At 43.9% G+C, this 288358-nt stretch overlaps 1 protein-coding gene and 1 long non-coding RNA gene across 4 annotated transcripts; both read left to right on the top strand.

The window, feature by feature from the left end:
• Window positions 1–56747: 56747 nt before the first annotated feature.
• Window positions 56748–85241, top strand: LOC130542261 (uncharacterized). The gene is made up of 3 exons (XR_008956702.1): window positions 56748–57230; window positions 70610–70738; window positions 82050–85241. It is a non-coding gene; the product is annotated as an uncharacterized LOC130542261 (long non-coding RNA).
• A 557-nt stretch (window positions 85242–85798) lies between these two features.
• Window positions 85799–267786, top strand: NEDD9 (neural precursor cell expressed, developmentally down-regulated 9). Of its 3 annotated transcripts, XM_048225656.2 has the most exons (9): window positions 85810–86005; window positions 154313–154507; window positions 154703–154883; window positions 239634–240080; window positions 258102–258203; window positions 258871–258972; window positions 259967–261208; window positions 262576–262665; window positions 265520–267786. In XM_048225656.2, exons 3-9 carry the CDS (start codon window positions 154872–154874, stop codon window positions 266027–266029), a joined length of 2505 nt encoding a protein of 834 aa, XP_048081613.1. In that variant the 5' UTR covers window positions 85810–86005; window positions 154313–154507; window positions 154703–154871; the 3' UTR covers window positions 266030–267786. The 3 variants fall into 3 exon arrangements, with proteins under 3 accessions (XP_026367276.1, XP_048081613.1, XP_026367275.1); XM_026511491.4 differs by lacking the exon at window positions 154313–154507 and having other exon boundaries at window positions 85799–86005; XM_026511490.4 differs by lacking the exons at window positions 85810–86005; window positions 154313–154507; window positions 154703–154883 and adding an exon at window positions 220798–221427.
• The last annotated feature ends 20572 nt before the right edge of the window (window positions 267787–288358 follow it).

The following is a 288358-nucleotide window of genomic DNA, read 5'->3' as shown; positions in this document are numbered from 1 at the left end:
GTCAGGCTCTTCTGCTGGGAGCCTGCTTCTTCCTCTCCCACTCCCCCTGCTTGTGTTCCCTCTCTCGCTGGCTGTCTCTATCTCTGTCGAATAAATAAATAAAATCTTTAAAAAAAAAAAAAAAGAAAAAAAAAGAAAATCAACAATGGTAGGTCCCTGGGTGGTTCAGTCAGCTGATTGTCTGACTCTTGATTTAGGCTCAGGTCATGATCTCAGCGTGCTGAGATTGAACCCTGCATTGGGCTCCCCACGGAGTGTGGAGCCTGCTTAAGATTTTCTCTCTCCCTCTTCCTCTACCCCTCTTCCTCCCTGCTCATGAATGCATGAGCTCTCTCTCTCTAAAATAAAAAAAAATCAACAATGGATGCTTAAAGTGGAAGTGAAAAAAATTATGAGGAATAATATATCTGTTTGTACCCTCCAAATATCTTTCCACAGATAATTTATTAGTTACAAAGCAGAAAAATAGTAGCTTTACAGTGAGAAACCTGGCAAACACCCCCTTCTCCAAGCGATTATGCTAAAGTCACCAATATTAGGACAAACTATCATCACGTGCCTTCCGGCATAGCACACTGAGAACAACACAAAACCATTTCTGTGACCTTCCTGCCAAAGCCTCATAACCTGGATCCAATCATGAGACAAACCTCTTTGAAAGAGACTCTATATAAAAACTTGCCTTTAGTCTTCAAATACGTCAAAGTCCAGAAAGACAGAGTAAATTTTCCAGATTAAAGGAAACTAAAGTGGTGTATAACAGCCAAGTGTGTGATTAGATTCTGGACCAAACAGTAAGTAACTAAAAAGAAGATTATTGAGAAGATTGGAAAAATTTAGATATAGGCTATGTTGACGTACACTCCTAATGTTAAGCTTCCTGATTTTGATAAATATACTATTGTTTATGAGGAAAAGTCCTCACAAAAACAATCGCTAAAATATTTAAGGTAAAAGATAAAATGACTCCAACCAATTCTCAAATAATTTACAAGATACATAAATATGGACGTAGATAGATATAGATTTATAAGGAGAGAAAGGCAGAAAGACAGAGAGGATTAGAAAGCAAATATAAATAATTTACAAATCTGGGTAAATTTATATGGGAGTTTCTCTTGTCATTTTTTCCAACTTTTATCTAAATTTTAAATTATAGCAAAATTAAAAATGATGGTAAGTTCCACTGATTCTTAAAATATAGAAAACTGGAGGGAAAACATAACTTCTACCCTAAAGGCAAGAAAATGCTAGATAATCTGTAAGATTACAACTCTTTTCGAATCCATCAGAGAAGCAAGGTTGCAGAACAGCCAAGAAGTCTGACATTTAAAGAAAGACAGGCCTTCCTAAGAATACAAGAACTGTCACCCCTGGGGCAAAGCATGAGGGGACGAGAAACCAGATGCCATACAAGGTGGAGAACAGAGGAGGCAAAGTATTTGTAGGGATAACAAAGTAATGAAAGACTTCAATATTCATATCCAAAATGTACAGGGAAGCCCGCACAGCACGTGTGAGAAAAAAGAATCCACCTAGATAAATAATACTCAAGCTGCTGGAAACCAAAGATAAAGAGAATATCTTGAAGCCAGTCCAAATAAAATGACACAGATTTCTCATTACAATCTACACAACCCAGAAGACAATGAAGTGACATCTTCAAAGTACCGGAAGAAAAATAACCTATCAACCCAGAATTCTGTGTCTTTCAAAAATGAAGCCAAATATTGTTTTGAACAACAAAAGCTTAGAGAATTCATTGCCAGCACACCTGTGCTAAAAGAAAAGTTAAAGACGTACGTTAGCGGAAGGACAATAATACGGGAAACATAGTTGTACACAAAGAAATGAAGATTATAGAAATACTGAAGAATAAGGAGTGATGGTTAATTTCATGTGTTAAACTGACTGAGCCAAAGGGTGCCAGATTCAGCATTATTTCTGGGCGTGTATGTGGAGGGTATTTCTGGATGAGATTAGCATTTGAATCAGTGGGTTCAGTAGACTGTCTTCCCCAGTGTGGGTGGTCAGCATTCAGTCTGTTGAGGGCCTGGATAGGACACAAGGCCACGGAAGAAGAAGTGTTCCCCTTTTGCTTCCTGCCTGCATGCTTGAGCTGGGACATTAGTCTTCTCCTGCCCTTGAACTGGGACATGCGCCACTGGCTCCCTGGTTCTCTGGCCTTCAGATTCAGACTGGAATTACACCAAGGGCTTTCCTGGGTATCCAGCTTGCAGACAGCAGATTATGGGACTTCTCAGCATCTGTAACCAAGTGACCCAATTCCTCATAATAAATCCTCCTCCTTTCTCTCTCTCTTTCTCTCACCCCAGATCCTCCGCGACTTACAATGGGGTTAGGTCCCAATAAACCCATCACAAATTGAAAGTATCATAAATTGATAATGTATTTAATGCGCCTAACCCCCTAACATCATAGTCCAGCCTAGCCTACCTCAAACATGCTCAGAACACTTACATGAGCCTATAGGTGGGCAGAAGCATCTAACACAAAGCCTACTTGATAATAAAGTGCTGACTCTCTCATGTAATTGATTGAACACTGTACTGAATGGTCGTCAGTGTATTGCTTGGTTACCCTCGTCATCCAGCCTGGGAGCTGCGGCCACTGCCCAGCATCACGGGAGAAGATCACACTGCCCGTTGCTAACCTAGGAAAAGGTCAAAGTTCAAAATTCTAAGTATGGCTTCTATTGAATGCGTATCACTTTCACACCATCATAAAGTTGAAAAGTCCTAAGTCAAACTATCATAGTTGGGGACTGTATATGTGCATACACACACGCACACGCACACGCACACACACACACACACATGCATGTGTCTGTGTGTGCGTGTGTGTATTCATATACATACCCAACATAGATGATACAGATGTAGCTATCGTAATGGTTTTGTTTTCCGGGAGGAAATAAAGAAAGTAAATATAAAGAACATTTTAAAATTGATAATTGTTCTAAAAGATCATTCAATGATTAAAACAAAAAAAGTTATCAGGTGTGGGCTTAGAGACTATTTACATCAAAATTTAAGAAAACGATAGCACAAAGGATGGGGAAAGGGACTTGGGAGTAGAAGTTGTAAGTTGTGAGACCCTTAAGCTGCTCCGGAAGTGCTGTCTTATTTAAAGGTAGAATGTGACTAATGAAAGATATACACGTATTATCAAACCTAGGGCAATCATTAGAAAGCCATAAAGGAGATACGGAAAAACAAGCCATAGTGGAGATAAAATGGAATCATAGAGATGCTCTATTGGTGCAAGGGTAGCTGCCTCTTCCAACGGAACACAGCGTAAGTGACGCTGCATGACTTCTGAGGCCCGGTCAGAGAAAGCAATACAGCTTCCTCCCGGCTCTCCTTTGGGGGACACCACCTTGGAAGCCCCGAGCCAGCCTGAAACTGGTCTGGCCATGCTGGAGAATACCCCAGAGGGGCTACGCAGAGACAGGGAGACGTGCGAGGCGTTCTTACCCCAGCTCTTCCAGAATGACCAGCTCAGCCACCAGACACGTAAGCGAATGAGGCTCTGCGATGCCTCCGCCATCTGACTGCAACCTCACTCAGAACCATCCAGCTGAGCTGTTCCTGCTTCCTGGCTCACAGAAACCCACGAGAGATGATAAACGATTCGTGTTTTAAGCCACAGCAATCGACAACCAAGGCAACAATACACAGCCCTTAGCATAACGCCTGGCTTGTAGGAAGAGCATAATTGATCGCCTTTTTCTGTAGTTTTGCGTTTCTGTGCACTAGAGGGCGCTCCATCTGTTGACCGAGGGCCTCAGGCAAGCGGGTGTAGTTTTCCAACAAAGCCACCAGGAGGAGCCAGCCCCTAATTTTTCACTGTCCCTTGCAGGAGGTAAACTTGGCAAAAACAAACAAAAAACAAAAAAACAAAAAAACGGGAGAAGCCTTTAGAACCAGTACGCTAGCATACATAAGGAAGCTTTATTACAGGACATTCTGCAAACACATTCTAAAAAACAAGGAAGCTTATTTTGCTATGCAACGCTGCCCTGGGACTGGATGTGCAAACAAAAGATCAGAAAATCTCTCCCCCCTCCACCGCCCCCCCCCCCCCCGCTTTGAATGTAGCAGAGCAGGTTATATTCTCTTTAATCCCGTAAAAAGAGAAGGGATCTGCAAGTGTATGATTTCTGAACAATGCTGTATCTAATCTCTGTCATATCTAGACACATAGAAAAGCAGTCTCTATGCTGCAGTTAGCTTCTGATACGGTTTCACGCTGTCCCAAATCACATTTGTACCACCACTGTAACTTACAATTGTTCAAGTTTCCCCTTTTTATGGTTCTTTATTTTGTATACACAGGATTTGAGAGTCTAGTGACTGTGAAAATGGGCCATGATTATGATTGCAGGAAATTTGGAACCAAATCCCTTAAAATGAATTGCCTGAGCCAAATACATTTTAAGTCTCCCTTTTTCCAACATTCAAAGCATGCTGTACCCATAATCATTCCTAGTAACTGGAGAGGGTTGGCAGCCTGCATTTACCATGACAGCCTGCCAGTCTGTATGTCACTCCTGAAGGCTGGCCCCTACCCCGAAGTAGCTCAAATACAGCTGGGCTCGAAGGGAGCAGTGGTCGTGAGAATAAAGAAGGTTTTGTGGTCAGTTTATCTGATTAGAGCGTTACACTGTGAGGTCGGGAATCTGCAGCCCGGTGAAGTATAAATCAGAGGGGGCCAGGCTGGGGGAGAATGGAGTTCTCAAGAGTGGACTCTTTGAGGGTGTCCTGTAACCCTGCCTCCAGCCGACTTTCCATCCTGCTGATCAATCACAAAGAGAACTGACGGAGAAAGGAACGTGGGACCAACACAAACCCTATCTTGGGCTGGGGATTACAACCAAACCGAACCAAAGCAAACCAAACACCATGTACAGTAAAGTCAGGAGAATAATGTCCCTTCCCATCCTGTGCCTGCAAATGAGGAGACTAATGTATCGGCATCATTTACAGCAGCGTCTCACCATTTGGTGCTCACGGGATGTACATGGGGCACGCTTTACGCTAACGCACCGGTAATGGCAAACACTGTCCTCTTTGACTTGACCACAAATTGCAGACTACACAGCCTCAGGACATCTCCGCTCCCTCCCAGCGCACTCTGGAAATTCCCAGGGAGTTTCATACAGACGCTCCTAAGAAACCCTCTTGGCTCCCCAGACCGCGCTGCAGATCTGAATTGTGGCCCTGACACAGCCACTAGAGGCTGCTTGGCTGGGTGCCCAGGTGACTGATGCTGGCGGCGAAGATTCCGGTCCCCGCTGGGATGGCCCTTAGCGCTCCCCGCCGAGGGCTGCCACTTCATCCCATGGCCCCTGTGGCCGCCAGCTCAGTGAGTGGACTCTGCCGAGCTAAGGTTAACGTCCTGTGTCCCTACAGCTGCCACCCCCCATGCCTGGGCTACTTCTTAGGGTTCATTTTCTTTTCAATTCTCTGAAGGGCTGATGGAGCCTCCTGTCTTCCCACCCCTCCAAAAATGATGGAAGAGCCCATTCTGCGGCCCAAGTCTGTGTGCCTCTCTCTGGGATGACTTTCTTCTCACAAACCATTTGCTCCTCAAGCTTAAACCTGTGCTGTGGATAGGCCCCCACATGGGCAAGAGCGCTTGGGCACCTTGTCTTTGAGCCTTTTCTTTTTTGCAATCGTTGAATCTGGAATGGATTACGGTAGGGCTCAGAATCTTGGAGGAAGGTAGAACTTTTTCAAGGGAGCCTGTTTCCAAGGGATGGAGTCACTGGATGCAGTCCAGTATGATGGCCCTTCTGGGGTGAAGGCAGCTGGTGGAGATTTGGAAGGGACAGGCAGAGCAGGGGCCCCACTGCAAGGCTTCAGTCAATTCGGGTGTCTGCCCTTTTCTATAAGAAAGTAGCATATTCCACAGCCTTCCCCCACCATGTACAGATATTAGAATGTCCTCAAGGGCCGGCCAGCCTCGTCTCTGTCTGCACATCTTGACTTCCACTCAGCTCCCTGAGCTGTGTCCTTTTCTGGTAATTTTTCAGCAAGGGGTCTTGCAACATCATTCCATCAGATGTGGAATTTTTTGGCCTAACAGGGGGTGCTAACGAACTGGCCCAACACTGACCACCTGGGGGTAAATAGTTTCTCCAAGGGCATGGCTCTTCTCTTTTCCCTGCTGGACCCCTTCCCTCACATTCTTGTCCTTTTTGCTTTACAACCCTAACCAAATTTTCTACCCTGTGGTTTGGTAAGGCCAGGCCTATGTCTATCACCTTTCATTAGACCAGCCCAAAGAGGCCTCTCGGATTCTAATGATGTGCCAAGATTGGCTCTGGTGGGGGGTAAGTTTGGCGTTTCCCCCTGCTGCTTCTGAGTTCAAATAAGGACAGCGGCAGAACGGGGGAAAGCTAAACGTGGTGGTGTTACTAGAAGGATCTGTTGTCCGCGCTTATAATTATGAGGAGGTATTAGGGGAAGGTTTGCTAGACCACATGTGCGACACTGACCAAGTGATAAAGAGCTCTATCATAAACACGGAAATTCAAGGGATTTTATTTATAAGCTGGAAACCTGTTTGTTTCATGGGCCGTCCCAACATGGCGATAAAGGGATAGAACCGAGGGAAGCCTTCTACCCACGCCAGCACCCCTGAATCTCTGCTTCCTGCTAAAAGATGCATTTTCATAGTCATCATCCCGAGAGGAGGCTCCATTCTTGGTCGCCTAATTAGGAAACGCAGCAGATAGAATCCCAGGCAGGAGTAACCAGAGCCATGGGCTGGCAAGGAGTATTCGGAGATGGTGTGGTCGAGGGTCTCTCACATTATTCTGGGCTGACCATTTTCACAATTCCTATATTTTGTGCTGCCCTATTCCCAGTTTTACTTCACCAATTTTGGGGGAAAGTCTATGAGACCCCAATCCTATACCCGTTACTGCCTTCCCCTCCCCAAACCCGGGCCCCACTGATGCCCACACCAGCAGGCTCAGCTCATGCTGGTTCCCAGACCAACTTGGAATTGTCTAAGCAACTACAAACCCCCGACCTACAAATCTAGTGTGTCATTCAAGGTTTGGTGAGTGAACGACAACCCTGATTCCTGTTACAGCATTAAAGCCCTTACTGCAAATGTGGCCTGGGATGGGGAAGCACGGATGAGATCGCGCGTCCACAGTGCTAGCCGCCCTCCCAGGTATTTACGATCTGGTCTCTCCTTTCCTCTTCACGCAGGCCTCGAGCTGAGCACTTTTACCAGCTTCATCTTAAAGTTGAGGATTCTGAGGCCCAAGGGAGGTGGCGTAACTTCCCCAGCTGAGCATCAAGCTGGGACTAGAAGGACAAGCATTCTGGAAATCCTGGTCTACGGGCTATGATTCTACCGCGAGGTTACACATGGAGTCACATCTGTGTGACTTTGACACTTTGACATCTGTTCTAGCTTCTGCTTGGCCATCTGTCTAGTCCCACCTCTCACCAGGTGAATTAGGCTGGTGACTGGGACCCAGGATACCAAGCTCACCTTGCCTGGCCTTTTATACATTGTTCTTCTTGTTGCAATTTTGCCCTCGTCTTGGGGGACACCTGACTGCCGAAGGTGGGCCCCTGACATCATCTGTGAGTCTTCCATCACTCGAGATGCCCTTGGACATGGAAGAGAGCCGTCTCATAGGGTTTCTGGTTTTCCTCCTGAAACCTCGGCTGTCAGCAGCCCTGCCTCTGTGTGTGCCCCCTCCTGCCCCGGGCGAGCCTGGGGCTAGACCCTGGCCCCTGTTTTCTATCATCGTTCTGAGAAATCGCAGCCGTGCCTTCTGTTTCCAAAGATCTGGTTACGGGCATCGGTCGTCCTGGAAGCTACATGTCCATTAAAATGGAAAGAAGTGAATGGACAGGATGAATCCATGAAAGTGGACAGAATTGGTAGGAGTTGAGCTATAATAAATGAAGATGGAGACTGAAAGTTCATTCCTGTTGTTTAAATGTTTAATTTGCAGAAATGGCAAATGACAGCAGGAAGATCAGGGCCATGCACCCTGTTGGCTTAAGGGCACTGTTCGGCCCTCTGCGGTGTGTGAGAAGGAACTCCGTGAGCCCTGCTGACACAGGAGCTCCGTGCTCTGCGTGGTTTCTCAAGCCCGGGCAAAGGGAACACGGGCACGGGGGTGCCTGTATTGTGGCAGCCCCGCCGCAGGGGCCAGTGCAGCGCAGGTGGTCAGGCTGCTCAGCCACGCTCCCGGGACGCAACACGTGCCATTATGTGTGAGCACACGCACGCATCACACACACCACCTCCCACGTGCACACACACAAACACATCATGCACACACAACCACACACATACCACACACACACCATATCCCACATATATACACACACCATACACCCAAACACATCACACACACAACCACACACACACCACACACACACACACCACATCCCACATATATACACACACCATACACACAAACACATCACACACACACAACCACACACACACCACATACACACACCACATCCCACATATATACACACACCATACACCCAAACACATCACACACACAACCACACACACACCACACACACACCACATCCTGCATATATACACACACCATACACACAAACACATCACACACACACAACCACACACACACCACACACACACACCACATCCCACATATATACACACACCATACACCCAAACACATCACACACAAAACCACACACACACCACACACACACACCACATACATACCACACACACACACCACATCCTGCATATATACACACACCATACACCCAAACACATCACACACACACAACCACATACACACCATAAACACACACCACATCCCGCATATATACACACACCATACACCCAAACACATCACACACACACAACCACACACACACCACACACACACAACCACACACACCACACACACCACATCCCGCATATATACACACACCATACACCCAAACACATCACACACACACAACCACACACACACCACACACACACAACCACACACACACCACACACACACACCACATCCCGCATATATACACACACCATATACACAAACACATCACGCACACAACCACATACACACCATACATACATACACCACACAAAACACATCACACATGCACACCACATCCCACATACACACACACAACCACATAGACACCGTACATACACACACCACATCCCACTTACATACGCTTACACAAACACATCATACACGCACACACGCACTCTTCCTAGATTCCCGACTCTCACGCAATTCCATCTCCTGACTGCCACGGAAGATGGACCCTGCCCAGTCACTGATGAAATCAGGGTTAAAGGCAAGTACTACAGATGTTCCACTGAGCCTTCCTCTCCGGATTCAACCTCCTTTGCTCAGGGCAGCTTCTGAAACAATCCCCGAGCTCCCTTCCAGTTTGCCTCAGCAAATTCCCACGCCTATACAGTATTTGGTCCGTAAGGACTGATGTGAAAGCCAACAGAACCCCCTGCGCGTCAGTCTGTCCAGAGACTACCTGGGGGAAGAGTGAGTGGCTTCAGGTATCCAAACCATCTGATCCCGCTAAGAAGGCTTCTCTAGCGCCTAAGACCCTCAGGATAACTGTTTATCGACCGCTTATGTTAGGTGACTGAGGGAGGCACCCGTCACTGACTCCAATGGCCTCAGCCCCCAAGGACCTACCTTCCAGGTTGTGGGTGCGACGGCGGGGGCAGCCCGGACGCCTCGGCATCCACTGCTACGCAAGAAGCCTTCATACGGAGCCTCCCAGCTCTCTGAGCGATTTTTCTTTTCTGGTCAAGTGTGTTTGGCCTGAATGTTGGACAAGCTGGAAGTACCCAAGAATTATGTTCCTTGAAAGCAGCCCTCAAATTAAAAAACAGAAGAGGCATTGGCGAATAAATACCCCAACTTCTTTGACCAAGGACGGTTGTTTGACATTGTCTCCCCATGGGGCAGAGCTCCGGTTGTCCACAGTAGTATCTGAATTGCTAATGTATTCTTTATTGATTTGCTTCTCCCCTACTGGTGATTTCTGGAAGCTCCTCTCAACTCAACTACTTATATTTGAATCCTTGTCTCAGAATCAGCTTCTGGAAGACACCTACCAACTCAAGAGCTGATGCATATGCACAAATAGTTGTAATTCTAGAAGAAATGGTGAAAGATGAGAGTAGAGTGCATCATTTAAAATCCTATGAGAGTTCCCAGGAAGTGCAAATTACTTTGAGTCAGGGAACTTACAAGGACTTCAGGGAGGAGAGTTCCTAAGTGGGGAGTAGGATTTAAGCATCCAGTGATTGAGCGAAGGAAATCTAAGTGGAACTGGGTAGGCTGGACCATGAAGACAGGAAGTGAACATGTATGTTTGGTAATAGTTCAGACTAATAGGAGCACTACATCAAGGAAAACAGCCGCAGACTGGCTTCGAAAGGATAGATTTAAGTGCTAAGTCAAGGTCCGAAGATTTTATATAGTGATCTAGACGAGCTCTGTCCAACAGAAATGTCTACAAGAATGGAAATGTTCCAAGCATGAGCTGTGCAATATGGCGGCCACTAGGTATGTGTGGGGATGGAGAATGAAATATGGCTGATGCAGCAGAGGAACTACATTTTTAATTTAGTTTAAATTAATTTAAATAGTCATTTTTGGCTGATGGCTACCATATCTAGTAGTGCATTTCCAGGTGATAGAAAATGGCATGAGCATGGAGCGCCTGGGAGGCTCAGTCATTAAGCGTCTGCCTTCGGCTCGGGGCGTGATCCCAGCGTTCTGGGATCGAAACCCGCATCAGGCTCCTCTGCTGGGAGCCTGCTTCTTCCTCTCCCACTCCCCCTGCTTGTGTTCCCTCTCTCACTGGCTGTCTCCCTCTCTCTCTCAAATAAATAAATAAAAATCTTAAAAAAAAAAAAAAGAAAGAAAGAAAATGGCATGAGCAGAAGTGTGCTTTTTTGGAAATAACCTGAAAGCTGACTATAAAGTAGATTGTAAGAGAGGACTATAAAGATAGAGAGTCCAGTTATGGGACAACATCAATATGTGGGCCAGTGGGTTTTTAAAAAATAAAATAGAAAATATTTCCTTGAATAAAAAGATGTAAACCATAAAAATGGAACTGACTTTCTTAAAATTGAAGAGGCAGGAATGGACCTCACGAGGAGACACACTGCTTTCTTGCTTTCCCACCCACAGAAGTCCCTGAGGGTCTCCCTGGAATTTTCCAAGAGCTGCTCAGCGCTCAGTTTGCTAACCACTAAGCTAGGTCATAGGTCGTGAGGGGTTCCACCAGGGTACCAGAGAGGAAGAGGAATGAATGTGGGAGACACTGCCGAGCTGGAATCAGTAGATCTTGGCATCTAACTGGGTATGAGAAGTAAGGTTTGGCTATTTCCACATTTATTTCCTCACCCATCTAAATCCAACACCTGGTGCTGTCTGGAATTCTCCCCATTACACAGTCATCACAAATACAGCAGGAACACAGAAATAAATTTCTTGAACTGAGTAGAATTCACATGCACAATGCTAGGTAGATGTTGCGTAGTGGGGAGAGTCTGGATTCACATCCAGGTCCGTTGATGCCAAGACGTTCCCTACAGCTTGCTGTCCATTCCCCACCCCTGAATAATGCAGTCAGAGAAGCCAAGGTACGGGGCTTTGCTGGTGGAAACGCTCAATCGGTGGTTGTAAAGGCAGCAGCAAGTTGAGGAGAAAATGATAAACGGATATTGAAGCTGAGAGGTAATTTCAATTACAGTTAAAAGAAAGAAGATGAGTTCAGAAGTCAGAGGATTTCAGGTATTAGGATGATAGGGAATGAAGGTAAGAAAGTGAAGGCAAAGAAGACAAACTACTCGGTAGCTTCTTGGTCATTAGACGGGAAGAGGTGAGACATACTGAGAATAGTTACTAAGGTGCCTACTGGATCTATTTCCCACTTTTATGAAATCTTCAAGAACCCAGAACACCCAATGTCCTTTCAAAGAAGTCCTCAGCCGTCGGTCACCTGACTTAGAGCCATGTGGTCTCATCATCAGGTTGATAGGACCAGAGATAGACAGCTGACGGGAGTCAGCCTTGACTAGGTTGACCAATGGCCAGTGGGGTGACCCCACAGCAGAGCCCCAACAGAGGCAGTGTGTTCTGACTGCTGTCTGGCCATTCCACTGACCCTCTGTATCAAGGAGGTATTCCAGTCCATTGTCTGAAAGGAAGGGATGATTTCATAGCTTCTTTTAAACTCCAGTGATTCTCAGGCTACCTTGGTGATGACTTTTGTTATTTTGCATCGGCTCTCCCATTCCTTGCTTTGTTCCTAATTGGGAAAACCGGTTGGTCGTAGACATTCCAAAGTGACTTCAGCATGATTTTTAAATACGAGAAACCACGTTGGACCAAGAGACCTAAATTTAACCAAGGAGACCTGATTCTTTCCTTGGTGTTTACAACTCTGATTTCTTGACTGTCTTCCAGAACCTCCTTTGATGAGAGAATCTGGGACAGCTGGGGGATTCGTGGTGGGGGAATTGAAGTGATTTGTAATTACATTTTATTTTAGTCTTAGTTTCTGTTGTTTTTCTCTGAGCATGTGTACCTTTTAGGGTTTTTTTTTTTTCTTTTAACACTAGGGCCTCAGAATGCCAAACTCATTTTCTTTCTCGATCCCCTGTTGGTTTCAGATGACAAGCTTTTAAAAGCACAGCCCTGTTAGTTTTAGAGCCTTAAGACTCATTGTCTTGTAGCCTTCCTGTCCCCTGCTACCCTCTTGTTGTTGTCATCGACCAGGGTGTTCCAAATCTCTGATTTCCCTCGTTGAGTGGTGTCTTCCATTTAGTTTATTGAGAGATAAGGCAAAGCTTTTGAATCTGAACAAGGCCTGGCTCGCTGAGCTTAGTCCATTGGGCAGTATCTCTGTATAATCCCAAGGTCAAAAAACAAGGGTGAAATGCCTAGAGGCTATTTCTCAGAAACCCCATTGTTTCATGCACAGTTCTATAGAGGAAATTCAAGCTTCTGGATTTGTCTCCACCGACTGGCAGGATTGACACAGTGCCAGGCATTGTGTTGTGAACCTGGTGGCTTGTGGCCTAGACAGCCAATCACAAAGACCAACACAGGCAGCTGAGACTGCCAACCAGGTCTACACAGGCTATGTGTAATTGTCCTGCTGGGCGTCCTGCAGGTCAGCACTCTGGCGGCCGTGGAAACTCTGCCTTACCTTCGCTTCCAGCAAATGGAGAAGGAGCAAAACCAGGCCTCGTTTATAAGGACCACTAAGCAACACGAAAGGTAGTGAATGCTTACTTAAAAACAGGATCCGAAACAGAACATTCTAATCAAGGCTTTTATGTTGGCACCATAAAATAGTTTAACTGCCAAAAAAAGATGCATTATAGAACAGAATACTAGTTTTAATTGTTGCTTTTTTTTTTTTTTAAGAAAACTTTAGAGCCCATTTTAATTTAACTTCTGGCCCTTGACAAGTTTTCTTAGTTATGTGGTTATCAGCCAATGATATGTGAATTAATTGATAGTAAGCCTTTCAAATTAGCTTTTTAAAAATGATAAACACATGCGTCTTGTAGCAATTAAAAATGGGAACTCTTCATACTGAATTGCTTTTATATTAACTGTAACCAGATACAAAAACAATCCCTTCCACTTAATTCCTTATTAATCTACTGCTTCCCCCCCCCCCCAATAGAGTGAAGTTATAAATTAAAGGAAGAAAGTGCTTTCCCTGGATTTTATTAATCACAGGCCTTTCGGGGAAGGCAGCACAGAGTTCTTGTTGCTTCTATTTGCAGTCACTTAAACCCCTTTGGAGAAGTTTCTCCAGTGTGTGGCTCAACTTTTTGGAACTCTGGAGAACATTCAGGAAAAGAGAGCACTAGTGATAAATAGTTTGGAAATGAAGATCAAAAAGAAAGCATGAGGAGAACTGGTAATGTTTAGTCTAGAGAAAGAAGAATAAGTAGAGGCATGCTTTTCCCAACTGTCATAAACAGGACGAGGGCAATTCTTCTTTTTCACCAAAGAGTAAGGAAGAACAAGTGAATACAGGCAGAAGCAAGAATTTGACTTTAACTAACATAATTCTTCTAGGTTGTTGTTTTTTTTTCCATAATAATGAAACACTTAGGAACTCAGGAAAGTATCCTAAAATAGTTTCAGAATGCTAGTCACACAGCAACCTGGGGATTAAGAACATTGCAATACCCATCAAGGGGAGTGAAGAATTAATGTTATTTACATAACACAGAGCCTGCAATACTTTCCATTGATAATTGAAATAACAATGGTGTTTGCTTCTAATGGGGATCTAACATTCATCTAACATTCATCACACCTTGATTTATTCAGCATCAGGCCTGAAGAGTTCATGATAGCTAACCCAACATGCTTGCTATATGGGCACTGTCCTGAGTGCTTGGCACACAGGGAAGGATTTAATCCTTACAACAGTCGTAGGAAGTTGACGCTCTTCTTTCTCTATTTTTGCAATGAGGAAACAGAGGTAAAAAATAAAAGCTATTTGGGGCGCCTGGGTGGCTCAGTCGTTAAGCGTCTGCCTTCGGCTCAGGGCGTGATCCTGGCGTTATGGGATTGAGCCCCGCATCAGGCTCCTCCACTGGGAGCCTGCTTCTTCCTCTCCCACTCCCCCTGCTTGTGTTCCCTCTCTCGCTGGCTGTCTCTCTCTCTGTCGAATAAATAAATAAAAAATTAAAAAAAAAAAAACCTTAAAAAAATATATAAAATAAAAAAAATAAAAGCTATTTGCCCAAAGTCACACCTTGAGGTTATAAATAAAAGAGCCAGGATTTAACCCTGTATCGATCTGCATCCTCGGGGGAGGTGGGGGAATACCAGGGTGAGATTAGATGTGCATAAGGTTTATTGAGAGAAACACCTGTGAAAGATGAAGGGGGAAGAAGCAGGGGGAGTGAGCAGGGTAAAGCTCCAGACCAAGACATGAGTGTGATATCTATGAAAGAAGGGAAGGAAGGAAGCACTGGGTAGGAAAGTCTCTGACCACTGACAAAGTCTCAAACAGGCCGATGGATGAGGAGTCTTGGGTCAAAGTTGGAAGAATCCCTCATTGAGCATGAATGGCCTAGTGCAGTAGTCCCAGCAGACGTTGGGGGCTCTACCACCTGTAGTAGGCTCTTTGAAGAGGGATCTGAGTGGGACACTGGGGAACCCAAGCCACATGCACCAGAGTCCATGTGCTTCAGGATTCTGCTATGCCAGCCTCCTCATACTTTCCGGGTGTGTAGTGAAAGACATAACCTTGTTTTGATGAAAAGCCTGAATAGGAAAAGAGGATGCTTCATTTCAAAGATCTAGGGGCCCCACTCACATGGAGCCCAGTGTTAGCGGTGCCCAAGGCCATGTAAAGCAAGGACTCTGGTGGAAAAGGGCTGCATTATAATCTTCTGATCCAAACATTCTTACAAGTTTTGCTCTAGAACAGACAACTTCATCTCTTACAATCTCATAAAACTTTTCAGCCAGTGTGTCCATGTTTACTCAACACTTACTAACGACAAGGCACCGTGTTAAGTGCAATGGGAAATACTAAGATCTAAAAGCCTTATCTCTCCCACCCAGTGCTTTCCCCAATAAGGAAGACATCACTAATATAAATAACTGTATGCACACGAAGACAGTAAAAAATGCCACATAAGACACAGACATGGTGCTATGGAAATTTAGGGAAGAGAGGGACTACTTCCCGTTGGAAAGATTGGGAAAGATTTCATGAAGGAAAAAGCACTGGTATTGATTCCTCAAATGCAAATATGGTGGCTGAGAGGACCTAAATATTCATTCCACTGGGAGAAAGTAACAAAAGCCTATGACAGAAGTAGGGAGCATTAAATAACAATATCATGATTTTCCTAAGATATAAGAAATAACTAAAGTCCAGACCCCAAGGGAGCTGGAAATATATTGATCTTTTTCATTAGAAGAACAAACAGAGATTTACTTTCTGTCGGTATTAGAATTCCAGAGTTGTTGTAACAGAGTGCACAGACTGGGTAGAAATTTATTGTCACACAGTCCTGGAGTCTAGAAGTTCAAGATCAAGGTGTTGTCAGGGTCATGCTTCCCCCAAAACCTCTGAGGAAGATTCCTTTCTTGCTTCTTCCAGCTTCTGGTCGTTCCAAGCATTCCTTGGCTTGTAGATGGATCACTCCAAGCTCTGCCTCCACCATGACATCCCCCCATTATGTCTGCTCTTCACATGGCCATGCTTCTGTGTCTGTCTTATTATAATGACACTAGTCATACTGGGCCCACTCTGTTCCAGTATGGCCTCATTTTAACTAATTATAACTGCAACACCCATATTTCCAAATAGGGTCACATTCTGAGGTCCTAAGGGAAAGACTTCAATATATCTCTTTGGAGGGGACACTCTTCAACCCATAACATTATCCTCTTAATTAAATTCTGATACCATTCTTTGCCATGTTCTGAAATTTAATTTTACATGAGTAAAAATTTGATCCTCAGATTTCCTAAGAACTGTGTAAAAAAAAAGCCCTAATTATTTATATCTCTAAATTAGTATATATTTTATACAGCAAAATATAATATGGATATCTCGGAATAAAGTCACAAAAATACTCTGAAACATTTGATGAAAGTATTAATTTTCACGACTGCTTCTTGATGTTCCTGAATCAGTATAGTTAAATGTTCAAGCAATCTGTTAAAGTTTACCATAATTTCAGGACAGATTTTTCACATAGAAAATTCAAAGGTAAGAGGTGAAGTGCTAAATCCAGATTAAGGGTCTTTTGATGACAAGAATTTGTCCCTTTGTCCCTGAGAAACGGGAACAATGAAACATCTTTCACTACACTGGGAAGAGAGGAGTAGAGCTATCTAGATGCACCTGGAACAAGCCCATTCACTAGTTCAAATACAGGTTGCCCATGTTCGCAGATTGTATTTTTCCAAGATGACCAAAAATATATCTCATCCCATTGTGCCCTACTTACAATGTGGCACTGACACTGCTCCATTGAGAGGTGAAGAATATGGGCAGGGTTTTGTGACTGCCTGCTAATGAAGAGAATGCCCTGCAAGCAAAGTTGAGTGACTTCCTAGACAAGATCATAAAAGACATGTGGCTTCATCCTTGGCTTCCTCTGTCCTTCCCCTCTCGCTCTCCCTTCCTTTCTATCTTTCCCTTTATTTCTTTTTCTGTCTCTGTTTGTCTGTCTCTCTTTTTCTCTTTCTCTCTCATCCTCTCCCCCGCCTCTTTTCCCAAGACACTCACCTTTGGAACCCCACCGCCATGTTGGAAACCATGTTTTGGAACTCAGGCCAAAAGCAGAGGCCACATGTGAGCTGACAACTCCAGCTACACTCATGGCCATCAGCCAGCATCAACCTCCACACAAGCTCACGAGCAAGCCTTCAGATTATTCCAACCGAAGCCTGGATATCATGGAGCAGAGGCAGGCTGTCCCCACTGTTCTCTGGACACACTCTTGTTCAACAGAACTCACGAGCATAATAAATGATGGCTTGATGCCACTACGTTTTGGGGTAACTTACTGCATAGCAATAGTTACTGGAATGCTATATATCCAGTAAACTAACAAGTTGTAAAGTGAATTCTTAAGTGACATATTTGTTGATGTTGCTGGACCTTTCTCCTGGCCTCTGACGGAGGTAATCTTTTAGAAGCAAAGAGGAAGAAATACTAAGGCTGAAAGGCCCTCAGAACTTAAGGAGTTTTAGGCTGCCAATAGGGAAAGCATTTAATACAGATGTTTCTCACTTCAGGGACTTTGGCCCGGCCACTGCTTGTTATTCTGTGGTTGACCAGGCAAACACTGAGTGTCCTTGAAGCTGAGGTGACAAATAGTATTAGTTTTATCTCAGGTTAACTCCTGCTGAATATCGACTGATAATTTTTATAAAGAGCAACTTGCTAAAGGGGCTCTAATTTTGGGATTTCCAATTTGTTGGGACAGCTAATATATTCTATATAACTAATGATAAAAGGCTTCCTCCCACTTTCTTTCCTTTTTCCCTTCATCCTTCCTTCCTTCCTTCCTTCCTTCCTTCCTTCCTTCCTTCCCTTCTTTCTTCCCTCCCTCCTCCTTCCTTCCTTTATTTATTTTCCAGTGATGTCTATCTGTGTATGAATGGAAAAAAAAAAAAAAGCTAAGGGAGAAGAAATAAGCTCATTTTTAAAAATTCAAGTTAGTATTTGTGTGTTGTCAAGTTTAAAAATAAATTATATGTGAGTCTTCGAATTTGTCTTCTTTCCTTCCTAGGCATTATTGAACTTTTCAGTTGAAACAACAAATTAATTCTAAAGCTCCTATTAAAATGTCTAAAACCTCCTAATTAAAGGCAATGATGCATTAACATGGAATTCAACTATTTATTTTATCTTATTTTTTAAAGTTTTTCTTTAAATCCCCATTAGTTAGCATACAGTGTAATACTAGTTTCAGGTGTACAATACAGTGATTCAACACTTCCATACATCACTCGGTGCTCATCACCACAAGTGCCCTCCTCAATCCCCAGCCCCTATTTAACCTATTCAACTGTTCATTTTAAATCAATGAACTTGACAGCTACAAGGTCACCACTGAAAAACCATAGAATGATAAATCTTTAAAACTGGGTATGAATGCAGAGGTTATTTACTTAGCTCAAGGTGAAGTTGCTTGCCCAAGATTAGAAATTTGAAGCTTTCTTTAAAATCTGTATCTAACACATGACCCCCACCCCCACACACTGGTCTTTGGGAACTTGCTGAGGATAAATGCCTGAGGTTAGCAAATGGGATTCGGATCATAAGTTTGAGAAGAGGGATATTATGGTCGTGGTGGAAGGTTGGAGAGAGATCAGAGATGGACATGGAAACAGTTGTGTCACTATTGATCCATTGTTTTCACCTGTTTATTTTTAATAAATACAATGTAGTGAATCCATTTTTTGTAGCAGTGTCTTATCTTTACACCCATTTCAACCTGTTAGTTCTGCTTCAAGAAAGTGCAAAGTTTCCTATTCACTGTGTCTAAACTGCAGCAGAAATGCACAATTTTCTGGGTAGCCTTTGGTCCCCATACAATATATTTCCTTTTATATATTGTCCTAATAACCCAATGGGAGAGTCCTTGATCTAAATCTCCCTCTTATCTGCATGATGGAATCATCATATTTAAACTATATTTTTAATTTGTCAGAAGTTTTTCAATAATTATTCTAAAAATATATTCCTTCTTCCTTTCATTTCATTGATGTTTTCTTTTTAGGGTGTCTGTTTCCTCAGCTAAGGAAGTTCATCTTGAATCATTCTCCAAACTTAGAGCTACTTTGTTTGTGAAAATAAAGTTGTTTTACTTTCAGACATTCCGCATGGTGGGAGAGGGTCCAGGGTACAGGGAATGTGCTTCCACCCTTAAGCTGGATTAAGCTTTGAAAATGCTTTAACGAGTTTAGATTCCTGTCTGATTAAGAGTTGCTCCAAGTAATAAGTAGAGAAGCAGAAAAGGAAGCTACACAGTTGTCAATACGAGTGTTAAAGACCTTCCTTTATATCCCTGCTCTGTGATTTTAGGAATTATAAAAAACAAATTGTAGCCCTTCTATTCAGATTTTATGTTTTATTGCGGAAGCCAAAAGATTTGTCTTAGAATACAAGTATCAAGCCTGAACCTTTCCTGGGGATTCAGCCCGGCTTTCATTTGGGTGGTAGAACCATGAAGACTGGCCCCACTTCTATAATCATCATCAGGCTTGCAGTCCCACTGGATCATTCCCTTCACCATACCTGTCACTTTGCTGTCCCCCAGCGTAATATTAAACAAAACATACAAGCTCTTTCTTTGACCCCACACCATTTTCCAGCCACTGCCTTATCTCTCTCCTCCCTTTACCTGCTAAATTCTCTACAGAGCCCTTCATGGTGTTTGTATCTATGTCCTCACCCCCTTAGATTCTTTCTGAACAGCTTCCATGTTGCCAAATCCAAGACTCTTCTGAAGGTGCTCCTCTCACGGACGCCTCACTCAGTATCTTTTAATGAAGCTGTTCCACTTCATTGGAAGCTCCCACTTCTCTGAATCTCTGTTCACTGGGTTTTCCTCACACCTCTCTGGCATTCTCTATGTCTTCTCTGGTGGATTCTCCTTTCAGCTTGATCTCAGATATGTGGGAGGGCCCCCACGGGAGAGTTCTAGGTCCTCTTCTTTACCTACATCATCTCTCTAAGGAAATAATCTTGTCCTATGGCTTGTCACAGCAGATATGCCATGACACCCAGATTCACCTTTTCAATCCTTACCTCACTCCTGAGCTCCAGACCAGATATCTGACTTCGTGTTTATCCTCTTCATCCAGCTCTCTAATAGGTAGCTCAAATATAAAGTTAATTTTCTTCTACCCTCCTAACTGTTTCCTCCCCCAGACCTCCCTAATCTTAGATAATGGCATCTCTCCCAGGTCAAGAGCTCAAGCCTTGATTTTTCTTTTCTACTCCATCAATGACTCTGGGGGCTTAATCGTCAATATATATCTCAAATCCATCCACCTCATTCCATCTTCATTGCAATCATGCTAATGCAAACCACTATCACCATTTACTTAGATGATTAGAATTGCCTCTGAACGTCTCCCTCCTTCCATTTCCCCTGCTACAATCCATAACCACACAGCAACCAGAGAGAAATTTTTAAAATATAAATCAGATCGTGTCATTTCCATGCTTAAAACCACCTAGGTATCTCCTTTCCAAAAGCACTTCGAATAAAAAGCACCTCTTTTCCCCAATTTACAAGATTCTAGTTGACTTGGCCCCTACCTAACTCCTCGTCACCTTATACCAGTTCTCCCTCAGCTTTTCTATCCAAGCCATGTTGGCAGTCTTTCTGCCAATATGCCGTTACGCTTTCCACCTCAGGATCCTTGTATATACTTTCTCGTTTATCCCTTTGCATAGCTGGTTCCTTCTTATTCGTCAGCTCTTAATTTATAGGTTACTGTTAGCCCCTTTGATAAAACCTCCCTGATGACTTTGTTCAAAGGAAGCGTTCCCTCTCATCACCACACCCAGTTCTTGCCCAGGAAAGCCCTCACTACAAGCTGTAATTACAGGCTTGTTTGTGTTCTCATTTGTTGTCATTCATCTCCCATAAGAATGCAGGGGCCCTAAGAGAAGGGCCGTGCTCTGTCTTACTAGCAGCTGCATCACTGCTGCCTTGAACAATGCCTTCTTGCTGTAGATGTTCAGTAAGTATTTGTCGAATGAACAAATGAATTTTTAGATTATTCAAACCATTTGTTTTTTTTTTTTTTTTTCTTGATTGCCCGCTAATCTATTCCTTGGTAAAATATCCGGCAGGGAGAGTAAGGAACACGTTTCATTTTCAAGTTATGTTCAAAGAGAATGTAGAACTTTAACAGGTGGGAGGGGGCTCCTAGCTTTTATGTCTAACCCTCAAGCAGTATATCCCTTAATGATGATGAATAACCGAAGTTTGAGTTAGGAGAACAATCAGACGTTCACTGGCAAGATTTAATCTTTTTATTTTCCATCCCTTTCATGAATTTTATTCTGCCTAAATTTAGACTGTGGTCATAGCTATGGAAGCTTTGGACGTAATTTTCAACTATTGAAATTCTAGAACTGCTACAAAATTAATCTTTTTGTTTATTTTTAGATACATTGGTCCCAAGACTAGGGGTTGCCAACTCTTCCTATTCCAGGAATTACAAAATAAAGATGCCAACTTGGAATTCATTGCAACAATACCTGGAGATGTGAAATTGTATCTATAAAACACTGAGGTAATGCTCTGAGCTCATAATAGAAATGGATACTAAACCATCGGTGCTTCGGGGCATACTACTTTTTCGTGTAATTCTAAAGTAAAAAATAAAACAAAGTTGCAACTAACAGGTGTGCTGTTTCAAGCATAGGACTCAGCAACCCAAAATCCTGACTGGTTGAAATGCCTACAAAAACTGAAGGTCAGACTGAGATATCACATTCAGCATTCTAGAAAATAGCAAAAAAAAAGTACTTCTCAAAAGCCTTAGGAAAAAAAATGATAAATTGAATATAAAACCTGGCAGGTCAAGATAAAAGATCCCATGCAAAATACTTTTTTTTTTTTAAAGATTTTATTTATTTATTTGACAGAGATAAAGACAGCCAGCGAGAGAGGGAACACAAGCAGGGGGAGTGGGAGAGGAAGAAGCAGGCTCCTAGCAGAGGAGCCCGATGTGGGGCTCGATCCCATAACGCCGGGATCACGCCCTGAGCCGAAGGCAGACGCCCAACCGCTGTGCCACCCAGGCGCCCCCAATGCAAAATACTTTTTATTGGAAGAAAAGAAAAACAAAAGAAGGGAGAAAAAGGGCAAGAGAAAGAAAGGCAGGGTTTGTTGACAAGATGCCATGCCTGAGCTAGCTCGACCATTGGAACTCAGTCTCTTGGGTTGTGTGCAATCAAGAAAATAATGGTCAATATTTATTTACCACTTACTCCAGGTTTCCATACTTTGCTGTGTGTTTCAGCTCTGAGAAGCGTGAAACCATGGTTATAACCAGGGGCAATTGCAGCTCAGAGAGGCTAATGGTCAGTGTGGTCCAGAGAAGGTAGGAATCACTTCACAGAAAGGTTTGGACTTTTGCTAGATTTTCTGCTCAATCAGGATTTTGATGGAGAAAGGGGAGCACAGAGGAGAGAGTGTGAAGAGAGACACATACCCAGAAGCAAACAAACAAAAGAGTTAGAGAAAACAAGTTAGACTTCCCTGTCCCCAGGAAACACGGGGGCATTTCATGTAGTCCAAAGAAATGAATGCAGTGAACCTGCAGGGTTTTAAACTCTAGGTGCAGTGTGTGGGGACAGGAAGAAGCTCTTGGAAACTTCCAGCAAGGGTGTCATGAAGAAAGTGTGTTTTAGGAAGGGAACTCTTGGTAGCATCAGGCAAAATGGGTTGCAAGAAGGTAAGCTTAGAGTCATACCATGATGTTGTTTCTATACTAAGATTGTAAGATGTAATCAATCAAAGATCTACCTTCTGACAGTGGTAATTTTAATGGAAATAAGGGAGAAATTCCAAGAGGCAGTTTAAAGGGAAAGGCAACAGACATTTATCAAGTGTCCTGTGTTCTATACTTTACATACATAATTCTCAAACCAACCCTTCCCAATAGGTATTATTATTTCAATATAGAGATAATCGAATCTCAGGGACTTATTAAATGACTTACTCAAGGTCAGATGGTGGAACCAGGGTTTAGAACCAGCAGATTAAGAACCATCAGATTGAATTAGGTTGAATCCAAGTATTTTCACTTGTTTGTTTTAGAAAGCTGTATTTCTACTTTTATTTTATTTTATTTTTCTCCTAGTCTGAGAACCTCATGTTGGTTTGTGTGTGTTTGTATTTCAAGGACAAGGGCTCAGTAGGTAACGCCCAAAGCAGAAAGGGATGGCCAGTTTTGTTCTCGTTTTCTTTCTTCATGCTTAAAACTGTGCATTGGTTTTTAGATAAATGAAAAATGAGTTCCTAATAATAAACAACAGTCTAATAAAGTTCGATAAGGCATGGTTACCAGCTAGTTAAGGCAAGCACCTTTCACAAATTTGCTCTCGGTGAGTTCCTTTGGGTCACTGTGACCCGGGCGGGAGAGGAATTACACACCAATAGTCTCCAGAGCAAAGAGAGACCAGCCCGTGCATGTTCCAAACAAAATCCTGGCGGAACCTGCATAAGCCACTCGGGCAGTTCAGAAGCGGCATAAAATAAACTCGCAACAGCAGAGTCAGAGAATAAGGGCTTGAACTGAGCATACAGCTCAAGTTTTAGATTCAGATTTGAAAACCTGGAGAGCTCTCTTTATAAAGAAAAACAGAAGCTCACAGGCCTGTTTCATTACCCACCAGTGCTTTTGAGCCATGAACTTTCCCCCACTTCGGAAACTTCTCTGGAAAATTCATTTCATGCTTGTCTACTTCAGTAAAATCCTTGACTGAGCTGTTACAAAACAGGAGACCTGGCCAAGGGAGTATGTGAAATCACCCGATATGGTAAAGCCAGTTGGCATCCTCGAGAACCATGTGCCTGCGACCTTTGCTTTACCTGTAATCTTGGATCATGACCTTCTGCCAGCAGAAGGGGCGTTTTGATTGTTCCCGTGCCAGGTGTCTGGGAGGGGGTCACAGGCTCATGCATCCCAGTCTTTGACACACTGAAGAATATCTCTCAGGCCAAGGGAGAGCTGTAGGTACCCTGGTTTCCGGCTCTGCACTCAACAGTGCCTGAGAGGCGTGTTAGGAAACTTACTTGGTAACTCACATCTCTTTGAAAGCCTCAACTTGGATTGTTTTTTCTTACAAGGGCGTGCCTGCATCAATTACCTTATTGCTGCTAATGTTGCTCTTAAAGTCATGGGATAAAACATCCCTGTCTCCTCTATGCAAGGTTTTACCTAACGATTTATTGAACATGTACCATGAAGTAGGAATTGTGCAAAGTTTTTGGACTACAAAACAGAGCAGGCATGATCTCTGCCCTGGATGGGCTTAGATCTGGCTAGAGGGAGGTACGCAGAAGAAGTGAGCATAGTCAAACCATGTAGGTGAATGGGTGGGTAGTACCCGGCAAAGGAAACATAAGTAAGGGTTATTACTTCCACTTGGAAAGGCAGGAAAAGCTTCACAACAACCATCGGAGATGAGCTTCCTAAATTCTCAGCTTCCAAAATCATCAATAGCTGTAGAGAATTCTTACCAGCTTTCTCCCTATCTTAGAAGAGATATCTACTCATTTCCAAAGCTAACCCTTCACATCACTCTTAAAAATAAACTTCATCTTCCAATATAGATGTGAAGTTAAAGAATTACAAAAAATACTGTAAAATAACAATGTAAAAATATCAAGAAAGAAAAAGTATCTCCTGTAACCCAGCCAATTTTTTAACATTGTCGCCATCATCCGAGCTTGTGTATTTCCTATGCGTGTTTCAACGATTATGACCACAGAGCTTTGTGTTCACATCCATCCTCCAGCCCGTCCTCTGGGATCTAACTCCTTCCAATTCTACATCTTGACCGTCTTTCCCATTGGAAAGTCCCATTCACTTCCCTACTCATTCAAATCTTACCCACCCTACAACACAGGAAACCAAAGCATTTCCTTAGCTGAGCTAGACTGTTCTTCAAGGTTCTTCAATGGCCCACTAAGGAGGCCAACTCACTTTCCTTTTTGATCCCCTCCTTTCCGTAGCTTTGCTCCCTTGACTGGCTTGGCTGTCTATGTCTGAACTGTTGTTTCCCTTACATCTCTGATAACTCTTTCCTCCATCTTTTTCTTATATTAGCCCCTCCCCCTCTGCTTACCCTTTAAAGACTGGTGGTTCCCACGGTCCCAGCCACTGCCAACTTCTCTTCATTTACTCAAAACTCTCCTTAGGCCCCTTATTCACCATGTACTGCCAGGTCTATATCTCCACCTGGACTTTTTGCCTGAACTTCAGCCCCATTTACTGCGGGTCACCTTTACCCTAGACACGTCCAACTCAACATTTGCAAACTGGGTTCTTCTCCTTATTCCCTAGCTTGCTCAAAATTAATACCACCCACCTCGTCTACCATGCTAGAAGAATGGGCATCAACTTCATTTCCTCTTTCTTTCTTAGTCAAGTAAATTCTTTTTGCAAAATGTATCTCAAATCCATGACTTATTCTCACGGCCACTTTTAAAAAATCAGACTTTATTTTTTATCTGGTCTACTAGATAGCCTACTAACGAAGGCACTGGTTTCTTTTCTTTCTACAGTGCTTTTTCTTTCATGCTTTTTCACAAATTATATTTCTAAAATGCAGATATCTTTTTTAAAAAACAAATCACTTTCTCATTTAAAAATTAATGATTTTCCACTGCCTGCACCAAAATTCAAATTTCTTACATAGCACAGGCCATGTGTAATTTGTTTCCCATCTATTTTTCCACCCTCATTTCTTCCCTACCCATTCCCCATATCCCCTTCAGTGTAGCCTCATGCCCGCAATGTAGCTTTACTGCACGCTGCTCTGCTGGTCTGAGCATGCCATGAATCCGTCCATCTCATAGGATCAACTGTGCTTTTCCCTCCGCCTAGAAATGTATTGTGCATTGTCAAAATCATATTTGTACTTTGAAGCCCCATCTAAATGCTACCTTCTCTGGGAAGTCTTCCCCGACCTGGTTTTCTCCTGCCCCCCTGGGAAATCTCCTTTGTGTTCTTCTACCAGCCTGGTTCCCAAACCTGGCTGTGCATGAGAATCAACGGGGAGGCTTTTACAGGATACTGATGCCTGGGCCTTACTTCATACTTAGACCAGAACATGTGAGGGTCAGCTCCCTGCATCAGTAATTTTGGCATCCAGATCCCAGGTGCTCAGAATTCGATAAGTTCAAATCTTGATTCATGATTCATCACACACTATCAACACTGTCCATGCATGTCCCTCTTTTAATTGAATTTTGAAAACGTAACAAAAACCTGTGAGCCTACCACCCGATTTAAGAACCAGAACATTATAAGTAGGTTATTATCTATGTGCTTCTCGTCTATTCATCCATTTGCCTATACCGGAAGTAACTACACCCTGAAAGTTTATGTTTGCTTTAAAATTGTTATATATGTATATATAATATGTACTGTATTATGTATATAATATATATAATTGGTACCATATATATTATATATTCTTTAGTTTTGCTTGTTTTATAAAAGACAGATAGCTCTTTAGGCATTGGCACTTTTCCAAAGCTCTGGGTGATTCTCGTGCACAGCCAGGGGAGAGTCACTCTCCGAGGACTTTCTACCTTTATTCCAGTCATCTCCTTGGGTCACCTCTGTGAGCCATTGACTGGTCTTTTCTTTGGCTCTGACTTTGGGAGTCATGCCTCACGCTGTCTCTTCTCGAGGAAGTTCATCAGTTCCTGGTCTCTGATCCATTCACTTAGAGCATTCTGTTCTCATCCTCCTTGAGGTCTTAAATCATTCTGCTGGGCTCTGCCTCTGACTCTGAGCTTCAGGTCTGTCATCCTCTACCCTGTCTCTGTCCTCTTTACAGTTTGCTCTTTTGTCCCCACCCACCCTCAGAACATTTACTCTTAATATTAGCAAAGGAAACCAGTAAAGTTGCAAAGGCTGGTACATGAAAAACCATGTAGAGAGAAGAATAAAATGAAAAACGTTCCCTGTATCTCCAGCCTCTAATGACTGGGAAGGCAGAACGGGGCTTTAGTGAAACCACAATTGTACAGAAATGAGCACTGGTTGCTCTTAAATGTGTGAACCAGTGGAACATCTCCCTGGGAGAAATCGGCTCCATCTCTGAGCACATATCATCAGCCTTCCTCCCTTTATTGATTCACTTAATCATCACAAATAAACTGTGTGCTGCTGTATAAATTACATGCCATCTATTGAAACAGGTTACAAATAGTCAACAGGGACAATAAGACCCACTTTATTCTGGGTTAGCCTGGTTCGGGGACAAGGAATTCCTTTCTTAATTAGTTCGATTGTCTCCAGGGTCCATGTCCCCAAAAAGTTGAGGTTCTTCCAATGACCAAAGAATACGATGGATGGTGTGATGTTTGTGTCTTGGGAAAATCACAAAGATACTTTGGAATAGAGTTGGGACTTCCTTCTTAACCATATGGCCTTGTTTATTGATAAGACGGGTAAACCAATAAGGTCTCTGGAGTACCTGAGCCTTATTCCTAACATTTTTCTCATGCAAAAGAAGTAGAATAATGCAGGGATGGAGTTTGTTTTTTTCCTCGCCATTGATAGAAAAAGTGGAATATCAACTGAATAGCACATAAAGCTTAAAAAAAAAGACCCTCTTAGATTTTTCTTTTCTTCCTTCTAATGAGAAATAGAACATATTCAATTTGCCTCTTCCTTACTTTCTTCCTCCCTCCTTCCCTCCCTCCCTTCCTTTGAAATAGAGTTGGTTTTAAATGCTATGTCGTAAGATTAAAAATCTCTTCTCTCCCAGACAGGTGCATATGTCAGGATCTTTCCAGTTCTACCAACTTACGCATAAGCAAATTAAGTAAGTTGAAATGAAGTGTTCTCTGCACTACTACATTGGGGTCTGAAGGTAAGTCTGCTGAATTAATAAGAAGGATAGCGTAACATTTGTAAATGAAATAGTCCCAGGACTCACATTGAATTTTTTTTATAGTTCAGATGAGAAGTATTGTAAAAGCTTACAGTTTGTCTCAGAAAACCAAAGAGGTTCTCCTTTGAGGACCACAGCAATACGTTTGTTATTCCTGGGGTGCGCTGGAAATCAGCAAGTTAATAAAACTGTTGTCTTGGAAGTTTGAGTTATTAAATAACATTTAAGCATAATTTCTAGGAATTCGTAAATTCTACAATTTTTTCCTGTGTTCCTAGCCCATCTGTCAAGCTGATCCTCAGGAATCCTAAACAATAAAGCATTGGAATGCTTCGTGAGGTGGGTAGTGCCAGGCTGTCCACGTGCCCTTGGCAGAGATGGGCGCACACCCCAGCCGTGTGTACAGGGGTGTATGTCTATGCCCACAACGGCTGGCTGGTCCACACCCTGGGTCTGAGAGAAGCTCTGACTTTTAAGGGGGCCATTTTCTTTTTCTTTTAAATCATGATCTTAACGTTGAATCCAAAGCCCAAACAAACATGACTTCAGGGAGCAGCACAGCAGGGCAGTCTGAGGGGATTAGATTTCTTTAAATTACAAAAACAGTTAGAGCCGTAGGCCTTTACAATCAACATTTTATAATCTGAGTCATGCTCCTGTTTTCGCTCCTTCGTTTCAAGAAACAATATCATCAGCGTTAACCTAAAATCTGCATAGCAGAGCATGACCCCGTTGGAGAGGAGCGTGCAAACACTTAGCGGCACCTAAGGAGAAGCGCCGGCTTCCTGCCCTTTCCATCCATACCAGGGCTGGAAGTTCTGACTGTCGAGAACCATCATATTCTTCACTCATAGGAAAACATTTAAATAGGAACAACGTATTCAATAATATTTTTATTTTAAGGTTTATTTTTACAACATCCATTCATGATAAAAACTCTCAACGAACTAGGTTTAGAGGGAACATACCTCAACATAATAAAGGCCATCTACGAGAAACCCACAGTTGATGTCATACTCAGTTGGAGAAAAACTGAGAGCTTTTCCTCTAAGATCAGGAATAAGACAACGATGTCCCTTCTTACTCCTTTCATTCAACATGGTACTGGAATTCTAGCCACAGATATCAGACAAAAAAAAAGAAATAAAAGGCATCCAAATTGGTAAAGAAGGAGTAAAGCCTTCACTATTTGTAAATGACATGACACCATATTTAGAAAACACTAAAGACTCCATCAAAATCTGTAAGAACTGATCAATGAATTCAGTAAAGTTACAGAATACAAAATTACTATGTGGAAACCAATTGCATTTCTATATACTAACAATAAAGTAGCAGAAAGAGAAATTAGGGAAAACATCCCATTTCCAATTACCAAATTACCAAAAAGAATAAAAGAGCTAGGAATAAACTTGACCAAAAATAATAATAAAGGTTTATTTTAAAGTTCACTGTTCTGAACCAAAAAACTGAGAACACATGCAGTCCCTTACTGGCAAACCTGTCTCTCAATCATTTGAAAATCAATTTAATACAGTGGTCCTCAAGATGTGGTCCCCAAGCCAGCAACATTGGCACCACTCTGAAACTTGTTAGAAAAGCAAATTCTCAGGTTCCACCCCAGATCTGCTGAATCAGACCCTCTGGGGCGAGGGAGCACCCAGAAATGGATGCTTTAGCAAACCCTGCGGGTGATTCCAATGCAGGCTCAAGCTTGAAGACCACTGGATGCTACACTTCACTATCTGAAAGACCACCAGGTGTCTGAATGTAAGCCAGCCATAGGGCATCGCTTACTGATAAGACAGATAAACCAAGAGCGTCTCTGGAGCACCTGGCCTTATTCTTAACATTCTCCTTCTGCTGAAGAAAGGGGAGTAATGCAGGGATGAAGTTTTTTTTTGTTTTGTTTTGTTTTGTTTGTTTTTTTGCAGGCAAGTCCCATTGATGTAAAAGGCAGAAAATCAATTGGTGCCACAGAAAGGTAAACCATTAAATCCACTTAGATGATATTTTGTGTTTCTTACAATAAAAAATATATTCAATTTGCTTTTTTTTCAGTTAACTGGGAGGAACCATAAGACAAAGCCAGGACAAATAATTTGGTTTTCTGTTATAGTTAATTAAGGGAGACACGCTAGATTTGACAGAGGAGTTAATTTTCTTGATAGGCAAAGAATTTCATTATATTCTCTAAGTACCTGAGCCCGTTCCTCAGCCCGAAGTAGTTGTATAATAAGTAGTCACTAAAATTAAGGGAAAAGGTAAAAAAAAGTAAAGAGAAAAATTGAAAAACACCCCAGGGAGAAATATACACATGAGATACTGAGAAAAAAAGAGAGACATATACACAGAAAGAAGGAAGACAACCAAGTGGAAAATAGAGCAAAATGGCCGAGGTCAAAGGCAAAAGGATGATTAACTAAACGAAAAACTAAACCGATTAATCAAATAGAGGAGTAAGGCTCAGGGAGTTCAAGTTCAATGACTCAGCTGCTAGGGTATACAACATTTCCTCCTTTAAAAATTATTTCTAGGGGCGCCTGGGTGGCACAGCGGTTAAGCGTCTGCCTTTGGTCAGGGTGTGATCCCGGAGTTCCGGGATCGAGCCCCACGTCGGGCTCTTCCTCTGTGGGCCTGCTTCTTCCTCTCCCACTCCCCCTGTGTTCCCTCTCTCGCTGGCTGTCTCTCTCTCTGTCGAATAAATAAATAAAATCTTTTTAAAAAAAATTATTTCTAAAAATCCTTGTATAGAATGCTGGCCACATTTCAAGGACCGAGATGCAGACTCTTAGGGACACAGGGTTCCACCTAACAGAGGAACGCCTTTTACCCAGACCAAGTACTTGGGTCTGAGTAGAGTTGCTTGTGAGGCAGCGAGCCCCCCGTCACAGGGCTCTCAAGCCAAGGAGGAAGGGCAGCTGTGAGGAATGTGGCAGACGTTATGTCAGAAGAAGAGGGGGAAGGGAGAGTTTGGTGGTTTTATTTATTTATTTTTAATCTTCAATTTTGCTGAGAAAACTTCTCAGAGTTTCAATATATAGCAGGTGTTTCATAGCTAGGTAAGCATGGGAAACATGGCTCAATGGACCAAGGCCTGTGAATTCTCACCTTGAACCAAAATTCATTTTAGCTTCTTAACCAGTCACCACCCTATTTCATGCTTGGTTTCATCTCAGCAAGGAGACTATGCTCTCATCTCATTCAGCGTGGTAACTGAATAGTTCAACAGCTCAAAAGCTCGGTTGTAAGCAGAGTTGGACTAAAGGGAAAATGTAATCTGCCATGTATTGGCAGAGACATTCCACCCCGTCCCAAGGAGGAACCTACTTGTTCAAGAAGAGACATCAGAAAGCACAAACTACCACAACACAACACAACACAACACACACACGCAACAGAGCTGGTAGGCACATCTTAAAAGTTGGAAGAATGGATCCAGCTCTAGAAAACGGTAGTTTTCCAGCTAACTCTTGCATCTAGGAAGTCACTAACCCTCCACGCAGCTTACCTGGATGCGAGACGTGCATTTCGTCTCCCGAGGCAATAAACCAAAGAGAGCAATGAGGGGGAACAACCCACACCTCCATTGTCAGTGTACCTTATACATTCATAGGTCCTTTGCCCAAACCTATCGAATGTGCACCACTGAAGGTGAACTGTGGACTGTGGGTGATGACGTGTCTATACAGGTCCATCAGTTGTAACAAACAGACCACGTCGTGGGGGATGGTGATAAGGGAGGAGGCTGTGCACGTGTGGGGTGCATCTGTACATTGCTCTCAGTTTTGCAGTGAACCTTAAACTGTTCTAAAATAATGTCTTTTAAAAAAAACCCACATTTCCATTCCTGCATTTTGAATCCAATCAAACGTTTTTCTCCATCAGTAGCCTGGAACCTCCAAACAGGTAGATGACAAGACACTTAGTGCACAGATGGGGACTGAATCTCTCTTACAGTTTCCAAACTTCTGAAACTCATTTAAACTTGCCATTTATTTGGTATTGGACTTAACAGCAATCAGTCCTTGGGAATCATATAATGAAAACATGCTGCTCAAAGGAAAACGTTACAAGGAAGAGAAAGGGGATAGTGAGAAACAATGTAAAACCTGTATTTCTTTTATATACGTGTGTAAGGAAACATGTGCTATCTTTCAATCTCTATGAAGAAACTCCTCGGCTGTCAGGAAGTCTGTTGAGAGTTGGCAGACCTGCATTTGTATGCATCTCTCGTTGGTCCCCTTGGTGCCTCACTGTGTATATCGTCAAAGCGGAGTATCGGGCATTGCAAAGAAATCTTTCTTGCACAACAAAATTCTACTATGGGTGATCTTTCTTGAATCAACTGAGCTCAGAAGGAATGTTTTTCAAGCAATCCCACTTACTAGACAAATAACATATAAGGTTCCATGTGAGTAATTTTTATCAATAAAATAGCGAATTTATCATCCTTTCTATTATTTGAATTGTTACACCCTTTAAAACATTAAACCAAGGGAAGAGGCAAAATCGATTATGTGACTGTCGAGACACGATTGCACAACAGTGGCCTTGAGTCAGGACTGGGAGAGAGCACTTCCTGCGTTGGCATGAAAGGCTGATTTATGACAAATGTCCAAAGCGGTGGTATTTGGAGCTCTTTCCCCACTTGAAGTAAGTACGGAGTTGATTTTATCAGGACCTACTATTCAATTTCCAACATGGCAAGTCTTTTGTATTTCTGATTAGACTTTAGCAGAGTGCAACAGAGAGAGGAGGCAATGTAATTCTTAAGGGCTCTAGTACACAGAAAATCGGAGTGTGTTTATAGTAAATGTGTTTCTGCAGTGCATGTCCTCAGGAAAACATGCATCTGTTTTTTGAGATCATGTTCTTTCCTTGCTTCATAAGAGTTAAGAGAACTAACATTTATCGAGTACCTTCTAGGAGCTAATTATATTACAGACATTATGTCCTTAAGCGTTCTCAGCAAAGTCAAGTAAATATTATTATTATCCCCATTTTCAGAGAGGACACTGAAGCCAAAAGGATAAAACAGTTGGTCCATGTTACCAGGCAGCTAGTGGGAGAGCTGCGATTCTAACTAGCTGTGTTCAATGACCAAACCAGAGTACTTTCTATCATACATCATTGCACCATTTTCTAGCAATATCCATTGAAGTTCTCATGTGTCTTCTCTCATTGTTGGTTGTCAAAAGGTAACACTTAGATACACCCCCCACACATACATACATCTATCCATATACATCCATAAATGAGTTACAGTGTAGTATAGTGGTAAAGTGCATGAACTCGGGAGCAAAACTACCTGGGTTCAAATAATGGTCCTGACTACCTGTGGACCACTCAGCAAGATGCCTCGTTACTTTTGGACTCATTGTCCCATTAGTAAAACAGGTATACTGATAGAATAATAGCTAATAATGGTGCCTGAAACATTTTTTTATTATGTTATATTAATCACCATACAGTACTTCACTAGTTTTTGATGTAGTGTTCCATGATTCATTGCCTGAAACATTTTAAGTGCTGTTCAAGTATGAGCCATGACTGATATCAATAAGGGTAGAACTATTGGTACAGCCCCTCTGGAAAACAGTGTGGAGGTCCCTTAAAAAGTTAAAAATTGAGCTACCCTATGATCCAGCCATTGCACTACTGGGTGTTTACCCCAAAGATACAGACGTAGTGAAGAGAAGGGCCATATGCACCCCAATGTTCATAGCAGCAATGTCCACAATAGCTAAATCGTGGAAGGAGCCGAGATGCCATTCAACAGATGACTGGATTAAGAAGTTGTGGTCCATATATACAATGGAATAGTACTCAGCTATCAGAAAGAACGAGTTCTCAACATTTGCTACAACATGGACGGCACTGGAGGAGGTAATGCTAAGTGAAATAAGTCAAGCAGAGAAAGACAACTATCATATGATTTCTCTCATCTATGGAACATAAGAACTAGGAAGATCGGCAGGGGAAGAAAGGGATAAAGAAAGGGGGGGTAATCAGAAGGGGGAATGAAACATGAGAGAGTATGGACTATGAGAAACAAACTGAGGGCCTCAGAGGGGAGGGGGGTGGGGGAGTGGGATAGACCGGTGATGGGTAGTAAGGAGGGCACGTATTGCATGGTGCACTGGGTGTTATACGCAACTAATGAATCATCGAGCCTTACATCGGAAACCAGGGATGTACTGTATGGTGACTAACATAATATAATAAAAAATCATTAAAAAAAAAGGGTAGAACTATTGGATAGTATTTCTCATTTGATAGATCTTAGCTGGAATAGTTTGGACAATTAAAATTAAGTGCTAAGGAGGCAGATATTAAAATTGAGATAGATGAATCAACCAGTTAGCTTCATTTCTGCTCTGTGCCCATAGGTTCCCCAACCACACTCAGCTGTATCAGTGAGTATCATGGATCAAAAGGGCTCCCTGAAACAAAACAATTTTACACTCTTTACAAAATATATGACTTGAGGACCAGATAGTAGATTAATCATGCAATGGCAGATGAGCCTTGTATTGTTGTAATTTAAAAGTGATTTCATACGCCCATGTTTACAGCAGCATTATTCAAAATAGCCAAAAGATAGAAACAATCCCAGTGTTCATCCCCAGAGGAATGAATAAGCAAATTGTGGTAGATCCATACAGTGGAATATTATTCAGCCTTAAAAAGGAAGGGACTTCTGACACATGCTACAGCATGGCTGAGCTTTAAGGCCATTGTGCTAAGTGAAATAAACCAGTCACACAAGGACAAATACTGTATGATTCCACTTGTACGAACTGGCTAAATTAGTCAAATTGACAGAGACAGAAAGTAGAATGGTGGTTTCCCAGTACTGGGGGAGATTGGAAATGGGGAGTCACTGCTTAAATGAGGACAGATTTTCAGTTTTACCAGATAAAGAGAGCTCTGGAGATGGGTTACGCAACCATATGAATGTACTTAACACTACTGAGCTGAACTTAAAGATGGTGAAGATCATTAATTTTATGCTACATGTATTTTACCCCCCAATTTAAAAAAAATTAAATAGCGATTTCAATCAAACCAACTATAGCTACCACGGCGGTCTCCAATTAGTGGGAGGGCGTTCTGTCGTTAATGATCTATGAGGTCGAGGGAAATCGTCAATGCGTTTCCCCATCAGCTGTCAATGCCGGTGACAAGCTGCAGCTGTTGCCCGGGCTCTACGATCCAAATGAGAGTCTGCGCCACCCGCTCTTGGCCTTTGATTCTTTCCTAGGGGAGCTACAAATACGACTCTTGAACTAAAGGTATGTGTGGGGAAAATGCATGTGTGCATCCCTAGGAGGTCACACTGCAATCCCGTTACCTCTGGGAGAGTAAGTGGAGAGAGAAAATCTTCCTTATAGGGCAGTGGTGTTAGATCACACGACTGTCAGACGTAACGTTTCTATTTCTGATGGTATCCTTGGAGCTCGATCCCCCCCTCCCAGGGTCTCTGTGTATCCGCACCCAGGTTTTTGCATGGTGTACGAATGTCAGGTCTGCGTTTTAGAACTTGGGCAGTTAGCCCAGGAAAGGAATGGTTGAGACTCTTAATTAATTAGGACCTATTTAGATTTCTGTGATCAATGGTTTCAGTATGAATCCTTTAGGTTAGAATTGCTGCCTATCCATTCTTTGAAAACGAAATGAAATGTGTGAACTTCATGAGTGTGTGTGAACGGCGTATCTTTTATTTTTCCCAGCTGGGAGGAAGGAGAGGGGAGGACACACATTTTGTGTTTCCATGCAAATGGGAGCCACCTTCAAGGCCAGCGTGTTAATTAACTAACAAATGATTATCCTTCCTAATAGTAGAAGAGTGCAAATGGGAATCTGTTTGACTAACAACTCTTTCTTCAATAGACATTAGCACACATTCTCCATGCTTCTCTAGCTACATACTTCCACGTGTGTGTGTGTGTGTGTGTGTGTGTGTGTGTGTGTGTGTGCGAGAGTGTGTATGCGTGGGGGGAACATCTATTCTGTGGTCTGCCGAAATGTAATTCGAAACGATAGCAGCCTCACACTGTTGAAAGAGTTGAAACTTTGTTTCTGATACCTATGACACCCACCACTACAAGCTTATTTCAAGAGGACAGCTGTCAAATAGCTTGTAGTTGGCTTTACAGAAAATGAAATGCAAAGTGACCATGTTTTACTGTAAATGTCTCTTGATTCTAACCATCTCGAAAAGTAGAAGCCTCTCTGATGACTGAGTGCCACCTGTTACGGGAAAGGGGCCAAATGACCTCCGACCCGACTGCTGCTGGGGAGGTATGGCCACATCTGTGATTTTCATCAGCATCCACTTTTTTTGACCCATCAAGAGGCTGGGGCAGAACTTGGTTAGGGAGGGGAAGTTGCTTTCAAAAAAACAGATGAAAGAACCACCGGAATCAAACAGCTTAGTACAATGACCGATTCTCTTTTGCACGATCCTCAGAACTGACCTGTCCTTGGCCTTCCAAAATGTGGCTTCCGGAATATTAACCCATCAGGGCACTGGGGAGAAGCCACAGCAAATGGTGAGACTGTTGGGTGAGAAGGGTGGATCCTGATGGCAAAATCAAAGTGATTCTGCCTCTCTTTAAGCCCCAAATAAGTCTCAAATATGGTGGCATGGGTCAAAACTGAGCCTTTGCCCTAAGAGACCTCGGATCACTGGTTCTCTGCTGAGCTTGAGAAACTGAAAGTGGGCCTTGCCAGGAACTATTTTAGCAGGGTTGCCAAGCTTCACAAGAAGGGGAAGCAAGAGCTTTAAACCAAGTTTCCCTTTTGCATTTCACCAAGAACAGGTGTTTGCTTTGCCCAAGGGAAGACTTCATGGGAGGGATGCCATGCACAGCTAAGAACAGTGATGGGATTTCGTGGCTGTCATAACTAGGATCGGTTCACATCACCACGGTGTTATCACTCCAGTGGCTTTCTATGAATATGATATTAAACACATTCACGTCCGTGTGTGCACAATGCCTGAGTCAGATGAAACAACCACCCACCACCTTCCCAGCATGCATGGGAATAATTAATATATTAGGGTGGCTCTCTTATCTGCTGGTTATAGTAACACAATTACTTTATACATAACATCTCATTTAATTTTCATCACAATGTTATGAAATAGGCATTATTGTCTTCACTCTATAGATGGGAAAATTGATGCATAAAGAGATTGACTAAAATGGGAAGGTAGCAAATTCAGAAGTGGCAGAGTTGGGATTTGAGCTGAGAAAGTCCAGAATTTCAGCGCTCAGTCACATTTCTACAAGGTAAGTAGCACACATTGTATCAGCTGCACCAAGTCCCTAAAGAATCCTGGATGAACATCTGCAAAGCCCATTCACTAATTTTCCTCCTCTTTACAGAGCTGGCCCACAAGCCCGGAAGTGTGGCATCAGCTTCCTGCCACCTGGCCCAGGTCTCTCTGCTTACGCTGTTTTCATGTCCTTTCCAAGATTAACATTTGACCTACCTACTTTCCATGACCCCCATGGCCAACCCTCTGGATGGCGTGTCCTGAATTAATAGAATCAGGCAAAAGATCTTGGCCCATGTTCCCTAGGAGAATGGCTATCACTCCATGGACTTCTGGATAGGCGCTATCTATGCAGCCACAGCTAACTGCCCGGTCCCTTCTTTAACCAGAGTTCCATGATATCAAATCGTTTCCACAACTACATCAGGAGAAAGAGAGAGTCGGTTTGACTGGTGACCAGCAACTTTCCCTTTCCAGCCTCTCCTGGATGTCTTTCTCCTTTCTCTTCTAGTTCTTCCATTTCCTGGATTTAAGAAACTGCACTGTGTTGCTGTGGTCAAGATAGATGATAGATAGGGGCGCCTGGGTGGCACAGCGGTTGGGCGTCTGCCTTCGGCTCAGGGCGTGATCCCGGCGTTATGGGATCGAGTCCCACATCAGGCTCCTCTGCTGGGAGCCTGCCTTCTTCCTCTCCCACTCCCCCTGCTTGTGTTCCCTCTCTCACTGGCTGTCTCTATCTCTGTCGAATAAATGAATAAAATCTTTAAAAAAAAAAAAAGATAGATGATAGATAGATAGATGATAGATAGATAGATAGATAGATAGATAGATGATAGATCAATCATAGATGGATCATAGAATAAATCTATCTAGATTTAGATATCAAGATCGAAATAGGTATCAAGATAGCAAGAGATACATGTATGTATATATATGTGTCTTATTAGTTTGGGGTCCCTCAGAGGCAGCCCCTAATATAAGGATCCAATGCAAATAGCAAACACTAGTAAGGGAAGGGATAATTTAAAAACAGAGAAGGGAAGTAAACTAAAGAATAATCCAGCAACTTCCACTGAGGGCAAACGGAGCTGAATTCCACCAGGGAATTCTGGGGGACTGTGTACAACTTACTCAAAGCGTATCATTCCCATCATCTCAAGCTCCACCCCAAACCCACTAAGTCAGAACATGAATTTTCAACAATATCGCCGCGTGATAAAGTCTGTAGAGTGCTGGGGCAGAATATGCCTTATGCTTCAACGTTAAACCAAGGGGCGAGACAACTGTGAGGTTTATCCGTTGAGTCCTCACTTGACAGTGCTTGTGAGCTACTTCTTGGGGTTTAAATTTTCTGGCATTGGGGCTCAAGCCTCCGGATAGACGGAACATTAATGCTCCTGTGGCCAGAAAGAAAGTCCTTGGATAGAAAATTAAAGGTTTCAGCAGTAAGCAGCTGTCCGCATGTGCTGCTATCACCCGTTCAGTTATGCTAGAGCTAGATATAAATAGAATATTAAAGTTGAGATTGCATTTCATAATAATCACCAGGGTTGGTTCAATATTACAGGTGCATTAGGCGGATTCAAGGAAGCGGTATTTCATGTAGACGAAATGAAGTTGTTCATTCACCATTCACACCATTATCACAATTTACTTGAGAGGCATTAAAACAAATGTAACATTATTTTTTACTCAGTGGTTACTTCAGGCGTAGGCCATGAGTGAGGTCAATAAAATAGGCTTCCATATTTCATTTACGTATTATAATTTCTAATATTAACCCTCTGCGGGGTGGGGAGGCACACGACCAATGTTCTTCGTTGCAAAGACAAACTCTACTACACAAAATCTGGAATGCATTCAAGAGCTGAAATTACAGTGGAAAAAAAGATCTGACTCCTAATTATAATGTTAAACACTGGTGAAGAGATTTGGATAATATCCAGAAAAATCCATGACTGCTCCCAGACACAATAAAGTAACTACACAAGAAAGGCAGTTTCCAGGAAAATGTTACTTTTGCTACCTATCACTTGTATTTCAAAGGAGTATCAGAGTATTCTATATCACACAAGAAAAAAATAGTTTAAAAAATTAAGATGCTTTCAAAAGTTTCTAAATAATGAGCTTGGGGGAAAAAATTAACAGAATAGTACCCCTTAGGCCCATCAAACTTAAAAAAAATCCTAAATAAGTTTTTATGTTGAAATAAACACTACAGAAATAAAAGCTATAGAAAAGTATGAATCCAAAATTTTGGGATATGACAGGATATATTTATTATAAGTTCAAATGATAAGTTCAACACTTTAACTTCATTAAATAAAATACAAAATAAAAACAAGTTAGCTGTGTATCTTTTTATATATCTTTTGTTCAATATAACACCAAATGAATTATAAAATATTCAAAATATTATAAAATTGCATTTATTACTCATGTATTAGCCAACTATCAAAATGGAAAACTTTTGTTTAAAAAATGAAAAGTTACGGGGCGCCTGGGTGGCTCGGTCGTTAAGCATCTGCCTTCGGCTCAGGGCGTGATCCCAGAGTCCTGGGATCGAGCCCCACATCAGGCTCCTCCCCTGGGAGCCTGCTTCTTCCTCTCCCACTCCCCCTGCCTGTGTTCTCTCTCTCGCTGGCTGTCTCTCTCTCTGTCAAATAAATAAATAAAATCCTTTAAAAAAAATGAAAAGTTAATGCATACAGTATATTCTAACATACATTAACTAATGAAATCCTACAAGTTTTTTGCCCCCTCTCTTCCTGTGTCTCTCCTCTGTCTGCCGTTTAACTTCCAGGCACCAAAACAATTATATATCCATGAAATAAGTTTCCCAGAGTACACTGTGCATAGCATCTTCTGGGTACTTCCTCACACTATGAGTTAGCTGCCTGATGGAGAATAAAACCTAGTGAAGTCCTGCTTTTGCACAAATGGTCTGTCTGGCGTCATGAATAGTTTCTGCTCTGGTCAAGACAGTGAGGAAGACATCAGTGGCTGTCAGTCGTGTATGTCTTTAGGGTATGATTGACAGACTCATTGGTATTAGAAAGAAAATTTCTGCCAAATTTGACAATTCATGCCTCTATTCACTCTATTCTAAATTTCAATTAAGAAAAAACCCACCTTTGGGGCGCCTGGGTGGTGCAGTCGTTGGGCATCTGCCTTTGGCTCAGGGCGTGATCCCGGTGTTATGGGATCGAGCCCCACATCAGGCTCCTCTGCTATGAGCCTGCTTCTTCCTCTCCCACTCCCCCTGCTTGTGTTCCCTCTCTCACTGGCTGTCTCTATCTCTGTCAAATAAATAAATAAATAAAATCTTTAAAAAAAAATTTAAAAAAAAAGAAAAGAAAAGAAAAAACCCACCTTGGAATGTCAACTTGGGTATTTTCCTCAAAGAGATAAAATGATTCTCCCGTTTCCTGAAACACATGCGGAGAAGATGACCAGCGGAGAGACACGGGGGTGGGAGTGCTGGGAGGTGGGCATCACTGACCAGCAAATGATGTGTTTGAGACCAAAGTTATGAGTACAGAATGGAATGAATCTCCAGGATAAGAGTAAATCTGAGAATACCAAAAGTCCCAAATTAAGTGGGTTTGTATCAGAAACTACATGGGTTCTAGACCAGTGCTCTCTAATGTGAGCCACATTCTAAATGTTCTAGTAGCCCCGTTGAAAAAGAAAAAAGAGGGCCACCTGGGTGGCTCAGTCAGTTAAGCGTCTGCCTTTGGCTCAGGTCATGATCCCAGAGTCCTGGAATCGAGTCCTGTATCTGGCTCCCTGCTCCGCAGGGGCCTGCTTCTCCCTCTCCCTCAGCCTGGTATTCCGCTTGCTTGTATTCTCTCTCTCTGTGTCAAATAAATAAATAAAACCTTTAAAAAAATTATTTGCAGGATCTTTGACAGCCAGATCAAAAACACTAGCTGTAATCATGAAGCCAAAGCTGCATTTTTATTATAGCGAGGTCTGACCTCTTTGATTTATACTTAGAATTCCAGCTACCTAGCAGACGTTTCTCTAAGGATTGTTTTGTCATCCAATTCAATTTCACATACTCTCATTCATTCTAAACCCATGTTATGAACAGTACCCACCCCCTCCCCAACACACACACACACAACCTGCAGTATCCCATCCTCTTACTCTGGGAATTGCTTTAAATTAGAGAAATATTTTAATTCTCATTCACTTTTTCATGCAGTATGTTCTGCTGACAAAGGTGATTAGTCTAAGTTACAGAAAAACCCTTATGTCAAAGCTTCTAGTAGGTCTTTGTGTGGCCAGAGAAAAGACATCAAGAAGCAAATGACTCTGTGGTTTGAAAAAGTTACATATACAGGGACTCACTTTTTATGTGCTATGGGCCTCTGGTCAAGTTCTGGAATTAGGAAGGAGACAAAGGGCAGCCTGTCACTTCAGTGCATTATAGTATACATTGCCATCCCCGCGGGAGAGCTCAGAGCCCACTGTGCTGTCATCAGAGAAATGTTTCTCATCCTTAATATGGATCTTGGTGTGATGGTTGTGAAACTTCCTGCCTCTCCTGAGACAGTAGTTATCTGTGATATGACCCAGAAAGAATAAGAACAAAGCATGTTTGCATATTATACTACCAGGGAAATCTTGAAGAGCATTGAATATGGAATGCCAAGATTTATCCTAGACTTTCTTTCAAAAAACTCCTGTCTCCCAGTGATACCCTAGCTTAACTTGGGAAATGTCCTGCTGCAAGCGATTGCCCTAGGGATTGCATTGGTTAAGGTGTGCAAATGGATGGAAGGGGATTGATTCTAGGACATTCCTGATTCCAACAAGTAGAGTGTGCGTTTCTCCAAATCACATTCTGGTGATTTGAAAAAGAAAGCCCCCTCTTGGGGGCAGGGGGAGATCAACCTGAGAATCAGGGGGCCGGGGTGGGCACACTGGGTATATCTATGAAGGGTCTGACCCGCTGGGTGATTTTCTTCTGGACTCTTGAAACAATCTTGTAAAGCACACACTATTAATTCTCCTATATTGTATTCTTTTACAGCTTTTCAAATAAAACTCTCACGTGATAGAATAAAGACAGGACCAGTTACATAATGTGCAGAGCCAGTGAAAAATGAAAATGCAGGAATCTTTGTTAAAAAATTATTAAGAATTTCAATGAAATAGGGCATGTACCTGTAAGGAAATATTATTCAGTCTTAAAAAGGAAGGAAATTCTGACAACGTGGTCAGTAGCAAGTGGCGGGGTACTGAAAACAAAAGAAAATTTTAAAAGCATTCAGAAAAAAAAGGTAAATTACCTACAACGGAACAACAATTAGACTAAAGGCAGAATTCTCATTAGCATTACAAGAGACCAAAAAACAGCAGCATAATGCCTTCAAGTAATGGGAGAAAATGGTTGTCAACCTGGAAAGTTCTATCTAGCTCAATTATTATTCAAGAGTAAGGTGAAATAAAGACAATTTCAAACAAATCAAGTCTGACAGTTTACAACTCATGGACTTTTCCATCACTGAGAGAATGAAAAAAAAAAAAAAAAGATGTACATTAGTCAGAAGGAAACTAATCCCAGGAGGAAAGAGTGGCATGCAAGAAATAGTTTATAATAGTTTCTCATTCTACCTCCTCGTCTCTTATAACTTTTTAAATTTTCTATTTCTTGTTTTCTCTGTGCTACCTTCTCAATAATTTCTTCAGATTTTTTCTAGTTTACTAATTCTTTATTGAACTGCTAACACTTTTCCATGATTCTTAGGATTAAGTTCAAGTAAAGTAATAGAAAAACCCACGATAGTCCTTGCTTTACAAGAGGAGAAATTCAGCTTTTGGTCAAGATGGAGTAACAGAGACTGGATTTATTCTCCTGTCTGGGAAAAAATGAAAAACAAATAATAAATATAAGAGGCAACCGTTTTCAAGACACTGGACATCAGGTAACAGAGGATAGTGATCCTGACTGAAGAGAAACAAATAAAGTGAGTCCTCTAATTGCCCGAGCTTGCTGCTGTGAGAGAACCGTCATTTCAGGCTCTGTCACTAAGAGAGAGAGAGCTCAAGTAAAACCCACTGGATTTTGATTTGAGAAGATGGAGCTGACCATCTCAGGACACCAAGACAGACAGACGTCGCAGGACAGAATGCTGAGGAGAGGAGAGCTGCCCACAGAGGGAAATCCAGAGATTGGTAGAAGGTTCTCCACCAACAGTCGGCTGAGTAATAATCATACGTGTGTGATGAAACCATGCGAAGCTAGAGAATGAATCACTCAAAGTGATTAGAGGAAATTGTACCTGAGTTCACACAGGCCAGGAATAGCTCCCATTCCCACAAGTTGTACTGAAAAAACTGGATGATTCATAAGGCATGGGGTAGAGCACATGGAGAAATGGGGGAAAGTGGTCAAAGTGTACAAACTTACAGTCATAAGATAAATAAGTCCTAGGATGTAATGTACAGCATGGTGACTCTAGTTAACACTATTAAATGTTTGAAAGTTGCTAAGAGAGTAAACTTTGAAAGTTCTCATCACAAGAAAAAAATTATCACTGTATAGTGATGGATGCTAACTAAATTTACTGTAGAAATCATTTAGCACTATATATCAGAATATAATTCAGGTACAATGTATATGATATTGTATGTATGTTACAATATAATTATTGTTATATATTATAATATATTATTATATTACATATATGTGTCATCATTATGCTTACACCCAAAACTAATACAATGTTATATGTCATTAAGAAAAGAAGAAATAGAGGCACCTGGGTGGCTCAGTCAGTTAAGACTCTGCCTTTGGCTCTGGTCATGATCCCAGGGTCCTGGGATCGAGCCCTACATCGGGCTCCTTGCTCAGCAGGGAGTGTGCTTCTCCCTCTGCCTCAGCGTGCTGCTCCCCCTGCTTGTGTTCTCTCTCTGTGTGTCAAATAAATAAATAAAATCTTAAAAAAAAAAGAAAGAACTCAAATTTATAATTACAAAGAACATTCCTGACCCAGATGGCTTCACTGGTGAATTCTACCAAGCAGTTGCAAAAGAAATAATACTAATTTTATACAAAATTTCTAGAAATTAAAGAGGAGATAATACTTCCTAACTCATTCCATGAAGCTGAAATTACTTTGATAAAAACATTACGAGACAAGAAAACTACAGATCAACATTTCCCATAAACTTAGATGTAAGAATTCTTTAAAGAAAAAATTTAACAAATCAAATCTAACAAGAAATAAAAAGCATATCATGAGCAAGTGAGATTTAGATCAGGAATGCAAGGTTGGCTTAACATTTTAAATACTACCAATGTAATTCACCAAACTAAGAAAGAAAGACTACATAATCTGTCAGATGTAGAAAACTCTGACAAATCCAACATCTGTTCCTGGTAAAACCTCTTTGCAAATTAGGAATAGAAGAGAACTTTCTCAACTCCATAAAGGACATCTACTAACCTACAACTAACATGAAACTTAGTGGTAAAAGACTGACTGCTTTCCTCAATGTAAAGAAAAAGACAAGAATGTTTGCTCTCACCACTTCTATTCAACATTATATTGAAGGTTCTAACCAGTGTAATAAGGCAAGAAGAAGAAATAAAAGGCATCATTTGAAAAAGAATAAAAACTTTTTTTGCAGGCAACATGAATATCTATATAGAAAATTCAGTGTAATCTACAGGAAAGTTACTAGAATCAATAAGTTAGTTGAACAAAATTTTAGGATACAAGATCGATAGACAAAAGCAAATTGTATTTCTATAAACTAGCAATGAACAATTGAAAATTTAGAAAACAATGCCATTTACAATAGCATAAAAATTTGCATTACTTAAGGACACATCTGACAAAGGAAGTACCCTGAGAACTATGAAAAGTGCCAAGAGAAATTAAAGAGGAATGAAATAAATGGAGATATATACTTTGTAAATCAGAGGATTCAATATTGTTAAGATAACAGTTTTCTCCAAACTGCTAGGCAGAATCAATATAATCCCCATCAAAATCCCAGAGGTTTTTTTTTGTACAAATGAAAGCTGATTTTAAAATTCATTTGGAAGTCCAAATGACCTAGAGTATCCAAAGCAAATGTGGGAAAGAACAAAATTGAAGGCCACTACTTAATTCTGAGTTATAGAGCATTCAGATGGAAAAAAGGAAAAACAGCAAAGACTCAGTAGTAAGTTTGCCCAACGTCTGTCCAAATAAAAGCGTATAACACATCCGTTGTGTTGGGATGTAGTAAATGACAAAACAGGTTGGTGTGGCATCACATAGACCGGCAAAGTATCATGTAGACTGAGCCCAATGAATTCTTGCTGGATATAATCAAAACTGGTCAGACCTTAGTGTCTTGAAGGTTGGGGACATGTTATAAATTAGCTGCTTTCAAATTTGATAAACATAACTTTATTCATTTATGTATGATTTTTGCCCCACCTACTTCTTAAAAAGACTTGAAGTAGCTGGTAATGAACTAGGAAAATAGCCAAAGACTTGTTACTTGACATATATATTTATTACGCTTGTGTATTTCCCTAATTTTTCTTCCCTTAGACTAGAGGTTACTGAGTGACTTTCACTTTATGGTACTAAATAACGGAGGAAAAACATAGATCTTATATATGGTTTCCACTGTCTAGACTTCTTTGCCTATTTTAGATTCATCTAATGCATGAAGGACAATGGGACATTTTCCAAGACTAGAGTAAGAGCAACATATAAGTGGAGCTGTCGTCATAGTCCTTCTTGTGTTAGGAAATTTCCCGTCATTGTTCCAAGAAGGCAAGCACTTGGGAACCACACTGCAGGAAATGAATGGTTTCATATAAATGGCCATTTGCCACGTCGTCCACAGTATCATAAAGTGTCTTATAATGATGCATTTCCTGCTCAGCATCTTCCCTTCCTGGGGAAAATTTGATTCTTTCTAGAGAAGAAAATGGTGCCTAGGGGATTTTCATTTCCTCTTGAAGAGATTTTTTTCCACATTTATGAAAATTGTACTAGCAATAAACGATGCTTAACATTAGGCATTAGGTTGATCTTTTCGGTGCACTACTGCTCTTGATAGGAATCAGGAAAATCTGGCATGTGTGACGAAAATGCTGTATTGCTCATGGGGTGGGGGGGAGGGGTAGTGTCTGAATCCGTGGGTCTTATGTGTGCTTCTCTGGGATAGTGAACAGCACTTTCCCTTAAAATTTTAAAAATAATAAAGTGATGAAACAGCACCATATACTTTCTTCCAAATGGGTGAGATAAGCACCCTTCTCTTTTTCAGAGTTTGGGTACCGGAAAATTAAAAGCTGCCTGCATTTGAATTCTGTTCTCATTTTTATGTTGCTTATAGTGGTTTTTCTATGTACAGATAACATTTCTTTCTGCCGCTCGTTGACTGTTGTCCAGACTCCTTAGGATGTTTCATTAGGACCTTCCCAAGGACCTTCTGGTCCTTGCTTACCTCTCCAGCTTCATCTTTCTTTATCCTGCAGGAACACACACACACGCACATGCTAGCCTCCCTCCGCCAACTCCATCCCACCCTCCCTGACGAGGCACCACATTCACACCTAATAAGGCAGCCATATGGAAATCATTTCAGTTCCATAATGGCCTAGGTCTTCACCAGATGTTGGGCCTTTGCCTGTGTTGTTCTATTTGCTTAAAATATTGTTCCTCATATACTCTTTGTTATGGACCGTATGTTTGTGACGGCCCTGCCAAATTCATATGTTAAAACCCTAACGCCCCCCAAAGGGTGGTATTAGGAGATAGAGCCTTTGGGAGGTGAAGGCGGAGCCTCCATGATGAATTAGTGTCCTCGTAAGATGAGGAGGAGAGCTAGACCTCTCTCTGTGCTGTGTGAGAACACAAGAAGGTGAACTGGGACAAGGGGTCTCACTATGGCCTGACTGTGGTGTACCCTGGTCTTAGACTTCCAGCCCCAGTATTTTGAGAAATAAAAGTTTCTTACTTCAGCTTCCCAACACTGAGCGATCCGTTTTCGCAGCCTGAACTAATTAACACTGTCTTTGTTTGGCTAACTTCCACTGATCCTCAATGTCCGCTTAGTAGGCACATCCTTTGAGAAGTTATTGGTTGACCCTGCCAGTCAAGAATAGGATCCCTTCTGTGTTGAACCTATCCTGCTCTACCATAACCTTATTTCACTGTTTTGGGGACACTGTATTTTCAAAAGATGGCTCCACCTGTATCTTCTATCCCACCTGCTTTTACCTGGTTGTCCTTCACCAAATGGTTGGGGGGCAGAGGTGGGAGGAGCCTAATTCTCCTTCCCCGGGATCCAGGCTGGCCTTAGTAACCAATAGAATGTGGTAGAAGTGATGGTCCACGGTTTCCAAAGCTGGATCAGAAAAGGTCCTGAAGCTTTTGTGTGTTTCTGTCAAGACCCTTGGGTCTGGGGAAAGCCAATTATTATGTGAGAAGTCCAATTGCCCTAAGACTGTCATACTGGAGAGCAACAGCTCTCAGATGACAGCTAAGCAAGAAGCGCCAGCCAAATGAGCGAAGACATCTCCAGATAATTTCAGCCCCTGGCTGTTAAGTCATGCTCAACGATTGAGTCTTCTCAGCTAAGGCCCAGACATCATGGAATCCTGTACCCTGTTCAAATTCCTAAGCTGCGGAACCATGAGTATAATAAAGTAGTGGGTTAAGATGCTAGATTTGGGGATAATTTGTCGCACAGCCTTGAATTTTCTAGGCTATCAGATCCTGCACCAGACTCAACAAGCATGAGGACAGGGATTATATCTGATTTGTTTACCATTATAACCTCAGCTTTTAGCTCAGTGTCTGACACATAGTAAAGTACTGAATAAATAATCTGGACTAAATAAACAGATGAATGGAAGGGTGCATGGCATCTTCTTCTAACTTTGTGCTTATCCACCTTTTTTTTCACACTGTAAGCTTGGTGATCTGCTTACAATTGGTTTGCCCAAGATACTGTTTTTCTTCTCTGTCAAGTTCTACATCATTAATTCCTACGGTTTTCTTCTTGACCATTCCTTGACTAATGTTGGAACAATGGAACGGCCAATGGAAAGGCCTCGCACCATGGGGGTCTCAAGAAGCCCACCTGGTACAGCCCCCAGGTGGCCCTACTTTCCTCAGAAGGGGCCTGGGGTGAAGTGAGGAATGATTGAAGGCCATCAACCCTCTGAAGCCCATGAACTTGACATGGTCTTCATGAGGATGCAGAACCATTCATTAGCAAGATACTGCCTCTCTTTTTCCACTGACCCTCCCAGGACAGGGGGTTGAAGAGGCTGCAGAGAGATGGCAATCATACCGAAAACACCATCAGCTCCGTGCTCCAGGAGTGTTAGCTGGTGGCGGGCAGGAGGTTGAAGGTGAGGAGTGGGGAATTCAGACACTCTGCTGCATGAGATAATATCCATACCTTAAAAAGTGTGTCATCTTCCCTCTCCACCCAAACCCTTTCCCTGCTTACACTTGTTTGCACACTCGCAAGCATGAACGTGCACGCGTGCACGCACACACACCCCCCCACACACACACAGACACACACAGAGCCAGGAGGAGGCCTAGCATCCTGACTCACATCTGGTTGAAAGTAGGATGGGTGTAGTCTTCCACACTTAACCCAGCCATAGAGATAAAATAAAAATAAGAAGAATAAGGAGAATAGGAAGAGAAGGGGGAAGAGATGGGGAAGAAGGGCTTTTATTTCATGTTTGTTATATGCCCATGAATTAAAATACAAACTTTTTTTGCATAATGCCATTTAATTTGAAACAGCAATTCACAAAATAGGCATAATTTCTCATTTGCAGGCAAATGAACTTACTCAAGATCACATAGTAAATGTGGGAGCCAGAATTTTTAGCAGATCTGGCTATCTCTGAATTCCATGCTCTTTCCATTCGACTCGTCTATAGGGAGTTCTATTATCACCTAAAAGTACCCAAATAGCCCACAGAGAGAGTGTTCAAGAAGGATTATGACATGCAGTCACTTTGATTCTGACTCTGTCCAAATTTGGACCCCATGTGACACCACCTGCTTGAATTCTACTGCCCCCTCCACAATTACTGGGGTCTCTGAACACAGCCAAGAACTCTTAACTAATCTGGAGTGCAGTGTCTTGGCTGCACCGTGAAGGAAAAGAATTCAGGCCATGAGATTCCGACATAGGGCATTGCACCACGAGGAGATGGTTAAGAGATCTAGCTGATGGCTCTCAGCCATACATTGTTTTATACCCAAGAACACGTTTCTGCTTCTGGCAAAAAAAAAAAAAAAAGAAAAGAAAAAGCGACTCTCTAAGATCCATTCTGGTCGACCACATCAGCTGTTCTGATCATAGAAGCTGAGCCGGCTTTCTTAACTCCCCGTTACACAGTGTGTATACAAGCTCCGTTTGCTAAGATAACACAGAGTCATAATTTCTTCAACATTTACAGTAAGTGATAAGAAAACAAAAGACTGGAGTCAAGTGCCTTGGTTCTGGATCTAGTTACTCAAAGATTACAAAGAATTCTCAGAAGTTTTAGGGGTACGCTTCCTTGAAACACAGGCTTGGGGGACTGAGAATGTGGCCAGAGATCTATGACTATTAGCCACTGTAAAATGAGGAGTGAACCTCCAGTAATTACTTTTAATTGTTTGTTTTATGTTTCCGACGCAGCAAACATTTCCTAATCACCTGCTACCACAGAGCACTCTGTTTGGCCATCGAGCCCTATCAAGATGTAAGGAACATGATCTCTACCTTCAGAATACTACGATATGTTGGACGAAGGGTAAGTAATCAGCTAACACATGCTCCAGTTTTTTTGCCTTTGTCTGTTTTTGTTTCCACTTGAGACATTGATCATATTTGTAGGGGATTAGGGGAACAGTAGAATGATTGATACAAACCTGGGGTTTGCCAGGACCCCCTACAACTCCCCACTCTCATCCTCTCTGTCCATGGACTCTGCACCCACTTTTTCATAATCCTTCTCCAGGGACGCCAGGTCCTGCCCTAGGAACATTCCAAAATTTAAGGGAAGCATGTGGAAGGAAGAAGTCTATTCCAACGGGCAGTTAAATATTTGATTTTGATCAAGGGTTTGCTCCTTCATTTTGATTCAGTTCAACTTTTGAAGCCTCACTGTGAACTAGACGTTAAGCTACAGAGCAGAAAGAAATGGTCTTACATCCTGATTTTAACAAGCTCACCGCGCCTAGTGATTATAGAAAAGAAATTACATATTTCGGGGTGCCTGGGTGGCTCAGTTGGTTAAACGTCTGCCTTTGGCTCAGGTCATGATCCCAGGGTCCTGGGATCAAGCCTCGCATTGGGCTCCCTGCGCAGCAGGAAGCCTGCTTCTCCCTATCCCGCTGCCTGCTGCCCCCCCCCCCCCCCCCCCCCCGCCCCTGCCCCGGGCTTGTGCTCTCTCACTCATGCTTTCCCTCTCTCTCTCAAATAAATAAATAAAATCTTAAAAAAAAAAAAAAGGAAAGAAGTTACATATTCCAGCATATTGCTTTGTCATTTACTACTCTTCTTTGGGTCAAAATATAATTGCTCCTAACATACGCATTGTGCTTTTTAAATCTCAAAATCAGAATATGTGGTCGAGTGTGTAATTATAATCAACGACAACTTACCTATCACTTACTGTGCTGATAAGGGGTGTTTAGCCCCTTCTGTTTAAATACATTTCACATGGTCACTTCTATGTTGGGGGAAAAGAAAATTCAAAACCTTTCTCTACAAATCCTACTCTTTAGAATATGATGTAAGAAGTTGAATTTTACCCTCAGAGGTGCTTGACTAAGCCACATTACGTTATCTTTAGGATGGAAAATTCCACACTTCGCAGGGGTGATGGTTTACATTAACTCCAAAGAGAAAGAGGCCACATCAGAACAAATAAGAAAGAAATAAAAGAAAACAGAATTCTAGCTCCAGAAGAAAAGACAGAGGAGGTTAGGGAATTTAGAAATGGGAAAGAACAGATAGAACATATTAGAAAAAATAAGCAATGTGAACAGCGGCCTGATTTATTATAATCCATCATATCTTTGCTCATATGCCCAAAATAGGATTCAATGCGGCTCCGGGCAAATGACATCAAACACCAAAAGCAACAAATGACTCATAACTTAGAAAATCAGTTGAATGAGCTGTAAAAACGGGTCCAAGTTTATTTTTAGAATTTCATGGGGCGGTTTTATTTTCTCTTAATAATACGTCAGAATATATATACAATGGATTTCTCCAGGGTCTGAAAAATATATTTAAAGATATCACGAGTTCTATTTTAACATGGCTCTCTCCTCTTTTGATTTCTTTTTTCAGTTAAGTGCGGAGAACATTACAAAAGCATTCAAAAAGCTTTCTAACTGTGGTGCTCGAGAAAGAGGAATGAGGTATAATTGCGGTTTGATAGTAGAATGAAACAGATTTAGTTACGCCGTAAAGATCGTATCACAGATGGTGCTTCTCACCGTAGGGCCTTAGTATTTTCCCAGAGTTCATTGTCGACACCCCAACTGCGGTCTGCTGTGGCGGTGGGTCGCATTTTAATGGGTCCTGCTTTACTGAGTCTGTGTTTCATTTCTCCCCCAGTGACTTCCTCGTTTGACTTTCAGCTTGTAGTCATTCACCACATAAAAATACCAGAGCTAATAAGATGATTGGATGAAAATGCAGAATAATAACCATGTAATATGTAATGTGCAGTGGACACATATTATATATTATGGCAATTGCCTGCCTGGTTTAATTTTCAGCTGAGCAAAGGGAAAAAAAATCCGAGGTTGTGCTATCTTTTTCTCTATTATTATTATTACAAATATCTGTATTGGTCAGGGAACCACATAACTCCATCTCTGAGTTTTATAGTTTTTAAAGATTCTGGAATGGAAAGGTAGCCTAAGGTAAAACACTTAGCAAGCCCAGCTTTCCAGAGTTTTCTTACTTTTCTCATCAGAAATGAATTTCAAGTTAACCTTTAAATACTAAGAAACAAGAGTTCCCTAGGAAATTGTGGGGTAGCTAAACCCCAGGGTAGGGAGGGGGCAGGACACTGGGTGAAGACATCGTGTTCTTACTTATGCTTGTTAGCAGATGACTTTAAAGACGAATGGCCCTGGATCTTGGCATCTGGGAGTCTTTCCTCTATGCATGCGGAGAAGGAGACATCATGGTTTAGGAGTGGGGTGGGGGGAGTGCCTGGGGACAGTAAAAGCTTGGGCAAAATTCTGGTGCATACCAATTCCAGCCTCTCATTTTTCTATCCTTTTCAGTTCCTATCCTCTAACTTCCAGTCCAAAGAGAGCTCGGTTTGAGAAGGCAGCTCGAGATTTCTGCAAACATCTATCTAGTGGGTATGCCAGCTGCTGGAGATTTGGGAATAAAGGACCCCAAATCCCTGTCTGCAGGTAATTGAGAGTTTAAGTAGAGCAGTTTGGACTCGTTCCCCAGCGTTGTCAGGAACAAAGCTCTGCAAGCTGAGTAGCTTAAACAACAGAAATGTATTCTCTCACAGTCCTGGTGGTTAGAAGGCTGAGACCCCGTATTGGCAGGGTTCGTTCCTTCCCAGGGCTCCACTGTTTTCTCCTAGTTTCTGGCAGCCTCGGCGTTCATTGGTTTGTTGATGACCTTCTCCTGGCGTCTTCATGTCGTCTTTCCTCTGTGTTTATCTGTTTACGTGTTCAGATTTCCCCTTTTTATAAGGACACCAGTCATGTTGGATTAGAACCCACCCTAATGACCTCATCTTAACTTGATCATCTGCAAAGACCCCATTTCCAAATAAGGTAGCAATCACAGGTGCTGGGAGTTAGAACGCCAACATCCTTCGGGAGGACACAATTCCACCCATAACGGAATTGCTGTTCAAATGAACAAGAATTCTACAGCCTCTGACCTTCCACGCTGAACTTCATCTCCTCCCGAGATACTGAATTCTAAACTTCTACGACCCAGTTCCTGTCAAACCCCTCTGTCACTTCACTGCCTTTGTCTTCAACAATTCCAGCAACATCCGAGGCCCTGTTCCGATTTGAAAGTCTGCAGTAAACTCCTGCCTGCAATCTACTGTTGGCCAGCATGCCTTCCCCCACCCTTCCCTGCAAACAGATATTAACTTTACACAGACAAGTTAAAACCTCTATTCAAAGGTTTCACCAAAAAACATACTTCACTCAATAAAGATGTTTTGTGTCTACTGCTCTACTCCAGGGTCTACTCCTTGAGCTCAGTACACACTCTTGCCTTCAGTGAGAAACTCAGTCTAGTGAGGGACTGAGTAAAAAGCACAAAGCAAAGAAATAGAGGCTTTGGTAGGAGCCACCAGCGGGAGTGCATAGAATCTTTCCTGAAGCCAGACTGGGGGTGAAGGGGAGGAGAGCAGGGAAGGCTTCATGTAGGAGGGGACACCTGAGGTGAGTCTTGACATATATGCAGGAAGATTTATTCAGGCAACGATATAAAAGTGGAAAACGTGGGCAGTGGGGTGGGAAAGGATATTGGAACGAATAAAAGGAGAATGCAGCTGACCTCTGAACAATGTAAAGGTTAGGGGTGCTGACCCTCCCATGCGGTGGGAAAGTGTAACTTTTGACTCCCCCAAAACTTAACTCCTAATAGCCTACCTTTGACTGGAAGCCTTACCAAGAACATAAACAGTCAGTTAACACATATTTCATAGGCTGTATGTATTGTATACTGTATTCTTATAATAAAGCAAGCTAGAAAGAAGAAAGTGGTATTCAGAAAATCATAAAGAAGAGAAAATACATTTGCAGTACTGTACTGTATTTATTAAAGAAAAAACCCACAGACAAGTGGACTCTCCCAGTTCAAACCCATGTTGTCCCAGGGTCAACTGTACACTAAAAGGTGCTAATTAAATACTGGAAATATTAAGTAAATATGGAAAAGAGAGGGTGGTATGTTTAGAGTTGAATATGAGCCATTGTCTGTTCAACAAGTACAAACAGCTTGTCTTAGTCCGAGTGGGCTGCTATAAAAACATACCCTGGACTGGACAGCTGAAACAACCATTTATTTTTCATAGTTCTGGAAGCTGGCAAGTCCAAGATCACCGTTCTAGGCGATTCAGTGTGTGGTGAGAGCTCTCTTCCTGGCTTGCAGATGTTTGCCTTCTCATTGTGTCCTCACGTGGTAGAGGAGGGCAAGCTCTGGGCTCTTCCTCCTACAAGGGCACTAATCCCTTCTTGGAGGCCCCACCCTCATGACCCACCTAAATCAAATTACCTCCTAAAGGCCCTACCTCCGAATACCATCACATTGGGAAGTAGGACTTCAACATACGACTGTGGGGGTGGGGCACATTCCGTCCATAATACAGCTTCTGCTGATATTAAGAGGAGAAATGAATGTCCATTGCAGAAGACGGACAAGTTCTTTTGCTCCCCCACCCCAATGCGCATGGACTTGATCAGCCCCAAGACTGCGCTTTAGTGGACCAAATGTCTGATCAGTTAACAGACCTCTGATAATGGTCCATCACACAGTATAAGAGTAGACCTATCTAGACCATCTTTTATTATTTAGCCATGCAAACAGAAGCTTCTCCAAAAACCCACGTGGCTTGCCTGGCTCGGTGCTACAGAAGGATGACACTCGCTCTTCCCCATTCTGGGCATTAACAGTCTCAGCTGGAGTTGGGAGAATGTTCCTTCCCAGGCGTCACGTGATTGACGGACTGCTATTGCCCTCACTCCGGTCACCTGATGTCGTGGACTCCCCCGAAGCCTCTGATCTATGCTAATTTAAGATGGAAAACCTATCCCACGTTGCCTCCTTCACCTCAGGACAGAGCTCATCATTTCCTGATGCTTTGAAATGCACATCCAACCTCAGGATATGATAAAAGTTGACCAGATTGTCAAATAAACCACAAAGATTTAAGAAGATTATATGAGGGCTGAGAAGTTTAATTGAGCCTGCACTAAACAAAACAAGGTAGAAATGTAGGTCTCACTGGTTACATAATCATCAGTGTATTTTTACAAACAAAACCTCAGCATTCCTTTAACATCGTCTAGTAATCGGGAAGGAAATTGACGATGTCATTTGTTTTTCTTTTACATCATCGCGAGCCTTGACTGTGTCTTAAGCCATAGAAAAATGCCAGGATATGTGCCATTTGCCATCTTTTGGTATAAATAGCATTGGTGGGAAGGAGGAGACTGGTTGGAAAAAGCAAAAGATACACTGTGCACATAAGTGTGTTTTCTATGTGCCAAAGAAGAAGGTCAATAATGAAGCGATGTGGCTAACCGTGATTTGTCTTCCAGGATCAGATTCTGGGCCATTGAGCAACTCTGTTCCCTTCCGCTGGGTCCTGTCTTTTTCCATCCCGTTTGCTGGTGGTTTGTGGGTTCAGCTAACTCCTGGTCCAGCACTAGGCATCACGCAGAGGGTCTAAACACACAAATACCCTCGGGGCTTAGCTTCTGTTCCACGGGAGGGAGCAGATGACTGGTCTTCCGCAGATTGGGCCCTGGAATTCGGCAGGCAGCCCCTCCGCAGGAAAAGATGTTTACAACTGCTGTCTGCTCTGGGGGCTGGGGTGTTTCTCTGAGAGTGTTTGATAAAACCGGAATTTCACATTTGATACAGAAAACAATCACTCGATGTTTTGAATAAGAATGGAATGTATTCCTCTTCTTTCCACATTCAGCCTCAGATATTTCGAGGGGTTGTTTACAGTGTTGATTCGAACTCTGTATGACATTGCATGAAAGAACGAGTGAATTCATTCATCAGTTCAGTATATTCAATTGAATTCTTACTGTATTCTGGGGGATACAAGGAACTGTTAGACCCAGTCCTCCCCTATAAAGAACTCACAACCAGTGTAGGAACCAACCACTGGACAGTAAGCTTGTTCTGTGTTCGTTCATCTCTGTATCTCCCACAGTGTAAGCAGTGTTTATTTAGGGCATTCTAGGTGTTCAACAAATATTTGTTAAATAAATGAATGAGATCAACACTCCAGGAGGGCAGTGAGTCCTTTTCAGGCTGAGAAGTGAGCATTCCTGGGTTAGGTAATGAGGGCAGGCTACAGGAGATGGAATTTCAGCAATGCTTTCAAGAAGGGGTAGGATGCAATGCAGCTGGTGGAGGGTTGACAGAAAGGACTCCCTCTCCTAGGTAAGGGGACAAAGGTGAGTCAAACCAGGAGATGGGGAGACCCTGAGCATTTTTAGGAAGGGGAGTGGCTGGAGTGCCAGAGGTGGGTGGTGGGAGAAAAGCCTGCCAGGGGAGGAGGGCACCTGGAATCACTTCCGGATTGACTTCGCCAAGTAGTTGAGAAAGGCCATCATGGATACATTGGATAAATCACAGAGAGCTGTGGCGAGGGAAAAACATCCAGACCACCAGACTGGGCCTGGGACACCCAGGCCCCATTCCCGCTGGGCCCAGGAGAGTAATTTTCTGCTCCTCCTCGCTTTAATTTTAACCTTTAGAGAAAGGAAATTAAAAAAAAGAAAGAAAGAAAGAAAGAAAGAAAGAAAGAAAGAAAGAAAGAAAGAAGAAAAGAAAAAAGAAAAACTCAACTCCCTATGTACTTTTGCAAGTGAGTCATGTTAGGTTTTTCTCGTCGCCAATGAAATCAAGACCGCAAGGCAAACGTGTTTCAAGGGATGAACTTTATTGCAAGCACCCTCGGGCGAGGTTCCACGACTCAGGAAAGAGCGGTGAGTCGGGGAAGTCGCGCCCAGGGCAAGGCAGCGAGGGTTTTTATTGGGTACTGCTGGGGGGTGAGGGAAGTCAGTAGGACGGTTTCGGCTTCCCACCTAGGTTTTGGTTTAAATCTTGGCGGGAGAGTCGGTTATCTTAGCGGGAGAGTCAGCCATCTTGGGTGTCTTGGCCCCTTTTTCTCGGCCAGCCCAACAAGTCATAAGGATTATTAAGTTGATAGCCAATTTTGATGAAAAGATATGAGTGGGAATGAGAACAGATCCCAGAACGCCCCAGGAGGCTGCTTTTAACCATAAAATGTCTTAGGTCAGAGAAACAGCCTCCCATGTCCCTTCTTCCCATAGTCATGTTATGGGATGGAAGGTGCCTGGTCAGCCAGGTCATTGCGTTTTAGGACCTCCCAACACAAAGGGTGTGCACGGACGCACGCACATGTGTGTGTGCGTGTGTGGGGAGGGGGCTGTGCACGGGTGTCAGTACCGAAAGGGTTTGGGGAAGAGCAAAAGCGACATGGGACTCAGGCTATACCAAGTTTCTCCCAGCAGCCTCTGCATATGATAATCCCAAAGGCAGTTAAACACACACACACACACACACACACACACACACACACACACACACGAAAAACAAATTAGTCAAGAAAGGGACCCCCCCAAAAAAAAATCCTCATGAGATTAGATTTCTCAATAAAATAGTTATAGGAAATTGTTTATATTCCAGGAGAGATGAATTTTTCTATAATTAGCTTTCACGTCAATGTTATAATGATCTTATTCATCCAAATTGGAGCTATCAGCCCCCCACCCGCACCCCCGCACCACACACCAGGCGTCCCTCTGCCTTTATCTTCTCTTGCTTCCTGGAGGGCTACAGCCTCCTGGATGGCAGGAACTGGTTCACTTTTTTAAAGTCATGTGATCTATTTCAATATCCACAAATAAGCATGTTTTCTGAATACGGTGTGATCCATTCCATGCTAATACAGCATAATTTTATTTTATGGAGTTGGTGCCTTCCATCACCATGCTGAAAGGCATCCTCCTACCCCAGCCTCCTTATTCTGTTCCCCTTATATGGACTCCAGGCTGCCTTCTGGGCCCCTGACCCCTGCTTAAGAAACCTCAGTCCGGTAAGCATCTGCCTTCGGCTGAGGTCGTGATCCCAGGGTCCTGGGATCGAGTCCCACATAAGGCTCCTTGCTCAGTGGGAAACCTGCTTCTCTCTCTGCCCTCCCTCCCCATCCCCTATTCTCTCTCTCTCTCTCTCTCTCTCTCTCTCTCGCAAAAATAAATAAAAATAGTTAAGAAAAAGAAACCCCGAACGGGTCAGGACCGTCCGATCACAGATGGCTACAGGAAACCCCACAGAAGGGCTGAAATGTTACTTTGGTGTCAGGTCACATCCCTGGCCTAGGGAGGCAAGTCAGAGACTTTCCATTTGAGGAAGAGGGGGTGTGAGGATTTATGACCCTTCTGTACAAGAACCACATGCTGCCGTCCCGACCTTGTTAGGGTGGGAGAGTGAAGGGATTGTTTATTCCACTCTTGCAGCTACAAGAACAAACTTCCGATTATAAAAATGGGATAGCACCACATGCCACAGATGCTTGGGGAAAGCAGAATGTGGCTCACCGTGAAATCTGTAGGGAAGAATTCTCCAGGCACTGCGATCAGAGCCCAGATGACTGACGGTGATTTGGGTAGGTGGGATAGCCTGGGGAGCAGGGCAGGGGAGGGAGGACATTCCTAGCATTCCTGGGTGGAGGGTCAGCAGTGCTAGGAGCTGGGAAGAGGCAGAGTGTGTAGGCTTGGTGCTCCCACAGGACCACTCTGTGAGGGAGTCCAGAGAGGCGAGGCGAGACCATGAGAGCCTTGCAAAGGCAGTGGGTATGCGTGCGCGTATGTACACACGTGTGCAAGCAGACCCACACATGCACACACGTGTTTTAATAGAAAGCTTTATCTGCGTGCTCCGTCTCTGAAATCTTTTTATCTCCCTTTTTTTATCTGAAAAAAATGTCTGAGCGATACAGTATCTCAGATGTGTCAAAGTGCAAACAACTTAAAAACGGCTTTTCATATCTTTGTCTCATTTGTCACGTTATATTATTAACTCGTTTGAAGTGCTTCCTACCCACTCCTGGGGGTGTCAGGAATGCTTGTCCGAGTCATATTGCTTTTTTGCTGTGCCACTTCTTTTAAAGTGATTGGTAAAATATACTTTCTGTGCTTTGAGAAGCAGATAAGATGATGCACTTCACACTCACCTGCTTTCAGAGGTAAGCATCCTTCAAGGAGGGCCTCTGGAAGAGAAGCAAGAATGCTCTATCTTTTTCTCCAGAAGGTGAGGTGTTGGGCTGGGTCAATCAGCTGTTGCCACTTGCACTCTGCTCTTGCCACAGTAGGGCTGGGAAGGAGCTGGTAATCAGGGGTGTAGGAATGAAACCCCTACCTGCTTGCACCCCCCCTTCCCTCCTTGCCCAAATAAGGGCAAAACCCCATTCAGCACACAGCGTGGTAACTCCCAGCCAGAAGGGTCTGAACCAAATTTTTCCCTTCTGTGGGGCATCATGACAACCCCCCCCTTCCTCAGACACTGTCCCCGCTGGGCTGGGATATGAAGCAGGCTTGCAGCCCCTGTGTGTAGAAGTAGGTATCCTTAAAGACTGTGTTTAGATTCGCTGGAAAACCCCTCGGCCGTTCCTGCAGCCGGAGAGCCCCCTGGGACACGTAATCAATCCCAAGTCTTGGTCCCCAACCCTTGAAGAAATAGGACTTAGCCCTGAGGCTTGAGCCTCTATGGCTGAAGTTAGGATTCTGAGATCTAACCACCTTCCAGGTAAGGAACCTCTGGAACAGTAATACTTCCCCCGCCCCCCCCAAATGGCCACTCTTTCTTGAGCGCTCCCTGCAAGCCCCGCCCCATGCTTAGCGGAGCATTTTACATCATCTAATCCTCAAGCAACCTGTAAGGTACCTATTACTACTCCATTTCATCCCTGAGAAACCTGAAAACAGAGCTGGAGCAGGTCTCTCAAGATCTCGAAGCCCATAGACTACAGCGCTGTGGTATCAACCTAGGCTTCTCGGACTCCATCGAACTCTTTGAGAGAAGGTGGGGTTTTTGCATGTACATTCGCTCTTTTATTCACTGAATATGGAAGGAGCTCCTACTAAGTGCCTCACGCCGTAAACACACTTGCGAATAAAACAGGCAAAGCTGGGGATTTCACAGAGGTTACATGGTAGTGGGTAAAGACAGAACATTGACAAATACGTAACATACCACGTGGGGATGAGCGCCGCGGGGGAAAATTAGCCTCGATAACAAGCTAGAAAGGGCGGGGGGTGGGGGTGGAGCGGCCCCACGTACATCGGAAATGACGCATTCCTGATGCTAGGACATGAAAATGCTTCCCACCATGTCAAGAACAATTTCCAAACTCCTGGAACCTGTCATAGCCAGCTGTGATGACAGTATGATGGTTCCCCGGCCAGCCTAAGAGGAATCCTTGCCAAAATAGGTGCATTTCAGCTTCTTGGAACATTGGGTCCGAATGGAAATGATACAGCCCAGATGGACTGAATGACACGGGCAATGATTCAATCTCCTTTCGAGCCTTACTCCCCCAACCTTGATAGGGAACGAATCCCCTCCCCCTCTTCCTTTACTAGCAGCCTTTGAAAACCGACCCCCATCAATCTGGAAACCATTTGGAGATTCCCAAGAGGAAGGGGCTGCGTACCAATGCTATTGCTGGTATTGTTTTCATTAAATATGACATGATTGGGAATTCCCGGGGAAAACTCCTACCCATGAAGAAAGGGGTTTCAAAAGATGTGACAGATTAGCATGTCTGAAGATTGGCCATAAAATCAGGAGGTTGATGAACTATTAGTGTTTCTAAGCTGCATAAATAAGCAGTCTGATAAAGTAATGTGATTTATTTAGCAATCTTGTGAGAAGGTGGTCCCATGCTTTAATAATGTAACAATATACTTTGAGAGGATTATTTTCCCCGGAAGTAGCAACGGTTGTTAATACCCACATAGAGGCAAGGAGTTCTTGCATTATAACAGATCTACCTATCTGCCTGAGATACCTGGGGGCGTCAGACTGTAAACAGCCTATCAGAATCATTGCTACAACACTCATTAAAACCAAATATCTTTGTCTAGAGGGAATTGAAAATTAATCTCAACTGAAAAAATTCTGTATTAACCCATAAAACCCCATCATATTTTATACTTCTAATTTCTTTCCAATCCTTTCCAGCACCCTCAAATGCTTTTTGGCAGTAAATGGAGTTTAACTCCTTAATTAACTGATAGTAATTCAAGTGACGACCATTTCAAACCTTATATATTGTCATTTCACGTAACTCGGAAAAATGAAAACTTTGATTTTTCAGAAACCAGTTTTCCCAGATTGAGAGCATAAATAGTCTTGTTTGTACTGTAAATTTGTACACATAAGGCTTTTTGCTCTCTTCCCTCAATTCAAAAAAAGAAAATAAGGGGAGTTCTCCAAATATACTAGCATGGTGATGACAAGTATAACAGAAGAACACACAGCTTTTGAGGCTGTCTAGATTTTGTTTTGTGTGTTTTAACTACTTAATGAAATTCTTGGAAGAAAAAGGTCCAAAACCCCGAACTGGCGCTGATTAAACTTACTATCATTTTATACATACTATAAATCTCTACCATCCAATATGGAAGCCACCAGCCACATATGGCTAGCGAGCGTTTGAAATGTGGCTACTCTGAATTGAGATGTGCTGTAAGTACAAAATACACACCAGATTTCAAAGACTTTGGATGAAAAAAGAATAAAAATGTCATCTTAATGATTTTTATATATTGATTTTATTTTTGAATGATAGTATGCTAGATATATAGATGGTCCCTGACCTATGATGGTTCAACTTACCATTTTCGATTTTATGATGGTGTGAGAGTGGTACAATGCAATAGAAACTGTACTTCACGTTCTTGATCTCGATGTTTCCCTGTGCTAGCAATTTGCTGTGTGATAATCTGTCATGGGCAGCTGCCACAGCCCCCAGTCAGCCCCCCCAGTCGGGAGAGTAAATAACCGATACGCTGACAACCATTCAGCACCCACACAACCATTCTGCTTTTTACTTTCAGGACAGTATTCAATAAATTCCATGAGATAGTCACTTTATTGTAAATTAGGCGTTGTGTTAGAGGACTTTGTCGGACCATAGGCTAATGTAAGTGTTCTGAGCACGTCTGAGGAAGGTGAGGCTGAGTCACGATGATCTGTACGTTCGTTTGTAGTAAATGAATTTTCAACTTGTGATATTTTCAGCTTAGATGTGTTTATCAAGATGTAACCGCATCGTAAGTTGAGGAAGATCTGTATTGGGTTAAATAAAACATACGAGAATTAACTCTACCTGTTTCTTTTTGTATTTTTAGTGTCACTACTAGAAAATTCCAAAGTTTATACGTGGCTTGCATTTTATTTCTATTGGGCAACACTGCTCTAAGTTTAAGAAAACACAAAGAAAGGGTTTATTTCAGTTGGCCTGAAGTTATTTTTAAAGCCATTTGGTGCAATAATCACCCTAAGGAAGCATCAAGATTCGTTCAGTAAGTTCGTGCTTTGTAAGCCCACCCCCCACTTCAAAGGAGAACAACGACAGGCACAGGATGAATAAATAAGTAAAACAATATAAGCAGGTTCAAGCCACGATAAGCATCTACACGGACCAGGTACATGGTCCAGAAAAGCAAGGCGATTGGTAGCACACAGCACAGAGATCCGGGCTTGCTTCTGGAGCAGGAAGCGGGCATCGGCATCTGGCAGGTTGCCTAATCAGAGGTAATGGTACTAAAATTATTTTATGTAAAGCGGCAATAGGAATCGAGGTGGAAACTGGGTGGAACTCCCTCTGATTAAAAAAAAAAAAAAGGCTGAGAAAATCTCTGCTAATTGTGGCCTGGGAATTTTGCCTCCTTGAATTGGTAGGACATAAAAACAGCCTCATCTCCAGGATCTGAAAGACGCTAACTGCTGGTTCGAGGACCGGACTGGCCATAAAACTTAATCCTTGAGGCCATAATCTTTAAGGTCTGTGAGCTCCAATCCTGCAACATCAAGACTTGTTTGGTCAGCAAACTCCAAGGAGCCACATGGAGGCAACTTAATAAGCTAGAAAAAGAAGAGCAGACCCAAAGAAATTAAAAATAAGGAAAGAAAGCAGAAATTAGTAGTATACAGAAAAGAAAACAGTAGAGATGAACAGAATCAAAACCTGCTTTTTAAATGACTTTATAAGAATTGACATACCAGGTAACTCACTCACTTACAGCGAACAATTCAGCGTTTTTAGTATATTCACACAGTTGTGCAACCATCACCACAATCTAATTTTAGGATATTTTCATCATCCTAAAAGAAGCCCTCTTCCCCCTCGCCACACGAGGCAATCAGTCACTGCCTAGTGGTCATCAGACAACTGCCAAACTTTTTTCTTCTTCTCCATACATACAGTCCTCAAAAAACTTCAGAAGAAAAAGCCCAGGTCCAATGGCTTCACGGGTGCATTCTACCAAATGTTTCAAGAAGAAATACCTATCCTTCATAAACTTCTCCAAAAAATAAAAGATGAGGGTCCACTTTGCAACTCATTGTGCAAAGCAATTCTTACCCTGATAGCAAATCCAGACAAAGACATCACAAGAAAATGAAGCTCTGTGTGCAAGTGTTTGCATCACTAACCTCAAAATTCAAATCTGTAACCAGCAGCACGAAAGTTAGCCACGAAGCACGTGTGAGAGATACAAATGCCTAAGACCTCTGAACGGAAGCCATGTTGGTTTGCCCACATTGACATCCATTGGTGCGTGCCCACAAGCAGGGCCCTCCAGAAATGCGAGCTGCTCTTAAATTCTGTGACACCCTACCTAAATTCCATTCCTATCTACAGAAAAAATACTCAAAGTTTGGAAGCTACTCCTCTTTGAAGAAACTGCCCTAGTTTCATCCTGAGGGCAGGGTCCTCCCATGCACAACTATGGAATTAAGCAAAGTCAGGATTTGTTCATTTTTGCCTTCAGAGAATATTTCCTCATTATCACCCATAGCAACCCAGTAAACTGAGCTCTCTTCTCCACTCTGCATCAAGATCTTTCAGAATCTTCATTTCCACTAAGGTTGAAATGAATGATAACAGTATAAGGAAAGTTTCAATCAGACTATGTGCATTTTACCAGAGATTCAAGCTTAAGCCTGAAGCCCAGAAATTGATCATTTCTGTCCTCAGACAGTTTTATGGGAAATAATTTACAGAGCAAGATCTTGAGTACAGAGGGGCTCTGAATTTTCCTAGCCCTTAAAAAAGTACATATACCGAGAATCCACTTGAACTCCTATGTCAAATTCTAGGCTGCTAGAAAGAAAGAAGTAAGCACTCTAAGTATGCCTGTTTGCATAGAGTTTCTGAAATCTGTCCAGGATATACAGAGAGAGGTTCTGTAAGCAAAGTAAACAGGACACACTAAGGAAATATATCTATATCCAGGTTGGGCTTTCTAGAAGTAAATTTACTTTTCCTTCTAAGGATATATATAGCCAACATTACTGAAAAACCTCTGTAGATACAGCTTCAGAAATGTGTATAAATGACTTTAAAACTCATTAATTTCAAAAACATGGCACACTCAAGCAGACGTTTAAATCCTTTAATGATTGAGAAGATGTTTCTAGTATCTGATAACCAGTCACTTTGAGTCATGAGTATTTGGTACTATAATCACTGGGGAATGTGTGGCTAGGCCTCAGAAAGTCTTATTTCCCTCATTTGCCTCTGAGATTAAGAGCATCCAAACGACAGGTATTGTGTTTGCTCTGGGACCATGCAGCGCGTTAATTCCCATTGGCACCATTTGGGCTAATTCCGTTTTAAGACCAGCTAGGTGAGGTCTTCTAATCATCGGCAGGGCTCTTATCACAAAGCCAGATCTCTGTAACCACCAGTGGCTTCAGCCTTCCCTGCAATGCCATAGAAAGCGTTCGTCCTCAACGTCGTTGGAGAATGAGCAGACGGTTGTTGTATGGACACCTGATGAATCATCAGGGTGAGCTGATGGGCAAAAAATGGGGACGACTAAAATCCTAAATGAATGGTGGAAAGAGCTTAAATTTCTCTTCACATCTTTAGGTTATAAAACTGGGGCATGTGAATAAAAGGGCTCATACAAAGAAAGGCAAACATGAAGGTAGAAGCCGAAAAAAAGAACTTTCGATTGAGGAATGCAGCCAACAGACGACACTGGGAGACTGCTCATTTTATTCTATTATGTAATAAAAAGGAAAAATGAAGTTTGTTGTTTTTTTAAAGATCTGGCCAAAGGAGTTTGTAGCATGTGTGATTAACTCACTCACAGAGGCACCAACATATTTTTGGGCAAAGTTGTCTAAAAATAACTTGTTTCGTCAGTTCTGGGACATTTTTGCAGTCGTTTGCCAAGAATCCAATTAATGTGTGTTGTGTGTGTGTGTGTTTTTTTCCTTTCAGGCAATTTCATGTAGCTTTTATATTTTGTACTCTTTTAGAAAGAAAATTCTTATGGGCAAGTGGATGCAAATAATATGATATGTGGGTAGTTAAGTTGCTAAGACTCATAATGCCGTTACTTGAGTCTCTGTGGCCCAGGGCATTTATAAAGATCAATTAACTCAGCTCAGCCACTCTGAATGAGCCCTTCCTCTCTGCTCCAGGTCCCACCATGCTGCACTCGCATAGACAGCTGTGCTCAGACTGCCTGCCTGCCTCTAGGAAGCTGGGAGTGAATGGACAAGTGAAACCGGACAGGCAATAGGAGCCAGCCAGGGACTCTCATCCTTGCTCAGAGCCTATGGAAGTAACTACCTGCAGATATTTAAATCTAAAGGGTGAAGCTGGCCTATCTGCGTGGGACATCACACAGAAAATAAATAAATAATAATAATAAATAAACCATGTCAACTATATTAAGGATATAGGGAATAAAATGCACATGAACTTTTAAAGTAAAACATAGTAGACTTCAAAGATATTTCATGATTATTTTTTTCTAAGTGGGTCACTTTAGCTGAGCCTCCAACCTCCTGGAAGTCCCTCACCACACAATATAAAGCATAATTATAGGAATCAGCTGCGGTGTAATATTCATTTGGGGGAATATTCTTATCAATCTAACAAAACACTGAAGACAGATCCCCATTAGCTATGGATTTTAATAATGGAACAGACTTTAGAGATAATCTGGCCTAACCTATTATTTTAAAGATGAAATTGAGAACAAAAACAAAAGGTAGAGAAAGGTCTTGGGTGGATTTTCCTTTCTTCCTAACAGAAGCCAGGGTTAACATTTTCCATGCACTGAGCTACTGACCATTCTCCAAATGCACCATTGCACGTTTGCTTGCAATCTGCCTTTCACAGGAAATGCCTTCGTCCTTTGGAAAAATTTTACTCCCTACTCAAGACCCAGCTCAAAACCATCTCCTTGGAGAAACCTTTCTCTACTCACCCAGGTAGAGTTAATGTTTTCTTTTCTGTGTTCTAACAGATCTTCAGATATAATTTTGCTTTAGTCTCTCGCATCTTAAAAGAAAAAAAATAAACAATGTCCCTTTCTGAACTCCATCTCCAGGGCCATCCTCTCTATTTCCTCCCTTTCCCAGCTATGGGTCTCAAAAGAATGGTTTCCATACTCTGGCTTCACTTCTTCACCTCCATTTACTCTTCAATCACTCCAACTGGCTCCTGACCTCTCCACTTCGTGGAGGTTATTTGTGGTAAATGCATCAATGACTTCTGTGTTGCCCATGGCTGCTTTTCAGTTTTTATCATACTTGTCATCTCTTGAACATTCTACACAGTTGACCACCATGTCTTTGAAACACCCTTGGCTTCTGGGACACCACACTACTGGTTTTCCTCTAATGACTTAAGGCATTGCTCTCAACGTCCTTGGAAGTTTACCCTCCTCTCCTAGATCTTTTGTGTTAGAATTCCTCAGAGCTGAGACCTTAGTACTCTTCTCTCTCGTTCCTACCTTCTTTGGTAAACTTGTCTACTCCCTGTCTTCAAATTTCATATCAACAACAACCCTCAACAATATGTCTAGAAGTAAGATCTTTCACTGGGTTCTCGACTGTAAACCCAACTGCCTGCTTACATTACTAGCATTGCCATGATTCACAGGTGATAAAATCATACCAAAAACTAGCTAAGATAAAACAAAAGAGACAGACAGACAAAGAAAAACAGAAAGAGAGGCAGAGAGAGAGCAAGAGACAGAGTCAGGGAGACTAGTTAATAAACAGATATGACAGATATGAGACTTTTAACTCATGTAACCAAACTAGGGCCAGAAGCACGAAGACTCCAGTATCCTCAGGATTCTTTCTCCTTTACACTTCTCTGGTTGCATATTATCTTCATTCTTTTAAGCCAACATAATTCCCTTACAAGGGCCATATTCGTCAACAGCTCTGACCTTAGCCTCAGAGCTCTACAACCAGAGTGAAAATCTCTTCTGCCCACTCAGTTTAAGAGAAGGAATTTGACTGGTCTTGTGAGGCTTACCTGGCTTTTCCATGAATCAGTCATGTGACCTAGGAGTCAAGGCACGATGATTGATTTAGATTGGATCACATGCACATCTCCTAATTACTAGAGGGATAATGTTGAGCCAGGCAGTCACGCAATGCGTACCAGTTAAACTATTCAACATTTCCATTTAGATCCCTCACAGGTATCTCAAGGTATCCAAAACCTAACTAATAATGTTCCTCCAGAATGCATGGTTCTCCTCCCACATTTTCGATCTCAGAAAATAATACCAACATTTATGGGTTAGCTCCGGCAAGAAACATAAAAAGTTATGCTTGTCAATCACCCTTAACATCACTCCATCATCACCCCAGCCTCAATCCAATGACCGTAGACTACTGATTCTGGAACCACGATAGATTTTGGATTCATCCACTTTTTTCTTTTTCTTTTTTTTTTTTTTTAATATTTTATGTATTTATTCGACAGAGATAGAGACAGCCAGCGAGAGAGGGAACACAAGCAGGGGGAGTGGGAGAGGAAGAAGCAGGCTCATAGTGGGGGAGCCTGATGTGGGGCTCGATCCCAGAACGCCGGGATCCCGCCCTAAGCCGAAAGCAGACGCTTAACCGCTGTGCCACCCAGGCGCCCCTCATCCACTTTTTTCTGCCTCCAAAATCACCCACCTAGTTCAAGTGGATATCATCTCAGTCCTGTATTACTACAATAGCATCCTAATTGGCCTACTGTCTACTCTTGATCTCCTCCCATTCTTTATTCTCAAAGTAGAGCTATTTTCTAAAAATTAAAACTCACCATGCTTTCTCCTGCTTAAATTCATAGAAAATCTTCTCATTGCTCTTGTGATAAGCCCTGATTCCTTAGCTTGCCCCTCCCCCAAGCTCTGGGAATCCAATATCTGCTTTCTTTGCTAGCCTCATTTTTTCCCACTCTCCCCTTTCCCCCACTCAAAATGCTTCAACCACATCAGTCTTTTGGTTTTTCGGAAGCAATTTGAACTTGACTGGACTGCAGGGCTTTCACATGAGCCAGGCAAACATGCCAGGTTTGTGCTCTCTAAACCCTGCACTTCATCACATCACTTCAAACAACTCTAATACTTACTTGGGTGAATTTTCAACTGTAAGGTTCATAAGGGAAGGATGGCATCTGTCTTGTTTGACATAGTACTTAGCACTTAGGAAATGTTCAAACAATGTTTACTAAATGAATGGTTATCCATTTTATTATAGATTGTGTATCTGTCTTTTCTGTCAAAATATGAATTTATTCTTTTATTTCACAAATATTTATTGAGTTCTTACCTGGTGTGAAGGAGTTAAATATCAGGGACAGAGGCATGCAGAAGATAGATGGGGTCCTTGCCTTCGGAAATTCATAGCTTTACTGCACAGAAACCATGTGTTTTCCCTTTCTGCATCTCAATTCCTGGAAGATACGGGCTATTTAATGTTTACTGAATGAATAAATGAATTAATTAATGGATGCTCTGAACTTGACCATCAACTAGTCACTGTTATTGTAGCTGTTTTAAATTCTGTGTGTCTGGAATAACCAAAAGGCTCATGGCGGAGAAAAAATGGACCATGAGCCATGGTTTTCCTGGCTGGCAGTGAGCTGGGCCAAACATAATCATCACTCACTAGGCGGAATTGAGACAGGGAGGTCCAGGACGGCATATTGGCACAAGGGAAGAAGGGAAGTTCTAGACACACAGCATCTGCGAACTAGGAGCAAAGGGATGGGAGAGAAATTATAATACCAGTGGAGGAAGGAAGGAAGAGAAAGGAAAGGACCAAAAGGAAATGAGATTTGCCCATTTTTCTTGAAGCTTCTTAGCCATGTCTGTCTCCTACTCAGCATTGTGAGCCCCGTGGCAGCAGGAACAATGCCAGTCTTGATTATCAAAGTGTCTCTGGCGCCAACTCACATGACCATGCGTACTTGATGGATGAATGCGTGAATACGTGCTCAGGCACCGTAGGCTCCCGGTCTCAGAATCACAGCTCCAAGACGCTAATGAGCCAGCACACCAGTTCCTGTACCTCACATCGTCCAAAGAATGCACTTCTGGTAGCTGGTTCTGGAGCTCACCCTCTCCAGATAAGCAGGAAGCCCTTGAGAGTAAGTTCTCACACCTAGACATTTCAACTAGTCGCCACCCCGAGACATCCCCAAACCACAGTTAAGAGAAAAATAGATCCTTTTTCTCTGAGTTGACGGCTGAAATTCTCAGAAAAAAAAAATCTGTAGAGTTAGAGGTAAAAAGTTTCCAAATGTATGCATGTCTAGAAGTCACGGATAGTAGTAGGATGAATGAGAGAATTATACTGAATAATTTATTCAGAAAAGAGGTGGTAGCCATGGTGACATATACAGTATAGAAAGGCTGTGGGAGCCTAAAGTGGAGAGTGGATGCCTTTAGGGAGAAAAGGGAGGCAAAAAATAAGGAGGCTAAAGACCTCAAACCTAGTGGGAAACTATGCCCAGGGTAGGTGTAATTTTGTGCTTTTTCTGTCTAAGAAAAAGGCAGTATCACATAATGGCAAAACGTGGGATCTCTAGAGTCCAGGGGCCTGGATTTGAATTGTACACTGTTGATTCTGGACAAATCACTTAGCATCTCTAGGGTTCAGTTACTTTATCTGAAAAGGAAGATACAAATGTGACCCATCTCTTGGGAGCATTAAATGAGGAGCTTCCTGTAAAACACCTGGCATGTGTTATGGGCTTGATAGATATTACTTATTACTAATACTCACACAAATGACTCAGCAGCAGGTGTGTTCACCATTGGGGCCAATCTCCAGTACTGGCGATTCAAGGAGAACCAGAGGAAAAGAAGAGCCTCTGCGACGCCATTCGTGAGAAGCGTCCAAGCAGACCTGGGCTCACCGCTGGTCCTCGGTAAGTGATGGCTTTCCTTCCTTCCACTTCTGTCATCTCCCTATTTTTATGAAATTGGGTGTCAGTGCACCATCCCTGCTCTACCTTACAGCTCCCCTGTGCCCACAAAACCTTTTCTGGTCTGGAGAAGGCTGAACAGAACCCAGCAGCTACAAGGGAAAGTTGTAAAAATGCAGATCAGAGTTTCCTTTTTCTTTTTTTTTTTCCAGATTTATTTATTTGAGAGGCAGAGGGAGAGAATCTTCAAGCAGACTCCCTGCTGAGCATGGAGCTCAACACGGGCTTGATCCCACAACCAACCCTGAGATCATGACCTGAGCCGAAATCAAGAGTTGGGCACTTAACCGCTGGAGCCACCTAGGCGCCCCCAGAGCTTCCCTTTTTTAAAAAATGCTTATTTGAAGGCAACCAACCAGATGCACAGGCCACATTAGAATCTAATCAAGCACAAATAATGCAAAGTTATAAAACCAGATTTTTCTTCTTCTTCATTCAGCATTTTAAGAGCCTCTGCTCAGGAAGGGGGTGGGCTCCCAACAATCGTGGGAAGGAAGTCAAGTTCAGTGCCCTGGTGCCACCTTCTTCCCCTTTCCCCTTCTCCCTTCTACTCCCTCAAGGCTTTTGCCCCCAATTCTGGGCCCAGAACCCTCCACGGTTTCCCAGCCCAAAGATTCTCTCAAGAAGGATCTGAAACTCATTTACATTAAAATACAAATGCGGATTGCAGCTTAAAGCGTTACCCCAAGATTTGCCTTTACCTCAACACCCCCAGCAACATTTCACACCAACCCCAGCAGGGAGCAGAGAGGCTTCCTTCCTAGGCTCCCTAAGCTTGCTGGTTGGTATTTTTAAGGTAGATTTATCCTGGAATTCCTGCAATGTCACCCCTTGGGTTGTAAATTAATTGGCAGGGTTTATTTTTTATTGATTGATTGATTTTTAAATTTTTTATTAGGTTATGTCAGTCACCATACAGTACATCATTAGTCTTTGATGTAGTGTTTAGGAAAGGAGCAAAGGCTCACAGAGAGCTATTTTCATTCCTTTGAGCAGAAAATGGAGCCCCACACAACGAATCCAACCTCCTTTGAATTTAAAAATCACCTGAAGCATTTATGTATTGACAACCAGATGCCCTTGGATCTCTCTTTCCATAGGTCTGGGTTGAAACCCTGGAAACTGATTTTTGTTGCCAGCATGGTGTGGTTGTGGAACGGATTAAATGAGGGTATTAGTGAGAAAGTCTTAGCCTCTGCGCCTGGCTTAAGACAGTTGAGTATTATTTGAATTTCTCATCTCCCTTGCCACAGCCTCATTTGGAAGCGTGAGTCCGACTGCCCCCTTCATGTATGTTCTCCTTAACCGGCAAGTGTAGACATTTCTGGAGAGCTACTCTTTCCTCCCTGGGCTACTTCACATGCTGCTAACAGATCCCTCTTTCTAACACACGGTTCTGAGCGTGTCCAAGGAATCCACACTGCGCCTGACCCCACAGGCATGCTCACAATCCCGTCTTCACATGTCAGCAAAAGTTATCCATTAAAAAGTGGATTCTTTTACTCCCACATTTAAAGTGAAATGCAAACTCTTCATCACAGCTTTCAAAGCCCCTACAGTCCCCTGTTCGTCTTTCTGACCCCATCTCCACCATCTCCCCCTGCTCACAAGGCTCTGATTTGATTGATTGATTCTCCTCCCTTAGTGCTCACCCGTGCTCAAGGCCACCATCCCGCTGTTCCCTCTACCCAGAATGCTCTTTCCCCAGATCCCTGCAGGACTGGCTCCGTTACACAGTTCTGGGCTCAGCAGCTACTTCCTGCTAGAGTGGTCCCCTGAGGCTCAGTCATATTAACCCTTGCTATTTTTTTTTTTTTACAACACTTCTTCAATCTAAAATTACCTTACTTATTTGGTTTCTTTTTTTTTTTTTTAAGATTTTATTTATTTATTTGAGAGAGAGCCAAAGAGAGAGCATAAGCAGGGGGAGCGACAAGCAAAGGGAGAGGGAGAAGAAGACTCCCCACTGAGCAGGGAGCCTGACATGGGGCTCGATCCCAGGACCCTGGGATCATGACCTGAACTGAAGGCAGATGCTTAACCAACTGAGCCACCCAGGTGCCCCACTTATTTGTTTTCTTACTACTCCCTGTCTACCCCCTCCAGGATGTAAGCTCCCTGAAGACAAGATTTTGGTTGTCCTTTTCACTGTTCACTCTTTATGTCTGCTGCCAGAACAGTGGTTGACACATGGTTGACATCCAATATGCATTTTGCACCCCAGTGCTCAAATGACAAATGCTCAAGCATTGTCACCTCGATGTTCAAATCCTTCCATGGTTCTATATCCTTCTCAGGATGAAGAATACATTCCTTGGTTTGTAAGTGAACAGTCTCCATAGTTTTGCCTTAATCTACTTGCTAACCTATGTTCTTTTTTTTTTTTTAAGATTTTATTTATTTATTTGACAGAGATAGAGACAGCCAGCGAGAGAGGGAACACAAGCAGGGGAAGTGGGAGAGGGAGAAGCAGGCTCCCAGCGGAGGAGCCTGATGTGGGGCTCGATCCCATAACGCCGGGATCACGCCCTGAGCCGAAGGCAGACGCTTAACCGCTGTGCCACCCAGGCGCCCCTTGCTAACCTATGTTCTTATAGCTCTCTTTTTATTATAATGATTAACACATTAAATTGAAATCATCTGCATACGTTTCTGTCTTCTAACCTTTAAACCCCAAAGTGAGGTTTGTGGACTGGTATCATTGGTATCATCTGGGAGCTTTTTAGAACTACAGATTCCGAAGCCTGGTGCATATGGCCTCATGATTACCAGAGGAATAATATCAGACCAGACAGAGAGTCAGTCATCCAATGTATATTAGCTAAACTACTCACCACTCCCACTGGGATCTCTCACAGACATCTTGATAGTAATGGCCATACTGAACAAATAGTAATCCTCCAAAAACCATGATTCTCCTTCAGTATTTTCACTCTCAGAAAATAAAAAAAATATTTATTGTCTTACACTAGTTCATGAGCTATTCAAAGGTTTTATTATTCTGCTTTGAAAAAGGGGGACAGAAGAGCACTGGGTGGAGGTGGGCAGGAAGAGAATAGCTTTAATTTTCCCATGAGAAGGCAGGGGATAGATATCAACAAGTAGTTGGGTATATGAGTTTGGAACTCAGGAGAGATATCAGGGTCTAAAAACAGATTTTGGAGCCAACATACATAGCCACAGCCTTGATTTGCCCTGGTTTCTTGATCAGTGATCCTACCATACCTCCCAAGTTCATTCATCTTTCAAGATGATTATCTCACATCCTATCCTCTCTCTTTAAACCCCCATCACCTCCCCTTCAGGCTTCAGTCTTGGCTGACAAGCTTATTTCTTATTCCACAGAGAAAATAGAAGCAGTCAGCAGAGGTCCTGCATCCACTCACACCCCATACCCTTAGCCTGCCCTTCTTCATGAGAAGATATTACGACTATGTTAAAGTAACATTTGTTAACGTGGAACACAGGATGCGGGATGGTGAACCACGGTTCAATAGAAGACCACAAGAGAAATTGAAGTAGAAAGGTTGATGACTCATTGGTCCTGGGGGAAGTAAATGGCAGGGAGGTCAATGCAGAGAGAGTGACAGAACCTAGGGCAAGGCCTTTATTAGGGTCAGAGGTGGAATGCTTTGGGGTTCTCAAGCTGAGGACAGATGGGCCAGTTCAAACCACAATGAATAGGGTTTGGGTGGGTAAGCTCCGGGGGGGGGGGGTCTTATCTAAGGAGCACACAAGAGGAAGGCCCTGGGGGGGGGGGGACTTGATCACAAGGGCTTTTAGGGAAGTCATATCAGGAACTTGCATTTGCTTGTGACTTTGCGGGCTGCTAGCAAGGGTATGCATTTGTATGAGGGGCTAGTGTCAGTTCAAGGACCATTCAAGCTGTTTGACCAAACAAAATGAATGCCAAGGGGTGCCTGGCTGGCTCAGTCAGGAAAGCACTTGACTCTTGATCTCAAGGTCTTGAGTTCAAGCCCCGCATAGAGCTTACTTAAAAAAGAAAAAAAGTGAATGTCAAGGCAGCCATACTGTAGAGCAGCTGAGCTAAGCGCCCCACTGGAAGCCAGCTTCTTCACTATGTCCTAGTTCCCATCCCTTTATCCTGCTCAAAGACCTCATGCCAACAGTTCACTCCCCTCTCTCTTGTGTCATAAAATTGCCCTTTCTTTTCTTCTTTATTTTTTTTAAAGATTTTATTTTATTTATTTGACAGAGAGAGAGACAGCCAGCGAGAGAGGGAACACAAGCAGGGGGAGTGGGAGAGGAAGAAGCAGGCTCATAGCGGAGGAGCCTGATGCGGGCCTCGATCCCAGAACGCCGGGATCACTCCCTGAGGCGAAGGCAGACCCTAATGACTGAGCCACCCAGGCGCCCCTATAATTGCCCTTTCTATTAGAGTTTCGATTATCATTTAAGTACATTAAATCTCCTATCTTAAAATCAGGGCACCTGAGTGGCTCAGTCTGTTGAGCATCCGACTCTTGGTTTGGGGTCAGGGCATGATCAGGGTTGTGAGATCAAGCCCCACATTGTCCTCCACACTCAGTGGGGTGTCTGCTTGAGATCCTCTCTCTTCCTCTGCCCCTGCTCACACTCACATGCTCTCTCTCTCAAATAAATAAATAAATAAATAAATAAGTAAGTAAATAAATAAATAAGGAGCCTCCACTGACTCTGGTCCTTCCTGCCGCTCTCACCCCACTCTGCTTTAGAGCAGAGCCTCCTGAAGACATTGTCTACACTGCTGCCTCCAACTTCCCTTCCCATTCTCACTTGCACCCACAACCAAAACTGCTTTGTCAAGGTCACTGATGACTTCCACATCACCAAATCCATGGGGCAGTTCTCAGGCCCCACTGCACTTCCCCTACCAGTAGCTGACATCCTTGTCAACTCCCCCTGGACACCCTTCACTGACCGTCCAGGACACCACACACTGGAGGTGGTCCTCCCTCCTCGGGCCACCCCTTCTCAGCCTCCTTTGTCGATTGCCTCCTCTCCCAACCTCTCCATGTTGGTGTGCCCAATGTGAAGGCCTCAGTTTGCTTCTTTTTTCCATGTGTACACCCTGGTGATCTCATCCCACATCACTGCGTTAAATGTCATCTGCGTGCCCAGACTTGTCCTCTGGTCTAACTTCTTTCTCAACAGCTGCCTCAATGTCTAATGGCGGCACAGAGCTTGCAAGCCTCTGATCTGACTCTTCGTCCTCATTACCACCGGCTTCCCCAGTCTCCCTCATCTATGAAAATGACAACTCCTTCTTCTTGCCAGAGCCAAATCTTAGGGCCTGACCTTCTTGCCTTCTCTCCCCACATCCAATAGAAAATCCTATTGGTCTCACCTCAGATTAGAATACAAATTCATTCATTTTTCGCTACTGCATTACCGTCATCTGGAGACAAGCCCTTATCATCTCTGACCTTGATTATTGCCGTTGTCTCCTAGCAGAGCTCCCTACCACCACTCTGGCTTTCTGGGCCTCTTAACACAGCAGTCAGAGTTATCCTCTAAGAGTATAAGTTAGATTATAACACTTCTGTCTTTGAAACCATCTATGGCTCCCCATTTCTTCAAAGCCCTAACATTGACCACGAGGGCCTCCCTGACCTACACCTGCTGCCCCCTGGTCCTTTCTCTTTCCCCAGGATCACTTCATTTTAGCCACGTGAGGATTTCTTTTCTTCTTTCCTGTTTTTCTTTTTCTTTCTCTCTCTCTTTCTTTCTTTCTTTCTTTTTCTTTTTGTTTGAGAGAGAGTACAAGTTGGGGGAGGGGGCAGAGAGAGAGAATCTTAAGCAGGCTCCACACTCAGTGCAGAGCCTGACAGAGGGCTTGGTCTCATGACCCTGAGATCGTGACCTGAGCTGAAATCAAGAGTCAGACTCTTAACCTTCGATCAGAATACAAGTCAACCGACTTGTCAATTACCCAGCAATTTAGACTGTAAGCAGCCTGGGGGCTCTGAGGAAGGAATTCCTATGGGCCAAGCAAGGTGCTAGGTATTCTGCCTATGCTAATACATTTGATCCTCACAGCAACCCAGTGAGATATGTGTGATTCCCCATTTTACATATGAAGAAATTGAGGTTCCCAGAGGTTAAACTAACTCAAAATCTTGCAACTACTAAGGAGCAAAGCAGATACTGAAGCATGAGTGTTTTGGGCAGCATGTGAGAAATATGTATACAGGGAGTGTTTTCCCTGTCCTCCTGGGTCATCTGGAAGCCCCATACTGAGGCAGACCTGCTGGTTTCCTATAACTAATCCCTTCCTCCTGCTAATGGAGCTGGATTGTATCTGTGTCGGGGGCAGACTTGTGCTTCAGGAAAGACTGAGCCTCTTCCTAACCTCAGGAGGCAAAATTTTACTGGTCTAAGACAATTATGACCATTTCATTTGCCTGGCTATTGATTGGCTTAGTTGGGACACAATTCTGCCTCCTAAGACTTGAGGGTATTTCTGCTGGGGAATGGGGGCAGGGAAGAATGTAGAAAAAGATCATCCTTGAAAAGAGGCAGAGACCCAAAGTAGGGAGTGTCTTTATTTTGGCTTTTTTTATTTCTTTATTTGCATTTGGATGTGGTTGTGAATGCACTGCTTAGAGCTGTTGCAGATACTTGCAATCATGAGGGGACCAAACACTTGGGGACAAAACTGACACGAGACCTTTATCGATCTACTGAATTAACCAACCTTCACCTTCTTGCTTGGTGAGGCAACAAATAACTGTCGTTCAAACCTTTATAAGTTTTATGTTTGTGTTATTTGTAGCCAAAGTATTCAATATACACAACATACTATGTATATTTTTACCCGGTAGTTTATCACCAGTTCCGAACACAGCGGTAATGGCTCAAAATCAAGATTTTGGTTGACTGCATAAAGAATGTTCTGTATTTCAGAGTAAAAAAAAAATGAATGAATTCAATGAATTATTGCAGGGTGTAGAAAGTTGAGACAGCAACATGCCACTGGCATTCTACATAGAAAAAACCCTGGAGGCATGTAATATGACAGTACCCCTATACTCTGACACCGTGGAAAAGGCATTCATGCTAAGATCCTGTCTGTCAGATGGCCTTCTCCTCCCATGTAATTAATTGAAATTCGAAATCAAATTTTGTCCCTGGTCACTGTGGTCCAGACCAAAACCAGCCCAGATTATATTCTCAGTCAGGAGGTGGCTGTGTTTGAGATTTGTGCTGGCATCGCTGAGCTGTGACCACAGCACACATTTTTGTGGGAACTATCAGATGAAACATTCTTCCATTAAGAAGGGGGTGGGTGGTGGCGGCAGGGTTCAGCGTGCCCAAGAGAGCTTTTCTCCTTCTGAAACTTGTTTAGACTCATTCTTTCCAAGTTATTGAGAGCACTTTTCCCCTTTCAGAGCAAATGTAGCTGGAGAAACAAATGGGCACAAAATTTAGAAACATCAGAGTCCCTTTTCCAAGGCCTTATTTCATAAGGCCCTATGTGGTTTGCGGGAGCAATTTGAGGTCCTGGTTACTGATAAAGATGATATAATTTTAGAACTTTCAGAAGCCTGTGTGGCCTCTTTGTTAAAGATGAGCAATTAGAGTCTTCAAGCACTGAAAACAATTACTTAAACCTTTTCAAAATGAACATATTCAGTATTAATTCTGAGCACCGTTGTCTTCCTTTTGTTCATCCCTGGCTTACGCTTTCATTCAGCTAGATTATTCTCATTGTGGTTCCAAGATATGGTTCAACTACAGTGTATGATGCAGGGTGCATGGGCAGGGAAGACATTCTGGCTTAGCATTTGGAGACAAACCTCTTTGCACTTACTTGTTTGTGGCCCTATTCTGAGGCACGTGACCCTACAGGATTCCTTACATACAGATTGTGGTGACTCACCCTGTGACCCCGGCTGATGGAACCAGGAAGTGTCCATTGTTTTTGAAGACATCTACCCATAAGCTGGCTGGCAGCCAATGAGATAGCCCAGTGGGAACCCCCTAATTGGACAGGGATGTCCAGCGCCCCATCATGACCAACAGACTCTTTCAGATCCTTTCTTGTAGGGAACTTGAAGGTGACACAAAGACAGAAATACAAGTGACAGAAGGGTCTAGAAACCAAGAGACCTATGGAGACGAGGCAGTGGGCAGAAACCATGATGAGTCAGTAGAAACTAGGAAACTAAGCAGTAGTGGCTTTATTGGTGCCATGGATGCCTGCTGTTGAGAAATCAACAAAATCATGGCATCTATAGACTGAGAAGGAGGTTCCAGTGCCTGAAAAGCTTGGCCCTATGTGTATTCAAACTTCTTCAGTTCTTCCCTACATCCCTTTATCATAAATCTCCATTAGTTGAGACTCTGATTGCATCAGATTCTTGCACTCTGAGTTTAATAGATCCAATTATTTACCAGTGTTGTGGTCTTAGGTAAATCCCTCAACTTCCATGCACTTTACTTGTTTAATTTCTATATGCAATAGGTAGAATAATGGTCTCCAACAGGTCTATGTCCTAATTCTAGGAACCTATAAATAGGTTACTTTATACAGCAAAAGGGATTTTGCAGATGTTTTTAAGTTAGTGACCTTGAGATGAGCTCTTATTTTATCCATGAGAATCTAATCTAATCACATGGGCCCTGAAAATCAGAGAGGATTTTCTTGGGTGCTATCCCCAGGTCTCAATTCCTCCATAAAGGACCACCAATTTCAAATCAGTCTTGATGTCTTTCATTTCTCTTCTACATCTCAGTTATATATGTTTGTATTCAAACATACCTAACGGTATCAGTGTATTTCTACACATTTGTCATATGTACTTTCAGAGATACTTTTATTTGGTAAATAATAAATCCAACAAATATTTATGGAGGATACTTTGGGTAGTCATGAGGTCACCTAGATGAGGCATGTTAGTCTTCATTAGACCTGGTATGGTGCTTATGACAGTTTCAAGATCATGTTGGGAGAGCTCAAAATTTACTGAAGAAATAAAAGAACATTTTAGAGAACTTGTGGCCCAGACAAGACTTGCCTGTCTTCACAAATCCATCGGTCTCACCTAAAGTCTAAAAATCCTTAGAGTGCATTCACAGTCCACCCAATGTCAACAGGGGAGGGCTATTAACAGACACTAGAGTTATCAATACTGGTGAGAAGCACAGCAAATGCGACAGTGAGACTCCTTAGAAGGTACTTGTGAACCACTGAAACCTAAGAACTTGACTTTGGTGACTTAAAAATGTAGAGCATGCCGGCAATACCAGTTCTCACTTGAGCAAGAATTTGCTAGTTCTTATCACAGCCAAACATCTTCAGGGCTTTGAATGACCCTAAACTTCATTTGGCATTTGGACAGGACAATAGGTACTTTGATGACCTGATTAGAGAATAATGCAAGGCTGTTTCCCACTAGGTCACTTTGATCCATGGCTGAGTCAAATTCCCCAGACCTCTCTCCAGCCAAAATATACCCCCAGAAAAATGAAGGATGTAGAGTAGATTTTTAGAAGTAGTGAGCTCAGTACTTTTCATCATGTCTTTATTCATCAAATAGTTGTTGGATACTGTAACTGTATTCTCAAACGTTCATATACACAAGAATTACCCGGAAGGGTTCACTCCCCAGGAAACTGATTCAGCAATTCAAGGGTGGGCCTTGGGGGAATCGATGTTTAACCAGTCTCATGGGTGATTCTAATGCAAGATCTCTATGGACCACTTTGTAAAATGTTTAGTCCCCAAAATGAATAAGCAACAGTTCTTGGCCATCAGGAGGGCAGTCAGTGGACGTGGTGCAGTAACCATGAAGGAGCTGAACCAAGGCTCAGTGGGGTCCCCTAAAGAAAGAATGTAGCGGTCTGAGCCAGAAGAGGTGATCAGTCATTTTAAATGCCGACAGAGGGAAAGACTTTGTATTGGCACCATCACCTGGGATCTCTGGGTGACATTAACAGGGATGACCTCCACGGAGGGCTGGGGGTGGGATCCAGGTGTCGGGATGGAAGGAATACAATGGGAAAGGAAGGAATGGAAGGTACGAATGGGAAGGCACAGGATGTAGACTCCTCCATCAGGAAAGTTGAGCCTAAAAGGAAGAGAGGAGGCAAAGCAAGAGGGTAGATAGAATGAAGGACTGAGGTTTAGGCTTTCATGAACAAGGCTTTTGCTTATATAACAGGAAGTTGTGGTGAGAATAAAGAAAGAATAAATTGGAGTTCCCTTTTAAATTTTATTATATTAGTGGAAAATAATTGTCCAAAATCTAGAGGGAAAATAACACAGTGCTGGGGTTTTAAGTAATCGGAATCAGAAAAAATATTTCTCAATTTTTGAAGTAGTCATCCTTCCATGTGTGGTTGTGCGTGGAGGCTGCTCTGACAGGTGAGAAGGAAGAAAATGTTCAAGGGAGAGGCATGATTTGACGTGAGTTTTGGCTCCATGATCATGAAGGCAAAGAGGAAAGTCCAGAAATTCACTTTATCAAATGACTAGTGGACCTTTGGTATTTGATCCGGGAATCTCCACTCAGACACCAACCAGCTGGACATAAAACCACGTTTTCGTATATTTAGAAAACAGAGGAGCCAAAGTCAGACAAACAGAGGAATCTGATCTCTTCAACCATCCAAGGCAGCAACGTTGTTTTATTTTTTATATTCTCATGAATAAGACGTTGTTTTCAAATTGCTATTTGCATGTGAAACCAGAATAGCAGTTTAGACAGTTCCCTCAGAAACCAAGCGTAATAGAATGGTTTCAGTCTCGTGTCCTGTGTGTGTGCACAGGCAGGCTCAAGGGTGAGATGGCACATGTGCCCAATTGCACACTGACAGTGGTTACATATATTTATGTAAATGCTTAGAAAACGACTCAGAAGAATTCATGCCAGACAGATAGCAAGACTTCACTGCAGGGAGAGCAGGGGTGGGAATTGAAATTAAGGCTAATGCTTAAAAGGCACTTCAGTTTTACCTACAACATTAGTTTTTTTACTATACAAATGTATTACTTTTAGATTTAAAACATTATCTTAAAAATTATGGAAAAATCAACACTAACAAGATGTTCCCAATTATTTTGGGGGGAAGCCAAAAATGGCTGCCATCCAGAAGAGGGCTAGGTGGACAGGATACAAGTAATGGAGAGGTGAGTGCTTGGTGCCAGATGCCTAAATGCAATGAATGCTTCCAATAAATTGGAATCTTTTAAATTTGTCATCAGTGCTCTCTTAAGAATAATCTAATCTTTCTTCCTTTGCCCTTTGAGGTGCCCACATTTCTTCAAACAGCTGTTCTGTGAACTAGAAGGATGGTTTCATCTTTGCAAATGCCGTTTACCTCCTAATAACAAACATCAAAAATGGTAGTTATGACTCTTATTATTAGTCAAGTGGCAATGCTAGTAGCTCTAATTCAAAGGCTTGGAGAATGTGCAGAGAATGAGGAACAGGAGGATGGCAGAGCCAAGTGTGCAGAGACCACCGGTCACTGGAAGAGCTCACATCAGCACTTACCGTCCACGTGGTGCCGGGTGAGGCCTGGGTGCAGAGCTCCTGGGGGGCGGGGAAAAGAATGGAAGGAACACTCGACAGATAGTCCACGCAAGATGCACAAGAAGATTCCTGAGCAGCAGAAGGGCCTCAGATGGGGGAGAATTTGCAAGGACACCAATCGGCCTTCCTTAACTTCCCCCAGCGAGGCTGGGAAGCTCTGGAGCAGGAAAGTAGACTGAGCTGCCACTCATAGCTGTGGTTGCACGGACACCCAGAAGAAGAACAAGGAAATCAACACGAGCGCGCTGCCGAAGGAGCGGATCATGAGGTTCTGGGACTGGGGACTGGGAACTTGGCTGCTGAACTGGGAGAACAGATGACGGGGAAGACAGAGCTGTCCTGTAATGAGAGAAAAAGAGGGTTGTAAGTGGAAAGAGAGCAGAAGAGGCAGGTGGTTAGGGTTCACTTTGCCGCACCTCCTCGCCTATAGTCTCCCTGGGGGGAGGAGCTCATGCTCCTTCATTTTTTATTTATCACAGCACTTGCTCAATAAATGCTTTTAATATCCGAGGGAGCCGATTCATGGGAATAGTTGCATCACCAGAGTATCTGGAAGGCAGGCCCTGTGTCCTGGGGACTAACATACCGAACACGCCTGGGAAAGCTCCTGGAAGTTTGCAGGTATGCAACAGCTACTCAGTGGACAAATGAACTGGATCTTTCTGGGCTCCGATTTCTTCATCTAAAAATGAAAACCGCAGGACTGACTCCCATTCCCAAGAAGGGATGAGGCACACATTCTAATACCAGACAAGTTCGCTCTTAAAATTTGCCAAACCAACTCTCGGGCATATTCATTTAAATTCCTCAGTGGGCAGCGGATTCCCTATGGCTAATACTGTATTTGGTCATGGAGGGAAATGAGTCACACAAATGGAATCATAAATACACACACACACACACACACACACACAAACTTGGCCATAGATGTTTTTTTAACTTTTTATCTTCTCAAATGCTCCTCACTTCTGCCTCCCCTGCCCTTTAGACTCCACTCCATATAACAGTTGCTCCTTGGACCAAACACCCATGACAAATTCAAAACAGTTGCCTGGGTTTTGGCTACTGCTTAACAGGTAGTTAGAAAGCATTCCATGGTGCTAACTGAGCCGGCGTGAAGAAGCTAGTTAAAGCAGTCAAGAAGATTGTTTAAATAAATATGAAAATGTAAACATGGTCTTCATTGGATAGAGTGATTAGAAATTAGTTGTTTGTTTGTTGTCAGAACTGTCTGGGCTTTGTCAAAATCCTGACATGTGGCATAACCTGCCACTAATCAAAAAAAGAAGAAAACAAACCAAAAATAGAAGAAGGAAAAGAAAACCTAAGTAGGAAAACAGACATAGAAAACCTTCGTCTTTCCAAGTGGGAAAAAAACATTTCACTTGTTTTTCTAGAACAAGTGTCATCTGTGTTTGGGCAAAGTCTGAGCTCCTCAATTGGCCTTGACAGACACGCTCTCTCTCTCCATTCTGAAGCCCTCAGGCTTGGGACATGCACGCAGCTCCAAGTGGGAAAGGAAGCCATGAGGATGTAGCCAAAAGAACAGAGTTAAGGATAATCAGGTTGACAAACCCGAGAGCCTTCTGCATATGAAGGCCAAGCTTAGGCTTCTTGTGTATCTCCAGGGTGTCACTGGCTTAGGGAGACAACTCAATAGCATTACCCTTCAGGGAGTTACGTACCACTCAAAGTTATTTTTTCTGAAACTGACATATTTAAATTTGGACTGCTTAAATATCTAATGGAGAAAATAACACACGATATGGGATCATGGGAAATGCATGAAGGGACATTTTGAAAAGATATGTACTGTTTAGGCTTCTGCTGCATTTGATTTATTATGGATAGGCTAGACTATAAAGTAAAACTTGGGAATAGGATAATTCTACCTCTAATCTGGAATAGTTTCTCATATATAGCGTGTACACGAGAGTATTTTTTTAAGGAAAAGAGAAAGAGAAAATAGATGATATTTTTACCATGAATATTGCTAATTATACCTATGGATGTAATACATGTATGAAGATTGCCATAGTTGTTCTGGTTATTGATTTATTCATATGTCCTAATTGCACAAGCCATTGAGCTGAGTGTTTGTTTCTTTGTGTAAATGTGGCATCTGCTTATGGGCCAAGTATTTCCTTAGTAGGATTCGGACCAGCTCGACATTTAAAAATAGATGACATGGATCTGAATTTCAGAGAAGTATTACAGGAAATTCAAGCAAAACAAAACAACAACAAAATAGAAGTCACAAGAATGCAGTATACAGCATGAACAGAGGACAAGGATGAAGGGAGGGCCAAGGACAGTGCTTTCCTTGTCTTACTGATAGAGCAAGCAAGAGCAAGACCACCCCACGCCACCTGATCACTGGGGAGTATCAATTCTTCAAACCATCTCCTTCTCTCCTCCACCCTCTCTGTCCCCCAGTCATTTCTAGGCACCAGTAAGGGACAAGAAGTAAAAAGAGAAGACAGAAAACAAAGGACTGAACTCATACTAATCAAATTTGCCACTAATGATAATAGCAAACACTCATATATTTGTGGCAGCAACCCCTTGAGTGTGCTTTACATACAACTCATTTAATTCCCGCAACAATCCCATGACTACTCCCATTTTACAGATGAGGAAGCTGAGTCACAGAAAGATCAAAAGCATTTAAAGGGCAACCACCAGGTGGTTAGCCTCAGACCATACCACTTGGCTGCTACTCAAAAGCACAGTGAGAAGACAAAGGATTTGAGGGGCGCCTGGGTGGCTCGGTCGTTAAGCGTCTGCTTTCGGCTCAGGGTGTGATCCCAGAGTCCTGGGATCGAGCCCCACATCGGGCTCCTCCACTGGGAGCCTGCTTCTTCCTCTCCCACTCCTCCTGCTTGTGTTCCCTCTCTTGCTGGCTGTCTCTCTCTCTGTCATATAAATAAATAAAATCTTTAAAAAGAAAAGAAGAAGAAGACAAAGGATTTGGGACTAAGTAACTTCCAAATTCCCGTCCACATGCTCAGTCTCTGCTTCTATACCACACTGGAGATAGGAATTCTCCATTTGGGTACCCAATACCTAGCAGGGTGCCTCTCGCAGTGCACAGACTCAATAAATACTGGTTAAATGAAAAGATGTTTCTCGTCAATTTATAGTGGAAATCTTTAGAATATTTTAAGGCCATAAAACCAAAAAAAAAAACAAAATCCTAATTTGGCTGGCCTTGCAATAGTCTAACGTTTGCCTCCATGCAGCCTAGAAAGGAACTTATGCCACTCCCCTACATTTTATCATGATAATAATTTAAAGATCACCTCTCTTTCTCAAAATAGCAAGCAGTCCAGAGTAAAGCTAGATTTCCCACCTGTCCTTAAACTACAAATTGCCCCCCGTGTATCAGAGAAAAAAAAATGTGGCACAGAGAGGAAATGAACCGAGACAACATCACTTACAGCAACCGGAAGGAAAAACACACGTACAGACGCCACTCACATTCTACGTGTGTGGTTGCCCAGTAGGGAAATGCCTGCAGCTGCCTTTAGAAGCAAGTCTGGTGGCTGCAGCAAGAGAGAAGCATAATCATGAGGCAGGACTGAACTGCCACTTCCCACCTGCCTGGTCAGAGAGGAGGCAAGAACACCGGGGGAGACCTGATGAACCAGCAACGGTGGTCCTGCCCTGGGTGAGTTCCCAGACACTCGCTGTGGCCTGAGGGGGCGGGGAGACTCACTCAGACTCTGACTTCCTGAGTTGGTGTCAGACATCTGTTAGTGTTCCCTACTGTTGAAACCCCTTCACTGGAGCCGAGAGGGACTCAACATGCCCCAAAGGAGGAAAGAGTGACTCCGGGTTTCTTTCAAGTTGACCTGCAGGCACTGGCTTTCATGCAACCTAAAAGCTATGTGATTCTAGTGTTTGAATCATCTTGGGTAGGTGCTTCCTGGTATAGAAGCCGGATGGCTCCTCCCCTCTTGCTGCCCTCCTCGGAGAGCATACCTGTGATAACCTTGTGCTAAATGATTTCAATGCTTCCTAAATATGGACTATCACTTACACTTGATGGTGGAGTTGAGTCATTTATAATGTCATTTTCAGGTCCTCTGGGAATGGCCCCTGAGGGGCAAAAAACCATGACTGAGAATGGGACTCACTGTGTCCAGCTCCGCAGAGACCTTGTCCTTAGCGTCATCTCTAGGGGGCTGGGAACAAATTGCACTGGGTTCTACTTGGTCACACTGGGCCACCCCAACGGCTTCATCCTTCCTTTTCTCAATATTTACTAAGTCACAAAACTCTTCCATTCATTGGGTTGCCTCCCTTCCACGAAGGATTTTTATCTTGCTTAAATTATTTCAAAATGAAGAACATATACAATTTGAAAGGGGGAGGCCATTCTGAAAGGGTTGTATGTTGTTCGAAGCTATGTGGACATTGGTGAGCATTTTTCCCCCCTGTGACAGTGATGAGAGCTGAAAGTGGGTACTCTAGTCCTCTTAAACCCTGCTTGAGGAGCCCCCCTCTGCCCTCAAAAGCTGGTTCCCACCCAGAAGTGGGCGTGAAGAGCAGTTCCCCATGACAGAACTCTGGGAACCAGCCAAGCAGTTTTCCTCCTTGTTTCGGTTTTCTTCCAAGTTTGGGAGGAAATTCCTCCCCATTTTCAAGGACATTCCAGTTTTAAGAATGGGGCAACGGGGAGCAGTGGAGAGGGAAGGATGTGAAATCAGTTTTGAGGGGGCGTTCCATTTCTCATTAATCAGTTAATTCACGTATTTAACACCTATCTAATGAGTATTCACTGTGTGGTAGCTACGTTTAAGTCAAAACTTACATAAGATGAAACAAAATTGATGTTGTCCTGCTTCCAAAAAGCTTACAGTCCGGGGGAGAAGCAGACATTAATTACTAATTACACAAATGTGATAAGGATCGGAACATATTGTGGGGGAAGCTGATCTCATCTGGGAGGCAGGGAGGTTTCTAGAAGGAAGGTGAGACTAGAACTGAAAACGGCGTAGGAGTTCACAAAGCTATGCTCCAGGCAGAGGGAACAGCGGAGACCATTTCCTGAGGTAGGAGACCACAGAATTATCTGGCAAAATCAAGGCCAGTGCAACAGGAGGGAAGTGGGGAGTGGCTCAAAAGGAGCCCAAAGGTTCAGTATAAAAGATGCTGCTGATTCTAAAAGCCGTGCAGAAATAGAGGTGCTGTGGTCCCATTTGCACTTCTCAGAAATCCCTTTCGATAGGTGTGGAGAATGGATGGGAGGGGGCCACACCTACAGGCAGGGAGACCAAGGGAGAAGGTGGAGGAAGTGAGCCAAGCAAGCATATCTGTGTGAGGACAGCCAAGAGTGGTGGCCGCGAAGAGAGGATTACACAGATTTAAAAGTCATCTAGAAAGGAAGATCGACAGCACTTGGTGGTGGACAGAAAAGGAAAGCGGGGGAGGGAGTCTGTCAAAGATGAGCCCCAGTTCCCTGGTTTGCACACCCAAGTGGATGTTGATGCTGCTTGTAGATCACAGAGACTGGTGAAACTGGTGGGGACCAGGCCCGGGGTTACTTCGGTTCTAGAATGGATTCAAAGGCAGATGTCAGCCGGGCAGTCAACACTGACCAATATCTAGAGCTCCAAGAAGAGGTCTGGGGATCCTTGGCATAGAGTCAGTAATTGCCCCATGGGTACGGGTGATATACACCTGAGGGGAAGTATTGAAGGAGAAAGCAGGAGGGTGGCTTTGAGGAAGAAGTGCCTGGGTGGCTCCGTCTGTTGAGCATCTGGCTCTTGATTTTGGCTCAGGTCACGATCCCGGGGTCATGGGATGGAGCCCTCTGTAGGGCCCTCGCTCAGCATGGAGTCTACCCAAGATTCTCTCTCTCCTCTCCCACTGTTTGTGCTCTCTCTCTCTCTCAAATAAATAAGTACAATCTTAAAAAAAAAATTGAATCTCAAGGCATTCTAACATTTAAATAGAGGTAGAGGAGAAGGGTCCCTCCAAGACGAGGATGGCTCCTTGAAAAGTTAAATGCAAAATTACCCAACGCTTCCATTCCTAGTTACACACCCAAAGGAACTGAAAACAGGGACTCAAATAAATACATGTACACACACTTTCACAGCAGCACTCTTCACAATAGCCTAAGAGGGGAAATAGTTTCATGTCCCTCAGCAAATGAGCGGGGAGGCAAATTGTGGTATATCCGTATCATGGAATAGGATTCAGCCACCAAAAAAAAAAAAAAAAAAAAAAAGAATGAAGTACTGATACCTGCTACAGCATGGATAAGTCTCAAAAACACCGTGCTAAAGTGGAAGAAGCCAGGTACAAAAAGTACACGATTCCATGTGTATGGAATATCCAGAATGGGTGAATCCGTAGAGACAGAATGCACGTTGGTGGCTCCTGGGGGCTGGGGGAGGGGAAAATGAGGAGCAAGGGCTTAATGCATCTGAGATTGCCTTTTGGGGTACAAAAATGTTTTGGATCTAGGTAGAGGTGGTGACTGCACAGTACTGTGAATATATTGAATGTTGCCGAACTGTCCTCTTTCAAATGTCTAACCGATGTTATGTGAATTTCACCTTGATAAGAGCAGGAAGATGTCACTGCGGGTATAGAACACAGGCTGTGTGTGACTTCGGGCAAATGAAGCAGCTCCCAGTGCCTCTTTCTCTGCATGTAAATGGGGGGAACTCACCCTCTTGGAATGCTCCGGTAAAGATTTAACAGGACAGGGTTTTTTTAAGTTTCTAGCAGAGGGAGGGTGTCGTAAAAGCAGTCAGTTTCCTACCTACATCCCTCCGGCCTCATCAGGAATGGATTAACTTTTTTTTTTTTTTTTTTTTGGAGATAAGAGGCTGATTACTCCTTTAATTCATCTTTCTTACAAGCTGCTCACCTCTTGGGGACAACCCTTTATTTCCCTCCCAACTCTTTTTTTAATTCTTTATTTAAATTCAATTTAGTTAATATAGAGTGTAGTATTAGTTTCGGAGGTAAATTTTAGAGATTCCTCAGTTGCATAAAACACCCATTGGTCGTTCCATCAAGTGCCCTCTTTAATGCCCGTCACCCATTACCCCATCCCCCCGCCCACCTCCCCTCCAGCAACCCTCAGTTTGTTCCCTAGAACTAAGAGTCTCCTGTGGTTTGCCAGGACTAGACTAACTTCTAACAGCCTGAATTTTTATCTCATGACCTGAGAGCTTTCTCTAAGCCATGTAGGGCCACTGTAATTGCTAAAAGGTAAATGAAAATGCCCAGAAACTAACTCTCCAATGGGCCATAAATATCCCAGCTCGCCCAGGCCTGAGTGCAATAAGACAAGTCTTTTTTACCTTTGCCCCAAAATTTCCACATGAGCTCAAACTCAGTTGCCCACAGTGGTAGTTGGCATGATAACGTGCCTTTCCTGTGCCCTTCCCTTCTCACTACCCCTCCCCCATGCCCTGCTCCCCACCAAGGTGTCCTGGGATCATTTGTTAAACTACATGCATTTGACTCTGAGTCAGGGTCTGCTTCTGGTGAAATGGAAGCTGAGACAATCTGCTTCACAGCGCTGTGGACACTCGGGTCATGTCATCCTCTGTTCCCTCTCTAATCTTACACATCTGCATTTTGATATGTCTCATATCCATTCAGGGTCCTCCTCATCCCTTTTGAGATCCCGCTTAGAGAGAGGACCCAGTTACCACCACAGGGAGAGCTCTTCTATTTATTTTTTCTTAAGCTTTTGTTTTAAGTATCTCTACGTCCAATGTGGGACTCGAACTTACAACCCTGAGATCAAAAGTCGCATGTTCCACTGACTGAGCCAGTCAGGTGCCCCAGGAAGAGTGCCTTTAGACTTAACATGTCCTCTGCAAAACCATACCCCATCTTACTCCAAGCCCCCTCCATTTGCCTTCTGCTTATCTGTCTCCTTGCAACTCATTTGATCAAACCTTCCAAACGGTGAGGCACCATATGACAATTTTACATGGTACACAATATAGAGATATGGCCTAAAACCACGCTGAGACACTAGAGTTTGTCATAGAAAAGTTTCCATTTTCACTCCTTTGAGCCTCTGATTCTGGCCTGATCTTAATATTCTCTAACCACTGGGGCCATGTATCATTTTTAAAAAAAGAAAGTGGGCTTTAGGCTATGAGCCATTGGCAGGCAATGCTCTCAGGCCAAAATTTAACAGGATGGTTTTGTTTTCCCACATCTATTTTTCATGATTACCTTTTATTAACTTTAATGGCACTGGTTATTTATCTGTAGGAGTGGTATAAATTTTCTTTCACTATAAACATCTTTAAGTTAAAAAAAACAGTGGGTCGATTTAAAGAAAAAATCGTGTTACTAATTGTACTGGCAGCCCACCCGATATGCGGACACCGGAAGGTGGGACTTTGAGAGGAGGCTGATGGAGTCTCTCTAGAGCAGGACCTCAAAGTTACAGCTGTGTCTCATTCCACGCAGCACCTGTCCCGTGAGGGCTGCAGGGCCAGGAACGACGGGGATGTCCTAGGCAGGGGTGACCACACCACCTTTTGCTGCAGACTTTTTTTTTTTTTTAGGGAGAGAGAGAGGGCACAGGTGCAAGTGGAAGAGTGGGGTCAGAGGGAAGGGGAGAGAGAGAATCTTAAGTAGGCTCCACACCCAGCACAGAGCCCATCGGGCGGGGCTTGCTTGATCTCAAGACCCTGAGATCAAGACCTGAACAGAAATGAAGAGTCAGTTGCTTACCCAACTGAGCCACCCAGGCGCCCCCTGCTGCAGGCTTTTTTGATCATTCAAATAACCATCAGTGTGCCCACAATGGCTCCCAAGTATCCAGGCGGGGATGGTAGACAACATGAAACCGACACATCGCAAGGCTCCATTACATACATGGTGGTTCTGCCCTGAGAAAGCATCCCGGGGGTTCAGAAGTCACTCACCAACGGCAAAGTGAGGTGTCAGTGCATTCACGTTCACATTCGCTTCAGATTGGAAGCATTGGTTAATGGAGGTCTATAACGCAATGAACTTTCTCTTTCGTTTTTATAAGCAACTGTTATTCCCTGAGCCCCTCCCTTCCTTTCCCAAGGAAGATGAGGATTAATAACCCAGGTAAATTTCACTTTAGAAAAATTTTAAAATATTGCGAAACATTTCCTACCACAAAGAAGTACATATGATGTAGACATACGTTCTAAATAATAATAGAAATAAAACAAATGCATGCTGACCTACCGCTCACCTTACCGATCCTTGAAGCCTGATTCATGCCCCTTACCAATTGTACCCGTTTCTACCCACGCCCCCCACAAAGGGAACTGCTGTCTTCAATTTTGAGTTAATCACATTCCCTTGCTTTTCTTTTTAGATCGGCCTCATATGTCTGTAGGTATCCATATATCATATGTGTATGTGCAATTTATGCATAAATGTATTTCTATAAAAAATAATTTATATGTGATTAATGTGTACTGCATATGCAGTTTATCTGTGCAGGTTTGGGAACTTGAAACAAATATAATCATACCATACTTAGTCTTCCATGACTGGCTCTTCGGCTCAACATTGTCTCTGACGGTTATCCATGTCGATGCAAATAGGCGTTGATGAGTTATTTTGATGACTTTACAGCCTACTTTTGTGTAAACATGACCATCTATCATTTCTATCCATTGACAGCGCTAGGTAATTGCCAAAGACGGAGGGTCAGAGTATAATTTCAGGAAGGCACAATGCTCCCCAAATTCCTCCTCTCTCGTGCACAAAATAGTACCAGCAGCGGTGTGAAGTTTTGCCGCATGTTAGGAACAGGTTTTTAGCTGGAGATAAGAGCTAAACCAAGTAGAGAACTGAGAGTCAGGAGGAAAAAGGGCCTTAAGTGGAGGGAAGAAAGAGAAAAAAAGGACTCTCAGAGATAAAAGCTACTCCCACACGAGAAGCGGGCACGATAAGGAAGGCTTTCCTTCTCCATACCCGCTTCTCCGACCGCAGAAACCCTTGGTGGAAGGCTCTATTTGAATACTCACTCTACAAATGCATCCTCCCCCAGGGCAGCAAACAGGCTCTGTGACTGCTAATCACTTTGCTAGATCCCGAAGAGAACCAAATCTCAAACCACGCTCCCCTAGAGGCTTCCCACTGCTGTATTTTTAGAATCGTCTTTCCCTTCGGGTATATGGGACCAGTTAGCGACCACACAGTCATCAAATGGTATAGTGTCCGTGAACCTTTTGTAACCTTTTGGCCAGTTTCCATGACGGAAATTCCCCACCCACATCTTCACTCATAGAGAGTGGAAATATTTAGAGGAAGTGATACTATTAATGGCTCCGCATCACCATGGGAAGTATTTTCCCCTAAAATCACAGTAGTAAGTTGGTACCTCCTACCACACCATCACAACCCGGCCCGAGCAAGTGCAATATTCTCACGGCACCTGTTTCTCTAGAGGGAAGATGCGCAGGTGCCTCGCATCACAAGAGAAATGAAACGTTGAGGAGGTAATGCTCTCTGGCCCTCCACCAGAGTGGAAAAGTTGAGGTCAAAGCCCTCCGGGGTTGTGTCACTGGTCTGGCTTTGGTGGCTGTGGGGTCTTGGTGGGTGAGAACGATTCTCAGTAAATAACATATAATGATTGATTCCCTGAGAGAATTAATGACTAAGGCAGACTGAACTAGTCAGGGTTCTTTAGAGAAACAGAACCAACAGCATGTGAGTATATATGTTTGTATACAGAGAGATTTAGTTTAAGAAATTGGCTTATGCATTTATGGAAGCTGGCAAGTTCAAAATCTGCAGAGCAGGCTGGCAGGCTGGAGACCTGGGGAAGCGCTGCTGTTGCAGCTGAGGGCAAAGTCGGTCTGTTGGCAGAATTCTCGCTCAGGGAAGATGGGTCTTTTTCTCTCAAGACTTTCAACTGATTAGACGAGGCTCACCCACATTATAGAGGGTTATCTGTTTTACTCAGAGTCAACTGATTTGAATGCTAATCTTACCTAACAAACAACTTCACAGCAACGTCTAAAATCATGTTTGGTCAAATATCTGGATCTCTTGGTCAAGCCAAGCTGACACATAAAATTAACTGTCATAGGTACCATATCTCATTTCAGAAAATAAGTTAGTTATTTACTCAACATTTGTTAGGGGACCCCTATGGGCTGGCACTGTGCTAGGTGTTGAGGATTCAACAGTGAGGCTGAGTAGACAACATCCCCATCTCTAAGGAATTCAAATGTAAGAGATGTCCAAGTAATTAAAGACACTTGTCGGTTTTATGTCCTTAAGAAACGCTGCAAATACAACGCAAGTCAATCAAATTTTCCTTTTAATTTTCCTTCATAATATGGTATTGGGATATAATGAGGTTGTGTCTTCGTGGACTTTATGGTTGACAAGAGACCTCAGATGTAAATTATACAATGACCTGAAACACATTTTGGCAATTATACCCAACACGTTATCCATTACACAGCTTTCAAAGGCACATCTAATTCAGTTATAAATGACAGTAAGGATTGACAAATTGCAAACCGTTGGATTTAAAATAAAATGGCCGAAGTACATTGTGCATAGTAATTTGATTTTTTCATAATTTCTTTATTTAATGGCAAGATGGATAAAAGAACCACTTCATCAGGGTGTTCTTTTTAAAAAATTTTTTATAAAAATTTTTTATTATATTATGTTAGTCACCATACAGTACATCCCTAGTTTTTGATGTAAAGTTCGATGATTCATTACTTGCGTATAACACCCAGTGCACCATGCAATACATGCCCTCCTTACTACCCATCGCCGGTCTATCCCATTCCCCCACCCCCTCCCCTCTGAAGCCCTCAGTTTGTTTCTCAGAGTCCATAGTCTCTCATGGTTCATTCCCCCTTCTGATTACCCCCCCTTTCTTCTTCCCTTTCTTCTCCTACCGATCTTCCTACTTATGTTCCATAGATGAGTGAAACCATATGATAATTGTCTTTCTCTGCTTGACTTATTTCGCTTAGCATTATCTCCTCCAGTGCCGTCCATGTTGCAGCAAATGTTGAGAAAATCAGGGTGTTCTGGTTTGAGAAGTAGTGATTCGGAAAGACAGGGCTGTTTGATGGTGTTTGTTTCTTTGGTTGCTTTACGTTATTTACTTCATTGGCCACTGTTTTCATTGTGGTTTTGGTGTCTTATTTGACGCAAGGGCAGGCATTAGAGATAAAGGCTTTAGTTCATACTGTTTAGAACTGAGAATCCATTTTTCTTTTTTTAAATGATGAGGTTATCCGTGCCAGCTTGCTAAGTGTGATATGTGGCCCTGGAATTTAAGGATCACGTGCATAACTTACTCTCTGAGAGAACATTAGTATTTTCCTAGGATATTCAAGTGTCACAAGCTAGGGGTAATAATTCAATCAAAGCTCCCGGTAAGGGCTGGAAAGAGCACAAGGATACATACTACAGATTGGTGTACTTCAGAGAGCGGAAGTTTACTAAAGAAAGCATCACCACCATGGGCCCCCACTCTCAAGAAGCTTACATGTGAGTTGAGGAGAAAATGTACGTTTGCAAAACAAAAATCACATTTGCAAAGCCACTAAATGGCCTCCTTGAGGCTCTGCTAAAGGGCCAAGCGTGAGCCCGACTCATGACTTGTGTGCTGGAAGGACCTTCCAAGACTTACCTGCGAGGCTCCTTCCCTCCCTCAGCTCTCAGGTCATGGGTCACCTCATCACGCTGCCTCCCTTCCCATGTTATATGACGTTATATAAAATAGCCACATCCCCGCCTCAAACACCCACTTACCACTTACGGACTTCTCCTAAGGAAAGCAAATTTGGATCTGCTCCAGTATTCGAATAACAGCCTGATTGAAAAACAGAGTTCAAGTCAATATAGCCGAGCAAAGAATATTTTTGGCCTGAGCATTTTTTGGAGAAAATGTGGCCGGCTGCTTGCTTCAGCCACAGGAAAAGTCAGGAATGCTTTCACGATAATACCTTACCCTAAGCAGGCCTGCCATTGACCCTCCCGGGTTCCTGCAGGGAAGGTTGAGCGGCAAAATGTGTCAATTTCACAGTTAAACAAAGTGTTGTACAGAGAAAAGAGTTTGTAAGTAGAGGAGTTAATGCCCCCCAGCAGCAATATTGGTCTGGTCCATGTCGTATTTTCTCTCTGCTGAATAATTTATTTCTTAATAGCAGAGAAGAGCTACCTGACCCCACACTCTTTATTTGACTTCAACCTAGCATGTGTTTCTTTCTTCTGCAGTGATTTGAAATGCAGTTGTGCAGGTTATTGAAAATGTGAATACAGTCCGAATGTCCATCAGAAGGATCGTTTTTATAATTTGGGAATCCACACTTCGGAATACCATGCTACTGTTAAAAAAGAATAAAGGTGCTCTTTACACAAAGATATAAAAAAAAAATGTGAACTAAATCCAAAGCAGCCAATACAATGGAAGATAGAACATTTTTTTTAATGATTTTTTATTATATTATGTTAGTCACCATACAGTACATCCCCGGTTTCCGATGTAAGGCTCGATGATTCATTAGTTGTGTATAACACCCAGTGCACCATGCAATACGTGCCCTCCTTACTACCCATCACCAGTCTGTCCCATTCCCCACCCCCCTTCCCCTGAGGCCCTCAGTTTGTTTCTCATAGTCCATAGTCTCTCATGTTTCATTCCCCCTTCTGATTACCCCCCTTTCTTTATCCCTTTGAAGATAGAGCATTAAGCCCATTTTTAATAAAATGATGATTAGTATCTATCTCCTTGTAAAAAAAATAAAAATAAAAAGCAAAAGGAATGACCAGAGTTCAGGAAATGGGCAGATCCAAGACGGATGGATAACCAGGGAATATTTAGGAGGGCAACTATGGAGCCAATAGGCTGGGTCTGAGTCCACCGCTACCCACTCCCTGCTGTGTGGTCTTGAGCCGGTTACCACTCTTTCTGTTCCTCGGTTTTCTCTTCTACAGAAGGGAGCTAAGAGCAGTAATACCTCACTCAGTGGCCTTTATGACTCAGTACATGGTTCTGACTGTTCTATGAGTTAATATATGCAAAACACTTAGAGTCGTATGTGACACATTAAAAGCTCAGTACATACAAGCCATGAGGAAGAAGAGGAGGACAGAGAAGAAGATTTGGGGGGGGCCTCAAGAATGAACAGGGTTTGACAAGAAAAGAATTCACGAAGAGAAGAGCATGAAAAAACAAAACCCAAAGCCTTCGAGGATGAATGAAATAATCCAATTAAATTCATCTCAGCCTCTGTAAAGAAGGTCAAAATGATATTTCATTACCTCGGTGATAAACGTGAGCTCATAGGTATAAGTATGAAGATGAAATAGAAGGAGAAATCCTTTGTCGTCATGTAGACCAACACACCTATCACTCACCAGTCAACAAGTGTTTATGGAGTCCCTGCCGTGTGCTGGGCAACAAGGGAAAAGAGCATCAACAGCGCCCTGCCAGAAAAGTCACTAAACTATTGCGATGATTTCTTTCATTGTATGTTGATTTGTAGTCGTGTGTTACAGTAGTTACCTCGGTGTGACTCGAACAAATAGAAAAAAAAAATGACCTCTTGAGAGACATAGACAACTCAATTTTCTGTGCTTATGAGGAATCACAGGAATACATATCGTTGATAAATTAAATTATGTGTATTTTATCTGTAAGTTAAAGAAATCTTCATTGTTTTGCCTTTTAAGTTTAAAACCTTTCTCCCTCTGTTTGAATTCCTAGTTATACTCCAACCCTAGCTCTCCTCCTCAACTTGTGAGGGGCCCCTTGGACCCAGAGGAGAGGGGAGAAGCAGCTTCCAGGAGATACGCTATAAGTTCTATGCAGCCTGTTGGTCAATGAGCTGGGCGACATTGGCAAACACCTTATCACCCTCACCCAGTAAATGAAATGCAAGTGAGTCCCTGAAACACTGAGGCTTTTGCTTACTACCCCTGACCACACTGAGGAGGCCTTGTGACAACCAAGACCCAGTCTTGCAAATCTCTGAGGGTTCAGACAGGGAGGCCAGACATTTCAGAGCTCTGTAGGATTTATTTGCAAGGGGTGCTGTGTGGAAGGTGCCAAAACAGCTAGTAGCTAAATTTAAGAAATCACAGTAATTAATTGGTCCAAAGGGGTATCATTCACTCTTCGAATCGCGTTGCCAAGAATTGAGCTGGGGAGTTTGGTCTCCAGGGAAGAGTTAAACATCAGACAGGAACCATTACAAAAATTTCCACTGAAAAATAAGTTCCTTGTAAGAGAAGCTGACAGACTTGCTAATTGCAGCTTACTCTGAACCTAATGACAGTCTGTGTGCAGCATTTGTGAAGAAAGCACAGAGCGTTTGAATGATGGGGAGCAGAGCGGGGGCGGGGTGGGGGTGGGGGACTCCAAGCAGATGAATTTGAATCTAACAGGCATGACGAGTCCCTTAGAATAATGATCCATTTTAGAGTGAATGCATTGGGAAGTGACTCAAATTTGCTTTCTCCACGATTCTTACCAACAGCAAAGATTGATAAAACACATTTGTGCTGCTGTGTTTTCCAGAAGTTCCACCATATAATAACTGTAGCAGGCACAGCATACTATGCTGCCTAAATTTCAAACATTTCCTTGATGTCGGATGATCACAATAGAAAGGAATGTTATTTTTATCCAGCCATTGGTAAGATTTTTGTTTTCCTTAATCCCAGAAACTAAATCACTGGCTACTTCAGAGACTCTGACCTAAGTCTTAATTGATGCCCATCACCTTTTTAGACCATTTTCTAGACCAACTCAAGAGGAAAGATTTAGCTGTTGCAATAGGGAAGTTAATATTTCGACTGGTCATAGAAGTGAATTTATTGCAATGCTTGTTCCATTTGCAATTTAGCTTTATAAGGTTCTCCTCTTGAGGTAACCCTCCCTTCTGAATGGTCAATTCAGTGAAAACTAGGTTATTATTTTACATTTGATTTTTTTTCTTCAATCGTGGTGATAGCTAACATTCTTGGAACAAAATATTCACAGCTCACATTTAGGTACTGACTTACAATTCAGTCAGCACGTTGACCCACATCATCTTATCCAGTACCCACAGGGTCCTGGGAGCATTATTATATCCCCCACTCTACAGATAACAAAACTGAGGAGATCAAGGTAGAATAGATGAGGTTACTTATGTAAAATTGGGCAACTGAGCAAAAGACCCAGCTAGGACCGAATCCGAGTCATTGACTTAAAGGAGTTATGACCAGGCAACTCCCAATGGACCCTGACAGTGCACACACCTTTGGTGTAAGGACGTTGATTTTTCTTAGATAAAAATGGGTTCTATCGCAAGATCGGAGGCTTTTGTTTTAATCTCTACCTCTCGTACATTGCTTTTATCATGCTGCCCACTGAAGGCCAAGATTTCCCATGAGAAAATCTACAATACAGGTGAAGTGACCCTTCAGCTTCTCTTCTTAAGTCTCATTTCCTTCTTTTGGCACTCGTTCTGACAAGTCCTCTTTCCAACTATCTGATATCCGTGGACTCCTTCCAATTCGACTTCATCAAAATGTGCTCGTAAGGAAGGATTTGGTCTCATTGATTCAGATTTCGGCATCGCTAAGCCACTATTCATCTGCCATTTACATTTTAAGTCCTATTTCTTACTATGAAATAAGTTTGTCTCTCTAGTAAAATGCACTTTGGGGGGCAGATGGCGAGATGAGGTTTTATATCAAGGACATCTTCCTTTACCGTCCAGATTGTGCCATGTGGAGGTACTGTGCTTTCGCCAACTCAGCTCTAAGTAGGACATCGTGTTCCACTAATTAAGGCAACACAGCAACTTGTGATACATTTGCTCTGACATATAACAAACGGGCATTTGGCAGGAAGGGCTGTTTTTCTTGAAAGCAGTGTGAGAATAAGTCTGTGAGATGCTAGGGTCATTTAGTTTCCTCAGTGGAAGGAAACTGGATGTCTCTACATTAATTGGAAGGCTTGAAAGGTAGGAAAGGGGTGAGGGTGATTGAGAAATAATTTTAGCAAGTAGGATATGAAGTATTCTGTTGTAAAACTGGTGCAACTACTCTGGAAAACAGTATGGAAGTTCCTCAAAAAGTTAAAAATAGAGCCATCCTATGACCCAGCAATTGCACTACAAGGTATTTATCCGAAGGATACAAATAGTGGTTTGAAAGGGCACCTGCACCCCAATGTTCATAGCAGCAATGTCCACAATAGCCAAACTATGGAAAGAGCCCAGATGTCCGTCAACAGATGAATGGATAAAGAAAATATGGTATATATAATGGAATATTACTCATCCATCAAAAAGATTGAAATTTTGCCATTTTTAATGACTTGGATGGAACTAAAGGGTATTATGCTAAGCGAAATAAGTCAGTCAGAGAAAGACAAATATCAGATGATTTCATTCATACGTGGAATGTAAGAAAACAGATGAACATAGAAGAAAGGAAGGAAAAATATAATAGCATGAAATCAGAGAGGGAGACAAACCATTAGAGACTCTTAACTATAGGAAACAAATGGCGGGCTGCTGGAGGGGATGGGGTAACTGGGTGATGGACATTAAGGAGGGCACTTGATGGAAAGAGCACTGGGTGTTACATGCAACTGAGGAATAACTAAATTCTATCTCTGAAACTAATAATACACTGTACGTTAACTAAATTGAATTTTTTAAAAAGATGGTTCTACAAAAACAAACAAACAAAAAAACGTATTCTGTTGCAAGACAATGTGTTCCCATCTGGGAGACGGGTGGTAGAAAATAGGGTTACCATAATGAAAGGGGCTCAACCAAAACTGCCAGGCTCCTCTTCTATTTCTGCCTCAGTTCTCCTAAACACCCAGCCAGCTCTGCTGATTTTATCACCATCACCACAGTGTCCAGTCCCTCTAAGCTGGGCCCAAGGAGACAGAAGAGGCAAGGAAAGAGAAGAATCGTAGAAACTCCATTTGGCTAAAAGAAAGGTCTTGTGATAGATATTATTGTTAAAAAAAAAAAAAGTCATTGAGCTGCATACCATTTCCCTCCATTTCTCTCCTTATGCATGTTTCACCTTCTTGGAGACATTCTACTTACCTATCATTGGCCTATAGAAAATGTATGGTAGATATCCTGGTTAGCAGGTGGAAGGGACAGAAGACTGGTGCATAACAATACAATTAGAGTTTCACTGAGCACTTAGTATATTCTGAGCAAACACACCTCCTTTGCCTCACGATCACACAAAGAAGGGGGTATTATAAGTTTAGAGCCTGCACAGGGTTCTAGCCTACCTGGGTTCAAGTCTTAGTGGTGCTGCGCACCTGCTGTGTGACCTTAAGATAGTTACCTCTCATGGAGTAACCTCTCCATGAAGACACTTCCTCACCTTTAAAACTGAGATGATAATAATGCCACACATCTGTGCCATGGGCCCCCAAGCCCACTCCCAGTTTGATGACTCACCAGGGGAACTCAGAGGACTCAGCATATAGTCATACCCACAACTGTGATCTATTATGCCCAATGGAATCAGATTGAAATCAGCAAAGGGAAAAGCACATGGGGCAAAGTCCAGAGGAAACCAGACACAAGCTACCAAGAATCCTCTCCCAGTGGAGTCACACAGGGTATGCTTAATTCCTACAACGAGTTATGACAGGTGTGAAGTGGTGTCTACCAGAGGAGCTCATCAGAAACTCAGGGCTAAGGTTTTGATTGAGGGCTGGTCACTTAGGCACCCTCTGTCTGCCACATACCAAAATTTCAAACTCCTAGAAGGGGAGCGGGTATTAGCATAACCCACACTGTTTATACAAACAGTTAGATACAGTGGGTAACTCTTAACAGGGAATGGTGGAAACCCTCCTGAAATCCCAGTTCCCGATGCCAGCCAAGGGCCAATCTTGCAAGCAGAGCTTTCTAAGGCCTCAGCCCTGCTGTATTAACTCGTTACTGCACATCAACTCATTGGATTATTGTGAATTTAGATGAAGTAATATATATCTATTGCTTACAACAGTGTCTTATACTTGAGAAGCAGTAAAAATTTTGTTTAGCTGTCACTATTAAATGGGGAAAATTGCTAAGGTTTACAATGACTACAAACCCAAGATTGTCCCACCCGGAATCTGAATTCACATCTACCTGACTAAAAAACATCCATGCATTTATTCACTTCATTCTAGCATAAGCAAAATAGTATCCTTCAAACCCCAGCTAAGAATGGAAGTGGTGGGTTCCTCCCCTCTCAGGCTCACAGAAGTGGGAGCCTTGAAATGTAGCCGACTGTTTTGAAGACACAACTTTGTCAAGCTACATACAAAATCACACTATGATGCAGAATCTTCCTTGGCTAAACATACTCCTAGAGTCTAGTACTTTAATGTCCCAAATGAGCATAGTTGGACTTACTACATTCTTTCCCTCCTACTCAATTAGGCATGCTTTGTTGATGTCCCTCATTTTTTTTTTTCGGGATATGTATCCATAACACTCTAAGAACGTTCCTTTATGAGATCTAGATGGTGAATTTTCACATGATAATTGAAGTCATCCAATTGTAAATCATTTTTAGGCTTACACAACCTCTGACAAAGAAATTTCTCCTGTGTGTCCCCTCCCAGTGCTAACCCATTAATCACGACTTTACATGACAGAATTCCCTCTACTTCATCTTTTACCAGGTTTGTGTCTTTGGTTCTGTCAGTGGGATGACTACCCCACAGCTGGCTGTGAATGCCATGTAGACAACTGTGGCACAAGATAATTCAGCTGAACCAGAGAAGTCTCTGCATTGAGAAGGAGTCCTTCAATTGAGAGGGATCATTTAGTCAAAAAAAAAAAAAAAAAGAAGGATTCGGAAATTGGACAGAGCTAACAGAATCCTTTGAATTTTGCCTCAGTAGTTAGATCCCATGAGAGAAATTTCATAAGAAAAAAATTTTAAGTTAAAAAAATGCACTATCAATGGAGATTGCCATATCATCATAGAGTATGATGAAACAAAAAGTCTTGACTCAATGGTTTTTTTCAGCAGTAGCATAGTTAGTTGTTACCCATCTGTCTTGTCCAATAAATGAAGCTTTTGTAAACTTCTTAGTCATTTCTGTCCTCTATAAAGCTTTGCATAGAATTTACATCTGGTGAATAGTCAATAAAGGTCTGTTCCTTTCACATTCAGTTCCTGATGTATTGCCATTTAATAAGAGATTCACCTTTGACTTGGTGGTTTATGACATATCCAAGTGTGTAGGTGTGTATTTCCTGGATAACGAGAGTCAACCCAGTGCCAGATTTTGACACCTATGCAATCTCTCTCCCTCCAGTGAGAAAAGCAAGCAAGAAAAAGAAACTAAAATGAAAGACTGGGGTTGTTCAATATCATAATTTGAAGAATAAATTGTGGGATCTGGAAAAAGTAAGAAGAGAAGCTCCTAGAATATGGAGGTCAAAGCATTCATTGTGGCTCTGGTTGCTAGCAGCTGGACCCAGGGCTGCTACCGTAGGACTTAAGACATGCAGAAGAGAAGTGAGAGGTAGAACTCACAAAACAGGGCGAGAGATGAAATGGAAGACTGCTAGCATAACACCATGCATTAAGACTTCATTTCTCCTCTTTTACAATCTCCCAACTATTCCTCAAATATCTGTGCCTTCGCCATTGCCTAGACTAATTTCTCCTTTCTACCCATGTACCGGACTTAGCTCACATACTCTTTCTTTCTTGACATCTTCTCTTGAATGTTCCAGGCCCTGGTGCTTTCTCCCTCCTCCAAATGTATAGCTTCCCTTATTAATTATTAATTATTATTATTATCAATTCCCTTATTAATGTTAAATATTGCTTCTTAGGGTTATATTTATATTCTTTAGGGTTATACACACATATATGTACATATTATACATATATAATTAGATCATATGTAATTATCAATGGAGATTATCTATATTTATATATAAAATTTTTGTATACTTCTAAGCTCCTTTTTTAACAGCAACAAAAGATTCTTTAGTGAAAGCTCTTCATGTAATTGACATTATGAATCTTTGATTATAACATTTAATTATCACATATGAAACAAAGCACCTCATTTCTGCACCTCGTTTCATTAATTGTTTGAAATGATTTAAATCTACATGATGGGTTTTCTTTTCTTTTTTTTTTTAGATTTGGAAATTTTTTTAAATTGAAGTATGGTTGACACACAATGTTCCTCTAAGTTTCCTCACCAAAACTGATGGGTCTTTTGTTGTCTTACCAGCAGCAAACATTTCTTAACCATCTACTGTGAATAGGGTAAAAAGAGGGTGCCATCTAGGATTTGGTCAGACTTTAACCACGGTCCCCTCTCCTCTGATTCCTACCCCAACAGTACTGCTGTCTAAGCACAAAAGTTTCCTGTAGCAAAACCCCAAACCAAACTTGCTAAAAGCAGTTTTCTTATTTCTATATCAAGCAGCTTAATTCTGGAGGCCAGTTTCCACCCTTTCATTGAATAAGGCTTGAGGACCCCAGAAGAAAATGGCAGTAAGAAAAAGTGCCTCATGTGCAAACATAGAGAAGCTTACACATAGGTAGGATTTGGCCTGTCTTGGACTTTGAGTGCGCAAACGTGCTGTGTGCCCTTTCTGTCCTGCCACGGCGTTCTCCTCTTGTGAAGATCTGTCAGCTTCTCGCAAAAGGTCCATGCAGGCGAGGGGTGGTACCCTTCCCTGGCTACTTGTGAGGGTTACTTCCTTTTCTCCTCTTCCCTGGACTCTTTAAATTATTAGCAGACTCTTGATCATGTTCTCCTTTGGTTATTTTGCTGATCTCTGGTGTACTTTGTAGTTTAACCCTTTCTCACCTGTCATGCCCTCTTCACCCTGAGTGAAGGGTTTCTTTTGCTTGATGTCTCTTGAATTTATCCATACTTGCCTGTGGGGTGGCACTCGAGACAGAGACTTCTTCCAACAGCAGGTCCCTGGAATCACAGAATTTGGAGCTGGAAAGGACGATCGTCACCCCGCTGTGTGACACACTGGCAACTGAAGCCCGCAGAATTCTTGCATACGATGGATAGTTCCATTATGAATTCCACACCAACCACTGCTGATAGAAGAGCATCCTCCTTTTGTCATGCTACAGGCAGGGATTTCAGAAACTTATTTGAGAAGGCCAATTTTTTGCACACTGCTCCAGGGGTTTGTCCCTCAGTGGCATGAGACAAGTCTCAAGGGAATAGGTATCTGGAAACAAAATGGTACACCAACATGGTAAGCTCTCTCGACTAGAGAAGATCTTCATGAAAAAAATGGTGTTTAATGGATTGGCTGCCAACTTTGTGTGATAAATCCCTCCGAAGCCTGGGGTCAACATGTGGCAATTCATTTGGGATATTATGAAAAAGAAAATTTCTCAACTCTAACAATGGTTGAAGCAGCTCTTGAGAAACTTCTGTAATGACAATCAAGCATCAGTATGGAGGAATATGTCCAGAAGGACATGAGGTAAAAGTCAAGTTTATATAGGAGAACGAGGGGAACTCACAGATAACTTTGAACTGGCTTATATGTAGTTATCTCTTTAATGTGAATTTACCAAAAATGAACTCACCAATATGGACTGTTGTGAAATACACATAGGCAGGCACTTGTTTTGTAAAGTCTGTTGGCTATGTCTTCATGATGGCCAGGCAGAAACTTCCTCCACTCTCTTCCTCAGAGAAATCTGAACATGGCCAATGACTTCTTAGACTCTGAGCAAAGGCCCATTCGCTTCTGGATTCCTAGGGTAAATAGGAAGACCTTACTGGAAACTTCAGTCTGCTACTTTAATCATCTCTGTACATAGAGATATATGTATGTATCCTTCTCCCCGTGCTCCTCCACCCCCAACCCAGATGAAACACTTGGCCGGCTCTCTTCCTGTGACTCGTCAGACTCAGATCGCTGAGGACTTGTCTTTCCACATGGTAGGAGCTTCATATTCTCTCTGTTGTATACAGAAGCCCTTTCAAGTCACTCTAAGTTTTACAAACTCGTGTGTCTCTTACAAAATACTTGATCCTGATCCACTTTAAAAAAGATGGACTTTGAGGACTGCCTAGTTTCCCTGCAGGCAGTGGTAATATGCATAATTAAGCCTAGATACTTTTGCCTTCTCACTCTGTGGCCTGCGATGATGTGAACTTGGCTTCTTAGTGTTTGAATCTCCTCAGTCTATGTGGATGGTCGGAGTTGTTTTCAATTTCTCCTTGCAACACCCTTTCCTGACCATTTCTCTCTCCCTCTCTCTCTCTCTCTCTCTCTCACACACACACACACACACACACACACACACACACACACATTTTGTAAAGTGGAAAAATGTCAACAACCAATTCAAAAGCAAGAAACAATTAATAAGGGTGACATGCAGGTCATGTTTCCTCCCTCCTCCCACCCCCCTACCCATCACCACCCACTGTGTTTCGGAAAGCCTACAAGGAAAATACCCAGTTTCCCTCGAGACTGACTTGACTCTCCACAAGGAGAGTCAAAACTTTTTCAGTCCTCAATTTTATTTATTATTACTTAACATGATATTTTCCTGTCAGCCAGGTTCAGAGGTGTTTCCTGAAACACAAGTGTCATTACAACACCAAAGGGTTTCAGAACCTTCCAAGGCACACATAACCAAGCCCCTCAGACCAGTTTGTACTAGAGAACAGTTCTACGCCGGCAAGCATTTCTGTCAGAGTGGTTTCGGGGGGAAAGACAGTGCTCCCATCATGCTGTTGACGTTGTGGAAGAGAAGACTGTTTCTTTTAGTTGCTGACTAGTCACCTCTGGAGCTGAGACCCGCACTGACTGCCTGGGTAATGGGCAGAGAAGCCTGCTTTTGTTCACTGCCACAGACTTAGCCACTTAACGAGGCTGATGTTATAGAACTGATCTAGAAGGGATTATTTCTCCATAATTATATGCTCTGACCAAAAGCAAACCCTCTTTCCAGGGAGGAGCTGGGCTGGTCCTCTGTTTCCTGCATTTGGGGCACATATCTTGTTTTCTGGGGTAACTAGACTGTCTACAACCATCTGTGTGAAATATTATCACGGTAGCAGGAGTCTCTAATAAAGAGAGGAATCTTTAAATTCTATTATTATTTGTGTTTTTCTGGGTGCTGTTTCTTATTTCAAGTAGTTACATACAAGTTACAAAGCCACTTAAACACCATCTGAATGTTCCTGCAGAACTTGGACAGTGTACTCCTGTATTTAACAACTAATAATGGTCAGTGGCTTTCTTTCTTTTTCTAACTTTGTTTGGGGTGTGTCTGGGTTGAGGTCCGGATTGTGGCCACATGTAGGTCTCTTTAGTACAAGAAACATTTCTTGCACTAATGAAGATGGGTGGGAAGACGGTGCCAAGGTGCCCACAGCTGTTCCAGCACCAACAGAGAACAGGCTAAGCCAAAGAATGCAGGCATGATGAGGGGCCCTGCACAGCCTAAGCAGGGATGGAGTAATCGTTCTTCGGCTTCCAGAGGGATAATGACAAGTTTATCCACAGAAATAAAGAGTTACAGCAACCAGAATATGTTTAGGTAATGTCCCAGCAAATCAGTTCAAAAATTTAAATATAATGACAAGCTAAAGAAAGACAGAAAGGAATTGGTGGGTGAAAAGCAAATATTCCAGCTTTAGAAAGTGACCAACAAACAAAATGGAGTCTTGGGGAGAGTCCAGTGTGTGTGTCTGGAGGCCTCAGGACGGAACGTGGCAGTTACTTCATTGTATTCAGCACAAAGCCCCTAAAGCCCAGAGCAGGAAATCCTGTTGTTCCCACCCTGTCCTCAGTGGAGGTCCCATGAGACAATATTCCTTAGATAACCAACAGAAACCTTTCTTACATGCTAAGGGATATAGGTCACAGCACTCTTCAGAAAGTTGGTGGAAAGGTTGCCGTCCTTGAGGCCAATAAAACATTTATCCACACGTTGTCTCATCAATAATTTACTTAGTACTGTGCTAGGGGGAGGTGAGGGGGGCATTTTACAATAATTACAAAGATAAAAGAGACCAGACAAGACACTCAACTAAGCTTATTATGGTCTACGATGATGATGCCTACCGGGGAGCGAGCGTCTCAGAAACACAAATTCCATGTCCTGCCCCAGCCCTCCTTGAAACAGAAACCCTGCAGGTGGGGTCCATCTAGCTGTTTGAACAAGCCCTCCTGATGCATGGAAAGTTTAAGGTGTAATGGAAACAGTACCTCAAACAATGGTGTGTCTTGGCCATTTGTGAGGTGTGTGGAAAGTGATTTATTATTAATGATAGTTAACATACCAACCTTTGTGAATAATTTATATGTATGTCACCTGCAAAGATTTTTTAAAAAATACAGATCTCTGACTCCACTTGATTCTGGCTGAGTTGGAATCTCCAGGTGTGGTAGCCAGGAATGTATGTCGTTTTAAACACCTCCCTAGGTGACTGCTATGATCAGCCAGGTGCAGGAAATACTGGTCTCTAAGAGCCATTTGCCTCATAACAAAGAAAATTAAATCATGGAATTCTAAAGGGAGGTCCCTCAAAGAGCAGGTTTCCCTATCCCCCACCCCCCCGCCGAAAAAAATCTTAGGCAGACTCTGATTTTTTAAACATATAGAAGAGAAATTACTCTGATTGAAGCAGAAGAGGTCTTTTGCCCCCCCTTTCCCTTTTGCAGTGAGCACTGTGGCCCTTTATGAAAACCTGGAGCTTCTCAAAGATACAGCCACCCAGGTTTGTCAGGGACTGAGGTGGTTCTGGGAATAGGGGACTCTCCATTATAAAACAGGACAGTCCCACTGGACAAACCAGGACCAGTTGGTAGCCCTAGATCAGAGCCCAGATGAAACCCAAATGTCTTGCCTTTGGGATGGCCTTTTTATGATGATGATGAGGGCCTATTACTACAAGAAGAATTCAGATTACTGTTTTTTTACTTTGTTTTATTCCCTAATCCCAGAAGGATTTAAAAGAGTAATACCATCATTTTATGTTTGAAAATACTCCTAAGTATTCTAAAATGTTCTCAAAGCTATCCTATGATCATATCTTCACCTTACAAGCCTTCCAGTGCAACATGTCACACATTACATCTTGTATATTCTGTCTTCTATATATTTTGGTGACATTTTCTGTGGTCCTGTTTTGCCTTACTGAGGTCTGTGTATTAGTCAGAACTCTTTAGGCTTCCAAGAAACCTAACTTCTAGTGGCCTAAAAAAATAAAAGGCTAGGATGTATTGGTTCATGTAACAAAAAAGAGCTTTAGGCACCACTAGATATAAGGGCTCCGTGTCATCAGGACTCTCTCTCTCCGTCCCTGGGCTCACTCAGACTTGGATCTTCCAACATGGTACCAAGATGGCCCCCAGCGCCTTCCGGTGCACATCCTCTTCTCTCAGCAACCCAACTGACTGCATCTTGTTCTTAATAGATTTTGTAAAAGTCGCTAGGATTGACTCTTGGGTCTTACATATGCCCATTCCTAAACCAATTACTGTGGGACCAGGACAATGGAATATGCTGATTGGCTTTAGCATGGCCATGCACCCTCCCCTAACAGCAAGAACTGAGAAGAGAGAAAGGTTGAGTCTCCAAAAGAACATCAGAACGTGGTTCCCAGAAGCAAGGGAGGAACACATGCTAAGCCACTGAAAGTCCACCTCAGTCTTAAACTGGGCCAAGAGACACTCCATCCCCATCAGATCTGATCACTGCATTAACAGACTGTCAACCAGTTTCCTCCATCCCCACCCAGCTGAGAGCTAAGTACTATTTTACCTAAAACACCATGCTGCATGAGTCCAAGGCTATCATCACTGGTTCTAAGTTCTAAGACCTGCACAACATTTGGCCCAAGCTCAGGCAGCCCCAAACCAAAGGGACTCCATCAGAATAGTGGTGAGCCTTTTTCTGGGCTCCCACATATGGAGCTTCTGAAAGTTGGGAGCCGTGACTCATGCCTCTTGTGCCCTGTCTGGTCCCACGTCCTCCAGCTGGGTCTGTGACACGTAACAAGTGTTTTCTTCAATGTGTCCCATAGAAAAAGAATAAATAGCCCAGAGCTCTTTCTTTTTCTTCCTTCCTTTCTTCCTGTAATTCATACCCAGGCCAACCCAGCTTTGTTCAAAGCATAGCATTTCATACTGCCATGCAAGTTCTGACACGGCCGCTTGCTTTATGCCTTTAGTCCTCTGTTAAGCCAGGAGTAAAGTTGTACCCTGTGGCTAATTTTTAGTCTGTCAACCTTATCCCTTGATAAGCTGAAATCATAGATTAAATCAGCACAAAAATACCAGTCCCCCTGAAATCTGCGAATTGTAGCCATGTGACTCTTCCCACCCTGACCCTCATTTCGGACCTTCCCTACTTTTCCAGGTTGCTTTGTCTCATTGATTAGCAGGGTGGTGCTTTGAGTCTTCTAAGTGGTTCTTTTCCCTTCTTGATCAGACTAACCCTGCTCCTTTCTATTCATTTTATTCCACGAATAAGCGCATAATATATCCCTCCTTTGGGTTAACAACTTGTCAATTCTAAAGGTGGGCTTTAAGAATGTTCATTTCACAAGTTAATAAACTTCTCAGTCAAGTGGACTCTAACTAGCAGTGGAGCCAGGGTGTCAGTTTCCTGTGACTTGCTGTAACAAAGGACCACAAACCGGGTGGCTGAAAATGACAAATACGCATTCTGTCACAATTCTGGAGACCAGATGCCTGAAATCAAGGTATCGGCCACGCTTCAGTCAAAACTCTAGGGGAGGACCCTTCCTTGCCTTTTCCAGTTTCTGCAGTCCCAGCTTCCTTGGCTTGTGAAGGCAAATCTCCAATCCTTCTCTGTCTTCACGGACTGTCTTCTATGTCTTTGTCTCTAAATGGTGCTCTCTTCTCCTCTTATCAGAACAACAGTCATGTTGGATGAGAGCCCACCCTAATCACCTCATCTTAACTTGCTTAAATCTGTAAAGACCCTATTTCAAAATAAGGTCACATTCACAGGTGCTCGGTGTTGGGATGCAATATACGTTTTTGTCCACTCCCCGAGAAGGGGTGGGGAACACACAATTCGACCCACAACAGGCAAGAAGGAGACAACACGAGAAAAACAAGGGACAGAAAAAAATGACTTTGATTTTAGGCACACAGAAAGGAAAGCGTCTTCTTGGAGGCTGTTTGCCCAGAGAGAGCTCGTGACCCCTGACAGGGACACATGGAGGGAAGGGTGGAGGGAAGGGTGTCTAATGATGAAGGGGCTGGCTAAAAGGAAAGAGGTCCCCTGGGGGGCAAAGAGCACATACCCGTGCTCGAGGGCCTACCGTGTGCTCTGCACATTTTCATCACATTGGATCCTTAAACAGCTCTACCAAACAATTGCTGTTATCCTCATCTAAGAGATGGGACAACTGAGGCTTTGAGTAAGTCAGTAGACCCAGGGCATTCAGCTGGGAATGGACGAGCCAGATGGTCATAGTCATTACCATTGTTGTTTTTATCGTTAATAGCCACTGGCTTTGGCAAGCCTATGCCCACTTTGTATGGAGGACATTGCCTAAATGAACTCAGATCTTCATTGCTCAGCATTATACAGGTGAAGAAACCAAAGCTCAGACGGGCTGTGTCACTTTCCTCGTAAGTCCCACAGTTATGAATCAGCTGAGCCAAATTTCAAACTGAGGTCTTTCCGACTCTGAAGACTGTTCTTACCGTTATGCCATGCTGCCAGGGGAGCGTTAAGGCATCCCAATTAAGATATACCTAGCTTCAGAGAAAGAAGCTGCAAGAAGAACCTGAATTGTTACATGTGAAGGTTGACAAAACAAAGCACCGTAAAAAGAGTACATTCCTGGGAGAACAGGCAAGAGTGAAGAGAAAGTGGTCGGCCAGCTGAGCAGCAGTGGAGAGCTAGCTAATCAGAGAAGCAATGCTAGAGATTGAGTGTTACATGACAAAGCAACCTGGGCTCAGTGTCCGTACACACTTCTCTACTGCCATTAGGAGAGGACTCATCTTCTTTGCCTGTGCTCAGATGGCTGTTCGAACATCTGTGGTGTAGACAACTCATTTTCCTAGAGAGGCAAGAGTGGAAAAGCTGGGATTTCCAAGCCCCATGCTTCTAAGGAGAGCTCTTCTATGTCTATGAACAGAGGTAGAAGGGATCAGGTTTGTGAACTCCGAAGAGGAGGAAATGTGTGGCGTGGATGGGATAAGAAAAAGTCTTCCAGTATTGAGATCACTGCAAGTGGAAGAGCAAGCCAACTAGGGAGGGCAGCACCTGGCCCATTTCTTACAGATGGCATCTCTGGACTCCACTTGAACACACATTTTACTAACAAGCCGACCTACCCCCCAGTGGAATGAACTGTCTGCCAGTGGGAACCACTGAAGAAAACAGAATCCACTGGGCTGTTTAAAACCTTCAGAGTCAACTTGTCACCTTTGGGATAAAGTCCTACCTTCCTACCTCCTTCACAAGGACCAGAAGGCTCCTTCTGATCTGGGCCCTGCTTACTGCTCCAGCCTCACCTGCTGCTCCCCACCTGGACCTTCACATTGCAGTGGGGGGCTCCTGGCAGCTCCCTAAGTAGGCAGTGAGCTTGGTCACATCCCCCTGATCCTACCTGGTCTCCTCCCATTCCTTCATCTTGCCCTTTCCATCTCTCCTTTTCTTCTTCCCACCTCTTTTCCTTTCTGGTCTCTCTGCCCTGCATATGCTATGAAATACCTAGAATGTCTTCCTGCCCACTCCCACCCCCGCTCTTTGATCTTCTTCTGGCTCACTCCTTTACTTCTTTTAGGACTCCACCTTTCCTGGGGTGCCCAGATGGCTCAGTAGGTTAAGCAGCTCAGGTTTTGATCTTGGGGTCCTGGCTTCAAGCCCTGCATTGGACTCCACACTGGGCATGGAGCCTACTTAAAAAACAAAACAAAACAAAAACAGAAACCAACCAAACAAATAAACAAAAAACTCCACCTCTCTTGAAAAGCCTTTTCTGATTCCCCCCACCTTGAATTACATTCCATGCATGAGTCTGAGCATTCAACCTCACTGTATTTATCTGTGTATCCCAACCCCTTATCTACCTGCCTGCCTTCCTCCACCGAGTCAGCCACAGAGTCCTATGCAGCACCTTGGTCCTGCCCCCTCTAGTTAACCACTCCAACATCTGGCACAGTAGGTGTTCTATAGGCGTATCAACTGACGGGTAGCTTTGAGAGAGGCCAGGCCCGCTGACCTCTAAGTTCCCATCTACTCCCAGAGTCTGTGAATCTCTATTTCTGTTCCCACAGTTAGTCACAGAGGAGAGGAAGTTGCCAAAGCCAGATGATGCGATCTCTGTTTGGGGTTGCCCAGGTCCTCCTGGTCTTTGCAATTTGTAGTCAGGGTGCTTGAAAGAGAAACAAACCAAGAGAAAAACATCGTTTTGATGAGGAAAGAGTTGTGAAATAACTAGTCGTGTAAAGGTGATGGTAACCTCTGAGACCATCTTTGGTCTGTCCAAATTACAGGAGACTTTGCATGCTCAGCTTTGTGTATGGGCTAAGAGGACAATCATCAAAACTAGGACTTGAGTGTTTATCAGCCCCCTCTCCCTCAAGGTATTGCCTCTAGAGGTCAGCCTGACACCTGAAATCCTCACCTTAAATGATTTCTCCTAAGATTGTATTTACTTGAAGAAATTCAATGTAAATGAACATACATTACCTAAATGGTGTAACACTTAAAGCCACTTTTGGCCACTAAGAGCCTACTATAAATGAGTTTATTGTCTTGTAGATCAATCTGTGTTGCCCAGACTAGCTCCTGAAGAGCTGTGAACCATTTACTTCTAAACAGTTCTAGTGTGATCTTCTCAGTTTAGAAGGACGGGTAAGATTTTTAAGCGTATACACCATCTGTTATCTCTTTTGAACCTAGAGATGCTCTGAGCTAGACAAATTGGGAGTTTAATCATAGATTTAAAAAGAAATAAACTGAGTCTCAGAGAGAAGTGATTTGCCCAGAACTGCAGTATATAAAGATGAAAAGAAGTGGCCAGGAGTCCTCATCTTTGTCCTCCCAGTACTTCTCCTCACGCTGCATCTCTCAGCCCTGATCCTTTGGTGGAGAGGGGTGCACCCTGGATTGAGGCAAGGGGGTAGAGGGAGAGGTGGGCTGGGCTGGACATGTCCTGGGGGCCCTTTAACCTAAACAGGAATCTGTGAAGGGTGAAGGGAAGGGATTGAGGCATGGGAATGCAGTTGTAAAGATAGGGGGATAGAAAAAATTGGTTGACCCTTCACAAGTCAGCTTTGGGTGAGACCTGACGCAGTAGCTCTGGACTCTGAAGCTGGCTGAATGTGGGCTCCCACAGAGAAAAAGGTCTTCACACCTTCTCTGCATGAGGACCCAAGAGCTGAGACCCTACTGAGCCAAAGTGCTGCCTGCTGCAGTTCATGGGCAAGTAATCGAAGCAAGTGGAGGAGCCTTGAAAGGCTGAGGTGGTAGCTGCTGAGTTTCAAACAGGCCAGATCCCCTCTGCAGCACCAGAGCTCCCAGCCCTAACCTTGTCCCCCACGGAGAGTCATTCTGGCCACAAACAGAAACTACAGAGATAAGTCAAAGAGAGCCAAGGCCTCTCTGCCTGCAAATTCTAGCGTGTGCATCATAAGTAGATGCAGTCTACCCAGTAAACAGAAGGGGTTTGAACTCTGCGGGGGCATCTGAGCCTTCTCATGACCACACAACGAAAGTGAACAAAAGACATTTGCTTCTTTAATAAAAAGCATTACTGTTTCACTGGGTCTCCTCATTCTTTTGTCTTTTAAAGACTGCCCCCATCATCGAATAGGATAGCAGCCCTGGGAGAGTCTGCCGAATCAGTACGCAGAGCAGGAAAAAAATACCTTCTATGTAACATAAAAAATATAAATATTATACCAACAAGCATGTTTATTTATTCCATGAGCATTTTTTGAATATTTTTTGTGTGCCACACAGTGTCTTTAGTGCTGGAAAAGATGGGCAAGGTCCTTGTTCTCGTGGAGCTTATATTCTAATGATAAAGTCACAAATAAGCCAAATAAATCAATAGATACAATAGGTCACATCAAGAGTGGTGAGTGCCATAAGGAAGATGAAACTGGGTGACGCAGGGTAGGAAACACTTTAGATACGGAGGTCTCAGAAGCCATAAAACCATGGAGAGCTGGGGTCAGAGCCTTCAGGCAGCGAGCAGATGCAGAAGTTGTGTTTCAGAAACAGTAAGAGGCCAGTGGGGCTGGAGGACCTGAGCTGAGGAAAGCGGTATAAGATGAGTTTGGATATTGGTTATGCCCTCATCCATCACAGTGGCTTGTCCTTTTGATCTCAGATAAAAATATTTTTCAGTAATGCTGCTTTGCTTAGTACGGTACTGGTATTTACAATCAATGAATGATGCATTGTGTACTTTCTACTCAGACAGAAATCCTCTAGACTTGTTTGTGGGATTGAAAAGAAAATAATCTCTCCTTCAGAAAGTCTCTTTGGAAACTTGGCAGGTGGGGACAGTGGACTAAGAGCAGATTCAATCTCGGGTGCTCTGAGGTTCACCTGGAAATGAAACCATCACCCTCTGTGGCTGTGACAGTAGGGGAGGAGACAGATCCTCGCTTCATGTACAGAGCCAAAGTTGGCAGGAGAAGAGAAGACCTCCTGTAAGGTTTCCAAATGCAGCACGCGCGAGCACCCCTGTTGTCTTGGTGCTCCCTTCTCCATCACATCTACTGCTATCCTGCATCAAGATAACTCCATACGCAAGTAATATGAAACCCTGAAATTCCTTCACGCTGTCCAAAGCTGCACACTGTCAAAATAGTCACAAATGCATGGTCTCTTGTTATCAGTTTTCTTGGCTTGGGTTCAAAGCACCCATTGGCTCATTTTCTCCACCTCCTAAACCCCTCTCCCAGCAACTCCCTGTTAAATCTTAAATATTCCTTCAGGTGGATTTCTTCTCCCTCTTTCTTTTCTCAGTATCTTCATGTTTATTTTCACTCCTACTCACACCCTTCCCATCCTGCTTCTCCTTGGTCCCTCTTTCCAGGCCCCCTTCCCAGTCACCCTATTCCAGACAAGAAGATCTCTTACAAAATATCTTTCTTCTGTCATACCTTCCCTACTTCCACAAGAATGCCCTCAGATTCCTTTCCTTTCCATTGAAAGGGATGACTGCTGGGACTTATAATTCTAGTAGTCAGAGGGACATGGAATGAGAAGTATGAATACTCCCCTCTACTCCCAGAACCTGAGTCCCAATCCCCAGTTTCTTTGAGCACTAACTCTCTAATGGGGGCAGGGTTAGGAGTAGGGGGGAAAGAAGGGGATAAAAAAGAAAAGAAGAAATGTGCTGCTGTTGTTTAATGATAAGAATAAAATAGGAGACAAGGTATCTGTTTTCTGAACTTTGGAGCTGGAGAGACTGATACTCATGCGGGGGTGGGGGTAGGAAGTGCAATATTGGCCAGCGACCGGGCAGACTGTGGTCAAGTGCTAGAATGTGTGCTAGGAGATCTAAGTGCCGCGGAAGCCAGAGCAGAGTCAAGTTGGAATTTGCCTTGGAGGAGGTGTCAGAGCCATGGAGATGGGACTGCCCTGTTGCAATCTTATTTTATCAACTATGAAATAAACATGCCCTTACCTGGAACTAAGAATCCAATTTGCTCTGTTCTTGGGAAGGGTATGATGCTCAGGACAGGAGCATGATGCTGTTGATACTTTATGTATATCCCCTCCTAAACTTTCCCTACCTTGAAGGACAACTCTCTCTCCAAGGTAAATATCTTCAGTAAAGTGGACCTTCCAGTAAGAAGAGAACTAGGTGGCTTTTTCTCATTTGTCTGAAATTTGAGGTTAAATGAGGTGCCTAAATCTTTGGAGCTGAGATCAAATTTATAGTCCAATATTATGTCCATCACAAGTGCTTGCCAGCCGGCTGCCTGGGTGGCACAGTAGGGCATCTGACTCTTGGTGTTAGCTCAGGCCGTGATCTCATAGTCTTGGGTTTGAGCCCTGAGTTGGGCTCTGTGCTCAGCATGGAGACTACTTGGGACTCTTCCTCTCCCTCTGCCCCTTCCCCCTGTGCTCTCTCTCTCAAATAAATAAATAAGTCTAAAAAACCAAAAAAACAAAACAAAAACAACAACAACAACAACTAAGTGCTTATTAGCACTTGCTGGTAGCCAGAGATGGGCGTGGCCCAGATGTCACAAGATCTATACACTTAAGAGACTAATTTACACCTACTAATTCCTTGACAAAAACAGAAAAACCAGAAAGAAACCTTGAGGTGGTGGGTCTTGGGATGATAAACAGCGGGCCACCCATCCCTGTCTCTGCCAATTACAACCCCACTTCCCTCCCCTTTATTACCCTCATTCCCTGGTCATATGCACCTCTATCTTCTCGTGGGTAAAGTACAGAAAAACAGCTGAGGTTGTAAACATCCAGCATTCATCTATGGAGAGTCCAGGTCAAGTATCTCCCACGGCACGCCAACTACCTACACATGTGTTTAGTCTACATGTAATACCTTCTTCACTCATGTTTCTTGCCTTCTCGTTTTGAATTAGATTAAAACCTGGTGTCTTGAGTTTCAGGACATACTAGTGTAGAATTACTGTAGCTTACATACGCAGTCTTACTTTCGATACCTATAAAGAAAGTCAATTCATTCCTTCATTTATTCATATGTGTATTCATTTATTCATCCATGTAGCATTTACTGGCAGGTACTATGTGCCAGGTACTGTTGTTGGCAATGTTCACAACAATGAAAGAAATGAGTAGTCATTGCCCACCTGGCAGGTATGTTCTAGAAGGGAAGATAAAACAAGATAAACAAAATATATAGTGTTCAACTATACTTACGACTGTACAATAAAACTGACAATAGTCAAAAAAAAAATTAAAGTTAAATTTTAATTTTAAAAATATATCCACTGTGTTGGTGATACATAGTATGGAGAAAACTAATGAAAGGGGGCAGTTTTAAAAAGGGTGCTCAGGCAAAGTCTTGCAGAGAAGGTAACTTAAAATTTTTTTGACCCAACTTATTAAGATATAATTTATCTGCTCTAAAATTCACACATTTTAAGTGTACAGACTGATAACTTTTGACTAATAAATTCATTTACTACCTAATCAAGCTATAGAAAATTTCGATCCCCCTAGAAAGTTCCCACTTTCTCTTTGATAGTCAGTGTTAACCCCCATGGCAAGATACCACGGATATTATTTATATCACTATATACTAGTTTTTCCTATTTTAGAATGTCATATAACAGGAATCACACAACAGGACATCTTTTGTATGTGCCTTAATCCACATTATTGCACTTATTAGTAGTTACTGTTTTTTATTACTGAGTGTTAGTCCATTGTACGAAAATGCCACAACAAGCTTATTCAATGATTTATTATTTCTGGTACTTTTCCTTCTTTCTGTAGTCTCTATCTGGTATTATTTCCCTAAGGACTAAAGGAGATCCGTTAGTATCTCTTGTAGTTCAGGTCTTCCAATGATTAATTTTTTCAGATTTTGTTTATCTGAAAATGTCTTTATTTGACCTTCGATATTGAAGAATATTTTTGTTCAACATAGAATTCCAGACGGACAGAATTTTTCATCCAACACTTTAAAGATGCTGGGTTTTTTTATTTTAGTTTTTTTATTATATTATGTTAGTCACCATACAGTACATCCCTGGTTTCTGATGTAAAGTTCGATGATTCATTAGTTGCGTATAACACCCAGTGCACCATGCAATACGTGCCCTCCTTACTACCCATCACAGGTCTTATCCAATTCCCCCACCCCCCTCCCCTCTGAAGATGCTGTTTTATTGTCTTCTAGCCTCTATTGTTTCTGATGAAAAATCTACAACAATCCTTAACTTTGTGCACCTGTATGTACTGTGTCTTTTTTCTCTGACTGCTTCTAAGATTTGTCTTTATGTTTAGTGTTCTGTGGTTTGACTATGATTTACCTGTGTGGGATTTTCTTTATCTTCATACGTCTTCAGCTTCTTGGATGTGTAAGTCAGATATTTTTTTCTGTTCTCACTCTCTTTTTCTGGGACACCAATCACACATGTGTTAAACTGTTTGATACTGTTCCATAGGTTCTTGACCCTCTGTTCATTTCTCCGTAATATTTTTTCTCTCTTTGATAATTTCTACTGATCTGTCTCCAACCTCAATGAGTCTTTCTTCCACCATCTCAAGCCCCTCAGTGAATGACTCATTTTAGGCCTTGCATAATTCTAAAATTTCCATGTGTTTCTTTTTATGTTTTCCATTTCTCTGCTAAGATTCCTTATTTACTCACTCCTCATTTATTAGGACTTTTTAAAAAAAAACAATATTTTTAATTCTTTGAATATATACTATAAAACATAATTTTTTTTTATTTTTTAAAGATTTTATTTATTTATTGGACAGAGAGAGGCACAGGGAGAGAGGGAACACCAGCAGGGGGAGAGTGGGAGAGGGAGAAGCAGGCTTCCCGCTGAGCAGGGAGCCTGATGCGGGGCTCCATCCCAGAACGCTGGGATCATGACCCGAGCCAAAGGCAGACGCTTAACGAATGAGCCACCCAGGTGCCCCAAAACATATATATTTTAAAGTCTTTATCTACTAAATCCAACTTTTGGTACATCTTAAAATCAGTCTCTTTTGACTGCTTTTATTTTTTACTGTGGATGACATGATCCTGATTAGTATTTTTTTTTTTTGCATGTCTAGCAATTTATGATTGACTACTAGACACTGTGAATTTCCCACTGTAGGTCCTTGAGAGCAGTGCTGTTCAGTAGAACTTTTTGCATTGAGGAAAATGTTCTATGTCTGCACCATGAACTATGGTGGCAGCTATTGAACACTTGAACATGACTAAAGAACTGAATTTTAAATTTCATTTAATTTTCTTCAATTTAAGTTAAAATACTCACACATTTACCCCCAGAACTGTTCAACCTTTCTGACATTTGCTTTGATCTCAAGCCCATAGTAGCTGATATTTGGTAAGCCTTGGGTGGTTGGCACATGTACTGTCCAGCCCCCAGCCATGGACTCAAGGAGGACCTCACCCCCCATATACATAGACCTCCAGGGATTTCTCCCTGCACAGATTCCAGCTATTTCATTTGCCTTGGACTCTGATCCCTGCCTCTTCAGCTCAGTAGGCCTACTGTCCTTTGCTCAAATTCAGCTCCCTAGGCAGCTCACCTCATGCTCCCTTCTTCCGAGAGCTGAAGTCTTATGCTGTTTATTTTCCATTGTCTGAAAATAATCTTACCTCATATATCTTGTCCGCTTTCCTAATTACATATAAAAGATGAGCTAGTCTGAAATCAGTTACTCAATTGTGGTCAGGAGCCTAAGAAATTTCCTTTTAAGTAACAATGTGAAGATGAAGAATATTTTGGGAGAGGACAGTTTCAGAGAGAGGGAAAACCACTAAGAAGGGCTGTGAGACAGAAGCACACCTGACTTGTTAGTAAGACAGCAGCAACTTGGCTGGAGTACAGTGAGCAAAGGAGAGAGTAGGAAATAGGGCTGGAGAGGTTGCAGGTGGGAAAAGAACTTGTTTAGCCATTATGAGGATTCTGGTTTTTACTCTTGTGAAATGGAAGCCATTGAGAAGTTGGGGGCCCAAGAACTAATTTGAGTTAGCATGGGATCACACTGTCTGTTGAGAACAGACCTCTAGGACAAACACAAGGGAACAAGGGAAAAGGCAGAAAGTGTAATAGAAGACCACTGAAATACTCAATTGACTAAATCTGCAAATTAATTAAAATTCTATATTATACAAGTTTGATGGCTGGATTTTTTTAAATCAATTTTGTAGACTTTAGGGCTCACTAAGGGACAGGCATCTTAGCGCCTAAGTGTCTACAGCCGTTAGCTCAATGACTTTAGGCAAGTGGCTTATAATTTCTCTCTTTCTATAATATGGAGATGATAATATCACACAAAGGGTATTAAGACAAATTAGATAATTGATGTACAGTTCTTTAAATGACGACTTATGTGTACAAAGTACGTGCTCTGTACATGGTAACTATTACTATGTGATCATTTGAATGTGTGATGATGATCTCTTCACCATAGACATTGGCTGATCTCCTGCTCTATGAATGAGAGGCATCGTTCTTGTCCTCCAGGTCTATTTGCAGCTCAGTAAAGGAAACTAGCATGGAAACAATACCTTAGAACAACACTGAAAGAAATATGAGCTAAGTAGAAATGCACATTTTCAACTCATATAAGGGGGAAACATATTCATTCCATCGGGGGGATCTTTGAAGACTTCTGGGAGGCAATCAGTTAAGACTTTGAAGGATGAATGGGATGGGTACTCTGGGAAGGAATGGAATGTATATCACACACATGTGGCCCCTGGCCTATTTGAATGTCAGAGACCCACTGGGGATGATGTTCCATGCAAGCATGGCTTCCGAAAATCACCTGAATTTTGGCCACAGTGAATGTATAAAGAGCTTGTTGGACTCAATGTGAAAAATAATGAGTTAGGAATGGCCAATTTCCCCTTCAGCTCACACTCAGAATCAACCATATAAAATAGGATGTTGTTATATGACAGATGAATGATTCTATTAACTGATTTTGGGAGATTAGATGACAAATGCAAGCAGAGTCTTATTGAACCAGAAGCATTTACCATTTATCTCTGTGAGAATTTAGAAAGCTTCAAAAAAAGATAAAAAAATACAGAGAGAACTCAGGTGAGTCCTAAAATCCCAGTGCAGTAACATTTGGGAAATGGATGATGACACGTGGATCATAGAAAGGTAATGGATACATTACTCAAAGGTTTTGATTAATGCATGTGATCTCACATTTCATCTGGCCCAACATGTATCCAATTAAGCCTTTCTCGCATAGCCCACGGAGGAGAAAAATTTGATGACCTAGGATCTAGGGGGCCAGCATGGGCCAGCCCCGCACCAAACATAAGCTGCTTTGCTTTGGAGACACTTTGATAAAACTTAAGGAAAGTCCACTTTACAAGGGGTTTAAGGCATATTTACCAACCTCTGGTGGCAAAGAGAGTATCCATCTGTCTAATGGGAAAAGATCAGTGGGCAGGCTCAGCCCTATTCGGGCTGTGAAGGAAACTTCGGGAATGCTTCCTGTTTATTTTGATTAAGAAAAGTCAGCTAAAAATTTATTAAGAACAGGCAGAAGATATCTATCAAAAAAACACCGTGCAGTCATCAAAATAATGAGGCATGTTTATATATTCTAAAAGAGAATTAGCTCCCACATCCATGATTATGTGATAAAATCAAGGCAGAATAATGTTTATATGATCACTTGTTTAAAAATGAAATATGTATATGTACAGACATAAAAGAGGTTGCCTGCGGTGAGGGGAACTAGGTGGTGAGGACTGACAGAAAAAGACCTTCCTTTTCTTATTTGCAAAAGGAGCCATAATCATGCCAGATGCTGGCTACCACAACGATAGTTCAAGATAGGACATGTAGCATATAATGCTCCTCTCTGATATTTGGGTCCCTTCTCTCTGATTGTCACTAAGGTCTCTGGGTATATTAGTTAACTAGAACTGCTCACAAAGTGAGTGGCTTAACAAGAGAAGTTTATTATCTCACAGTTCTGGAGGCTTAAAATCTAAGATCAAGGTGTCCACGGGGCTGGTTCCTTTCAAGAGCTCTGGGGAAGGATCTGTGCCCCTTCTCTAACTTCGGATGGTTTGTTGGCAATTCTTGGCATTTCTTGGCTTATAGAAGCACCGTCGCAACCTCCAGCTTCATCTTCACAGGGCACTCTCCCTGTATGCATTTGTGTCTCTTTGTCTACATTTCCCCTTACTACCAGGACACTGTATTGGGTTAGTCATAATGGATTAAGGGGTCCACCCTGATGACCTCACTTTAACTTAAGTAATACACCGCAACAACCCTACTTCCAGATAAGGTCATATTCTGAGGCACTAGGGGGTTAGGACCTCAACATATGAATTTTGTAGGGGCACAATTTAGCCCCCAACACCGAGTAACATTTCACTTACCCAGAATTATTTGCTTACAGAGGGGAAATATTTTGTAGTGTGTCTCTAGGCAGCTAATGGGATGCACGTCTTCATACGCCAAGTGGAGAAAGTGGATAAATGCTGAATGACCAAACATCTTAAAATTTTAGCATGTATTACAGTCCTCTGAGGAAAGAGAGAGACTAAACTTAGTTAACTAAGAATCACAGCTTCCATGGTCAGAGCGGGAAATCAATGAAAATGAGTTCAGATTCCTTCTCCTCCCTTCGTGCATCCACACTGGCTAGGGGTCTATTCACTCCATAATGTCTATTAAGCACCCACACGTGTGCGATGCTGCCCTGGGAGCTGATCCCAGAGGAGGACAGAGATCCCCCTGCCCTTCAGGTGGAGGAAAGAGATGCGGAACGTGATGATTATATTGCTGTGGAAAACGCAAGCGTGGAGATACGAACAAGACAGAAGACCCCTAACTCTACCTAGAGATGCCGGGGAAGGCTTCCTGTGAGAAGCAGCACAAGAGCTGACTCTCGAAGGTTGAGGCAGAAAGTGAATGATGCAGGTGAAGGCGGGGAGGGGGGCGCGGGAGGGGAGAGGAGAGTCGCAGGGGATGGGGTGCTCACATCGAGAGAAGCCCACACAGCCTTCAGGGGACCCAGGATGGAGACGCAGGATTTGGATTTGAACCTCAGGTGCAGACAAGCTTCTGAAGTGTTTTCATCTCCAGCTGGAGGATTTTGGACTCTTTTGTCCCACAGGAAGCCCTGGAGGATTTAGGGGAGCCCCTTGGTCAGATGTTCTTTCAGGAAGACTTAAGGAGACAGAATGAATTAAGGGTGGGAAAGAGAGGGTGCCATGCAAGGAGAATTTTCTAGGTGAGAAAAAAATGAGCAATAAACTCTGGTAGTGGCAATAGGAATAGAACATATATGGGATACCTGCTTTCCCCTCTTTGCATGCATCACTCATTCTCTTAATATTTTGTATTAATTTTTCAGACTGTAAGTACATGCTCAATGTAAATAATTTGGAAAAAAAATTATAAATGTACATAGAATACATTTAAAATGATTCCTGGGCCACCCGGATGGCTCAGTCAGTTAAGTGTCTGACTATTTTTTTTTTAAAGATTCTTTTTTTTTTTTTAAGATTTTATTTATTTATTTGACAGAGATAGAGACAGCCAGTGAGAGAGGGAACACAAGCAGGGGGAGTGGGAGAGGAAGAAGCAGGCTCATAGCGGAGGAGCCTGATGTGGGGCTCGATCCCATAACGCCGGGATCACGCCCTGAGCCGAAGGCAGACGCTTAACCGCTGTGCCACCCAGGTGCCCCTGACTATTGATTTCGGTTCAGGTCTTGATATCAGGGTGGTGAGTTCAAGTCCCACTTTAAGCCTACTTAAAATTAAAGTAATTAATTAAATAAAATGATCCTTAATTCCACTCCGAGAATAAGCACTATTAGTTTCATTTGCGTTTCCTATTAGGTTCTTTTCAGAATCATATATATATATATATATATATATATATATACACACACACACACACGCACATGTAGTCATTTACTCAAACTATTTTAAAACCTGCTTTTTCCACTTTATATATCACATTTCCCATTCCATGAAGTCAACCTTGTACCACTTGATCTGTAATACACATGCCATATTTATTTAGCCAGATTCAAAAACTGTTAGAGAATTCTAAACAGCAACTGGAGGTGACTGATTAGCTGATGGGGCGTGAGAGGAAGGAGGAAAACTGGGCAATCCCAAATTTTGAGCTAAAGCCTTTCTCTCCTTGGCCATCTGCCTGTTATGGCCTGAAATGAAGGGTATGTCATCCGAAAAAGACAGGGCGAAAGGGTCTGTGACTATATATTCCATTCGATCTCGACGGTGAACGTAATCACTGTTCAGGGCATGCAGACACAGCCCCATGTTCAGAAACCGCCGGAACATTCATTAAAGTGGATAAAATGGCCCACAATGAGATCCTCAAAGGATGTGAGAGATAAAGCAAATGTACTGCTAAACACAGCTGTGGCCGCCCAAATCCCAGCGGCCCTTGATGAGCAAGTTCAGGGAGAAGCAAGTAGAGGCAGCCTTCGCCGCCAGCAGGGAAAAGCTCTCCAGGCCGCGTGGCCCCGCCCTGCCTCTGCACCTGTCACTCACCTGATGTCTTCCCCACATCCTGGGAGCGTTTGTTTGTCCTAGCACTCCCTTGGGCTTTCTGCCGCAAGAGGAGGGGGAGGAGGACCAGTTCCTTCCAAGGCAGGTGTCAATACAGGTGAGATACCGTAAGTCCGATGGAGGTGAATAATAAAGCTTAGTCATTCCTGAAGAATGAAAAGGGAGGTGTTGGGAAATAGACTAATTAATCAGGCACTTCATGTTAGGTGCAGTTTGCTTTCCATTATCTAACGCAACTCCTACTCTCCTGAGCAGCTTTAGAAAAGGTTTCTAGTTGTGTCTTTTGAAGGATTGGGAGGTGAAAGACATCCCTCTTCTAATCTCATGGATGGAACATAATGTATTCTGTCACTTTCGTTCGTTCTTTCTTTCTTCCTTTCTTTCTTGTTCACGGACCAAGCCTCAGAACAAAATATAAGTAATCTCTTCTCTTGCATTTGAGGTGAACTTTTAGAAGGAAAACCCTCCCTCCCTTCTTTCTCCCTTTATTTCTTCCCTCCCTTTCCCTCCCTTCTTTCCTTCCTTTCCCTTCCCCTTCTCCTTCCCTTTCCTTCCTTTCCCCTTCCTTCCTTCTTTCCTTCCTTCCTTCCTTCTTTGCCTAAATTGTATAAATTGTTTCTGTTCTTACTTTCTCTTTTCATTTGTCTTAAAGGAAGCGATGGGGTTTACACTATATCTTTAAGTATGTGGAGCTAATATGAAGGAACTATTAACTGCTTTAATAGCATTTATTCTACCAAAGAGAAAATACAGGATAGGATGCACCTATGTTGAAAAGGTCTCTATCATTTACAACGTACTGAAACTCACCCATTCCATCTATTGATCGGCTACCCTTGTGGCACCGGGCTCGGCATTGAGAGAGCAAGGATGACTGCACCGTAGCACCAGCCCCTGGCCTTCAGGATCTCACAGTGAAGTTGGGGGGTAATTTCAATAGGACATGGCGTGTGCTCCAATGAGTGCCCAAGAAAATCTAATTCAAAGTTGTCGAGATTGCTTTCACAGAGAAGGTGCATACGTTTCTGAGGGAATAGCATGTGTGAGGGTGTGAGGTTATAAGAGAACATGGAGTATTTGGAGAATCAGAAAAACCTCAGTGTGACGGGAGCAAAGGTGAGAGGTGTACGTGTGGACAGGGAGACCCTCTCCCCATCCTGGAGGTTGTAGAGACCACTGATGAATTGTAAGGGTTTTAAGAAGGGGGGATGATATGGTCAACTTCGTACTCAGTGAAGTATTGCTTGAACCAATGTCATCGTCTCACTTAGCTAACAGCTGGAAGTCTGATTGGAAATACCACCCCCACGGGTCTGGTGATGGAAACACAAGGGTAACTGAGGGCTTACAAGCCTGGGATGAACAAAGATCAAGGACATTGCATAGATCGTTTTGCTCTGCTTTTTCTCTTAGGGCGAACACACATTAAAAAGACCCTCATGTGCTGCTCACTGTTACCAACATTTTCTTGTTTCATCTTCTATCTTTCATCCTAAATGCTCATGAAAGACATGTTGCTTCTGGTCCAAACGTAGGCCAATGACAAAGCTTTTCATGTTTGTTGACCCAATAATCAGCCATTACACTCTAAAGACTTAGAGGGGATCAGTTTAAAAACAGCTATTAGAGCATTTGGACGGCAGCCCCCTGCCCCATATGTCTGGGCTTGCTGCTGCCTCAGAAAAGCTCCCACTTCTACCCAGGGAGGTGTTGTGTTTCTCAGGCTGTTCCAGCACTAACACATAAAAGCTGCTTGTGTCAAATATGGTTTAATTGCAAACTCAGTCATGAGGTTTAGCAAGCATGGCCATAGGAGATAAACCCAAAGACTTGTGGCAGGATTGGTCCAGTGTTCCATTTTGGAGAATGGCGCAGGGGTCATGATGGGAAAGAGATGAAGCCCCTCTGTATGCTTATCTCAAGAAATTAGCTTTAAACACTCTAGTCTTCTTTAACCAAGGATTCATTATGGAACTGGCATTCTATATTTAAACATTTTGGGGCTCTTTGTTTCTGCCACCTTTGGCATTGGGATGAAAAGCTCTTAAATCACCACCACCCCCACTACCGCCACTACTATACTATATTAAGTAATTGCCAAATAATCAATGTCTGTGTCCCCCTCCATTCATATGATGAAGGCTAGCCCCCAATGTGATGGTATTAGGAGGCGGACCTTTAAAGGTGATTGGGTCATGTGGGTGGAGCCCTCGTGAATGGAAGTTGTGCTCCTATAAAGATGCCAGAGCGCTCCCTTACCCTTTACAGCCTGTAAGGACACCGTGGGAGGGTGTCTGTGAACCACGAAGAGGGCTCTCACCAGACACCAAATCTGCCTTGATCTTGGACTTCCCAGCCTCCAGGACTGTGAGAAATACAGCATTTTTGTTATAGCTACCCCAATGGACTAAGAAATTAACACTGAGAAGTGGGGTGCTGCTGGAGCAAATACCTAAATACGTGGAAGCATTGGAGGCAGGGGACGGGCAGAGGGGAGAGGAGCTTGGGGGTGCATGCTAGGGAAAGCAAACAGCGTCATGAATGGGCCATTAGGGGTGACTCTGGCCAGGGCTCAGAAAGAAAAGAGAATTGCAGAGAAGGCCTCGATCTTCTTAGAGGGTACGTCAGCAACCCTGGGCAGAATGTCAGCAGAAACGTGGTCGGTAAAGGCCATTCTAATGAGGTCTCAGATGGAAATGAGGAATATGTTATTGGAAACTAGAAGAAAGACCACCCCTGTTACAAGCTGGCGAAGGACTTGGGTGAATTGTGTTCACATTCTAGCGTTGTGGAAAGTCGTACGAGGGAGTGATGAAATTCAGTATTAGTGGAAGCTATTTCTTTCTTTCTTTTTTTTAAGGTTTTATTTATTTATTTGACACACAGAGAGACAGCACAAGCAGGGGGAGCAGCAGAGGGAGAGGGAGAAGCAGGCTCTCTGCTGAGCAAGGAACCCCACATGGGGCTCAATCCCAGGACTCCAGGAACATGACTGAGCCAAAGGCAGACACTTAACCGACTGAGCCACCCAGGCGGCCCCACAGAAGCTATTTCTAAGTAAAGTGTGGAAGGCACAGCTTGGCTCTTCCCAATTACTCACAGTAAAATTCAAGAAGAGAAAAAAAAACTGTTAAGACGAGATTGTTAAGCAAAAAGGAAACAGGACTTAAAGATTTAGAAGACACTCAGCCTATCTCTCTTGTAAAAAATGAGGATGCTGGAAGAGTGGCTGAGCCACGGTTTGAGGAGGTTAGCATGGATCACCCATCTAAACGAAAGCCATGTGCTGTTCTCCAAGATAATGAAAGGATGACCCTGAAGGCAAGTCAGAGGTCAACAGGGATCCCACTCCCACTGCAGGCCTGGAGGGCAGAGGGATTTCAAAGTGGCGTGGGGGGGTGCACCTCTCTGGTCCAGGTGAGGCAGGAAGCCCCCACCCAGTACTTGAGTGGCAGGGTCCCCACAGAGAGCCCCCTGCTTGGGCTGTGTCCAGTGGAACATGGCATGGACAGGGTCACCTGGAAGAGAACCGTGGTGGAACAGGGCTTGGCAGAGAACTACGGCAGGGGCAGACATGGAGTCCAGCCAAGAGCCACTGACGCGTTGCCGTTCCACTGAGCCATGGCGTGCCATTGCTACCCCAGTGGGCTGAAAAGCAGAGCACTGAGCCAAAGAGTATTATCTTTGGGGCTTAAGTTTCAATGTTGTTTGCCTCTTAGATTTTGGGCTTGCTTGGGACCTGACACTATTTTTTTCTTTCCTCTTTCTCCATAGGAATGGCAATGTCTGTCCTATTTCTGCCCTACCACTCTATTTGCAGGCACACGACTTGCCTGATTTCACAGATTCACAGCTGGAGAGGAATTTGGCTCAGGATGAAGTACATTTTGAGTCTCACCCATATCTGATTTAGATGATAGTTAGATAATACTTTGGACTTTAGACTTCTGACTCGTTGCTGGAATAAGTCAAGACTTCAGGGCTATTGGCACAAAATGAAGGCATTTCGTATGCAAGAGGATACGAATTCAGGGGCAGAAAGCTGAAGACTGACTGTTTGCATCCCCTCCCCTCCACCCCAATTCATATATTGAAACCTAATCCCCAGTGTGGTGGTATTTGGTGGTGGAGGCTTTGGAATGTTGTTAAGTCATGGGATGAAGTCCTCACAAATGAGATTAGTGCCCTTATAAAGGAGAGCCCTTCCTCCATGTGAGGACATAGCAAGAAGACATCTATGAATCAAAAAAGGGTTCTCACCAGACACCAAATCTGCCGTGCCTGTCAGTACCCTAATCTTGGACTTTCCAAGCTCCAGAAGTGTGAAAAATAATTTTTCAGTTGTTTGCAAACACCCAGTCTATGATATTTTTGTTATTCTTTAAAAAATATTTTATTTATTTATTTGAGAGAGAGAGAGAGAGAACATGAACAGGGGGAGGGGAAAAGGGAGATGCAGACTCCCCACTGAGCAGGGAGCTTGACAGGGGGCTCGATCCCAGGACCCCGGGATCATGACCCGACCTGAAGGCAGGCACTTAACTGACTGAGCCACCCAGGTGCCCCAGGTATTTTTGTTATAATAAACTGAATGAACTAACACAAAAAAAACTTCCTTTCACTGTCTTAAATTTACTTACCTTTCCCCTCCACACCCCTCTCACCTCTGCTGTGTTCAGACCAACTAGGGATTTGAGAACAAGTGAATGCTCACAACTATCTATTCTCTGGGTCAAGCAACTCTCTCAGCTTCTGTCTTTCTGAGCAGAAGAGTTCTTGGTTTTATTTTTTAGTTCTTCTTATACCAAAATTCTCACATCTCTGATACAATTTTGGTGGACTTACTTTTTCTTTTTTTTTTTTTTGGAATTTTTTTTTTTTATGTTATGTTAGTCACCATACAGTACATCATTAGTTTTTGATGTAGTGTTCCATGATTCATTGTTTGTGTATAACACCCAGTGCTCCATGCAATACGTGCCCTCCTTAATACCCATCACCAGGCTAACCCGTTCCCCCACCCCTCCCCCCTCTGAAACCCTCAATATGTTTCCTGGAGTCCATAGTCTCTCATGGTTCGTCTCCCCTTCTGATCTCCCCCCTTCATTTTTCCCTTCCTTCTCCTAATGTTCTCCATGCTGTTCCTTATGTTCCGCACATAAGTGAAACCATATGATAATTATCATTCTCTGCTTGACTTATTTCACTTAGCATAATCCCCTTCAGTTCCATCCATGTTGATGCAAATAGTGTGTGTTCATCCTTTCTGATGGCTGAGTAATATTCCATTGTATATATGAACCACAACTTCTTTACGCATTCATCTGTTGAAGGGTGTCTCAGCTCCTTCCACAGTTTGGCTATTGTGGACATTGCTGCTATGAACATTTGGGTGCATGTGGCCCTTCTTTTCACTACATCTGTATCTTTGGGGTAAATACCCAGTAGTGCAGTTGCTGGGTCATAGGGTAACTCTATTTTTAACTTTTTGAGGACCCTCCACACTGTTTTCCAAAGTAGCTGTAGTAACTTGCATTCCCATCAAAATGAACTTTTGGGACTTCATCAAGATAAAAAGCTTCTGCACAGCAAAGGAAACAGTCAACAAAAGAAAGAGGCAGCCCACGGAATGGGAGAAGATATTTGCAAATGACACTATAGATAAAGGGCTGGTATCCAAGATCTATAAAAAACTTCTCAAACTCAACACCCAAAAAACAAATAATCAAGTCAAAAAAATGGGCAGAAGACATGAACAGACACTTCTCCAAAGAAGACATACGAATAGCTAACAGATGCATGAAAAATGTTCAGCATCATTAGCCATCAGGGAAATTCAAATCAAAACGACACTGAGATACCACCTTACACCATCTAGAATGGGAAAAATTAACAAAACAGGAAACAACAACTGTTGGCAAGGATGTGGAGAAACCCTCTTACACTGCAGGTGGACTTCTTTTTTTTTTTAATGATTTTTTATTATGTTAACCACCATACAGTACATCCCCGGTTTCCGATGTAAAGTTCGATGATTCATTAGTTGTGTATAACACCCAGTGCACCATGCAATACATGCCCTCCTTACTACCCATCACTGGTCTATCCCATTCCCCCACCCCTTTCCCCTCTGAGGCCCTCAGTTTATTTCTCATTGGACTTATTCTTTCAATTGGTTCTCCACTGTTTGCCATGGGAATCACCAAAGCTGATGTCACCAGGAGCTCCAGTTTGAGCCCTATCTAACATTTAGGAAGAGAAAGTTGGTTTGGTCCAGTTATTATTTTTCCCTTATCTCTAGAAATAGATAGATCTAACTTACCAAGTGAGGTTGGTGACTTCTCTAGAAATGTTTACTGTGAGTGTACAATATCCCATCTATGTAAATCTGTACAAAAAGCTAGCTATTCAACGGGTTATATAAAAAATAGGCCCTAAAACTCAACCCCTGAAACAGTGCCAGATTAACAAGGAGGCACTTACTTGCTTGGGGCACCCACAGAAATCAGGACAAGTAGCTTTGATGGATTTATCCTGAATTTTATAATCAGATCAAAGGGGGGAAAAACATTTTGTGTCCTGTGGTTTAATATTGCTTTTATTTGGGCTTCCATATGGGAGGGGTCACCATAATATTTCAGCGCTTGGAGACTTGGCCGAAGCAGTAAAGTCACATGGAGGAGCAGGAAACAGGCTCTCTTTGTCATATACTTTGTCTTTTCTGCTGCCCTGGTTTCCACACATGTGTCTGAATGGGAACTGTGAGTATTTGGCTTCTGTTCACAACAGAATTTAGACGATTAAAATAAGCAAACGTTGCTATTGCTACCTCTAGCCCATGACGTCACATCCTCCAGGTTACTCTAGATACCTCCCGCAAGTCTGCTGCTCAGTCTCATGGTGTCCTTCTTTCAGGTCAGAGCCCTCAGCACTCTGGGTTCCTGTCAGACCTTCTTCCAGATGCATTAATCATATTAAATCAGCATCAGGTCTTTTTTTACAAGTGAAAGGTCATCTCCCTTCCGGGGTAATGTCATATCAATATGGGTCAAAGTCTTAGCTAAAGAAGGAGTTGTCTAACTGTGGAATTTTAATTACAAACCAGTAGAGTAGATAACTGGCTAGGACAGGCTATCTCAGTGCTTCTGAGCTTCCATTTATGGACCTGCACTGCCTAGGATGGTAATCATTAACTCTATGGGATGATTACAGTTTAATTAATTAAAATTAAATAAAATTTAAAATTTAATTCCTTAGTCCTACTGGCCACATTTCAAGTGCTAAATAAGCACATGTGTCTTGTGACTACCATATTGGACAGCACAGATATTAAATATTTCCTTTATCCCAAATTTCCAATGGATAGTGCAAATTTAGACAATTACTTTCCTGGACTATGCAGAGGTGGTCTACTCCTGCCCTAATGCAGGATTTCTCAACCTTGATGCTACTGACATTGTAGACTAGATCCTTGTTTGTTGAGGGGGGGGCAATCCCTTGCATTGTAGGGTGTTTAGATGGCCTCTATCCCTCTGGCCTCTATCCCCTACATGATAGTAACACCCCTCTCCCCCTTGTGCCCATCAAAAATGTCTCGAGACATTGCCAAATGTCCCCTAGGGGACAAAACTGCTCCCAGTTGAGAATGACTGCACTAAAGTTGGCTGATGCTTTGGGGTGGGGGAAACATCTGTAAGCACTCTGGTGAGCAAGACAGGCTCAGGAAGTTGTGAGCTCTTACAGGGTAGGGACTCTGTAGGGGGCAGGCCATGCACATTCCAAGTGGTCTTGAAACATTATAGATGGGAAGAATGTCAGAGTGACGTTTATAGCCAAGAAAGATATTCTTCCCGTGGTCTTGGGAATTCCCTTGATGCTAAATTGTCATGTGTGTCAAAGCCCTGAAGAACTGCAGGGAGGGCTATAAATCCAAAGGAAGGCAGAGAAAAGACCCAAGGGACAGACTGTGGGTGAGTTAACTTAGTCCAGCAAAGGTGAATGGGGTTGCCCCCGGCTTCACTCTGAGATTTTCAGCCTGGAGTGCTAAGCCCCCTGTTCCCAAAGTGGCCATTCATGCACTAAATGGCCATTACTGCCTCATCAGCAGCTTGTCCGCTGTAAATTCTAATCCCAGGCTGGGTCTCTCTTCCCAGGACCAAAGTCATAAAGATGTTTGCCCTTGCACAGGTCTCTGACATGCACGAGGCCGCCTGTATGTATTTGTCTTAGGGCCCTCTTGAGACCGTAGCACTTCTCTCTGACCCAGGCAAGGCTTTCAGTGGTGTGCATTGCTCCTGACCATGACGTCACTCTTGTACCTCACCACGGAATTCTGAAGCAAGACGCTAGAGGTAGAATCTGAAGATTGGTGGAATTAAAGGTCTTAAACAAGCAAATGTTTTTCATTATTTAAGATACTAAAGAAGCCGAATTCTGCAATATTTATGGCCACAGCCTCCTTTGGGTGTTGTCAATGACCTCTTTCCTTTTAAGAGGCATCTTCAGGAGAGGGAGCCCTTGGCCTGCTCCCCCTGGGGCCACTAACTCACGGTAAAGCTGAATCTACCGTTCCACAGGAAGACTGGTGAAAAGTTTATCTGCTACACACTTCTCACTGAAATTAATGGAACCCAACTCAGGAGAAGCCCAGGTTTACCATAGAAGGCAAAGCAGAGACAAGGGACCGCCATGTCGGCGACACACTTGCAGTTTAGATTTAGCTCAAGCTGTTTTTCTGTTTTGAGGGACAATGTCAATCATCTCACAAATAAATGAAGACAATTAATTATTCAACAATTCTGTCGACATTGAGAGAAAAGAAAAACTACCCCATAAAGTACTTTGTATATTTTATCTTGGGGTAAGGATGAGTTGCACCATGTCTTCTAAGGTGACTTCTGCTCTTGGCTTTTATCCAGGGGCTATCAAAATTAACCTGCTCCGCGGGAAATTCTTCCCAATGGTCTGGCACCGTAGAAAGTTGTCTGGTGTGACTGGAGCCCTCTTACGGGGTCTAATAATTCTTTATATGTAAGAACTCGAAGCCCATTCTTTTGGTCAGTGTTTCTTAGTGGGGAAGTTTTAACACTTTGGATGGGACGACTCTTCATCATGGGAGTGATCTCACGGCTCATAGCAGGACCTTTAGCATCCCCAGATTCTGGGCACAAAATGTTAGTGCTGCCTGCCTTCGGTCACTGTCACAACCAACCACACAACCTCCTAACACACTCACTTCCCAGCACCGGTTAATGGGCAGCTCGGCCACCACAGAGCTTGTTGCAAGAACTTGAGGCCCGGAGATACTAAGTGACTTGCTGCAGGTTAGACAGCTAGTTAGTGGCCCAGATGGTGGTGGCCACGCCACACCGGGATAGTCTCCATCTGTGCCTGTTGTCCCAGTACACTTACCCATAGTAATCCCTCTCACTCTCAAAAAAGTCCCAGTGCAGATAATAAATGAGATGGTCACCCTGCCAAAAACTCAAGTCTCCTACCCTTCAATTCATTCCTTTCCCCCCTACACAACCCTCCCTCTTTGTCTCTTTTTTTTGTGCTTCTCATAAACCTTTCCTCTTATCTGATTCCATTTCTTGTGTTCTTACAACCTAGTCATCCTCAAGTCCAGACTGCCTAAACTCGGGGACCCTTGGTTCCTGAGTGGACAAGAAAGCAAGATACCCCAGCAATGGATCAACCAGGCCCCTGGCAAGCCAGCAGTCTTGATCAAGCCATAGACAGCTACCTATGTGCTCCTACATTCTCAGCGACAAAGGCTGGAGGGGGGCGGGGCAGGGAAGCTGGTGAATTTTTGTGATTTTTTTTTTAATGAATCCACTCTGGATTGGAAAGAAATGCACTGTAAAACATCACCCATCAGGCTATGCACGTCCAGCATGTTCAGATAACTCAAACATGGTGTTCCTATTCTTTGGCAATACTTGGAGATACCCTTGTGAATAACAAAAGTTAAGTAGAATCGAGAAAGTGCTTCTCATAACAAAATAAATCCCTTTTGCTTGTCTGCCCCAAAGGGCCGAAAAATACCAGGGTCTTTAACTGGTATATCAGTACCACTCTCAAGCATTTCTTCTGTGCTGGAAACACGATGCGATTTCGGTGGAATCCTGCAGCAAGCTGTACCCAGGAGCTAATAGCAGCCCGGGCCTGCAGCTGTGCTTGGTTTCTATATTGCTTTTCTCTTATGCAGGAGCTAAATACTCGTGCAACAAGACCGTCTGACAACAAAGCTCAGGGGACTTGGGAGAAGCTCGTTAAAATGAAAACGGTCCCATACAGAGTTGGGAGGTAAAAATGGCTTCTTTCACGTAAGGAACTTGGCTGAACTGTTCAATTAAGAGGCTGTTGTACAGACAAGTCTTTCTAATGAGTACGCTTCCTGACAGCCTTGGAAATACCCACTCCCCTACCTCATTCACTCCGTGTGAACAGCGCCAGCTCCGGTACTAGCAAGCCTGGGTCTGACTCCACTCTATTCCTAGGGAGGCTGTGTGAGCTCAGTCAAGTGATGTAAGCTCCCTAGGCCTCAGTTTCCCCAATTGTAAAAAGAGGATAGCAATACCCACTAATTGTGTTGGTGTGAAGAAGGCAGACAATACCGCATGTCAGGTAGTTAGCATAGCGTGGAGCTCACAAGAGCCATGATGGTTATCTAATCAAACACTTTTGAAATCAATCGTGTGCCAAGTGTTGCACAAGGTGGGGGGGCTTCAAAAATTAATGAAATAAAGATTCTGACTCAAGGTCTTTATAATCTAAGGGTGCTGGGTGGTAAATACACACAAAAATACTTACGTTGGGACATTATGTGGCATAGGAAGAGAGACTATTAACATTTGTGTTGAATTTTGAAGCATGGATAAAATTCTCCAGGCAGAGAAGGTGAAAAGGCATTTCAAGATTGCTCAAGTAACCATGAACCTAGATGAGCAGAAAAAGATGATAACTTTTTTAAAAAGCATAATTAACATACAGTGGGATATTAGTTTCAGGTGTAAAATATAGTGATTCAATAGTTGTATACATTTCTCAGGGCTCATCATGACAGGTGCACTCTTACTCCCCTGTATCTATTTTCCCGATCCCCTCACCCACCTCTCCTCTGGCAACATCAGTGTTCTCTGTATTTAAGAGTCTGTTTCATTTCTTAAATTCCACATATGAGTAAAATCATAAAGTGTCTGTCGTTCTCTGACTGGCTTATTTCACTTAGCATAATACTCTCTAGCTCCATCCATGTCTTTGCAAACAACAAGATTTCATTTTTATGGCTGAATAATATTCCATTGTAGATGTACCACATCTTCTTTATCCATTCCTCTATCAACGAATTAGTGTTTTCATTTTCTTGGGTGAATATCAAAGAGTGGAATTACTGGATGATATGGTAATTCTATTTTTCATTTTTTGAGGAACCTCCATACTGTTTTCCACAGTGACTGCACCAGTTTGCATTCCCACCAACCTTGCACGAGGGTTCCTTTTTCTTCACATCCTCACCGACACCTGTTGTTTCTTGTGTTGTCAATTTTAGCCATTCTGGCAGGTGTGAAGTGATATTTCACTGTGATTTGATTTGCATTTCCCTGATGATGAACAATGTTGAGCATCTTTTCACATGTCTATTGGCCATCTGTACGTCTTCTTTGGAGAAATGTCTATTCCTGTCCTCTGCCTGTTTTTAATCAGATTATTGGTTTTGGGGGTACTGAGTTGTAGAAGTTCTTTATATATTTTGGATAATAATCCCTTATAAGAGCTACCATTTGCAAATATCTTTTCTCATTCTGTAGGTTACCTTTTTGTTTTGTGGATGGTTTCTTTCACTGTGCAGAAACTTTTTACTTTGATGTAGTCCCAATAGTTTGTTTTTGCTTTTGTCTCCCTTGTCAGAGGAGACAGATCTAGAAAAATGTTTCTATGGCTGATGTCAAAGAAATTAATGCCTATATTTTCTTCTAGGAATTTTATGGTTGCAAATCTCACATTTAGGTCTTTAATCCATTTCGAGTTTATTTTGGGGGATGGCATAAGGAAGTGGTCCAGTTTCAATCTTTTGCATGTTGCTGTCCACTTTTCCCAACACCACTTGTTGAAGAGACTTCTTCCCATTGTATAAACTTTTGTTTTGGTTCCAGCCTAATTTTCACAGAATAGATTATAAATAATTTTAAAAGGTAAAATGAAGCCTGTTGTTTGTAAGTTCTATTCTCTTCTCTCCCAAAGTGAGAAGAGCTGGGGACATGTGGCATGAAGAGCCTTGGTCAGTCAAAAGAGCACACTTCCCTGAAGTCTGAGCTACCCAGTCTTCTCTCATCCAGGTCTCAGCCCAGATCTGCCCAGAACATTGCCCGGTGGGAGTGGCCTATGATAGACCAGTTCTCCAAAGTGCTTTCCAAATTCCCTCTGAATAGCACAGAATGATTTTTGTATCAAAAGTTTCAGTATAAACCTCAGAAACCAGCATATATAGAAGACTCCTTTGGGCATGTCTGTAGTTGGGTTTCCTACCCCACAACCCAATTACAGGCTACCATTGACACCTCACAAAAACCATGGCCTTGGCAGGATACTCATAGAACTGGGAAGGACAGGTGAGCTTGTCCACAGCATACTCAAATGTCTCAGCTGGGGCACCTGGGTGGCTCAGTCGGTTGAGTATCTGACTTTGGCTCAGGTCATGGTCTCAAGGTCTTGGGATGAAGTCCCGCATTGGGCTCTGTGCTCAGCAGGGAGTCTGTTTGTCCCTCTGCCCCTCCCCCTGCTCATGCTCTCTCTCTCTCAAATAAATAAATAAAATCTTTTTTAAAAAAAGCCTCAGCTGGCCAGGTCCCAGGTTGCAGGAGACATAGCAAAGCTGCTTTGGGTTGAATAAAAATGATTGTTTCAGAAATCTCCCCAGGCAAAACTGGTAAGGCAGTAGGACCATGAAGGCCAGGAGCAGGCAAAGGTGAGCCACCACACAAAATTATAAAGTGGGTAGTTTGGTAACCCACAGGGGAGCCTCGAGTCAGTGGAGGCCCCCTTCCAAAGCTGTCCTGGAGGGGTAACCCAGGAGCTGCAGTGTTTATACCTGTGAACCTGTCAACCATTGGCTGAGCGCGGCTCCCAGGGAACATCCATTCTCAGGCACCGCCGGCTCTCTGTGCACACAGGCTGATGGATTCCTTCAGCCTGAGCACGGTCCACTGACAAAGAGACCCTGGTTTTGGCCTTGGAAACAGGAGCATACAGGCAGAGATCGGTGCAGAATGAAAATGTAGGCACCCTTTTTTCAAAAACACAAGAGAAAGGTGCCATTAGAGGTACTAAAATAAAAGCTTTTTTCCTTTCATCCACAGTCTCTCTCTTCACTTGTCATGGCTTGTTGGTTTTTTTTTTTTTTAATTTGCTATTTCATGCCACTCTAAGTAAAGGAAAATTTAAATTTTAAATTATTAGCATGAATCTTACCTTTCATCTCTACATTGTGTGCTGCTGGTTTTAAATGCAAATATAAGAGCATTTAACTCATATGCTAATCACCAAAAATTACACAATTTGCATATTTTGTTCTTACCATAATAGTGGAAAAGCAGCACAACATTAACTCAGCTGCTCTTATGCCATTTCTTGCTCATGCACATTGTACTAGCAGTCTCTACCTTTGGCTTAGACATGAGTAAGGAAGGATGGAAAGGAAAGGGGCTGGTGGTTGGCTAGTGCAGAGAAGCAACGTAAGTAAGAGAGGACAAAGGTTTTCTTGGGCATTGGTGTTTCTTAGCATGCCATGCCTTTCTTTCTGTGTTTGAAGCAAGTTTTGGTTCAGAAGGAAAGCATGGCCTCTGGAGGCCATCAGTGTCCCCCCCCCCCCAACTCCAGGTTACCCAGTCAGAAACAAAACCCACTTACTTCGTATTTGCTTTGAATCTCCATGAACTGCTACACATTGTGGGTCCACTGGACTCCTGGGTTTACGGCGAACGGTCTACAAGAATGGAATGGTGAGAAATGGCAGACACGCATATTGTTGTCCCATCAGAATTCATTTACAAAATACAAGTTCAAAGAAGAAACTATTAAGAATTTTCAGGGATGTCTGGGTGGCTCAGTCGCTTAGGCATCTGTCTTCGGCTCAGGTCATGATCCCAGGGTCCCGGGATGGAGCCCTGTGTGGGGCTCTCTGCTCAGTGGGAGCTTGCTTCTCTCTCTCCCTCTGCCTGCCACTCTGCCTGCTTGTGCTCTCTCTCTCTCTCAAATAAATAAATAAAATCTTTTTTTAAAAAAAGAATTTTAAGGGGCGCCTGGGTAGCGCAGTCGTTAAGCATCTGCCTTTGGCTCAGGGCGTGATCCCGGAGTTCCGGGATCGAGTCCCACATCAGGCTCCTCCGCTGGGAGCCTGCTTCTTCCTCTCCCACTCCCCCTGCTTGTGTTCCCTCTCTCGCTGGCTGTCTCTCTGTCACATAAATAAATAAAATCTTTAAAAAATAAAAATAAAAAATAAAAAAAGAATTTTAAGATGGTGACAGCAGAGCCTTAAAACCCAGCCTGGGGTCCTTCTGAGTGCTGTCATTCATACCATGACGACGACCCTGCAAGCAGGAAGGCAGTGTGCATAAAATGCTAAAGAGACCCCAGGGGACATGGGTGGAGCAGGAAGAAAGGAAACTAGGAAGCCAGGCTGGTGCAGGAGGAGGGCAGGACAACCAAAGAGATCGGTTCCCAGAGGTTATACCCCAGAGCACAAGCCATGTCAGGAAAGAAGAGATACAAAGAGACAGGGGATCAAGTGGAGGGAATAAAGCCAGAGAGCTGGTTAACCAAGACACTAAACTGGAAGCACCTGGAGAAGTCCATGGAATGAAGCGAGGGATCACAGAGGAGAGCGAGATACTAGCAAAGGGTTAGCATAGACCAATGGCCATTTGGATTTGATCACATCCCTGCATGCTGAGTGCCTCTAAGCTGGGGAGGCACTTCTCATGGGCCTGCACCGGGCTCCTTATAGGGGCAAACCCTGTCGGACAGCATGGCCTCCCAGTGGCTTCTCACTTCTCTACCCTCCTGATAAGGAACGAGACAACTGCCAGGAGTGAGGCAGCCTCGGCCCTCTCCTGTAGAGAGCAACACCTTCTCCGTCTCCAAAGCTCTAAGAATGCTCTTCCCAATCATTTCATTGTGGAAATGATCAAGAAACTGGCTCTGTTGAGCATGAGACAGGGGAAGGGGGTTAATGGTGACCGGTCAGATTGCACAACACTGAGCCCGTTGTACATCCGTAAGACCTTGCAAGACAGCAGCAAGAGGCTGCCACTCGGGAGCTGTTTAACTGCCTGGAGGCCTCCTTCTGTCACCCATGACTCAGTCTTCTGTGTTAACTTAGAGCAGAGTTTCTAAACTGGGGCACTATTAACATTTGGAGCCAGATCATTCTCTGTGTGAGAAACTGTCCTATGCACCATAAGGTGGTTATCATCATCCCTGGCCTCTGCCCCCTGGATATAAGTAGTATCTCCCAGTTGTGACAATCAAAAATGTCTCCAGACACTGGCTAGTGTCCCCTGGGGGACATAATTATCCTTGGTGAGTCAGCGATTTAGAGCACGTGGCCCCCGCTGAGGAACACAGCTGTAAAGTCACTACTTTCACCACATGCTCTTAGCTGACCTGTTCCACCTTTATGCTAGCCTGCAGCTGCTTTTCTGAAAGTGTCTATGTATCAGCTCATCTTCCCCATAGCACCATATCCCCCACTCTTGGGTATGTTAGTAGGGCCTTAGCAGCTAATAAAACCACTTAGTGAGTAAGTCTCCTTGTTCTGCATCCATCCAAAAGGGGTTACATGAGTCTCTGGAAATTGCTGCAAAACATATCCATCTCAAGGTCTGCAAAGACTGCTTGAGCTCACCATCCCTTTTCTCTCTCTTAGGGTTCAGCATGCTAATATTTAGCGAGAGCTCAGTATTTGCCAGCCTTGTCATATGCCTTATCTCATTTAATCCTCAAAGAGAAAAAATATAACTCCTATAAAATAACATATCCATCTTTACAGATGGGGAGATGAGGCTGGCAGTTAACAAGTAACTTGGCCAAGACCATCCCGTTAGTAAATGGATTTGATCTCCAGTTTTTTGGCTGCTAATCTAAGACCCTTTCACTTCTACCAATGCCTTTTAACTTTAGTGTGCACAGGAATCACCTGGAATGGGGGTGGGGGGAGGTTGTGAACAATGCAGGTTCCCGGGCCTCCCCCATACAGACTCAGTAGATAGCTCTAGAACAGGTCCCAAGAATCAGGATTTTATTTTATTCTATTTTATTTTAAAGATTTTATTTATTTATTTGACAGAGAGAGAGAGAGACAGCCAGCGAGAAGGGAACACAAGCAGGGGGAGTGAGAGAGGAAGAAGGAGGCTCGGGGCGGAGCAGGGAGCCCAATGGGGGGCTCGATCCCAGGACTCTGGGATCATGCCCTGAGCCGAAGGCAGACGCTGAACGACTGAGCCACCCAGGCACCCCAAGAATCAGGATTTTAAACAGGTGTTTCCAGTGATTCTAATGCAGGTGGTCTAAATCCTTGGCCTTCCCTGGAATCTTTGCCTACCCTGGCTAGATCATGAAAAACCTGGATCAGCCCCAAAGTTGAATGTCTGCATACTTTAGTTTTCAAATAGTCTGGGAAAACAAAGGGTACAAGACATCTTGGTATGATGTGTTTCCAGGAAATATGTTAGCAAACCATAGGAAGGATAATATTTGGAGGGTTAGGTTCCCATTAGAATTCAGCAAATGTCCCAGGAGCTCTCCTGAGGTTCAGATCTAGTGTAAGGGGGAGAATGGCAGATGCAGGTTAGAGTTTCAGACTTGAATTTCTCCCAGCTCCCTGGAGAGACCCAAAAGAAAACCTGCAGAGAAACATAAAACACTGCTCATTGTGCTTGGCATTGGTTTGCAAGTGATTGTGTGTCTGCCCTACAAACCTCAACTGGGTTCATGGTACTTTAAAATCAGTGTCTGTGATGCAACCTACCCAGCCATGCGCCACAGCGGACATGGAAAAGTCGGTAGCTCTGAGTCACTATTTCAGTGGTGGCTCTTCTCTGCTCAAAGCAGTGCTGCTGCTGCCTTTGGCTTTTCTTTGGTGAGCTGCAGCTTCAGGAAAGAGCGAGAGTCAATTCCTCCACGGCGGCCTTGATTCTGGCACAGCTGTTGTCTTTAAGTGTTCTCCCGTGAGCCCAGCTCTTCCAGAAAGCCAAACCCTATTCACAATGTGCCGCCAACCCTATGGATGATTCAGAAGACAGACAGACTGTCAACTCACCAAGAGCTCATATCCAGGAGGAGCAAGGTTCAGAGAGGACAGGCCTGCCATTGGTGGAGTTTACACACCCCTTGTCCTTGGGATGTGGAGTGCTGCGAAATGTGTTTTCTGTCACTATGTCATCGGTCATTGCGTGTGTTGTAATAACAGAGCTGGCTACACGTGGAGACCGCATGTAAACTGAGGGCCAACATTGCAGTGGTCTTTCCATGTGCGAGGATTTCCTCTTTGACAGGGAAGGGACCTGAGCAGTATTCCATGAGCATGATCTGTGCCCCGAATCTGTGAAGGGCAGATTAAAAGCTGACTTACCTTTGAGGAGAGGCTCCCTCTCTTTCTGTGTCAGAGGTCATAGCTCCTGAGCCCACCATCTCATCACTGGAAAGATGGTCTCTGCTCGGGGGACGATGTGCTTCATCAGAACCACCCCACTAGACAGGTGAAGCAGTGTCGTGAGGGTCCTCTCCCCTTTGTCCTAAGTTCATGCTCGTTGAGTGACCACCACCTTCCAGGCTTACCCTGACACCTGGAAGGGGCTGCCCTGAACCACACTCTCGTTCTTGGAAGATTTCTTGACTCAGTTTAATACAGGGTCACTCTGTAGTTGTAAGCCATGAGAGCGGGCAGGCCCGATGGGAAAATTTGGAAGAGCAGCACAAATCCATATTTTCTGTTAGAAATGTGAAGCCAAAGTCCTGATGGCAAAGCAGTACACGTCCCCTGGTGTCTCATCTGTGGGACCCAGGGCAGCAGTATTAGACTGGGTGATGTCCATCTATTAGGACCAGACATGGTAGAAAAGTCTGAGGCGGGTGCCATGCTTGGATCTTGGAGTCAGGGGCATCTGACTGGCTCTTAGAGGAGGGGGTGTTTGCTTGTCATTTCCTTGAGACGATGAGGACAAATGAACCTTTCCCACCCGCGCATTAAACCTTGGAGGCCAGAGCTTCTATTCCTGCAGGCCAGTCCCGGGGGCCCAGCTTGAAGGATTTAGTGAAATAAAAACACAGGATACCCAGTTAAGGTTGAATGTCAGGTAACCAATGAATAATTCTGAGATAGTGTGTAGTATATATTTTTGGTATATAAATTATTTATTGCTCATCTGAAATTCAAATCTAACTCGATGTCCTATATTTTATCTGCCAACACTACCTGGGGCAGTCCCAAATAAACTCATACAATCTTTTCTTCGGGCCCCATCATGGATAATGAGGCTGAGAAACCCACTCCTTTATGAACATCTATTTTAAAGGAAATAGCAATTTAAGGTTTCTATACCTTAGTGTGCATTTCGAGTCACTGTTCTCTCCCTCTCTCCCTCTCTGTCAGACACAGTGATATTTTAAGCCTGTTGTCCATGGCCAAATATGGAGGAATAGTAGACTTGATCCACAGGGAAGGAATTTCCAGCCTCACTCCTATAATGTTTCATGGAGTTTCAAGTTCCTCTCATCCATCAATGCCAAGGCTATTGTTTGAAGGGGACGTAGCCAGAGATGGTGGAGATTCTAGGTCTGCTGTGATTCCTGACCTTGGGGGGATAATGGGGAGTGTTGAGGGAGGAAGCCACGAAGCCACAATGCTATGGCCACAGCTGGGCCATGTCCCTAAGCATCAGTGGGTTGGGTTTTTTTGTTGTTTGGGGTTTTTTGGGGAGGTGGGTTTTTTGTTTTTTGTTTTTTTTTTTGCTCAAGGGAAAACAGTTCCAAATATTTTCTTTACTAAGTAAGAATAACCAGCTAAGAGTCTGATGAAATAAAGGTTTGTCTCTGTTGATAGCCATTGACTGTCTTCCCTCTCTCCCTCCTCCTCCTTCTCCTCCTTCTCTTCTTCCTCCTCTCTCTATCTTTTGTATAGTTGACAATACACAATATAGCATTTTTTTAAAACCACGTAAGAAGTATGCAGTTAAAGTGTTCCTCTTACTTCCATCTCCCATCTGTGCTGTCTGCTTCCCCGCACCCCTGCCATGCACACACCCATACACACAAGTAAAATCACTGGCATTAACTTATTCCTTCTCTTTCCACAGTTTTTTTCAATGTATACACGCATGAGTAAATTTGAAGAGATATCATCATCCCCCAAATGCTAACCGGTGAAACCCACTGGTCTGCACCTTGCTTTGTTCGCTTATCATCATGCCTTAGGGCTCTTCCCATGCGCGAACACCTTATTCATTTTCTTACATCATAACACCCTAATTGTGTAGGTTCATTTAATTTACTGAACCAATTCTACATTAGCACAAATTTAGGTTGTTTCAGATATTTCACTCTTACCAACAATGCTTTACCGAGTACCCTTGTCCTAGTACTTTGCACCTGTGCAAGGATATCTGTATACATTTTTTTGTACGAGTGCACCTGCAGCATACATTCCTGCAAATGGCATTGTTGGGAATAGATACAGGCCCGAGTAACCCTGACAGATTCGGACAAATTGACCGTCAGAAGTATGGCACTAACCACACTCCACCAACAAAGGGTGTGGCAGTCACTGTTGCCACCAGCTGCTGAGGCTTTCCTGGGATAAGGAAGAGGTGAGAGAGTATGAGTGGTTCTTAATAAGAACACTGTGCTCCCCACTGCACTGTCCACAGCTGTTGTCATTGAAATTCTTAAACTTGAGGGTTTTTTTTTTAATGTATTTATTTATTTGAGAGAGAGAGAGAGAATGAGTGGGAGGAAGGGCAAAGAGAGAGGGAGAAGCAGACTCCCACTGAGCAGGGAGCTCAACGTGGGGCTCGATCCCAGGACCCTGGGATCACGCCCTGAGCCGAAGGCAGACGCTTAACGACTGAGCCACCCAGGCGCCCCTTGAGTTTTTATTCTACAACCCAAGGAGGGAATATTTTAATCTTATTTTAACAGAATAAATGAGGACTTTTTGGCTACAAAGATTAAAATAGGTCAACTCCAGCATGGTGTAGGGTGGCAGGGGTTAGTGGGAGAGGAAGGGAGGTGGTCATTGTAAGGACGAGGCTAGCGCTCACGGTGCCAGAAGCAGTAATGCAGCCACGCTTCCAAGTTCACACGTGGAGTGGGGTTGTGTGAGTGACTCAGTGTGTGTGTGGGGGTGGGTGGGTGTGGTGTGTGTGTGTGTGAAGAACTTTGACTCTAAACTCAGGTCAGGTGCTCATTCTGGGTCCAGGCAGCTGTGAACTTTATAAAGCATGACTGTATTGTCCAAACTGAAATCTGGAACTTATCACTGAGAGCTCAACAACCATGGACATCTTTCTGAGCTGGGGAGATGTTTCAAATGGCCTCTGCTACAACCACAAATAAAATGGTTTAATACCATATTATATTATATATTATATAATTATTGTATTATATATTATATTATTATATTATATATTATATTATTATATTAATTATAACAGAAAAGATTTGAAAAGTAGAGCAAAAACAAAATAAATTCTACATGCCCAATAAGTCTCTCATTTAAATCACCTCAGTGGTCTGAGGTTATCCCATCACTGGGTCAGAAATAAACTGGATATAAGCTGGGCAAATTCTCACCTCTGCCTCAACTTCTTTTTTTTTTTTTTCTTCTCAATTTCTATTCATCAAACAGTTTCCTAAACACTGGATTATCAAAGATGATCTTTAGAGTGAAACAAACAAAAATTTTTTTGACATTTTTTTAAAACAAAACTCTTTTGTGAGTACCCAAAAAACAAAACAAAACAAAACAAAACAAAACAAAAAACCAGATTTCAGGGCTGGCCTGTAGGGCATATTTCAAAGTAATGTGTAATGTCACTTAAGAAAAGTGAGCTGTTTCTTTTTTCGACCTAAAGATAAAATGGCCAGAGAGAAAGCAGCCAAGTCTCTGAGTAATCTTACTGAGGGCTCAATTTTCTAAGTATGACCTTATGCTAGCAACGGCTCCTAGGTAACAAGAAAACAAGCCAAGCTAGGAAGTCCTGCTTTTATGAGACAAAACCTCCAAGACAGCAAAGTCTGAAGGCTAATTCTAGTTACATAATGTTGATGAGTCATCGATGCCATCAGATATTACAGACAGACAGTCACCCGCCCTCTCCCTATGTTTTCAAAGCACGTAGGCTCTTGTGGATTCATTCATCCCACACTTTTCTTTCTTTCTCCCTTCCTTCCCTACTTCCAATTTTTAAAAATTTTCTTTTCTTTCATTCTGTGCTGTATCGGTCAGGGTCCTCCATAGAAACAGAAGTAATAGCATGGAGATATATATATATACACACACACACATACACACATCATATCATATATCATACATATATGATTTATTATAAGGAAGTGGCTCATATATATATATGGAGATGGGCAAGTCCTAAGGTCTGCAGTACTATACTGTATTTATTGAAAAAAATCCACACATGGGGGGGGGGGCGCCTGGGTGATTCGGGCAGTTAAGCAGCCAACTCTTGATTCTGGCTCAGGTCATGATCTCAGGGTCCTGAGATCAAGCCCCTCGGCGGGCTCAGTGCTCAGCGCGGAGTCTGCTTGAGATTTTCTCTCTCCTTCTCCTTCTGCCCCATTCACACATGATTTCCTTTTCTCTCAAATAAATAAATACATCTTAAAAAATATTGCACATCAGTGAACCTATATAGTTAAAACTTGTTACGGATTTTCTCCTCACATGACATTTCCCACGTGAAACTGGGACCTAACACGTCACATAAAACTCATCATTTTCTCACTGATTTAATCCTTAATTTTGTCTTTCTCAGAACGATGCTATCATCCACCCAATCTCTTCTACTTCTATCTGCGAGACATTTATTATAAACTCTTCCTGTCTCTCACTTTCTAGTTCCAATCAGATCTTATATTTTATCCCCCCACTTGCTAAATAGCCACTTGCTCTCGTCTTCATTGTTTCTGCCACGGGCTTAATCCAGACCCCCTCATTTCTCATCCGGATTCTGGCACAATTTTTTACGGATTTCCCGACCCCTCCATGCCAGCCACCTTTCCAATTCATCCACTAGATTCAGTGAGATTTTTACGACAAAGAAATGTGATCGAGTTACTTCCCAGTCAAAACCTTTCAAAGTCTTCCCCATTGCCTTGAGGGTAAAGTGGGATGAAAATGTCACTGGTCCAGTGGCAAGACAATGAGTTAAGATGGGGGCAACTGAGATGGGGCCGGATGAGGGAAAGGAGCTCGAAAGGGCAAGACCCCACCACGGATGAGATGTAGGCGGTGAGAATAAACGAAGCACTAAGCAAAACCTCTCCATTTCTGACTTGGATGATTGACTAAATCACTGTCCTGTTCCCTGAGACTGGGGACAAAGACCGTTCTTTCTTTGTGGCAAGTTGCGTTACCTGGGTGGGGCGCCACGTCTGGGGAAGCCCGCCTTCAGGAAACCTGAAGGTTTGGGTGGAGATGAGTCAGAGCCTGGTAAAGAAGAAGAAATAAAAATTAATACCAGATGGGGAACGAAGGCAATTGAGAGTCCCTATAAATAGTCAGCACCCAAGAACTCTGCAGGAGTGGAAGGTGCAGCAAACAATGTCCTCTCTTCTGCTAAGAGATTCCTGAAAATTTGCTGGCAAAGACCAGGAAAAGAATCAGGGCTGCGAGCTCAGCAAGACATTACCTAAGCCCAGAAGGGGTTTAAGGACTTACAAGTCTGACTTCCACCCTCGCTTATTTCATGATCATTGCCATGCCCTTTTTCTTGGTCAGGGTTCTCACCGTCTTTTGGAATATCTTGGTGTTTGTAGAAAATCCTAAGGCATGGATGACTTCGTTGCTATGCCCCCAGGGTGCACGTTTGGATGTGAACTTGGATGAACAGACAACCCTGTTCATCTCACTCTCTTTGCTGAGTCTTACCCATTTCAAACAAAGGGAAGGCTTGTGTTGTAGACGTCTAAAACATACCTGAGAATTTCCAACTCACTTTAAAGCCAATCCCTTCCAGGGACCCTTCTGAAAGAACAACCTCTGAAAGAGGTCGCTTGAAAAGCTATACCCCAACAACGTTTAAACTGCTTCAATTGAGCCAAACCACCCAATTTGAATGTTTAGCCAAATTCAAGTGTGTCCGATGCATTAGGGTATTAAATCCCCTACAGATTTTTCTTTGGCATGGCCTGACGAGATCACTGGTATTTATTTACGGCTTTTACACAAATGGAAAAAATATATACCATAACAAAAAAGAAGTTTCATAGGTAACCTGGTTAGAATCCTGAATGGGGCCCAAGAGGAGGCCGAAGGACTCAATCCTTCTGCCAAAGCACAGCAAAGAATCTGACTTTTTGCTCTGCAAGCAGGTGGCTGATGGACTGTTTTATGAAGGGTTTAATTAACTGTCTTTCTGTCTTAGTTACCTACCAAAATAAACTGTGAGAATCCCAGTGTGGTAGAGGGCCTCCATCAGCTGGCAAGCAACATCTTAGCAAGGCTCCATGGCCCAGGGAAATATAATACCCAAGGAAGACAGCTTAGTAAGTGTATAGTTCCAAGAGGCCTCTATTCCAGGGGCCGTCGGTGGCCAAACTGAGTGCAGTGGTCCCACACCTAGAATTGTCCTTAGGCGGAACCATAAGGGGCACCCAGCTGGCTTTAGCCCCTGTTCTGCTCTGCCTTCTTCCAGTCTCCTCCTCTGGGGGAGTATTGCCCAGCCCCTGATGAGGGTCTTTCTGACACCTTTGACCATAAATCCGATCCAGGTCAGGCTCCATTCCCTCAGGACAAGCCCCAGGTGGTGAAAGTGTAACATCCCTAATGTGCACAACTGATAAATGCTTAGCTTCTGGGCCTTTTAGTTAAATACACTCTTCAGCATCCCCTCCAAGGCCTTATCTCAAAGATACCGCGAAGTGGAACAGAGTCAGAGACAGACTGAGAGACAGAGACAGAGAAAGAAAGACACTATTTTTGGTTAATAATGCCTTTCCTGGTGTACCACCAGTTATATATTCAGGTGATAACCTATATGAGATATGGAATTGAGGACACCATTTTGTCTGACCCTTCATCTTCCACAGATGAAACTGGGACCGAGAAATGGCTGAGTTGCCCAAAGCCACACACCTGGGACTAGGACCCAGGTCTTCTGATTTCCAGACCACTTCCTGCCCTGAACATTGCCAGTTGCATATGGAGGACTGGGAGACAGAGAAGGTTGGAGAACCCGGTTTATCCTACTAGCTACCCAGATCCTTTCCCATCAAGGATCCCATTAGGGGTTCTTACAAATAAGGATCAGATACCAACTAGAGAAACATCCAGGGAGAAATAAGAAAAATGTAGGCTTAGTGGTCCACTTGTCTCTGTGTAGGAAATGAAATGATTTGCCAGGAAACCAGGAACCTAGACAGACTATTCTGAGGAGGCCATAGAGCTATGTTCCTCCACTGTGTTTATTCCATCCCACAGATAACTGTCCCACAAGCAGAAACGGTGCCATTTTACCCATGCCTCACTCAAGAGCACTGCCCCCTCTTAATCTGTGTTTGTGGATTCCACCCTACCCACCTCTTCCTTTAGAAAGAAGTTCTATTTCATTCCTATCACCAAGAATTCTCAGAGACCTTCAGGGAGTCTCTTTCAGTAAGGACTTACTGAGCACCTACTGTGTACCAGGCACTGAGCTAGGTCCTGCGGAAACAAAGATGGAGCAGCCACAGTGATTGTCCTCAAGAACTCATGGTTGGAAGGTCCCGTACTTGCACATAGTCTCAGAGCCCAGGTGGACAGTAAGCATATTTCTAAACCCCAAATTCCAACATATGGTGCCCCAAGAAAAATTGCTTTTCTAACTTGTGAATGTTTAATACGAGCGTCTTTAAAAGGCTTAAAAATTAAATTGCATTAGTCAGTCTCTTATCACATCTCCTTCACAGAAAAAAAATTTTATTAAATTGGGCTTTTTTGAGAAAAATCTGTGCAATATGTTCATCAAAACCACATGCTTTCACTTGTAAAATCTTATAATCAACAGTCAATTGTGGTTAGAAAGAGACTAAGATATCACCTAAGCCAGGAGATTTAAATTTTGTATTTTAGTTTTTAAACAGTGAAATGCTTTTTTTTAAGCCAAACGTTACCAAGAGTTCCAAACTGTAAACCAGTTAAAATGGAGCTGCTGTGGTCAAAGGAGAGCTGTGGAGCTCAGAACCCTCCCTTCTAACCTCCCTCTCCCATCTGCCCCATTTGCTCCCACCCCAAAAATGACAGTCTGAAGACTCCTGTGTCCCAAATGAGGAAAGTGAGATCCAGAGAGAGTATGACTTCATTTTAACTGATTACATCTTCTGTGACCCTATGTCCAAATAAGGTCACATTCTGAAAACGGGGAGCTAGGACTTCAACATAAGAACATGGAAGGGGGATAAAATCCAACCCCTGGCACTGCTTCTTGCCCTGTTTGGATGAGGTTCTTGGCCAAGCTAAGGAAGCTCCTGATACCAGGTTCTTAAGGGAGAGACGTGAACCTATTTGACAACTCCTGGGAAGAAGTGAGGAGACAGTGAGAGGAAAGGAACATAGAGAGATGGCCCTGAGTAGACATTGAGGCCAGGTAGAGGGATATTCTTGGGCACAAGAGGAGACACTTCCTTTATTGTCACAAGGAGGCAGGAAGGGGAAAGGGATGAGTCCGCATTCTAAATGAATCCGCAGAGGAGGAGGGAAGTTGAGGGAGTCCATGTGAGGTGGCTCTAGCTTTCTTCATGAAGCAGGAGAAGAGACTACTTATTGGGGCTGACAGTGGAGCTGGGAACGAGGGCTCAATAGAGGGGCTGGCACTGAAACCAGGGACTTGAGAGTGGAGAAACTCTGAAACAGCCCTGTGCATACTGGACAACAGCCAACTGTGTCCGAGTAGGCACCAATGCATCCTTCTAGAAGAGGATCTATAATTAGAACAGGAGAGTGGGAAAATGGGAGGGTGAGCAAACCAGGGGAACAGAGAGGGGCTGCCTGACCATAACAAGGGCCGAGATGGCACTGGTGACCATAAGTATATAGTGGCACCATCTGCAGGGTGTGTGGGTTTTCCAGAAATGCTCAACAGCTGGGTGAGTGATGGAGAGAAAGTAAACAATTGAGTACGTTCAGAGCTGGGCTTTGTCCGACAGGGTGCATTGAAAGGACAAAGGTGCATGGAGGTTGAGGTTATCAGCAAGAGGAAGGTGAAGTGAGAAAGCTCAGGGACCCAAGTAGGGGAAGAAGAAGGTGGGCAGTGAGGAGGCTGTGCTCATTTCTGCAGAAGAGGCTTGTGCGTGTCCCTTGCTTTCTCTTGACCAGAGCACATGGTTATTGCCGCCTCTTGGAGGAACAGATGCTGCCAGATGTGGGTGGCTAATGAGCTGCAAGCTGATGGCATTCCCCAGCTCATCTTCCTCCTCTGGGGTGGCCCCAGCTGGCCCCAGTTAGGCCATTCAGCAATCTGTGCCCACAGCTGCCACAACTGTCAGAGCATGCCCTGGGGACATGCATACCTCTATGAAAGGAAAGGGTCAATACCAACTGCACAGCTAGAGTGTTGGTTCCCCCCCCGCCCCAAGGTCAGTCTGCTAATAAGCCATTATTTTAAAATGCTATATGGACCAACACTCTTGGTTTGGATTTTATTACTGTGAATCTTCCAAGGCTGTAGATCTTCTCCTAGCTGCCATATTTCAGATGAAAACTGTGGATATTATTATAAGTAATTAAGTTATTATTAGTATATACTTCTACTGATGTTAGCAACAGTCAATTTGAAACTCTAAGTTCCTAGAATCACTTCAGTATCTTTAGACATGAATCATAAGGAGAAAAAGAAAAAGAAAAAAAAAAACTTTGAATAGTATACTAGAATATTCTCAGCACAGAATGATTAAAACAAAAAGAAATACCAGGAAGGAGCTGCAGGATGTCTCATACCCCGCTGGTGAGAATATAAATTAGTACAACCACTTTGGAAAACCATTTGGTATTTTCCAGTAAAGTTGAAGAAATGTGCATCTATCATCTAGCAAATTCCATTCGTAGGTATATGAACAACAGAAATAGGTAAAAGTCTCCCTAGCAGGATCGTTCATAAAGGCCTCATCCTGAAAACAACTCACTTGTCCCTTGACATTAAGATGGATAGGCCTCAATACAGTGGAATACTATATGGCAATAAAAATTGCAAACTATAGCTGTCGGCAACAACATGGATAAATTTCATGACCATAATGCTGGGTGGAGGAATTTAACATAAAAGAATACATATTGTGTGATTGATTTATTCAGAGTTCAAAAACAGGGAAGAGGGACTCTAGCATATAGGAATGCAGACGTAGAGGGTAAAGTATAAAGAAAGGCAAGGAGGCGTAATCACCATAATAGGATAGTTACCTTTAGGCGGGCTCATCCCTAACATTTCTGGGGCTTAAATGGAGAACTGTATATCATAGTCATAGGCCTAAATATTTTAAGGTAAATTAAACTAACACTATATTAAATAAAAGATGTTTTATCCTCTTACCTCAACATACGTATCTTCATGGCAACCTGGAGGGCCAGGCTGGACCCTAGAATTCTTGGACTGATTAGAGCTTCTCACTGGAATGTGTGGCACAAGAGGAAGTGGCCCCCAGACTCCCACTGTCTTTTCCCACCCTCTGCCCCATCCCATACCTCAAGGTCCTTTGTGTCCATGTATGTTCGTCCACAGCCTCCTACAAATATCTGCCCCTAGGGCACCCCTTGGGCAGGTGGACCTGAGGAAGGGGCCGGGGAAAACCAGGAAGTGGACTCAGAATCATCTGGACAGGGCATCCCAAGGTCTTGGTGGTTGGTGCATGGTCTAGAAAGGGAGACATGAGTTCTAGGTGGACATGGCCTCTTGGCCTCAAGGACTCCTCTCTCCTTGGAAAGGGACATTGGTGGAGGAAATCTAGAAGCCCAAAAGCACAAGGCCCAACATAGGGCCCCCTGCATGGGACTCAAGGCATTACTGCCTTTAAAGAAAGGGGTTGTTTTTGGAAGGGCAGCTGAAAGACTTCTGGGGTCACCTGGAAGGCAATTTATGACAATTGATTCAGCTCTACATTTTTTTTTCTATGTGTGTTAGATATCACAATAAAGAATTAATGTGGGGCGCCTGGGTGGCTCAGTTGGTTGAGCGGCTGCCTTCAGCTCAAGTCATGATCCCAGAGTCCTGGGATCAAGTCCAACATCGGGCTCCCTGCTCCCTGGGGAGCCTGTTTCCCTCTCTCTCTCTCTCTATCTCTCATGAATAAATAAATAAAATCTTTTTAAATAATAATTAATGAAATCTATCTATCTATGTATCTATCTACGTATCTATCATTCCTAGTACTGTCGTTTTTGGGATCCCCATAGACACACCAGCTCTGAATGCTTGTCTTTAAGCTCAGACACCTTGGGCAGTTAAAATGCCCCAAGGCATAAATACCTCAGGGGGAAATGGACTGAATTCTGGAAACAGTAACTTGCACTGCTGGTTTTCTCCACCATCTGAGGCCCAGATACTTGGGCAACCATGGACGGGTTCAGGCAGAGTAAATGAGTCATGGGCCCGTGTCCTCTTGCCTCGCCACTGCAAGTGCCTCAGAGGAAAATTCCCTTCTCCCCATCTTGACCAAGATTTTAAATACTGTGTTTATCAAACCAAAATTACAGGAAGCTATCCCCATCCTAGCAGAAGTGAAAGGAGACCAACTCCCAATTACTCTCTGTTTGGAAAGCAGTTCTAAGAAGGCTTCTCTTCCCCATGAGGGCAGCTGGATGAGCGCATTACACAGTTTGCTGAGCTGATACTATGATCCAGACACAATCCTTGTGTTTTTGCTCCACGTTTTAAAGCATCCATTTGGTTTTGATTTCTCATTCTTGATAGGAAAAACACTTTCCTTTTACAAAGATTCAGATTCCCAGTTCTCAAAGAGATGTCTGTGCAGCCCATGTGGTTTAAGTATCAGGATTTTTCTAAGAATATATATTTCAACAATGGTCCATAAGGATACACACACACACACACACACACACCCCATCCCAAAACTGAACTTTATAGCTGTGAGATCATGAAAGGGAAGTGAAAAGCTGGCCTGTACTAACAGACCAAAAGCCCAATCCGTTTTTTTTTTCCCCAAAAAATGAAATTCTGGGCTTTGCACCTAAGCTGTTTAAAAGCCACATTGCCAAAGCACCAGTTTTCCTCATTTTAGGGAAACAAGAAAAGCATATGGCTGCAGTGACCTTCTCGAGCCATTGATGAGAGGTAGAGTCAGGCACATTTGGTGGCTTCAAAATGATAAAAGCAACAACATAAAGGGGAATAACGAGGCAGCGGGTGGAAGGGTGGAAAACAAGTTTAATCAATGACAGTCAATGACAGGACTAAAATTGTAGACTATAGACACGAAGGATCGCTCACTTCCACCATTCTGCCCCAATAGGAAGCACCTGGCAAGTATCTACCCATCACTCAAGACTCCACCCAAAGTTTACCGTCTCCCTCCTTCTGCGCCCTCACCAAATCCACTTCATATTCTATCGAGGACCTGTGACATTTTATGGAACTGTATTTTTTTGATACGTCCTATTAGACTGTGGGGTCGTTGAGGACAGGATCTGCATCTTTGCCGTTCCAGGTAAACGCATAGTGAGAGTACCATAAATGCTTTCCTTGGTTGCATGATTGCATGAATGAATGAATAAAAGATGGAGCCCATTCATGGGACACGGATTTGGCTTTTCCAGCTGCTCTGATGCAATCCTTAAGTGATAGAAAGCGTCTCAGCCTCTGTCGATGTTTACCCACTTTCACATTTTAAACTTCTTTTCAGATTCAAGAGGCTGTGAATTCCGTAATGTCACACACTGACAAGATCGTGTATCCTTTAAGCTGAGTTATGAAAAGAAAGAAGGTGGTCAGCAGACTAAGACGGGAATTGTCTTTTTCAAGATCCAGAGCTCCAACATTCCTTGGCGTAGCAGAGAGAAGCACCTGGGAAAATGTGGGCAACGGTGAGTAGTGATGGGAAAAACGTACATTTCATCCATTTCCCTTTTGTCCAGCTCAATCCAGACTAATTCCTTTGAAACAATAAACTGCACGGTGTTCCATCCTCACTCAGGGTTATAACTAATATTTGGAATTAAAAGGCTGATTGCAGGCCACCCGATTTTGCTCTGGTAGGTGAATCTTCTGAGCTGGATACATTAATGCCCACAGTAAGTCCTCTCCCATTCAATCTCAGGGGAAGCAATCTTCTGGGATCAAGGTAGACTATTCCCCTTAGTATTACTAGTGCTCAAGCAAGTCTGGAAGTTACACTTACTGAACCATTCAGAAGCTGATCCCCTAGGTTAGATTAGCCAGTTCTCCGGTGCCCCCTTTCTCCATCGGCCGATCAGTATTAAATTGTTTCTTTTCCATTCAGCCATTCCGCAAGAAAGTCAACTTGGCCTGAGGTGGAGGTTAGGGATAAAATGGTCCATTGTCCCATCTAACCAAGGCTTTCTAAAGGTTTTACGGAAACTAAGTCAAAGAAGTGATATGCAATGCATCTGTTAATTGACTTTTAATGGAAGCAGGCAGCACGGGTGGTGTGGTGGCTTTGGGGGGTCAGGCAGAGCTGGATCCATGTCACCCTGATGCTTAGCAGTTGAGTAACCGTGAGCGAGTTACTTGTTCTTTTTCATCTTTGTTTCTGAATTTATAAACTGGAGTTAGGGAGATTGTCCTGAGGATGAAATGAAAAAAATGCATATGAAGTAACTTGTGCTCAAAAGAAAAAAGGTTAAGAGGTGCCTCGGTGGCCCAGGGAGTTAAGCACCCAACTCTTGGTTTTAACTTAGGTCGTAATCTCAGGGTCATGAGATCGAGCCCCGCGTCAGCTCGGAGTCTGCTTAAAATTCTCTTCTTCCTCTCCCCCTCTCCCCCCATGCTCTCTCTCTCTCAAATAAATAACTAAACCTTCCCCCCCAAAAAAAAGAGGAAGAAGAAGAAGAAAAAGAAAAAGAAAGCTTAATTCCCTTATGTGTTGAGATCCGCAATCTGTCGTCTGTATCACAGGGAGAGCTAACCATCAGTACAAATAAGAAAGCAACTGGGCAGTCACGTCAATCCAAAAAGGGCCCTATTTCATTTGTGGGAGAAAGGCTATAAGTTAAGCAAAATGACAAATTTTTTTTTTAACATTTCTTTGAGAAATAAAGGGATTTGCATGGACGTCTTTAAAAACCAGATTGCCTTTTCACTGTAATGTTTTAAAATAATGACTCTTAAAAGTCTCCCTAGTCCCAAGATTCCATGACAAAAATCTGTCACAGAATTGGACTCCATAGAAGTTTCAACCACACCCAATGACAGTAGTCCCCCCCTTACCCAGGGTTTAGCACTGCACAGTTACGGCTACCCACGGTCAACTGCGTTCTGGAAGCAGATGAGCCTCCTTCTGAATGTCATCAGAAGGTCAATAGTCACCTAACCCTATGTCACAATGCCCACGTCATTCACCTCACTGCATCTCATGTAGGCATTTGATCATCTCACACCATCACAAGAAGAAGGGTGAGCACGGGACACTAAGGTGTTTTGGGAGTGAGAGAGACCACATTCACATAACTTTTATTACAGCATATTATTATAATCATTCTCTCTGATTCCTGTTGTTGTTAATCACAGTGTGTAATTTATAAATTAAACTTTATCATAGGCAGGGACCTACTGGAAAAAGCATAGTGTATATAGGGTGCGGTGCTCTGCTTCTCCCGGCGTCCCCTGGGGGTCTTGGAATGTGTGCTTCACAGATAAGGGAGGAGTCCTGCACAAATTCAAACTGGAGCAAATTACATTTATTTGTGATTCCTCAAGTCACTCAGCATGAATGTTAATTTCTTAATGAGGAGTGAAACAAAAATAGTCTCTCCTCATTTATTTAGACCTACTCAGCCAGTTTCACTAACTTGAGACAAAAACAAAGCAAAAAATAAAAATAAAAATAAAAAACACCTTAGCATTCTCGAACGTAAGCCAATATTTCATTCCATTTGAGTCCCTGCAATGAACATTAGCACTGTGGTATTTCAAATATACAAAGTTGCTTCTCAACTTTCGGTATTCTGGATCTGAAAACCAGACAATTCTACCACCTGAAATCTTTCATTTGCTTTAGAATCATCTATGTTCAGAGACCAAAGGTCCTTGGGATCATTAATTCTATCACTTCTGGTTAGGTTTTTCTTTTTTCTTTTCTCATTACTGAACTGTATATCGATATTACACGCACACACGTACACACTTGCGTGTAACGTCACACTAGACTAAGTAGAATGGAAAAATTTGGCAATTATCAGTACGACCTGAGAGCAAAAAGGAGCATTGACTCCTTGTCATCAATGGTTTCTAGGGATACGTCCCTCCCGCTCTCTGGGGGGCAGCGTGCTGGTAAAAGATCCAGACCTGAAGCCATGCTGCCTGATTCGAATCCCAGCCCTGCCACTCACAAGTGGCAGGATCTTAACAAGTTATTGAACCTCTCTGTGCCTCAGTTTCTTCATCTATAAAATGGGGTGAGAAGAGCACCTCTTTGCAGGGGTTGTTGTGATGCCGAAGTATGCAAATTGCTTATAATTGCGTTTGGCACATTCTAAACCCTCCACAGAGGCTTCCGGTGAAACTCCGAGTCCTACAGCACATAGAAAGTAGAGTTTATGCGGCTCAAAGAAATCACTCAAGGCAGAAGATGGGAGAAGCAGTGTGCAAGGAAAGGCTAAGGGAGAGATGGAGCCTTTAGGAATCTGGGTCAGGTTAGACTGGGTTGCTCTCCTGAGCCCCCTGTGCTGTGACTGTCTGGTTTGGGAAGCTGCAATGAAGACACCGTGAGGTCACGGTCAGAAACACCCTGGGGGAAATCTGTGCTATGCTTATAAATACTCTTAAAAGCAAGCCCTTTACCAAACAACTCAGCAAGTGAAAGCACGCCCCGAGCTACCCGTGCAAACACTAACATGGAGGGAAGGCGGAGAGCGCATGCTCACACCCGGAGGGCCATCGTGAGCTGCAGAGAGGTGGGCAGCAGGCAGCCTTCCTTCACGATTCTGTAGGAATCAGGAGGCAGCTCGTTCCAGCTCCCCAGACCTGACTGGGCTCGTCCTTCCCAGTGAGTTCACATAGGTAACTTAACAGGGGCCGTGGTGGGGGTATTTACACCACAGAAATTGGCAGATGACAATTCAGGGTTGTCTTGTTTCACTGTCAGAAAGCTGGTAGGCAGTTTCCCAATGCATCCCTGGCGATGGAGCTGGCTCGGAAAAACAAGAATGCTGAGAAAAAAATCTTTTAAACTGCAAAACTTTTTCTTTGGCATTCCTCACTCTTCCCCTTTCTACTGAGGCAGGAAGCTAGCAGTTGGACACGGTCTGTGATGGTTTATCTAAAGAAAAAACATCCAGCTGGACTCTTGCTTCACGAATGGCCAAAATGTTGTTGACTGACAGGACTTAAAAATTGTGTCCCTTTTTTCCCATTCGATACAAGTTCACTGCAGGTCCAAACTCGTCATCAAAGTGTGTATTTACACCTGCCATAGGTCTGCGACATCCTAAAAAGGGAGCTGCAACGAAGTGGAGGAATTCACATATTCTTTTCTCTCTTTTTTTTTTTTTTAGATTTTATTTATTTGACAGAGAGAGACACAGTGAGAGGGGGAACACAAGCAGGGGGAGTGAGAGAGGGAGAAGCAGGCTTCCCGCTGAGCAGGGAGCCCAATGCGGGGCTCGATCCCAGGACTCTGGGATCATGACCTGAGCCGAAGGCAGACGCTTAACAACTGAGCCACCCAGGTGCCCCAACACATGTTCTTTTCTCACCCCTTAAATAAATATGACCTATTTTAGGGAATATGAAAACTTTATGCACTGAGAATTATTAGCTTTCCTCCATACACTTCAAGGATAATTTAACTTGTTCAGATTTCCAGGTTGTTCCTTGAGAGTAAAGATGAAAGAATAAGGACTGAAATGAATACCTCTAAATCTGCTTTTGTTAGTCTGCTCAGACAGCCGTAACAGGTACTGCAGACTGATGGCTTCAACAGGCATTTACTTTCTCATAGTTCTGGAGGCTGGAAGTTCAAGATCAAGGTGTGTCAGCAGGTATGGCTTCCCCTGAGGCTTGCAGATGGTTGCCTTCTTACTGTGTCCTCACCTGGTCTTCCCTCTGTGTGTGTCTGTGTCCTAATCTCTTCTTGTTATAAGGACACCAGTCATATTGGATTAGGGCCCACCCACATGACCTCATTTTACCTTGAATGCCCTGTATCCAACCCAACTCCTAAAAGACCAAATAAAGTCACATTGTGAGATACTGTGGGTTAGGACTTGAACATATGGATTTGGAGGGCGACACAATTAAGCCCGTCACACTGCCCAAATATAACCATAATGTATCCACAAGGAAAATTCGATTTAACAACATCACAGGTCAAGTTCCCAGGGAAGCAGACTCTGGAGAGATGGAGATTGGCATGCAGGGGGTTATGGGAGATGCTCTCAGGAATATCTATAAGCAACAAAGGCAGCGGGATGAGGCAGGAGGGGAGCTGGACTACACTGCAGTCATAGTTAAGACCCAGGCTGACCACATAGTCTTCCGTGCATGGGAAGAGTTGTCTGGAATGGAAGTAAGGGTGCTAGGCCTTTATACCCCTGCCTGGCCCAGTCATGGGATGGGCGGGGGACGGTATGACATGCATGAAGAGGTTCTCTTCAGCTGAGGACAATCTCGGGAGGACTCAGCTGAGAGCCACCCATCACCCAATCTTCGGGAGCTGACAGATGATTGCTCACTCTCAAGTGGGGTCTCTGGTCAGTGCACTGCGTGTCCACAGTATAAGGGAGAAGAAATTCCCTCAAGTGAATGAAAAGATTTACCATCATCTCCTTAAGAAATTTCTCATAATATCTCTCAGTGGATTAAAGGGTGACCTATTATGAACCCTAAAACATTTGGTGCAATTCTGGGTGCACAGAAAACACCCAGTGGAATCATCAGGGAATGTGGCTTCATGGGAAATGTATGCTGGTTGGAGCCAAAGAGATCTGGGTTCAACTCTCTACCCCACTACTTACCAATATTTTTTACCCTCTCTGAACCTCCAATTTCTCTTCTGCAAAATGAGGATCATTGTGCCAACTTTGTTAGACCGTTGGAAAATTTTAAATAATATGTTCTAAGAGTGTCAGTCACAATGCTTGACACAAACAAGGCATCCAAAAAAGCATGACTTCCCTTCCCTTTTCTTCAGCAAATAATTGGTGGTAACTAATTTCAAACCAGAAATAGAGGTTTGATCTCCTCACCTGAAGGAAAATGTTTCTCAAATTCTGGTGTGATCAGAATCACCAGCAAAGATTCTCAAAACAAATTACTGGACCCCATTCACAGTGAATCTAAATCAGGAGATCTAAGGTGAAGACCAGGAATACATCATTTAAGCAAGCCTCGTGGGGGTTCCTGATCCCAGAATCTGGAGGCCCCCTGCTTGAGTCTGTGGGTGCTTTCTCAGTAGGAATGGGAGTCCAGTACTTAGATGCCTGGGGACATTTCCACTGTCCCCATTGTCATTAGTTCTGTAGATGTAGGTATATACATGTCATCACAAAGACTTCTCCCCTTGCGTAAATACTGCGCATTCCAAAACTAAAACAGGCATAAATTATGTCAGCTATAGAATCAAACCCATTCTCCTTTTCAAGATGTAGTTTTATTGAGGTATAAATCACGACTACAAGGCAATTTAGCACAGACAGGAATTTTATTGGGGGATGCAGGTCCCCCGAGCTTGTCTGGAAAATGGGAAGCATATCCAGAGATGAAGGGTCCTACAGGTGTAAGAGCTGCAAAGCCTGTGAAGAAGCACTGTGTGGACAGAGATTTAACTTTCTCATTGAAATCAAGGAAAATTGAGTTCCCCGGGATGGGATTGCTGAAGGCTTTCTGCGTCTGATTGTGGATCACAAAGCCCAGCTCTGCAGCAGGAATGTTACTGTCAAAAAGACACCTGACCGAGGTCCAGGAAGTAAACAGGAGCTGGAACACGGAAAGTGACCCCTGAGCAGAGATGGGCTTTCACATCCCTACCAGACTTCCCCTGATGTAACATGGGGCCATGTGGTTTCCCAGTGTCTTCTGTGGCTTTCTTTTCCCACAGAAAGAGGTCTCATTTATTCTAAAATATGAAGCTTTGGGGGTTTCTTTAAAATGGTACTTTCACTCAGTAAAAATAAGTCAAGATGAAAACACTATCTGTGGGAATCCATTCTGAAAAAGGACTAAACTGAGAACATGAGAGAAACAGTCTATTTTTCCCCAAATGATCACCAGCCACCCAGACCTGGTCAGTTTCCTTGCAATTAAAAAAAAAAAAATCTACAAGCAGGACGACAATAGTATTACAATCACCGAGAAGTCCAAGGTGACTCTGTACTCATCGCCTCCACACTAACACCACAAGTACAGGAATCGGTGAGCTTTTTCTGTCCTTAGACCTACTTTGAGTTCTTATAGATGAAGGGGGTCTCTGTCCTTATTTCCCCAAGATACTCCTACCGGTTTGACCAGTGCCTTGTAACACAGACAGAGTCATTGTTACACTAAAGGAACCATGCATCCCCTAACCTTTAAGTATTACCCAGAGCCCCTTGCTCTTTTCCCTGGCTCACTCAGAAAAGCATCTTTGAGTACGACATCCAATTAAACAGTAGGTTTCCACCTAGTCTTCTTTCTTACGTTCAAATCTCTTTCTGACGTGGCCCTGTACACTGCCTACACAGAACTGTAGGGCTGAAAGAATACATTAGTCAGGCTAGCATTGCAGTGAGCTGCGGCAACAAGTAAGCCCTATAATCTTGGTGTTGTAGCACAATACAGTTGTGTCCTCACTCCTGCAACAGTAATTGGCTCTCTCGGGCAGCTTTCCTCTGGCATCTGTGCCTCTTCTACCATGTGGCCCCACCATCTCAGGATCCTTCACTTCCAGCAGTGTAGATAAAAAGAGAGAAGGTATGGGGCACTTTAGCAAACAAGCCAGGAAAGTGGAGAATTGGTTAACCAGCATTCCACTGACCTGAAGAAGGCTGAGAAATGTTGACAAGTACAAAGATGCTAATAGTGTTTGTCTCAGGGAGTCCTTAGATGCCCCTTGTTTTCAATCCCTTCAAGTGTTTTTTAGTTGAAGCAACTGAGACCCAGAGAATACCAGTTACACAGAGCTAATCAGTGACCGCTCAGTTCAGTGCTGGCCAAAAGGCCTCTTGCCCATTCCTAGTAATTCCAATTAACATATAAAAAGACTCATAAGATCTCAAGATACAGTTGAAGCATTGTTTCTAGAACCTTCTATGCAGGACTCCAGGGTGAGGAGTGGACTTCTCGGTGATTGTAATACTATTGTTTTGCTGCTGACCACCCTGCTCCAAACCCCACAATTCCAGTGCAGTCCTCTCAATCTGAGAGCTGGACAGATGAATGTTTCAAGGAGCAAGTGCCAGTAGCAAACCCTAATTACGGGAAATGCTTCTTGGCTCCTAAGGATATAAAATTACTTTGTGGAAACTCAAGAAAAATAGAAACAGAATACCCTGAAATGCTTCATTCAGAGGCCAAAAGTCACCTAGTAAGGCTTGCATATTGTGCTTGATTCTGTCAGGATAGCTTACAGGGTGGAGACAGTTGGTAAGGAGAGAAATTCTGGATGGTGTCATCCTGGTTTGCAACCATCATGTTAGCTCATGGAAAATATGTCTTGAAAGATGGTCTTCCTCATAGTTGAGTTCAAATGTGAGAAGAAACAAACTTCCAGAAAATACCTAATAAAGAATAAGGAAATGGGTGCAGGCAAGGATGGTCTCCTTGACAGGTTGAGAACACTAGTGGAAAAGACTCCTGTGTGGGGATCTGGATGAAACTTTGCCACACATCTGACCATCTAGATCAATGTCTATTGAACACATAGTTACATGCCTTTTTTTTTTTTTTAATTCTGACGTTACCATCACAAAGGTTATATATCTGGATTTTTTGCCTGAATTTTAAAATTTTCACCTGGAGATCTGACATTGAGTCATTAAAGGCTGCATGTTAGTTTTCTCAGTTTTAGGGAGGGAAAAGAAATAAAAATAAGAATCTGCCACTAGGCTGGAAATTAAGGTGCTGATTTAACCTAAACATTCCGTTATTACATAAAATCAAATAACAATAATAATAGTGGAATTCGGGGCACCTGGGTAGCACCATCAGTTAAGCATCTGCCTCTTGACTTTGGCTCAGGTCATGATCTCAGGGTTGTGAGATCGAGCCCCTCTTTGGGCTCTGTGCTCAGCAGGGATTCTGCTTGAGATTCTCTTCCTCTCCCTCTCCCTCTGTTCCTCCCTTGCTCACATTCTCTCTCATCTCTATCTCCTTCAAATAAATAAATAAAACTTAAAAATAATAATAATAGATTTAGATTTATAGAGTGAGTGCCAAGTTATATTACTTCATTCAACCAAAACACGATGGCATTTCCTAGATTTACAGATCAGGTATCAAAAATAGCTCAGAAGATAATTACATGTGCCTTTATTTTTCAATCTTTCTACCTCATTCTCAGTTTTCATGCTCAGTGCTCTCCCCTTAAAAAATTTTTTTTCATCCTTGTGAGTTGGGGAAATATTGTGCCCAAGTTATTAACAGTCATATTGAAGACCTGAGATGAATGGATTCACTGAATCACATGCTAGTTTATGGCAAATCTTGGACTCGAATCAAAGGTCCGAATGGTGAGCAAGAAAGATGGAGGCAGGCTGGTTAGGTGTCTCCAAAAACCTTGGAAATAAGGCTGCTGTTGGAGTTAAACTAGTAATATGCATACATAAAATGCATTCAAACTAGTAAAACGGAATGGATATAATTAGCCAGTTGTGGAAGGAAGCCAAGAAATCATCCACCTATATATAAAATAGAAGTGTGTGAAAGCATCTCAAACTTGAGCCCCACTGATCTGGGGGTACAGTAATGAGGAGGATGTACGTGTGATTATATGTTAGCAGAAAACTAAGTGGCTGCATTGTGCCCGTTTGGAGGAAGGCTATGTGAATGAAGGAGTTGGTTGGCAAAAAAGCAGTAAAAAGAACCAGAGGGTCATAGAGGCCCTCTGGATGGTACAGTGCATCAACATGGAAACAACTAAAGAAGATATGATCTTGGCACTGTTGGCCAAAGCATGATGGTTTCCTTGATGAGACAATCTTTATTATGAGTAACAATACCTCAAGACATTGACAGGAACATTCTAAAATCAAATGGCCTAGAATTTGATCTTAGAATGATCAAATCCAAGCCTTTTTTTCCTGATTCTGTGGACAACAAGCAACCCTGAGATAATGTGGCTCGTAACAGAGCTGTCTCAATGCTTTCCAGTCTATTTGCCAGTTGTTTTTATTATTTTAAATTACTTTAATTGTATCTGATACTGTGAGCTGGTTCCACCTTAAGTATGCCAACAAAATCACTTTTATGAACTTGATAGACCTGAGACCGTGCTCTCTTCTTTAAGGTAAGTACCACCTTAAGGAGAGCCCCTGGGCATGCAGTACCGTTACCTAGCAACGGCTCAGACTTCACTCTGCTCTTCTTGAACTGTAGCTGAACCAGCCCCATGCAATGTTGACTGAACCATATACAAAGTCAAGATCACGATGTTCTAATCATATTACTGCCTTTAGTGATCTGACAAAACAATTGCCATACAGCAAGCCTGCAGAATAAAGGGATGGAAAGAACCTAAACCGTTTTAACAGGCTGCGTGCTGATTTGCAATTATAGCTGGGACCCCGCCACAGACAGCTTCATCAAAGATACCAAGTAGTTGACAGAGTAATGTTTTCCAGGTTTTTTCACACCTTATCCAATTACAGTAATTGTTAGGTGATAAATACAGTGACAGCTCATTACAAAATTCCGCTTCCAGAAGCTGAAAGTTTAGGTGGCACTTCTCACCCGCTGGGTGATAGGTCAGCATCTTACCCCGTCACTTCTCTACTCCCCACCCCCACAATTCTGTCTGGAATCTTGTGCACTCAAGGCATTAGATTTCAAAAAAACCTTTTGAAGTGAAAATAAACTCAGAGGCTTTACTACAACCTCAGTAATATATAAAACTGTACGTAGAGGGCGGGGTGAAGGGAATAAAGAATCTGGCCTAAAAACTTGAAAGCAGTATCCCTAGTCTCTACAAGTTTTTTGATTAGTGTGTGTGCATGTGCGTGTCTGTCTGTCTATCTCCCCGGTTACCTAGGGAAGGGTTTGTATACTCTTGTGCCCTCATACCGGCTTGTCATACACATATAATCCTATGTTCATAGACATTAACTACTTGAGGTTTTTTTAGCAACTTTATTGAGGTATAATTGACATATAATAAACTACACATATTTAAATTGTGAGCTCTGATAATATTGACAGACATATACACCTGTAAAACTATCACCACAATCAAGATAATGAACGTATCCATGATTCCCAAAAGTTTTCTCATGCTCTTTTATAATCCCACATTTTGCCCCTTCTGACTCCCATCCCATCCCCAGGAAACCATCAGTCTGCTTCCTGCCATTATACATTAGTTTTTAATTCCTAGAAATCTATATAAATGACACATACACTATGTACCCTTTTTTTTCCCGGCTTCTTTTACCCAGCATAATTATTGTGATATTCATCCATGTTGCGGTGTGTATCAATAGTTCATTCCTTTTCACTGTTGCTGAGTAGTATTCCTTGTATGAATGGACCACAGTGTGTTTATCTGTTCACCTGTTGATAGTTACTTGGGTTATTCCCAGTTTGAAGCACTTACAAATAAAGTTCTAGGAACATTTGCATTGAAGTTTTAGTATGGACATGTGCTTTCTTTTCTCTTGGATAAATTCCTAGGATCATGAGTAGGTCACATGGTAGACGTATGCCTAACTTTCTAAGAAACTGACAAAATGTTTTCCAAAGTGGTTGTACCATTTTGTGCGTCCATCAGTAGTATGTGAGCATTCTAGTTCCTCCACATCCCTGCCAGCACTACGTATGGTTGAATTGTTCTATTAATTTTAGCCATCCAAATAGGTGGATAGTGATATCTTTTTTTTTTAAGATTTTATTTATTTATTTGATAGAGAGGCAGCCAGTGAGAGAATGAACACAAGCAGGGGGAGTGGGAGAGGAAGAAGCAGGCTCCCAGTGGAGGAGCCTGATGTGGGGCTGGATCCCAGGACTCTGGCCACCCAGGTGCCCCAGTACTAACCAGGCCCGACCCTGCTTAGCTTCCGAGATCAGACGAGATCGGGCGCGTTCAGGGTGGTATGGCCGTAGACCAGTGATATCTTCCCATGGCTTTACTTAGCATCTTCCATGTGCTTATCTGTAAGTCTTCTTTAATAAAATGACTATTCCTATATTTTGTCCATTCTTTTATCAGGTTGTTTTCTTATTATTGAGTGTTGAGAGTTTCTTATCTATTCTGGATACAATTACTTTGTCAGATGTATGTACTGTGAATATTTTCTTCCAGTCTCTATCTTGTCTTTTCATTCTAATAACATGGTCTTTGGAAGAGCAGACGTTTTTAATTTTAGTGAAGTCCTATTTATTTTTTTCTTTTATGGATCATGCTTTTCAGTGTGATAACTAAGAAATCTTTGCTTAATCCAAGGTCACAAATATTTTCTCCTATATTTTCTTCTAAAAATTTTACAGTTTTAGGTTTTACATTTATCTCTGACCCATTTTGAGTTAATATTTATATGATGGAAGATATGCATTGAAGTTCATACATAGATATCCAATTGTGCCAATACCATCTGTTGAAAGGAATATGTTTCCCCACTCAATTTTCTTTGCACCTTTGTCAAAAATCAGTTGTCCACACATTTCTGTTCCTTTAATCTGTCTATCTTTAAGCCAATACCACACTATCTTGATTTGAATAGCTTTCTATTAAATCTTGAAGTCGAGTCTTCAAATTTTATTCTTCTTTTATAAGAAGGTCCTTTGTGTTTCCATATGAAGTTTAGAATCAGTTTGTCAATTTCTACAAAAAAGCTTATTGAGATTTTGATTGGGATGGTGCTGAATCTAGAAATCAATCTGGGGAGAACTGACATCTTACTAATATTGAGTGTTCTGATTCATGAACGCATTCTATCTCCCTCACTTATTTAGATCTTCTTTAATTTTCTTCAGCAATGTTTTATAGTTTTCAGTGCATAGAGAACTGTCCACATTTCTCAGTCACAAACGTCAAGGAGGATGACCAATTTCTTCAAGACTCACAAGCTAAACGCACCGAGGCTTAAGTCCCAGTATCGTTTTACAGTAATACAATGCAGGGACTATAAAGAGGGGATGATAGTACCTATTTCCTAGAATTTCAAGCATTAAATGAGAGAGCACAGTATTCAACTTAATATAGCACAGGCTATGGTTCAGACAGCCTGGGTTCAAATCCCAGCTCCACCACTTACAGCTGAGCAATCTTAGGGAATTCATAATCCCTCTAGAATTCAGCTTTTTGATCAGCAAAATGTAGAAAATACTAGTGCCTCCCTCACAAGGGTCCTCATGAGAATCAAATGAGCTTATTAAACACTTAGAAATATTCTTGTCATGTGATAAGCAAAAAACAAATGCTAGCAATGGGTACTGGTTTTATTATGAATAGCACTTAACACATCATCTTCAACTGATAAAGGGTAGATTTAATTATTAGCTTATATAACAAACTAGGCTACTTGGTTAACACCTTCATGTATGCTTCTCATCTGATTTGAATACCACAGGCTGACCTGAATTTGCTGGTTTGTTCCTAAAAGATCTGACCCTGATACTAAACACAAGTCCCCATTCTATTCTTTGGATGTCATATTGGAGGGTCTGCCTCAGACACACCCATGCAGGATCTCAACATGATAGGCAAGTCTTCCACAATTAGCTTTACTATTGGCTTCCTTAATCTCTCTTCTACCCATTTGAGATCTAAAAGTCTGGAAGAGGTTATATGATTCACTTTCTCTTATTGCTTCCAAAAACTTAGAAAGCTCACTCACTCATGAAGATGCTTCTACTCGACCCCTGGCCCTTGCTATAGGGCAAAGAAGTGTCCAGGTTACGTATTGACTGGATTTGTGGTGTGATATGATTTCCAAACCCAGAAAGGTCCTGTGCACCTCTCATCACCTCCCAGCACTACCTACCACCCCTGTACACACACACACACACACACACACACACACACACAATCTCTCTGCACGCTTGCTGACACAAGTTGCCTAATTAGAGACCCACTTCTATACTTGATGACTTCGTTCCCTATAAAATTGCAAATTACTTTTGAAGAAAAAATAATCATGAGCTTATTCATATATGTAGGTGACAGTATAAAGCAATAGAAAGAGCCCTGGACCAGAAGAGTCAAGGGTTGTGTTCTCATCCTAGCAGCCCTTCTTCCTTCTTTGTAACCTAAGATTCTACTTCAGCTCCCTGCTATATCGTAAGGGGATGGTGGCATTTGAACCACTCATTCACCCAACAAATCTTACCACTGCCAGTGCAGAAGACACAGCAGTGAGCAAAAAGATATCCCTGCTCCCACAGAATTCATATGCAAGTCAGAGAGACGGATAATAAGCAGTGAATACATATGTAATTGATCGTCAAGGAGTGGTGAACTGCAAGAATCAAAATAAAGCAAAGTAAAGAGACAAGAATGAAAAGGAATGCTAGTTTAGGTCACGGTAAAGGAAGTTCTTTCAGAGGCAGTGATAGTTTAGCTGAGGCCTAAAGAAAGTGAGTGATGTGACGTGACTCTAGCTGGCAGAAGAACGTTCCAGAATGGGGAGTGGTAAGTGTGAAGGTCATTTTATTTGGCACGTTTGAGGAAAATAAACAAGCCCATATGGTCGCAGTAAAGAGTTATTTGGAGGGCAGTCTAGGGTCTAAAACATCTGGGGCATTAGAGGCCAGGATAATGACTTTGGAGTGTATGTGTTCTAAGCGACACAGGAAATCACTGCAGGGTTTTGAGCAGGGGATTCACAAGGTCTGACTTCTTTGAGAATGCTCACTTGGGCTGATGTGCTCAGGACAGACTGTTGAGTGGCCAGAGAGGAAGCAGGAAGAGCCAGGAAGACCGGCTGCTCCCTTAAGGGAAAGATAGACATTCATGGCTTAAACTAGAGTGGGAGAGGTGAAAGAGGTAAGAAACAAATGTTTCGAACATAACCTTAAACAATTAGATGTAGGGTAAGAGTTTCATGCCATGGAATAAGAAAAGAGTAAAGCCTGACTCTAATATTTTGGCCTTTACAAGAAAAGGATGTCATTAACTGAGATACAGAAGCCTGGAGGAGAAGAAGTTTTTGAGAGGGCGCACCAACAGCTTGTTTGGGACACGTTAAGTTAGGGTTGTCCATTGGCTGTGCCAGGGGCAGGCTGAGTGGGCAGTTGTATACACAGGGCTGGACGATCAGGACTAGAGATTTACATTTGGAGTCATGAGTGTCCACATGGTAATGGAATTAATGGCACCAGGTAGGATCACCTGGATGGGACTTCTTGCTAGAAAAGATAGCCCGGTAATTAAATGAAAAAAAGAAAGAAAGAGAAAAAAGAAGAAAAAAGAAAAGAGAAGAATTCCAACAAGAGAAGGAGGATCCAAACAAAAGATTCCAGTTTATTAGTGAATTAAATGAGATGAGACCTAGAACAGTGCATTAAGGGTCCTTTGGGCTGTAAGCCGAGTACCAGAAACCTCAAGTAAAATTAGCTTGAACAATAAGAACATTTATAATATAACATAATTCTGGGGGAAGAGTAGTTCTGAATTTGGTTAGTTCATTACCTAAAAGATGTCATCAAGGACCAAGACCCTTTCATCTTTGAACTTTGCTATCTTCATAACAGCAAGATGGCTGCTGCAGCTCCGGATGTCACACCCTCTCACAGTGTCCAGAGGTGGGATAAAGGGAAAAAGATTTATCATCTCTTTTTAAGAGGAAACTTTACCAGTAGCCTCCCTGCAGAATTCCCTTTTCAACTAAACCAGAATGGGTCACAAACTCATGCCTAAACTAATCTTAATAGGGAGGCACACACCTGTGCCTACCAGAGCATCACAGAATCTGGGGGGTAGAAGAGACCTTGAAAGTCCATGTATTCTCGATATCAAATCCCCATGACTTTGTGCATTAGACAAGGTTCCAGCGAGAAATATAGGACCTATTCAATTATCCTAACTTAACAGGAACTCAGAGAATTTGATTCCAGCACCAGCTACGAGTGAGGGCAGAACATAGCAAAACCACAGGGCAGTGCAGGGGTCCAGGCTAGTACAAGAGAGGCCTCCCTCGCCACACCCGACAGGAGCTGAGACCTTTGGCCCAGGGGCACAGCAGTCAGCCTACAGCGATGTTGCGGGATGAGGGATGCTAACAAATAAAAGCTCTGACCTCACCTCCTTTCGCCCTCCAGCGAGAAAATAGATGTGAGATTCAGGCACACGGCAGAGAAGAGTGGAGAAGGTTCTGGAAGAACAAATAGAAGCTAACCAGCCTACCCCATGGGGAAGATCACTCATATCACCTCGGGATAACTGACTTCTGGAAAGATCCCAGTCCACCCCAGGGGTCGAGGGGGGTGGGGATCCTGTATAGAACAGGCCTAATTCCTCATCTCCATGACAACAGTTTAGACAGAGGACAACAGCCCACACTTCTCACAGCCAGGCATTAAGGTAAAAGTCGTTAAGATTAGTTTAGTCCAGGACCCCCACGTCCACTGGAGATTGAAGGTTAGGGTCTCCATGTATCTTTTCCTAACACAATGGTTCTCAACCAGGGGCAATTTTCCCCCATCGGGAGATATTGGCAATGTCTGGAGATATTTCTCATTGTCACAACTTCAGGGAGGAGGTGCTCCTGGCGCCTAGTGGGTCGAGGCCAGGGATACTACTAAGCGTCCCACAGCGCACAAGGCAGCATCCACCACAAAGAATGATGTGGCCCCAAATGTCAGTGGTGCCACAGATGAGAAACTTAGCAGGTAGAAGGTCTTCCCCAGGAGCCACAGCCCAAAGTTCCCCCTGTGAACCTGGCTGAAATCTTTGGTTTCAGGGTGTGCTAATAAAACACAGCACAGGGCCCTTTGAGGGCAGGGAGGGAAGGAATTAGTGGGAACAGAGTTGTAGCGGAGAGGTGGGTGAGAGAAGAGAGGCTGTGTGCTCACCTTTGTTGAATTCGCCTCAGTTTAATGGCTAATAGTGGGGAGCATGAGCCCGTGGCCACAGTGGACCTATGCCAGCTGCAGGGCTGCATGCGAGCCATATCACACCCCAACACCCGCTCTTTGCAGGCAAGCATGTAAACAAGAAGGCCAGCCACGAGAACATAAGAAAGAAATAAAAGTTGTTTGGTCTGCCGTCAGGAACAGATTGTTGGAATATTCTAACCCCAGTCCAAAAGGAACAACCAACAATAACAATTAGGAGACCACGTCCGACGTCTAAATAGACGAAGCCTGCATTTTCCTCATGCCAGGACCATTTCCAAGGGGACTGGCGGCTGGCTCAGCCGCGTTCTTACCATGGCCTGATGAGCCCTTCTCTCTGTGCAATCACCCATGCTAGGACCAAAACATGTAAAAATGTCACCTGTGACCGTGAATCAGGAGCAGGTGAACGTTGTTCTCTGCTGAAGGTCAACAGGTGTGTTTTGATAAACAGTTGATGTCACACCTCTGTTCCTCATTCACTAGAGATGGCCGATCTATGGATGAATCGAAAATATTGTATTGTAAGTGAGTCTTCCAGATACCCAAAGTTACCCTGTTTAAGAATGACCTTACTGATGGAATATTTGGGGGTAAAAGGCTTTGTTTCAATAAACAAAGTACATTGACAAGAATTCTGTCCTTTCAAGTGACTTAGGGCAATTGCTCTAATGTAATAATAAGAAAATAAGGTGTCCTCAGACCTTGGATCCCTCCACGCAGCACTCGAACCCAGATCATGCTTTTTCCCTTTGGTTCTTGGGCAAACTCCCATAGCTCCTCTTTACCCTCCCTTTGCCTAGCTGTTAGCTGTTACTCTTAATGCACGGCGTCAGGCCTGTTCACCCATAACCCTTGCTTTCTAGCAATTGCTGCCGAGTGCTAAGACAGCACACTGAAATCTCCTGGGAGTTTAAAAAATTATCTATGTTAGAGTCTCATCTCCAGAGTTGTGATTTCATTAGGCTGGGGCCTGGCCTGGCCATGGGGATAGTTGAAAACTCTCCCAGGTAAGTCTGTTGTGCAACCAGGCTGAGAACCACTAGAATAGGAATATCCTCTCCTGTTAGAATTAGGCATAAAAAAAGAGTTGATTATGATCTGAGAGATTTTCCTATGAATAAGCTTTAGCATATGAGCCTCCCTAGCATGGATTTTGGTGCTCTTTGGGTCTCACGTTCTCATTCTTAGATGTGCTCCAAGAAATTTATTCAAGGAGGGAGAGAGGTACGATGTGTCGGTGGTGAGTGCTCCGTGTCTCACACTCAACTGCATAGGATCAAACCTTGACTCTGCCGTTCGCTGTGTGATCTTGGGCAAGTGGCTTAATCTTTCCGTGCCCCCAATAAAGTGTTGGAAGGATTAAATGGGTTAGTGCAGGGACACGTGGGTGGCTCAGTCCGTTAAGCGTCTACCTTTGGCTCAGGTCAATGATCTCAGGGTCCTGGGATTGAGCCCCAATGTCCAGCTCTCTGCTTGGTGGGAAGTCTGCTTCTCTCTCTCTCTCTCAAATAAATAAAATCTTTTTTAAAAATAAATGAATAAATAAATGGGGTAGTGCACACAGAGGATGGAGACTAGTGTCGGGCACTGGAGCCTGGCACAACCCCAGAGACTACAACGGTAGGAAGCTATCACCAGTCCAGGCTGGAAGGGGCAGGGGAAGGAGAGTTACCAGAACCCAGAGAAGGCCAAGGCTGGGGTGACACAGAACAACTGCCAAAGTTGAGGCAAAGAAGCAGGGAGAGAGCAGGGAAGAAATACCCTGACCTCTCTCTCTCTTTCCAAGCTCTGATCTCCTGCTTCTCACTGGCTGAGCCACGGGTGAATCCAGGGAGTGGAAGGAGAACAACCCTCCAGGGTGGGGGTCAACATCCCAGGACACAGAGCTAAGCAGGACAGGGAGGAGAATGATTTGGGGTAGGCGGGGAAGTAGGTAGAGAGTAACCAGCACAGTTGGTGGTTACTAATGATTGTGTGAGCTGGGAAATCAGCAGAGACCGTCCTTGTTGTCCTACAGCATCGGCTGTAGAATCTGGAGAACTCCCCCCTTCAACCACACTCATCCTGAAAGAAAGGTGCCATCACCATGGGTAGTTAGCACCCAACTGGGATGGTTCAACATGGCTCTGGGCAAAAGCCCGGTCAGAACACATGTCCTGAGCTTGCTGGGAATTTCACGGTTTGCAGAGCCCTTTCATCCCTACGGACCAGCCTGCGCTCCCCTATGAACCCGTACCTCACTTGCTCTCTTCAGCTTCTTTCCCACCCCTGCCTGAATGTATCAGAAACAGCTTCGAGTTCACTTCCTCTGCTCATTGAAACACATTCCTGAGCCTGATTTGCAGCCTGCTTTGGAATTTCTTCCTCAGTCCCTTCCCCGCCCCCAAACACCTCCTCTTTCCTCTCACTCATGAATGTTGACCTTTTGTCCAATAAAGATTTCAGTCTTCCGACCTCCCACTTTCTCCTCAAGGGGCCATTCTCGGCTGTGTCTGCATTTGCCCCACAAAACCGTCCTTGGAGTCTCACTACCTGTCAAGTACTGAGTGACATAAAGTGCAAACAGAAGCCCCTATCTTCCAGCAATTTCCATCCTAAGTGTGAGGGGTAAGAGGCAGTGTTCGAGGTGACTGGTGGCTTTCTCCATAGACATCTATGCGTGCGACATTTCCTCCCTGCGTTTTGTCACAGCACCGTATTGCAAACGAAAATGATCAAGTCTTAGATTTATGCCTGGGTGCCTTGGCAACCTTTCCGTTGCACTGGGAGCCCTGCTGTGACCCTATCTTCATTTACATCATCAAGCTTTTTCCAGATCCCGTGACTAGTTGGTCCTTTACTGGATTTAATTGAACTATTCATCCTTATTACTCCATTATGTGCGTTCCAAATTCCTTTGGATTCATGCTTTCCATCACATACACATTGTGCTATCCTAGCAGCCATCAATCGGCTCTGTTCCCCTTCACAAGCCTGGCAGATGTTACTACCCAGCTCTTCTGAGGAAAGAGAGAAGAGCTCTGCTCCCGGTAACTCCTTCACTCCCAGGACTTAGGAGCCGTTACGCAAAAGTATCATAATGATGTGCCAATGCCCCCAGAAAGAGCTGGGGATTGAAGTTAAGAAGAGATCCCTGCTTGGCCTGAGTTGGCAGGATTTGAACCATTGATCTGGGTTCAGCCTGGGCAAAAGCAGCAGTGGAAATAGCACTCACTGAACACATAGGCCTTAGGAGTTCGATAAATCCTTGCCCTCAAGGAGCTTATATTTTATTTTTATTTATTTATTTTTGGTAAGGTCTGCACTTTTTTTATATATATAATTGACGCACACTGTTATGTTAGTTTCAAGTGTGCAACTTAGTGATTTGACACGTTTAGACTTTATGCTGTGTTCACAAGTGTAACTACTATCTGTCCCATTACATCGCTATGACAATATCACTGACTGTATTCCTTATGAAGGAGCTTGCATTTTAGATAAGCAGAGGTGACACAGTGTGTGTGCATGGGCACGCACACACACACACACGCACGCCCGCGCACATATGCACACAACACACTCCTACTCCGAATAATGCAGGCTAGCAAAGGATGAGTGTCAATTAAGTAGCACATAAATAATAATAATTCAGATGCATTTTAAAAATCTCTAATGCAGGCATTTCCCTTAATCAAGACTCATTATCAACTCAAGTAATTTCCATTTCAATTGGTATTGGTGCGATTTTTACTATATTTCTCAATCCGCCTCTGTTTCCATACGCATAAATTTGGCGGCTGAAAAATTTCTCCCAGTTCCACATCCAATGTACTGTTTGACATTCTGAATTCATGACACATCCACAAATTTACTAACGATTGATCCATCCATATCTAAAGACATGTCCTGAGATGATGTCTCAAGATGTAAATACTTTTAAAGTAGCAATTATCTAAAAATAATTCCCCATTTGGGTAGGTTGAAGTGTATGCTTTATACCTTCAGTGCTCATTTTTTTCAGGGCGGGCACTATAACAAAGCCAATATCTCCAAGAACACGTCCCCTGCCCCCCCTGCCGATGAAACACACATTTGCCCACGTGTATCACTAGCAAAGAAAAGACGAAGTCCAATACTGAGCAATGAGTGCTTTTGAGGAACGTCTCAGCTTTTAGCTCATAGTGGTGGATGTTATTACAAGTAAGCCATTCATTTGTCATACTGGCACCTGCTCTGTTTGCTTTGATGCTCTGTCCATATTTCAATCACAGCACTTCTCAAAGAGGGCTGTGCTTGCTGCCTGTGCACATGGAGGCCTCATCCCGCTGGACCGTGCACTCCTGGAAAACGTGCAGTGGGTCTGGTTCAGCTTGGCATTTCCAACATGGAGCACCGTGCTTTATGGGCAGCAGGCCCAGGGAAATGGGGATGAATGAATTGATTGAATAACTGATGAATGGAAAGTAGGAACTCATAGGCATTAATGCTCCTGGAGAGCAGGAATGGGCCAAGACAAGTAATTCTGAGAAAGGAAGCATTGTCTATGGGTCAATTGGCTTCCCTGGCAAAATCACACCCCAGAGTGTAGCCCCATTTGCACTGAGGGTTGATGACTGAGTTGGTGGTTGGGGTGTCCCTTTCTGGTCTGGGGAAGGAGCTTAGTTAGGGGCAAGACCTTCATTACCCTTTGGAACACATGGCACAGACCTTCCCAGATGAGGCGGCAGCTTAGACTAGGACCAGCTTACTTAGCCTATCATGTCCCTTCTTAGTAAAATATCCTATCATTACCACCCTAAAACTGGAAGACCAGGTTATGTGTAAACTAGGTTAACGTTCAAAAAGTTCCTAACCTATAGTTACTCCAATTCTAACCTAGTTCTCAGGTTTGACGTAAGAAGAGACAAAGAATTTAGTCTCAAAAAGACATTTGGATTTTTCCTGGAACACATTTCAAGGAAATTGTCAAAGACAGTAAGCCCCGTAGTGTTTTGTGATTTAATTGGAGCCTATGGCTAAATCCCATCCTGAGAAACGGGGAAAGGCACCTTTAGATAGTCAATTATCACTAATGTCGTCAGCCTCCTCTCTTGGCTCAACCTGGCAAAATGCTAATGAAGAAGGAACCCATCCCACACTAGCAGTCAGAGCACTTTAGGGTCCCTGCCCCTCACACAGCACTTCTCCCCCACCAGACACCAGAGCCCCATCCATGACGATCAGGTTGTCTAAATGGACAGGGAACAACCCCACATGAACTATGTGCTAAGAACTCTCACAGGTGTTCTGTAGGTCATGGGGTGTCGATTCTCCTCCAGCCACAGGAACAATGCCTAGAGCCATCTGAGCCTAGACAATATTTACTCGATACCTCAAATAAATGAAGTCATACTGAGTCACTGGCAGCAGGAACCTACCAGCAGGACAGGAGAGGCCTGGTTGACACCAGTCGGCGACTGTGTATAAGGCAGCCCAAGTACGCGGCCACAGATAAGCAAGCAAGGCCACGGGGTATCCACGCCTTGGCTTCGGTGGCACTGTGTGACTCATGTCACGATTCAGGTTTGCCTTTGCTTTAAGCGAATTCAATCCTTAGTATATTTGTTTTTGCAGAAACTAAATTAAAGAGGGATTATTCATTTGTAAACTATTTTTTTCATGTAACCAGTCTTAAAGAGCACCTTTGTGCTGTTATAATAATTTTTTAAAATTTCAACAAAAATACACATTTTCAAGACTCTCTCTATGATGAAGTACACTCCTATAAAGAAAGGTAGATGGGTAATCAAACGAGTACTTAATTTACAATATCATAATCTGGACACTCCTTTCAATAAAACTTCACCTCGCCTACCCCAAAGAAACTGCTTCCTTGACTGAGTTAAAGGAGACAACAATTAAGCGATCGGGACGTCTTTTCTTCAGATCACAGCACAAAGCCAACAGTCCCTCTGATCATCGGTCACTAACAAAGACTAGAAAACAAGGAGGACTGTGTGGCGGATCTATTCATTCACCAGGCCCCAGCGCTGTGGGAGTCAGGGTTTTGGCATGAACGGGCCAATGGTTTCAGGGTCAAGAGAGAAGCAATTAATCAAAGCGGGGGGAAGAGAAATGAAAATCAAGCAGACAGTTATGAAGCCCAGATAAGAAGAACAACAATTCAATATCTGTATGGATAAACAATGCTCCCCTTTGCACACTGCGGAATGTGCGATCAAGTGTGAATGGGGGGAGCCAGAAAGAAAGAAATGGTACTCTCCACTGCCATTCCCACAGACACGGCTTTTCTCTCCCTAACTGGCAGACCCCTCTGCAGCTTCATTCCTTGGGCTCTGCACCCAGGTCTCCCACCTCCAGGGTCTCTGGAAGCCAAGGCCAGTGCAAAGAGGGGAGCCACCCGGGGAGAGGGAGGAATGAGAAACACACCTTCCGCCATTAGTGAAAACTGGAACCTTCCGAGTCAACCATCTTGAAAGTAAATTCCTCGGGCGATAGTGTTCTTTTTGTCCAGGGCTCGCACATCCTAACATTGCAAAGATAGACGAAGGAAGAAGGCAAATCTAGATCAAGCTGCCTTCAATTGTGCATGTAGCAAAAAACCTTAAAAATAGGAGGTGATCATTTTGCTTACATTTCAAAAGCAATCGTATCTTCTGCCGAGCGCTGCATATCGCTAGGACACCTTATATCAGGCTCGCCTTCCACCTCCTGGGCTTTGGCGGAAGGGAGGAGCCACAGCTCGTGACCAAGGAAGAAAGACTGGAGGGTGAATGGAGCGACTAGACCTGATTTGTGTGGTGCACAAAACGAGCAACCTGTGAGCTGTGGAGATCCTTTGTCTTCAGCTTCTGGAGAGAAGGGTAAACTGAGTCCCGGGCTCAAGGGTAGTAGAAGAAAACAGAGGGAGACAGTCTCCTGATTTGGCATGCCGGTTTTCACTGGGCCGTCCTTTGATAGGACAGAGCCTTCCGTGGTGGGGCCACCTAAGAAGCGCAGGGGGAAATATCTCAATAGGAGAACCAGACCCAGACGGAAATATGCTTTCAGGGAAGGGATGTGTCTTGTTGCTCATTGTGGTTTTACAATACGTGAGCTGAGTTTACACAGCAGCAGCAGAAACGCAGCTCTGTATAATATTGTCATACTGAAGCTATGTGCATGTTTATCATTTCCTTACCAACAACAGCTGGCGAAAACGGCCAAGGGGGAGCGGGGAGGAGGGAAAGGAGATGGAGGGGGAATCAAAACACCAGAAAGGAAAGCCTATGACTTCCTTGATAATGAAGCTCTACCTAGAGTCATTTGTCACTGGTGTCAAAGTGTCATGACTCTGCATTTTTTCTTCAAACACAGAAGTACGGGTGGACGTAAACCAGGACTGTGAAAATAAAGCAGATGAAGCTCAAGACTTCTTTACCTTGATTTCCTGAAGTTCAGCATCTGGTCCCTCTCCACATCGGGTCCTTGTTTTCTTTTTGCAGGTGCAAACTTGCAATTGCTTAGGATTCATCTATGAACTCTTCTCTTGACTCAAGAAGTGCAAGAGCTCTAATTGCACCTGCTAACTGTTAAGACCCAGATCCAGCTATGCTACCGAATCCCTCTGCAACCTGGGACAGGCCCACACTGCCCGAGCAGGTCTTTCTGCCCTGCCCAAGGCTGCTAAAGCAGGTAGTGAAGGATTCTGGACACTTAAAATTATGTCAAGCCAGAGCACTAGTCCCTTGCTCTTTCTCAATAGCTTGCCTTTGCTCCTACCATCACCGTGGCTTGGGATGACTTCTTTTACCCCCTATCCATCTACCCCCATTCCTCTCTGTTCCCTAAGGCTTCTTTTTTCTCCAACACTCAGCTAAGGTATTGCCTCCTCCAAGAAGTCTTCCCTGAAATCCTCTTTCATTGACTTCCTCTTTGGATTCCTCAGTATCTCTTCGAGTTTGTCTGTTCAACTAAACTGAAGACCCTTTGGAAGCAGGAGCAATGTTCTTTCCATCTTGTGTCTGCCAAACTAGTCACCATGGTAGGGACCCAGCTAATGGAGAGGTGAATAACATTAATATTCATCTGTAGCCACGTCACTAAACTAATGATGCCAGCAAGGGCAAAGGTCGAATTCGTCTATTGGTTAGTCCGAGAGCTGCCAACTGGACAGTGGGCCCAAGCCAGGTGCCCCACAAAATCCATACAGCATTCAGGAGGGAAGACAGAGCACCAGAAGGATCGCTGTAACCTCAGTTGACTATTGGAAAGTCTATGTGTTTGGTCCCACTCATAGCATGTCAGTAGCATCCCCTTTGGATGAGAGGTGAGATACATGTTCATGTCAGATACATATTATATACTATTATATATATTTTATGCTATTATAAAGCCTCAGCCCTGTACTAAATTCCACTGGATCCCCTAAAAGACTGAGAGCACCAAAGACCACACAGGTCTCAGGTTATATTCCCTTACTCTTAAGAGTCTGGCAGGCTGTTAAGTTGGTGTTACACACGAGTATTTGGGGGGTTTCTCCAAATCCATTTATTTCACTACCTGAGTTTAATTGGAATATTCAGCAGAGAAAGACACTATACCTTTTTGGTTAAGAGGGACCACAAAATGCAGAGATGCTGAGAGGGGCCCGATGCATTCTGGATGGGCTCGGTTCACAGTTAGACAGACACCAGGCTCTCCCTTGCACAAAGCAAATACTGAGGCTAACCGCAGGAAGGGTGAATGAGCCCTTCCCAGTCACCTTATTAGTCAGATTACTTAACCTCGTGGAGTCTCTAGGACCCTTTGAGCTCATGAGTGCAGACGTGACACTGTTGCCATTCAGGATAAAGTTAAGTGCCCAAGAGTTTCCTGGCTTTGCCACTGCGTCACTAAAGACGAAGCTGTGGCCAAGGCCGTTCACCAGCTGTGCTGAGAGTGTCTGCTTGTTTATTTTAGGTGGGTAAGTGCTGCTATTATTCCTGGGAGGGTAGGAAAGGCCGGAGGTGCTGGGGATCACTGGAAAGCCTTATATTAGAACAGCGTGAGGATATGTTGGAAACCCTGGCACATTAAAATGCGGGAGGGGGAGAAGCAGCAACGTCTGCCCTGCATTTCGTGATACGGTAATTACAGCTCCCCTTAAGAGCAGGTAATAATCACTTTCCATTTTGTAACCTAAGAGTAATGAACACTGTAGCTTTGCTTGTTAATCGAAGTCGACAGAATGCTAGAAAGAGCCTCATGGTATGCCCCTAACATCAGGGGAGTATTTCCTCTTTGTTTATCAATAAGGAAGTGTTTGTTCATATCTTTATGGTTTATCCTAGGTTTAAAACAGAGGAAGTAAAGACAATATTCTCAGGAAAATCCTTGGGGTAAGATTCTAGTCATTTATCGTACAATTTCAGTACTTAATCTGGCCCAAACCAATTAATAAGTGATCCATTTTTTTAATTAACATATAATGTATTATTTGTTGGGGGACAGGTCTGTGATTCATCAGTCTTATATAACACCCAGTGCTCATTACATCACATGCCCTCCCCAATGTCGGTTAATCCATCCCCCCACCCCCCCTCCCCTCCAGCAACCCTCAGTTTGTTTCCTATGATTGAGAGTCTCTTGTGGCTTGTCTCCCTCTCTGGTTTCATCTTGTTTCATTTTTTGCTCTCTTCCCATATGATCCTCTGACTTGTTTCTTAAATTCCACATATCAGTGAGATCATATAATAATTGTCTTTCTCTGATCTACTTATCTCGCTTAGCATAATATCCTCTCGTTCCATCCCCATCATTGCAAATGGCAAGATTTCATTTTTCGATGGCTGCATAATATTCCATTGTATAAATACACCACATCTTTACCATTCATCTGTCGATGGACATCTGGGCTCTTTCCATAGTTTGGCTGTTGGGACATTGCTGCTATAAACATTGGGGTGCAGGTGCCCCTTCGGATCACTACACTTGTATCTTTGGGCTAAATACCTAGTAGTGGAAATGCTCGGTCGTAAGGTAGCTCTATTTTCAACTTTTTGAGGAACCTCCATACTATTTCCAGAGTGGCTGCAACGGTTTGCATTCTCACCAACAGTGCAAGAGGACTGATTCCCCTTTCTCCACATCCTTGCCAACACCTGTCGTTTCCTGACTTGTTCATTTTAGCCATTCTGACTGGTGTGAGGTGGTATCTCATTGTGGTTTTGATTGGTATTTCCCTGATGCCGAGTGAGGCAGAGAATTTTTCATGTGTCTGTTGGCCATCGGGATGTCTTCTTTGCAGAAATGTCTGTTCACATCTTCTGTCCATTCTCGATTGGATTATTTGTTCTTTGGGTAATAAGTGATCAATTTGGCCATCATCATCTGAATGTATCCCTGGGAATAAAAACAGACCAAAACAGGGGCACCTGGTGGCTCAGGCAGTTAAGGGTTTGCCTTCGGCTCGGGTCATGATCCCAGGGTTCTGAGATGGAGTCCTGCACTGGGCTCCCTGCTCAGTGGAGAGTCTGCTTCTCCCTCTTCCTCTGCCCCTCCCGCCACCTGCTCGTGCTCTCACTTGCTCGCACTCTCTCTCTCAAATCAATAAACAAAATCTTAAAAAAAGAAAGAAAGAAAGAAAGAAAGAAGAAAGAAAGAAAGAAAGAAAGAAAGAAAGAAAGAAAGTAACCGACCAAAACAAGTGGGACAGCTACAGTGCTTTGGAGCCTCTTCCCAAAGTTCTCACAAGCTCTCTAAAGAGCCTAAGACATCAGAGGTCAGACACTAATAATTTGAACTGTTCCCATCAAAGAGAAGAATGCCCGTGACCTAACCAGACAGAGCTGCAGGAGGGGAGGTTCCACGGAAGGCAATTTAGAGACCAGGAGGTCTACCCTGCAGTATCATCACTAACTTCCCCTCCGTCCCCCACCCCTCCATCCTCCCACCCCAGCCCAAAATCTTCAGTGGACACCCCTTGGTAATGAATGGGTTGGATTTGCTCATTTACAGTTAAATTTGGATGCCCAGGCTTGCATGAAATACTTGAAAACTAGAAGAGAACACCACTTTGGTGTGATAAGGATTTTCAGGAATTTGGGCCTTTAAGTTTGCAAATCCTAATTTCAAATTCCAACTTTACTGAACCTTGTTATTAACAAGTAAAATTTCTTTTCCTAATTTCAAGTCGATTTAAAGGAAACTAGGTTAAGGAACTAAGATACAACATGTGCTCCCATTTCAGTCAGCTGAAATAAAAATAAATGCAGCCCCTTGTCCGGAATACTGGAAAATTCTTTATTATCATTAAAAGGCAACAACTTTAACTCAGTCTTATTTTATATGTATGTTCTTTTATTCCTCTTGTGTTAGCAATAGGAGGCCTTTCATATGTGTATTTGCTACTGTTTACCTTGATTGACAGACATCCAGCATTAAAATTGCTATCAGATAGTTTATAAATCAGAAAATAATTCAGTGTAAATCAACTGAAAATCTATTTTAATTTTCTACCATGTTTTGGCAAACAAAACAACGACATCCATTGCCGTGTACATCCCAGAAAACATGTCCTCTCATTTTTTTTTCCTTTGCCACATGTTTCACTTAGAGGTCAAGGAAATGGAGATGCTAATGAGGGGAGAGGAGCCAGACAGACCAGCCTCCTGCCAGGTTCCCAGGTGTGGTCACCACATTGCATGATATGCTCCTACGAGTCAAAAAAATTAAATAAATTTGATCTCTGTTTCAGGACAAATTGGATGCTCAGGAATTTACTCAGATTAACCAAATGTATAAGAGATTGATGCATAACCTGTAGAAATCAGATGAAAAATAAGAGGTGGGAAAGTCAGGTAGAAACCAGGATGGTTGGTACTTCTAGAAGGAGCTGGTGCTCTGCTTTGAAATCCCAGAAATTTGCTCTTATCTGTGTCCATGGGTGACATCAATTAAAACACAGATGTGCTTAGGGTATCCTCTAGAATGACAAATTTATTCAAAACACTGTGGATGAGGGGTGCCTGGGTGGCTCAGTCGGTTAAGCGTCTGCTTTCAGCACAGGTCGTGACCTCCAGGTCCTGGGATTGAATCCCCATACTCGGCTCCCTGCTCAATGGGGAGTCTGCTTCTCCCTCTCCCTGTGACTCTACCCCCCGCCTTGTGCACACATGCTTTCTCTCTCGCTCTCTCAAATAAATAAATAAAATCTTAAAAAAAAAAATACAATGGACTAGAATAAGCAATCATATGCCTGTGAGTCTCTCTCTTTACTCAGGCTCTATGGGGAGGTCCTCCATAAACAGGAGCCAATTTATTGGTTCATCTTGAGAAACTTGTCATAAGAAAGAGAATGCTGGCCTTTCACATCATCCATATCTGAAAACGTACAGGGAAGAGCCATGTATTAGCCAGAAGGGGGTTGGCTGTCCTGGGAATCAGAACCAGAGGCTTAAATCAATAGAAAATGGCAGAACTGAGTCAAAACAGACCAAGGCATCCATCTGATAACAGGAATAATTTTACCAACAATGGCAAAAACAGATTCTAATGACTATACTCTTCTCATCAGCGTTTCTACATTATGGATTTCTTCGCAATTAAAAAGTCCCAGAGTCCCCAGTTGCTCCCCCCTTCCCATAGACAGTGGACATATCCATGGAATTATGCTCCTGATTGTCCTTCTTCTACTTCTCTAAGACTAATCAACCTCCTTCACAGGGTCCTCTGAACTGTTCTCTTCCAGGTGACTTTGCGTTGGAAAGGCATGTTGTTAACTCAAGAGTTTCCCATTAAATTGTTCAAAGGCTCAGTCCAAATAACTCTCTGAGCCTGAAAGCAAGTCTGTTTTCCCCAATCCCATAGATATCCCTGATACTGATTCTTCCACCCATGCACCCACTCTGAAAAGGGAGCACCCCAAATAATAGACAAATCACTGAGGAGGAATAAACACATGGTAAATTAGTAAATTGGCATATTGGCTTATGTCTTCAGCGTGTGGGATCTCCTGGAAGGTGCCCTCGATTAATTGGAAAATTGGAAAAATTAGGTTTCCACCTGAGAGATAAATTAGAAGATCAATATATGAAGTACAGAATACTTGAAAGCATGCTTAGGTCTGTGTTCTCCAAAGATTCACCAGAATAGCTCAAAGATGCCATGTAAGATTGCCTTGTCCCCAGCTGCTGGGAGAGGACGTAGAATGGGGGTGAGGGGCGACGGCCTAACCTGAGGCAGGGGCAGTTGCTGGGACAAACACCAGGGCTGACGGAGGGAATGGCAGGGTTTTCCTGCCTCCTCCCCCATTTCCCTGTACCCAGATACAAAATCAGAGAGGAGGAAGGCCTGGCTGTGAAAATGATTCGTAACCAATAGAGCGCTATCCAAATGTAACATAATGAGTGAGAGCTGAAGTCTTTATTAGTGATAATATAAAAGACCTGAGGTCCCAACTATTACAAACACTTTACATCTTTGGTATGAAACTAGCATTTCTTTGAGGGCCAGTCAGGCCAGAGAGGATGATAAGTGAGTTCAAATTAAGGATAAAATCAGGAAAGGGGATCCTCTTAGATAATTTAGTGAAAACCAACACAAAACGCTTGCACTTACCCATGACCCAGAGTAACCATCTTTGAGGGGTTTGTAAATGTGTGCTAAGGGACACTTAAGAAAGTCTGTGGAGGAAGTATCGTTCTGCAATTATCGGCAATTACATTGCATCTTTCTTGGGGAACGGCTAGTGTGCAAAAGAGTGGTGGACTCCATGGGGTCTGGATGCAGGGAGCAGAAGAATGTGCCCATGTCTGCTCATGGGGGCAAGGGAGAGTACTGCGCAGAGGGAAAGGGATGCCCTAAGAATTTATCTTAAGCTTCTGCTCTGAAATATTACTGGAGGAGTCTAGCCCGGTGGTTTTCAGAACTTCCAAGTATGGAGAAAACTTTTGGGGAAGTAGCGGCTTCTTTTAGATCTAAGAAAGCTCTAAGATTCCCCCACAGGTAATACCATTGTTCCTAAAAATTGTATGGAAGATTCCCAACATGAGATTTGCATCTTACAAGTGACAAGTTGTTCTCAAGAAGCTGAAGTTTACTATCAAAATGCTTTAACGCAATAGTTGACAATGTATTTTCAATATTTCATGCGTGTTCTGTAATTTCGTTCTTTCTCATGACAAGCGTCTCCTGGAAACTTAAGGTTCGCCATTTTGTCTAAAGACTCAATTGCGTTAGGTAAATGACATCTATGATTCTGGTTATTAGTTTGAATATTTCATGTATCGCTTCGTTTTCTGCTTCCTTTTATAAAAGAGTCAGATTGAAACCGAAAAAATAAGTCAACTCATTGCACAAGTATCGGTGCACAAAGATCAGAACACAAAAATTGAACAGCTGACGGGAGGCAACATCATCCTGCAGTAACCTGAAATCTACTAGCCAGCTAGTGTCTACACCAAGTGCTCGAAAAGCCGTTTAGGAGTGCCAAGATACAATACAGAACAGTAAAGGCTAATCAAAGCATACTTTTAGGATATTTCACTTGTGAAAAAATTCTAGTAAAAAAAACCCCACAAATACAATAATATTTTGAAATAAATGCAGTAACACATATCCCCGGACACGCAGAGCACAGATGTGAAACACTATTCCATCTCCTCATGTGATGGACTTGTAGCTCATATGGAATCCATGATAACGTCAGTGTTCTGACTTATTCTGCAGTAATATTTCTCACTCTAAATTTTCATTCTGTTTTCTGAACTGTCTTCTGAGCCTCATCAACTCAGGAGGAGCGGAGAATGTCTGGTTTCAGAGCCTGCAGAGCTGAAGTCCACTGCTGTGGTCAAGGGCACTGACTACTGTAAGGCAAAGCCTCCAGGTTGGGGTCCCCTTTTACATTTCTCTACTTAAATGCAAGCTATGGTTATGGCAGATGCTTGGAAATAAGCTTTATTATAAGCTTCAGATAAAATATTCAGACATAATTAGCTTATGGAAAATAATTGAAGAAAGGCAATTTGTCTCCCCCAGACAAGACCCATATCTCAATAATCATGGATAACAGGTGCATGTTGCTTCTTGTCTTACTAGCTCATCAGTGATGCATTGATACGCCCCCATGCTCTTACCCCCAGGACCTCTGTCATAAATTGATAATATACACAGCAAACAGCATATTTAGCTGAAAGCTAATGCTTTACCAGCCGTGAATGCCCACCTTGCTCCCCAGTACAAAACAACTCTATATCACAATAAAGCCAATTTATATTTCATAAGCTACATACCATAGAGTCAAGTCAAAGTACGAGTGTTAAGGCATTGTGAAAAGGTTCTTGAAAACTACGTCCCTGACACCAAAGAAGTGGTAGCTTTTTATTTGTGCAAAGATGTCTGACCTTGTCAAAGCTTCAGACCAAACATTCGGTTCATCAGTTCATCTGGCGTCTAATGAGCACGAGAGTCACTTGTTCTTCGCACAATAAAGTCAGATGGTACGTCGCAAGCCATTTCCAGGTTGAGTCTCTTGAAAAGACACATTTGCAGGAAGCACTAGCCAGAGAGGTGGCTGTTGCTAAAATAAAGTCACTGGCATCCAGGCATTCTGACTTGAGGAAGAGGTCCTGAAAACAGCGGCCAGCGATGCTGAGTGTTGTAGATGAGGGCTGTTTGTAGTCACGAGCCAGACAGGTAATTCCAGCACGTGCAGATTTTCTTTGGTGTGGGTGACTAAAAAAAGCTGTTGGGCTGCGAGCAAAATGTCTACTCAACGGAAGCCAACCCTGTTCCCATCTGTTGATGGATGGTCCTTATGGTGAACAAGGAGAGGGTAGTTCATTCCCTACATGCTCGTACACCAAGATGGGTCCAGTCTTCCAGCATTAACTTCTTGTTTCATGTAACTGGTCCAGACCATTCACTGGTTGCACAGACCTCAAATAGCCTAGCTGGGCTTGCTCAAGCTAGGAAGGATTAAGATCGGAGACCGGCTCAGTCAGGTTGGTACTGAAGGTACCACTGAAAACTCCATCAACCCTTTGTTAGACTTAACGCCCCTGATTACAATTAAAGTTTCTCATCCGTCATTGACAAACGAATTGATACTTAGTGGAAGATTAATTAGAACCCAATAAAAAGCAGAGAAGTTATTTTTCATGAATGTATTTGGCTAAGAACTCTAGTGGCCAGAAAGAATAAACTTGCCCTCTTAGAGAGATTTCATCTCCAAAATAGAATCCTCCGTCTCTGAATTCACTCTTGTGAGTGAATTAATTGTCTGTATAATGGTTTCTTCTCTAAGACTTTAGGGCAGGTTTTCTCTACACCGGCACTATTGGCATTTGGGGCCAGATAGTTCTTTGTGGTGGGGGCTGTCCTGGGCATTCATGTTTAGCAGCGTTCTTGGACCCCATCTACGCAATGCCACTCCCCCCCACCCAAGTTGTGACAATATGAAATGTCCCCAAAAGGGTGCAAAATCACACCCAGTTGAGAACCACTGGTTTAGGGCATTATTTAATAAATACATCTCATCTGTACCAATGATACCTCTCCCCCAATTCCTTACTCCCAAGCCCTCCAAAAGAATGACCTCTTGTTCTGTAAAAAGATGACCAGCTTTAGTTTAAACAACTTCCCCACCGACATTACTGGTCATAAGGACAACACATGAATTAATTCAAATTGTTATCCCAGGATATAGTTCTCAGAGAAAAGTGTTCCCATCCACACATCTTGGAAAACTAAAGTTGAAAAGTCTAAGCAGAGATTTGTTGGAAGAATGAAATAAGCTAAAGCCCAGCAAATACTCTTGAAAAATTCAAGTAATATCAGAAAAAATCTTAGTAACACCTAAAAATCACCCCAAATCCCACCACACAGAAATAGAACCATTGCTGACATTTGAAAGGCATTCTTCTGGACTTTTCCATGTACTTCTACAGGGATAAAGCCTGATGGATACACAGAAGTTCCTTGACCGAATAACCCAGGATAAATTATCCCATGATTCCACATTGACATTTACAAAAATGAGATTATACTCATGCAATTTTAAATTAAAAGAACTCAATCGAATTTTCAGATGAGAAACTAAAAACTGAAGAAACTGATGAATTTCAGACAAATGCTTCTTCCGCACTGGAAATACTGGTTCTTAAAAGTGCTCCCTGAATTAAGAAAATGTTTATGCCAAATTTTAAGAGCTGAAATTATTACTAAGCTGTCCTTTTCAACATTAGGGAGTAGCTACTGGTTCCCTAACAGAGAAGATGAGGAAGGAAGTTAGCATATTTCCCCCCCCCTTCCTCCCATCCGCAATTGGATTAGCTATAATATTTACATGTGACCTTTAAGTTCTATTCTCTAGCCATACTTCCTACGGTTGTTTGGTCTCAGTTCTATTTTAAATGAATCCACAGCCTCTCAGTTCCTGAATTCTTTATTTTGACTCATTTTTTATTTGGCTGGATTGGTTTTCAAGACACAGTTTTTATTTGCAAAAAGGACCCACAGATGCTGCATTTCTTGAGCTTTTTCAACCCCTGATGATATCTGCCTGCTGCTTTCATACTCAAAGGACAACTTGGCCAGAGAGTCAATTCTTGGGTGACCGTTTCTTGCCCTGAAGCTTTACAGATGCAGTCCCAGGCTGGTTGCTGGAGGACGATGACTGGTTCCCACTGCGGCAACATCTGAGTCTGTGCTGGATGCTGGGGCGTACGGCTCCACCCAACTCCCTGGTCCTTTCTCTCGGGGAGTCCCTTATGAGGCCACACCTGCTCCAGAGGCAGCCTGCTAGCTCTGGGGCCAGTCTCCTCGCTCCTCTCTATGCCATGCCGGGAACACGGCCACCTCTTCAACTCAAAATGACAGCAGAAGCAGACCCTTGTTCCTCTCCCGCTGCCCTTCGTCCCTCTCTAGGGAGCTCTGGTGGTCACTCTTTCCCTTCTTCCCAGTCTCTTTCCATGGGAACTAGAAGGTACAGAGCCATCTCTTCCTCCCCTTTCCCTGAATAAGCCACCACTTCTGTCTCTTCCAATCTTCCTTCTGCTAAATTTCCCCACTCAGGATCTGCCATTGAGTTCCGCTCTTTGGGCGCACCTAGCTAAGAGCACCTTGCACCTAGGTACTAATGGGTGCCAAAAAGGCCTCTTTGTATACTCTTAACATCCCCACTCATTCCAAAAATGGGCATATGAAATAACCGAGGATTACTTATCCCATGATTCCATACTGACGTTCCGGTAGTAAGCTCTTATCCTCCAAGGCAGATAACCCCAACTTCTTCAAGTATCACCCAGTGTACTCTTGCCTCCTCAAATTTTGACTGTCCTTTCAGTCTACTAGACACATCTGAGCACACGGAAAGGCCAGAACAGTTATGCTGTAGGACTGTGTCAAAAAGCTTCTCAGGGGGCACCTGGGTAGCTCAATTGGTTAAGCGTCTGCCCTCAGCTCAGATCGTGATCTTGGGGTCCTGGGATCGAACCCCGCGTGGGGCTCCACACTCAGTGGGGAACGCTCCCTCTTCCCGCTGCTCGTGCTCTCTCTCTCTCTCAAGTAAGTAGATAAAATCTTTTTTAAAAAAAAAAATAACCTCTCCACAGAATATCCTACACATAATGGTATTTAGTAAAATTTGTTGATAAAGCGGATGTATCAAGAATTCTATTAACATATTCTAAGGTTCAGGAAAGAAAGGATGCATAAGGGAATACCAAAAAGGAAGTGAAAGATCAGGATTTAGAACTTTAATAAAAATTATTATTATTATTATAAATATTAACTGAGTGTTTCTCACGTACATGGCAAGGGCTTTAAGTTGTATGGCTAAGTGGTCTTGGTCAATCCTTACAACAATCCTAGGACAGAGGTACTATTATTGTCCCTGAAAGCTAAGGAAACTGAGACATAGAGAAAGTGAGGAATTTGCCCATGGTCAGAGCTAATAAATGGCAAAGTCTGGCCTTGAACCCGGAGAGAGTAGGAGAGGTTCCACGCGGATTACTTTGAAGGAAATGGGTTGCTCTTCCCCTTGACAAAGTGTCTCAAGGGTATAGGCTTAAGGAACCACAAATTCAAATTTGGGTGAGAACTAACAAGCCTCCTTTCTGTGAAAATGATAGGCCTCCAACTCCCCGAGAGGTTAGAGGCTTCCTGTGTAAATGCCCCAGGCAGAAAGGCACCTATCCACGTGTGACCTTAACGCGCGCTCCTCCATTCCAACTAAACGATGGCCTCCTGATGTCGAAGGCCAGGAATGCGAGCCGGGGAGGAGAATGTAACAGCCTGCTTTCACTTTCCAAGCACCGGCACGCCAGCCCAAGACGGCCCTCTCCGCTGTGCACTCTCCACAGCCCAAGAGGGCCATCCATGTGCCAGACAGATTAAACACTCCGGGAATTTGATACGATCACTCCTGGGAGGGGTTTTTTTCCACTACTCTCTAATCCAGTGAAGCCCGGCCTGGCAAAGGCAGTTGAATTGAGAGAGTGACTAAATGCGCAGAGTCCTTGGAGGTTAGAATACAGTCTGTCTACGAGAGGAAGGCATTTTGCCTTTGGTCTGTCTGGATTTCTAATATCCACTGCAGACTATTAATCATGCAGACCAGACTCTTGAACTCCTTTGAATTGTTTTACATTTAATCAGAACCACCACCACCAACACCACCCCCCCCAACACACACGCACAAAAGCTTCAAAATCCTGTCTGATTATCTGGGTTAAATGATTTTAAATATTGAAATAATGGTTTATCTGGAATACATACCCCACGTTAAGCATATGTGTAATCATTTGAAAACGGCCTCAAAACCCAAAAGCAATTGCTATACGTATTGTGAAATCGTGAGAATTAAAAATTAGCCAAGGACTTATTGTTCATTTCCTTTAGATTCTCTGCTAAACTATTGGCTAGCCTAGATTTTCACCACCAGGAATACTATGGGGGGGGAAATGGGATAACTTTTTTTCTACAGGACCATTTCCATCTAATTTTATTGGGTGAGAATTTGGCACAGGGTCTACACTTAATGGATAATTCTGTATGTTAAAACGTCACCTGATTTTATTTGTGGACTTCTTATAAAGCAGATGTCGTGATTTACAAAACCACATCTATCTGAAGTTCAGGCCTATGGCTCTTCTTTGCTCCCCCGCAAACCTCTTTTCCACGTATTTGCGAGGCTTTAAATTGTTTTATTCTTTTAACAAATCTATACTGTGTTCAACTCCAGAGTTTCTATTTGGGTTTTCTGGGCTGTGTGGATGGAAACGCTTTTCTCTATCCTGAGATAACAATTGAAGCCAAATTGGAAATGTGGCGTGGTAGCCAGGTTCCAGAATAGTCTTAATTCCCCATTCCAACCACACATAAATTCCTAAACTTGCTTCAAGCAGAGAATCTGGGGAGTGAACAAAGTCTATGTTTTCCTTCTACACTCAGAAGGGTAGATTGCGTGTTTCCACCTAAGGGCAGGGAGGGAATCAAGACCCATACGCTCTTGAATGCACGATGTGGAAAGAAGAAAACAGAGCAAACATTTACCTAGGCCAGAAGAATGTTGCCACAAATCTGTCAGCAATACAGCTGCCAGAAATGTTCAAGGTGCAGAAAAAGAAAATCTTTAAAGCAAAGCCTCTTCGGTTCTTTCTTTAGGGAAGTTTCTCGTTAATTTCCTCTTGCCCGTCCCTGGTCATCTGAGAGCCAGAGCTTATGCTCCATCGACTCACGGCAAACAGAACCTGTGCCAGGGGGTTCAAGGCAAAGGGCCTTATTAAACCACAGCCCTTCGCGAAATCTGGTCTAGGCACACATTCGCTGCTGAATTTCCATGTTGGGGAATTCTCCAGAGCGCATAAGGCTTTTGATTGTCTATTTCTTTATAAGAAATGCTTCAAAGTCAGATTAAGTTGAGGAATTGGGGAGGTGGTTAAGACGGAGGTTTCTTGGGGCGCCTGGGTGGCTCAGTCATTAAGCGTCTGCCTTTGGCTCAGGTCATGACCCCAGGGTCTTGGGATCGAGTTCCGCATCGGGCTCCCTGCTCAGTGGGAAGACTGCTTCTCCCTCTCCCACTCCCCCTGCTTGTGTTCCCTCTCTCGCTGCCTCTCTCTCTGTCAAATAAATAAAATCTTTAAAAAAAAAAAAAAGAAAGAAAGAAAGAAAAAGAAAAAGATAGAGGTTTCTTCCAAGAAGATGAGCTCCAAATTTGACATCCTCAGGGCGAGACAAGAATCCAAAATACCATAGCAATGATGGCGCGGCGGTCTGCGAGCTTCCCTGCTGAGCCAGGGTGATCTTTCACTGCCCAAACTTTGTCTATTTGAGGATTTTAGTGAAGCAAGAATAAGGGGAAAGAGAGAAAATGAGATAAAAACAAGATATAAGTTATCAACAACCACCATATATCCTGGATTTCCCATGACCTGTGTCCATATAATCTCTCCAATGGTTCCCATAAAAATAGTCATACTTGCCAGGCAGCCTGTCTCCATTTTAATTAGGAAAATTAAAATTATAAACTAGGTACAGTTTCTAAAAGAAAGGATACCATTTAACTGCTCTTTGAGGACAATGTTTGTGACACAGTTATCTTTGTATTTCTAATGCTCGATATGATATATGGCAAATAAAAAGGGCTGTATAGACGTTGAATTCAAACATGGATAAGCTGTTTTAACCTCTAGTACTGGCTTCTAGCATAAACTAAGCATCCAAAGATCCAGGTTCTAATCCAAGCTCTGCAAAGCGCTATTGGGAAAGTTACTAAACCTTCTAAAGACTCAGTTTTCCCATCTATAAAATGGAGCTACTAACTTCCTTTACTTAGCTTACATTACAGAATTGTTGTACAGACCCACTAAGACACTGAATGTGAAAATGCTAGGAGACCTGAAAAGATGAATACAAATGTAAAGTTTTTATCAGAATTTTTAAAGATTTCTATCGTTATTGTTGCTAAGTATCACTGCTCTGGTACTCTAGGTTGCTCAGCCACCTGGAATCTTGCCAAAAAGAAAATTGCTAGAATCCACAACAAATCTCATGCTGCCTCTAAGCTTACTTTTCAAATTGGCTTAGTTTTTATAATAATTAAAAAATTACACATAACATTGCATGCTTTGTGCCCATAGTGAGCCAACCAGGGTGCAATCAGATTCTGAAAATTATCTAGCACCAACCCCAGGAAGAATTCGTCAGCAACACACACACACACACACACACACACACACACACACCCCAAGACCACATATTCTTCAGCACCGAGAATGTTTGATGGAAGGCGTGAAGAAGACCCACCCCCAGAAAAACTGAGAAATAGTTTGTCTTCCGTGACTAGCAGACTGTATCTTCTTCCTCGTCAACACCGTCCCCACCTCCAGACCCCCAGGATCTTCAAGGTATCTAGGACCCGCCCCTCATATTCCGACACTTGTACTGCTCCTGCCATCGGTCCTTTGCTCAAAGGCCACAGTTGGGTTGGCAATGAGCGAGGCAAGAAATCACCATCTCCTCCAGCTCTGCAATCCTCACCTTGTATTGAACAGTTACTGTGTGGCTTTACATTCATCATCAATTTTTAACACTTTTTTTTTTTTTTTTGAGAAAGAGAGAGAGCACACATGAGCGGGAGGAGGGGCAGAGGGAGAAGAAGAGAAAGGATCTTAAGCAGGCTGCATGCTCAGTGTGGAGCCCAACACAGGGCTGGATCTCATGACCCTGAGATCATGACCTGAGCCCAAATCGAGAGTCAGATGATTAACTGACTGAGTCACCCAGGCACACCACATTCATCATCAATTTTAATATTGACAACAACGTTGTGAAATAAATATTATTGACCCCATTTTATACATGGGCAACCTGAGACTTAGAATGACTAAGCAATTTACCCAAAGGCACACAGCTTCCAAGTGGCAGAGTCTGGATTTGAAGCCTATTCCAGCTGATTCTGCGTCCACCTCGCTCTAGGACTGCCTTCCCAAGTGTTTCTGTCACAGGACAGTGTTGGCGTGCTAGGGCAGAGATTTGCAAGGAGGAAGAAGGTGTTTTGGAAGCTCCTCGAAGTACATCTTCTATCTGTTCACTACTATTACTCCTCCTATTTTACTCTTCCATGGGGGTACCTGGGTGGCTCAGTCAGTTAAGCGTCTGCCTTTGGCTCAGGCCATGATCTCAGGGTTCTGGGATCGAGTCCCGCATTGGGCTCCTCGCTCAGCGGAAAGTCTGCTTCTCCCTCTGCCCCTCCCCCCCACCGTGTCCATGCTCTCTCTCTTTCTCTCTCTCAGATAATTAAATACAATCTTAAAAAACAAAAACGAAACCCTCTTCCATACACATGGTTGACTAGGCGAGGCCTGGAGAAATACAAAGAACTCAGTATTTCCACAATGTAAGTGACTACTGACGATTTAATGCCCTTTCATGGGGTTACCTGTGTTTTAAAAGGAAAAGCTAAATGAATCCTAATGGTACCATTTCTGGCACTGAGGCAAGCAGATGAGGAAGAAGCTTTGTTTCTACGGGATTTTTTTGTTTGTTGGTTTTTGCTAGTGTGTTTCAAAGGGCCGATCACTGCACTTGCGCTCCTACCACCACACCATTTAGGTGACCATCCAACCTGATCTCTCAAAGGTTTGACGTGTCAGTGTTGTTTTCAATGTCCTCATCCTAGATGCAAAAATGGCTGGTTAATATCAATACTTGCTCAGTCTATCTTAAAACAGTATCTACCTCTATTTTTCGGCACATCAGAAATTATGTTGATTATTCCTAAAGTTATGGCTTGTTTTTCTAACCCCAGGGAAGGTGAGGGAATGTGTTTCAGACCACATGTGTCTGTGTGTTCCCTTTGTAGGGTCTTTTGTTTGTTTGTTTTGATTAAGAGCATACAAACAAAATTCCAGTGTATATACAGTTGATTTTGCTAATAGTAATACATGCCTAGAGCTCTAAGATTAAATTACAATATGTACTCATAACATTATTCACAGAGGCACTCCATTGTAAGGCTGGGGTTGGGGGGCAGGACTAAAACTCACCTTCAAAGTTCACCCTATCACATCAAGCTTTCGTGGGCTCCTGTTGGTCTCAAGGTTATGATCAGATACTTAATTCCCCAGAATTTGCCTTTTAAAAAACTTGGAACTAACCATTTCTGCCCCTTTTCCAAGTTGGCCTTCGGGGGTGAAAGATCATTATACTTAGGTTAACTGGGAAATGCTTCTAAGTAACCAGGTTCCAGGTCGCGAGTGCCTTCCACAAATACCTTCCTGGCAGAAAGAGCACTCTGTGCAAGGCTCTCAGAGCAAAGGCGGCAGGAGGAGCCCTCATGCTGCCAGAAGGTTCTATTTTGTAAGGCTGCTCAGCTCACCCGAGGTCACTGGGTGAGGAGGGACGCCCCACCTGGCATCGCCCCAAGGCCAACCACGATTCCCTCCTGACCTCCTTCCCATGCCAGGCTCCTTCACACGCACTGCCCAGATCGGGGTCATGTTTCCAGGTCTCCCTCCATCCTGCACCATGAGACCTCACTGGACCCCCAAAAAAACCACCAGCAGCACCAAGAGCCCACAAAGAGAAACGATGTGTGCATTTTCTGGTTTCATATCGCAGCTCTTCTAGCTCGTCTTACGACAGAAGTAACATCGGCAATGCCAGAAGCCGATGAAGTCATAAATCACCAACCTCTCCCCCAGACGTTCACCAGCCTTACATTGCTCTGAGGCACCTTCAGCCCTGAAAGCTTTATGATTCCATGTCCTCCGATCTGAATAGACATCACCCCTTCCGAGAGCTTCATGACCTCACTGAGCTTCACACTCACTCTGGGAAGGAATTGTGGGCACAGTCACCAAGGGGGCATCACCCCTTGCACGGCCGCAAGTGGTTCAGAACCTATAACCTTCCGCCCAGAGGCCAGGAGCAGAACCCAGACAGCCAACTGGCTTCCAAAGCAGGTCAGATAGCCAAAATGCTTCTTCGCATCAATAACTGAGGGACACAAAACTTCGACATAAAGAATGCATTAAAACCCACAAAACCACTTCCTTTCAAATTCTTGATAGCAAACATGTTAGATTATTAAGTGAGGCTTGCTGTAAGTAAAATTCAGAGAAGAACATTCACACCTTCTACGGAAGGGCCCATCTGGGGTGCTGGGGCCCAGCTCTCACGTTGTTGTCCTATGAGGAAAATGCTAGCATGCAGGCAGCGTGGCCAGGGTAAGCCCCCCAGGGCACTCCACTGCCTCTGAGTCCTGTGACTACACTGTGACACCAAGAAATGGAGTGCTGTACGTGCTGTGAGAGGCTGCGATGAAATTGGAGTTTGTCTGCGTTCGCTTTGGACTTTGTTATTACACAACTCATTTAGAAAAAGGTCCAGAGTTGTGTGCTACAGGAAGTTGTGTGTTTCCTCTTTCAGGATATGCCAACTCTGTAGAAAATTATCATCTGCGGTTATTACCAGTTATTTATACCTTGGTGTGAAAAAAGGCTGTGTGAATCAGTTTTAAAAGCAAAAGATGGGGAGAAGGACACTTGTCCATGAGCAAGATATTACTCTCTACAATAGGAGACAAGGAATAAAAAAGATAACTTTTTTGCTACTCAGTTAAAATACACACTCTCTCTTTCATACACACACACACACACACACACACACACACACATGCACACAAGGCATCTGTGTTGTGCCCGGTGCTCTGCTGTGCTGTCGACCACGCAGACATGAAAACCCTCAGTTCTCATCTTGTTTAGAGTTTTGCTTGGGACCTGCTCTTCTGTTGGGTCGAAATTCAATTGAGCAAATGTCTTAGTGCTTCCAGGCAGAACTCAGGAGCAACAGGATGCAAGAAAGAAGACATTAGAACAGAAGGGAAGGGATAAGGAGCAGTGTCTAGAGGGGATAGATGCGACATGGTTCAGAACAACAGTCTGCTTTGGGGGGCTGTGGAGACAGACACAGGCTAGAATTCCAAAGACCCGAGGGCTCCTTCTAGGGTTGTTTCTATAGAATTGTGGACCCTCCAAAGGCATTCTTCCTTCTCCAGGTCCTGATTCTCATTAGATAAATGAGGAGTGTAGCGTACACGGGGGTTCTAAACAGGGGCAATTCTGCCCTCCCGGGATATTTGCCAATGTCTAAAGACATTTTTGGTTGTCAAAATGGGGAGGGGGGCAGGGATGCTGCTGAAGACCCTACAGAGCTCAGGACAGCCCCCCAACAAGGAGTTATCCCACCTAGAATGTCAATAGTGCCAAAGTTGAAAAACTCTGGGCTACACCATTTGAAGGGTCTATTAACCTCTAATAAGATCCACATGGTTGATGGAACCCCCAACATAGGACTGGTCTGGAACCAGGAGTCCAATGGTCATACTTTGCATTTTTCCAAGGGCCTAAGAGTCAATGTTGAGCCATTATACTTACAAATTTTGCCTTCTTTCCTGGCATTCGTGAGCATCTGTCTGACATACTCAGAGGTTGACCAATGCTACTCAAAGGGAGGTTTGGCCTGTGGTAAAGTTGGAAGATGCATAAAAGTGGCCAGCCGGCAAATATGCCGCCCACATGGGGGCTGCTCTGGGTGTGCGCGACACACGATGTCACCTACACCAATTCATACGTGTTGATATTAAAAAGATACTTGAAGGGGCTCTTTCAAATTCACGGTTTGTAACAAGCATATAATACAAGAATTAAATACCGAAGAATACCTTTGAAGAGATACCACCTACGCTTGGTAATTGGTGGATATGGCCAACCACAGTAGAGGTGCCTGATGCTTTTAGAACTGGCTGGAGAGGTTCCAAGAGTCATGGAATCATTCCTCTCTCCTGCCACAGGCACAGCTGGGAAGAGAGGAACTAACGAGAGAAGAAAAGTGCTAGGACTCTGAAGGTCTCGACAGGAAGACTCCAGCCGGAACAGCTGGGGCTCTACCTTGTCAAGAGTTTGGCATATGAAAGGCAATCCTAACCGCCAAGGCCAGCTGGCTTTTGAGTTGGCCTGCATGTCCCTGCTCCTCTGAGGCCTGAAACATCCACTTGGGACTCTGAGGAGCTGCCACTGTTCAGTGGGGATACCCTGTGTCTACCTCTAGCAGTATCGACACGCAGTGACGTGCGGAATTCTTCCCACTCTGCTGGGCTGTCAGGACCCAGATATCCTGTGGGCATGCCGATGGGAGGCCTACGGCTGCTCCTCTTGGATTCTTCTGAAAATGAGGCAGAAAAAGTCTTCAGGAAGGAGGGGGATCTGGGTTGCCCTCAACTCTTGCCCAGATCACTAATGTAGCCTCCTAACTGGTGTCCTCACAGCTCCCTGGTTTCTCTCCAGTCTCTTCGCACCAGTATAGCCAATGATTCTTTCACACTCAATGTCAATTATGTTACATTCGTATTTAAATGCATAGAATGGCTCCACGGGGCTCAGGGTGTTATGATAGAATTCCGTAAAGGATTCCAAAATGCCTTGCATGAATCCACCTGCTATCTACTCCCTCTCAAGCATAATATCCCACCATGCTGTCTATGCTCCAGACACACCGACTTTCTTTCAGTTCTTCGAATGCTCCCTGGTTCTCTCTGCCACTGGGCCTTGACACATATTATGTTATCTGTCTTATATCCTCTTCCTCCCTGGCCCTCACCCCCCACCCCGGTTTTTCAGAGCTCAATTCAACCACTGCCTCCCTCATAAATGCCATGTCCAACTGCTCTCACTAGGTCATTCCTCGTATACTACCCTTCCTGGGACCATACGTCTCTTCTTCATTGCTCTTTGCACAATTGCAATTTTACATTGATGTGTTCAATGGTGTTTAATAAAGATCTCCTCAACAAACAATTGAATGACTTATACCTTCCTGGGGTGGAAAAGGGCTCTGACCACACATTCCTATTTCTGTCTCTTTGAGGGTTCCATCTTTGCAGCATCGGAGGCTGTTGGCTTCTATCTGGCCATCAAGAATCCTCCTTCCCTGCCAGCCCAGTTCACCCACTCTCCTCTCTGAACTCTTCTCTCATCTCCCACTCCTCGTAGAATTTATTCATCCCCGTAGTACATTATTTGGATCTTCTCCCACACTGCTTTGAATCAGCATCAGTTGTCAACACATTACTCTTCATTTTGGATTCTAAACTCCTTGAGAAAAGAGACTCACCCTAGCACACTGTTTTGCAAAATTGTATGTGCTCGATAAATATTCGTTAAACCAAAATGCCACTTGTTAAAACTCTGTTGATAGGAATAATCTCAATTACCAGTGACATTCCACCCACTCAGCCTCTCAGAGAGGAAACTGGAATGGAGATGGGATGAAGTTCTGTCTTGGTGGGGGCAGAAAAACTAGGGATGGTATGCGTGTTTTCTATAGGGAAGTTACTATCATCTCTGAGGCCCAGTGGGATTTCCCCTCTTGTTTCAGATGGCTATCCTGACAGTAACACTGGTTCTCTGCGTGTAAGGTTGTCATAGTTAGCAAACAAAAATGCAGGACTCCCAGGTACATTTGAATTTCAGATAAACAACAAATATTTTCTTATATAAACATGTCCCCCAAATTAAATGGAATATACTTACACTAAAAAAATTGCTCATAATTTATCAGAAATTCAACTGCAACTGGTCATCCTGTATGTTATCTAACAACCTGAACCACATGCTTTTATTTTTTGTTTTATTTTTTATTTAAATTCGATTAATTAACATAAAATGTATTACTTGTTTCAGGGGTACAGGTCTGTGATTCATCAATCTTATATAATACCCAGTGCTCATTACAACACATAACCTCCCCAATGTCCATCACCCAGTTACCCCATTCCCCCACACCCCTCCCCTCCAGCAATCCTCAGTTTGTTTCCTATGATTCTTATGGCTTGTCTCCCTCTCTGGTTTCATCTTGTTTCATTTTTTGCTCTCTTCCTCTATGATCCTCTGCCTTGTTTCTTAAATTCCGCATATCAGTGAGGTCATATGATAATTGTCTTTCTCTGATTGACGTATTTCACTTAGCATAATACCCTCTAGATCCATCCACGTCATTGCAAATGGCAAAATTTCATTTTTGGTGGCTGCATAATATTCCATTATGCATCACACATCTTCTTTATTCATTCATCTGTCAACGGACATCTGGGCTCTTTCCATAGTTTGGCTATTTAAACCACATGATCTTCACATATGGTTGACGATGCCATGATATTAACTGGTGGTTCCAAACGACAATCCACAAAAAAATGAATACTAGTACAAAATAATCAGATGAATCTACGTCTTCCTCAATGTTTATTCAATATGGCATCACGTCACTGCCTGAATCACCATTGTCTGAAAGGGAGAGTGATGGATCTATTTTATTCTTTGCATACATCCTTAGGATGATGTTGCATTTACATATGTACTCAAAGCATACCCGTGTCACTGCCTATTACATTCAAGAAGAAGGAATAGACTTTGGTGATAGTTTTTATAATGTTCCCACAGAAGATTTAGAGTTATATTCTAAAATAATACCATAGTTTCCCATGGGGCGCCTGGGTGGCACAGCGGTTAAGCATCTGCCTTCGGCTCAGGGCGTGATCCTGGCGATCTGGGATCGAGCCCCACATCAGGCTCTTCTGCTATGAGCCTGCTTCTTCCTCTCCCACTCCCCCTGCTTGTGCTCCCTCTCTGGCTGGCTGTCTCTATCTCTGTCGAATAAATAAATAAAATCTTTAAAAAATAAAAAAAAAATACCATAGTTTCCCATACACAAAATTTTACATTAAAAGAGTGGAAAAGCGGACGCCAATTTTGAGCATTTTAGATAAGTTACCACGAACATTCATGATGTAACTCACCATCACATGTGTTAGTCCCAGAGCATGGGGCTGTGCATGGAAAGGAAAAAGCATATATTCTCCAGCAATTTTCCTGGAGACCAAGGACTTTTCAGGGAGGAGGACATAAAAGTGAAGAATTAGCCGTCCACCTTGATCAAATTCGTCCTTCAGAAATCACAACTGCTACAGAGAACTTACTCCCCGCAACCTCAGTGGAGGAGGCCAGATTCTTGTAAGTGAGGAGGTTTTATCTGATTTCATTACATCTTTTCCTCCCTTACAATCCTGCAAAGTGAGACTTTTTTTAAATCATTATTAACAAGACTTAAAACTGTTTGATGTGACAAGTTTTTGTGAGTTGAGTGACCGCACACATGTGTGAATGTGACAAAACCAAAATAGGACATTGGCTGGACGAGAAACTAAATGGGAACTTATTAGGACTAAAGTCAGAGCATTTCCTTTGACCATAACCTGATCCTTGTCTACAAGTTCTTGAAAGAACATGTCCTGGCTTCCTCGGGACTCAGCTGTTTGCAAGGATCTTAGATCATTAAGACAAACGTAAAAATTACTGTGTCCTACTGTTTCCCCAGAAGATAATGTTCCTAGGTGACCATCAGTAATCATTAAAAACATCTCGTTCAAAGCCTAGTTTTCCAAAAGAATGATCTCTGTGTTGAAATTCGGGGGGGGGGATGTATTCCTATCACCTCTGTCTCTAGTTTTTCTTTCTTCCTTCCTGCCTCCCTCCCTCTCCCTCCCTCTCTCTCCCTCTTTCTCTCTCTCTTTTAGGAATATGTTGACCCAGAGTACAAAACCAATTTACACACAAAAACAAACCATGTATTTAAGAGACAGAGCTTTTTCTTGGAAAACAGAACTTGGCCAGGCTAGGAATGAGTTTCTCTTCAATATTTGTCACTTCCGACTTTGCATATTAAGATAGTAATGCTTTGTATGTGTAGAAGGTTCTGCACAATTAAAGAGTGTAAGTGACGTGGAACTAAGATGTCTATTTCTCTGTAGCCTTTCTTTGACCATGGAAAGGGGTGCTTCCAGGAGGCCTGGGAAAAGGTCAACCGTAACTTCCAGGGTCTTTAACGCCAATTTGCAGTGAATCACGTTTTAGTGTGTGTCTGTGATTGGGGAGAGGGGGGAGGCGGGGGAGGGGATGCAGGGAGCGCCTATATGCATGTGTTAATTTGTCTCACTCCCTTTAAAGGCAGAGACTGGGCCACTCAGACCCTCAGAGAATTATATTAGCACAGGTTTGCTGAGGCATTCCAATTAAGCAGAGATAAATGAGTTACCACGAGGTGGAGACACGAGCTGGTTCCGATATTTCAAAAGGAGCCTACAGCTCCTTCACTTGATTGGCACCCTCCAAGAGCCTCCAAGGACCTTTTCTGATTTTTGTGCTCATCTGTATTCTCAGCTGTCACTGGGCCGGAAAGTTCATGACATGCTCGGGCTGGTAGAAAATGAGAACACCAGTTGTCTCTGGAGAGGCCTTGACTGCCACTGCCAAGCCTCCCGGGCCAGACCTGAGCCAAAGATCTAGCAGGGGCGGGGCTACAGTGGCAGACGAGGCTCCCATGCAGGGCCCAGAGCAAAATGCAACCTGTGGTTGACAGGAATCAGTGACAGGGTCTCCAACCAAGGGGCTGAGCAGAAGCGCAGGGTATGGGAGAGGCATTATGTGCACTGAGCGCTGGAGGTAAGAGGAAAATTGTGCCCTTCACCCCGGCCAGACAGACACGCTTATTCACCCAAAGAGATGCACGAACATGCGCATGTGCACGCATGCGCACACGCACATACGCGCAGGCTCATGTTGAGGCGTGAACATGCGCGCGCGCGCGCACACACACACACACACACACACACACACACTCATGTTGAGGCAGAGAGCAGCACAGAGCCCACGGCAAACATACCCCTGGAATTGAGCCACAGAGAAATTAGTGGAAGCTTCTGGGCAGCTAGAATACAAAGGGTCATTTCTTTGTGGAAACACCCGGAAAAAGGACTGTATTCTTCCATGAGACCATGCCGATTCCCAGTTTTGCTTTGTTTTCCTCTTGTAGCTCTGCCCCTAAATCCCTGGAGGGGTGAATGCCTGTCTCTGAGGCTTGAGACTTTCACGGGTCACTGGAACCTACTGAGTGGGAGGGAACGGGACACAAATCGGGAAGCCTGCAATCAGGGTCGAATGGGCTCTGCTGCCCGGGCATATCACTTTTATAGAAAATAAACAGGCCTCAGCCTTTTCACCTCCAAAACCGGGCACCTAATATGGGTCCCGCCCGCCTGGGAGGCAAGAGAGAACCAGGAGAGCTGAAGGTGCTTCTGGACATAACTTCTTCACAAGGAAGGTAGCTATTCCCCTACAGCCTATATTTGAGCTCCTCACTTAACTACCCTGGACTCCGATGTCCCTATCTGTTTAACACTCATCTCCCTGAGATATCCCCATCATAGATATCCCATTAACAGAGGGCAGCAGACCAAGACAGGTGATTTTAGCAAAACAGCAACCATAACAACAAAACACCTTTATTCCTTTAAAATCCAAATTCAGGAGACGCCTATCATATAATGCATCATCTCCTTAAATCTGCTTAGAGCAGGAAACTTCTGGAGACATTTCCACAGGTGGGAGATCCAGACACAGTACCTAGAGAAATTAGAACAGGGCACACGGACTCAAAGTTAAAGATCAGAGTTAAAGTTAGTAAGGAATTTGCAGGTGTGTGGTTTTATTCCTCAGTCCAGCAAGAAGTGCCATTTTAAGGTTGTTAACCAGGGGGCTGAGCCTGGGGCCTTATGAAATTGATTTGCAAATGAGAACTTTGAAAAGTGGTGGAATGGTAAAGTTGAAAGGTGCTTCAGTACTCAGAGGAATGGGGGTGGGGGGATGGTGGGCTGTGGCAGCTTCTAGAATCTCAGAGCTAAAGTCACAGTGCATTCCCCAACACACCCGCAGGGGACCAAGACTGTCAAATTTGAAAAGTGTCACTGGACATGGCTAACAGGTCTCTCTTGGGGACCTGGGGGAGGAGGGATCCCTACTGGGTGAACGTCAGCACGCACTTAAGAGCATAAGACTGGCAGCAAAAAGCTCTTTGGTAGATTCGGGATGATTCTAGGCACTAGCAGCCTCTCTCCTCCTCGGTGTGTTAAGGACACACATAAGATGCTGAGGAAAAGGGGAGATCCTGGAGGCCACCTTGAGAAGGAAACCCATGGAGGGTGGCAGGTGAAGATTCCGGCCAGGCTCGCATACCATTGTCTTCATGGTGTGTCAAATTAAATTTAGGGTTTGGCTACTATGCTTGTCGTGGGGCTCTAACTCTCATCCATAGCCAACATTCTGCAAAATTTTACGACCTGGCACCGTCTCTGATCTCCAAGGACAATGGCCATTTAGGAGAAAGACCAGCAGGGGCTGGTCATGGCGTCAGGCACTGCCGTGGGCTGGAGAAAGCCTGAGTCCCTGCAGACCTCATCAAGCCCTCCGCCAGTCCTGGGCTGCTTGCCTCCAGACTCTTCATAAATGAAAAGAAAATTAACTTCTGCTTTGTTTAAACCCGTCCTCGGGTTTTTCTGTCACTCACAGTCAAATCTAATGTTACAGGACTCAATAAATAGTCGCTGAGTGACCAACTGACCCATCGGTGATTCAGTGAAAAAGAAAAAAATGAACGAATGAATGCAGTTCCAGGTGCCCAGCTCTAATCCCTACCCCGCAATGCGGCGGTAACAAAACAGAATTGGTGCCCGCCCTCATGCGCCTATGACCTCCTGAAAAAGCTTGACTTTGAACAAGCAGTGACAAGTGTGGTGAACTGTGGGACAAGGGCAGCGTGCAGTGCCAATATATAACCAGGGGGCTGCAACACAGTAAGCAGTGTGATGTTTCCGATGAATCCTGAACGCTGAGCGAGAGTCAGGAGGGAAAGTGCTGTCAGCCTTGCTGTGTGCGGCACAGAGGAGCTGGAAAAGGCCAGTGACTGCAGCCTCTGCATTCCAGGAGAGACACAAGGGGGGGGACCAGAGAGGCAGGCAGAGGCCCCACTGTGCTGTGTCCTCTGAGCCCCTGACACTCTAAGAGTGATCTATGGACGGCAGCTCCATCCTTCTCGGAGCTTGCTGAGAACACAGATCCCCCAGGCCCCACCCAGGCTACCGAATGGAACAAGAGCTGCTTTTGTTTTTTTTTTTTAAGATTTGTTTATTTCAGAGACAGAGTGAGCAGGGGGAGGGGCAGAGGAAGAGAGAGAATCCTGAAGCCGACTCCCCGCTGAGTGCAGAGTCCGATGCGGGGCTGGATCCCAGGCCCCTGAGATCATGACCTGAGCCGAAATCAAGAGTGGCACGGTGAACTGACTGAGGCACCCAGGCGTCCCCAGAGCTGCATTTTAACAAAAGCTCCGGGACGGGCGTGCACGTCTCTGATCTCCAAGTCTGAGAAGCACTAGTACAGGTCACGTTGGAGATTTATGTCTTGTGTCACTTTGTGTTGTTACTTTTTCTTGAGAAAATTGGGAGGTGACCCTTCAAGCATCAAAGGAGCATTATCGGATTGGCCATTTTAAAAGAGAAATGTGTGGTTGGCCTGAGTGGAAGCACAGAGACTCAGGGGAGGGACAAAAGTGGCCCGATCTGCACAGCTGGGCACAGAGAGTACAAAGGGACGCGGATAGTTTGAAAGATACGTGCAAAGCATAAATAGGAGACCAGCGATAGGGTGTCGGCTGGGTCAGGGAGATGCCAGCTTTCTGGCTTGCTACCATAGCTGGATGTGTAGCTACTCTTCTGAGGGGCTCTTAAGGATGAACGAGAGCCGGGGGTCCGTGACTTGACGTGACCATGAAGATATTCAGTAACCAGATGAACACTGGGGTTTCAGTCTCCAGAACTGTACTCGTCAGGGCTCTACCAGAGAAATAGAACCAATGGTATGTGTGCAGTTATAGAAAGAGATTTCTTTGAAGGACATGGCTCGTGGAGGGTGGCTAGGCCAACATCGGATGGGAGACACTTAGGAAAGCATTCAAGTTCAGGGACAATCTGCTGAGAAGCAGAAAGAGCCAGTGCTGCAGATGAAATCCAAGGGCAGTCCTCAGAAATCTGTCTTGCTCAGGGAAGGTAGGCCTTCTGTCGTATTCAGGCCTTCAAGTGGTTAGGTGAACCCCACCCACAAAAGTCAACACCCTCACAGAAACACCCAGAATAATGTTTGACCAAATATCTGGACAGAGTGGCCCAGCCAAGTTAACCTATAAAATTACCCATCCCAGAGATGAAAACTGGAGAGTCATCAGCGTGTGGATAGGCAGCCGGAGGTATTGTGAGTGGGGGGCATTGCCTGGGGAGAGAAAACAAAGCGAGAAGGGCAGAGCCCTCCTCAGGTGGAGAAGACAGCAGGGAGCTGGCAAGAGAGACTGCAAAGACACTCGTCTGAGTCCTCGGAGACCCGCCCATCAGGGAGAGCCCTGTGCTGGGCCACCCAGGGGGCAAGACGGGGCCTCTGTCTCCCAACAAGTAAGTTACCAGAGCTGGAGAAGGTCAGAGGAGCTCTGGCATTCGGGAGGCTTGGTGCCAGCCAGAGCGCTGGTCTTGAGGTCTGGAAGAAGCTGCTTCTGGACGAGACTGGCTTCAGGGATGCAAAAGGCCAGAAGTTCCAATGGCTTTTCCATGGAGGCCACAGAGACTGGGAACCGTGGCAGCCTGACAGAACAGCTGGCGCCCTTTCTGGTGCAGGCTGGGAAAATGTCTACCTGTCCCTGTTGTCTGGCTGTTTTCCGGAGAAGAGCAATTGCCTCATCAGGGTACCTTTTTACGACCAGTTTGAGGATCCATACACATACAGTGTTCAAAAGATATAACAAAGTATTAAGAGCATGGGATCTGAGACCAGCAAGCTTTGATTAAACCCTTGCTGTGTGGCCTTGGGCAGGGCATTCCCCTCTCTGAACATCAGGTTCCTTCCTTATCTATCGCATAGGATTCCTGGCTCCTGCCTGACTGTTACAGATTAGATGACGGGCTTGCTTGGCTGTATCTGGCACAGGATAAGACCCTACGAGGTAAATACAAAGAGAATAATCTCCCTGTCCCTGTAAGACAGTATTTCTCTTCTCTTTCTAAAGCCTTCACTCCCCAACCCTCTCCAACTCACCAAACACTCTCCACGCCCAACTTTTGCTTTCCCTTTCTGTATTTAATTACCATTTTTTGGTTGTTATCGCTCTGCATTCCCTCGCAAGTATTAAATATGTATGTGTGTTCACACAACCAAAGCGATCCTTCTCGATGTATACAGAAATTTTAATGAGCAATCCCATGTTGGTGGCAGCTTTTGGAATGGTGCTGGAAAAAATTCATGAAGTCAGTTATAATTTGCTATTGCCAGACAGAAATTAGATTGCTAGTCGTGGTTGCCAGGATTGGGAGGGAGGAGGAATGACAAGGCTGCTGATGGGGAGTGGGTTCTGGAATTAGTGATGATGGCGGTACAAGTCTGCAAGTATACCAAAAACCACGGAATAGTACACTTTAAAATGGTGACTTATATCTGCATGAATTGTGTGTCAATACATACAAATGGCTATTGCCTAGGTCAGATAGGGAATTGCCTGCTTCCAAGGTCAACTGTCCCCAAACAAAGCACAGCAAGGGGTTCACAAGTGATGCCAGTATCCATGCCAGCCTGTGAGCGTCACACAGATTGGGGGAAAGGACTCCTCAGTAGAGGCCAGCTGGAGTCCATGTCAAGGAGAAGGTGATGCTTGAGCTGAGGGTCAGTGAGAAATAAATGCACTTGAAGAGGTGAAGTGAGACACACTCCAGAAAAGACTCTAGAAGGAGTAAGAAATCATGGTGTTCCCTTCACTTCAGGAACACTGGCTCCAGGGCAGAGGAGCATGGAGACCCAGTCTTGGCCAGACAGGGAAGAGTTTCTTGCTACTCAAGCTTTGTCTGGATGTGGGAGAGGATTCAGGACAGAGTTGGAGGCCCCTGAACCATGCTGGACAGTCCCCTGTCATTCCTTCTGAGCCACTGGAACCCCTTCATCCTTCATCACATCACGACGTGAAGATGGCCTGTTGAAAAGGAAACATTTCCACAGCCTGGCCTTTGCCATTTTTCATTTACAAGAGTTGAGTAAACTCTGTTTGAGAGAAATGAGGTTTCTGAAATGCCAAGCTGCAGGGCGGAGGGGGCTTCCTAGGCAGCCATCTTATTTTATGTGGGTGTGAGGTGTAAAACCTGCGTTTTTTGTAAGCTGTGCGAAGCCGGGGTAAAGCGGGAACAAAACGATTACACACAAGCTTTAAATACCACTTTGAAGATGTAGGGCGGCCTTCATGGGCATGTCTGGGAGGCTTCAGTGAAAAGGTTGACACAAAGTCTGGATTTTTCTGTGACCAAGTGAGCTGGTCAAGCCCACAGCCCCGAAGGTCACATAGAGGTGGTTCATTCCCAGGACCTGGGGCAGACCTACCTTTGCCTCTTCAGAGGGCGAGCATGTCAGAGAGGGTGGAGGTAATGAGAGCCCGCATCTCCTGAAAACTTGCTCCCTTGCCCTGCTGGCGAGTGCGGGGCCCTGAGCCATGGACACCAATGGTACTTATGTCCATATTCTTAGATTCCATTTTGCTGGAATATTTGGTAAGTTCCCTCCAGAATTCTGAGTCTATGACATTCTGTATCCTTTGGTATTGACGTTATTATTTTCTTAGCGGTGTAGTATAGTATGACTGCCATTTAAATACCCCCCCACACCCTAAAGTACTTGTTTGCCCTGAAAAGAAGTGGTTTGGCATAAAGTGCAAGTTTTTAAACATCCATTTTCCAGACCTCTCTGTTAAATTTATATATATATACAAAAAAAAAAAAAAAGGCTAAACCATGTGGAATGCTCCTAAGTGAGTATTATTGTTTACTAGACTTCTTATTCCATCTTATGGCATTTTATAATAAAATATCACAAGCTCATAAAGAGGGCTTTTTTTTTAAGATCCATAATCTTTCTAACCATAACAAAAGGGCGGTAAATACATTGTACAAGAGCGCGATGGAAAAATGTGCTAACGTATTTCCATAAATCAAATGTAGCACTTTGGCATTGACTCTAAGGCATTAAATTTAGTAAATTAGAACCAGATGATTTTAAAATAGAAACTTACATAACTTTACGGTGTGATTTTTTTTTTTTTCTACACAAGTTTATCTTCATGAAGTCCCCTTGGCTGCTACCGTAATAGGTATTTAAGAAGGAAGGGCAACATCTGGGTATTATTCACCTTTGTAATTCCCGTGGTGCCTGGCATTCTGTTGAACAATTAGTAAGTATTGACGGACGGATGAGTGAAATCTCAGCAGTGATTAACAAGTACAAGTTAATTGGAAAGGCGATATAATATAAACATTTATACGGATCTATACGTAGACAAAACACTGCTACCCCACACTTCGTAGTAAAAATATGTCTCACGTTTCCTTTCATTGTTAAATCTGTGTCTATCAATGAATTTGAAATCAAAGGGTGGATCTGCTTCTCATTTGGGCCACCATGACCCCAACCACCCTCAGTCTGGGATGTCCCCCACACATAAGTCTCTATTCTATTTCTGCCATCAGAGGAGCTGCAGAAAGTGTTCCTTTCTGTCATTTCTCCCTCTCCTCTCACACACAATTTCACAATGTAGTTGGTGTCTTAAAGACAAGCTGGGGATTCAGTGCAACACACAGACCGAGAAGATTCTAAATGTGGTGTCACATTTAGGAGATACATATCAATAAGGTACAGTCTTTGCCCTTGAGGAGAATACTTTCCGGCAGACGGTTAGTCGGAACGCTGTAGTTGCAAATGAAAGAAGCTCAACTCCAACTAGGTTAGGCAGAAAAGTGTGTTCATTGCCTTACGAATTGGGTTGTCTAAAAAGGAACATCAGGTATGGCTTGATCCAGAGGTACAGACAACAGCATTAATGTTCTCTCTATCCCTTCACTCCAAATATTTTTGCTTCTTTTGCATGTGGACTCACTCTCTCATGCTATAGACACTCTGCACACTGAGGAAAAGATGTTCACTACCAAACATACATTTGCAGATTATGATCTGTAAGAAAAGAAAGAGAGGTCCTCTGTCTCCCAAGCTTCATTTCCAAAATCTCAAAGAAGATCTCAGGTTGACTCTGAATCACATGCCAACCTCTCGGGCCCATCTCCATGGACAGGGGGCACCTTCACCTTCCATGATAGACCAGGCCTGCATAGTGGTTGGGGTCTTCATTAGCAGATGAATGGAAAGGAGGGTATTTGTGCCATAAATATGGAGGATGTGGAACTGATGTGGCTGATGGATGTGGGAGGAAGGGAAAAAAAAAAACAAAAGATCAGTCTGAACTTTTGATTCTAGGCACCTGAGACAAAAGCAGCATCGTAAATAGAAATAGAATAGTGAGATATGGACACTGTTTCAGTGGGAAGTTCACATATATATTAACCAGAGTTCTCCAGAGAAACAGAACCAAGAGGCCAGTAGGATGTGTGTGTGTGCATGCGTGAGTGCATGCAGGCATCTGTATGGAGAGAGAGAGATTTTAGGGAATTGGCACATGATTGTGGAGGCTGACAAGTCCAAAATCTGCAGGGAAGGCTGGCAGGCTATAGACCCAGGGAAGAGTTGAAGAGTTGATGCTGCAGCTCAGGTTCAAAGGCAGCCTACAGCAGAATTCCCTTCTCCCAGGGGGACCTTTGTCCCTTAGGACCTTCAACTGATTAGATGAGGCCCACCCACATGATGGCAGATAACCTGCTTTATTCAAAGTCTACTGATTTACATGTTATTCTCATCTGCAACATAGCTTCACAGCAATGTCTACATTCATATTTATCCAAATAGCTCGGCACTGTGGCCTACCCCAGTTGAGATATAAAAATAACCATCACGATATGTGAACATTGATGTGCCTCTGGACTGTTTGGGTGCAGTAGGAAGTGAGAGTTTGGGACTCAGAACACAAGTCAGGAGATGCGATTGTCATCTACCCAGGAGCGAGCATAGAAGTCGCTAGAGATGATTAGTTACATAATGGGAAAGCACAGAAGAAAACAGGTTAAGGGTGGAACCTGGTGGAAGTCCTGCCGGGAAAGGGGACTGAGGTCTTGGCAAGGGTCGTGAAAGAACAGGAAGAGCCCTCGGCCATGGAGGCCAGACGAGGAGGCCACCTTGAGAGCGGTGGTGGTGGAGAATGTCAGAAGCTAGGGAAGGCAAAGGGCCCAGTAGAGCCCCGGGCGTGGGCACTGGAGGGCTCCTCCAAATGTGACCTGCAGAGCCCCGCCCGCCAGGCCACACCCCCCCCAGGTCCACCTCGAGAGTGAGGTGGAGAGTGAGCCCTTCACAGCCCTGACGGCAATTAGACAGGGGCTGTTTTATACCGTTGGATTCCATCATGAAGACAAGAGACGTCTTTTTTACTCCATTTTTCTAGTAACATATTGATAAGTATTTTACAACACAACAGACTGGTGATGATTTGGGAATGGGAAGCACTGGTAATTCCCCATGGAGAGCCCAAGAGGCGCTGGCCTGAATGGTGGTCCACAGAGTGCCTGGCAGAGGGAGAGGACAGGAGGCCCAGATGGGAGGCCAGACTCCAAATTGCTCACTCTGGTCCTCTGGTCGTGGCAAGCAGAAGAGAGAGAGTACTCGGCCTGATGTGGGGGGAAGGAGAGGTGCCCAAGGGAAGGTCCAGAGGAACTAGAATGTCCTAGTGGTCCAAGCTCGCTCATCCACAGCTATGAAGGATGAAAGTCTCGAGTTCTTTCACAACTCATTTGGCAGCAAAACCTGACCTGGCTTGGCCCAAGGTAATGCGTATTCTTCATTTACCCCACTTGGCATGAGTCTTCGTACATCTTCCTGCCGAAATATGAATGAGTTTGCACATGGGAGGCTGGCCCCAGTCCCACTGGGAACTGAGTAGTCTGGGGGATAGGTCAATCTGTTTCTAAAATCTGAAATATTCGGAATCCCACACGCGTCTGGCCTCCAGGTTTTTGAACAAGGAGCTGTGGCTCTCTATTTCGGTTGAGAAAGACTTAAATGTACACGTAGAGAGCAGGATATGAGAGATTAGGGGCAAAAATGAGAGACGGAGGAGCGGGAAGCTGAGTCCCAGGGTGGGCTTAGGAGAGAAGAAACACAGCCCTGTCTGGGCGAGGAGGAAAGAAATTTGTTTTCCTGGTGACCAGAACGGCCCAGGAGATGGCTTTTGAAGATGTAGAGTGATTTCGAGGTGGTAAGAGCTGAAGCTGGGGAACACGTGGCCCCTATCTTCTAGGGGCAGAAAGAGCAGAAGCCTTGCTTCTTCCCCCAGCTCACCACCCTTTCGGAAGACCAGAAGCTCCCGAGGCTGGTTAGAGCATGAATCACAAGAACCACAGGCACCAGAGCTCAAGAAAACCTTTGCAACACCCCCTTTTCTACACCGCCTCGTTTGAAGTCACGGGTGCCAGGACAAAGGCCAATGATGGGAACTTACACCCAACATCTCTCAGCCCCCGCGGTGTGAGTGAGTGAGGCTTAAGGTCACGGGCATGCTCCTTAATTAGCAGGGCCCCCCCCCCCCCCTTGGCTTTTCTTCCGAGGAAGAGAGCTGCTCTGCATTTCTCAGCGTCAGTGGGCAGAAAGGAACGCGCCGTCCACACTGCACACGGCACGTCAAGGGTGGACGCCCGTGTCTCCACCACCGCCCGGTGCCCAGCCCACGCGGGAGAGGCATTCCTCTTGCAGACAAAATAAAAGATTGCTGATAGCTGCAGCAGTTTGTTTGCTTTCTAAAATGAATCAAACTCTTCAAAAGCTTGGCTTGAACAGTGCCGGCTGAGCCGTGTCCCCACACCACATTCCTCCTCTCCTGTCCTCCCCCCCCCCCCCACCCCCCAAGGCCCCGCATTTCTCGGATTCTTTCCCCTCGCTCATCAGCGCCAGCTGGCGGCCGCCGGAGCCGGTCAGACAGGCCCGATGCCCTGGGATGGGGCCTGCTGGACACTCACCGGCCCCAGCTGGTGAGGGCAGCAAGGGACGGGAGGCTGGCTTCCTCGGAAGACCGGGTTAGCTGGCCCCTTTCAGGGTTGGCGGGGGTTGGGGAGCAATGCATCTCCCACCCCTGAAGAAATGGTTTACCCTATGCCTCCAGGAAAGTGGTTATCTGGTGTTGAAAACACCCACCCCGCCATGTGCCCTGATTCTTTCCCACCCCACTCTGCTTCCAGCTCCACCCCCCACCTCCTCCTGGAGCTAGGCTGCATGCTGGATGCAGAAGGTGAATTTTAGTGGCCAGTGTTTCTGGAAACACAACATCTGGCCCCATCCAGGCACGTCGGGCCCGCAGTCCCTAAGCCTCTCTGTTTACTACACCTGGACAGGAGCACAAAGTGGAGAGGGAACAGCAGATCATGTCACGTTATCATGTCACATCCTAGTTGCAGATGCAAGGAGAGGACAGGAAGACTTCAGACTTAAGAATATACAAAGGAAGACGAAAGTGAGCAAGAAGGAGGCAGCGTGCTTTGTCCCCTCTTACTGGATACACATCACATAGCGATGCCATTGTGTCCCGGTAGTGCCGTCAGGAAGAAAAGGCCATCCTCCACCCAGGCGTGGGACTTCTGGCTATATGGTCTCGGCAGATCACCTTGGCCTTTGTAAAGATCCACAGTTTCTGGCAGCAGAAGAGACTTCCATGACAGTTTCGTATAACAAATAGTTCATTTGGACAAACCGAAGCGTGTGGTAACAGAATACCTCACGGCCAGAGAGAACAGGAGAGAGCCTTGCCAGGCAACCTGCACGATTTTACCAATAAAGTCCTTTTGCTCCACCGAGACTCAGTCCTATGCCCAACCGGGTACATTGGAAGAGTGGAATCGTAAACCTTCGCACGTCTTTCGTCTTCCTCATAATCTCACCCCTAAATTAACTCCCCAAATCTTTCATTTGAAGAAAATACTAAATGCTAAAATGGAGCCCCATCATTGCTTATCATATTTTACTAAAGTTGAGCAAGTTTACTTGACATATAATTTAATCTGTTTTGTTTTTTACTCTTTGGGGGGGAAGGTAGTAACTGAGGATTCCAAAGTTATAATAACACTATTATGTATGTATATATAAAACATTAAAAACTTCACAATTACAGTTTCTCAAAAACCAAGTCCAGGTATTGCCCGTAACCACCAGGAGAATTTACAGGGGTGTATGTCGGTATTTAGTGGTGTGTTGGTGACACGGGATTACATGTATTCTTTCATGGTCTATCAAGGACCGATAGGGGTCTAAGACACACCATTTTTGCACTTCACCCTTGGGAAAATTAAAAGCTACCTCAGAGAATCTGTGACAGACGGCAGAAGGCCGTGGGAAATGAGGCAGGGGAAAGAGGATGGCAGATTTTTTAAAAGGAAGGTCACGATGACACACTTATAAACTCAGCTCCGTAAAACGGGGCAGTGAGACCTTGTAAAGTCATCACAGTGTGGGAATCCACCATGTCATCCAGTAAAGAGAACTCTAGAGGAATCGTTTCTATTCTCTGTGGTTTAGGGCCCCACCCCTCCCCAGTGGCTCGTCACCAAGTGAGAATAAGAAGTAAGTCAGAGGGTACCAAATCAGAAGTAATTTTGGGATCATGAGTCAACAAGGCTTTTTAATAACACCCTCCATCTGCAGAAACAAATATTGTAAGACAATGTTTTCAACAACTCTTTCAGAAAATGGAGTTTATCCTTCAGACACTATTGTTAAAAGGGGGGGCAGGTAGGAAGAAAAACTTAAAAAATAATAATAATAAATTAATTGTTAAGGGCGGGGGAGGGTGGGAAGGGTAAGGATCGGGTGGCCTTCATGAGGTTCTTTCACCAAAATATCAGTGGCGAAAAAGTGAATGAACACTCCACTCCCCAACACGTGAAGAAACAAATGTTAGAGACTGCGTCTGGAGTATCTCTTTAATAACAGACTTTCATTCATTCCAAGAGCTTGACCAGCTCAAAAGATTAAAAAGGGGGGCAGGGGCTATTGCCTAGAGTGAGAGGTGTCCTTTCTTCTGCCGACTGAAAAGTGACTTATTTTTTCCACGTTGACGTCAGTGAGGGCTGGGAGCGTGGACAAGACACAGGGCTCTGGCAAGACGTCCATGAGACTCAGTTGCCTGCATAAATACAGAAGGGGATACAGCAAAGAAAGGACAGGATCCCCTTTCCCAAGTTGCTTGAAATCTAACTGCAGAGAAGAAGCTCTTCTTCCCAGGAGAAATAGTAAAGGCAACACCTAAGGCCTAAATGACAAGCTATACACGTAATGCTGAAAAGATCTGGGGGATCTTTTTAAAAATGTATAGATGCCAAGTCCCCACCCCAGGCCCACGGAGCATTGATAATTGCTTTAAAGGGAGGTCAGCTTTGGGAAGCACCGACCCAGGGCAGAGGTAGGGAGAGACACGGGGGGTGGGGAAGAGATCAGCAATGGAAAGGAAAGGTCTCGTGAAGGAGATGGGGTGCAAGCAGAGAGAAAGATGGGATCTAGAGAAACACAGTGATTAAGGGGGGCAGTCTAGACGAGCGGGGTTTGAAGCATGGATAAGGTGTGTCACAACTTGACGACTTGCTCTTCAGTTGGGTTTAGTCCCACTCCGATGGAGAAGCTACCTTATTGAACTGACTGACAAACGGGGGGCTCAGATAATGAAAACTCCCAGGGGATGATGGGGGACAGTAGGCACAGCACTGGGGGCCCAGAGACTCAAGAGCCAGAGAGCCTGTCGTCCCACACCAGACACGCGCTCATCCACCTGTAACTTTGTGCAAGCTGTATGACCTCTCTGGGTCTCCAGTTTGGGTACATGTAAAATTAGTGTTGTCATGTTAGATACATATTCAGTGAGATCACGTTCGTGAAATGCAGCTCAGGGCCTGGCACCTAGGAGGGTTTCGATCAAGGCAAGTACGCCAGCGGTCAGTTGGAAAACTCTAAGTGGCTCATCTTTGTTTGGGGAGGTTTATGGAGATTCGCAGAATAGGAAAGTTGCTGCCTCGTATTATTTTTTCAAATAACTTTGTTTTTTGTAGATTTTTTTTCCCAACTAGAAATGGTAACACATGGCCCTCGAATGGGTATTCCTAGATCATTTCTCTGTGGATGTGGAAGGATCTATACTTGAGTCTGAGCTCCAGTATATAGATATATCTTGCACTCTTCTAGAACATGGGTCAGCCAATGTTTCCTGTGGAAGGCCAAACAATACATTGGGGGGGGGGGGCGCGGTTTGCAGCTGTTACCTCTTCAAGTTACAACCACCAAGCCTGCCATTATAGCTCAAAAGACACCCTGTAAAGGAAGGGGTGCCTGTGTTCCAATAAAACTTTATTTACAGATACAAAAATGTGAATTTCACATAATTTTCACATCTCACGAAATCTTCTTTTTCTTTTTTTCCAACCATATGAAAAATGTATTAGCTCATGGGTCGTACAAAAACAGGAGGCCTACAAGCTGTAGTTTTCAGACCAAACCATGTCCAAGAGCCAGAACCGGCAACAGGTCTTGAGTCAGTTCTGAAAAGTCGCATCTTCGCTCCGCTTCTTATCAATGTAAACCACACTATTGCCCACAAACTCAAGTTTTCTCCATTCCCTTCCTGAACATCACACAGAACTTCCAGATAATAGACATTCTTTGAAGTGACTTCTGTCCTCTTGTTCATCCATTCATTCAGCAAGCATTTAAGTCCCTATGAGGTATAAGCTTTCGGGGGACACAGAGACGAACAAGATACCACCCTGTCCCTCGGGAGCTCACCTTGAAGCTGGCGCCACAGAGATCTACCAATATTATGGTACAATGTGGAAAAGCCTCATAATAGGGCCGTGTTCCCAGTACAATGGGGGCATAGTGAAGGGAGGGAGGAATTAGTTCTGAAAGGAGGAGGTGGGCAGAGTGGGGGATGTTGACAAGGAAGCACAAAAGGGTTAGTGTTGGGGCTCGGCTTGATAGCAGAAGTGTGAAGGGAGGACGCGCTAGGCAGAGGGACCCATCTGTGCGAAGTCAGGACAGTACAAGTGTGTCTTGGAATTGGTGAGTCCCCCCCCCCCCAGTTTGGGTGGAGGGTGGGTTGTGGGGTTGGGGGTGGTGGGATGGGAAGAGATGAGGCCAGAAAGGAAGGGTGGGCTCAAATTATAGTCCATGCCAAAGTCTGCAGAGTTTGTTTTTAAAGGCATTGAAGGGTCCCTAGAGGTTTTTAATCCCAGTAGCAACGCGATGTGCTCTGAACTCTAGAAATTAAACAGGTAGCGATGTGGAAGGTAGATTTCAGCAGGGAGAGACTGCAGGCTGGGAAACGACAAAGGAAGGACTGGAATAGAGCAGACAAAAGAGACAGAGAACGGACCTGAAGCAGCGATTGCTGTTACGAGCCAAGCTGGCGGCGCCCCAGGCAAGGCACCCCAGCCCTCGGAGCAGCTTCGTCCTCTTCAGAGGGGCTGCACTAGATTCCCGAGCTCATGTTCTGTCCTAGCATGTTCTGACCTTGCCCTTTGCTCTTAGACAGCAGCCACATGGGTTCCTCCCAAGTTGTGCATAGGAGAATCTCTTCCCTGTGGCATCCTCTTGATTTCTTGCTGTATCCATGCCTGTGTCCAGTGGCAGCTGGAAAATCGTTTGGACGCCGTCTGGTGCCCTGTCCCTTGCTCCTGCCTGCCTCAGCGTCTGGGGCGATAGAGCCTTCGGCCAACCAGCAGGCAGGTGGCAAGGCTGAGGGGCCACCAGGGTGTTGGCGAGCACAGGGTAGGGCCCGAGCCCCAGCGTCCTGGCCCATTTTAGGAGCCTACCTATGGGAGTAAGAGGTTGGCCCCCATAGATCAATCAACAGTGTTTATATAGCATAGTTTAAACCATATTTTTGCATACAAAAATCTCAGGTAATAGATGGGGTTGGAGCTGTTTTCCTATTCAGTGAGAGAATTTGTATTTCCCCAAAGGGTATTTGGTGGAAAAAACCTACTAAATGCCTAAATACTAATATACTTAATACTAAATATGAATACAGTAACAACTGCATTATGTAAGCTGCATTAAGACCAGAGCTCAGTATTTTAACCAATAGCCTGCTGGCCTTGAGTGTTTACACGAAGGGTAAAAACACAGAGAAACAGATCACATCATTCTCTGCTCAAATCACTGCGGTGACTTCCTCCGGCGCTCAGGAGAAAATCCAACTGCCACCAGCCACCTGTCTGAGTCTCCTCTACCCAAACCCCAGGTGCCTGACTCCAGGTACCCTGGCTTGGGTGCTGTTCTTAATTCCACCGAGCTCAGGTGCTTTCCTCTATCTGGAATGCTCTTTCCCCAGATCTTTGAGTGGATCCCTCATGCCATTGATATCACCTCCCTAGAGGGGCTTACCTGACCACTCTCTAAAATAAGACGGCCCCCCAACCCTCATCTGTTTTCCTCTAGCAGTTTTCCCTGCTTAATTTTTCTCCATGGCATTTAGTACTCCAAAACTGTATTGCATATTCATTGACTTATTGTCCCCCACTTCCAGGAGACTGTAAGCTCCGAGCGGATAGGGACTTTGTCTGTCTGGGCTGCTTCTCTACCTTCCCCACCTGGAATAGTACCTGGGAGATGCTCAGTCGATATCTGTTAAATTAGAAAGCTATCCTCCACCTTTTTTCTGACGGCTTATCGCACTTAAAATATTGACAGTCTAACAGTCATAGCAGTTATAATTCATATAATTAAATAAATATTTATATATTTATATACCATAATAGTGTTATATAATATAGTAATAAAATAATATATGATGAATTTAAGATGAAATAATTAATAAGGAACTATTAATAAGCAAACATTAACTAAGATCTTACTATGTACTGGGATTATTAATTTCTATGCACGTGATCTCATTTTTTTTCTTAAGATTTTATTTATTTATTTATCAGAAAGACAGAGTGAGAGCAAAAGTAGGGGCAGGGGGAGGTGCAGGCTCCCCACTGAGCAAGGAGACTGATGCAGGACTCGATCCCAGGACCCTGGAATCATGACCTAAGCGAAGGCTTAACCCACTGAGCCACCCAGGTGCCCCTATGCATATTATCTCATTCAATACTCATTATAACTCCAGCAAGTAGGTAGTCTTGTTTTCTCTAATCTATACCTCAGGGCACCAAAATCAAGAAGTTAAGAAAATGTGCTCAGATTCTAACAGTTTACCTAACTCCAAGGTAACTAACACCGACCCGAACTGCCCTGAAATGAACTTCAGGTAGATTTGAGGTGTTCTACCCAACAGGAGAGAAACAGGAAAGCAAGAGGGCCACTTAGCATGAATTAAACTTTCTAGCAAGAGAACGAAATGACAAAAAGCCCTAGCAGATGCTTTGGGAAACCGTCTGAAAGCCCTGAAATGAGTGAGGTAGTGTTCACCTACTCAATGGTACTCACCAAACAAAACAGAAAGGCGGATTCAGCTTTACTGTTTAGGAAGCCAAAGGAATGTTATCTAGATCTTCTGGAGGCCACAAGACTCATCTTACAGATGAGAAGGCCTTTGACTGATCCAGGCGGACACCAAAAACAATTTCCTGCAAACTAATGGCCCGCCCAGAAGACTGTGGGACTGTGAGGAGGATGCTTTACAGCAGAATATGCCGTGTGCTTTGTGTTCAGAAAGACCTTGCACAATCACTCAGGCTCATTTTCACTCCAAGGCTAAATGAGGAAAAGCAAAGTCCAAGCTGAGGCCTGAACGGGTGTGTCAACCTCATGACGCTACCACCGCTGGTGGGGGTGGGGGTGGGGGTGGGGGCTGGTCACGTCCAGGGAATTGGTGCCATATTAAACTGTGATCTCAACTATGAGCCCTGTATCTGGAAACCACTTTTGCAGGACAGCTGCTCTCCTGTTCTTTTTGTTTGGATCATAAAACTAAAATTTTAATCCACTGGGAATTTGTGGGGGAGGGGAATCAAACTGATTCTGATCCAACTAGGTCAGGAAAAAAATTAAGAGCCGATTTTTCCATCCCAGTCGTGTAGTCTGGTTGGAGCCCATCCCACTCAGGGACAGCTATTGTCTGCAATCACGGAGTCTCAACCCTGAGACCCAGTGAAAAGGAATTTTCCCCTCAGCTCTATCCTTCCCGAGAGTCGCTAAAGGTGACTGTTTCTGTCTTCTCCTGGGTGACCTCTTTCTCTATAGAAATCATGAGGCTGAACCAAATGTTCTGTGCTTCACCGGACAGACTGGTCTTTCTTAACCAGGCTCATCAAACAGTGAGCATTTTTTGTTCCCCCGATAATAAGTGTTGGTGGGTTAATGGGTCATCTTCAGGAGAGAGGTCAGAAGGAAAACACTGCAGTGTTCAAAGCTGGAGCTAGAAATGTCAGCCATCAAAGGACACAGTGCTCAGTGGACGGCGATGATGTATAGGGCGTGCACTGGCCAGCCTCTCCGGAGAGGTCACATCTAACCTTTATCCTCAGCAAAGCCAGAGAAGATCGCTGAATGTGGCTGACACTCAGCTCTCCGAGGCCCCGGTGAGAAGCCGGCCAGGGAAGCCCGGGTGCCTGTGCAAGGGGAGCTCCTTTTCACTGAGAGAGAATTGTATTCTGGCTCCTCTGCAGACTGATGTTGAAAGTACTTTGAACATTGAAAAGAACAAAAAAAGCAAACAGCCACAAAAAAGGGGAGGGAGGGAGGAGAGAAAGAGAGAGAGAGAGATATCAGCAGGGGTAGTTAGTAAAAAGGGGCCCCGAGACAGAAAACCTTTTGTTCCCCGAATTCGTTTCATGTAGAGATTGGGAGGTGAATGGCTTTGAAATGAAATGGGTTTATGAAGGAGTTGCTAGGTCACAGGAAGCAGGGCTGTCAGACTGCTCTGTGAATTCAATGTCTCTAAAACATAGGTTAATCTGAAAAAGAATCTCCTTTTCTCGGATACTTTTTTTGTCGGGGGGGGGGAGAATGGGGAGTGAAGAGAGGGTTCCCCACTTTGTTTTATTTTCCACCCCTTCTGCTAATGTAAAAAGAAATGACTACATTACAAGTTCTTTGTCAGTTTTCCGAAGTTAAGAGGTGGGCGGGGCCCCGCACTACCTTGGCCCGCCAGCCAATGGCGGGAGGTATGCAAATATGCTCGATGCTCCGCCAGCCTCAGTCATAACAGTGAGCTCAGAAGCTGTGCTGGAGCTCGGCGCGCTGCGACTGGCAAACCCGCCCAGGCCCGGACCGTTCTCACTTTCATTTAGCACTGCACTCCATGGAGGGGCGGACTCGCCAGTGCTTGATGCAGTCTCACTAGTGTAGGAAAACGGCTCCACTCCCCGCCGCCGAGATGAAGTATAAGGTAAGCGGGTGCCTTTTCCATAAGGTTTCCGCGTGTGCGTGCGTGTGTGTGTGTGTTGCCCACTGTGACACCTCCCCTGCAGGGAGCCCTTCTGTGCCCAGGAGAGATGGGTCTCAATCACCGAGGCTGGCATACAAGCAGGCAGGCAGAGAGACCCAGTCTCTGAGACCCACTCCGGGAGTTCACAGCGCACCCGGGTCCATCTCCCCTGAAGTTTTGGGCATTCGTCTTAGAGCCGCCGCGGGAGCCCCTGGAATTCGGAGGGTGTCTAACTTGAAAAGGAGTTCAAGTCTCCGCGGCTCCCCCAGGCCTGGCCTCCACAGTCCCGGAGCTGTAATGAGAGAGGAATCAGAACTTCTGAGTCTCTCAGACTGGCTCTTAAAGCAGTGTTCAGCCTTTGCTTTAAGCATTTAATATGAGAAACAATTTGCCTTTCGTACTTCTGGTGGGAGGAATTAAAAGCCCGAGGTACTGTTACGCAGCCGATGGTGGAGAATTCTGACGTCCAGTATCATAAATGATACTGGATGTAAGAACAAATGAGTACCTGCCACTTCTTAAAAACACTTTGGTGTTTGAATGGGCTGAGGGTCTGAAGTGTCCAGCCAGCTCATTGTCCCTGTAGCTTACAGAATGTCATGATACATTATTTTCCCATGCATTTTGCTCCATTGTTTTTGTGTATTCTTGGCAAAAGGATTATAACTTGCTCGGAATATCCCTGTTTTGTTTAAGGCACCCCCATCTAACCAGGCAAGCAGCTTCCAGAGACACTGTACTGTAAAGAAGCACATTGCAGTGAATTGGGGGTGACTTCTAGAATAGACGTGAGACCTAATGCTTTTAAACAAACGTGCTATTATTAAAATGATGGTTGGCAAGGTGGCTGTGGTTTTGGATTGACAGTTTGTATTACCTGTCTGACCTTCAGGTTCTGCTAGCTGGGAGCTACTTTGCTTCCTTTCTGAATTGTGTAGCTTCTGGCCCATCCTTTTTTAATGTGAGGTTGTAAAAACTAGGTTCTTGCTAATAGCCACTGGCTAACCTCAGTGATAAATCTTTTATTCAAAAGCTATAAATCTCGTTCAAAACCTCTAAATCAAGATGCTGAAAGTCTTTATTATAATGCATGAATTATGGTTCTCCTTGGAAAGGTTACAACTGTGTGAAGACACATGTATCAGTTACCACTGTACTATTAGCTTTCCATCATCATCATCATCATTATAATTATTCCATTATTTCTCCATAAGAAAAAGCAGAGGAATGGATAATCATGAAGATTCTTAATACTTTTGGCTTTAGGATGCAACCAGCAACAAGTCCTACCTGGCAGGGAAGTTCCCATTCTTGAAGTGGCTCACCCCATATTTCCACAGTCCCTTGGTTAGAACAGTGGTTGGCCTAGAGATTCCAGAGCCTCGGGTGATTCTTTCCCCCTCCTATCCCTGTTGCTGAAAGCATTTAGGCTCATAACAACTACCTTGCAGGGGGAAAACAAAGAGAAAATATGTTCATACGTTTATGACTGGAAAGTACAAATGGCTGAAATCAACACTAAGTACCTCAATCTAGAAAGTGAAAGAAGTGACAAAGTCTAGAGTCACTTTTTGACCTCATCATGTTTCATTTTACCCTCATGGAGAGAAAACGTCATGGCAACTGACAAAATAAATTTCGATTGGCATTCATGGAAAAAAACCCTTCTCTTTGCCGGGTCTTACCAGTGTTGGACACCCTGCCAGGTGGTGTAAATATATGGTTGTTATTAGCTCATGTTATTAGGTTTTTTCACCAGAATAAAATACTGATTTCTCTAACGGGCCAAATGCCAAATTGACACCTTGGGGTGACTATAAAATAAACCAGTAGCGGAAGAAATCTACTGTCCCTGTCTTTTAAGCCTGTTTTCTCTCTAATAATGGGCAACTCTATTTCAGGAGACGATTTTGTCATTTTAAGTAGAGGCGATGGTGCAGAGGTGGAGGGATGGTAAATAATATTAAGAGTTATTTAACCTTTCCAAAAACTCTGTGAGGTGGGTGTTGTTATATACTCATTTTCAAATGTGGAAATTGTGGCACAGAGAGGCTGAGTAATTCGTCCAAAGCCACACAGCTAACAAGTGGCAGAGCTGTTACTTGAACCAAAGCGATCTGGCTCCAGAACGTGTGACTTTAAACCACTATAAGAAAGAATCATCTGTGACTTCCCTGAAATGTCCTGTGTGACTACTGTTTTTGTCCCCCAGGGAGTTTAAAACTATTTCATCTCCAGTATTCCTGCAGGATAGGTTCTTTTTTTTTCTTTCTTAGCTATAAGTCAACAAAGCAAAGCGTAAGGCACGTTTGGCAGTTCCGTGTTTCATTTGAGCCACTCCAGTAGTAAAGCCAGATAATTATTCGATTGTAAAATCCTGGAGTCAGGAATTACCTTTGAAAGCCCGTGTTGCTCTACGCACTGGAAATGCAGCGCGGTCAGCCTTCTGTTCACCCCAGAGATTTGTAATTCAGCCACTATAAGATTTTCTTTTTTTAAACCAGATTATCTGGTTTGGCTACTTCAGGAATCATAACTAGAGGGCAACCAAAGCCCCACTCCGTCTGCACTTCTCCACAGCTCCAGGCCAGCCAGCGATGCGTTTATGATAATCTTGAGCACGGTGGCATGTAAGCTATTACGGATGAACACATCGGTTCTGGTTAGCACACATCTAGTCTAGCTTTTTTTCGTTTGCTGGGTTTTGGTGCTGATGGTGTTCATGGGGGTGGGGGGGGCCTGCAGTTTCATAGGGACTTCATGTTCCATTTCTCTTCAAAGGCTTCAGTGGGAGGTTCTGTGATAGGAGACAGCACGTCGGGGGCCTGCGTTTACTGAGAGCTGTCCACCGGCTCTTCGGAAGATGCAAAGCCTGCCCTGAAATGGGGGGCGGGCACGGTGCCTCCGTGGTGGTGGCTTGCCCAGGGAAGGCTCCCCTTTGAGGGTCTGGAGGCTGATCCTTGCTGCTCTCTGCCAGGAGGGGGACCCGAAGCATCCGTGCACAGCTGTGTTGGAGCTGAGGCCGAGACCCCGCCCACTTTGTGCAGGCCCGAGCCTGGTCAGAGCTCAGCCGGCACTGCCTGTCTGATCTCTGATAGCTGAGCTAATAGCTTCTGTGGTTTTGCCAGATTTCAGAACCCTGGGTGCCTGCCTAAAATTCTAAATTGTGTCTAGTCTACCATGCAACGAATTCATTTTTTTTCCACTGAAGTATGGTCGACAATAAATTCACTCCTCAACGTTTTGAGCGAAGAAAACATCTAGGTGGAGCTTATAATGCAAATAAGAAAACTGGATTCTGGAACGCAGACCGCTGTGTTCTGGCGGGATGTGGGCAAACATGGGTACTGTGAAACGCTTTTGAGGGGGACTTTGAAAATCCTTTTATTTTCTTGAGCCCCTTTGAGGACAAATGATGGAGGGTCTTTAGCCGAGTGGACACGGTCATTTAGGACTTCGATAATTCTCCATTCTTTCCTTGCTGTGACATTTCAGCTTTGAATTATGTACTCTCTTGTAAGTGATTTGTTGTGCTCTCTCCGAACGAGAGACCCCAGTCCCCCACGCCCCTTTTTAAATCTTACGTGAGATCTAGGAATTTTCAAAGCACTGAAAGAAGTTTTAATAGTAACTGAATTGTTTATGGATGGATGTATTTATTGAGCAAACCCATTGTGACAGCCACAGGCTTTACCCACATAGAGACGAGTAGACTTGGAGAACTAGAGGTGCTCGGCCCATACCAAATTTAGCAAGTTGCACAGTGTGGGGCATACCAAGGATTCCTTCAGCATCCTTTCCTTACTGTAATATACATCAGTCCTTTTTCTCAGAATTCATCAGTGGCTTCCTGTCTGCTGCTCCTACCCGCCCCGCCACGACTTCTAAAAAACTTCCTCCCAGCTTTTTCCCCTTTGCAAATTCCCTCCCCCTTGTGTGCCCTTATGACCTCATCAACTTCTCTCATTTTTTCATTCAAGCAGTCCTCATGCGGCTCTAACACCAGACTTGCCTACAGCTCGCCTCCTCCACCCAGGTAGACACAGCGACCGTAAAGCCCACCCTGTACCGCCTGCCTCTCTCCTCTCTTCCAGCTCTGCTGTGGGAAAGCTTGGTCTCTTGCTGCTCCCATTCACTGGCCCCCGTCTCTCTCCCCGTGTCTACGCTACTGGGTTATTCTGTCACTTCCCACTGGCCAGGTCTCCTCATCCATCCACTCTGTGTAACGATCAAAAGCCTACACCTTTGTCACCTCGACTGACCCATAATCCCTACAACAGGCTTTGTGTTTTCCACCTCCGCCCTCCTCTGTTAGCACTTCCTTACTTATTAACCCCTTCCAATCAAGTCACTGTTGAAAGGATACCTGCAACTCCCATCAGGTGCCCCTGGGGACCGTCCAGTTTTAAGGAAGGCCCAGTGAAAATGAGAGTCCCCACCCTTTATTTTGGGTATAGGCAGATTGTTAGACAAGTCCTTGAATAAAAAAAGTGTGATCTAGGATCTGTTACAGCCTCGATGGGACACAGCCTTGACCTTATATGTCCTTGTGGATAGAGTGGGGTCTTTGGAGAAAGGTATTTCTGTTTCTTGTGACTTATGGCTCGATAGCCTCAGGCAAGGCAAGCTCTCTGAGCCTCAGTTTGCCTATCTGTAAAATGGGGATAATAACTGGTCAGACTATTGTTCTAAGGCCCAAACAAGATAATAGATGGATGTGAAGTACTTACCACGACTCCAGGGCATAGAGTAAAGTAGATAATGGTAGTCAGCCTCGGCTCTCTTTGCATTGATAGGTGTTGAAAGGGTAGTGTGGACTCAAGACGGGATTATGTGAAAATCCCAGTTACGAGGTAAAGGTGGTTGAGTATTATTTAGTGTTCCCTGGGCCTGGGTGTAGTGTGGCAAAGCAGATGACAGACGACAGGGGTTTACCAGCACACTGACGTGCCCCCTTGCTAATATATTAATGATTTAGGATCTTCATTGTTATTGATAAGATTTGATATACCTGAAACCACAGGACCTTGTCATAGTCAGCACTCAACAGATACTGAATTGAATGTTGAAGGATGTAAAATACTTATACAAATAGCCGTTAAAAAGAGGTGGGTGTTTTGTTTTGTTTTGTTTGTTGCCACTAAAAAGAGTCCTAATGCTGTATGGCATGGTAGAAAGGACCTGGGGTTTGCTGCAAATCCCACTTCTGCTACTTCAGGCCTCTGTGTCCTCATTTACAAAACTGGGAGTGATAATACCGATATTATCAGATAGTGGTAAGGATCTACTATATGCAAATCATTCGTTTTTAACACAAAGGCATGTAAAAATGGCATATGTTATAGGATGCATTATAAGACATATATAATATATAGAAGCATTATATAGATAAAATTTAAGAGGAAGCATCTGCTAGAATCACTTATCCACAGGAAGAATGTTAGTGAGGACAAGAGAAAGGCATCAACACAAAATCGAAGGTGAAATGCAAAGGAGATGATTTGGGGGTACGGATGCTCAGGGGGGACTCCATCCCTCATCCTGCTGCAGGAGATGGGAAGTAAGAGGTCCTGGTGATCTATCTTTAGATCGTTTTAGGGTTAGAAAGAAACCTAAACAAATTGGTTTGAAATGCCAGCCACTGGGCCCGTGGCATTACTCTGCAGTAACATATAGATTTAATTACCAAACCTCGTTGCCAAGATAAACAAGAAGGACCACTGGGAAGGAAGGCTGTATTTCCAACTTAAAGTGCTGAGAATAGTGGCTGGGTTCCTAGGTGAGGGATGATTGCAAAGAATATGGGCATGGAAGGCGACTTCTCCCCCCCCAAAAAACCCCTGTTCGTACTCCATCAACGGCACTCCCCCCCCTTATTTACTTAGAGCATTCCAGTGATCTCCCTGCGGTCTACGTACCGGTTCATGAGGACGGTGCAGGCCTGGGGAGCATTACAGGTTGGCTGCAAAAGACTGTCTTCCTGAAAATCTTCATTTTAAGAGCAATGGCCTTGGTGATGACCCCTGCCACTGTCCACTGGGAAGAGTGATTCTTTGAGAAGGTAGTTTTTAGTTGACAAGGAGATGCAGGTGAATCGAGGCATATACTTTGAGGAAGATGGAAGGGGCACTCCAGAAAACATGTGTGAGTTATGACAGTGTGTGACAGTGATGTTTTCATGCCTGAAGTGGGGGCTGGGGCAGTTGATCATGGGGATATTAAAGTTGCCAGCCAAGTGCTCTCAAACACATCTGCGCCCCATCATGGACTACTAAATACCAGTTTGTTCTTTCAAAAGAGCTAGTCTTTTCCCCTCGACCTCCTCCCCAACCATTAATGGTGCTTAAGGGTGTTTAAGTAGACGGTTCAGGGTCCTTATTCCAAGACTGGGCCTATCGCTTTGGAGGTGGCTTATCTCTTTGTAAATCATGGTGTATATGTTGCAAATGAGAACCCCCCTGATCTTTCCAATATGTCCAGATAATAGTTACGTTACCAGAAATGTTTCTTAGTGGACTGTTGATACTCACGATTACCAGAACTAAAGATTGAGCAACCATAACTATGTAAAGGTGCAAGCATTGCACAAAAATCTTTGATAGGATCTTTGGAGTTGAAGTTTAATTCCTTTCTTTACTCTTTGTGCGTATGCGTACGTGTGTGCGTGAGTGCGTTTCAGGGGGAATTATTTGGGAAGCTAGAGAGAAAGTTGCAGCAATCAAAAAGTATATAGGGTTAAGACTTAAACCAGATCTTTCCTATTTATTAAAGCAATATGTATTTAGACAGAATGATGTGCCCTTAATATTTTTTCTAAATTTTTTTTTGTTATGTGGCAACCTTATGCTCTTGTACGAATTAGCCTTAATCTCATTGATTTGTAGTAGTCAGGTCGTTATTGTTAACTTAGCACCTCACTCCCACAGGGGATGTGGCTAACTCAGGACTCATCTAGGCTTCTCTGTCGCCCAGCCCTGCGCTCTACTAAAAGAATGAGCCTGAATTCACTCCACCCCTACCTCCAATAACCATAACAAGCAAAACCAACACACAGGGAAGCTAGTAGAGTAGACGTCTAGACACTCCAGCTTTCTTGGTGTCCAGAGTCTTTAGTGTCTATCAGAACATGTCTGTAATCTGTTGACGAATTTTTTTGTTGTTTTTTGGTTACCAAACGTTTGTGGTATGAGTTTGGCAGGAAATGGGTTAGTGGACCAGCAGTATTGCAGTACCATTACAATAGCATTGGCATAAGCAAAATTTTGAAGACCTATTTTCTTGAACGCTCCTCTGGGATAGAACTTCGTGTTAGTCTCTGATTCTCCAGCCTTCTCCCCTTGGAGCAAAGTGTGTTGAGCGTACCTTTAAATGGGGGTAAGGGAAAGGAGCAATAAGAATACAGTCAGCTCCACGGCACTTTTTCTCTTAACCCCATTCACTGGGAAGCCGGACTTCTAGACAATCTCACAGAGGCCCAGATGGCCTTGCAATATATCTCATTTCCTTATAAAGATCATCTTGTCAATTAGAGAACATGTCCATTGACTGAATCAAAGACTCTTACCAATACCTATCTCTTTTTTCTCCCAAATCCTAAATTCAACCAAGGAAAACCCATTAGCAAGATATATACTTGCATGCCTATCTTTTATTTTTAGTTTAAAATATATATATATAAAACTTCTTTGGATATGCATTCACGTTTCACAACCCAACAATGGGACGTACGGTCTGACAATGGGAAAGATACTTGAAACTGGGACTGTCTTGGAAAGTTCTGGAACACATGGCCACCCTAGACAGTCAACGTGAGCTGCTCCAAAGATCAACTGTTGAAGGCATTATCCCTTTCCCTTATGTCAGCCTTTTGACAGGAAATTATCTAAGAGGTGTTTTGTTTTTTTTTTTAAGTGAATTCAGGCGAATTTTTCATATAGAGTCATCAGTACTATTTGCTGACAAATAATTAGTTGGTTCTTTTCTTTTCCTTAGCAGAAATAGGCATCTCTAGAAATGAAAGAAAGGCCCTTTTTGAAATGTACCGAGAACACCTGAGAGTGAGAAGCAGTGAGGGAGGTTGTGTTTCAATTGATCTTGCTTTCCACCCGGGCCCGGGGGGGGGGGGGGGGGGGGGGGGGGGTAGCTCTGCGTCTCCTGGGCCTGCAGCGACTGCAACAAGCCTCCTGCCTCCCTTATTAAGATCTTAATTACAGACGCAGCTTACTTCATTGCTGCAGGGAAAGAATTTAGTTTCTCTGAACTGTGTCTGTTTTTTGGTGTGGCAGGTGTAATCACGATGAGATCATTTCTGGTTTGTTTTCTTTTCCTGGAGGAATTTTTTTTTTCCAAGGGGGAGGAGTACAGTTCTTAAGGCACAATTTCATGAGCTCATAATAAGGCAGTAATAATAACTGTGCTTTGATTTTATAGAGACCCTTTCTTCTGAAGAAATCAGAGTGTTCCGCATATATAATTTCATGACTTCTCATAATATTAGAAAGAACGTGTTCATTATCCCCATTTTGCAGGTGGGGAAACAGAGGCACAAAAGGTGTGATTTCTTGGCCATCGTTCTTACAATAATGAGGACTGAGACTAGCTCCTGTTAATTCGGTGGGTGTCCATTCCTCTGTGCAGGGTTCTCCACTCAGCGCTGCTACCTTTTAGAACTCGATCGTTTTTCGGGATGGGAGACTGTCCTGTGCATTGCAGGATGTCTAACAGCCTCTGGCCTCCACCCACTGGCCACCAGCAACACGCACGCATGGTGACAACTAAAAATGTCTCCAAACATTGCCAAATCCCCAAGTGCCCCCTAGTTAAGAATCACTGGTCTCATCTCCCCTACTTCCTTCTACTTAAAAAAAAAAAAAAAAAAATTATCTTACTGGTTCTACATGACAGAAGCACAAAAATACAGACATAGAACCGTTTGCCATAATTGTACCATGACTGACGTTGGGCTTCATGTCACAGGTTCTCAGCATGGGAAACTTCCTCTTACATGCGTGGCCCCGGTGTGTTCAGGTGAATACCACAAAATACCAAGAAGCATGAGGTCTCGCTCAGGCCACATGTGAAACCATCAGGCCATCTCTAAGGCAACCTTGGTCCTCTGAAGCCTTCCTCTGTCTCGTGTGTGTGTGTGCATGCGTAATGATATATATAATTTTATATTGACATATAAAATAATGGAACATGCATTTAGAACGGAACCTTGAAGAAAGCTATTTTATTCTTATAAACTGGTCTATAATTTATACATGTACGAGCTTGTCTATATACCTAGCCCCTGACCCATTTCATTTAGAGGTTTTCTTCTGTTCCATGTGCTCCTGCCATCTTTCTTCCCTCTTCTGGCTGAGAAGCTACAGCACCCGAAAGTTCTTTCTTGAGACCTCTCTGCAGGCGCAAGGCTGACGGCACATGGTTGTAGACACCCTTTCGGCCCAGTATACTGGTCCGTTTTTAAAACTCTTTGAGGACCTCACAAGTGGAGTGGGATAATAGCAATCAGGCAGCAAACCTAAGTAAGGGGACATCTCAAAGTGTTGCGGGGGTCATCCAAGGTATGTCGCCTGGGTCTGGCTGCGGGGTTAGGTCAGGGTTGCTAGTGTGTGTACGTATCGGTATTGGTGGGTTTAGATATTACTTCGGACCTTGACAGCTGCATACGTTGGTGCAGGAAGATAAGATACGTGGCAATAGAAAAAATAAGATCTTTCTCTTCTTTCCAATACTTTATTAGATGTTATAACTTTCGTGCTTTGACTTTTGAGAAACAATACTGTTTTTGGAAATAAACCGTAATAGAGTGGACTGGCGTCTCCTACTCCTTTATAACTTAATTCTCATTTCACTTCCCCAAGTACCTGGATGTTGGAGGGATCTGTCTAGACAGGCAGAGAGATGTGATCCAGTGCCAACACTGTAATGTTGGCTGAAATCCAGTTGGTTGTTTTATTGTTAATAAAAACCTATCTTTTGGGTGAGTGGGTGTCAGGCCTTCATCATTATATGGCGCCTGTCAGATTTATCTAGGGACAGACCCTGAAAAGAGTTTGTGCCTGCCCCATGTGTTTGATCCTTTGCCAATACACTGTACTTCAATCTATCAAAACCAGGCAACCTGGGACAAATGCTTATAAATTCCAAGGCTTAATAGCAACAGTACTAAATTCTAAGATGGAGAGGTTCTCAGGAAGCACATCCTGGTCCAGTGGAAAAAAGTCCTAGATTAAGAGGGAACCAGATGCTCGTTCTGGCTCAGCTGCTAGACTACTAGATGACCCTCCGGGCTGGAAAACAAGACCGGGTTAGAATGATCTCCAGAATCCCTTCTCAGTCTAAAATTCTAGCGTAATTGGTTCTGGTCAAGCTATGGGTGACTTCTGGTTCTACTACATAGAAACCACGGTGTCCTTCCACCTTCTTTAAGACCCTCAGGAGTTGCTTTAAAAAAAAATCTCAAAGACCACAGAGGAGTGGAAAAGGGAGCTCCTGGAGACAAGTGTGTCATTTCTGATCGTCAGACTTGTGAGGAAATGCTGTGTTCTCACTCCCACCAGGATTCAGATTCATCCTCCACAACTGGCCAAGAAATAATAAAAGTTGACTATGAAGTATCTCTCTCTCTCTCTCTCTCTCTCTCTCTCTCACACACACGCATGCGCGCACACGCACGCCTCCCTAACAACCCATTTATAATTTTTTTCAGATGAAACAAAGGATTTGCTCTAGACTTTTGTTGGTTTCATGGTAAACAAATCCCATCATATGGATATTTTTGTCCCGCATCAAGCTTCAATCAAGGGCGAACAGGTGGCATTCGCTCTAGTGCAAAGAAGGAAAGAAAACCAGCGTATAAAGAAACACTTACTTAATCTCACATCTATGCTGTCGATATGATGTGACCAAATCTGGTCAGATGGAAAATTCTTTCTGAGGTCCAAATATCCAAATTGGCCAACAGCCGCTCTCAACTCTCAAGAGGTAGTATCACTTTGGTGCATGAGCCCCCAAAATAATGCAGGGGGTTATGCATGTATGCATTATCAGAAATGATGCCTCATCAAACAGGAATGGGCCAAAAATGGAAGAGATGTTAAGATTCCCAAATCTGGGTGCCTTGGATCTTGACCACACACAGGGTGCAGCCCCACAGTGCCTGTCAGGGCTGCTGTGTATCAAAGAGTACCTTTGGGAGACAAGTGTCTAATGCCAGATTTCTTAAAGCATCTTCCATTCAGAAATGCTCAAAAGAGAATGCTATGGGTAAAGTTCACGAGGCTAGAAAATCTAAGAAAATGTGAGGACTTGGGACCAAGTAAATGACCTGAATATTCAGAAGGTCCGAGATACTCATGTAAGCTTTGTGACCACCATAGGGATTGAGAAGCACTTTCCAGAAAATGAAAAGCATTGGCTGAAATATGGTCTCAGTGCCAGAGAAATCTTTAGGGCATATGTTGGCTGCCCCCCAGGAGGTATCAGAAGTGTGCCTAGGGGAATTCTGCTGCTGCCTTTCCATGGCTAGTTCAGACCACATAATGAACACCATGTCAGACTACAGCTGACAAATACAGCAGAGAGAAAACCCTGGAAGTGATATGAATCCTATCTTCTAACTCCTGAACTTTCTTGAACATCTCACATCTGCCATTTAACAACCTCCAGAGGATACAGCTCCAAAAATTGAACAGTCCAGATCATCCGATGAAAAACCCAGGTATAAACCAAGTATTCCAAGAATCGAAATCCAGACACTTGTAGATATCCATGTTTTCTGACTAGTACCTTCTTTGGGGAAATTCCACATTTCCCTATAACCTAAAGGTGATGGTGGGGGGAAGCCAAAGTGGTTTGATCGCCCTCAGACCGAAGCTGATTTTTGTCAGCACGCACAAAAGCCCATGAGCCCTTCTTCCTCTTCCCCAGTGTGTCCTGAGACTGACCTTGATGATGCTCATCCCTTAGCTACTTCCTTTAGGACTGATTTCCTTGACAACGGCCATTTCCTTCTTTACCGTGCCTGTCTCTCAGGATCTGTCCACTGTGTGCGTGTATGCGTGTGTGCACGCACGCGCGTCCACATGCACCCCACCAGAGTCCAGAGCGAAAGTTTGGGAAGTTGGGTACAGGAAAGTCATATTGGTGAGAATGTGGCAGCCCCGAGGTCTTGGCAGGAGCTCCTACATGATAAATATAGAATGAAGTAAAAATAATAAGAGGAAGTCGGGCCATTGATGATGCTATCAGTCCTAATGGGGTGACACATCAGCTATTGTGTCTCATTTCTCTTCAAAGAACAGCATGAATGGTCATGGAAATTATAAGTCACACCTCTCTGTATTTGGAAAAGCAGATAGTTTCCCTGGCAGTGGGAGTACGAATAAGCTTTCTTGACATTTTGATAGCAATGAAAAAAAAAGAGTCAGGGAAGAGTGGGGGATGGTGTGGAAACTGTCATATGACCTAGAGCTCTCTGTACCCAGTGTTCTGGCTAGTTGTACAGAATTTTATTCCCACTCCTCAGGCACAGCTGAACCAGGAACCCAACGTCCTGGCAAAGCATGAATGGTGCCCAGTCACCTGCTGCCAGATGGAGGGCTCTACACCGACGGGGGAAAAGCTCTCCCAGAGATGACTGTATTTAACCTGGCTGGGATGGTCAGCTCCTCCTGGCCTTCCTGTTTGCTCAGTGGTTGTGGACACTGGATTCAAGCTCCCATCTACGTCATTATCCTGTTTAACAGGGAGGGGCGGGCACTTCCCTGCTGCTGGCTCCCACATTCTCTGGCTGTGAGGTCTGGACATGCCATTTATCTTTCTGGTTCCGTTGGTTCATCTTCCCATGTCCATCTGAAAACTTTTACCAAGTATCTTGCTGACGTCTCTAGAAAACAATTTCACCTTCTCTGTAGAGAACCAGGAAATCAGAGTCCAGAATCCATTTTAAGTTAGCAGACATTTAATGAGGTACATTTTGCTTCAGACACTGGGCTCGAGTTCTGGAAACGCCAAAGGAATAGGCCAGCCTCCCTGAACTTCAGGAGTTCACAGTCTTGAATGGGGTATTACAAGTCATACTGAAAGAAATACTCTTACAAAGAACTGGAAAGGGAAACGAGCGGATAGGTTTGGAAAGATAACTCTTCTAGGGAAGATGGAAGATAGATTTTGACGTGGGAGAAGGTGAATGCAGGAAAATCAGTTGAGAAGCAATTTCTGGACTCCTGATACGAGGTTGCTGAAGGCCTGAACGAGGAGAGGCAGTGAGGAGGAAGTCGGGGGCCAAGCTGATTGGGTTCCAGATTGTGAAGAGACTCCACAAACCTCTGAGCCTCCTCTCTTGGGCAGCTGTGTGCGTGCTGTGAACTAAGATAAAGCAGGAGAAGGGGTTTCTACACTTGTCGAGTTAGAGTAGAAGATACCTATTAGCCAGTTGGAGATATGGGACCGGAGTGCAGAAGAAATATCTAGGCTGGGGCAATGGATCTGTTATCTGTGTGTTTAGATGCCATTGGTAGGGATGGAATTTCCTCTAGAGACTGAGCATGCAAAGAGCACAGAACAAAGGAGGGATCCCTTTGGAACATGATTAGTCTGTGAAGAAGGTAGATGAGTGATCATGAGAATAGGGAGAAGAGAAGAAACCAGAGGTGGAATCATGGGAGCCAAAAGAGAGCTTCAAGAAAGACTAGGTGGGGGATCAGTGCTAGAGGCTACTATAATTAGGGTTCCCTCAAAGAGGATTTATAACTCTCAATGCCGATTTCCAATCCTAGTTAGAAGCACAGCTTTGCTAGCCCATGCATTTGACTTTGTTCGGTACTGTCCCAATTCTGGAGCTGGAGACGGGGAGGCATGAATTCTTGCCCGGGCTCTGTGACCTTCTTGCCAGGTGGCTTGGCAAATCATTAACTGCTCGAGCCCTGTTTTTTCTCATTTGTAAGGCGAAGGAGCTGGAGTGTAATTGTTTGAAGTTCCTCTGGCTTTCAACTTCTGTGCCCCAACCGTTCTGGCGCTTTGCCAAGCCCTAGCTGCATTTCTAACTGCCACCCTCTCGAGGCTAACCATCCAACTGGCTATAGAATGACAGAGCTCTCTTATCTGTCCTGGATTTGTTTCTCTGTTGACCTTTCCTGCCCTAGAGATAAATATCCTGGGGCGAGTGGGAGAAAGAGGCGATCTTGAATAGACAAACCCCTTCTCCTGGGTTTTTCTAAGATATTCAGATAATCACCCTTCTGACTCTGTGGCCTTGAGGCATCACACCTCCCACCCTGAAGGAGGAGGTCCCTCCACCTTCTCCTTAGCTGGATGAATTAACTCTTCATCTGCCCATCAACTCCATGCACTTCTGAATGAGATGGTTTGTGTTTTGGTTAACTTTGCTGTTATCTTCTCGATGGAACTCTTGCCCCCAAAGCATCAAGTGTTTTCAAGAGCCAAGCTCCTTACCCATTTTTTCCCCACTTTCTGATGGCTTGGACTCTGCTGGAATCTAAAGAGATATAGCCATAATTCATTCAGTAGTAATCAGAGTAGTAATAATAATAATAATATTTTGTCTCGGTCTCTTGAGGGCAATCAATAGTTTCATTATTGCTATTTGCAGGCAAATATTCCATAAGAGGTTGCAGTGACCACGACTTATTATATCAGAGAAATACTGCAAGGTACAGTTCTCTTGATATGTAATTGAATATTTCATATATATATATATATATATATATATATATATATATATATATAAAATAGCATAATTAGAACAGGACCCAACCCTTGACGGAGAACTGACAAGAGGCTGAGTACGGAGGGAACCCAAGGCCAAAGGGCCATTCAGCAAATTAAGTAAGTTGTCACAATAGCTTCCTAAGCCTCCAGCAGTGTTAAGGTACTTGACTTGGATTAACTCATTTCATCCTCGCAGCAAACCCATGAGGGCGGTGCTGTTACCCTCCCTCCCTCCCTCCCTCCTTCCCATCTTACCGAGGAGGAAGTGAAGGCGCAAAAGAAAATAATCTGTTTATTCCATAGACAGGACAAGAATTGTCATCTTCCGAACTTCGCTATACAATGGAGTTGAGCCCAGTTAGGAGGACATTGTGTAGTCGAGCTAAGGTGGCTTAGAGTTCTGGAAAGAGAATTCTCATGTCCGACACCAACAGTGTGGCTTTGGGCAAATGATAAACTGGCCTCCCCAGACCTGTTTCTTTATCTATAAAACAGGGAGGTTGGGTCCAGGGGTTCTCTAAAGGTCTCCGGGAGTGCATGTCACCTTCCGTATGGGAGAGGGATGGGTGTAGACGCGGACTCTTAGTTTGTACAGGTGTTCAGTTACTTACTCCCGTTCAGCCAAGGCTGAGACTCTCTGTCAGTGTGTGAGGTGTCAGGCCATCACGGGGGCGCATGCTACCGGTCCTGCCAAGCAGGCTCTCTCCTTAAAGCCTCACCTCTGCGGGCAGCACGGAGGACTGCTGGGGAATCATGGACAACCAGTCAGGACAACTCCCCAGGGTGCCTCCGATAGTGAGGACAACAGTCTCTGAAAGTTTTCCCAGAGAAACGGCTCTCGGGGCACATCTGAAGCATTAGCATGCTGCTTCCCAGGTGCGGGAAGGTCAGTGGGATAGGAGACGAAGAACATCCAGAACGACTCCCACACGGGGATTTCTAGCTGCCTCCCATCAAGCACGGTCCAGTGTCCCACTGCAGTGCTGCAGGGAGTCCCATGGCAGGGACCCGACTCCACAGGCCTCCAGCTTGCTGATTAGGTCTGCAGTCTTTGCCTTTCTACTGTTTTCTGTTTCTTTTCTTTCCCTTCTTCGTAGTCACTAGACTCGTCCAGCTACCCACCCTCAGCTTCCATAGAACTGGTCCTAATTCTATCAGTTCTGATTTCTCGTGGGGCCTTCTTACCAGCCATTCCCAATCATCGAATGGGGCACCAGCAAAAGGGACAGAGACCAGAGTGCTCGGCTCTCTCCCTACTCTGTAATCACAGTACAACTCTGGTGGAGTGATCTCCCTCAGGTTACTTTGGTACCAAGGACCAGAATCTTGTTGTCTGTAACTCTATGATTTTTCTTTTAAGTTACAGAACACTCAAAAGATGGAAGAAGAGAAAGAGAGATTTTAGGATTATGACATATCCTTAAGTGGTTCCTCAAGCCAGGGTAGGATGCTGAATGATTTTATCTTTATATATGTGAATTTTTGTTAGGAAAAACCCCAAGCTTCCTAGCGTATAAATACTAAGTCAAACCTTCACCTGGAACACAAACGCTTCAGTTTCCCTTGAGCTTCCCTTACTCCTCACCTGTCTACATTATAGACTTCTCGGATCTCAAAAAATTGTCAAGAACGAGAACTTCAACCTTATTCTTAAAAAGCATCCTTGGCGGGGCGCCTGGGTGGCGCAGTCGTTAAAGCGTCTGCCTTCGGCTCAGGGCGTGATCCTGGCGTACCGGGATCGAGTCCCACATCAGGCTCCTCTGCTGTGAGCCTGCTTCTTCCTCTCCCACTCCCCCTGCTGTGTTCCCTCTCTCGCTGGCTGTCTCTCTCTGTCAAATAAATAAATAAAATCTTTAAAAAAAAAATAAAATAAAATAAAAAAAATAAAAAGCATCCTTGGGCTTCCTGGGTACTGACCTCTATGGCTTGATCTCCTTTTCTTAGGTTAAGTAGTTGCACTAAGAGGATTAACAGTAAGAGTAGGACCCCCTCCCAGGTACTGACGGGAGGGGAGCTGCCTTACATAACACAGTCCCCCCCTCAGAGAGGAGGCCCAGCACACAGCACAAGACTGTGGTCATGGGGCATAGTACGGGGGGGGGGGGGGGGGAGATGATTAATGTATGTCAGTTCTAAAGGAATGAAAAGCACGGGGCTGGAAGATGAAATCCACGTTTCTAGAGAAGCAAATGGGGGGGGGGCAGAAATCCAAACAACTGCCAAAAATTCCACGAATATGTAAAGTCCCAAACATGCTCCACCCTATAGGCCGCCCTCCTCCCACAAATGATCATCGTCCCGGTGACTCAAGCGCATCCAGGCACTTCAGTGAAGCACCAGAGAGACCCCTTTTAGTTTTCCAAGTGCTTGCGATGAATTTACAGCATCCCGACTCCTCTGTGTGCTGGGAAGGAGCAGGCATGTGGTGAGGGCTGCCATCGTACTGTGAAACGTGACTGACGCCAAGAAATGAAATCTTCGGAGCCTTTGAAAGGCTTCCAAGAATGTCAGCACGTACTGCTTGCCCACTCTCTGCTGAATGCCTACTTTGGCTGTCTGCTTAGTACTGAATGTGCCAGACGGGCCTTCATACAAAGGGAGAGAGTGTTTTGGGCCCATGAAAGGGGAAGGCAGAGGCTTTCTGACGTGAATGGCGAGATTCAAGAAGTAGGGGGGAAAAGTGGCAGGGTGAGGAGGGGCCTTCAGGAAAGGTATGAATAAAAGACCAAAAAAGAAAGTGGTGACATCTACCTAGATGCGGTGAATTCTTCCTCGCTCCCTGCCATCCAATCTGGAGATGTAGACTGCTGGCACCCTATGCTCCAGGCCTGATTATCATGGAAAAAATACTTGCCTGTCAATTCTCCCTGGATACAAGGACTTCTTGACCAACTGAGAACAAGAATTTGTAAGCCCTGCCAAGGCATATATAAGTCTACTTTTGTTTCCATTTTAACACCAGATATAAACGCCATGTGTACCATTTGTTATTTGGGATTTTCTTTGACTCTCTCTGCCTCCAGTATATGAGAAGCTTGAGAAATGCCTGCTGTGGCACATCTGAAGATCTTGGAATATTTTATTCTTTAAGCTGGCTTTAAGAAAGGAAGAAAAGTGTTTTTGTGTAGTGAACTCTTTACCAGTGCTACTCATAATTCCTTGGCACAGCATCTAGAGCTAGAGGGAAGAACTCTTGTGGTGTTCCGAGCTTCGCCGAGGAGGCAGTCTGATGTCATTGGTGGCAGACACAGTACGTATGTATCTGTGTTTTGTCTGCACCATCTGTTTTTCTCTTTACAGGCTATTGTTCATATTTGTTCTTCTCTCCCTTCCAGGAAGTGTGCCTCTCCATAAGAGCATGGGCTTTCCGTGTTTAAATGACTGAGCTAGCATTCTAACATGAAATCCCTCTGTTCGCTTCTTCCTAGAATCTTATGGCAAGGGCCTTATACGACAATGTCCCAGAGTGTGCTGAGGAACTGGCCTTCCGCAAGGGAGATATCCTGACTGTCATAGAGCAGAACACAGGAGGACTGGAAGGATGGTGGCTCTGCTCCTTACATGGTCGACAAGGCATTGTCCCAGGCAACCGCGTGAAGCTTCTGATTGGCCCCATTCAGGAGACCCCCTCCAATCAGGACCAGCCGACTTCTGGACTAACGCATCAGACCTTTGGCCAACAGAAGCTCTATCAAGTGCCAAACCCACACGGTGCCCCTCGAGACAGCATCTACCAAGTGCCACCTTCCTACCAACATCAGGGGATTTACCAGGTCCCCACTAGCCATGGTACCCAGGAACAAGATGTGTATCAAGTACCACCATCAGTGCAGAGAAGCATTGGGGGGGCTAATGGTCCCCACTTAAGCAAAAAGGTGAGTGAGTGACCGACTGGATTTTTGTTCCTACTTACTTGTTTCCATTGCACTCAGAACAATAGAAATGTTCCCAGAACAAGAACTTGAAACTTTCAAGAACTGAATAGTCTTGCAAAGAGTAAGTACCGAAATACCTGATGTTTTGTACCATTTATCCATTCATCGGTCAGCAAAACTTTGTTCCCATGTCATTATAAATTCTTGTGTCGTTCCAGATCATACTGGATCATTTAAGTTGCTTCTCTCTGTTTTTCTGATAGATCTGCTTTAAGACCTAGGTTCTACACTCAAACAGTTTCCAGTCTTTTCTGTTTCCTCCTTGAGTGGTATAAGGCACCAAATTTTGAACAAGTACAATGATACAGAAAGGACTGACTCTCCTTTCACCAAAAGCTGAACCATGACCCCATTGGCCTGGCTGCACAAGGAACCCACCAGAAGTAAAGGGAGCAAAGAAGCTGGCCGTGGGTCATGCCAACCAACTTTTCTGTAGAGTTGTTAGTTTCAAGGTTGACCCATTTAGAGAACACATGGATACTAGTGAATTTAGAAAGGAGCCATCCTCTCGTCCTTTAAGTAATTCCTGTAATAATGCCGGAGCCAGTGGGTGAAAACAGTAGAGCCAGAATATTTAGGAAACCATTATGTTTAAAAAAAAAAAAAAGGAAAGGACCTCTTCAGCACTCTATATAATTCCAAATGTCACAACAATTTGACATAAATAGAAATTTGTTCATCAAATTAATTTTAAGCATTTAGTATATATATATTTTTAAAGATTTTTTTTAAAGTAATCTCTACACCCAACCTGAGGCTTGAACTCCCAACCCCAGGATCAAGAGTCATATGCTCCACCAGCTGAGCCAGCCCGGCAGGCCCCCTTCATTCAGTATATTTTCGATGCTTGTGATACAGTGATAAACTAAAGCGTGAACAAAGCTTTCGTGATGCTTACATTGTAGTGGGGAGACAAGCAAACACTGCAATGTCAGGTGGAAATACACACTGGAAAGAAAATAATGCTAGTCAACTACGGGGTAATAGCCAACACCAAGATCGTGCTTATGCAAGCATTACAAGCGAGGGCATTTCTCTTTTGTTTACCGGCAAATTCCAAGGGTCTACAATGGGTCCTTTGAGGTTTGGTATTAAGAATGGACTGATTTAATGGAATAAGAAATAAGGGAAGATGCAGTTAGATACAAGAAGGAGCTTGCTGGCTCCAAGAACACTACATATGCGTGTGTCCTGCCTCAAGAAAATCTAATTACAAAGGCTGAATTTACAAACCCAAATCCATTATGGAACTTCTATTCGCATGATAATGGAATTCTCTGTTGGACGAAAAAGGGGGGAGAATCACTGTTGGAGTCCTTCAAATAACAAAACCACGAATGTATTTTCAAATCACCTTTTATGCAAAAGGTTCGTATTACAAACCATTGCTCAAGAGTACCTGTGTTGTTGCGTAAGCCCAGAGCACCCACAGGAGGAGGAATTCCTCAAGAAGTGGTGACTTGTTCTGCCCACTGTCTGGAGGCAAAGTGACTCCATCATGACCTTTCAAAGTCCTTCTTACCCCAGGGACTTTAGATTCAAAGGGAAAGCCAAACCAAGCCTCTATCTCCAGAGGGAAAAAAGAACAGTTGAAAGGTGTAACTATAAATAAATAACTTCTCTCATTCTTAGTCCTGGTTGTTTGCACCTTAAAAATAGCTCTCCCTCAGCTGAGCTAGTGTGAGGCAGACGAGGGAGACCAGAACAGGAAATGCTTGGCTGAAAGGTGGTGGGGTCTAAACTTTCATCACAGTTTATTTTGGCAGGAAGGTGACATGTTTTCCTTTTTAGACTCAACCTTTTTAGTTCCAAGTCTGAAAAGTACTTCAGACTTCTTCCCATTTGATTTGCCGTAACTGCACTGCGGATTTGCTCCTTGACACTCCATCCTTTTAAAGGGGACAGACTTTGACCACGCCTTCCCTTGGATTGATGTTGGGGTGTGCGCTTGAACTCAATGTTTTGTTTGTTTGTCTAATTCTAAAATCAGTGGAACATTTTATGTTTACCAAAAGGCAGATGATTCCTGTAGGAGGAAGCCAACTTCCGAATCGGACCTCTGCCAGCCCTTACGGGGGGAGACTTTTACCAGAACTGAGAAGTAGATAATGCCTGCAGTGCTAAGTTTGAGCTGTGGGGGTCCGAGGTGGAAACATGGCGGCAAGGATGGGAAGGGCAGGAGGGAACGGTCCTGGCTCCTCGCTGCCAAACACCAAGGGTTCTGCAGGATATCCTGAAAGTCATCTGAGCGCCTCTGGTCCCCTAGGCTGACCCCCTCCATCATGTCCCCTAGGCCACTGGCTCGAACCACCATGGGTGTGAGGAAGAAGAACCTCTTCTTTCCCTTCCCCTCTCTCTTCCCTCCTTTCTCCCTCCTCTTTTCTCTCTCCCTCCCTTTCTCCCTTGCTTGCTCTCAGACTCTTTCTCTTTCTCCCCCTTTCTTTCACTTTCGCCTTCTGTCCTTCTTTCCTTCCTTCTTTCTTTCTTTCTTTCTTTCTTTCCTTCCTTCCTTCCTTCCTTCCTTCCTTCCTTCCTTCCTTCCTTCCATCCTTCCTTCCCTCCCTTCTTAGTGGAGATGGCTTGGCTGCTAAAAGGGAATTTTAACCTTCTAGACAATAGTTGTTTTAAAAACTTCTGTCAACATTTTCCTCTGTGTAGGGATCTTCTCAGTGGGTGAGAATCACAGAAATGACTTAAGCCAAGGTCCCAAGAGTTAATCTCAGTACAGCAAGAATCAGGTGGGCTTTTTGGGTTTTGTTTTGTCTTCGGGCTTTTTTTTTTTTTTTTTTTGAGTTCTTATTGTAGCTGACTTAGTGAATAGCCCTATACCCATTTTTCTCTTTACTTTCTCATCTGTAAAATGGTGGTAAGCCCAGAACTGGACATTCTGGAAGTTTAAGCCGTGGTCTTTAAAAGCTATGAAAGAAGAAAAAGAAGAGGAGGAGGATCTTGTTCTAAACCACAGAAGTGTGGTTTAAAACTTTTAGAGAACGTAAGAATCATCTGGAGAGGTTGGAAACGTGAGCTGAAATGCAGATTTCCAGGCCTTTCCCACCAGACATTCTAATCCTGGGGCCTGGGAATCTGCCCTGGGGTGAGCTCGTTAGCTCGTTCTGGGGGAGGTGACCCAGGACTGCATTCCGAGAAACACTGTGAAGTGATGGGGGGGGGGGTGGCTGTGTTCCAATCTGATTGTGATTCGGGACTTCCCATAGTTAAAGATTCCCTTGATGTTGCTACAGACTGTGGACTTCAGGACTTTTATCCACCACAGTTTTTTCCATGAATGAATCATTTAAGAGGAAAAAAAATATTCTGCCTTCTCTCACTGCAACGTTGCTCTTTGGGAAACTGCAGCCGCTACCCACCTAAGACGCCTCTACTCGTCCCGACCACATCAAGTGCCATATGCACCACTTATATCAGTGGTTAGAAAAAGAAAGATAATCAGGTCATCCCCACCCTTTTATGAAACAAGACAACATGAGTATTGTGCAAAGAGTATAGGCTTTGGGGTTAGGCTAACCCTTGGCTCTCTTCCTTCATAGCTATCCATCCCTCGGCAAGTTCCTCAAATTCCCTAGGCTTTGGTTTCTCCATCTGTAAAATGGGAACAAACACAACTACCTCACAGAGTTCTTGCGAGAATTCAATAGAACAACACACAGGAAGGACCTGGCCCAAGGCTTAGCACAGTGGGGACTTAAAAAATTAGTTCCTCTCCCTTGTTTGTCTTTCCTTTCTCAGAGTTCGTTTTGAATGGCCTCAGCCCTGTTTATGCTTCTGATTGTATATCAAATATGCAGATACTTTACTACTAACAATAGGCTGTTCCCTTCGAGTGCATGGCTTGCTGTCTCTTTGCTTCTACAGGAATTTTGCACGGAGTGGAAAAGAACTCTTACAGTTACCTGGAAACCAGATACACGGACACCTTTCTTAATTTCATTGGTCTTTTGCCCTATGGGTTTTGGGTGCAGTGCCGTTTTATCCATCAGGCATGATGGGCAGAATGCCCAGGCCTGAAAGAATGTCTGAGAGCCGCCCCCCCAATAAAATTTTGACTCCAAAATATGAAACACAAAAACTGCAAAATATAAATTAATAAACATTTAGATAAATGTGTAGGAAACAAAATAATGTCAGCTTCATTAATTGCTACGTTTAGAGCTCAGAGCTATTTTATTACATTTGAAAACAATGTATAGGTTAGATTCGTCTCACTTTGCAGAGATTTCTAAATATGCCCTGTGATTGCCAAGGACTCACAGGCAATTTTATTTTATTTTATTTTATTTTTTTAAAGATTTTATTTATTTATTTGACAGAGAGAGAGAGAGAGAGATAGAGACAGCCAGCGAGAGAGAGAACACAAGCAGGGGGAGTGGGAGAGGGAGAAGCAGGCTCCCAGTGGAGGAGCCTGATGTGGGGCTTGATCCCAGAACGCTGGGATCACGCCCTGAGCCGAAGGCAGACGCTTAACGACTGTGCCACCCAGGCGCCCCTCACAGGCAATTTTAAATTAACTGAGTTACTCAGAGTCCAATCATTTGAAAAGCTAAATTATGTATATTTTTTAATGTTCTCGATTCTTTAAAAGCAAAAATTTTACTTACTTAAGGGACTGTGGCTGGGAGTGGAGCCTCCAAAGGTCCAAAAGCCTAAGGGCCACAAAGGTCTAAAATAGCCTCATTTTTCTGCTTCAGTGATTAGTAAAACAGCCACCTGAGTCGCCCATTCTGTGCCTTGATCCACACGGAGAATATGTGTTTCTCTGATTATTTTTTGGACATGTCACTTGTATCGTCACTGATGGAACCAGGTTTGTTTTGCATCCTTCTGAAGATCAGTTTTGAGCTAAATTATAAGCTCCATTCAGGTAGGCAGGGGCCACGGCTGTCGTTCACATCTGGCATTTCCACGTATGGCATTTCCTGCTATAGGCCATGCTCACAGCAGTGTCAGCACATGAACACAGCCAACGAATGAAGGAATGGGGCAGAAGTAAGAAACGAAGCATCTAATTTGAGTTGACCTTTAAGTAAACTGAAAAGTGGTTCTGATCTTATCACCCATCAGATTATCACACACTGTTTAAATCTTATCATCCAGCTTATTACAATCTCTTACAACGTATGTCACATTCTACACGGTAGTTTTCCCCTAAGAAAGGCGTTGGGGAATGCCACCACCTCTTTTCTGTAATCATAACTATCTCTGCACAACAAGTGAGCATTCAAAGCATGATTGATGTAAAGTTCAGCATGTCTGAGAGCCTACCTTTTATTTATTTATTTATTTTTAAAGATCTATTTATTTATTTGAGAGAGAGAGAGCACGAGCAGGGGAAGGGGCTGAGGGAGAGAGAGAATCTCCAGCAGTCTCCCCACTGAGTGCAGAGCCCAGCGTGGGGCTCGATCTCATGAACCTGAGATCATGACCTGAGCTGAAATCAAGAGTTGTATCTTTAACCCACTGAGCCACCCAGGTGCCCGAGAGCCTAACTTTTATGCATTTTGCCCAATGTAGACAAGATCAGTTGACTCCTCCGAGGTCACCTAAAGTGGAGAACAGCACTATTTTTGCTGGGGAGCAGAGCTTTGCATATTCTGTGATTTACCTAGAATGACTTTTCTTCTCCATTCCATCGGTAAACTCTTATTCATACTTTCAAGCCCATATGTCAATGTTCATCTCCTCTGTGAAGCTTCCTGTCTGCAACCCAGCCATTTACTCCCTCCTCTTTGGTCCCCAAAATATGTCGGACTCTTCACTTAATCTCAAGGGAAGCTCATGGGTTCATTAAAACTGCAATGGCTATTACAAGGGTATGATGGGCTGGGCTGGGCCAGTACTATGTCAGGGGTGGCACTCAGAAAACTTTAGATTTATCCAGACCCCATGACATCATCTTTAAAGACCGTGTCCTACCTTCCGAAATGGGACACAGCCAAATGTTGGCAGGAAATGATTAAAAGATTTTTGCCAGGTCTTCCAGTCCCATTCCTGAAAGGTAACATAAGAACCAGAAATAGATTCGCTATAATATTTGTACCTTCTTAGACACTGAGTCATCAGGAATTACACATACACACACGCACACGCATGTGCACACGCACACACACACACACACACACCCTCACCCAAAGCCATTGGTTAGGGAACAGAGGACTTCCCTTATTGGGATTTGAAGCGTTGTGAAATCTGGTCGCCTGTAGCAACACTGACTTACCAGCCAGCTAACTGCTATATCTTAGCAGTATGATTTGTCTACCAACAAGTAAAAATAGATTTAGAGGAAATGAAAGTGCCCCGAGAAGATAAACCCTGACTACACCTCACTTTCCTTTGTTCTCTTCCTATACACACACACACATTACACACCCCTTGAAAACAGCAGGGAGAATTCGAGTTTGACAGGCCACAGAATACCTCTGGCTTCTTCACTTATAAACTCCATGTAGTAGGACCATGTTTCAGAATTGTTCAACTCTCTATAAAGATAATCTGAATTTAAATTCTTTTCCCCCTCAATACATGACTTTTGGGGCTGTGTGGAGAAGTGAACTTCCATCTAAATTCTTTACCCTCAAGAGTCAAGATGAATTCTACATCTTACACAGAATTGGAGGTCCTTGAGCACTTTGGGGCAGGACTTTATGAGCTCACTTTGAAAACGAGAAGTCTCTCCTCCCAGCTGAGCCACCCACGCCAGGGGAATGAGCAAACTGGAACACCTCCCTAAAAATGTACAAAGGTCTTTTTTGTTTGGTCAATGCCAAGGCCTTCTAACTCAGTTGCAATTTGTCATAAAGCTCAGAGATAGTGCGTATTTCTAAGAGTGCATCAGTAACTTTTTGTAAACCCACACCAGAGCAAACAGAGGTAATCTTCCTTCCTTTTTCAATGATTTCATGCTAAGTGACTATGCTTATCAGAGTGAATGGGTCAGATACTGTGTGTGGTATGATGTCTGGCTGGGTGGATAATGCTGTATTTGTGAGGGAGAAAAAAGAATGCATTTATTTATTTGCTTTGATGACAAAACTCAGACTTCATACTGGTGGAATGCATCTTTAAAAGCAGGCTTATTTGAGTACATTGTGGAAAATGTACAGCGAGATCCCATCAGAAGTGCGCTTGGTTCTCAATAGTGCCATACACCCAGTTGTCAAGGTACACTGCTAGAGAGGTATGCTGCTCCTGGCTACGGAGTCACAGCGTGACTCACTTAGAACAGTGTGTCTTCTCTCAAAGTTCTGTGTAACTCGGGAACATCTGAAGAGTGCCGAGGGATCCTCTCTTTAAGGGGACTCCAGAGTAGGTCAATTTTTGAAGCAAAGAATCTTCAGCAATGCTATAATCACATCTGATTTATTTGAGTAATTTTTCTTGGATTTTCTTAAGTCAGGCCATGCTTAAACCAGTTATTTTTCATAACAGTCATTTATTTTCAAATTTACCACCAATTGACTGTATAGCCCTTAGCACGCTATGAAGTTACTCATTTTTCAGGATAGGTGTAGGACGAAAGCAGGGGGTAACCCGAAAGTGCCCTGGGGCCCTGACTCCATGTTGGGGACTTTACATCCATAATTTCATCTGATCTTCTCAACAGCTTCATAAGGTGTTCCTTACCCTCCTCTCTTTATGGGGGAGGGATCTGAGGTCTGAGAGGGGAGTTCACTTGCTGAAGGACATACCTCCGGTAAGAGGTGGCCTTGATATTTGAACTCATGTCTGTCTGAATCTGAAGCTAATGATTTTTACATCCTGGCTAATGGTTGATGTTGCCAAGCCCTAAAATAAGAGGGCATGTTTAAGACATTTCATTAGCAATTCCAGCTCATCAAAATCCTGGGTGCTAAACAGCATCACCTTGGCCAGAAAGAATTAAAGTCACTTCAGAAGGCTCCCACTCCAGAGCTGGAGAGTAGCCTCTATGCTGACGGAGTGTGAGCTGAGGAAGGTGGAAATTCCCGCCACCCGGCTGCAGTGGTCCGTTTCCTGGCAGGCTGATCCAGAAGTCCCGAGCAGATGATTAAGGTGATGTAAAGACCGTGGTATCACTGAGACCATTGCTGCGTTGGCTACCATTGGAAGCACCATTTTTCAAATGACTTCCAATTGGCCCAGATGGATAACTTTATTTAACCAGACACGGTTGTTCCCCCTTATCCACAGTTTTGTTCTCATGATTTCAGTTACCTATGGTCAACCAGGGTCCAGAAGCAAATGATCCCCCTTCTGACATACAGTCAATGCCTACATCACTCATCTCACTTCACCTCATCACATAGGCATTTTATTGTCTTGTGTCGTCATAAGAAGGGTGCGTACAGTACAGTAAGATATTTTGAGAGAGACCATGTTCATATATGGTATATCATTATAATTGTTCTATTTTATTATTGTTGTTCATCTCTGTGTTGAATTGATAAATTAAACTTTATCATAGGTATGTATATATAGGGAAAAGAACATAATACATGCATAAGGTTTGGTACTAATCACGGTTTCAGGCATCCCCTGGGGGTCTTGGAACATATCCATCATGGATGAGGAGAGACTACTGTCTAGTTCAATCTCCCAGAATGCGCTTGCCAGGGAAAGGGGCACGCCCAAAATTTAAGATACCCAGAATTCAAGTTTTACCTCTCAAACAAGAAAGTGAGTTTGTCTGTGAAACTAGGAAAGTAGTAAATTTCTAGTAAATTTCTAATCTGTCTTGCTAATGTAAGCAACCGGACATTGAGAAAAGTAGGGGTGGACTGCCAGACGCAGCCAACCAGGTTCTTATTACTTCTCTGTCATTAACCAGCTGAATAACCTCTCTGAACTTCAGTTCCTTCAACTGTGAAATGGGGAGTAGGGTTGAATTATCTCTAATGGTCTTTGCTAAAATTTTATGATCCAGATATCCTTATCTGACTCTTTCCCAGAGTTACCTGAAAAGTTTAGTAAAACTGCTGGACCTCAAGATTCTTAAAGAAGAAAAAAGAAAAAAGACACTCAGGCATTGATATAAATTTTCAACTTGACCCTGTAAGTTTTGGCAGACCTTCTTACTCGTCCTTTAGGATGCCGTCCGCCTTCCCATCTAGAAACGGCAGTCGCCTCTAGAGGATGGAGCTGTGGCAGTAGAAGGCAAGGAGCAGGAGGAACAAGGGGGTGGGGGGTATGCTGAGCCACGGAGACTCAAAGCTCCCGCAGGCCCATCCCTGTACGTGACAACAGTTTCTAGGGAGTGGCTTCTGCACAACTCTCTTCCCTGCTTTGGTACCAAAAGCTAAGAGTGTGTTTCCTCCTAGAACTTGTTACTTTTTGGTCCATTTTCCTCCAGTCCTCTCGGATATGGCAGAGACCCTTGGCAGGTCACGTGTCTCTCGACGCCAACAGCCCTGCCGCAGCTCCACGTTGTGCCACGTGATGGGTCTGTCCCATCAGCCACTGCGTCCTGTCCCCCAGTGAAGCCGGGAGGGGTCTCCGGCGTGGGAGGAGCCGAGCGCTCCAGGCATCTGGGTCCAGAAATGCGCATGCCTTGCTCCCTTTCCATTATCACATCCCCTTTCAGGCAGTTTGTGGGCATCTCTCTAAACTCCCTTTCAAAATCTAGACGTCGTGCTTGGTGTCCTGTTGAATTTATTTGGACATCCAAAGAACCAAAGCGCTGGTGCCTTTTATGATTCTCCAGGAACATTTCGGCCCACGGGATATAAAAAGTGACTTCGCTGTACCCAGCTCCGTCACGGGGCACATTCAGCTCTGTCCGGAGAAAGACCTCCACCGCTGCGGGAGCCCAGACGTCATTCCCCGCCATGCTCTTTCACGTTAAACCCTCGAGCTGCTCTTTGGCGCTCGGTCACTCCATAGCTAAATATTGCTTTAGCACTTGCTGCACAAAGAGCTTCCTGAAAGCAGCAGGGGAGGCGTGCTAGAGGCCTGACAATCGGGGCACTGTTTCCATGGAGTGGTTTGCCTCCCGAATGCTGTGTTGAAGGAAAGTGACCCCGTTCCACTTCTGAGCCTTCGGTTCTGACTTTTTCCTCCTTCGGAAAAAAAAAGAGAGAGAGGGAGAGACTGGCCACGATTGAGATGTGGCGAGCAAAAGCTGAGTTCTAGCCTAAAAATCAGACAGCAGAATGTCTTTGAAGGAAAGTAAATCACTGCCCAACAACAGAGGGGGAGAAACCTCGATGAGCTCAAGAGAAGCATTAGGAAGGGTGAGCCACGCACTTGGCCCGCGAGGGTGTATTTTTCGGGCCAGATTCGGTTTTCATTATATTGTTGCTATGCGAATAATAAATGAGCTCACTGCTACGCCCAAGCTGGGCAGAGAGAATTTATAGAGAATTAATAAATCCAGCGGAGGCCACATGTGGCTTCTCCTCTGGTCATAGAAAAGAAACTAGTAATCCTGGATTTTAAACAGACGAACCTCTATAACTTTGCCATTTCTGAAAACTGGATCCAAGTTCTAACGGGCAGGCAGTGATACTGGTGATGTTTCTCTCCCTAAGGGCTTTCTTTAAAGGGAAAGGGTCACACAGTTCATGGGCTTTAAGACAAAGAGGTTATTATAAGATCTAATAAATACCGTGGTGGCTCTGTGAATGCTTTTTAAGGGCATTTATGTGAAATAAGTCCTTTCCAGTGGGCGGTTTGAGAAATCTAAATACTCTTGTTAATGCATGAAACCCAGAGATAGTATAAATAAAACAGGGGGTTAGGGGAGATTAGAGATAGACAGGAAGCAATCTAATTTTACTTTCTGCAGATGCCAAGAAAAATGCAAATGGCCGACTGCTAATCAGTGAGGCCTACTTTTGAATTCAGACAATCTTAGGTACTGTTAATGGCGGAGTTATAAATCTGTACTGTAATTATTACGGCACAGTGGCACTTTTTAACTCCTCATCAATTACTCATTATACTTCCCGAGCGCCACCTGGGCTGCCTAGGCCTTGACGAGGCCCTGGGGCGGAACGCCAGGAGCCCGGTACACACGTTCCTGCTCTGCTAGATTGATGGGTAAACTCCGGTGGTCATTTATCGAGGCATTATCTGGATATCAGAAGAAAGGATTGTGTCATTCTGGCTGTTTCTGATGTTCCTTTGCAATGTAGAGACTTAGACCCAGAGAATTAAATCATGGGGCACAGAAATCCAAACAGCTACAAAGACCCCTCCCTACCCTTCCAAGTGGGATTTCTTCTTATTTTTAAAAATTCTGTTAAAATTATTAAAAATTCTATTTTTGTGATTTTTGTAATCATTGACGCAGGCATCTATCAAATGTAGAAGTATGAGCAATAATAATGATAAGCTTACCCTAGAACAGTTGACCTCTGCTCCCCCCTCCCCACCCCATCTCTGCCTCTTATCCATTCCACCCAGTTCTTTCTGTCAAACAGTAGGATTTTTCCGCTTCCTTTTTACTGTTTTTTGTTCTTTACGTTGCTGGTAGCATGGCAGGAGGGAAGGAATCAAAACAGGCGTGAGTGTTGGAGGAGAGAGATGAAAAGTTGCCATAAGTAGCGAGTGGTAGGGCTGACGTCAGAAGGAAGGATGGCAGAACATGGCGGGACCTGAGACCCTATTAATTGGCTTTCAAAGGATTCGAGGGGTGGGGAGGGTCTGCCTGCCTGATTGGCACAGCTGGCTCCCCTCCCGCTTCCCACAGCGTGCCACTGAACCGGAGGCATGCCGGCTGAGAAGTCTTCCTAACCTCAGGGCCTTCACAGCAGCTAGGCCCCACTCCCAGGCACCCGCCAGCGAGCTCTGCTCTGAGGAGGTGAAGTGGATGCCCACGGAGACTTGCTGAGACCTCGGCCCCAGGGATACTATGTAAGCAGGAGTTGTCTTGAAAGTATGTTGTTTCTAGACATTCCAGTTGGGTATGGAGATCCTCTTGACAAACCCAGCTTGTGATTTCCACTGAAAAGGCCTTGTCTGAAGAGAAATCCAATCGAGAGTCCTGGGTTTGGGACATTGCCATCTTTTTCTTGGGTAAATAGGTTTATTTCTATGCCTCATAAAGCACGTTTTTCTCCTGGGGTTTTCCACTGGAGTGTCTGGGGCTGTTAGAGTGATAACTGTGACAATGGCAATACTGATAAGACCAGAGTAAAATAGTAACCCAAGTAAATCTACTGATGGCCATCAAGAACCAAAGTCTCTTGTCACTTACTGCTTTGATGTGAAATTCCCATCACCTCATAGACCTCACGGGAACACTGTATGCATTGGTAAAGATTAATTTCTTTCTATTTGACTCATATCTCATGATTAAATTTTGTTTGCTCCCATGGTTTAATCACACAACATTTTGAAAGCAAACAGCCTCGAGATCTGTGGTCACTAAGACACAGACCACGTCCTCCACATATTGGGAAGAGAGCAAAAATTGGCTGTTGTCTTTTTCTGCTGTCTTGTCTCCTGTATTCCTGGGTATCTTTGTAGGGTGGACATTGTATTTTTAAATATTTGTAAGAAATAATTTAAGGCCCATAAAGATGTTCTCTATTTCCAGAGAGGATTTTATTTACTTGCGCCAGCCTCCCAGCCACACATAAATCTAATTTCAGGTTTTGAGATGTTCTTTCTGACCCTGATGAGTGAAAACCTGGTTTCAGCCATGCAAGGGTGGCTTCCCTTCCAGCAGCTTCTCACTTTTACATGTAGCCCTTAGGATCCCAGCCCAAAGGGGGGGTGGTTATGAGGGTCACAACCTTGGGGAGCCCTAGAGTCCAATATTCCCCTGCACCCAAAGACATTGCAAAAACACACAGTGTGGCCTCTCGGACACCTGTCTCACATCAACAAATGTCCCCCAGGAAAAAAGCAGCGTTGAAGTGTGGGCTGACCTCTGTGAATTCTTTCTCTGCTCCCAAATTTGGACCTGATCATTTTTTACTATCTTTTAATGCTTTAATGCTGTGAAGAAGATTTTTAATATCTTTTCCTCATTTTCTAAAAGCTGTCTTCAGTAGGATGGTTGATCTGAATTACCAGGTCCACAACTTAAGTCGAAAAGTAAAAAGCCGTATAACCCAGCAATTATAAGAGAATTGTAATAGAAATAACTAAGGCTTAAGGGGCTTACCCGATGCCGGCTGCTTTATGTGCTTGATCTCATTTAATACACTAATAGTCTCATTCTACGCAGGAGGAAACGGGCTTAGAATGGACAGATGCCTTGGTCACATTCTCCCATGTGGTAGAGTCGGCTCTGCCTGAGTCCGGCTTATGTTCTCAATCACTCCCCTCATCAGACCGAATCCTTTCCATGAGTTAAAGACCGAGTGTGGCCATGGCCTGTGATACACAACATCCGTTCCTTTCCATTGTGTTTTCCTTCTGATATTAACGTAAACTGCAGAGTTTGTTTTGCTTTCTTTTTGCAAAACTCCCCCATATGTTTCTAGCTTGGGGCTGAAAAGAACACAGATGTTCATGTCACATGCAGCCTCTAGACTGGGGAAAAGGAAACCATCTAGCAGCCCGTCTTGGCCTCCATGGTGGTTTGCACCAAACAGTGGTGCAGGTGATCGTGCTTCCGTGGTTTCTGATGTCTTGATTTTATCGAAAATTCACTCTGCTTTGTTGGCTTCCTCACTTGCCCGACCTTCCCATGCGTGGCTGAGAAGAGCCCGTTCCGCCCCTTCTCCCATGGGTCCCACTCATCCAAGAGCTGACTCACCTGGAAACCAACCTCATCCTACACAGGCAGACCCTGTCTCCTGTCCTGTCCAGTTCCACACCATCTTGCTTGAGAAAAGCCTCGAGTCTTCCTTTAGCTCATTAACATACCCAGTCAATGCATTTATCCAAGCCTACTACAGTCAGGGCACTGTGCTAGGCCCTGCTGTGGATCTACAAATGGAGGAGAAACGGCCTCTATCTCCACCATGCCTTGAGTAGACATGGGAGGCACTGAAACGGACCACAAGTGATAAGTTCCCTTAGAGATGTACGCATAACGTGCTTGGGGCGTTCCAAGGAGAAAGGTATTCTATCTGTCTGGAAAGGCCCCATGGGAGAGAGACACTTAGCCTGGCCTTGAAAGCTGAATAAAATGTGAATTATGAGGACGGGAAGAAGAGTATCTTGGACAAAGACACAGCACGAGTGAAGGCACAGAGGTGGGGCGCACAGGACATCGGTATAAAATGGTGGAGTTCCTCCGTCTTGCCAAGGAATGGAATTGCTAAAGAGCTTTTTGGGCCCTGCCCTCAGAAGTTTTCAAGGTATTGAGAGAGGAGGGCAGAAATACATAGATGAACACAAGATGGGCCCCCTGAGGGCCAGAGACATGGTTGGTTTGGCCAGGATGCTGTTTGAAATATTTGAGCCGATTCTGGAAATCAGATTTCACATTAAAAAATCCAGATTTCTGGCTTCTCCCGAAAATTTGAGAGACTTAGCAACACGGGGCCCATTTTCTCAGGACGGCAGCTGGCTGGAGCTGAGGAGTGGCTGCTTTCCTTCAGGAGGTTGTGAGTTCTGTCTTCCCAGCACAAAATCCCAGCTCGTTTCTCCCTGCATCTCATCTGCTGGGCCCCACAGGCATCTAAGCATCAGGCCTTTGCTGGGCTACAGGTGCAAGCCCAGGCCAAGGGCTGGGGAGGGGTGAGTGGCCTGGCCCACGGGCCTCTCTTCCAGCTCACTGACTCATACATGCTGTTTGCCGGGCTCCCCTGGCCCCCCACTGCCACCCTAAACACGAGCTCCTCTTCTGTAAAATTTCAGCATGCACGGCTCTCAAAATTATGAGACACTGGAGGTATTTAAATCATCTCTAAAAGCAGCTCGTGGTGGCCGGGCTCTGATGCTGAAAATGGTGTGACTCAAACACGTCAGAGTGTGGGGTCGGGGGCCCTATGTGTGTTTGCTTGCTTTTAGGCAAGCACATAATCAGAGCAATAACCCCACTCTCTGGACTTTGGACGCCACCCTGCCTGGGACATTTATTAAATGGACTATTCCTTTCCTAAATGTCTACATCTGCCCCTCCTCTCCTCTCTTCTCGAAGTGTCCACCTTCAGACTCTTCAGTTAGTTAAGAAGAATAGTATCCTAACATCTGAGGACCAGTCAGATTCCTCATGGGGCCGATCATCCGTATTTGGAAAATGCAAATCCTCTGTCAGGGTCATCAGGAAAGGGGCTGCAGTAGCCCTCGGTCCGAAAGCCCCAGGAATCCCCGTTTCTAGCCCCGTTTGCATCAACTCTAATGAACTAAGAGGTCAGTTTGGTAGTTCCTAAAGCTAAGCCCTTGTAACTATAAATAAATACACAGAATAAAAGGAGAGCACAAAAGAAAAACCAACGGAGGAAAAAAAGGAAATGAAAAACCTGACTTCGTGTCATTGAGAAAATTAGGTTTGAAATGCCTTCTGTGTAGCAATGCCATCAACGCCTTGCCCTGCAAACGCCCAGGAGAGAAGGCTTCTGAAATTTACATTCCCTTGGCTCGACCTTGTTGTTCCTCCTAAGCTGAGGTTCAGTAATTCTGGGACAGTAGAAAGGTTTTTGTGTACTGGGTCAAGCAGGAAGAAAAGGTCTTATGACCACAGAACTGGATACTTTGTAAGGTACAGAACAGTCAGCACTTTCCTCCGAGGAGAGAACACACAATTGGCATGAAAGTCACCCAAGCAACGGGTCGAGGAGGAGAATGTCCAAAAGGAGAACACTTCCAGCTCCTCGTTCCCTCAGACGTTACAGAGTGGGTCTCTGTCTACCCTGGCTGTGTCTGACCAGATGCAAAACGCTGGTCCCTTTTAAATGCTATTTGTGGACCAGCGTGAATTAGACGGTACCATCGGGAATGCTGCAATCGAATCGGGGGGGATTTTATTTTGTTGGTTTCTTCCCCCCTTGTGGTTTTCACCATCTGTTTCTTTTAATGCATAAACAAGGAAAATGACTGGCTTGGAATGCAAAGTTTTTAAAAACCAGATGACCACAGGCATCCTCCAAATGAGAAAGAGAGAGCAAGTTGAGGTTTTGTGACATTTGTCAGGAAGTGAGAAGTTAAATACCGGGAAGCTCTAATGCTCCCTGCCAGGGGGATCCACAAAGACGAGGAAAAGCTTTGTCTAGGACCCCGCCTTTCTGAGGTCTTGCCATGTGTTTACATATCACCAAGGACTATTTTCAGATACCGGCACCACCCCCTCTATCTCCCAGCCCCCCACCCCTTCCCCATCTTTAAACTAAAGATGGAACCACTCAGCTGGCCTTCAGCATAACCAGCCTTGGTTTTCCATTAGTATTATTACTAACTTGGCAGCCTTGGACAGAATCCACTCTTAGAAACTTTCAGACTGAACAAAAGCTGTGTTGTGCACAGGTTTTATTATAAAGCCAAAATAGAGAGCTATAAATAGAGGGGCTGATGAGATACACTCAGAGAGGATACTTCACTTCTCTCCTGGACAATAGTGAGTGAAAAAAAAAAATCATATAAGGGCACTAGCAACACAGTGCGTTTTTCTTGAGCAAAGGGCACGCTGCTTTTAAAAGGAAGATTTGCTAGGCACAATACAGTGTCCACTCTGTAAATGGTTCTGTATGCTCCATGCCAACAAACTTGAAAGCCATAGATTCCTTTTTTTAAACCCAAGGCAGTGGAGAGATTTGATGGGATGGTGACCGCAATACTAATCTCCTTTACCTCCACTGCAAGAAGTAATGAGCTGCAGGCATCAGGGATTTCAGCGTTTCAGAGCTTCCCGGGGAGAAGGGCACTGGTGCTTTTGGCGGAGTTCCACCCACTTCAATATAAGCCGAACGCGAGCATTTTTCACATAGTTTTGTAGGCAGCCTGACGCCAGAATTTTCACATTAGGGAAAGGATAAAAGATGACGGTTTCTTAAGGAAGAGCCAACTCTTCCTAATTTACAATGCCCTTTCTCCAAAAAAAAAAAAAAAAAAAAAACAGACAAACAAACAACAACAACAAAAAAAACATGGGCAATACTAAGGGGGGGGTTGCTATTAGTCATTTGGGAGGCAGGGGTTAGGCAGACACAAGACCCTGGTCATTTAGAAGCCCTTGGAGGATTAAATACGTTTCCAAATGAGTTTCAGTTCAAGTAATTTCTCTGCCCGTGCTTCGGGACACGGTGAAGGACGGTAGATGGGAAAATCCGAGCCTACTGGGTGAGGTTCCTTTCATTGGCATTGGTTCTAGATGCCAGAGTTGTGACGGTGTGTTTGACTTCCCACATCCCTTGGACGTAGGTACTGTCTGGGAAGTCTGCTTCCCCAGTGGAAACAAGAAAATGATTAGAGACCTGAACTCTGTTCCGGGTGGTTCCCGACTCGTCTGTCATCTGTTTCAAGGGTTAGATTGAAAGCTCCTGGAGGCTTCTGAGAGCCAGCACTGCTTGAGCTGTTGGCTTCATAAAAGTACTCTAGTGACCTATGGAATTTTAGTTATAATCATAATAATGTCACATGAAGAGGCGTCCTGGGGAAGGCATGAGAGGAATTTTAAGTAGCTCAACTCTCTATTTGCATTATTCACTTTACAAATAGTTTCAGAGCCTTTTAAAAAAAAATGTGGGTTTTTTTTCATTGTGCTGTGGTTTTGCTGCTTCAAAGGGATGATCTAGGATCATAATTTAAAATTTCATAATTTAAAAATGGTTCTTCCTTAAGGTGCATCCTGGGAATTGAGACTTGGACCAACTTTGAGATGGTTTTGTCATCAGGAGGAAGAGGGATGGAGCTATTTCAGGGATTTGTTCTTTATTGGGATTCAAGAGAGGATTTAAAAGTGTTCTGACCTGATGTCTCCTTGTCTCCTTCCTTTTCTCTCTTCCCTTCCTTGTTTCTCTTTCTTTCTTTTTATGGGGGAGAGGTGACGGAGGAGTGCCTGGTTAGGAGGCTAAGAGAGTCACTCAGGACTGGGGCTTGGACTTTTACACGTCTGTGTCTTCCTGCCCACAGGTGATAACCCCCGTGAGGACAGGCCAGGGCTACGTGTACGAGTACCCGTCCAGATACCAAAAGGACATCTACGACATCCCTCCTTCCCACACCACTCAAGGGGTATGTACCAGCCCAGCCGGGGGGAGGGGAGGGCTTCAGGGTGACATTCCTTCAGGGCTAAAGAGCCAAGGGAAGTTCACCAGTTATGCACGTTTCACTTGAAGCTATCTATCCAGAAGCCATTTTCAACAATGCTATTTAAATTATGTTTTCTGGATTTGCTTAATCAGGAAATCCTAGTCCTTTATCTGACAAAGCTTTTGTCACTTATCATTTTCGTTCAGGAAATGTAAAATTTAAACTACAGTTTAAAACACAGACAGTGGGGCGCCTGGGTGGCTCAGCAGTGAAGCGACTGGCTTCGGCTCAGGTCATGATCCCAGGGTCCTGGGATGGAGCCCCATGTTGTCTGTCAGGGAGCCTGCTTCTCCCTCTCCCTCTCCCTCTGCCCCCAAGCTCTCTCCGTCACTCAATCTCTCTTCCTCAAACAAATAAATAAAATCTTTAAAAATAAACAAATAAAGTCCAAACGGTGTAGGTATTTCACGGAAGGTCATTTTTATATTCAATCAAAGTCAAAGAATATGAAATCTAAAAAGAAAAACTCTACCAACCCCTTATGACATAGAGCAAAGAGCAGATAAATCCACAGTGAAAGGCTTCGTAGTGTCAGAAATGACAAGTATATGCCATTTCCGTTCTGGGTAATGCAAGTGTTCGTCTTCAGGTGTACGATATCCCTCCGTCATCAGTGAAAGGCCCTGTGTTTTCGGTTCCCGTGGGAGAGATAAAACCTCAGAGCGTCTATGACATCCCTCCTACTAAAGGGGTAAGAGAGCTACCACAGAGCCGCACCAAAGGGGTGCGTGTGCGTGTGTCTGCGTGTGTGTCTATGTGTGTGTGTGCGCGTGTGTGTTTATTGGGGTAAAACAAGAAGGGCAAACCAAAGGCGGAAAACTAGTCTTTATGAGAGAGTGGATGGGAGGAAGGAAAGACAACGGCTAATGATAAGTCTAAGGATTCCAGGGGTGCCTGGCTGGCTCAGTCAGGGAGCATTCAACTCGCGATCTCGGGGTCGTGAGTTCGAGCCCATCAGGCATAGAGATTACTTTAAAAACGAAAGGAAAAAAATCTCAAAGGTAAGTCTAAGGATTCCACATTTAGAGGATTCTACTAAAAATGAGGTAGTCGAGAAGGAGAGCCAGTAGGAAGGTAAAATAATTCAGTTTGGCAAGCAGTGAACATCCTCCTATCTCTGGGCAGTGTTACAGCGTCCTCAGTCCGTAGACAGGGGTTGCTGCATTTGATGCACTCTCTCGTCCGCTGGGGTACGGCCCGCACAGGAAGTACAGCTCCCCTTATTGTCCAGAGAAGGGAACGGTGTGTTAGAACATTGAAGCGACGTACTCAGCATCTCACAGCTGACAGATCCAGGGAGAGACCTCCACTCTTCCAACGCCTCGTCTCCTCCCATGTGGGAATGCGCAGTCTGCCTCCCCGCCTGGATCAGCCGAGGAAGGAAACCCAGGAGGTGGTCAGAAACGCAGGACTGGGACCCCGGGAGGGCAACTCAGCCAGGAGGGGTCCACACACAAGCAGCACTGAGGCCATGGGAAGGGTGCTCCTGTCCAAGATGAGGGAAGTGAGAACACAGCAGAGCAGAGCCTTGGAAAACACGGGCCAGAAGTGGGGGGAAGGTAAAAAGCCAGGAGCCAGTGATGAGCGGTGAGAATTCTAGCCTCGTTTTAAGGTCCTTCTCAGTTTCTGCATGTGCGCATGAGCCAGCCAAATGCATAGTAGCCCCTTTTCTACTTATTTTTCAGGTGTATGCCATTCCACCCTCTGCTTGCCGGGATGAGGCAGGGCTTAGGGAAAAAGAGTATGATTTCCCCCCTCCAGTGAGACAAGCTGGAAGGCCGGACGTCAGACCCGAGGGTGTGTATGACATCCCCCCAACCAGCACCAAGCCGATGGGGAAGGACCTTCACATAAAATATAACTGTGATGCTCCGGGAGCCGCTGACCTGGCGACACGGAGACACCAGAGCGTCTCGCTGAACCACCCTCCCTCACAGCTGGGACAGTCCCTGGGCCCCCAGAACGATGCATACGACATCCCCCGAGGGGTTCAGTTTCTGGAGCCGCTGGCGGAAACCAGTGAGAAAGCAAACCCCGAAGAAAGAGACGGCGTTTACGACGTTCCCCTGCACAACACCCCAGATGCCAAAGGCTCTCAGGATGTGGTCGATGGTATCAACCGGTTATCTTTCTCCAGCACGGGCAGCACCCGGAGCAATATGTCCACTTCTTCCACCACCTCCAAGGAATCTTCCTTGTCGGCCTCCCCATCTCAGGACAAAAGGCTCCTGCTGGATCTGGACACAGCCATCGAGAGACTCCACCGACTCCAGCAGAGCCTGGAGGTGGGCGTCTCCAGCCTCATGGCGCTGGTGACCACGGACTGGCGGTGTTACGGATACATGGAACGACACATCAACGAGATCCGCTCCTCCGTGGACAAGGTGGAGCTGTTCGTGAGGGACTACCTCCATTTCGCCAAGGGGGCTGTAGCAAACGCCTCCTGCCTCCCCGAACTCCTCCTTCACAACAAAATGAAGCGGGAGCTCCAAAGAGTGGAAGACTCCCACCAGATTCTGAGCCAGACCAGCCACGACTTAAATGAGTGCAGCTGGTCCCTGAATATTCTGGCCGCCAACAAGCCCCAAAACAAGTGTGATGACCTGGACCGGTTCGTGATGGTGGCAAAGACGGTGCCCGATGATGCCAAGCAGCTCACCACAACCATCAACACCAACGCAGAGGCCCTCTTCAGACCGGGCCCTGGCAGCTCGCACGCGAAGAGTGGGTCCGAGAACATCATGAACTCCACGGAGTACCCACACGCTGCGTCCCAGATGCACCTGCTGCATCCTGGGGACCACAAGGCCCCAGCCCTCAACAAGCCACTGCCGCCGAGCCTGGGCAAGGACCAGCCTCCTGACTGTAGCAGCAGCGATGGCTCTGAAAGGAGCTGGATGGATGACTATGACTACGTCCACCTACAGGTAAGGAAACCAGGCTCGTAAGCGCCGATGTTCACATTCAGGGAGCCTGGGAGTGATGCGCAGCGGCTGTTAGGCTGGACTGCCAGCGGCGAGAGCATGGCTAATGGTTCGCGAGTAGAATTCGTAGTTCACGTGCGGAGGCGACATTGTACAGTAGGAAGGATGCTGTCCTGAGAGTGCTGAGTCCTCGGTTCTAGACCTTTCCCTGACACTAACTGTGTGATGGATATATTGAACCTCCCTGGGCTGTCATTTCCTCATTTGCAAAGTGAATGGAGCGTGGGGTTGGAGTGATTCATTGATACTCCTCGGGCAAGCCGGAAGGGACCCCCAAGTAGGAACGTGGGCCCACAGATTATCACACCAGCCCCACCTCTGTTTGCATTTTATGATAGAGTTCTGCATATTTGAAAAAGGAGGGAGGCACTCTTAAGGAAAAAAAAAATGAAAACTCTAGATTAGAGAAATTCTCAGGCCCCTTCGGCTCTATAATGTGCGTGTTTGTGTGGTTAATTACTTACAGAAAAACTTCACCCCACCTCAGGCTTACCTTGAGGAACACTGCGCCTTTGTCAGCTGACCTAGAATGTCACCAGCACACGGGAAATTGGGCAGGCACAGACTGCCTCCTACAAGTGGAAATTCCACCATGTTGACCTGGGATCCCTTTCACTTTGGGGAATTCAAACATTTGACCAAGATCCGTTATTTAGAATTTGGTGTGCCATCTTCTTCGGCCATTCCTTTCATTTGACTGAGAGGGATCGATCGTCCTGAGAACTGTTGAACTAACTACAGTTCCTGAGCATATAGGAGACTGGGGAAAGGAGAGAGCTGGGCCCTGTCTCCCTACCCCCACCCCCCACTGCTAAGGAAAGGCGCAGGAGAGAGTAGAAAGGGGCATTCACCATTCCCCTAGCGGGTTGTTCAGCTCTGCATATTAGGAAATACTAATTTGGTGTAGAGTTGTAGATGATTCAGAGACCAGGAGTGCAGAGTGGACCCCATTTAGACCTGCATTGGGTTTACGGGTTTGCATTTAATCTGTTAGAGAAGAACCCTCAGAAAGAGGACTGCATAAGGAGGTTTGAAGGGGAGCGTGGATCTCCCAAAATGGTAAAGTGGAGCGGAGATCGTGGCACCCCACGTGGAAACGGATTTTAGTTTTCAGCCCTGCCCTACACAGGAACTCTGGATGTCTGGCAGGGGTCGCACCATCCCCATCTGGCATTCATAGGGCCTAAGAGGGCCGAAGAGGGCCGAAGCAATAGAAAACTAAAGGGTATTTACACATTTGTCAGTGAAAGTGTTAGCACAAGTGAATCACAGGGGTGATGTAATGTTTTCTTTATGTTGAAAAATAATAGGGGAAGGAGGAGTTTGAGAGGCAACAGAAAGAGCTGCTGGAAAAAGAAAATATCATCAAACAGAACAAGATGCAGCTGGAGCACCATCAGGTAAGGTCAACCAGGACAGAGCCGACCTAGTACTGCAGATTTCCTGCTTCGTAAGGAAGGTAGTCCTTCAGAAGATCACGATTTTGGTCCTTCCAGCACACTTGGGCATAAATAAGCTGCAAGGCTTGGGGTGCCTGAGTGGCTCAGTGGGTCAAGCGTCTGACTCTTGGTTTTGGCTCAGGTCATGATCTCAGGGTTGTGAGATCCAGCCCCATGTTGGCTCTGTGGCTCTGTGTTCAGTGCGGAATCTGTTTGGGATTCTCTCTCCCTCTGCTCCTCCCTGCATGCTCTCTCTCTCTCGAATAAATGAATCTTTAAAAAAAAATAATAAGCTCTGGGGCACCTGGGTGGCTCAGTCAGTTGAGTGTCCGACCCTTGATTTCAGCTCAGGTCATGATCTCAGGGTCGTGGGATCGGGCCCCAAGTCCGTCTGGCTCCCCACTCAGTGGGGAGTGCTTCTCTCGCTTTCTCCCTCTTTCTCTCTCTTTCTCCCTCTTTCTCCCTCTCCCACTGTCCCTTCCCCACCCCCACTCTCTCTCTCAAATAAATAAATCTTTAAAAATAATCATAATAATAAGCTCCAAGGCTTATAATAGGGGATAAGAACAAAGAGAAAGTTTATAACTTTAGCAATCCAGCTGGTGTACCTGGATTATCTCTAAACAGCCATTTTTCCAGGTTACTTCTGTATGTCTAACATATTAGGACTCTTTGGGTTAAGGTTGTTGGTCTCAAGAAGCAAGTCCCACTCAAGCTAGCCCAAGCAAACAGGTTTTACAGTGAGGCCATGGGAGGGGAGTGCAGGAAGAGAAAATGCAGATACAGCCAAGTCCGATGAGAGCTAGGACTGAATTCTCTCTCCTTCTTGTACTTCCTTTTCTCTAAATCTGCTTCCTTCTCCTCTATTGTCTGACAGTTTCCTCTGCTTATCTACTCATTTGGCTCCCATTGAACTTTACAGAACCCATAAATGGCCACTCAAAGTCCTTTTTAAAGTAGACTTTTCATCTCAGCATCCACAGCGGGGATAGCTCCTCACTGTGGTTCATCAAATTCCTTAAAAAAAAAAAAAAAAGAGTCCGATTGGGCCACCTCTCTCTGTCTCTCTCCTACAACACAAGCCTATGGCTTGGCTATTCTTGGTCCAATCTGAGAGAATGAGGGCAGGATCAAATGTGTTCAGAATACAACCAAGCCCTCAAACAAGGGATTTGGGCAAGGCAGGTTCACTCAAGAGTTGGGCATGAGTGGGGCTGATAATGGCAAGTATTGCTGGTACAGGGCGTAAAAATAAAAGAGTAATGGATTGAGGACTTACATGCCTTTTAAGTTGAAATGAAATGACATGTAGAGACATGAACTGTCACACTGCACTCAGGAAACCAGAGTTCCTTTTTTTTTTTTTTTAAGATATTTTATATTATTATTATTATTATTATTTTTAGAGAGAGAGCACAAGAGTGAGTGGGGTGGGGGAGGGGCAGAGGGAGAGGAGAGAGAGAATCTCAAGCAGACTCCGCACTGAGTGCGGAACCCAATGAGGGGCTCCATCTCACAACCCTGAGATCATGACCTGAGCTGGAATCAAGAGTCAGTTGCTTAACCGACTGAGTCACCCAGGCGCCATAGGAAACCAGAGTCCTAATCCTTGCTTTCTGACCAGCCAACCCTGTGACCTTAGGCAAGTCATTTAACCTCCCTGAACTTCAGTTACTTCTATATAAAATGAGAAAATCCCCCCACCTCTCCATCTAATAAGATGATATATTTATGAACGTATCTGCAAAAGCATAAGCGAAATATCTTCAAACATCACCCTGTATCTGTTTATGTCTGCTTTGGCATTTGGCCAAGTAGGACTGCAAGGCTTTAGGGAACTTGTTGAAACCATAGTGATTTCTAAAGCAGATTCTGTTGAAAAGGAAAACTCACTGTGCATTTCTTGGGGGAGACGCTGGATGAGTTTAATCCCTACTCTGACTGAGCTCTCTCTTGGAGCAGAAGATCATGGAGTCCTAGGCTCAGATCACATGTAGTCCTTACCTGCAAAAGAAGGGTCTCTCCTGAGATTTGGTGGAATAGCATAAGATTATTATAACTGCAGTTTAAATAATACACCAGCAGGGAACTGTAAGGAAGGAAGAAAGCTAACACTCATTGAGTCTGACTGTGTGCAAGGTTCTTTTCTTTCAACAGCTCTGGGTAGCTAAGTGCTCTGATGAACAATTAGCGTTCAGATTCCCTTAGAGAAGCTCTTTTCCACACTGCACATGTATTTATAGGCGTTACTCTCCCGTAGTACTGCATAATAACATTTACAAATCTTGACTGAAAGAGTCGGAGAAACAGAAAGGGGTCATGGATGGTCATTTATCGAAGAGTCTGGAAGGGACAGAGTCAAGACTTTCCCAGAGAAGGAGCCAACTGTCAGTGATTTACTTGATAAAGAGATCCCTCCATTTGATTTTCCCTCCCCACCACTCAACGTTCAATAAACATTTACATAGAGGTGGAAATACGCCAAACACCATTCTAAGCACTTTGTAAATGTTAACTCATGGAAGTCTCATAAAGGTGCAGGTAACAGAGCTGAGTAGAAAAGCTAGCTGCCTTCCCGCCTTAGCGCAGAAGAGACGGATACCCAACCACAGGGGCCTGAGCTAGGGGATTTCTTCTCGATCCTCTTTTTCAAACTCTACGTTTTACAGTTTAGGAAAGCAAAGCCTCCCATCTAATGAGCACTTGCCACTTACGAGGGATTGAAACCCCTGTCCTTGAACTCCGAGCCCTGGTTCAGTTCCAGGACTGCACACTGCCTTCCCCTTCACGAGGTCTGCTTTTCTCTCCCTTGCAGCTAAGTCAGTTCCAGTTGTTGGAACAAGAAATCACCAAGCCGGTGGAGAACGACATCTCCAAGTGGAAGCCTTCTCAGAGCCTCCCGACCACAAACAGCAGCGTGGGTGCTCAGGATCGGCAGCTGCTCTGCTTCTACTACGACCAGTGCGAGACCCATTACATCTCCCTCCTCAACGCCATCGACGCCCTCTTCAGCTGCGTCAGCTCGGCGCAGCCCCCGCGCATCTTCGTGGCCCACAGCAAGTTTGTCATCCTGAGCGCACACAAACTGGTGTTCATTGGGGACACGCTGACAAGGCAGGTTGCCGCCCAGGACATTCGCAACAAAGTGATGAACTCGAGCAACCAGCTCTGCGAGCAGCTCAAGACGATCGTGATGGCGACCAAGATGGCGGCCCTCCATTACCCCAGCACCACGGCCCTGCAGGAGATGGTGCACCAAGTGACAGACCTGTCCAGGAACGCCCAGCTCTTCAAGCGCTCTTTGCTGGAGATGGCCACCTTCTGAGAGGAGAAGGAGGGAAAGAGGGACTGAGTGCGCTACCAAGGAAAACTGGAAATGCTATCTGGTTTTTGTAAATGTTATCTATTTTTGTAGATAATTTTATATGAAAATGAACTATTTTAACATTTTGTGGGTTAGACAACATTCAGAAATTCAGGGAGCTAGAGGGGGAATTTTTTTTTTCTTGTGTGGTTCTTATGTGTATGCCTGTGTAATGTTCGTTTGTAGATGTTTGTCCGATACATTCCAACAGAAAACATGAATGAAGAAGCACCTTAGTAAGCACGTCGTAATGCTGCATTTTTTCCCTTTTTTTTCCCTAAGGAAGCATACCAGCTAGTTATAATATTGCTCTACATATACTAGCAATTATTCTGAGCCTGTCACTTCCAAGTCTGGGAAGCACAGTATACGTGTAAGTGTTCACCTCCCAATAACCAGGCATGGCATGACTTGTTCTTGTTTGGAAACCCCTTTCAGAATTGACCGTCTTGGGCCCATTGTGGCAAAATGCCTCACTTGTCATTGAAAAAGCCCTTTTATAAAAGAAGTTCCAGGAGGTACACGTTAATCCAAGCACCGGTATTTTAGAAGTAGGCAGAGGCCATATCCCCAGCTAGGGCTGGTTGTTTCAACACAGAGAGGACATCACAATCAAGGAAAGCAAATGTTTTCCCCAGGGCTTTTGATCATCTGCGTTTATGAGTGACTTGGCCGTGAGGTTTTCCAAAGGGTGTTTTTAGATTTGCAAAAACCATATTATTTGCAGCAGGAATTCATAAAGACATGTCAGACTATGACTGTCCACAAAAAGAAGGGATGGTTCCATCTGCCAGTTGTAAGTAGAGGCCGTTCTGACTCTCAACATTCACTTAGGGGCTACTACCTCCATTACCTGAGGAAAACAGGCCCGTTCCTGGGTCACTTAAAGGTTAGAGCCACCAGGCCACATCTTACTCTAAGGAAATTCATTGCTTGATCTTACACCCTCCTTAAAACATGCAGCTGCTGACCCGACACTCAGCCCATCCAGTCTTTACAATTCTGTCTGGCCCATGACCCTGTGTAAACAGCCCACCACCGTCTTACAGCTCATCACAGAGCCCATTCCATAGTCTGTCCCATTATACCTGCTGGTGTTGGCACAGCACAGACACACCCACGAGCCATCAGATTGATCTTGAAACAAATGAAATACTTCCTACCTAGTGGGTAAATGTATTCATATATTAACAAGTCAGGAAGCATGTCATCTGTAGGCTTTCCGTCCAGCTCTTATTTAATGGTTCTAGTCTAGCCTATTTGAAAAGGTTTTTATTTGCCATATATGCCTTGACTTAATTAAGCTTACTTGTTTTAAACAACCAAATCATTGGAAAAGGAAAGGATTTAAGAGAGAAGAATGTGTGATCTAAGTGTGAGAAAAAATCAGCAAAACATCCCAGAAGCTGCTTTTCGAAACAACCATTATTGTAGTTCTCCAAGCTCTGTGCTGTCAAGAGATGATTAAAAGTTGTACCATTTTATGACAAGAAAGCATGTGAGAAGAAAGGAGATTGCTGAAAACCAACTCGGCAGGAGCTGAAAGGTGTCCCTATAGAGTCCATTGTACAATGTGTGTTTCTTAGGAGATGACAGACTTGTTTTAAGCTAAGGGGTGACATTTCACGTTTTCAAAACCAAAATTTCAATCTGTATTAGTCTCTTCCCCATCTTGTATGTAAAGGCTATTTTTAAATCATTAAATTTTTCGATCTCAATTTCCACAGGCACGGGGTTTTCTTTTCCCTGTTCTTGTCTTTGTCACAGAATTGCGTGTTGGCGTATTTGGGCACTCCCAATAGAGAAAGTTAAATTATGGTTATCGTATCAATACTATAGATCTGGATTTTTTAGGAAAATTGAGAGTTATTTATTTTTTCACTTTGTATCACTTCGGAGTGTATTTACATTTGAAGAAAATTCTGGGGTCTGTGAACATTGCCAAACCCAAATATTTGGAACAAGGCTTAGCTTCACCAGAAAGCCTGTACATTTAAGTGATAGGTAGAATGATTTCTGCTATCATAATATGAATGTTGCCATTCATGACGTTTTAGAATCAAAGAGAATGACTTAATTCATTTTGGAATAGACATAAAAAACTGTTAAAAGAAAACTTTTTTTGATGAAAATTAGAGATTCATAACCACATAAATTATTTTTAATGCTTAGCCTACTCTTTCACACAGGTAGCCTACTGAGATTTATAGGTAAGGTATTTGAACATACCTTGTATTATTTTGCCCACATCTATAAGTATGAATTGATTTTCAAGAAAAGTGTCAAGGCACTTCAGTGGGGATAGGAGTCTTTTGAAAAAATGGTGCTGGAACAACTAGAACTCTCCATGGAAAAAAATGAGTACTTACCTTACAGCCTACACAAAAATGAAATGGATCATAGACTTAACCCACAACCCACAAACCAGGAGAAAATATTGCACTGCATACATCAGCCAAGAATATTTATCAGAATGAGGAAACAATGACATTTTTCTAAATGGGCGAAAAATGTGAACAGAAACCTCACAAAAGAAGACATCTGAATGGGCAATAAGTAAATGAACTATAAACACACCAAAAAGAGTCACTAAAATTAAAAAAGGCAACTCGATGGACAGGGGAGCTATGATACAAATGCTTTGGAAAATAGACGGGCAGTTCCTTAAAATATTAAATCTATGCCTACCATACAACCTAGGAATTCCTCTCCTAGGTATTTACTCAAGAGATTTAAAAACGTATGTCCACTCAAAGACTTGAAGAAGAATGTTCATAGCAGCTCTATTTGGAATAGCCAAAAGCTAGAAACAACCCAAATGCTCATCTGTGTGAATGAATAAAACCACTGTGGTATACCCACACATGGAATACTACACAGAAACAAAAAGGAACCAAAAAAATTGAAACAAAAACAACACGAATGAATTCCAAAACCATCTCTATGCGTAAAAGAAGCCAGACAGAACAGAATACACACGGTGTTTCCATTTACACAAAATTCTAAAAATGCAAACTACAGTGACAGGAAGCCAATCAGTGGTGTCCTCCAAAGAGGAGGGGGTGGGAGGGATTACAATGGAGCTCGGGGAAATTTTGGGAATGATGAAAATGCCCATTTTCTTGATTGTGGTGATGGCTTTGCAGGTATACACATGTCAAAACTCATCAGATTATACACTTGAAATACATACAGTTTATTCTTTTGTTAATTATGACTTATTTTAAGTAAGTGGTCTAAACACTCCAATTAGAAGTCAGAGATTCTCAGACTGGGCTTTTTTTGTTTGTTTTTTTTAACATACAATGTGTTCTTTGTTTCAAGGATACAGGTCTGTGATTCATCAGTCTTACACAATACACAGTGCTCACCACAACACATACCCTCCCCAGTGTCCATCACCCATCCACCCTATCCCTCCTACCCCCCTCCACTCCAGCAACCCTCAGTTTATTTCCTGAGATTAAGAGTCTCTTATGGTTTGTCCCCCTCTCTGGTTTCATCTTGTTTCATTTTTTTCCTCTCTTTCCCTATGACCCTCTGCCTGTTTCTCAAATTCCACATATCAGTGAGATCACACGATAATTGTCTTTCTCTGATTAACTTATTTCACTTAGCATAATACCCTCTAGTTCCATCCACATTGTTGCAAATGGCAAGATTTCAATTTTTGATGGCTGCATAATATTCCATTGTGTGTGTGTGTGTGTGTGTGTGTGTGTGTGTGTGTGTGTGTATTTATATATACATATATATACCACATCTTCTTTATTCATTCATCTGTCAATAGACATCTGGGCTCTTTCCATAGTTTGGCTGTTGTGGATATTGCTGCTATGAACGTTGGGATGCAGGTGCCCCTTCAGATCACTACATTTGTATCTTTGGGGTAAATACCCAGTAGTGCAATTGCTGGGTCATAGGGTAGCTCTATTTTCAACTTTTTGAGGAACCTCCATACTGTTTTCCAGAGTGGCTGTACCAACTTGCATTCCCACCAACAGTGTAAGAGGGTCCCCCCTTCTCCACATCCTCACCAACATCTGTTGTTTCCTGACTTGTTAATTTTAGCCATTCTGACTGGTGTGAGGTGCTATCTCATTGAGGTTTTAATTTGTATTTCCCTGATGCCAAGTGATGTTGAGCACTTTTTTATGTGTCTGTTGGCCATTTGGATGTCTTCTTTGCAGAAATGTCTATTCATGTCTTCTGCCCATTTCTTGATTGGATTATTTGTTCCTTGGGTGTTGAGTTTGATAAGTTCTTTATATATTTTGGATACTAGCCCTTTATATGATATGTCATTTGCAAATATCTTCTCCCATTCTGTTGATTATCTTTTGGTTTTGTTGACTATTTCCTTTTCTGTGCAAAAGCTTTTTATCTTGATGGAGTCCCAATAGTTCATTTTTGACCTTGCTTCCCTTGCCTTTGACGATGTGTCTGGGAAGAAGTTGCAGCAGCCTGCATTTTTTTTTAAAAAAGCAAGACTAAACTATATACTATTTAAATGACACGTACATTAAATAAAAATACACAAATGAGTTTAAAAGCAAAGGGATAGAAAGAGATGTATCATGTACATTGTGATTTAAAAAAGAAAAAGCTGGGGTTGCTAGATTGGCAGACAAAGTAGAATTGAGTACAGGGACAAAGGAGGACATTTCATGATAAAAGGGTCAACTCATTCAAAAAAAAAAAAAAAAGCAAAACATTACTAACTGTGTACGTACCTAGTCACAAAGTTTCAAAATATATGAAGCAAAAACTGATATAACTGAAAGGAGAAATGGAAAATCTGTAATTATAGGTGGAGATTTAGATAACTCCTGTCTCAGTAATTAATAGAACAAGTAAACAAATATCAGTAATAACTGGTAAAAATGGAGCAGCTGGAACTCCCCTACTCTGCTGGTAGGGATGTAAAATGGTGCAACCATTTTTGAAAATAGTTTGGCAATCTCTTATAAAGTTAAACATACACTTACCATATAACCCAGCAATGCCAATCATAGGTATTTACCCAAGAGAAATTAAAATATGTATGTCCACATTTTTAAAAAGCTGCTTTATTCATCATAGTCCCAATGAAGACAATCCAATGGTTTCAACAGGTGAGTAGATAATTGTGGTCTATTCATACAATGGAAAACTATCCAGCAATAAAAAGGGAATGGATGGCAGTAATTTCTTTGACACCAGCCATAGTAACATTTTTCTAGATTTGTCTCTCCTGAGGCAAGGGAAACAAAAGCAAAAATAAACTATTGGGACTATATCAAAATAAAAAGCTTCTGCACAGCAAAGGAGACAATCAGCAAAACAAAAAGGCCAACCTGTGGAAAGGGAGAAGATATTTGCAAATGACATAACCAAAAAGGGGTTAATATCCAAAATATATAAAGAACTTATACAACTCAATACCAAAAAAATAAATAAACCAATTTAAAAATGGGCAGAAGACAGGTACAGACATTTCTCCAAAGAGATACAGGTGATCAAGAGACACATGAAATATGTTCCACATCACTAATCATCAGGGAAATGCAAATCAAATCCACAGTGAGATATCACCTCACACCTGTCAGAATAGCTAAAATCAAAAACATAAGAAACAGCAAGTGTTGTGAGGACATGGAGAAAAAGGAACCCTCGTGGGGCACCTGGACGGTACAGTCGGTTGAGCATCAGGCTCTTGGTTTTAGCTCAGGTCATGATCTCAAGGTGGTGAGCCCCATGTCAGGCTCCGAGCTCAGGCAGGAGTCTGCTAAAGTTTCTCTCTCCATCTCCCTCTGCCCCTCCCTGCTCACTCTGTTTCTCTGTCTCTCTCTCTCATGAATAAATAAATCTTTAAGGAAACTTTGTGCACTGTTGGTGGGAATGCAAGCCGGGCAGCCACTGGAAAACAGTACGGAGATTCCTCAAAAAATTAAACATAGAATTACAACATGATCAAGTAATCACACTATTTACCAAAAGAATACAAAAACACTAATTCAAAAAAGACATACGCACCCCTACGTTTATTGCAGCATTATTTACAATAGTCAAATTATGGAAGCAGCCCAAGTATCTATTGATAGATGAATGGACAAAGAAGGGTGATATATGTATGTGTGTGTGTACATACACACACAATGGAATATTGCTCAGCCTTAAAAAAGAATGAAATCTTGCCATTTGCAACAACATGGATGGAGCTAGAGAGTATAATGCTAAGTGAAATAAGTCAGAGAAAGACAAATACCATATGATTTCACTCATATGTGGAATTTAAAGAAATCGAACAAACAAAGAAAAAGAGACAAACCAAGAAACAAACTCTTAACTATAGAGGACAGACTGATAGGGGAGGTGGGAGGATGGGTGAAATAAGTGAAAGGGATTAAGAATACACTTGCCATGATAAGCACTGAGGAACGTATGGAATTGTTGAATCATATTGTACACCTGAAACTAATATAACACTGTATGTTAACTACCAAAAAACAAAAACAAAAAAACAGGCAACCAAACCAAAAAATAAATAAAAAGGAGTGAACTAATTATACACGTAACAGCATGAATGGATCAATCTTAGAAACACTTTGCAGGAAGAAGCCACCCAAATAAAGAGTAAATATATATAAAGCTCTAGAAAACACAAATCTAATTTGTAGTAACAGAAATCAAATCAGTAATTTCCTGAAGTCAAGGGTGGGAGTTGGGAATAATCTGGAAAAGAGCACAAAGGAACTTACTGGTGTGATCGGTCTATTTTATTTCAGTGTTGTATACTTATAATGTAAATGTTTTGCCATGTGCACTGTCCAATGCAGTACCCAATAGTCACATGTGGCTTTTGAGCATTTGAAAGGTGATTAGTACAACCAAGGAACAGTTTTTAATTTCAGTTAATTTTAAATAGCTACATGTGATGGGGCGCCTAGGTGGCTCAGTTGGTTAAGCGTCTGCCTTCAGCTCAAGTCATGATCTCAGGGTCCTGGGATTGAGCCCCATGTTGGGCTCCCCGCTCAGTGCAGAGTCTACTTGTCTCTCTCTCCCTCTGCTCCTCCCCCCACTTGTGCATGCTCTCTCTTTCTCTCATAAATAATCTTTATTTTTTATAATAATTTTTTATTATATTATGTTAGTCACCCTAGTTTTTGATGTAAAGTTCCATGATTCACTACTTGCGTATAACACCCAGTGCACCATGCAACATGTGCCCTCCTTACTACCCATCACCAGCCTATCCCATTCCCCCACCTGCCTCCCCTCTGAAGCCCTCAGTTTGTTTCCCAGAGTCCATAGTCTCTCATGGTTCATTCCCCATTCTGCTTACCCCCCCTTTCTTCTTCCCTTTCTTCTCCTACCGATCTTCCTACTTCTTATGTTCCATAAATGAGTGAAGCCATATGATAATTGTCTTTCTCTGCTTGACTTATTTCGCTTAGCATTATCTCCTCCAGTCCCGTCCATGTTGCAGCAAATGTTGAGAAATCGTTCTTTTTGATGGCTGAGTAATATTCCATTGTATATATGGACCACATCTTCTTAATCCAGTCATCTGTTGAAGGGTATCTTGGCTCCTTCCACGATTTAGCTATTGTGGACATTGCTGCTATGAACATTGGGGTGCATATGGCCCTTCTCTTCACTACGTCTGTATCTTTGGGGTAAATACCCAGTAGTGCAATGGCTGGATCATAGGGTAGCTCAATTTTAAATAAATAATCTTTAAATAGCCACATGTGGTTAGTGGCTACCATACTGAACAACTACTATATCTACATCTTGAATCTTAGGGTAATTATGCAAATGCAGGTATTTGCCAAAATTCTAATACACACGCGAAATGGGTGCACATTATCGTATGTTAGTCATAGCTTAATAAAGTTGATTTTAAAAACACGTAAAGCAGGGGCCCCTGGGTGACTCAGTTGGTTAAGGGTTTGCCTTCAGCTCAGGTCATGATCCTGGAGTCTTGGGATTGAGCCTCAAGTCAGGCTCCCTGCTCAGCCAGGAGTCTGCTTCTCCCTCTGCTCCTCACCCCTCCACCCTGCTTCTGTTCTCTCACTCACTCTCTCTCTGTGAAATAAATAAATAAAAATCTTTTTTTAAAAAAAAGAAGTAAAGCATTTCCCAACTAACTCTAATGTTCCTTTTTTTTTTTTTTCAAACCAATATTACCCGTTAATTCACAGAAATACTGGAAGGCCCGACAAAAAGAAGGTCAAATCAGAAAGTTCAGCTTTTTAGTGTCAACCCTGGGGCTAGTTCAAGAGCCATCAGGAAGACAAGGGCACTTTCCTGCTCCCCTAGTCAGTAAAAGTCATAAACCACATCTACATTCTTCGCAGTTTTTGAGGAAATATGACAAAAGAACTGTTGCCATTCACCAGAGGACATGAAAAACAAGGATGCATGTATTCATTGAACATTTCCTGCCTGGCCGCCAGAGCTGGCGGGATGGGCTGCCGCATCAAGGCAACAGCGAGGCGTCCCAGCCCGGGGAGCCTTCAGCCTCCCAGCCTCCCAGCCTCCCAGCCAGGGTCTCTACCTGCTCAGCAAACAGCTGCTCCAGCAGAGCAGGAAAGCAAGGGAAGACCTGCTCTCTGCTTTTCTTTGTTTGAAACCAAAAGTAAACATGCCTTTGCAACAATTTAAGGCAGATTTCAGACAAAAGCCCAACAGAAGGTCAATCCTGCATGAGGAGCTTTAAAATAAAAGTACTTTTATGATGGGAACCAAGAAAGTGATAGAAAAATAAAATACATATAGATAGAAAGGAAAATAAAGTCCAAGACAGACTGTCTGGCCTATCCAGGGATTTAATCTAAGAGGTGCTTAACACAGGGCAAGGCTTCCTGAAGAGGCCGCCATGATGATGCAGGCAAATACCAGCTTTGTTCTGAAAACGGCTCTCTGCGGTGTGGGGGGAGTGAGGAGGGGCCTTGAGGATCCTGAAAGCTCAGTTAGGAAGCTCTTGTATCAGTTCTAGGAGAAAGGGCAAAGGTAGCCTGGACTAAAAAGGAGCCAGAAGCAGACAGATTCCAGGTGTATGGGAAAGGAACTCAAGGTGATTGATGCACTCACTGCACATGGCGCCCTGTGGACAGGGAGTGAGGCTAAGAGTTTCTGGTTTGGGCATCGGGACAGACGTGGACCCTTTCTGAGCTAGGAAACCCCCAAGTTCTCCACATCTCCACGGAAGCAACCTGTGGTGAGCGCTCTCCCAGCCTGGCCCTGACCACAAGGCTGGGCAAAGAACAAGAGGGAGCAAGCAACGCTTTCCAAGAAATGCCAAGCCGTATCAGGAGAAGACTGTGAAGTCCATCTTCTTTCCTCCCAGGTCCTAAACGTGTAGGCACATGCTGATTTCGTGGTTGAAAAAAAGAAAAGAAAAGAAAAAAACAACCTTGAGAGGGTTTTAATGAGTAGAGGCCAGCATACAGGGGAGAAACCTTCAAAAAGGGGCAACTGAAAAAAATTTAGCACACTGACTTTTATCTCAGGGTTTACTGTTACCAGTCTCTAAAACAAATTCCTCTGCAGCCTGGAGGGAAGAAAAAGCCCATACCTCACAACACGATTTAAGCCCATCTCCTAACAACTATAATTAAGAAAACTGAGTTAACAGAAAGGGCACCCTCGTTTGTCTCCTCGCGGACAATTTTCCAGGGAGACAAGAGTCAGCAAGGAATGATGTTAAATGAAAACATACCCCTAATTTTCTCTGGCCTGCCTGGCAGTTAGGATACCATCAGACACCAGACACCATCTCTCCCTCCCCCGGCAGCTACCATGAAAAAGCAGTTTATGAGTCTCCTTTATGACCCAGGGAGCATAACAGAGGTTTTTCAGAACTGCCTGAGCCCTTTGTGATTTCAACCCCTATTAAACAAGTTGAAGTCTCTAAGAACAATGGCTTTGAGTGGGACATTTTAAACACTGCAAAGAGAAGCAACGTATTCCACATCTTGCACAACGTTGAAATACCAAGACAAAGGATTGGTGTGGGTATACTTTTAGGAGGATGTAAAAATGTAAATGGACAACTTAGTTAAGGTTGTCCTTCCCCGCTCTGGGCAATTATTTCCACCTATCTGTCTAGACATCCAATCAACACTAGGAAAAAAACCCAAGATTTGACAAAAGAAGGTTTTAGTTGAATAATGGGTCCCCCAATCCTGTTTGCAAAAGGAAAATCAACAAGCAAGAAAACAAAAGGTCTGCAAAGAACATTCAGAAGAGGGCCTGTGGGGGCCTGTTGTGCGGAGGAAAGCGTTCTAGAGAAAAGTTATCATGTCCGGTTGCTCGCAAAAGGGTCTGGGCTTGTGTGTTTACACTTCCCAGGCAGCTGCCCTTACTAGAAAGGGCCGCCGCCCCAAGACTCCTTTATTTCCCTGCCCCTGCAAATGGCCTACGCCCATTCACTCCAGGTAACAACGTCTTTATCTGGGCACCACCTCGGAGGGCTCTGAAGCTTTTCATTTAGTGCCTGGCATTTTGCTGATCTAAAGCAGGGTTCACTGGGGAGCCCTCAGGGTAGCCTCACACAGCACCCCCTTGTGGTTTGTTGGGGGAAACAAAAGGCCTAGGAGGATAATGGGGTTTCTCAAACGGATTCTGCCGCCAACCTGCCTTTGAAATGGGGACGCTAACGCAGACCTTGCTTGCTGCACGAACATAATTCTGGGTGCTCTCAAACACAGAGCAGTACTATTATTTCTCCGCCTGCACATCGCCCTATTCTGTTGTGTATTTCAGATCTGGGGCATCGTGGCTTCTCCTCCATCTCATGGCCTAGCTCACACGAGGAGTTCAATTCATGTGTGCTGACTGGTTAATTCCCCAAATGAATGACTCCACTCGCCGACTGCCCGACCCTACCAATCCCACGCTGGAGAAGCCCTTTGAAACAGAAGGACTTTGCAGGACCCGTAAAGGTAACAAATAAAAACTGAAATCCCTCCGAAGGGCAGGATTTAGAGTACTCATACATTTTGGTCGCTTTGTTTCCCTTCATGTAAGTGATTTTCCGTCACTTACTTTAGTGCCGTCTTGTGGTGGTGGTGGTGGTGGTGGGATGGTTGTAATTTCTCTGCCTGCAAGTCCCTGAGGTGGGATTTCATGTTTCATAGCTCCCTGTGGGCACGGCTCCCTTGCAAGGTTGGTGTAATGAGACCAAGCCCTCTGCCCCCAGATTTAGAATCCGTGGCTTTGGATAACTGTGCTGTCACATCACCCTCTGTGCTCTCTGGACGGGGCTTGGCACTGTTTCTTCCCCATCCTGATACTCAGATCTTGAGACCTCACCGCGTTTAGAGGCCTTTTTTTTTTTTTTTAAGATTTTATTTATTTATTTGACAGAGATAGAAACAGCCAGCGAGAGAGGGAACACAAGCAGGGGGAGTGGGAGAGGAAGAAGCAGGCTCATAGCGGAGGAGCCTGATACGGGGCTCGATTCCATAACACCGGGATCACGCCCTGAGCCGAAGGCAGAGGCTTAACCACTGTGCCACCCAGGCGCCCCTAGAGGCCTTTCAACCCTGCAGCCTATAGGTAAAAATCAATTACAGAGAAAACTGACAAAAGCCTAAAGGGCTTTACCAGGAAGCAAATTACAGGCAGATGCATTCATGTGGAAGCATCAGGAATGTTCTGTTTCTCCTGGAGTAACTGATAAGCTTTTTGTCATGGAAGTGGGATTTTTGTAACCAGCGGATCATGTTCTCCTTTTCGCCTTTCTTACCAAGAAGTTCAGAGACAAATTTAATAACCAGTGTCAGTAACTATTTGGTAACCTTTGGCTTGAGTCTCTGGGTTCTAAGTTTTCTCTTCGTCTAATCTTTTTTACCTAGTCATTCCCTGTCCTCTCCTCTTAGCCTACTATCTTTACTATCACAGGGATTCATGGGAAATGTTTTGACTGTGTGAGAGCTCAGATGCTCATGGGGTGTGGAAAGACTCACGGGCTCTGCTTCTCCTTCTGCAGAGTCCAGATGCGCTCCAGGAGGATGGGCTGGACCAGTCCTACTGGGCTCACAGCCAATCTGCCCGCTGCCAGGGTCTCGCGGTGGGCAAGTTCTACTGGCTATTTCTGACACCCTCAGTCAGTCTTTCATTACAACTTCTCCCAGGTTGGGATATAAAATCAGTCCAGATTTCCACTTCCGCTACTGTCCGTCTTCCCTCAAGGAACCAATGCCCTTTCCTGAAATCCGGGGTCCGACATTAAGGGTGAGGATCCCATTCTTTGTTCTTTCAGGAGGCGTCGTGGCCCCTTTATTATTTCATCGATGCAAGCTAGACTCATCAGTGCCCAGAAGCATCGAATCCCCAAGGCTCTACCTGTGAGCAGTCCTTAGCCCTAACAAAATGCCCTGAGACGTTGGTAGCTTCATAACAAAAGATGTGCAAACTTCCCAGCTACAGGTGGAGGGAGCACATATCCCCCCTCTGGTCACATTCCCATGGAGGGAAGAACTTCCTTCTACCCTCACACACATATACTTCCCCCAATGACTGGCGCTTCCAAGTGGCAGAGAAACATCCTTCAGTCTCCCCACAGACCGCTTATTAGCTTCAATGGAAAAACAGTAATTATACGGTGGAGAAATGAGACAAGCACTTGACGGAGCAGGGCGATCAAAACACCACCAGTGAGGGGCAGACAGACCTCGTGTGTCTCCAGAGATGAGATCCTGAGACGGTCACAACATCACCTCCGTAAGACTGAATCTCCTCACCTAATCATGACGAAACCTCAAACACGAGATGAAGAATGCTCATTCTATCTTTCAAAGGCGGGAGAGGAATTATCCTCTGCAAAAATATCTATGTCACACAAGACAAAGGAAGGTGATGGAATGTTTCCAGATGAAAGGAGGCAAGAGAGAGACCTCACGACAAGAAAGAATACCTGGTGTGAGTCTGGACCATCGCATCCTGGAGGAAATAATAAAGTACCTGATGTGGGGCTCGACTCACGACTCTGAGATCAAGACCTGAGCTGAGATGAAGAGTCGGATGCTTAACCGACTGAGCCACCCAGGTGCCCCAATAAAGGGCCTTTTCATTGGGTTAAGTGTCAACATTGAAATATAGACAGTAAATTAACAGAAGAATCTCATCAATGTTAAATTTACTAAAGTTAATAAATACACTAATTCTGTAAGAAAACAGCCTTATTCCCAGCAAATATGCCCTGACATATAGGGTGAAGGGACACAGCGTAGACATGTGTATCGCAAAAAAAGAATGTTACACTTGCTAACAACGAGGAAACTCAGAAAAGTGTGTTCTTCTCATTCTTACAAATTTTCTGTAAATTTGGAACTATTTCCAAATAAAACACTTTAAAAACAACAATACTTCAATCTTACCTCTGAGAGCTTGGCCTCAGCCATAGAATCTGGGTTTAAATCTCATCTCTGCCCCTTCGCTGTGTGATCTTGAGCTTACTCTCTGCAAGCCTTGATTTCCTCATCCGTAAAATGAACAGAATAATAGTTTCTGTGCCATAGGCTCTTAACAAAGCTTAAAGTTACAAGTTAAGATTCGTAAAGCATTCAGAACAGGTTCCGGCCCACAGTCGGATTGTTTGATGAATGCATGGCTACAGTTCTGAAGTTAAAAAACAAAGCAAACACACAAAACAACTTTGTTCCCACCCTAAACATCCCCTCTTAGGGTCCACTGACTGACTAAATTAGGACATCCGTGTTTTCATCGATTTAGCATGAACTGTGTGTTCATTGTTGGGTGGCCGACCAGGCAAGTATGATTCATCGAGTAAGGTTAGAATTGTGGGGGGAGCTTAAGCTACTTGGGTAACTCTGCTTCTGTAAAAACAGTGAAATATATTACAAATCAGATATTCTGTTAAAGTAAACACAGAGAAAATAAGTACTCCTTGACCGGAACACATCTTTGAATATTATATTGAGTTTCCAAGAAATAAAGGGGGAGGGGAGATTTAACTTCCTAGATAGCCCAGCCTTGTTTGGGGGCCACAAAGTAAGCAGAAAATCAGAAATAGTCTCCTCACAGCCATGACTTATTTCAAACGTCGTAAGAGAATGTTCTGTTACACCCCACAAAGCTGCTGAAGGAAAGGTAAGACTCTCCCATTTTTCAGCCTCGGCTGCTATCTCTCCTGGAAGAGAGCAGAGTTAGGGCAACTAAGAGGCTTTTCGGCAAAGTTCCCAAAGACTCTTGTCAGGAAAGCCGGCGCGTCGGCAGGGCCCGAGCAAGCATTCTCTCCAGCCATCTCTGGGCTTCAGGGCACCTCAGAAAGCCATCTGGCTCATCCCCCAGGTTCCAGGAAAATGACCACTGACAGCATCCAAGGGGATGGAAGTGCCTCCGAGCCCAGGTCACGGTGACTACAGCGTGGAGGAGGTGATGAAGGTTCGCTTAGGTAACCCCAGAGATAAGCAGTTCCTCTACACCTGCAGCTAGGCCAGACTCGATGCGGATCAAACACTGATCGAACCGCCTCACCGTGCTACTGATGGGGTGATGGATTTTATCATGATTATTCTTACAGAGCGCACACGAGCCTGGGGGGGAGGGGCAGAGGGAGAGGGAGCGAGAGAATCTCAAGCATGCTCCCCGCTTAGCGCAGAGCCCGACGTGGGGCTCGAACTCATGACCCTGAGACCATGACCTGAGCTGAAATCCAGAGTCAGTTGTTTAACCAACTGAGCCACCCAGGTGCCCCAGTGATGGATTTTTTTTTATATTATTATTTTAAACAAGAAGTTCATTTAAATAACAAGACATTTGTCTTGAAAGAAAAGCTACTTAGGGTTCATTTCCTTCAGAGAAATTTATTCTGACTTTATTTTTTTTTAAGATTTTATTTATTTATTTGACAGAGAGACAGCCAGCGAGAGAGGGAACACAAGCAGGAGGAGTGGGAGAGGAAGAAGGAGGCTCCCAGCGGAGGAGCCTAATGTGGGACTTGATCCCATAACGCTGGGATCACGCCCTGAGCCAAAGGCAGACGCTTAGCGACTGAGCCACCCAGGTGCCCCTATTCTGACTTTAAAACAGATTGCCCTCTATGTACCAGCTAGGTACAAAAGACTATAAAATGTTCAAGTTGTCCTTGATTTTACAAAGATAAGTGAAATATGTTGGAATTCTCCAATCAAATAAGGTATGCAAAGGATTTCGTTGTTGTTGTTTGTTATTGCTTGTTAAGCAATGAGAGCAAAATAACGTAATGACATATAAAAATAAAAGTTGAGGGGCACCTCAGGTCATGATCTCGGGGTTGTGAGATCCAGCCCTGCGCGGGGCTCCACACTCCGTGCAGAGTCCACTAGAGATTCTCCCTCTCCCCCTGCCTCTCCCCCTGCTCGCACTCTCTCTCTCTCTCAAATAGATAAATAAAATCTTTTAAAAAGAATAATAAAATAAAAGTTGAATGAGCACACCGCTAAAGGGTCTTTTTACAGAACGCTTTCTTCCTCCACTCCCATTTCCTTTGGATGTCAGAATACATCAATGACCAGTTAGTAAAAAATGAATAATAACACAATAGACCTGATCACAAAAGCCAGCTCCTTTATGTGCGAGAAAGGAAAAGAGAGGGGGGAAAAGACAGAGTCAACTGTAGGAAAGTCAGGGTGTGGCGGAATCGGGTTGCGCTCGTCTAACGGAGCGGGCTTTCCTGTCCGGGCTCCGCAGGGAAGCGGCGCATCGCGGGTGCGGAGACCCTTCATCTCTGCGGCACAGGCGCAAGGGTTTCATGGATTATCTGCCCATCAAACTGGAATTCGATCTTCTTCAGGCACAAACCCTGTCATTCACTCTAGGTTCTTAGCCCCTGGCTAGCTCTGCGCTCCTCTTAATCTTCCGCAGAACGACCTGCCCCACCTCCTTCAAATGAATTCGTTCACTGTTCCCAGTCTCGACCCTCCCTTGGGTTTTGCACCGCCCGCGGCAAGGGCTGGAGACCCCTTGGTGGCTGCGACAGGAGAGAAGCGCCAGGTCCGCACCCCGCAAACCCGCAGGCTGCAGGGGAGGGGCAGGAGGAGGAGGCCGTGGGGAAGACGGGAGAATGTAGGGATGCTTTTCAGAATTCTCCTGTTCACAAGTGTCCTTGCATAAGGACCCCCTGAGAAATTTCTCTCGGGGCTCAGACCTAGAAACGCTAAGCTCTCCTAACAGCACCAAGCTCTCCTAACAGCGGCTTGGTTGTTGGAAGGCCCCAGGGCTTGGTCCCAGGCCCTTCTCCTCTCCCTAAGGGATCTTGACCCAGTCCCGTCAAGATAAGCCAGGCCAGAGTCATCTCTCTCCTAGATGGTAGCCAATGTCCCCGAACAGGCCTCCCCGTTCCCACACTGGCCCTTTACAATGCACTCACCACATAGTAGCCAGGACAGCCCTTTAGATACATAAATCACAGCCTGATCCCCGCCTGCTCAGTGCCCTCCCGTCCTGCCCTCCGGTCCTCCTCTTTGCCCCTTCATTTGAACCTTGACTTGTAAAGCCCTTCATGACCAGTGCTGACCTCTGACCTCAGCTCAGACCACACTCACCCTCGCCTCCCACGTTCGAATCACAGGAACGTCTTTTCATGTTTCTCAAATAAGCCAAAGTCATTGCTTGGCACCAGCTGTCCCACTGCCCTGTGGCTCCCTCCCAGATGGTCAAACTCAGGCTCTTTGTTGTCGCCCAGAGCTCAGCTGCTTTAATCTCCCAAACCAATGTCCCCTCCCAGCCAACTTCTAGTACATTCACTTCTCTTAACCCTCCCAGAACTCTTATTAGCTCGTACACTTCTTGCCTTTTTTCTCTAATTCTACCTAGAAATGTGATCCCCTGGGAGAAGAAATCTTTTCTGTCTTGTCCACGGCCGTGCGCTCAGAGCCCAAGAGTGGCTGGGGTAGGATATATGACGATAAGCATTTATTGAAAGAGTTTTGTGAACACAGTAGACTGTGCAACCCTGAATTCTCACAGCTGGGATCCCCAGTACTTTCAGAGTCCAAGGCGAGGCTCGCTTCTCTACCTGCACCGGACCTTACAACGTGCGTTTCAGGGAAACATTCTTAACTCTGAATGTTCTTACTGCTTCTCTCATTATTTTCCACTTGCACCTATCTGTTCATCTTAAAACATAGATATAAAGGGCTAAATGCGCCGCTAAGCTTCTCTCAACCCGTAATAAAATGTGGTGGTGTGTAAATGAATCGTGGAGGTGAACTTCTGTTAAATGTTACAAGATAGATTTGTGTGGTTAACAAGGGGCATCAGTCACCTGTGACATTCACCAACCACAGCTGCTGAGACAAAACCTGATACCCTCCCTCTCTGAGTAAGTGCTGCAGAGGCAACAGGAAAAATCAAGTGCGCCATAGAAAGCCAGGGTGACTCCTCAGCTCATGGCCAAAGTCAGATACCAGGTGTCAAGAGAGCAGACACCGGGCTGAGCCGGCCCCAGGACCAGCCACGGTGAACGAGGTGAGAGGTACGGGTGGGACAACCCAGCTTAGCCGTAACGGATGGGACATCTTTTTTTAAAGTTGTAAATCAAGCTAAGCATCTTTATTGTTATAGTATGTCTTTTTTTTTTTTTAATTGTGGCAGTAAAAAAAAAAAAAAAAACCCAACACACCATATAACATACAATTTACCATTTTAACCATTTTTAAGTATATAGTTTACTAGTGGTAAGTACATTCATTTTGTCATGCAACAGATCTCCAGAACTTGTTCATCTTCCCATACTGAAGTTCTGTATTAAATAGCTCGGGGCACCCGGGTGGCTCAGTCGGTTAAGCATCTGCGTTCGGCTCAGGTCATGATCTCAGGTCATGATGGAGTCCCGTGTCGGGCTCCCTGCTGGGCAGGGAGCCTGCTTCTCCCTCTCCCTCTGCCCCCCTGCCTTATGCTCTCTCTCTCTCTCTGTCTCTCTCTCTCAAATAAATAAATAAAATCTTAAATTAAATAGAATAAAACAAAAATAAACAACTCAACACCTCCCCCCTCTCCTAGCCCCTGGCAACCACCTTCTGCTTTCTGTCTCTATGAATTTGTCTATTTTAGGAACCTCATGTAAATGGAACCACACAGGATTTGTCTTCTTTGAGACTGGCTTATTTCGCTCAGCATAACGTCCCCCATGGTCTATCCGTGTTGTAGCCTGTGTCCGAATTTCTTTCCTTTTTAAGGCTGAATCGTACTCCATTGTATGTATCTGCCACATTTTGTGTATCTAACCATCTGTTGATAAAGACAGTTGGGTTTCTTCCACCAGTTGGTTATTGTCCGATGGGACACTTCCCTGCTTTGGTCTAAGGGACATCTGGCCAATGCCAGGATAATTGTCAGCATCCATCTCTTTAACAAGCTCGTGGAAAAAAAATCATACAGCCATGCGGACAGTTCCATTCCTGGTCCCCACATCCAGGTGGGCCCCAACACTGCTTAACAAGCCTCTGGTCAGCCCTCCCACTCATTTGGCATGCAGCTCGCTCGGGCCTTCTCTGTTTTTCTCACACCTTCCAAGACGCATAACCACTCTGCTTGCATCTTGCAAACAACCTCTGTAGATACGGTCTGTCTCCGAGCTGGCATTACCACCTACCCTGTTGGTGAGGCCAGAAATCAAAACTCATTCCATTCTTTCAAGCTCTATTCCCAACCAGTGGCCAAGAGTGATAGCATTTTGCCTCTGGTATCATAGTACCTGTCTGCTTTTCATTTCCACTCCTATGGCTTGTCTGTAGTTGCCAGGTACCGTCCTGCTCAGCTAGACTACGATAAGGACCTCCTAAATGAGCCTCCTCCATGGACCCTGCCCTTTCCTAAATTCAGGGTGATTTTCCTCCAACTCTAGTGTGATTATGCCATCTCACGGGGACACCCCAACGTTCTCCTGGTGTGGTGTTCAAGGTCCTGCTTGACCACAGCCTCATCTCCCGCACCCTGTCCTGCCCACACTTCCCTCAGCCATGTCCCTCTTCACACATCAGCCACTTCACACCTTCTTAACTTTGCTCCTGCTACTTCTCTGCCTGGCACGCAACTGCCGTGTTTCTTCACTGGCCTAATTTTCTTCATTACTCGGGAATTACTCGTGTCTCCGTCCACTTCGTAAGCCCAGGCTCTTTCGTACTGTACATCCTCTCGACTACTAGGGCCCCTGTGTCACACTCCCCTCTCAGTTTCTGGAGGAACCACTTCTCTCCCCAGATTCCCACCATCACTCTGAGTTTCTTGAACATGTTCTCAGGCACAAAGTCACATTCTCTGTCCCCTCACTGCCTTCTTTCCCATGCTAAGGAGACATTTCCCCCTAGTAATAGCACATAGGAATTTCTCAAAGGCCTCAGTGTTAAGCCCAAGTAACCTATAAACAAATGCACTTTAGAATGTTTAAATTGTGAATTATAGGTACAAAAGAAACTCTAAACAATTTAAACTAGTGAAGACTTCCCCTGCTGTGCGCCTCTGTTTCATGCAAGTATTCATGCACGAGGGCTGAGTCACACAACGATTAAGAATGGCTGTTGAGCTCCTCAGCAGAAACCGCAAACGCTAAGGTCACAGACAGACATCCATTCTGTGCCCCCTTTGCCGTCGCTTATGAAAAATTAGGTTTTCTGTCTGAAGCTTTCTTTGTGTAAGCTCAAATTTCATTCTGGAAATTCTGAACGAGCTCTCTTCAATTCAAATGAATCACTTTTCCACATTATAAAATATTTAAAATGTTTAAGCGCAAAGGTGGCTGAACTCGGGGAACCGGTTGGTCAAAAAGGCATGAGAGCTGTCAAATAATATTAATAAGAAAGATTTTTGGTTAAGCAGCGTGAGGCTTTTAAAGGAAAGATGTTCCTTGGGGGAACATAACCTTTTTTGAATTAGCAGTTTTAGGAAATGGGAATTTGGATAACCCTAGGCCCGAGTGGAAATAACAAAAGAGAAACATGGTCATTCAGACTTCTTGATGTTTTCATAGAAAGACATCTTTTTAATTTATGAGACTAACAGCAAGCTTTTCTCTCTTATGGATCTAACTACGCATTTTCAGGTGAATTCTCTCAGATTGATTCCTTGAGTAAGATAACTAACACAGGTCCATAGCTAGGATTTGGAAATAATGTTCTCAGTTCTCTTGGGAAGGTATCGATCCTCATACTCATGATTAAATAAAGAACAACATCAAAATAAAGCAATGAGAAATTAAGGAACTAAATAAACTAACTTTCATTCAAAAATAAGAAAAGAACAAAATAAACTGAAACAAAGTAGAAAAAGAAGATTGGTAGAGATAAAAGCAAAAAGTAATGAATTAGAAAACAAACAGAAGTATAACTGATAAGTAAAATCAAGATTTGGGGTTCTTAAAAATCCAGCAAAAAAGACAAATCCTGGGGCACCTGGGCGGCTCAGTCAGTTAAGCTTCTGCCTTTGGCTCAGGTCATGATCTCAGGGTCCTGGGATCAAGCCCCACATCAGGCTCCCTGCTCAGCGGGCAGTCTGTTTCTACCACTCCCCCTGCTTGTGCTCTCTCCCCACCCTCAAATAAATAAATAAAATCTCTAAAAAAATTTTAAAGTTTAAAAAAAAGACAAATCCCTGGCAACTGTGTGCAGGAAAAAAAGAAAAAATAATAACCACGAATCTATAGCATTAGAAAGGAAGAGATATAATCAGCATAGAGGAGAAACTACTATATACAACTCCACATTAATACGTTTAAAATTCTGGATGAAATAGGACAGTGCCTCAAAATTTTAAATCATCAGAGCAAAACCAGGAAGAGATAGAAAACTTCATGGAAAATAACCTCTAGGAGAAAAAAACTGAAAAAGTTTCAAAGTACTACTCCCAAAATAAGACACTGCATTCAGATGGAGTTTGAAGAGACTCCTATTGAAGTCCTAAGGAAGACATAAATAATCCCAATGTGAGTTAAAACTATGCAGAATAGAGAAAAAGATGAAGAGTTTCTAATTCCTTATAAGGGTTGCATAATTTTAATTCTAAAACAAGAAAAAAAAGAGAAATAAGAACTAGTGTCCAAAGAATGAAACAGGCACAGATTCTAAAGGGATATTTGTAAACTGAAAGACTTTCATAGGGCTGCTTGGGTGGCTCAGTGGGTTAAGTGTCTGCCTTCGGCTCAGGTCATGATCTCAGGATCCTGGGATAGAGCCCTGCGTGGAGCTCCCAGCTCAGTGGGGAGTCTGCTTCTCCCTCTCCCTCTGCCTCTCCCCTTGTTTGTGTGCTTTCTCTCTCTCTCTGTCAAATAAATAAAGAAAATCTGAAAGAAAGAAAGAAAGAAAGAAAGAAAGAAAGAAAGAGAGAGAGAGAGAGAGAGAAAGAAAGAAAGAAAGAAAGAAAGAAAGAAAGAAAGAAAGAAAGAAAGAAAGAGAGGCTTACGTACTTTAGTGCATTAAAAGAATAATGTGCCTGGTTGGGGGAGTGGGCTAAATAGTGATGGGTATTAAGGAGGGCCCTTGTTGGGATGAGCACTGGGTATTATACATAAGGGATGAATCACTAAATTCTACTCCTGAAACCAATACTACACTATATGTTAACTAACTTGAATTTAAATTTTAAAGAATAGTAAAATAAAATAAAAAATTAAAAAATAAAAGAATAATTGTTCCTTAAATGAGTAAGGTTTAGTCCAGTTAGATAAGGCTAATATAACAGTAGTGAATGTTAGTGTAAACCATCACAGAAATAAGTTGATATAAAAAAAATCCATATGACCATCTCTGTAAATACCAAAAAGATATCCAATAAAATCCCACATCCATTAGTAACACACAAAAACTCTTTGTACACTGGAATAGAAAGATGCTTCCATAATCTGAAACCAAAAGCAAAGAGCATACATGTTAATGAAACAATAGTGTCATTTCCACAAAGATCTAAAACAAGAGGAGGGCACCTAAGTGGCTCAGTCGGTTAAGCATCTGCCCTTGGCTCAGGTCATGATCCCAGGGTCTTGGGATCGAGCCCCACATCTGGCTCCCTGCTCAGTAGAGAATTGGCTTCTCCTTCTCCCTCTGCCCCTCCCCTGCTCATGCTTGTTGTCTCTCTCTCTCTAATAAATAAATAAATAATCTTTTAAAAAAATAAACAAGAGAAGGATATCTAGCAAGGGCAATAAAGCAATAAAAAGATACTGTTTTTGTTTTTTAAAACACCACTTTAAACAAAAAATCTTAAGTGAAGGGGAGTTTATTATAAAGATTAAAAAAACCAAAGAATAGGAAATACAGGTGGACATCACTAGGGACCAGAAGTTAAGACCTGAAAAAATTCCTA

This window comes from Ursus arctos, unplaced genomic scaffold, assembly GCF_023065955.2.
Source record: "Ursus arctos isolate Adak ecotype North America unplaced genomic scaffold, UrsArc2.0 scaffold_31, whole genome shotgun sequence".
Taxonomy (NCBI): Eukaryota; Metazoa; Chordata; class Mammalia; order Carnivora; family Ursidae; genus Ursus; species Ursus arctos.
This window is presented reverse-complemented; position numbering and strand designations above follow the sequence as displayed.

Excerpts from the sequence above, each read along its gene's own strand:
- NEDD9 (XM_026511491.4), top strand. Across the intron at positions 240,081-258,101 it reads GTCCCCACTTAAGCAAAAAG|GTGATAACCCCCGTGAGGAC; the intron begins GTGAGTGAGTGA and ends TCCTGCCCACAG. Across the intron at positions 258,204-258,870 it reads CTTCCCACACCACTCAAGGG|GTGTACGATATCCCTCCGTC; the intron begins GTATGTACCAGC and ends GTTCGTCTTCAG.